General features: G+C 43.4%; 4 protein-coding genes across 17 annotated transcripts; 3 read left to right on the forward strand and 1 right to left on the reverse strand.

The window, feature by feature from the left end:
* Positions 1 to 16,493: 16,493 nt before the first annotated feature.
* Positions 16,494 to 45,490, reverse strand: BRD9 (bromodomain containing 9). 6 transcript variants are annotated; one of them, XM_086614624.1, is made up of 18 exons: positions 45,394 to 45,490; positions 44,610 to 44,830; positions 43,149 to 43,281; positions 41,323 to 41,383; positions 40,348 to 40,492; positions 37,186 to 37,296; positions 36,238 to 36,350; positions 33,961 to 34,089; positions 32,995 to 33,127; positions 30,103 to 30,178; positions 28,255 to 28,350; positions 27,349 to 27,481; positions 26,457 to 26,568; positions 24,621 to 24,659; positions 24,158 to 24,229; positions 22,767 to 22,869; positions 18,215 to 18,382; positions 16,494 to 17,457 (listed from the first exon to the last, which is right to left on the reverse strand). In XM_086614624.1, the coding sequence occupies exons 1-18, from the start codon at positions 45,464 to 45,466 to the stop codon at positions 17,357 to 17,359; spliced, it is 2,019 nt and encodes a 672-aa protein (XP_086470750.1). In that variant the 5' UTR covers positions 45,467 to 45,490; the 3' UTR covers positions 16,494 to 17,356. The 6 variants fall into 6 exon arrangements, with proteins under 6 accessions (XP_086470750.1, XP_086470749.1, XP_086470748.1 ...); XM_086614623.1 differs by having other exon boundaries at positions 36,238 to 36,353; XM_086614622.1 differs by having other exon boundaries at positions 33,961 to 34,050; positions 36,238 to 36,413.
* A 390-nt stretch (positions 45,491 to 45,880) lies between these two features.
* Positions 45,881 to 60,515, forward strand: TRIP13 (thyroid hormone receptor interactor 13). The gene is made up of 13 exons (XM_009984326.2): positions 45,881 to 45,996; positions 47,547 to 47,712; positions 48,654 to 48,783; positions 50,048 to 50,103; positions 53,299 to 53,389; positions 54,938 to 55,010; positions 55,988 to 56,051; positions 56,310 to 56,396; positions 57,616 to 57,722; positions 57,975 to 58,128; positions 58,313 to 58,425; positions 59,709 to 59,778; positions 60,350 to 60,515. Exons 1-13 carry the CDS (start codon positions 45,905 to 45,907, stop codon positions 60,443 to 60,445), a joined length of 1,299 nt encoding a protein of 432 aa, XP_009982628.1. The 5' UTR covers positions 45,881 to 45,904; the 3' UTR covers positions 60,446 to 60,515.
* A 33,910-nt stretch (positions 60,516 to 94,425) lies between these two features.
* COL15A1 (collagen type XV alpha 1 chain) lies at positions 94,426 to 224,978 on the forward strand. Of its 2 annotated transcripts, none has more exons than XM_086614931.1 (43): positions 94,426 to 94,436; positions 94,544 to 94,626; positions 129,358 to 129,905; positions 134,377 to 134,451; positions 134,923 to 135,018; positions 142,042 to 142,168; positions 143,095 to 143,213; positions 148,227 to 148,355; positions 148,979 to 149,005; positions 151,414 to 151,476; positions 154,560 to 154,655; positions 156,653 to 156,715; positions 158,054 to 158,179; positions 161,387 to 161,449; positions 163,768 to 163,803; positions 164,593 to 164,745; positions 171,199 to 171,267; positions 174,298 to 174,342; positions 176,762 to 176,797; positions 180,432 to 180,494; positions 181,306 to 181,341; positions 181,435 to 181,518; positions 186,372 to 186,437; positions 187,928 to 187,963; positions 189,587 to 189,649; positions 191,738 to 191,815; positions 191,935 to 191,970; positions 197,080 to 197,133; positions 197,214 to 197,273; positions 199,869 to 199,937; positions 200,302 to 200,343; positions 202,740 to 202,785; positions 207,070 to 207,159; positions 210,491 to 210,540; positions 213,200 to 213,310; positions 214,690 to 214,834; positions 218,876 to 218,940; positions 220,193 to 220,321; positions 220,488 to 220,547; positions 221,924 to 221,983; positions 222,923 to 223,108; positions 224,309 to 224,424; positions 224,762 to 224,978. In XM_086614931.1, exons 1-43 carry the CDS (start codon positions 94,426 to 94,428, stop codon positions 224,976 to 224,978), a joined length of 3,927 nt encoding a protein of 1,308 aa, XP_086471057.1. The 2 variants fall into 2 exon arrangements, with proteins under 2 accessions (XP_086471057.1, XP_086471058.1); XM_086614932.1 differs by having other exon boundaries at positions 143,101 to 143,213.
* Positions 224,979 to 243,307: 18,329 nt separating this feature from the next.
* TGFBR1 (transforming growth factor beta receptor 1) lies at positions 243,308 to 276,326 on the forward strand. 8 transcript variants are annotated; one of them, XM_086615087.1, is made up of 9 exons: positions 243,308 to 243,386; positions 250,368 to 250,619; positions 251,023 to 251,265; positions 256,691 to 256,921; positions 263,925 to 264,092; positions 264,611 to 264,767; positions 269,107 to 269,231; positions 269,895 to 270,025; positions 272,261 to 276,326. In XM_086615087.1, the coding sequence occupies exons 1-9, from the start codon at positions 243,308 to 243,310 to the stop codon at positions 272,384 to 272,386; spliced, it is 1,512 nt and encodes a 503-aa protein (XP_086471213.1). In that variant the 3' UTR covers positions 272,387 to 276,326. The 8 variants fall into 8 exon arrangements, with proteins under 8 accessions (XP_086471213.1, XP_086471214.1, XP_086471215.1 ...); XM_086615088.1 differs by lacking the exon at positions 243,308 to 243,386 and having other exon boundaries at positions 250,433 to 250,637; positions 251,044 to 251,265; XM_086615089.1 differs by lacking the exon at positions 243,308 to 243,386 and having other exon boundaries at positions 250,433 to 250,637; positions 251,044 to 251,265; positions 269,107 to 269,228.
* The last annotated feature ends 11,778 nt before the right edge of the window (positions 276,327 to 288,104 follow it).

A 288,104-nucleotide genomic window follows, 5' to 3' on the forward strand; every position in this document is an offset into this window, starting at 1 on the left:
CACCTTGTTTAATTGGATGAATGTTGGTGTGAAACCTCACTTCTTCCCCTTTAAGATACAGATAGCTTTGGACATCATTTGAAGAAAGCTGCCTTGCTTTTTCACATGCTATTTTAGAACTATGAATTGGTTCCAAGATGAAGTACACAGGTCCTTTTATCAATTTCTTGCTAGAAGTTAGGAAAAACATCAGGACATGCTTCCCTCGGGATGGATTGTGTAGCCCTGGAACACATTGCCAGAGAGGTTTGGTGTCTCCAGCCCTGGAAGTTTTCAAGACTCAGCTAGGCAAAGCTGCAGGTGACCAAGGTGCTCAGACTAGCTGACCTCCAGAGAGCCAGTCCTTCTGTGACCCTTTGTAAACAGCAAAATGTTACAAACAATGATGAAACGAGGAAGAAAATTACAGTACAAGCACGGAAAGAGAAAATCCAACTGACAACTTGGGGAATTTCACTCTCATGTTGGCACCCAGGAGCCTCCAGGACCAGACGGATTCTCTCGCATCTAGGGTTTAGTGAGTTTGACAAATTCCTGATAAGACTCAGAACTGGTAACATCAGCTATTTTTAGCCACATCTGTACAGACAGGAGATCTTTTAGAATTGAACTTGGTACTTAACACCTCTGTTAACACATGATTTGATGCAGCATTGCTCGTAAGGAATTGGACCATTTTAAGGCTGAGGATTTTAAGGAAACTATAGGGACTTGAATCTTTAGTACTCTTTTTGCAGAACTGCTTGGTTTCTGAAGGTGGTTCCTTCAATCTCTACTTTTTCAGAGAGTGTTTTTAAGAGAGTCATGAATATTGGAACATTAGGAGTGGTTAGAGTATCTTTCTGGTAGTATACTCAATTTACTGTTCCTTGATACTCTTTGATTAATCCCTGTCAAACCAGACAATGATTCTCCTGGACTAATATTCTGCCTCCTCAACACGGGAGGACTCCAGCCTTTCAGCTTCCCATGTTCTTGCCAGTGTGCAGAGGCACAACAGGCTAGGGGGGAGCACAGCCAGGACAGAGGTCTCACAACACCTCTGATGATGAGGGCCAAATTGGCCAACGGAATATTTCATATCATGCAACGTCATGCCCAGTACATAGATGTGAGTTGACCCGGAGGTTTGGAATTCTCTTCTGTGGGACTCTCTTGGAGTGCTGTCTCTCACTTGCTCTCTTTTTGGGCCTCTCACTCATGTGGGATTGCGGTGTCAGGACTTATCTGTTTTGGGACAACTTGCCGGGGCGGGACAGGCATTGGTCACCAAGTGGTGAGCAATTATAATGTGTATCACTTGTTTGTGTATATTATTATCTCTATATATATTCATTTATTATTATTCTTATTACTTTTAATTTTATATTATCGTCATCATTACGATCATTATTAAATTGTTCTTATCTCAACCCATTAGTCCCCTTCTCTTCTTCCCTTTAATTCCCTTCCCCATTCCCCAGGGGCAGGGGAGGGTGAGCGCGCGGCTGCGTGGCGTTTAGCTGCCAGTCGGGTTAAACCACGACATCGAGCAAAGAAAGCAACTTCCGCAAAGCAGAGCAGGTGACCAGTTGCATCTTAATTCTTCATTCCCACCCTCACGCTTGGACATAAGCAGAAAAAGAGAAGGCACAGCCAAGGAGGCGTAACGACCGAATGATTCTCAGCAGTCCTTTCTGGAACACTTACTACTCATGCGAAAACAAGAAAAGCCCGGAGACTGCTTTATCACAAACCAGGAATCTCAGGCCATTACACCTCCCTGAACAGAGGGGCCATGGCCAAGCAACTGAAAGATGTTGGTCAGAATCTCCTTTTTAAGACAGTATCCTTCGAGGCTGATTTATTAATGAAAATTCTTTAGCTTCATGCCAATGCATTATTGCAACGAAAAAATGGAGAAACACACTAAAGCATTTGAAATCAAAATATCCTACCTAGCTTATTTTGAAAAGGCGTACTGCATGAACACTTCTCAGCTTCATAAAAGCCACAGTTCTCGGTCACTTCAGTGACCTACTGTGCAGGTCACTACACTGAGTGGCTGCAGCAATCCAGTGGGTTTACAGCTCAGGCTAACAGCAGATAGATTTCTTCTGGAGTTTAAAGGCCTGTGAGCTGATCTAGACCTGACTGCTGGGGGAAAAATAAAGAACAGCACATCAAATGCAACTACGCTGAGAATATAGCCAACAGCCAGACTAATGAGGTCAGAAGAGGATTGATTCAGACCATGGACAAACAAGGTTTAACTGCTGAAGATACAGGATCATAATTACCAAGCGGAGAGAAACAAAAGCTCAAAAGAGCATTTTGGTACCTTGTGAACACTAATAAACTTTTGCCATCTCCTCTGACCTCTGCTTTCTTTTCCTCCAGCCACAGGTGTTTGTGTGTTACCTTCTCCCTTTTTGTTGTCACTGTTTTGTTTTAGCCTTGTTTCAAGCACAGAGCATAAGGCTAATCAGTAGCAAAGAGACATATGAGTTAACTGAGAAGGGGCAGTCTTCTACAATCTACAGGCACAGGTGAGGGCAATGAGATGTATGATCTGGTTGTCCAGTGACTACATGGTTAAACGGCTGTTTCTCTGAATCCCAGAAGCAAGCAGCCAGCCTAGTTCTGAGGAGTAAAAGCTTCCCTTTCCTGCAAAGACATTGTGCCTACAGCACAAGTTATCACACTGAAGGACGTGTTTCCCTTAATTAGAGTCAAAAAAATGAACGCCAGTGAGGCAGGTTTTCATGTCCACCCCTCCCCTGAGTCATTCACAGGTTTAGCAGTTCATTAATGAAGTCCAACATCCTGATGGTTACATGGGCTGCATAAGATTTTTTTCTCCTAGCATTAATTTTCTGAGCCTGTTCTCACCAGATAAGGGATGAGGGTACAGTCTTTAACCTTGTTGTCAAGAAAAGCAAAGATATGCAAACCGTAACCATGGGACAAGGTTATACTCTGTGATATCAAGCACCCTAGCAACAGGGATCTACAAACAGCAGCTGGAAAACACATTCTCCTTATTATTTCACTGAATTATTGTTCTTACACGGAGACTACTGCATTCATTTACAGGGATTCTTCTGCTCCTTCCCTCCCCCACATAAACAAGTCTCATTACAAAGCTCAAAAGACAAATATTTCAAATATAGATGAACAATTTGGACTTGGAGACCTGCCCTGTAATGATGCAACAGAACACAAGGCCTTATCTCTGTTGGATAAGGAATGATGTCAACAGTAGCTATGTTAACAAAGAGGTCAGTAACGACTAGTAAACATAACGAAACAATTGAGTAAGTGAAGGGTAAGCCATCAGGGCCTGGTGCAGAAGAGAGACTAATGCTTTTACAAGGCCTTTAAAAAAAAAATATAAATTCTTCATTGCTTGGTATTGGGAACACACAAAGCAGGAACAGACAGCTGGACTGTTTTTTTCCATCATCACAGAGAAACCTTCCTTCTCTTTACATACATTCCACATCAGTCCACTTCCAGGCACTGCTAACCCCAACCTCTCAGCAGAAGAGATGGTCAGACTGGTATCTCGGATGCACAAATATCCCCAGCAGCATTTTCTAAGAGACAGTACACACGTACACAAGGGAAAATCAGGACTTCTACTGAGCCAGCAAGGCGGCCAGCTACGTAGAAACACACCATGATCTCATCAGGTCACAACACAGTGCAACAATAAATGGTTCATTGAAAAAACCCAACAAAAAAAACCAACCAAAGGCAACTTTTTCTTTATTCTCTCATCTTCCTTGGACAATTCTTGCAAAAACTTGTTGGCTCACTAGTTTTACTTCACAGTCTTGGTAAATAGTTCTTGCTTCTAAGCACCTTGCTCATACTTATGGTCCCAGAGGGTACTGGGAAAAGGCTACTTTTAAGAACAACGCTAAGAAAAATATCAAGGTAAATAGCTCTTGTTGCTGGTGTGCCATGCAGACTCTGTCGAAAGGCCATGAGAACTACTCACACCAAGCAACTGGATCTTCTCTGATGAGCCTCTATTTCAACAAGTATCAATAAACGTGGCAAATGAAAATAACACATCTTCATTTTGGGATTTAACTCTCCTTTAAGGGCTTTGCCAATCGTACTGTACAGTGCTGCACCTGCCAGGTGCCTCTCCCTATGAATGAGAAATAAACTCTTAACAGTTACTACACAAAGATGTTATGACATCCATGTGATACTTACCTTCAAACTGCTGAACACACCTTCACTCAGCTGTTCAACGGGTGGCTGTAGTCTGAACTGCTCCTCTAACTCCTGGAATGACAAAATCTACATTTCAGTGCCTCCGCGTTTTTTGACCAATCATTCTGCTTTTATCTAGTTTGCAGGCAATATTTCTGAAGTGCAAGTAAGCATGCTAAGACTAGAATCCTGAGAACCAGCTAAACCCAAAACCCAGCCTTGAAAACCAATATCTACTCCATCTCACGACTTTTCACCAAAATTCTGTAAAAGTGCTTATTTGCATCTTGGTTTGTGGCACACATGGTTGCTATCATTTGAATGACAAACAGATGATTCCATGATGTATTTACTTGAGACACTGCCAGAAATCCACACCTTGCACTAACAGATCTGACTCAGGGCACTCAGTACTTGGCTGAAAACAAACAAACAAAAAAACCCCACAACTAAAAGAAATGCACGAAAGAACCTCACCAAACAAAATTTCATTCTAAATCCCATGTTGAAAAGAAAGACATTGGGAATTCCTATTGAAGTGACTGAAGAACTAAGATATTAGGGAATGAAGAAAGTTACGCTGGTTTCTTCTGATGTATTTTTTTAAAAAAACGTGTAAACTCTGTCCTTAATCTCAGCAAATACTACATGAAGTGTCCATGAAGTGCTACAGTTAGCCAATTATCACCGGTGTTTACAACAAATATGTGCATAATTAAACAACCATCGATAACCACTTTCAGTTCAGTGAATATTCCAGTCACTTCGACCTCGGCAGAAAGCCCTGCCAACGGAGACACTCAGGCTACAAAAAGCAGGGCAACACGCTAAGAATAACATGAAACAATCCAAATTTTGAACACACTTTTCGGAATTCTGTTCCCCCTCTCTTTTGCCTGGGTACAAGAATGCTTTTGTACAGTTTCTACATTTTGCCCTCTTCCCTCTGCCCTGCAATGATGTAGACACCATCTTTCCAAGCATTGCTGCCTACAAGTCCAGTTCTGCATCAAGGCCAAGAAGAACATCCGTACCTGTGTCAAACCATTTCAGTACTGTAGCTACAGGGACGAAAAAACCAGCAGCAGACTGGTGTCACTTAATTTAGTGAATGAAACGCTTCGCTTCAAATTCTCTGAAGATGGATTTACATGTTTCTAACACTTCTGCTAATACTCAGATGATTTATTTTCCACGTTTCTCTTACCCTTTACAGAGGGTATTTAACTAAAGATACAAGTTTAGTTGGGAAGTTTCAAACCTGATTTTTAAGACAGAAAATGACCGGATGCTATGTCTGCAGGTTTCCTTTGCTGCTGTAGACTTCTGGGAATTACTCCTCAAATAACACCTAAACTTTCTGAAAGTAGATCTGTTCTTTTCACCAAAACGTGGGTCTGTCTCATATAAAAATAAATTAAAATAATTCTCAGTTTACTGTAGAACTGATAAAATAAAAAAGTGTCCTCCACGATGTCAGCCCTATTATGGTGCTCTCATCTAATTACCTTCAAACCGGCTCGAGATTTCCCAATGGCTCAGGCAAGACCAGACACAGCTGTTCCATGGGCGAGCGGGATGGGTCCAAATTGCTCCTGCAAGAGCAAAAGGCGATGGCCTAACGTGAGGCAAACATGCAGCCAAGACCTGGAAAGCTTGGCTTAGTTTTCCTGCTGCTGTTTGGAAGAGAAGGAAACTAGGAGAGGTGATGACACCTTCCTGCTTCTGCCTGTTCAGAGCGGCACAGTGCGTTTTTCTCCGAGAGCAACCTGCTGATGGAGCCTGTCATTATCTCATGCCTTTTCAATGTGAGTGACTGCTTTAAATGTGTCAGAACCGTTCACAGAATCATAGAATCGTCTGGTTGGAAGAGACCCTCAGGATCATCGGGTCCAACCATTCGCCCTGTACTGTCAGGGTCCCTGAACCATGTTGCTCAACACCAAATCCACACGGTTTTTAAACACCTCCAGGGATGGGGACTCCACCACCTCCCTGGGCAGCCTGTTCCAATACTTCACAACCCTCTCTGGAAAGAAATTCTTCCTGATATCCAACCTAAATTTCTCCTGGTGTAACTTGAGGCCATTCCCTCTCGTCCTGTAATTCCTAACGTGGGAGAAGAGACCGACCCCCATCTCCCTACAACTTCCTTTCAGGTGATTGTAGAGAGCGAGAAGGTCCCCCCTGAGCCTCCTCTTCTCCAGACTGACCAGTCCCAGCTCCCTCAGCCGCTCCTCATAGGACAAGTTCTCTAAACCCACTAACCCATTCACCCACTAACTTTCTCTGCTGTACGACTGGAAGTAGTTTCGGTGAGTTAAGAGATTTGAACCCTTTCCCCCCAGACACACTTACCTGCTCTCTCGCCCTCAGGCAAGAAGCTGAAGCATTCTAGGCACTGCAAGAAGGAAAGGTTGCTGATTTACTAAGACATGAATGCTGAATGATAACAATCCAGGAAGTCATGTCCAGTCTGCGGGAGGCTTTTGTTCTGATTTTTGGATTTCTTCCATGGCAGGAAGTTGCTTCAGTTGTTGCTTTAGAGTTTTCTCAGAATCACGATAGCAACGGGGTGGGGGGGGGGTGAGGGGGAAATAATCAACTTGGAGCAATTAAGGTTTCTGGTCTTATTAAAAATATTCATTGCTTTATAGTTTTGTGGAATGATCACAAAGTTATTATGAGGTCATGCACATGTTTCCTACTAGGACCATTTCAAAATGCTGCATCAGTTTATGGAAACAAAGCACAGATTGCTTGTTTCTCTGTGCTACGTAAGTTTTTCCTATAGCACATAGTTTAAAGCAAAAAAAAAAAAAGCTAAGCTTCATAACTTTCGTTAAGTGTTGAAAATAATTCTTTTCTTCCCCAAACCTGCAGTAATACTTATTTACAAAAACAGAGTGATAGGTTCTAGAAATGATAACAATCATCACTTCAAAAAATTCTCCTGTTCCTATCAGGAAAACCAATATTTTCCCCATCTCCAGCTTCAGGCAAATTCTAGGTTGTGTCAAAGTTAAAAAAATGGGCAATGGCTTTAAACTGAAAGAGGGGAGATTTTGATGAGAAATAAGGAAGAAATGTTTTACACTGAGGGTGATGAGGCACTGGAACAGGCTGCCCAGAGAAGCTGTGGATGCCTCATCCTGGCGATGGACTCAGGTAATATTTACAGGCAGAATTGCTGCATTATATTAACAATTAATTACAAGATGATATAATAAAAAGTAATCAGCTCTAAGCTTTATTAAGCTAAGAACAAGCCTGAACTATAGTAAATTTTTGGCCTTCAATCAAAATCATTAATTTTGTGCAATAATTCAGGATACCTTTACTCACCTTCTCTTTCAAAAATATTTGTCTGAAAACAAGATATCTAATTATAATGAAATACTAATATTATTATATTTGCTTTATATTTCTCTCTCACAGTCTATTTTAATAAAGATGACTATTATCACATACCACTTTTTTTTAGAATTGTAGAATGGTTTGGGTTGGAAGGGACCTCAAATGTCATCCAGTTGCAACTCCCCTGCCATGGGCAGGGACACCCTCCACTACACCAGGTTGCCCAAAGCCTCATCCAGCCTGGCCTTGAACACTTCCAGGGATGGGGCAGCCACAGCTTCTCTAGGCAACCTGTGCCAGTGCCTCACCACCCTCAGAGGGAAGAATTTCTTCCTTATATCCAATCGAAATCTGCCCTCTTTCAGTTTAAATCCATTGCTCCTTGTCCTGTCACTACACACCCTTGTAAAAAGTCCCTCTCCAGCTTTCCTGGAGGCCCCCTTTAGGTACTGGAAGGCTGCAATAAGATCACCCCGGAGCCTTCTCTTCTCCAGGCTGAACAGCCCCAACTCTCTCAGCCTGTGTCCATAGCAGAGGTGCTCCAGCCCTCAGATCATCTCTGTGGCCTCCTCTGGACCTGCTCCAGCAGCTCCATGTCCTTCTGGTGTTGGGGACCCCAGAGCCGAACGCAGTATTCCAGGTGGAGTCTCAGAGAGCAGAGCAGAGGGGCAGAATCCCCTCCCTTGACCTGCTGCCCACGCTGCTCTGGATGCAGCCCTGAACAGAGTGCAGAGTCAGTGGCCCGGAGATTTCAAAACGCAGCCCTGCGTACGCCCACCCGAGGGTGCGGACATGCAACGTCAGAGCCGTTTACGTGGAGCAACCAAAAAGACGAAGCAAACAGGTGACCTGGAAACGGAACCAGCCTTCTGGGGCCCTGTGTGGTGTCAGCTCAGCGTGGCTGAGCGCACAACACGCGACAAAAGGCACGCTGCCCAACGGCCAGAGGGCCCAGCACGTCCAAGGAAGCACACAAATCCACAGGACCTCAAACAAATTTGACCAACTGCCTTTTCACTTCCAAGTGTCAAAATAGAGGGATCTTGTAAACTCCAGTAAAACAGCTTCGGCTCTGCCTTCGCACAGCATGGCAGAAAGGGGAGATTGTCCACTGTTATTTTAACAGAATATTTTATTTACTTTTTTTCTCCTCTCTCTCCCTCCTATGGTTTTTATAACAGCATCGATCACTTTCCACAGCCTTACTGATCTACGCAACTCATTATTTACATTTTTCAAATATTAATCCTTTAAATAATGGTCAACCTACAGACTTTTATTACTTTAGATACCTACTGCTCTCCTTAGATGGAGGCCAGGCAGTGAGGAAGAAACACCATCTGGTTGCTCAGACCTAACGTGAAGAACAAGGCACATCCTGCCTTGTCTAGGGATGCTAGGGATGGTTTTCCCTATCAGGGGCTCCTACTAAAACTTCTTGTCCTCCTCTCTCAGATAGTTTCAAATTCTTTTGACCAGCTTCCTCTTACTCTTCATAGTTTGACAATAGATAGGACAGAAAAGAGAACTCTAGGTATCTGCTGGAAATTTTGCCTCCACTTACTAAATAAAAATAATCAAATAATCTTCACTGTGATCAGGACTTCTTCCACAGCATTAGTAGAAAAAAGACCAAGCAACGCACAGAATACATAACATACCATTTTCAGCTGCTTTGCAATTCACACAAATCTTGCCAGTGGACGTCTGACAGACTATTATATTTTTTCTTTATTAAATTGGCATTCTTCGGTTGAGTGAAAAAAAGACAAACGGGGATCTCCCAAGAAAATATCTGCATAATAGATATAATAGGTATTTCAGTAGGCTTAATATTTCAAAGAATGAGCCCTGTACATATAAATGTTTAGATCTGATCTCATACGCACTAACAGAATAGAATATAGAATCTTTTCCAATTTCTCTTGATATAAACCCATATATACATGAAATTATAAGCAGTTGGTTTTAGCTTTGTTGTATTACATCTATTCAACACTCGGCTTACCTAAACTTGGAAGTTCTAACTTCATATTTCTTCTGATATCATGCTAAAGTTTAGATCTAAAAACATTTCAAAAAATTATACTTGAAGATCTGCACACCTCCAGGAGTATTATTATTATCATTATTATTAATAAGATGTTTTCATACATCTTCCAGAAAATAAGACAGAACAAACATTTGTGTAGTGCCAAGGAAAATGCTCAACTCGTGAGGGAGGCACATCCTAACACTTGCCTGTTCAATGTGCTGCGTACCATGGTCAGTAAACCCCACTATCTTTCTCACCAGGATACGTACAGAGCTGGGGCAGGACAACTGTGATCTCCTGGAGTGCAAACCCAGCAGGGGTTGTGCTGGTCCGTGTGTTTTCACGTGGTACTGAGTCTCACTTAGGAGGGTAAACAAGCAGCCGTGCTAGATTAGAGGTACCAAACCTATTCCCATCTGCAGGACTAGAGGGATTAGGAAGAAGACAAGGTTTGGAATTCAGCACTTAACTCAAGAGAAGCAATTCCATCACATGGCTTTTGTTGTGCTTCCAAGTCAGGTATGTAGACTCTGCTTTTCAGAACAGTTAACTCCAAAACCCAGTGATGAGTTAATGTTATTCTAAACCAAACAGAAATTGAAGTAGTTGGTACCTAATTTAACTGGAAGCACAGCACGATCTGGAAATTCCTGACCTTTATGTAGAAGGGAAGTGAAAACTTCTAAGCTGATTTCTTTATAAACGGCTTAAAAAAGGCTGATGGTATTGTTTGACTTGCAGTGAATGTGTTTAACCTTGCCACAAGAAGAGACACATTATTCAGGAGACTGCTGGAAAGAAAGAGAGCATCAGTCTCTCACTTAGGCTCTGGTTGATCTGTCATTCCCTTCCAACCTCTAAAAACGAACCCATCTGCCTAAAAGAGCCCCAAGAAACCAAAAAAAAAAAAAAATTTACTACAGAACCCCACACCTGGACCATTGTTCAGAAAAAATGATCTGTCTATGCTAAGTTTAAACTTGAGTACACCTCATGTCCTGGTTAAAAACTGAAGAGTTTTACAGTCAGAAGAGATATCACATGTGCAATGCTGAAAATAGTTGCCACCCCATGCTTTTGTTTTGTTGTCATGACAGCAATTATCAATATTTTGAAGAGAATGACTGCTCACTGACACAACAAAAGGACAATGGGAAGGTATGTTTTCTTCACCAGTCCAGGAAGTCTCATTGTGTGCCCAAATGCAATTATTTCCTATGATGTTTAGGCAAAGCTATTCTTCATCAGAAAGAGAACAACAGCTAAGATGGTGAAAAAAAAAAAAAATCTCATTCAGAAAGGAACAATGCAGAGCTACAGCAGTTTTAGGACTTTGCCTCTTCGAATATCTGTTAAAAGAGGCAAAAATTTAAGAAATCAGAAGAGACGAGTATTTCTTATATTTAAATCCCTCTGACAGCTGGAACATAAAACCACTTTGCGAATAGGTGACAAATGCCACCTTTGGCTGCATTTGCTTTTATATTTGTGTTAGTATTCGAATCAAAACCTCTTACTACATTCTACAGCCTATAGTAACAACTATATTTTGAAAGTGGCATTCACAACAGTTAGTAGGATTCTTCAAGTCTTCCTAGCTTAGACCTATCTGCTCCTCCAGAGAGAGAGAAATTGGAAGACCTCTGAGCGGACAACGCGATCTGCCATCCCATTGAAGAATTCCTGAGCAAGAAATGCAGCATGCCGCTGGGTTTACAGATCTCTTTCTTCCTTTTCTAGATAACTCCTGCATTGTAAATGCAACTGTGCTTGTACTAACACATATGTTTCACAGCCGAGTCGTTCACATCCATCTTGTAGATTTTTATGACATTGTCAGTACAAAGCAGACATCAATATGTAACTAATTTAGCTTCTTTCACTCGAACTTACATAAAGCATGGGTTAAGTGATACGTGGTATTATGACTGTGGCTCCTCTCAACATAAAGACTAATAAAATGGGTGTGAGACATGACATAGTTAAAGCACAAGTCCTCGACTGGTCATACAGAGGATGCGCGTGATTGAAAAAACAGGACTGCAGGCACATCAGAGATCAGCAAGGCTTAATTACTCAGATACAAAAACGTGGTGTTCATCAGCATCCTGTTTTTTCCAGTCCATGTTAAACTTTTCTTTCTTTTTCAAAAGAAGAAATAGAAAGGGACACAATTAAGAGTCTATTTTCTTAAACACATTGCAAAAAAATTTAGGCGTAAGACCTGCGGCTGTGCTGACTACTTAACCTCTGTTTCAACACGAATTATGGTGCTGTCACGAGTGCTCCATTGACATCCCAGCATTTCCTAGCAACAATCTATGTTTTGTACATAAAATAAGTGGATTAAATACTGCCTATCAGTGTTTTCTCTCTCATTATGCTGTTAAACCTTTCTCCCTCTCCCATGTAAAAGGAAGAGAGTCTAATTTGGGCAAAATGCAGAACTTCAGACCGCACTCTGTAACGTACCGAATTACTTAACAAAGAAAAAAACGTCAGATTACAAGGTGTTTCATGTTATCCAGGCTGACCCTTCTAAAAATGAAGTTAGCATTCCTAAATCCACTACAGATTCACTGGTTTTTAATCCTGCAATGGACGGAGTGCCCTGTAAGCAAGTAGAGAGCTGAGCATTCTGCTTTTCATAGGGCTGCTTCTGAGGGGTTTTTCCCTGCAAAAAATAGCGCCCAGTCTTACCATTCAAATTCTTTGTGAGCCAAAGCACTAAGTGTAAAGAACATGTCATCGAGTCTTCTATTTCCAGTAAGAAATTCCCAGTAACAATGGCAGCGTACCTGGATTGTCGTGCATTACTCCTCTTCCCAGTATTGCTGTAGGATACCCTGATGTCTGTGAGCAGAGAGACCTGGACCACAATGGGCAGTCACGGAGCTGCGCGGAATTTTGGTTTGTACGCTGGTTTCCTGTATCACATATGTGGAGGTGGAACTTCTCTCTGCCCTGGCTTCTTGCGGATTCTCGGTGAGCAAGACCACCCTTCGCCTGCAGTCAAGGGATGGGACAACAGCTGCTGGAAACTCATTCCTTTCCTGCACTGCTAGCTGGGCTATAGAATGGGTAGTGAAAGTGTGCACAGTGAAGAACAATTTTAAATTCAGGTAAAGATAAGTTTTCTTTCTAGCATATTATTTTTCCAGTACCTGAAAGACTCATGATTAAAAAAAAAAAAAAAGAGGGGAAAAAAAAAAAAAAGGGTCTGTTTTACTACTTGAAAGACCAACATTTCTCTGTAGGAGGGTTCTTTCTGGGATTAAGACATCTCCTCGTCATTTTTGATGAGTCTAGGAAAAGTCCTTCAACTGCAGTGCATTGTCTCCTGGCCTCTAATGGTGGCTCTTCCCTCTCTCCCACCCTGTGCCCCTCTCCATCCCACCACCACTTAGTTGCAGCATCTTTCAAAACATTATTAACTACAATATGTACATGCACAGTTACGCACACACGTACCCTCCTGCAGGACAAGAACCACCATAAACCCAACTCAGCTACATAAACCCAGTTCTACAACATTCAAGGGAGGGTTGAAACTCACTGGGAATAAATGCCATCCCTTTGGAGATGTCCTAGCCCTTACTTGTAGCTTAATTAGTGAAGTGGCTTGGGTTTTTTTCCCTCCCCTCCCCTTATCTGGACACAGATTAGCATTTATAATAAAACATATCTCAAGCAGGATGGTAGAAAGTTAGGAAGAAAAGATAGAGAAAACCCCGGATATGTCCATCCATGTGGCAGCAATGGTATGTAAACTCCAAATCCTGCTGAAGCCAGGTAGATAGAAAGCAGCAAAGCAACAAACTTCAAAGGAGTGGTGTGGTAAACACCAGCCCTTCACTCTGGAATGTAGGGGTGGAGAAACCAGGTTATTCCTGCTGGCCAGCTGTTCAGGTCTTGTCAGCATTAATCTCTTGCCACAGCAATCCATCTGCTAGAAAGAACAGAACTGCATGCCTTTTAAAAAATACCTTGTACATTTTTTTTTTTTATAAAGAGCAAGAGGCACATTAGATTTTTTTTTTTTTATTCCTCGTATTTTCATGTAAATCCTGTCCCCATCCTCGTGTATCTCAAAACAGACAGTGGAGAAAAATTGCTTCATGCTGAATCCCTGTTCACAAAGGTGTCTGAAATGTGTGCAAACATTCTCAACGCGCCCTTTGCTGCCACTAAAGATGGCTGTGCTAAAGCATGATATTGATGACAGTTGGTCAAAAAATAATAAAATTCACAGTTATTTAGACAATTCTTCATTTTCACGGACATTTTTCTATCCTGGGCAAGAACAGAATGAAGCTGCTATCCTTTTACCATTGCTCACATCCTTACTTCAACACAATTCTTGACACAGCAGTTATTAGAGGAAAAATAATTTGCAAATCAGTATTCAATCCTTAAAATCCTTTAACGCATTTCATTTTCTCAAGTTGTCGTAGAAACTCTGGGTTGGTTTTAAAAAACATCCTGGGAAACTCAACTCTGCTTCAACGGCAGCACCAGAAACGTGAATTGGAGCTGCGGGTAACCGGCACGCAGTGGTGTGGTGCCACCTAGCATGGGGAGCTTGTGTGTGTCACTACTACACGTTTAAACGTGGTGTGAAAAACACACAGTCCTCTTCCAAACCAGCTAAACATGAAACGTCCACCAGGTAAACTTCAAACCCCATCCCTTCCTGGCGTTATCTGGGATTACAGTGACACAGAGACGCAGGTATATGTTAAATAATACCCCGGTGCTAAGGAAGGTTTTCCAAATTCCTCATGTTTCTCTAGGACTACAGGATTACGGGGCATTACGGAGCAATTCAAAGCTTTGCAATGAATTTGAGTATGAACTTCCATATCTTACTGTGCAGAAAAGAGCAAACAAGACATGGTTTGGGAATTTTGAATGAACTTGTTGACACATGTAAGTTCATATTCAATGAATTTGAAAGAAGTTGAACCGAAAGAAGTCATTTCAACCACTTATTTTTAAACTTCAGCAATCTTTTTTTTTTTTTTTTTTAACCAGAGACTGCAAACACAGTGTCCAGCCTTTCTATGAAATATAAGAGAAGGAGATTTCTCCCAGAAAAATGAAAGCTTTTCTTGAGGCACTTAGTCACGTGTATCGGTACGTTCAGCAAACAGGTTACAAATCAACATCTGCCGTTTGCGGGAAGACAGCGTGCAAGCAAAAACATCTGTATTTGCTTCTGGGAAGGAGTTTTCTCTTAAAAGCATTTTTTTTTTTTCTTGGAGAATGTAGGCAGTAGGCCTGTTAAAAGGCTTGGGCAGTGCCCTGAGGACTGCAGTTGGAGATTGCTGTGCGTAAGTGACGTTGCTTATGGGACAAACCCTCCCCAGGCACAAAGTGCCTCCTGGTACGTAGGGATCTAAGGAATATAGAGCCCTTTATACATCCAACCCACAGAGCCCAAAAAGGCTGACACACAGCACTTCAGACAGTTTGAGTGCATTCTGCCTCAGACTCAAGGTAAAGATGTCACACCAGACACTGTATGTTCTTGCAGTTTTCAATAGTTTAAGCGAAACCTAAAACAAATCAGCATGTTCCTCTCTAGAGGAATATTTTAAACATTCTACTGTGAATAGTAACCTAAACGTAAATGTTAAACCTGAACCTCCATTACTACACAAGACCTATGACACAGTAGTATTTCCATTTAACTTGACTCTCCAAAAACATCCCAGAAGTTGTTTTATAGTAAATCTCTGGTCCAAGTTGAAAAAAAACATCCTTCCTGACAGAATTACACATTTGCACTTTGGAATAGGTGTACTATAGACTCAGAAGTAATCCTTATCCCTCAGTAATTCATGTGATGAGGATCTTGGCTCTGCTATGACCTCTACCAGTTCTCCTGCCCATTCGAGCTGTGCCATCCCAACTTAAGAAAAGTTAAGACCAACTTAAGACCAACACAATGTAAAAAAAAAAAAAAGTGATCAAAGAGCTTCCAGATTAATAATTAAAAATACAGTCCAACATTTAAAGCTGTGACAGATAAATAGCACTATCAACCAGCAATCCTTCTACATGACCAAAACTTTTCACCCCAGCATGAACTGCAAAATCAAGATATTTATATCAAAGAAGGCTGACGCAGGTAAGACACTTACCTGATTTGTCAAGGTATCTTACCAAAATCCGTGTTTCTGTTCAGAATTAAGGCAAGACACGAGGACGGTGTCAGACCCTTCACAATGGAGATGGCTCACAATTATGAGGGCTTGGCTGCCAGACTGCCTTGGCCAGGAAATGCCAATTTCAAGAGCTCTTGTTTCCTGATCTTCACTCTTTATTTCCAGCCTTTCGGTGGGCCACTGCTCCCCTCGTTGGTTTGCAAAACTGACTGACTAGGGAGGAAGCAAAGAATGTTTGAACCTCCGAAGTTTTTGATCCAGTTCAGGTGGAAGTCCCACAAACGACTTGTGGCAACACAAGGAGCAGGCAATCAGTGTAGAGAGGGGAAGAGGCAGCCACCACTGTCATGGCTGATGGAACATAAAATCAGATGTAATAGCTGAACAGGAAACATAAATCCCTAAGGACCTGGGTAGGGGAGAGGTTGGGAAGAGGCATCTCACAGGAGGGAAACAGTCCAGATCACAAATACCTGGTCTGAGTGACCAGATCTTCCTATTTAGACTTTGCAAAGACTTTGGTATCAGTTACCTGACAGACTTCCTTGCTGGTTCCTAGAAATTCGCGGTTAATTCTGATGACAGCTACATGTGGCAGGATGAAATTTAAATCCTTTGAAGCAGCACAAAAATTCAGGCCAAAACCTCCTAGTATTTCAGACTTAGTAAAGATAAGGAAGCAGCAAATTTTCTCCTGGCAAAACAAGGTATTTGCAAACATCAAAAATGATTCTGTATTTTTATTAATATCTACAAAATATTGAAAATTCATAACATTTGTCCAGCTTGCACATATCAATGGTAAAAAATCCCCCAGCTACATCAAGACTGAATTATAAAAGTTTTACTTTAAAATTACTGAAAAGCACACCTTATCCAATATTTTCTCCATCCACGTAAATACGCATATCCAATTAAAATATAGAAGTATTATATTTTCTTTGTGTTTCAGGACGCAAGGGATCACAAAAACATCCATCTTTTTTAGATCCCAGGTAGAATTCTCGTAGTGAGCGTTTTAATGCAACTACCAAGAATTGTTACTCTCAAATTAAGTATTCTCTAGAGTGATTAAAAAAAGATTTAAAAACATGGGGAAACAAACAACTTCTACAGATTATTAGGGTTAGGAGATGGGAAATATAATAATGCTCACAATTCATGCAGTGCTGAAATAAAATATTCCTCATTTAAGATATTCAAGCTAAGACCTGAACAGAACTGGTAGATAATCCCACTAGAAACGTTTAATGACTGCTGTCATGATACTGGGAAAATTATCACTTTTTAGTTTCTTATAAACCACAAATTTTTCTAACACACTATTTGTTGTTTTTCAGTCAAAATTCACACATCAGTAGACAACGAACTCTCTCAACAAACATATCAAAGGCAAGTTTTGGGACACTGCTAACAACATGATGCACTAAGTAGGTTTTGTTTGCTTGCTTGTTTAATCCAGCGTACAAGATAATATTATACAGGAATCCTCACAGAAAAGAGGACAAAATTGAGGTTTCTGCCATGGGCAAAAACTTTATAAAAATATAATACAACTAAAATACAAAATATAGTACATGTCAGATTAGTTAGTAGTGGCATTTGAGGTTTCTGGAGACTGTAGAAATTCATAAGGATCATGAACCATGTCTTGCTGTTCTCCAACACTCAGATGAGAGGGGCTTCCTGCAGAACATGGAAAAAAAAAAAAGTCAAAATCTTAAAGAGTACAGAAGAATAAGGGAGACAGATTTCTGTATCTAATCAGCATGGTTATTTCACATGTTCCTTTCCAATTTCTGAAGCAAGACAAACATTTAAAATGGTCTTTAAACAGGAGATTTTGAAAAAGAAATTATGAGGTTCTTCAGTAGTTTAGAGCCTTTTTGAAAAAGCAGTCAGTATTCTATTAACTCTGATGTAAAATTTATACAAAATGTAATCGAGTATCATTCGACCAACATCTCCTGCCTTCTCAGAAACGGCACCAAAGCGTTCAGTGGTGTGTTACTCTATCATCCTGTCTTATCACTGAATTTTACAGCTGACAATGGAAGGCTATCATGCAATCCCACCTGTTACTTGCTGCATCCAACTATGCTGAAGTGAAATAGAAACATTATGTACTCCTTAGTATTTCTAAGTGCATAAAATGCAAGTGCATATAGGGATTTGCCAGTTGCTATCAATTTACTTTGCAATTACTTCAACCATGTCTAATCAAAAAATAACTACAATTAGTGTCCTAATTCCACAGGTCAAAAGTAGGTCTTCTTAGTTGCCTTTGTGATGCATATTTAAAAATTAAAACACGATTCTGTAGCCAGCACACTGTTTTATCAGAACAGTTTCATGCAAAGATTTATGTCCACTAAAATGTAAGTTTTAATCAGTTTCAATTAGAGCAGAAGTACTGCAACTTCTGTGACACAGGGAACTTTACCAAGATGATGCTGGTCTCTTTCAGAGGTATTGGAGAGGGAACTCAAATTGGATGATGGTCGGGATCCCACCCTGTCAGCCTGAGCTTCATGAAGGTCCTGCAGCAGCTTAGTCGTTTCATCCAGATGTAAATGGTTATCGTCATGATCGAGCTCCTTCTTCACTTTCCCTAAGGGCCACCAGTTACCAACCAAAACCCATCATTAGCACAAGCAGACTGACTCATGAATTACCCAGTCACTACAAAAAAACCGCTAAAATAAATCTAAAATAAATTAACGTAAGTGTTGTCTATTACACAAACAACCTCGATCTCGCATTTTCCTTTGCACTCCTAAAAGGCAACAGCTGCAGATCTGTTTTGGGTTTCACGAAATACACGTCGAAACGCATTTGGTGAGATCGGAGGATGAAGGAGAGCTCTGTGGGAAATGGCTTGACACTGACCTGACTCCCAGAACTGAGGGAGTTTCCCAAAACTGACTAGAATTTGAACAGCTAGAAGAGCTGAAATTGTCTGCCTCGTCTGTTAAACTCCAGACATGAAATACTGCATTTAGTTCGCAGCACAGGAGAGGTAGTCAGGAGAAAGATGACTTAAATAGCGAACTTAAAATGCAGTTGAAATAGAAGATGTAATTCATGGAGGTGAAGAAATCCCCATCACAGAAGGTTTTAAGAACAGTTTCTTCTCTGGCTACACTGATTTTATAGTAAGCCAAATAACACCGTGAAATTGGAAAGAACTGGAAGTATGCACCAACATATGCTGTTCCTTCACCCGAAGACTTACAAAAAACGTTCCCTCAATTTTAAATGGAAAACAAACTCTTTCCCTTCTCTTTGGGCTGTCTTCAATGCAGACCTTGCTAACTTTGCAAGAATTATGATAAGATACGACAGGTAGGAGGGGTGGCGGGGTTGCCCTTTATGTAAGCGAAGGTCTAAACTGCTTAGAGTTAAATGTTGGGGACGACTTGGTGGAGTGTCTGTGGGTGAAAATCACAGGGGAGCCTATGAAGGCGGATATTGTAGTGGGAATCTGCTACAGGCCACCCTATCAGGACAGTGAGACTGAGGAACTATTCTTTAAACAGCTGGGGGAAGTCTCGCGCTCACTAGCCCTTGTCCTTATGGGTGACTTTAACCTACCTGATGTCTATTGGAAGTATAACACGGCAGTCAGGAAACAGCCTAGGCGATTCCTGCAGTGTGTGGAGGACAACTTCCTATCACAACTGGTCAGTGAACCGACTAGAGAAGGTGCTCCCCTAGACCTCCTGTTTGTGAACAGAGAAGGTCTCGTGGGAGATGTGAAGGTTGGAGGACGCCTGGGGCATAGTGACCACGAGATAATAGAATTCTCAATTCTAGGGGAAGTTAGGAGGGGGAGCACTAAAACGGCCAAGCTGGACTTTGGGAGAGCTGACTTGGGGCTGTTTAGAAGTCTGGTTAATAAAGTCCAATGGGAGACAGCTCTAAAGGGTAAGGGGGCGCAGGAGGGATGGTTACTACTCAAAAAGGAAATTCTGGAGGCACAGGAGCGAGCTGTCCCTGTGTGCCGGAAATCGAGCCGCCGGGGTAGAAAACCAGCTTGGATGACAAAGGAGATTTGGGAACATCTCAAAAGAAAAAGGGAAGTCTTGGAAGAATGGGCAGGCATCTGGGGAGGAATACAGGGAGGAAGTTAGGGCATGTAGGGAGATAATCAGGGGGGCAAAAGCCCAACTGGAACTTAGACTAGCCTGCTCCGTAAAGGACAACAAAAAGTCCTTCTATAAATACATTAATAACAAAAGGAGGGCTAAAGATCACCTCCAGCCCCTACTGGACACAGGGGGTACGTTAGTCACTAGGGGTGAGGACAAGGCTGAGGTCCTTAATGCCTTCTTTGCCTCAGTCTTTAATAATAAGGTCAGCAGTTCCCAGGTGAGCTGGCCTATGGTGTCTGAGAGCAGGGAGGGAGAGCAAATCGAAGCTCCTGTGATCCAAGAGGAACGGGTCAAGGATCTGCTCCTTCGGCTGGATGCCCACAAGTCTATGGGGCCTGATGGTATCCACCCGAGAGTCCTGAGAGAGCTGGCGGATGTCATTGCCAAACCCCTGTCCATTATCTTTGGGCAGTCTTGGCTCACTGGGGAAGTTCCGCTGGACTGGAGGCTGGCGGACGTTGCCCCCATTTACAAAAAAGGGCGGAAGGAGGATCCGGGGAACTACAGGCCTGTCAGTCTGACCTCGGTGACGGGCAAAGTCATGGAACAGGTTATCTTGAGTGCTATTAATGAGCACATACAGGTTAACCGGGTGATCAGGCCCAGTCAACATGGGTTTATGAAAGGCAGGTCTTGCCAATCAAACCTGATCACCTTCTATGACAGGGTGACCCGCCTGGTTGACGAGGGAAGGGCTGTGGATGTAGTTTTCCTTGACCTCAGTAAAGCCTTTGATACAGTTTCTCATAATGTTCTGGTTGAGAAACTGATAACTGCTGGCCTGGATAGGCACACCCTCCTTTGGGTTAAAAACTGGCTGGATGGCCGGGCCCAAAGAGTGGTGGTCAATGGGGCTAAATCCGGCTGGAGGCCGGTCACCAGTGGGGTTCCCCAGGGCTCAGTGCTGGGTCCACTTCTGTTTAACATCTTTATCGATGACCTGGATGAGGGGATTGAATGTACCCTCAGTAAGTTTGCGGACGACACCAAGCTGGGAGGCTGTGTCGATCTGCTCGAGGGTAGGGAGGCCCTTCAGAGGGATTTGAACAGACTGGATCGTTGGGCTGAGGCCAATGGCATGAGCTTTAATAAGGCCAAGTGCAGAGTCCTTCACTTGGGGTATAAAAACCCCAAGCATCGCTACAGGCTCGGGGAAGAGTGGCTGGAGAGCTGCCTGGCGGAGAAGGACCTGGGGGTGTCGGTTGACTACCGGCTTGATATGAGCCAGCAGTGTGCCCAGGTGGCCAAAAAGGCCAATGGGATACTGGCGTGTATCAAGAACAGTGTGACCAGCAGGAATAGGGAAGTGATCCTGCCCCTGTACTCGGCACTGGTGAGGCCGCACCTGGAATATTGTGTCCAGTTTTGGGCCCCTCGCTTTAAGAGAGATATTGAGCTCCTGGAGCGGGTCCAGAGAAGGGCGACTAAACTGGTCAAGGGGCTGGAAAATAAAACTTATGGGGAGCGGCTGAGGGAGTTGGGGCTGTTTAGCCTGGAGAAGAGGAGGCTGAGGGGAGACCTGATTACAGCCTACAAATACTTGAGAAGGGATGGTGGGGAGGTGGGGGAAGGGCTCTTTACATTAGTGTTGGGTGATAGAACAAGAGGAAATGGGTATAAGCTTAGTCGGAGGAGATTCAGGTTGGGTGTTAGGAAGTATTTCTTCTCTGAAAGGGTTGTCAGCCACTGGAATAGGCTGCCCAGGGAGGTGGTTGAGTCCCCATCCCTGGATGTGTTTAAGAATAGGGTGGATGATCTACTTAGTGATATGGTTTAATGGGGATTACGGATGGTTGGACTCAATGATCTCTAAGGTCTTTTCCAACCTGGAAATCTATGAATCTATGAATCTATGAAATAATGCCGCAAACTCTCTACAGAAGCTAAATAACCTAGAAGTATGATTGCTTACAGAAAGATCAAAGAAGAAAAAAGCAAGCAGCTTTCAGTTGAGCAAGAAATTCATAGTAAAACTGGTATGTCTAAACATTATCTATAAAACAGATATTTATTCACTTTTTACTGAACTGCAATAAAGTTAGTGCGGGACAGCATAATCAGAGCTTATGATTGCTTTTCAAAGAATACTGCACCTATGGGAGAAGTCTGGAGAAATCTTTTTTTCTTTTCTTTAAGCTTTCAATTACCTTGGTTATGTTTTATAATAGATAGTTTGGCATCTTTCACATTCTAGATTAAAAGTATCTTAAACTGTAACCAATATTATTTTTTTTTTGTGATGACATTTTTGAAGACATTTGACTAGCTCAGCAATCTGCAGAAATGGGAACATTACTTCTTCGGTATCCTTCTTCAAATACTACATCAAAGGCATGTATTTGAAAGAACATCCCAACACTTTTACATAACTGTCTTATTTGAAGCTGAAGCCTTTCCAATACCTGAAGTTTCTTCAGATTTTTGTTTTGGGATTTTCTAAGCAGCGATATGAACGAGCTTCATACACCTACCTACTTCTCAAGTTATTTCAAAAGACAGCGTATGAAGCAGTAACATTTCTGAGCCAAAGCTCCATGCTGATTCTTAACATTTACGTTACTATAAACACATAAAAAACAAGCATAGCTATCAAAATTGTCAGGTACAAACACTTTGGTTTCTTCAGTGGTATAGAAAGAGTTAGCTTGGCTCGCACACGATGTCTCAAAGGAAAAACAGACCAAGGTTTCCTTTATCTTGTATCCTAGGCTTTTACCTATCTCCAATGCAGACTTACTACTACTTTTTGAACACTTTTTTATTCTTAGCAAATCCAGGTGTTATTTTGCCTAAATGGTAGAACTAAACCATAATGTATGGCCTGTTTATTTAATTACTTACCTAACGAACTTAACATAGAAATATCAAGAGATACATCTGAATACGGTTTCATAGAGAGGAAGTCCAAGTCAGAAGTGTTACTGTCTCCAGCAGATTCTCCAACCTATTACAATACAAGAAACAAAGATTAGCAATAGTGATAAGCTGTCATAAAACTTGTTAATGTTTCAGGCAAGTGCATGAATCCATACTCTCAAGAGTGTGCACCACAAGCAGCTCAGACACGGCTCCAGGACACGCCAGTCATAGGAACAGCAAGGGACCTGCAGGGTAGTCTGAGTATCTGTCATCTCATCATCTGGGAGTGGGGAAACCAACATTACCAAATCCCCTGGGACTCACTTGCTCAACTCATCCCTGTCCCAAGGCAGAATCCTGGCAGGGGGAAGCGTTATCAGTATCCCCCACCCTAAACCACTCCCAGATCACATTTTCCCTCACCTCAATGCAACACTGGATTTCTTGAAATTTTTAGTATATGACTGATAAAACCAGGGAGGTGGTCCTCCCTATTCACAGTAGCAGCTGGAGCTAGTCTCTCAAGTATTTTTTTATATCTTTGGATAACGATCTACAGCCTGCTCCACAACAATTTAATGTTTTCCATACCTGTTGCAATACTGCTATGGAACGGCAAAACATAAGAGATCAAAGTAAAAGTCATTAAGCTGCAAAACACATTCTAACAGAATTCTCCAAGGCTGCCCATCCCACCAGGAGACATAAGACATGCAGGTAAATACACAACCAGGTATTATCTTTAAGAAATATGAAAATGAAACTTAGCACTTTCATCAATTAACCAGTCACCTTCTAGAGAAATACAAACCTTTCCACAAAACATAAGGAATATTTCTAAAACTATACATTTTATTAGTTGCTATAAGGAAATTCATATATTTTTAATGCAAATCACCACGGAATACGGTGGATATCTTCTGTTGTCACAAATAATTTGCAAGATAAAATCTATACCACTTAAAGAAAGATGCTTTCACAGCTACTAATCACATAAGATATACATTATTTACCCCTACTTTCTAACAGACTTTTTCAATGGATGCACTAAAACTGTTTTTTTCCACTCTTACAGCAGGCTGAACCTCAAATATTCATCAGCAGATCAAGTACCTTTCAGATTCCCAAGTGGTCTTTTTAGTTACACATGCTGAATTAAACTAGAGAATACAGAACAGGGCAAATAAAGTCACTAACTAAAATAGACTTGAATGTCAGAGGATCCATTTTAAGTACGGAAAGCTCATTCTAGATACTGTTATTTTCATCTTCTACCTCAGAGCATGCATATCCTTGCACCAAAACAAAATTAATGTCTCAATACTCCTCTTTTTCTCTCCACTCCCCTCACTGCCCTGCCCCGACCATTTTACCATAATCTGTTTGGAAGAATCCGGGCAGGTATTCCGCAACTTGTGTTCTTCTTTTATGAGAACGGGCAGAACCTAAAGAATCAAATCATATTTTAGATCTCAGCATTTCATAGCTTACACTCATGTTTCCGAAGAATATTCTCAGTTTGTGTAATTCACTGCTTTGCCACCATCAGCTCCTAGGCCACTACAGAACACCATCATGTTACGTGATGTCTCCACAGAACCTTTACAAAAAAATTAAGACTAGCTCTTCTCTAATTTGGGATCATATAAATTGACGTAAACAATTCACAAGCAACCAGGACAGCCTCTTTAGGACTAACCTAACAGCCTCTTCCTTACCATATAGTCCACTTGTCAATCTTTTCTGTATTATTATACATCACTTCCTCTACTTTAAATGTCAAGACACTTTTCCAGTTGAAAAAAAACCACCAGACTGAGTATCAGCACAACTTACTTTAACTTCATCCAGTGGTTTTACTGGGATGTTTCGCCTCTGGAAAGAAAGAACACCAACAATTACTTTTATTCGACATAAGAGAAAGACTTCTCTTTTGTACAATGTCAGGAATAGCCAAACTTCACACACAAAATGAGGCTGAAGACAGCTAACTTTTTCACATATCTTTATATAATTTCAATGTGACAGTTACTGTTTTGAAATATATCATTATTATGCATTTTTACTAATCTTTGAGACCCCCTACACTATTTCTTCTGCCCATGAAGTTTATGTTCAAGTGCAGTATCTCAGTCATTACTTTGGTAACTTCTGATTCCAAAGCATTTAAGGTTGCACTTTCACAGGTAATTCCTTCTTACTCTAATCCAGCATCACGAAATACTCGCATTAAACACCATGGCACGTCATGACCGAACCACATTTAGTCACACAAAACATGTACGTACCCACACGTGTCACAACTGACCAGGACTTCTAAGTGTAAATAACCATTGGCCATTTGAAAGGTACTCAGGAATTCTCATTCGGAACAAAGTCCATAGAACAAGAGGGAAAGGCACATGTTTTATTTTAAAGCTAGTTTCAATATGTTGTATACACACGTTTCTAGATGTAGAAGAACATTAAAAGTATTGGGTTTGAACTTCTTGAACTTTGGAATTTTTTTTGAACTAATCCTTTCCACTTCATCCTGTTTCATATACCATCTTTTCCCAGTGGTGTCTGGAAAAAAATACCCATAACTTTCTGAAGAATCCTCTGTATTTTTCATTCTGTTGTCTCTTTTTTCCCCAAACATCACTCAACCTATTCTAAGTCTGCAGAGATTTAGCATAATCTCATTCCCATCATGTCTCAGGATGTCTGAATACTCTCCATCCTCCCCTTGCCTCCCTTTCTTTATTCTTGAATCATTCAGAATGTCACCATTTAAACAGCAGGCAATTATTTCAAACTAAGAGCTGTCTTCAGAGTGAAGATAACATGAAACAAGACTTTGCAGTTTCTGGTAGTCTATTTTGTCTTGGGAATGCAAATGTTCCCACTAGAATTAAACACACTTCTGAGAAAAATCTCTTCTTCAGTCTTAGTATGAATCTTAGGTAAAGTGCTTTTGGAAATAAAAGTTAAAAGTTTTTCCTTCAGACATACTACATGAATGAAAAAGTTTGCACTGTTAGATTAATATTGCTGTACAGGTATCTATTACCCATCTCCGTCACTATTTCAATGTTTCAAATAATTAATCCTTCCACAAGGAATATGAGTCCCCAGCACAAGAAGGACATGGAGCTGCTGGAGCGGTTCCAGAGGAGGCCACGAAGATGATCCGAGGGCTGGAGCACCTCTGCCATGGAGACAGGCTGAGAGAGTTGGGGCTGTTCAGCCTGGAGAAGAGAAGGCTCCGGGGAGACCTTCCAGCAGCCTTCCAGTACCTGAAGGAGCTACAGGAAAGCTGGAGAGGGGCTTTGGACAAGGGCGTGTAGTGACAGGACAAGGGGCAATGGGTTTAAACTGAAAGAGGGGAGATTTAGATTAGATCTAAGGAAGAAATTCTTCCCTCAGAGGGTGGTGAGGCACTGGAACAGGTTGCCCAGAGAAGCTGTGGCTGCCCCATCCCTGGAAGTGTTCAAGGCCAGGATGGATGAGGCTTTGGGCATCCTGGTGTAGTGGAGGGTGTCCCTGCCCATGGCAGGGGGGTTGGAACAAGATGATCTTTGAGGTCCCTTCCAAGCCAAACCATTCTATGATTCTATAATATTAAAAACCAGAAACAGGTCCCTTCTTGTTCTGATGAACTTGTGACATTTCTATGCATCAAAGACACACCTGCTTTAGCTGATAAATAGTTTTGGAATGATCTCCACTCGTGATCTGGTCCAGAAGATCATCTACTATTTTCTTGCTGTAATTTCCAGCATCCTTCACAAATTCTTGTAAGCTAGTAGGAATGGAGACACAAGCGTTACAGAAAATGTTTACTTTTGTAAAAATATTTCAGCTTATAATATGGTTTTCTCCAACTACGCTGCATTACACCTACATTTTCCTTGTTCTTTTACTCTCATACACTTCTTCAGAAAAGCAATTAATGCCTTCAAGATAATGATTTTATTTCTTCTCTTTTTTTTTTTTCCTCCCCTCAAATGGAGGTAAACGTATGTGCAAATTTGCTTTTCACATCTACCAGCAAATTTTCATTTGAACTGTCATTGGTAGTGAGTTAATAAAAACAAAAGAACTTGAGATTAATTGTTTGGCCTCAAGATTAACAATTTAATGAAAAGAGGCATTTTCCTTTTCAAGACTCTTTAACTGTTTTGAAACTCCTTGAAAAACAACACTGTTTTAAATTACTGCAATGTATTACTTGCATAGCTAAATCTACTTACTGCTGGGTTTAAAGCAAAATGCTCAATCTTTAGCAATCTATAACATCCTGCGGTCAAAGACCCTAATAACAAGATCCATAACAGCCTTGCAAGAAAACAGGGTAACTTAAAAGTGCAGATGGGAAAAAAAAAAACCCAACACAAACCAAACGCAAAAAAATCCCACCAACCAGGACAAAAATTAGCTTCAAGTTTTATACCGAGTTATTTTTAAAATAAACTTTAGAAAAAAGTAGCAAGATTTGGAGGCTCCTAGTTGACATTTAGCCCAAACTGCTTTCCCTAAAATTGCTCCGAGAAGTCAGGCCTCCTGGTAAGGAAGCCCTTACCTTAAGGCACACTGTATCCCAGTTTCATCACCATATGCTGAGTACAGGAGTTCCATTTCATCTGGTTTCAGATCATGAAATATGGAGTTGTTTTGCATGGAAGGTGCTGTACTAGCACTTGCAAGAAAGGTTACTGGACAGGTAGAAGAGAGATGACAAATGATTTAACACGAGTGTGAAAGATCCCTTGGGGGTGAGGGGGTGGAGATAAAAAAAAGATTTTGTTTCCTGAAACAGATACAGAAAGTGCAGTATGTTTTGTCTTCCAATGGAAATTAAGAGCAATATCCCAAGGACACTTCCAGACTCTAGAATCAGCGCAACTATTTTAACCATATAAACAAACATACTATAAAATAAAGAACTAAGCTAACCAGCCCACTCCCACAAAAAAGATTCATTCCCCTGCCTCCTTTTATATTTCTGCTTTTTGCATGTGTCTGCTTCACTGTTGTTTGCCAGCCAGTTTCTGGAGAGCAGATTAGAAACTATTAAAAATGTCAATAATACTAGAAAAAAAAAAACACCACAATTTGTGAAATTTTTGTCACGAGGTACAAAAATGCAAGTGACCGAAACGTGTTTTTTTTTTCTCAACTCTAAGTGCAGTTGCTAAGGAAAAATTATTTCCTGCAGACAAAATGGAGTACCATTATTGGAAAGCTTCTAGTGTGGCTAAGACATGAAGGTATAAAACATTAATCCATAAACTCCCAATTAAGTAATGTTCAATAAGCAAAAAAATCAATTTAATTAAAACTGCATTCTGCTGTAAATGTAATAATTACGTATTACAGAAATAACCATGTGAACTTTCATTCAGATACAATCTGAAATTATTTTATATCAAGAAATTGCTCAAAGATTTAATTAACACAAAGTTAAAACACGTTCTTTGGCATTTACCTTTATTTCTTCGTTCATCTTTAAAGCCCAGTGTAGTGAAGCCAGGTAATAATTTGCTTGACAGTGAACTCAGATCCACTGGGTGAGTCTCTTCCTCTAATAATTTGGTTTTAAAAAAGATAATAATTTTTAGAAAAGCATTGCATGTTTAAAATTTATTTACGGTGAATATTTAGATTTGGCTATTTTACCATAAAGGCTAAATATATTTTAATCTGTACGTTTTTACTAAGAAAAGGTAGTGTAATTCAGGTTCTCCATTTAAATTCCAAATACCTGCTGCAAATACGTTTCCATCTCTTACTCACAAGATCTATGCCTTGCTTAGTTGTTTCACTTTTAAAGTATAGAGCTGAAATTGTTTTACCAGCTGATTCACAAACATTCAAAATCCAGATATTATGAAGTTGCTTTTATCACTTCTTGCGTTGACTAAGTGGTAGTTTGTCCATAGAAACCCAGACACCACACGAATAATTAAGAGAATTACCATCATGGCTATGGCAATATTTCTTCCTTCTAAACTTCCGAGAACTGATTAATTAAAATGGTTCAAATAAATTGGAATATGCTTTTAAACACACATAAAAAAAAAATCGCCAGAACATTTAGGACACTTCCAGTTATTTTAAATCTCTGTGGCTGTTACGGAATCTAGTAGTAATTATGCTCCATTGCGGAACAACAGAAAGCAAGTTTATCCCTAGAACCTCACTAGGATTAAAATACCCCCCAAAACTACGACAGAAATTCAGATGATAGTATTAGCTGCAAATTCAGTGTAACTACACAAACAACCAAAAAATACTCTGGAGCACAGAAACATCAGGAAGCAGCACAGTACTTTACAGCACACAGTGACAGCTTGCTCTGCTCCCATTACCATCACCGTCCGAATTTTCGGTGGCATCATTTCAGAGGTATAAAATCACATTCAATTTCTTTGCTTTTCTTTTTTTTTTTTTTTCCAGAAATAGGTAAGGCCATGATGGCAGCCAAAACGCTCAATTTCATTCCAGAAAAATTCATTACCAAATGAAAAGGAATTTAGACAGGAATAATTACAGGCTTGTATCTCCCAATCAAAAAAAAACCAACAGAAATGTGACTAGTCAAAAGGGTTCATGTGTTCATCCACGCAACAACAGGTAAGCTGTGAAGGAATTCCCGTCTCCAAAGGTGCAAAGAAGGAAGTGCTAAATCAACATTACAGCAACAGAAAGACTATAGACAGCACAAACTTTCAAAACTTCTGCATTTGGAGTTCAAAACTAAAACAAGCGGAAAGCAAAGACAACATAAATAATGTATAGTAGTAACACAAACAAAAACCAACAGAAAAGATCAAGGAATTAAAGAAAAAACATTAAGCAAAACCTAATTAACGCAAAACCGAAATTTAGCTGAGAATTTAAATTAGGAAATCAGAAAAAAGATGAAAGATGATTCTGTACTTGCACCTGTGCATTGATTACAGCACTTTCTTGCGCCTTTTGTCTATTAGATTTTAACACCACAGGGTACTTGGAGCAAAAGGCTGTCTTCCAAGTTCTCTACAAAGTTGTAGCAATGTGTAAGTGCTTGCAAATATTTATAATTTTACGTTCTTACTGTTAGCATCAGTAAAACAGAGCATCTGAAGAGTGGAAATTTGAAAGGCAAAGAGAAATGTCTTATATTGGAGATACTAAACATAGCTGTTGGGGAAAACGGTTTGGGGAATAATTTTTCATTTATTTTTTTAAACTCATCATTACTACACAGGATCTGTTATGTACAGTTCAGACTTCAAAATCTGCTAGAACATTCAACATCAGAGATATTTCCTTGAAAGATTATGGTATTTACCTTCTGCTTCTGGATCGGATGAATTTACTACACTAAACAACAAAGTTCCGTCTCCGTTTTTTTTCAGGTAACCAATCTGTGAACAGAACCACAAAGATATAGAAGCAATGGTTTGAATCAGTCCAAGCTCAAAGGAGTTGCTTGCTTACACAGAGAACTATAAAAAGCATTTTTAGCTGCATTCAGATCCGGCACTCTGGCATTCCCTTTTTAATAGAGATGATTTTGGGTCACAACTATTTACCACTGCCTAGCAAATGCTTCGAACAGAAGACTTAGGGGTAAAAGTTCCTAAGTCATGTGTACAACTCCTTATTCATCTTCCCAAAACAGATCTAAAGTTTGCACCCAAGACAAGAACAATTCCATTATAATTAGCATGGAGCCAGGCTTTCTGCCTGCCAAGCCTAGACCACCCTTTTTAGAAGCAGAACTGTAACTCCTCTCCACAATCGACCTCTCTGCTGATTTCCAAACCTGGACCAACTGCTTGTTTTCCTGTCTCGCCCATGATTTTCTCTAATTAGAAGTACTTTTGTGAACACACTATCGAATTCTCGAAGAGGAGTACGTGCTGTGACAGACCGATCAGAGCACACAAACACAAGGCTGTCACAGCCAGAGATGAGACAGACAATAGAACACGCCAGGATCTGTAAAGAGAAGAGCCAGAACTGATGCCACAAACAAAGCTGGTGTCAGAACCTGGCTACACATGGATCATGCGACACAGACAGTAACTTCTCAGGAAAGAGGGAAAATGAAAGCTATGCTCTCTCTAAAGAAATACTACCAAATACTTCCAAGTAAATCGGTAAAATAAATCTCTCCCCTATTCTGTTTTTTTTTTTTCCCCTCTCCCTCTTAAAATGTTTTAAACTCTCTCCATACCTAAGGCCAAAGCTAATGCTGGCATATAATAAAAATAGAGGTGACAATGAATAGGAACAATACCTTCAAGTGATGGCGAAGGTTAACAGCAGCTGAACTCTAAGAACATGCCAGTGCCACCTAGATCCAGTTGGATCTGCAGTGGGTTGCCCAGCTGATTAACAGCGTGGACAATTAAGAGCTGCACACCTAGAACAACTCTTTCCTGAACACTGCAAAAGTGCACCAGCGTGAGAGGCATTTGCAGTAAAGCTAGCAATTAGAGTATTGCTTTGAAGGGTTTTTAAAAAGCCAAGCTTACTTCAGAGGTTTCAAATAGCCTCCAATCCTAGCAGGCCTCCTAATTATCCACAGAAACAGAAATACAGTGAAGAAGCTAAACCCTCTCCCACTATTCTCTGAGGCTTTACTTCCTAATCCATCTGTTGCCTCCACAACAAGGGCCACTGTCCAAGAAACAGACGTTTAAGTTTGAAGACACAACTGCTACCACTAATGCTTCAAAGCAAGTGTTTCTTCTGCAACGGTTAAAAAAACAGGTGGAAAATGCAGGATGTAGCAACATCCTGGTTAGTTTTTTTTCAATCGCAGTGGTCACTAGAGTATGTGACAGCATGAGAAATGAGGACAATGGTGGTAGTAAGGCTCCCAGGATGCAAAGAAACAGAATAAATGTATCTCAACACAGGCCTGCAGCAAACACTCCAACTCTAGCACGAAGTACTGAAGGAATCTACCATTACCATATAGCTAAGGACAGCACAACCCATGAACAGATGGTGCTAAGAGATCTGCAGTAACAGTATCACTGAGCTTTTCCTTCTAACTCTTGGAAGAGCACAAAACCCAAAGGCATGGAACAGTGACAAAATCACGTCCAAGGTGACCAAACCTGTGGTTCGCACTGTCTGAAGGTCCAACATGGACAAACCGCTATCTTCTCTGAGTCCCCGAAGCACGTGTGTTTATTTTGTACTCACACAAGAATGTGCTATAGCTGACAGTTACTGCTTGTACGTACAAACCTACAAGTGGTTCTGGACTTCTCATTCAAAACAGTAATTTAGCACTTAAATATTATCATAGAATCATAGAATGGTTCGGGCTAGAAGGGACCTTCAAAGGTCATCTAGTCCAACCCCCTGCAAGGAACAGGGATATCTCCAACTAGATCAGGTTGCTCAGGGCCTCGTCCAACCTGGCCTTGAATGTCTCCAGGGATGGAGCATCCACCACCTCTCTGGGCAACCTGTTCCAGTGTTCTACAACTCTCATGGTAAAAATTTTTTTCCTAATATCCAATCTGAATCTACCTCCCTCTATTTTAAAACCATTACCCCTTGTCCTATCACAACAGGCCCTCCTGAACAGCCTCTCCCCATCTTTCTTGTAGGCCCCCTTGAGGTACTGGAAGACCACTATAAGGTCACCCCGGAGCCTCCTCTTCTCCAGGCTGAACAGCCCCAACTCTAAATTCACATTCCTGAATTCCTTTTGGGGAGGAATCCTAATAACCCTTCAGCCTACGCCAAAGTTTGCTTCTTCTGAGGCTACAACAATAAGAAGATTGTGATGCTATTTTAATCGTTCCCAATGCTAAGGGTTGCAATTAAGGAAGACAGATTCAAGACTGAGCAACATTTCACTGTTTTCTGCAAGTGAATTTCTAAAAACGTGTGCAACACACAATACAACTCGAGCTCCACTCAGGACACCCTACAATGGGCTTCAGTGGGAACTAAAGGATAGGCAACATCGGTGTTCCACACCGAGCATACATCCTCGACATTACAGTCTCAGAACATGGAATCACACACAGAATCACAGAATGTTAGGGGTTGGAAGGGACCCCAAAGGATCATCCAGTCCAATCCCCCTGCCGGAGCAGGACCACCTGGATCAGATCCTAGATGGGAACACTGAAGCCTGTTTCTTAAGAGGCAACAAAGCATTGAATGGTCAGACACAAAACGGAACCATGAACTTGGTTGTGCAGCAGACCTTGCTGTTGGGTAGATATCGATTGATCCTATCCCGAGCTTCATCTGCTGCATGTTCCACTAGTGCCAGCACATGTTCTTCAGCTGTGCTGTCCGTCAGGCTGCACGCATTTCCCTCAGGTTCAAACATGCAACTAAGAAAGAGAAGAGAAGCAGCTGTAGAAATTCAAAGCTAAACCAGAACGAAGGGCTGAATTCGGGGTTTGCTAAATAGAACACTCAGTCCCACTCCTCTCCCAGCATCAGTCTACTTCAGCATTTCAGTGGAATTATAACCAAATTATGAAACTGAAGTTTTGCAGCAAAAGCTGAAAACTACCAAACTACTGAACTTGAAAAATTTGTTTCTGTATCTCGATGAAAATAAAGGAAGTATAAAAAAACGGAGATTGGGAGTAAAATTGCATCAATACAAGGTGAATACTGTATGCATCCTCAGTCTCCCACATGCATGAATATGCATGTCACAAATTCCAAATAGAAAGATGCAGAAAAGAAATTACGTGATGAGGGAATGGAGACTGTGCGACTTTAACTCGAGGAGAAAAAAAAAAATCAACAGGCTGCATTTATGAGGATTATGTCATTTAGTTGCTTGTAGAAGGACACTGCTCCCAATCTAACAAGGAGTCCTTTAATTCCTATGTTTGTTAACATTGGCAATTAGTACTCCTAATCACCATCCCTTCTCATCGCAATTACAGAATTTAACATTTCTCTTTCAGCAGCTCCCTTTTTCCTTAAAGCACCAAAACAATCAAAGCATAACAAATAAGCACACCTAAGATGGAACAGGACATGTCTTAGCTATTACATAAAATCAGAGAAAAGTAGTATTACGAGGGGAAGTGTGAAGATACGTATCACAGGATATGGCAGTCTTCATTACATCATATATTTAAAATAAACGTTGTACATCAAAATCTTTCAGGGTATTATATGGACATTAGACACTAGGGCCAAACACCTTAGGTACTGGGTAGAGCATCTCCTCACACCAAATCCATTTCTCTCTCCTGGAGTATCTTCTTCCATTTGCTTAGCTAAGAATTTCTCTCTGTATAGAGATTCAGATCTGATACACAAGAAAGTTTGGCTATTAAAGACAATAAAAAGATCACAAGATCATACTATTACGAGACAAATGTGTTATACGATTTTTGGTTCATCGAAACTTTAAGAAACTCCTCAATAACTGGCACTTTCTGTCACACTCTACAGAATACTTCATGGACCAGAATTTTGAAAGAACGTTCAGAAGGTCGCAACATCCTGGCCAAAATTTTCCAAAGCTACTTAGATATTAGGGTGCTCAAGTGATCAAGTCACTTTTTAAACTACAGTGTAGAGGTCCAAATCACTTTTACACTTTGCAAACACTGACTTCAGCTCTTTCTCTGGTTTTAACTGTGAAATATGAAGGCAAAAAATATCTGCTATTACGTTCGATTCTCCCCCCAAAGCTCTTATTGTACAACAAAAAGAACAGCATCTATCCTACTGATGCCAAAATACAAGTGTCTAAAAGGTCAAGTCAATTACAAAACCCAAATTAATCCCAACTACTAAAGCCACAAACATTGACAAGAACAGGAAAGTAGATTTATGGCACAACTGATTGCAAGGAAACTGGTACCAGGATAAAATTGAAGGTCGGTTATTTTTAACTACCTGAATTGCATGTTTAGGTAGATATTAATTATTTAGTTTTATTTTTTTATTTCATTTAATTTTTAATTAATTTATTAGATTATTATTAGGTAGATATTAGGTAGACAGAGCAGTACTGGATTGGCTGGCAGTCTCAGTTCTTGCTCTGTTAGCCACCTGCATTTGAAGATAAGCATACAAGAAGTGGCAAAGTACAAAGCTACTCCCATCATGGAGTTTACATTAAGAATTAATCAGAAGAGAAAATTAGTATTCTGGGTACTATGCAAACCAAATTGTTGTATCTTTTTAAAAAAACCAAACAAAAAGCCAAAGCACCTCCTCCCTACCAGGTCTTGTTTACAGAAGGGTACTTTCAGTTAATCCCTACACACCATCCATTAAACAAAAAACAAATTACACTTTGAGAATTCTCCATGATACAGCAAGATATGCTTCTGTATGCTGACACTGGAACAGTTCCAGCCAAAAAAATTACTCAGTTTATAATTTTTTTGAAGACACATGTTGCAGTCACCCTATTTCCTCAAAACAACTACATCAAAACACTCCTTCTTCCATCAGATATTAAGCAGGATTACAAAAATGCTTGGAGTGCAACAAAAAATACGTGGCTGATCAGAACTCTGAAGGTCATTTTTAACAAAAATGAGAGAGCATGAGCTTGAAATAACACGTTATGTTTCACTTTTTTTTTTTTACTTTGGATGTCTAAGAAAGAAGCCTGTTGAACCCATCTACATGAGCAGATTACTTAAGACATGACTACTAATACTCTGTTACAGTTTTATTTTCACAACATTCCAGTTGATATAATGCTCTTCAATTTAAGTTCAACATCTATCCTAGGATGTCTAAGAAAGAACAGAATGTGCTTGTAGATCACAGTTTCTGCTAAAATCTCATAAAATAGAAAATAAAACTCTTTAATTAGTTAGATTTTAGCTATAAAAACACAACTTTGTGACACAGGGGTGCCTGTTAACTGGAAGTTAGCTATTGCACTAGCAATGTACTTTACAAAGCAGCTTATTAAGATTTCATTGGGAAGATACTATCATCTGCTCCAGAAATAATCTCCTGTACCTCTACATCCTGCCAGATAATACTAAAGTTAAATAAAATAATTGACTGATCTGGGGTTACTTTGCCCTCCCAGAAAGATCCTGTTAGATTTTGATACAGTCAATCATTTTAGACAAAAAAAAAAAAGGGACAAAATGCAAAAGGTATTTGCGGCTGTGTTAAAAATGAAAGTACTTTTAAAACCATCATGAGAAGAAACTACTCATTATTAAATATAGGTAGAAAGGATAAAAATATCTATATATACATTAACTGTAAGCATGTAAAAGAATATGCCGTCATGCTTTGAATTGTTTGTTTCAAGCTGAGAATCACTGGGTTATTAAACTAGTTCTATAAATAAAAATACAATAAAATTGCCCATCTGTCCTATGGACCACAAGGAGAAAGGCTGAAAGGAGGTGGTTTTTTTTCCTTAATTCTTTGTTGCTGTCTAGTATCACAAAATCTGCAACAAACCAGTAAGCATGCCCATGAAAACCTTTACCTAATAACTTCTTTATTTTGCTTTTTGGATTTCTTTGTAGTCTCTGCTTGTACAGGAACAACTTCAGGAACAGGTTCCTCAACAGCTGTGTCTTCATCACCCAAAAGAGCTGCCTGCTGAGAAAAATCCATGTCCTGCATAAACGACATGCTGCGCTTCAAAGCTAACAGCCGTTCCTAGAATCAGAAAGGACAGAGCGGCAGGGACTTAACCTTTCCCTCATAGCCAAGATGCTATGATAATGGGATGGGATGGGAATGGCCATGGCCTTATTGGGTTCTTAATGCCTCGTTTCCAATGGCGATGCAACATGATTTGGTCATGGTAGCATGGCATCAGAATTTCTGCAGCCCAACTATCAAGAGAGAAACAAACAAACAAACAAACAAACTGCATATGCAAAGACAACTGCCTGTTTTACACAAAACTTACCACAACTGCAACACACGTGCGCGCACACACACACACACACAGCAGCTCACCAAAACAACTTCATTTCACAAGCCAACATCCGTGTGAGTAAAAAGTGTGCTTTCGCACGCCCACCTGCGGAACCCCTGAAACCTCCCCTACACCCACCGCCTTCCAAAAAGAAAAGCTTTCTTCTTTATGCAGAAATACAACTTAAATGAGATCTTGTTTTCAGAGTTTCAGCCCCAAGCGGTATTTTACACTGGGTTTTATATACGTGGATCTTAATTGCTTCCACTGAGGCCAGTGGAAGAAGCTCCTACAGCCTCCAGTGGTGCAGCTAAGGTTCAGAAGTAAGGGTGTAGTTACAACAAGAATGCTATCAAGCCCTTAAATACAGCAGCACTAACAGGCACTGATATAATTAATCGCAGATGGATGAGATAACATTCATCATTGTTACTAATTATGTTCCTTTTAAGTATGATAAAAAACCCCCATTGAGTTTCTGCTCTTTGTTTTTAATAGGTCTCTTACTTTGCTCATCATCTTAAAGCCCGTGTGCAGTATCTTCTTAGCTAGCTTGTAGTAAACAGTATCCGGTCTGTTGTAAGTCATTGCATTATCACACATCAGTTTAAAATCTGCCTGCAAAACACAAAAAAACAAAGACAACAACAACAAAACAACCTGTTAAACTTCTAAACTCCTTTGTTAAACGACTGGAAGATACCATTCCTGCATGGCAGCTCTGTGAAGAACACAACAATATATTTTAGCAGCAGGCTCGCAGAGCAAACGCAAGCCAAAAGGTCACACGGAACTGCAAAGGTTTGAGCTCTTTTTGCTTCAAGATACTCAGTTTTGTTTGGAATTGGCTTTTTGGTTATTAAAAAAAAACAAAACACCAATCAACTTTTCCCTGAATGCCAAATGTAACATTTCCTCCTTATGCAAAGGGACCAAACACAGAAGAAATGGAGAAATTAATAGAAGGACTGAGGCATCAAGGCATTTCTCCCACCTCCTAAATCAGAATAGACTTGACAAATACAATGACATCAAAAGATACAAAGTGTCTTACATATAATTTTAATTTTAGTAATTTGACCACTTCTTTGGTGACTTGCACTGAAAGAAAAATGAAAGAAGAAAAGAAAACTTCAAAGCTTTAGAAACAGCCTTCTAGATGCTCATTGCATGCAACAAAAGAACACCCAAGCCTGAATTTGTCTTCTCCTTTGAGTGGTTATCTGTCATACATAATTTCAAGTAATTTTTACTGATTCAAGTTCCCAAAACAAAGGTGCAACAACACTCCACTGTAAACAGAACAAAGAAAAAAAAATTGTTGTAGATTGCAAAAGACTTTTCCAGAGTGCCTTTTTTCTAGTCACACGCTACTGATCTGCAGAGCGAAAAAAAAGCATTATTAGAAGCTCTATGAAACACTGAATTAAAAAGACATTACAATACGCCTTGGAAAATTTTCAAAGTTGGCAAATCGATACCCAAGAACCATGCAGTAGTCTTTCCAGGCACTTCCCAAATTGGATCCTAACAAATTAAACTGCCACCTGATTGGAGAGTTGTGTTTTTCTCTCTTAATAACTTTTCAATATTGAAACAATGACTATTCAAGCGATTAGGTCTCCTTTGCTCTGCAGACACAAATGCAGATGTTTTTGTGCATGAGTACACTGTATTTAACGATGACTTGATTCTGTGCAAAAGCGTATGCAAACAGAATGACACGCTTTTTGAAAAGTTAACCCACTGAATTTACAGAATAAATTTGCTGAGACAAAGATCTTTGAAGGTTACTACTGCGGTTGGACATAGAGTTCTTTCTAAAGACTTTCTCTGGCATGCAACACTTAGGAAAAATAACCTTGCCCTACCGCAATCCTGCTCAGATTCTGTACAAACAATTGCTTTATTTCCTGGTTCCATACAGGGGTGTCACAGCGGTGCTCTCCTCATTTAGTTGCTGTGGTCGAGCCCCTACTGAACAGGGCCGCAACTGGGAGCCTGTGACTTTCTCTGTCTTCTTCTCTAAGCCATCTGCCTTCACTTAACAGGACCACCACGAGCACAGAAATTGAGAAGGTGACACGGAGGAGCAAACGATAAGCCAAGAAGCAGGCAAAGAAGCCCAGGTGAGCTAAACATCTAGTGATGGCCTTTGAAGTGCTGCAGAAAAGGACAGAGAAGAGACTTTTGCTTGACTAGCCTTGAAGTAGACCCCAAAACTGACGAGTTCTCTCTCCCTCTTCTAAAAGCAGCAAACGGTTCTTGTGGATTCTGTCCTTAGAGTTCTTTATTGGCGTGTGACTGGCCTCAGCTAGCTACGTCACAGGTATCAGCAGAAATAAAGATAACCCTTTTGAGCAGGCCTCGTTTTAGAGGTCAAAAACCTACAAACTTCATTACTGTACTGCACAGAATTACCAAGGCATAAGCGTAATTAGGTACACTCATGCACCCAGAAAGGAAGTCCAGCCTCCTTGTCACTGTAAGATGGACAGACTGCTAGCAGCCATTTACTGCTCCTCAGGGTATTAGCTGAAATCAAATCCTTCAGGAAAAAAAAAAAAAAAAAAAAAGGACAGGCCAGTCTAAACAATACTGTGATTTTCGGGTTTTTTAGGTTGCTATCTCATCAGTTTCAATACTACAACCTTGCCTGTAACTACCTAGTCACCGAGCTCCTCTTCAATCTTCCTTTTTAAGCTGCTGAATAAGACAATCCAGCGAGCCAACAGAACTGTGAGACCTGAAGGCACTGCTGACAGCAACGCTATTATGCATCCTTCTTTACTATTTCCTACAGATCTCCACCTTTTTTTAAAAATAAAGCACACGTAACAAAACTGAATAATCTTTGTCAAAGCATCTACAGCAAATAAAAGCCATTCTTTGCTCACCTTGCTGGACCCTTCCAAAGAAGAAGTTAACCCTCAGAAGCAAGTCAATGCTTTCTGCCAAGCCTAGCGTTATATCCACACCTCTCTAGAAAGCATTACTTACTACTGAAGGCAGCTAATACAACTTCATTAATCAGTTAAAAAAATCTCCTTTCCTTCCAGGAGCTGGCAATACCATGAAAAGATTTCCTACTGCACTGTCTGTAAGACCACAATGCATCCAAGAAAGGATTACAGCGATACACAAAATAGCTGAGGCAAGTTGTCAATAAACTTGCCGATAAGTTTCTGCCAAAAGACCATTCCAAATGAAGTTATATGGAAAACAGGACAGTTACAGAGAAAAAACAGGCAGTTATTGAACCTTACACAGAACGCTTCACTATATGCAGTTTTCTTGTAGACACGTCAAAATTGCATTTTAATCAATCTAAGATGGTCTAGATTTAAAAAAAAAAAGCTCCAGGTTCTTCAACCACTTAAGTCTTTGTGACAGTCTTACTCATGTTTGTGTCTAGCAGCACGAATTCCATAGAAATTTAGAGCATGTTCTTGGCTTCCACAATAATTTCTAGTAGAATCTGACAACTACAGAGCTCCCGCAGTGGAAAACAAAGCAAGAAACCCATTCTAACACACAGAAGATACGAAAGTGCTCAGTTCTGAAAAAATGCACATTAAAATAATTAATCTAAGAAAGGCTTCAACAATTAAGAAGAATCTTCAGTTTCTACTAAAGAGTTCAGAAATAACTAAATCTCTATCAATTCACCTTGAATTCAGTGACTGATTTGTATTCATTTGCTGCAATTTTTTCCTTCATGGTACCAAAATCCATGGGGTGCTTTATTATCATGGAATATCCAGGAGCGATGGCATCCGTGACTGGAAAAGCAAAAAACCCATGAGGATCTTTCCTAAAAATAAAAACAATACATTTAGATTCATATCAGCAAACAAAATGATCATTGTTTTTATACCACATCAACGGCATAACAAGAAAAGTACTACTTAAAAAGAAAAAACACTAAAAGCACTCTCAAAACTGAAGCATGTTTGAAAAATTTTCTGGTACATTAGAAAATTTACAAAGACTTTTTGAAGGAGATTCAGCTAGTTCTTGAATTACTTAATTATTTCCTGTATGCCTTCTGGGTCCCTGTTTACACTCCAAATGCTCCTCTAAAAATAACCAGTGTGCGATATTTCTGAATGAGTTCCAAATTGAGCTTATTGCTACGTAATAAAAAAGGAAAAGGAAATATTTTGTTTGTTGGTTTGTTTAGTTTTTGTTTTTTTTCTTAAAATCCCCATGAGGTACAGGGTTAACGTTTTATGAAAAACAATAAAATAAAAAGCCTTTCCAAATTAAGAGGATGATCAGGTAAGCAGGTATAAACTTGCTTTGGTATGTGATGGAGGACACAGGCTAACACAAGATTTCCTGAGAACAGTACAGTCTTCTAATCTATTAAAATTCCTACTGCTCTTTTAATTCCTAAACTAAGTCACTAATATTTCATAAATTTGTAATGGCAATGTATCCTCTACCCAAAACTCTTCCTTGCCAAAAGCCAGAATTGCGTAATTGGCAGCCATTTTGAAAAACTCTCAGGTCTGGCACGGTTGCCAAGGTTACCAAACATCTCACAGCCAGTCTTTGGGCATTATTTCCACGCAGAAAACCAGAATAAGACGTTGTAAAGTAACACACATAAACATGCAAGGGACACCGCTGGCACAGTACCTCTGAAGCTGGCGAAGGAAGTGTTCCAGTAACTGCTGGATGGGCGTGCTCTCATTTTCAGCTGCAGTTTGAGACAGAAACACAGATAAGTGCAATGAAACAGAATTTGTTTCGATGTTGTTTGCAATGAAACAAACAGTGTGTTTGTTTATTTAGAAATATAAGTGCAAAAGAGAAATTCTTAACTCTGAGCACAGCTTCTGCTGGTCTGAAGGACAATGAGACGAGGATTTCAAAGCAGAAGCACATCAGATTACTAAGAACACAATCTCCTTTACTACTTACTGAGCTTTTATCACATCAAAAACCAGTAGACGTTAGATCAGATGCAATGCTAAGTCTAGCAGTTTTAAGAAAATGTATTAATAAGGCGAAAACAAGGTGTTACATATTTTTACAGGGAATAAAGAAGTGAAACTTGGTTGTTCAAACACTCCAGTTGGGAAATTCACATTCTTACATGTTATCTGTGCAATTTTAATGGTTTCTTTACCATACCCCCCATGTAATTAGCTTCTCTGAATCTTTTCAGTCAGAAAAGAGAACGACAAACAGACGCAGATTTGCTGACAAGAGAGGTACTGATTATGATTTCCCCTCCTGTACAGATTAAACAATAAACACGACACGTTAATTACTGGTTCCATGCACGTACTTCAGAGAGACTGGTGTTAAAGTGTGAAGTTCAAAAACTAAAGCAGCAGCACGCTGAAATCTACAATTAAAACTCCAACTCTTCGTGATGATAACGGAGAGATGCTTCCCTTCTTAACCAGAAGTGGTAAGGTAGTTTCCGTGCTTTCGAACGATTTTCCAAGCAGATGGAAACAGAAGCCTCGTCAATAGAGATCAGGTTTTAGCTTGTCAGTTTTTCAAGGCTCCAGACTACCCAGAGACATAAAGCTTTGACCAGAGAACTTCAGTTACCTCGATTAGGTCACCCTGAGAGTTGATGGACGCTATTCCTCAATGTAATGTGCAGTCATAACTAGAAATTTCCTCAATAAATTACTTGATCAGTCAACGGGCAGTGTTCCAAAAACAAGGCTCACAGCAGTCCTAAAGAGCCAACTCTTTGCTACTGAGTTCCACTTCCAGGTATAGGCGTACTGTGGATCATGACATACTCAAAAATTCTTGTAAGTAAAATTTTCCACTGGGTAACGTTGAGATTTAACTATTGAGCGATGGCTAGAGGCAGAGAAAGCATGACAAAATCCGAACGGATTAAATCCGTTCGCCACAATCGACACGTATTTCGGCTGGCGATGAGAATTAAAGAAGATTGGTAAATTACACCTGGGAGGACTGTGGTCTTCAGAGACACCCTATCACAACTTACTGCCATCCTTCTGATGGAAATTGAGATACTAGAATTAAAAACTTTCATAGGTTATAAAAAGAGATTGTAACAACAGCTAGCAGTCTCCACGAGATGTTTTTCCCTGGAACCGAGCAAAATTAAAGTTTCAGACATTCTGCCCATTGCTCTGTAAGTGCTGAAGAAATGCTAAGGAGAAGGAATTAGGGAACAGCGCACACAATAATAGTTTTATTCTAGCTTTATCCTGCCAAGCAACAGGAGCCAGAGACAGATGTCCTCGCCAAGTTCAGTCACATGAAAACAAACTTATGAGAAACGCAGAAGCACCAAGAGGAATACTGACTTTTCAGACAGCATCGACTTCTGAATGTTAGGAAAAAGTAAAGTCTCTAGATTTCAGCAAATCCTCGTGGAAATGTTTACATTTTGATACCTTTGACAAACTCTGTTGTGCGTGCTGTTAAAAACACCCAAGACGATTTAATTTTTCCACACTGCTCACCTGGCTGAGTTCTGCATGCTCTGACTGGACGATCTGGAGGAGGTTCAACCTCCACTTTTTTCCCAGGATCGAAGTCATCAGTTTCTCCTTCAGTGTCACACTGTTCTTTCTCCCTTTTCCTCTTTTTCTCTTCCTAGCACCGCAGAAGGAAGACAGATTTTAGAAGAATGTACTTGGAACGTGCAATCCCACATACCAAAAGGTAAGAGACAGCAATCTTTTGTTTAGAATACTTATTCTACATCTGAGCCATAATATGGTTTAAACAACAGTGCATACATTTTCACTGCTACTTTTTGAATTTCTTCTCCAATTAAAACTAACACCGTTCACCTTTTGCTTCTTGTTCTCTCATTACTGTACTTTTACTAAAAAGACTGTTAAACTCTGAAGATATTTATATGCTAAATTGCATGATAATAGGGTACACCAGGGAGTAAAAGAAGTCCTTTTACTATTCAGTAAAGGTCACTCTGTAGCTCTGCTTTGATCAACCTGCTTTTGTTTGGTGCATTAAACGAGAATCAATCAAGTAAGAGATAATTTCGGAAGCCTACCAAAGAACCATAAGAAACGCTCTGTAACAGTGGTGGCAACTAATGATCTCTTCCTGAGCCTCAAACCAAAGACATGCCTGAATCACTCCTATAATCTTACGGTCATTATTCCTATTTGCACAGAAAAACATACTTTCGTTAACCTCATTTAGACCACAGTTTTGTCACTTATCTATTTGTTAGCCTCTTTTACACACATTCATAATGAAGTTCGGGGGGGGGGGGGGGGGGGGAATCCAAACAAAAACATCCCACAATTTAGCAGAGGCAAAACAAATAATTTGAGTTGATGCTGCAAGATCTTGTATTAAAGACAGCTGGTTTACCATATTTCAAGACCCAGCCATCCTCTTAACTGAAACATCTGAAAATGTTTTTACAAAGAAAATTTTCCACTGTACCACAGTACTCAACAGATCAGATTTTGGAAAGCTGTTGTGAGCAAATATAACCCATCTTAATGTCCAGTAACTTGGCATATCTCAGGAAGAGAAATGCAATTTGCATTTGTTTGAAAAGCTGGAAATACCCTCCTCAAAAGGTAGCAAAACATGTTTCTGACCTGGCTAAAATACAAAACATCCAACTTCAAAACAGAAGTAGGCACACCCACAGACAAAGCAAACGATGAGGAAGACAAGCAGTTACCAGAAACAAGGTTTTACTTTCTTTGAAAAATCATCACGGGGATATCTGTTTTGAACGGGAGAAATACACCAACGCACACAGAGAGGTTTTCTACATTTGTGAGGTGCTGCCTCCAAACAAGAACCTTCTTGCAACAGTGATACAAAAAAATAAAAATAAAATAAAATGGTTCTGGTACTCTGTGCCAGATTTTAGATCTGATAAGCAAGTACGAAGATGACAGAGATGCCTGAATTCTAAAAAAAACACAGCTTACCTTTCTCTTTCTTCGTTCCTCATCATCTAGATGCTTTTCTTTTTCTTTCTCAGACTTTTTTTTCTTTTTTTTCTTCTTTTCTTTATGCCGTTCTCGCTCATGATCTGATCTGTCGTCATAGTAACTAGAATCATGCCCTGACCCAGAAAGTTCAGTCACTTCACTCCCTCCGACTTTAAGCACCAGCTTTAAAGGTTTCTCCAAGGGCTTATCCACGTAATCTAAATCAGAAGAAGCAAAACATTTCATAAACGCACGCGGAGGTGGCAGCGCGCAGCAATTACCGACGCTTCCCACGAACCTGTAGCACGTACGGAATCAACTCCCCGGCTTTCCCTGAAAACATCCCAAGATCCTGTCAGGGTGAGGCGAAACCGAGCGACCCCAAACCGGCGCGGTGACCGCGACCCCTCGAACAGCCGCACGAACCGGGAACGCGCTCGGGCTCGCGCCCCGCCGCACCGGCGCTCGCCGCCTTCGCGGGGACGCGCCCGCATCCCCTCCCGCCGCCCGCCAGCCGCGCAACGCGCCCCTTCCCTCCGTCCCCGCCTCACGCGGCTCCTCCTCCGCCCGCTCCCGACAAGAGGACGGCGCCCGCGGCCTGGCCGCGGGCCGCCCGCCCGCCCCCGGCAGCTCCCGCCTTCAGACAAGGGCCTCTCCCTCCGTCCGGGCGCGCCGCTGCCCCCCAGCCCGCGGGGGGATGCCGGGTCCTGCCGACCGCCACGGAGGGAGGAGCGAGGCGGGGGGGGCAGACACGTTCCCGGGTGCCGCCCCCGGTCCTCACCGCTGTACGCGGTGGCGGAGGCCGAGCGCCATTCCGCCTTCTCCGCTTTGTGCTTCTTGTGCTTCTTCCCCATGGCGCAGCCGGCCCCACCCGAGGCGTCCCGCCCTCCCCGGGCGCTTCCGGCGCGGAGGAAGAAGATGCCGATCCAGATCCGGGTCCGGCGGAGGGGGCGGGCGCGCCGCTCGCCAGCCCGCCATTTACGAAACGGCCGCGGCGGCGTTCCGCTGCGTTCGCGTTCTCTGTTCTCTTCTTGGCGCGGTAGATTCCGGGCGCGGAGGGGACGGGGGAGCTGCGCGGCGGCCGCCGCTCTCGGGGCCGTGTCCGGCGTGAGGTGATTCTCTCTCCCCGCGGCGGCGGGAGGAGCGGGACGCGTCCTGTGGCGGGCGGCGCCATGTCCTGAAGGAGGGGAGGGAGGCGGCGGCCCCGGCCCCGGCAGAGACCGGTGGTGCCGTGACGGCGGCTGACAGCCCGCTTCTCCGCGGTGTCGCTTTCCCCTGCAGGAGCGCGGAGGATGGACGAAGCCGCCGGGGATTTGAAGCAGGCGCTGCCCAACGTCTGCGACAGCGTCCAGGTCCATGTGGAAGTCCACCAGAAGTCGAGCAGGTCCGTCCGATCGGGGCGTTACTCGCTGCAGCCCTTTGTCCGCCCGCCTTTCTCGGCGCTCCCGTGACTTCCCACACGGGTGTCTCTTCCCGAGGTCGAACGAACCCCTTTCTCTCAGCTTCTCCTTGTGCACCGTGCGATCCAGTCCCATAAACCGGTCGGTGGCCGTATTCCCAACTTCAGTGTGTTGTTACCTCTGGTACAGCCGAGCCCACGGCTGCGTGCAGCGCTCCAGATGTGCTCTCGCAGGCAGCCAGTGGACAGAAAGAATCCTTTTCTCTAACGCTCGCACTCCTGCCAGCACAGCCTAAAATAAACTTGACCTTATCTGTAGCACGGGCGTTCTGCAAACCCGTTGCCGACTTGCCCTCCAGTACCGCCGGGGCCTTTTCTGCACAGCTGCTTTCCGTTCTGTTGGGCTCTGGTCCGTGCTGCTGTCTGGGCAGCAGAGGCAGGGACAGGATTTCACGTTTGCTTTTGTTGAACTTCAAGAGGTTCCTGTCAAGCTATATCTCCGACCTGCAGAGATCCCTCGGAATGGCAGCCCTGCTCCCTAGTGTGTTGACAACTCTTCCTTCTTTGGTGTTATCCATAAACTTGCTGCGGTTGCTTTCCATCCCACCATCCAGAGTGTAAATGAAGATGTAAAAACAGCGTTTGTCCCAATATTGACACCACCACCCCACCTTTCCCCACCCAACTTATTGGCAGCTCTGCTTAGTCTTTGTGCTGCTAATCACAACCCTTAAAGCTGGACGGTCCAGCCACTGTGTTGTCCAGTTCTTATCTTACCAGTTTGGCTGTCCGGATACTAGGGGAGAGTATGTCTGAGGTGTTGCGGAAGTCAAGGTGTAAAATACCCACCGCTCTCTTTTTGTCAGGCTTAAAAGACAAGGAACTAGGACTTTGCACTGAGAATGCATCACTGAAATTGCAAAATTAGGTTAAAGTCTTTCTAAATTCTTAAAATGGAAATCCTTTTCCGGTAGGTTTTTGTCTCTTCTGGAATTCTTACAGCATGTCCCCATCCTGAGGTGCCAGCAGTCCTCAAACATGAAAGCGTAGTAGCGCTTCTAAGCTAAGTGTGCCAAATTCAGTCAAGCAGCTTGGCTGTGAGCTTTTCTGGTTTTCCTAGTGAGACACAGAGTACATAACTGATCTCCGTTCTTGAAATCTTCTAGCTGTGTCATTCTGTGTCCCCTGATGTGGCCGCAAACCCAGCTAATGGTATTCTTTGGCTTGTGTCTTTTAATGCACAAATTAAAAACAAGTGTCAAACTTGCTGCTTTGCAAATGAGCTGAATTCGATAGGTTTTTTTCCCTGCATAATGTTACAGGGTGGATTGAGTGGGTTAGGGGTTTTTTCACGTGGGCTGTGTTTTGCGGAGTGGTTTATTTTGGGGATTTTTGGGATTGTTCTGTTTGCTTTTTTGTGAGATGGAAGCTGTTTTCCATGTAGGCTTAGCGTATGAAATAAAGCACTCTAATATAAGTTCATACTTCCTTATAAATGTCAGTGCCCTAAACAATGCTGTTTTTTTTCTTGTTAGTGCGGCCAAGAAAGAAGATATCAGGATGAGCGTCTTAAAGCTGCTGAACAGACATAACATCGTGTTTGGTGATTACAAGTGGACAGAGTTTGATGATGGTTTCCTTAACAGCAACGTGCAGTCCGTCTCGATTGTGGATACGGAGCTGAAACTGAAAGACAGACAGGTACTCACAGTCCAGAATGTACAGCTCTGCTCGTAGGCCTGTGAACTCGTTGTAGGCAGACTAGTGGTCGCCTGAGGACTAAGCAAGGCAAGGTCTATAGGAGGACGTAGTATCTTTTATTAGGCCGACTGGTATAGCCAGGAGAAGGTGGCTAAGTTTTTGGACCTACACCCCTTAGCAAGGTCTGAAACAGAAGTAGTAGAATCACAGAATGTCAGGGATTGGAAGAGACCTTAAAGGATCAGGACCACCTAGATCAGATCACACAAGAACGCATCCAGGCGGGTTTGGAACATCTCCAGAGAAGGAGACTCTACAACCTCTCTGGGCAGCCTGTTCCAGTGTTCTGTTCCCCTTACTGGGAAGAAGTTCTTCCTCATGTTTAAGCAGAACCTCCTGTGTTCCAGCTTATATCCCTTTCCCCTTGTCCTATCATTGGATGCCACTGAGAAGAGCCTGGCTCCATCCTCATGGCAGTCACCCTTTCCATGTTTATTTATAAACATGAATGAGGTCCCCCCTCAGTCTCCTCCAAGCTAAAGAGACCCAGCTCCCTCAGCCTTTCCTCAGAAGGGAGATGCTCTACTCCCTTCATCATCTTTGTGGCCCTGTGCTGGACTCTCTCCAGCAGTTCCTTGTCCTTCTTGAACTGAGGGGCCCAGAACTGGACACAATATTCCAGATGTGGCCTCACCAGTGCAGAGTGGAGGGGGAGGAGAACCTCTCTCGACCTACTCACCACAGCCCTTCTAACATACCCCAGGATGCCATTGGCCTTCTTGGCCACAAGGGCATGTTGCTGGATCGTGGTCTTCCTGCTGTAGTAGGATGTAGTAGGCTTCAAAGCTGGATGCCACCTGAGGACTGTAACTTTCTTATGTATGTAATTAGCTTTGAATGAGAAACACAATATATTAAAAGTATTTTTATGTCCATTCTAGCCTATTGACTTGAGCAAAAGCAGTCTTTCTCTTCACATTTTTCATCTGAATGAAGAAGGACCAAGCTCTGAAAACCTGGAAGAAGAGAATGAGGATATCATTGCAGCTAACCACTGGGTGCTACCAGCAGGTACTCCTGATTTTTCTGGAAGGTCTAGAGCAATTAGAATGAAAGAAAATCTTGGAAAGGCTAAAAGTGTTTATAGGGTTACCTGTTAAAGGTGTTATTTGTATAAATTGTTTTACTTTGTCCTTTTTCAATGGGACCAATATATTTGGACTTTATGGTTTTGACTGAACTACTACAGGTGATTCCCCAACACATCGTTTATTTCTGTAACGCTTGTGGATGTGTAGAAGTAACTGGCCTTGTGGAATAAAATGTGTAGTCATAGTCAGAAGGATGCGAATTTTTAACCCTGCAAGCTGCATTCTAAATTTTTATTGGGAGACCCACAAGAAACTTGTCTGTTAAAACATTCATTTTCCAGAGCCCGCTGCTGGCTTCTGGCCCCCAAGACAGTGCTGCTCTTGTGTTTGTAACAAACAAACAAAGAGATTTTGAGTCCTCAGAGTGTCTTCTGAAAAGAAGAATAAGGCTTTGCACCACAGTAGAGCATGGCCTGCCTGTTACTGCCCTGTGCTTGGAGAAGTTGCATTCTGCGCCTGCAAGAAGTACAGGTGTGAGCTTAAGCTCAAAGAGATAGTGATTCTGAGACGTTTCTTGCTCTTTCCATGTTGTGAAACACCTATCTTACATTTCTCCTAGGGAAGAACTTAATCTGATATTTTGACATTATTCCCATATTACTGTGGTTTATAATTGTTCAGTCTTTTTTGTTTTTCTTTGCTGAAAGCTAGAAACTAACTGCTAGAAATGATTGATACCCAAATCACAACTTTGGGTTTTTATGCATTATTCAGCTACGTGCTTTTTTCATCCTCTACATGTTGACGTTAAAAAAAAACCAAACCAAAACAAAAAAAAAACAACAAACACAAACAAAAAAAACCCGCTCAGTGATAAAATTTTGCTTAGAACCCTCTTCCCACCCCAACTTTTCATAGCTCTTGGAGAAATGTAGTTCCATCCCCTGTTGAGAGTAGAGTGATATTTTTTTTTCATGTTAAGAACATTAATTTCTCATCACAGTTCTTTGAGGAAACAGAAGTTGTGAAACTGCTGAGCTTGTCTGTCAGAAAGTAGTTTTTGCATTTCGAGTAAAATAACTCATGTTATTTTTCTATATATTTTAATGGCTCTCTGATGTCTGTTCTTAATCTCTAATTTTAGTTGACAATAATTTGAAAATGGCTTTGTGCTGCAATGGTAGGTTACAAGTTCCCCGATTGATTTATCCTAAACAGGTATATATGATGTGTTGCTTTTGCAGCTGAATTCCATGGCCTTTGGGAAAGTCTTATATATGACACTGAAGTAAAATCACACGTAAGTCGAACATGAATAACAATTAAAATTGCTTGGGGAGAAGTAAGAGTTGAAATGTAGCCTGTTTGAAGTTTACTTCATCCCATGGAGAAGTTGTTTGGAAATCACCAGCTCAAAAAATCTCTATAATACGTTTTTGATAGTTACATACTTCTCTGATGTGCACCTACCAAACAAGGCAGAGCTAACATTTTGAGATTAAGCATCGTATCTCAGACATATCAATATATACTACTGTGAAGTCAGCTTTGCAAAAAATCTCAGTTCCCCTGTGAAACTGGGTTCAGTGATGCTCATGCCACAAACTATAAAGAATTTCTTCATATGCATTGGTTTATTTAACAGAAATCAGAAGTCCAACTTCTGAAGGTGTTGTTTTGTTGGCAACTTAAAACTCCTCTGAAGATTTTCACTTTTGCTTCAGACGTTCTCATCCGCCTGTGTGGAGAAAACAATGAATGTTCTGTAGAACAGGGTAGAAATTCACTTTACCAAAACACTGCACCTTGTTTCAAAACATGCATTAATTGCATGTTTTTCTAGAAGGGGAGAAGCAAATTGGTGAAAAAAAGTAACTTAAAAGAGGCTCAGAAAAAAATGTATGCAGCGTTCTTTCCAATCAGTTCTCTATTTCTCCACTGTGAAGGTCCCAGAAGATCTGTTGTGCCTTTGGTGTGAGGTTTTTTCAAGGATAAGGCAATTTCGGCGGCTTGCTGTCGCTAAAAGAGAAGCGTGTTGCTATCAGCTGTGCTTGCAGTGCTTCCCTTCTCCTGGCACTCTTGTTACCTCGCAGGAAACTAACGGAGGAATCTAAATCACTAAAAGTGTTCAGCTTATTTCCACCTGGTTTTGTCCCATTAGTTGGTCCACTGTGACCAGAGGTGATGGTCATGTATCAGAAGTGGTGGGTGCAGGCTGGGCAGAAAGGAGTGGCAGTTGAGCGGTGTGTTTCTGGCAGCAGCTGGAGAGTTCTGTGGCTCAGCAGTAGCATCAGCCAGTGCTGTTACTGGTCATACATGTGCACATTGGATTGTTTAACTCCAGTGAGTGCTGGTAAGGCATTGAGAAGTTCGTTCCATGGGGTCATTTTATAGTTTGAAGACTCTGTGTGTTCGTCAAAGGTTGAGATGATAACTGCCGGAGCTTGTGGAACTGTAGTCTGAAGTTTAGTAATTGTGATGTGAGTAAAAACCACGAGTGATTCTATTCTGTTCTACTCTTACGACAGCACTCATCCAGACCTTTGTCGTGCGTGTTGAAAAAGAGTACACTTCTATCTGACATGAATCATAGAATGGCATAGGCTGGAAGGGACCTTAGAGATCATCTAATCCAGCCTCCCTGTCATGGGCAGGGACGCCTCTCAACTAGACCAGGCTACTCAAGGCTCCGTCCAACCTGGCCTTGAACACTCCCAGGGAGGGGGCATCCACAACTTCTCTGGGCAATTTATTCCAAAGTCTCACCACCCTCGTACTGAAGAATTTCTTCCTAAGATCTAATCTAAATCTGTTCTCCTTCAACTTAAACCCATTTCCCCTTGTCCTATCAGTGGACACTCTTGTAAAAAGTCACCCCCCAGTTTTCCTGTAGGTTCCTTTCGGGTATTGGAAGGCAGCTATTAGGTCCCCCCGAAGTCTTCTCTTTTCAAGGCTGAACAATCCCAGCTTGCGCAACCTGTCCTCGTAGCAGAGGTGCTCCAGCCCCTGGATCATCTTTGTGGCCCTCCTCTGATCACACTCCAACAGATCTATGTCTCTCTTATGGTGAGGACACCAGAACTGGACGCAGTATTTGAGGTGGGGTCTCACAAGAGCAGAGTAAAGGGGGAGAATCACCTCTCTCGACCTGCCGACCATGCTTCTCTTGATACATCCCAGGATGCGGTTGGCCTTCTGGGCCGCATGAGCGCACTGCCGGCTCATGGTGAGCTTCTCATCTATAACCACCCTCAAATCCTTCTCTTCAGGGCCACTCTCAAGTAACTAATTCATTAGCTTGTTTATAATACCATAGATGCAGTATTCTCACTTAAGTCTTTATAACCATCTATAGAAAAGCAAAACATTCCAGTGATTGTCCTCCTTCATTTATAAGGTGAACATCAACGAACACATCAACATTTGTCTAATTTAGGGAACCGCTTTCCAAATCACCTGTGAAACGACAAGACTATTTAATTAGACTTACTAAATAACAGCAAGTTGATCACTGTTGACTGTAAGTGTACGCTGGTAGAAAAAAGGGATAGATTTCAATGACTAGAACCCCTTCTGTAAAAGTAGTTGTGGTGGATGTTCGTTCTTTAAGCCGTGGAACTGACTGGGTGCGCTTGGGTTCTACAGACTCTGAAATGTTGCTGTGGATTTTCAAAATGGTGCAGTCAGTGTCGATTTAATACTGAAAAACATGCTGGGTGAAGGTCAGGGTTTTGGTGTTGCATAATTGCTCCATCTTGGGCAGGAGATGTTGCAGGAATACTGTTGTATTGCCCTATGAGCACATAGGGATCAAAAGCATATTACAGGGGACGGCAACAGAAAATAATATGGTAACAGGTGTTGTTATAGATAAAAATCAGTATAGATTCGCACCTGAGGTTGATATTCATTTTGCTGAAAGAGTTCTCTGCTTCCTCATTCTAGATAATTCTAAACTAAAGTAGCATTATTTTTAGAAGCAAGCATTGCAAGTACATGCAACTTCGCTTATTTGGAAGGATAACCAATCTACAAATTCCGTACAGTAGTGGATACAAATGATTCAGTAGAAAGGAACTGAAATGTGACAGCAAATCCTGTGTTTAGTGGGTTGACTGTAGCAAACCGAACAAATGTGTAGATGGAGAATGTCTAAACATTTGAGTCTTTGGCTCTGTGCTTGGGCAGCTTGTGTTTTAAAGACACGCTATTAAGTGGGACAATGGAAAAGGAAAATAGTTTCACTTCCTTAAGGCATTTCATTTATTCATGTAAAAGTTCTGGAACTCCATTTGTGCCCAGTACATGCTATTTGGCAGGAAGGAAATGAATTTCCAGCCTTTGCAAAAAAAAAAAATTGCCTATGACTAAAAGACATGACCTCAACTTTTTTCTTTGTTAAGAACACACAATAGACATAATTAGGAGTTTGCTTCTAATTGTGTTTGCTGATACGTGTCTAATTTTTGTGTATCTCTTTCTCCTCTTCAATTAGTTACTTGATTATGTGACGACGACCTTACTATTTTCTGACAAAAACGTTGACAGCAACCTGATATCGTGGAACAGAGTTGTTTTGCTGCATGGTAAAAATGATCTGTCTTAAACCAAGTGTATTCATTGGCTATCTGTTTATGCTTCCCTTCTGGAAAAACTCGTATTGCACTTCCGTGTAGTGAAATTTAGATGATCCAAAAGCAGCAGAGAAGTATTCTCTCCATAATAAAAACGTAGATGAAATGCGATGTCTGAATCAAGTCAATGTTCATATGTACTATATATTGCAGGAATTTAAATTTTAAAATTTATAACGCAGTGACAATAGTTGGGATTTTATAATTTTCACTTTTAAGTTACATTATTGCTTTTTTTGTATAAAGTACAAAAACAGTGCAGACACTGAGGAGCCGTGTATTAGTCACCGTATTAAAAAATTTGTTAGTTACAGCTTTGTAAAAACTTTAGAAGAACCTGGAAAATCAACCCGTGTGTCGTGTTGTTGACACTGTGTGTTCTGTTGCCAAGTGTGAAGGCAGCACTCTCGCTAGGGTAGGCATTACTGTTTCGGAGAAGCCGTAGCCCTCAGTTGGCCCTAGCTTACCAGGATTGAGATCAACATCAGCCAAATGCATTTTCTTGCAAAATGCAGCTTGCTATTGATACCATTTTGTTATCAATTTTGTTATCAAGACCAGTATTTGAAAATAAAAGATCATCGTGGAAATGTTTGTCATGAGTGTTGGTTGTACTTCAGTTAGAACTGTTTGTCAGTTGAGAAGCTGCAGGGTGTTTTTGTGGAGAAAGCTTGATTTCAGACCGATAATCCTTATGCTAGATACATTTAATTGTAGGAATAAGCTCATTATTGTCATCACAAAGGAGTTAACACCAGAAAATCGATGACTGTTGTAGCACAAAATACGTTTATGCTGTAATGGCAGTACTGGCTTTGGATAATCCAGTACTGTCATCTGGTTGATGTTACCGGTTTGGTTAGCAGCCACACATCATCTTCCATACATTCCTACTCTGTTTAACTCTGCTGGTACTTGTCTGCCTGGAGAAAGTCTGTGTGGCTCTTCCGTAGGGTTTCAAGGCAGATCCAAAGGGTTTGTCCCAGAGCATACTTCCTAAGGTCGAGACTTCTGATTTGTCCCAGAGCATGCTTCCTAAGATGCTCTGGGTTACCCCAAGGCAGAGACTTCTCGGAAGGTGAACAGCTGATCAAATTGGGCATGATGTGTCTCTGGTTTGCACGTTAGGAGAGTATGTTTCAGGAAGGTGGAAGTTGAAGCATAGCACTGATTTTTGGAAATGTTGATAAGCATCAGCCCTGCTAGGATGCTGCGCTTTGCTTCTGTGGCTCTTGAGTGTTTTAACTTTACGGTGTCTGCATACAGGCTGTTACACTAACTACACTAATGATTGCAAATTTATGTAAATTCAAAGCTCAGGCCTAGGACTGTAGTGGAACAAGCAACCTTCTCAAAACACCCTGCTGTTCACAGTCACTGTCTGCTGTGGTTTTATCGTACAGCTAGTGCTGTAATGAAATACAGTAGCTAAAATATGTTACGTGTCATTAATGATCTGATGCAGATTCTGTGTAATGCATGGATTTGATTTCAAACCAGGCCCTCCTGGAACTGGGAAAACTTCTCTCTGTAAAGCGTTGGCTCAGAAGTTGACAATTCGACTGTCGTACAGGTGACTGTTTTTGGAAGTTTTTCACTTGAGCTGACTGTTCAGTAGCCCAAAGATAGTTGATATTTGATTGCAGGTAACTGGTGCCAAGTGCTAATGTTCATAGTTCTTTTATAGTGCACTTGGCCAGCAATAAAATTGACCTGATAGAGAGACTGGTTAGGATATTTTAATGCCTTTTAACGTGTGCAATTATTTGTGCTTAGGTATGTAAACCAAATTCCAGTGGCGATGTAGTCATTTCTTTGTGCTCACACTGTACATCAGTGAATATTAGAGGACAAAGGATCACAGGGTATCGAGCCTGCTGTTTGTATCTTCATGTGCAAGAAAGCCCGTTTGTAATAGGTAGTGATTTTCCAACCAATTTATTCTGTACTTGGATTGTCTGAATGCCACAGTCAGCAGAGACCAGTCTGTGTATCCGACAAGTGGTAAGAGTTAGCCTTAAACATCATAGCAACCTATATAAAAAATAAATGCGGTGTAAAATACCAGGTGTAACATAAATAATGTGTAATTATCAGAGTGATCTGACTCTAGCCCAAGCTGAAGTTAATATAAACATGGGCTATATATAATTTGTGGTTGAGCTGCTTTGTCCTAAGGATATCCATGCAGAGCTGAGTAAGCCTGAGCTTCATGCTTTTGTATGTGTTCTTGCTATACTGAACAAAATCTCACACGAGCAGAAGGAGGAGGCCATGAGCACGGTAACTATTACTTGAACTATGTTTAAGTAGCACCTGGTCTAATGAAGGAATCCTGATAGCAATTTAATACAACAAATTCCAGTGAGACACGTTTCTGGAAATGACAATTAAACTCAAACCAGGTGTTATGTTTTGAAAAGTAAGTGATTTGAAGTACTAATTCACAGAATTTCAGAGTTGAAATGGAGGTAATGAGACTTATGGAAGTTATATCACTGACTTTTATTTACAATAGAGTTGATACTTCTTTTTCCCTTTGTTCTTTAGGTATAGGTATGGACAGTTAATTGAGATAAACAGCCATAGCCTTTTCTCTAAATGGTTTTCTGAGGTATGTATTGATGTAGCTAATGAAGTAGACTTTGTGTTTTAGAAACTGCATTGTTTCTGTTGAACTTGTCTCATAAAATAAGTGTGTGCACCAAACGTTACTCAGAATAATTAATGTGTTTGAGAACACTTAAATAGAGGATATGTTAGAAAGTTACTTGAAAAAAACAGATATTTCCGTCTTTAAATAATGTAAGGCTTGGAAAGTTGTGTGATAAGTAAGAAAATAGTTAAACATGTGTATATGGTGTCTTTCTAGAGTGGCAAGCTTGTAACCAAGATGTTCCAGAAGATTCAAGAGTTAATTGATGACAAAGATGCTCTTGTATTCGTCCTGATTGACGAGGTACGATTCTAGTGGCACTGATGTACATAAAATGTAGCAAAAAGTAAACCGATGGGAGGGAACTGTGATAATGCTTATTTGGAAAGAAGAATAAAAGCATATTTATGCTTTTTTGTAAGTTACATAACTTAAAAGTGCAGAAGAGTGAATTTTAATCTTGACTGCTGCAGATTTGAGAGGTTTGGGAGGAACACAGGATGATTTAGCAGGCAAATTCCAGTGAAAACGAAGCAAAACCTTTCTTGGTGGAACCCCCCTTTCTGCTGCGTGTTTACAAGTGGAGTATTGTTTTAAACTTCAAAGTAGCCTGGATTTATGTTAATTCTGCTCTTAGGTCCGTTGGGAAGCTCTAAAAAGCACTATTATGGCTCAGTTGGTTGTCCAGCTTCTCTCAGACTTGCACACGTCAACAACTCAGTAACTGTGTACCGCGTTAGCTTTGTTGTGTTGGAGAAGCTCATTCTAAATTCAATGTATTATTTATTCTGGGCAGTGAGCTGTGTGTGTCCCCACCCCTGACATGTAATTCAGATGATAAACAGCCTCCATTCCGGTGCCTAAACAGGAATTTCAGTCACTGCGCTTTGTTTCCTTGACATTCCTTTCCCTCTCCCTGTAAATTCCTACTTAGCAGGATTTTGAATATGAAGTTTTAGATGCCAGACACAAGGACCTGAAGGTGTATTGTCCGAGTTATTTGCTTGCTGCCAGCACTCCCAGTGTGCAATCTTTTGTGGGTTTTTTGGTGATAGAATCATAGAATGTTAGGGATTGGAAGGGACCTCAAAGGATCATCTAGTCCAATCCCCCTGCCAGAGCAGGACCACCTAGATCAGATCACACAAGAACGCGTCCAGGCGGGTTTGGAACACCTCCAGAGAAGGAGACTCCACAACCTCTCTGGGCAGCCTCTTCCAGTGTTCTGTTAGCCTTACTGGGAAGAAGTTCTTCCTCATGTTTAAGTGGAACCTCCTGTGTTCCAGCTTATATCCATTTCCCCTTGTTCTGTCATTGGATGCCACTGAGAAGAGCCTGGCTCCATCCTCATGACAGTCACCCTTTCCAGACCCAGCTCCCTCAGCCTTTCCTCAGAAGGGAGATGCTCCACTCCCTTCATCATCTTTGTGGCCCTGCGCTGGACTCTGTCAAGCAGTTCCTTGTCCTTCTTGAACTGAGGTTGATACTTTGTGTTTTGATGGTTTGGTTTGTTTTTTTGTAGGTGGAAAGCCTCACAGCAGCCCGCAGTGCCTTCAAGGCAGGCACCGAGCCTTCGGATGCTATTCGTGTGGTGAATGCTGTACTGACACAAATCGATCACATTAAAAGGTAAACTCATTTTATTGCAACAGCAAAAGCGAATTGAGAGTTGCAGGATTCCTGCTAAATCTCAGTTCCTACTTGGAATACCAGCTTATCAGCTATGGCTGATAACTCGCCAAGAGCTTTGTATCAAGAGTGCTGTGATGACTGCTTGTGGCACGGAATGGCTTGAGTCATAAGAAAGAAGGCAGCAATCTGCCAGTCACAAAAGGAGACAGTTCTTGCACGTGTGACTAAAAATCTGCTTTTATCTTGAAGGTATCCCAATGTAGTTATCCTGACTACTTCAAATATTACGGAGAAAATTGACATGGCCTTTGTAGACAGGGCTGACATAAAGCAATACATTGGACCTCCATCCACTGCAGCAATATTTAGAATATATCTTTCTTGCTTGGAAGAACTGATGAAGGTAATATTTTGAAAGCAAGACTGTAAAATGTCCCATTTTAATTAATTTGACTTTATAATCATATTTCCTAAATAACAAAAATACACAATCTTCATTCCTTCTCTGTATTTCCACTCTTCCTGTAGAATTTAATTTTGAATGTGTTTAAGTTTTTCATGCAACAGTGTATAACTCTTCTTTCTAGTGTCAAATAATATATCCTCGACAGCAGCTTCTGACACTTAGAGAACTAGAGATGATAGGCTTCGTAGAAAATAATGTGTCCAGGTTAAGCCTCGTACTAAAAGAAATCTCAAGGTAAGATTCTGAAATTCTGTGGGTTTTATATATGTATATGTGTGTATATATATAAAAAATGAGTTGTGGAATGATGTATAAAAGTAGTTTAATTTCACAACAGCTGGAGTTCTGAAACGTCTCAATTTTTTTTTCTGTTAGGGTTAGTGCAGAACCTTTCAGGGAAAAAAACCTGGAAGCGATAAGGGTTTGCCAACATTTCTTAATCTCAGATCTGGCTTGGCTTTGTACTGCTTCTGGTTTCTGCTCTGCTCTTTGAAGTCCTCTGGACAAATTGCTGACTGGATTGGTGAGATGCCTTAGACTTCAGTGGATATTGTGCATTGTGATGGTGTTTAGCAGAAATGGCATTGGCCTTAGTGCCCGCTAAGAAAGCATCTTGGAATGCCTTGCAATTTACTAAGGCAGTTTTTAGCATCGAGGTAGAAGCAGACACAAGCAAAGGGGAAAGGAATGAAGTGTAAATGGAGAGTGTTAGGATTTGTGGAGTATGCTGGTAGAGCAAATAGTCCTTCACAGCAGCATAACAATTCTTGAAACAATAAGAATCATGTTCACAATATCAAGCAATACTTTTTTCCAAAGTGCTGGTCCCTATAGAACAAAATAAAATATAACATTCATAAAGTCAGGAAAGTGTGTTTTCCTTCTGTTCCTGAAGTGTGGAGTCTTAACCAGTGAGGAGTGGAGTAAAAGCAAGTAAGCTTTCCCAGGGTTGGGGTTCCATATACACAGCGTGGTGCTTGGAAGAGATGGAAACATACGTCGAGTAGGTGAGATAAAGGAAGCTGTGCGTAAGTGGTGGGAAGAAGGAGACAAGCAGTGGCCGTGAGGTCCAGCCTTCAAAACACATTTTTCAGGTGCTTTCCAAGCGTGGACGGAAGGTTATGTCTGTACCATACACAGAATCACAGAATGTCAGGGATTGGAAGGGACCTCAAAGGATCATCTAGTCCAGTCCCCCTGCCGGAGCAGGACCACCTAGATCAGGGTAGATGTTCCCCCAGATTCATGAGATGCAGCACAGCGACGTGGAGCTCCAGCCTGCAAACGTGACTGGGCTGTTTCTGTCCCCTTGCTTTTCCGTACTGCACAGCCTCCCACGGGCTGACATTGTCTTTGCACCTCCTGCTTCTGTTAAAAGTGCTGCAAGTGACCTGCTGAATCATGATCTGTGTTTTTTTTAAAGTAACTTACGGAAGAAACACAGAAAAGGAAAGGTCTTAAACTTTCAAGAGTGGATATTTAGCATTTAAGCAGCACTTCTCTCTGTTTTGCTGTAGAAGAAGTGAAGGTCTTAGTGGCCGGGTCCTGAGAAAACTTCCTTTCCTAGCACATGCACTTTATATTCAAGTAAGTTTATTCCATTCAAGTAAGTTTATTTTATTCATTATATTTTGGTTTGGTTTTGAGATGTGGGAAGACATTTGGACACTGCCCGAAGTAGAAGATTGGGCCTAAACCCCCCTTTTAATCTAAACTGCGCTGTTTCTGTAGCTTTGTAAACTGAAACAATTTTGTGCTGCCCGTAATTTAAAGCGAGATTGAGGAAGACAGGTGGGATTGATCTGTCCAACAGCATTCTACTTTTATTTAAATGTTGTGACAGGACATTGACATTGGTTCTCTGATCACTTCTTGCTGAAAGAAAACCCTCTGCCACTTTATAAATAACACTAATTTGTTAAAAACCTTTTTCAGTCCACAGTAATAGTGATTGACTCAAAACTTTGCATAGCTTGACTTTGACTTTACTGTGCTAGCTGGTTTAAAATAACCCTGCAGGTTTATATTTTCTAGCATTTTGAAAATTTTTGTAACACGGCAGTCAAATGTTTCTCTTTAAAATGCTGTGATTCATACGTAAAATACTATGTGTGCCTCTTGCTGTAGCGAGTCTAACAAAATGTTCTCTCATTTTCAGGCCCCCAGTGTCACAATGACAACGTTTCTTCAGGGTCTTTCACTTGCAGTAGACAAACAATTCGAAGAAAGGAAGAAACTTGCAGACTGCGTGTGATGCTCCTCGGTTTTACAGTTGTCTGTACTGTTAACGCTGAAAACGACATATTTTCGGTACAAACTGTTACTTACGCATCTGTAAAACAGATTGTCAACACCTTAAAAAACCTGGAATGCCTAATCTAGTTTTTCAAAACATTCATCAATAAACACTTAATACATTTTACAGCGTATTTTTCAAAAGCTTTATTTCAAATGCCAATAAGAGGATTGGAAAACTTCCTTGCTAAAAGTCAGTTTTCATCTGTTGCAGTTATTAAAGGTGGGCAGACTTCTGATCCTTCTTTCTCAATCACTGACTTTGTATCCATGCATCAGTTTGTATACTTTTGATTTGTTTTATATTTTTAATAGCAATAGAAATTCAGTCTTTGGATCTGATACTTCTGCCGCAAAGGCACTATTTTTTATTGCTTCTGAAAGAACAAGTGTGAAACTGGGAAGGACTCAAAGTGCTCAGTGATGGTCCAGACCTTTTATACTGGCTTCTCTTTATCTTGAAATATAATACCAAGTATTACTTTTTTTAATTACAGCAGATTCAAAAGTTTAAGATCAAGAGATCACGTAATTGTATTTTGTAGTACTACTTTCTTGTGTTTTTGCAAGGGTTTTGCAGAGTGTTTTGCAGAGTGGACCATGTTTTCTCACTGAAGAGTAACTGCAAAGTGTACGAAAAGGTCTTCAAAATGCATGAAGTTTGGTTTTATTTTGTTTTGTAAACATGACATAAAAGTCACATCCTCTGTGGAGAAAAATATTTTGGTTTGGAGTGCAAAAGCCAGGAAATACATACATCCAGTTCCTAAAGGAACAGGGTCAACTTTTATATGGTAAATACATATCCTATATAATATTAGTTATGAAACTGTAAACTCTTTTTTTTTTTCTTTTGTATTTACAAGTATTTTATCTGCAGGCAGCTGAAAGAATGAAATGTTAGGGGAGTTTCCAGATTAGAAGTTTAATTTTTCTTAAATGGAAATAAAATAGTAAGATTTAAGTTGATGATACCCAGTCAATATATACCTCCTAGGTGGTGGTATTGGAAATACTTTAATGATGGTGCATTTTGTTACTTCCTTGTTTGTATCTTTTAAATCAATGTTCCACTCTACATTCAGGAAATGAAAGATTTTGTCATGAGCTATTTTTTATTGATGAATGCTATAAACTGTGCATTAAAAAATTGCACAGAACTTGTCAAGTGCTAGTAAATTTTTATTATGGCATCAGTACTTAAGGAAAGAGAGCCTCTTGTTAAGCCTAAGTGTCTGTTCAGTGCATCACTTTTGAAAACCACTTATTAAATACGATTCCCTATCCACCTCCCAAAAAAAAGCAGTTGAGGGCGTGGGAGAAGATGGTACCAAATTCAGTCGTTTGCAATTGTGTACTCTGTTTTTCCCACAATCTTTGTTTTGGAAATCCTGGTACATGCAAGAAACACCTATAACAGCCAGGTTAGGACAGCTACTGAAAGGCACAGCGTTATCCAGGCTCTAGTCCATAGTGGGGTTTTGGCTTCTAAAGTAAAGAAATTTAGAGATTTACAATGAATATTTCTTCACTTCCTTGATGAGATGATGTCATTTTCCCCAGCTGTGTAGTTTACCTTTTTCTTAGCATTTCATAAATATTCTAAGTATTTCTACTCCACCTCGGCCACGCTGGTGTCCTGAGGGTTGAGCAGAATTTAGAGACTGCTTTTAGGATGTGCGATTTTTCTCATACGTAGATTTGTGCTATGGCAGGCAGTAGTTCAATCTTTTATTAAAAACCTACTCAACTAATTCCGATGAGTGATTTATTATAGGTGGTAATTCCAGAAAGAAAACTCGCACGATGAAAGAGGCTTATTTCTCCCTGTGTTCCAGTTGTGCGGGAAGTACTGCTCTGCATTCCCTGCACAGAATGGACACTTTGGAATTGTTTTTTCTCTCGAGAATTTTAGTTCAACACAATTTTAAATTCTGAAGACTTTGAGTCTGTGTTTTTGAAGAGAATTCCCTTGAAACAGGTTCTATTTGTTTTGCAGGGAAGTCTTTTCCGCTCCTTTTGTTGAAGATGCATTCCTTTATACCCAAGAGCACAAAATAAATGAAACTAGACAGAACGTAAGATGCGGAGCCGTACTGCAACCTACGGATTAGGCCATTCAGCTGGAAGAGAGTGCTCGGGAGGGTCTAGACTGAGCTATTTCTATCTCGTACTTAATGACAGAACAGAAACCAGTGGTCCTAGCAGCCCCCACGGAATCTTATTTAGCCTTTTTTTTTTTTTTTTTTTGGCAAACAGGTAACAATTTTATTTTATTTTAGTGAAGGCAGATGCAGAATGCGCGCTGCTTGGGTTGTCTCGTGGATTTCCAGGACTGCCGTAAGGCAGGAGATACACTGGATATGAAAAGTCCTCAGAGTAACCTTCTCCCCCAGCCAGTGCAAGTCCATCACACGCTCAAACTCAGTAACTCTGGCTGTTGTTTGCACAGGAGGCTCAGTGGCCACACATTAATCCTCCGTTTTCTTTCCGTGTGACGTTAATGGTTATATGGAGGGAATAATCCTCTTTTCCAGGTACAATTCCAGAACAATTTCTTGATTTTCAAACATAACCATAAACTAAACCAACCGTCTTTTAGCACCAAAAAAAAAATATAAATAAAATATCAATCTACTTTGTTGTTCTAATTCTGCCCAAAGCCACCAGATGGCAAGCCTGAACCCTTGAGTTTTAGCAAGTCCTGCGAGAACGGGAGCCTTGACAAAAGTTTCAAAAACCCGTAACGAACAAGACTTCCTTTGCTGCAGTGAAAATCCCTCTTCAAAATGCAATGTTAGCTGTAAGGCAATGTAACGCCATAGAATTTCTCTGCCTAGCCTTACAGACGGACAGATTCTGGGATATAAAACATTTTGCCGAATAAAAAGAAGCTGTTGCAGAATTTGATCCAAAGATGAAAACCAGTGAGTTTTCCATGCTATGGCAGAAGTTATTTTGTACTGTAGCTTAACCATCTCATCCACTGGGTGGTGGGTTTAGGAAAATATCTGGGATCTAGGTCACTATAAGCATAGATGATGAAATTTTGAGCCTGGTGAAGGCAGACTTTCAGCATAGCACATTAAAGTGCATGGAATGTGGGATTTTGTAACAGTAAAGTAATCCCGAAATAGCAAAGTCAAAATCTTTTTTTTTTTTTGCTTGCAGAAACCAAACATAGACCATTTGCCAGGCTGAGCACTGCTTATTTAATGAGAGATTTCTGTGACTAACGTTTTTCCAAGCAGCTGAAAGCGTTCATCTCTGATCCAGATCTTATGACAGTTTTCAAAACTGAGGGAGGGGAAGTTGAAAAGGGAAGGCTTTTATTACCCAATTTATACACTGAAAATTACGCAAAGACAATGATTTTTCTGAAATTAATCTTAAATAACTGTCAAAAAGATTTGGACTTATGGAAACGCACAATTCATTTCAGATGATCCTACTTTCATGACTCACTGTCAGTGCAGCGTTGCACTTGATAATTTTCAGTTTAGAAAGGGATGAGAAGCCAGGGTAGGAGAGCCAAGGCAAGACACGGAGAACCATACCGCGCTTTTAAAGCAAGTTTCTAGAAATCCACAGAGGATTTGTGCTTAGGTAATTTTTTGATATGTTATATATGCGTTTGGAAGAGTTGAAGAGAATAACGTTGACGTGGTCTGCTAACAAATGTCGGGTAATTTGGTGAAGGATGAGGACGCAGATGCGTGCATTTTAAATCGGGCATCCGCCGTCGTATGTCCAAACTGCTGGGCCTGAGACAAAATAGTCTACAAATTTTAATGATGGTACATTGAATCCTCCAAGGATCATCTCTGAGTTTAAATGAAGGTGATTAAAGAAGTTAATTAAGGAAGCTTTTCTTTGCTCATCTTCAAGCCAGATGAAGTTGTAGATGCCCCATCCCTGGAAGTGTTCAAGGCCAGGCTGGATGAGGCTTTGGGCAACCTGGTGTAGTGGAGGGTGTCCCTGCCCATGGCAGGGGGGTTGGAACTGGATGGTCTTTGAGGTCCCTTCCAACCCAAACCATTCCATGATTCTATGATTCTAAGTTATATTTCATACATAATGAGCCTTTATCAGAACAATGATTGAAGGTGCAGTGAAGTCTTCTGCGTAGACTTGAGTAAATAAAAGCATTGTATATAAAGCCGTGGTGTTCAGTTCATTAAGAAGTTTAAAATGTAGATTTTATTTGGAATAATTCCTTTTACTTAAAAATTACCTTTAAATCATAATCATTCCTTTTGTCTTTATCGTTTGTTGTGTGCTATGTGAAGAAATCCGCTGCTCTGGCATCCTCCAAGTGCATTTCTGGACAAGCTGCTTATCTTTTAGGCGCCCCAGTTTTCCTACCTGTGATTTTAAATTAGGATAGTTTGGTGGTATGTGTTCTCTGCAGAATTTCCAGCACTGTCACTACCCTGTGTTGTCTTTTACTAGTCAGGCTGCCATATACTGTCTCCTCTCTGCTGCTGCCAACAAAAACTCTCTGGGAAGAACTTTCCAGCTTTTACCATCTTTATATGAGTTGGGAGGGGAAACAGCATTTCCAGTGGAACGCCCAAACTTGAGCACAACGCTAGGAGTCACGGAGAAACACCTTTTAGCCTCTACATTGCTGCAGATGAGCTTAAACCGAAACGTAGGATGCAATCCGTTCTCTTCCTTTCGAAGTCTGCACGGATTCTTCAGGCACAAATGCAGTAAGTCGAGGGCGGATAGAGCAAGTTTCCCCACAACCAGTGGCTGGTTTGACCTTCCATGCTTTGGAACAATGGCATGAGTCAGGCAGTACCATAGGAGAAAGCGTCTTTTTTTCTTGCTGCTCGTCTCAAAGTAGCCAAGTAGTTTAAAGAAGTTCAGTTTATACAGAAAGGCTGAAAACAATCGTGTCTGCAAAGGGATTGAATCCAAAACTCGGCATTTTCCAAATGGTGTAAAATTCCAGAAAGTCATTTCAAAGTCCAGCCCAGAAACAACAAAAAACCCCACAGAACAGTGGTGAGAGTGACAGAAAGTAAGGTAGATTATTCCAGTATGCTTCTTAACCTTTTTTTTTTCTTTTTTTTTTTCTGTTTTTTATCTTGAAGGCACTTACACTTGCACAGATGAATTGGTATTAGCCAGAAAACAAACCAAACCAAACCCCTGCGACTTCAGTCATCGAATCAGAATCATGGAATTGTTTGTGTTGAAAGGGACCTCAAAAATCATCTAGTTCCAACCCTCTGCCATGGGCAGGGACACCCTCCACTACAGCAAGTCTTTTTTCTACTGAAAAGCTGCTGTTTATGAACGGCTGCTGTTCGCAAAGAACTGCCTTTGAGAAGTGCTGCTGAATATAAGCTCCTGTCTCAGTCGTGTCACGGTTCCTCTCACAGGTGTGTCACAATCTGTGTCACACGTACAGATGGAAACTCAGACCGTAACTTTTTGAATCGGATCATGTTTACTTTTTAAGATCAAGTCAACAGCTGTTTCTCCTCTTAGGAGTTCCTTGAGTAGCCCTTCCAGCATTGTTCTGATGTTACATCCTCCCACTGATTTTTTCCCTTCATTCTTGACATATCTGTTTGCCAATACTCTCACTTAAAAGTAGGCATTCCAGTTACTCTATAGTATTTCCTAAAGTTGTGTAGAAAGACAAGTTTTGGGTTGTTGGGTTTTTTTTGCATCCTTTTTAAATGACATTTGATCTTTTTGTGACTCTTTCTTTGTTTTCCGTTTGACTATTGCTATCTTCTGCACTATCTTTCGAAGCTAGACGAAAATGTACTCAGCAATATGCAGCAAGCTAGACTGAGGAGCATGCTGTTTTCCAAGGAACTTTCCTTTCCCCCAGATTCCTTTTGTTATGGTACAGAAACAAGCTGCAGCTATTAGAACTGTAGAAATATTTGTACAGTGATTTGCTCTGGAATTCCATTTGACATAAGCAACAGCATGATGCTGCATATTCTCTGATTGCAAACATGCTCTAAGTTTCCATCCCTGGCTGACCATTCTTATTTCTTGCAGCAGTTTGTTATCTCCTCGTTTATGCTGGTGCACTACTTGTAGAACTCTGTGGAAGAAGAAGCAAAGAGCTGTCCTGGAAACATCTTCAAGGATTTTTGCTGCTTGGCAGAATCATCATCAAATTAATCCACCTGAGGTAATCATTAATCATTAAATAGGGCACTTGGCTTATTCCAGTTGATAATCTTTTTAGGAATAACGCTAGGCTGGTACTCAGCCTCCTTAGCAATCCAGGGTGGGATTGATGACTGGGAAACACTCCAAAACCTTTGACAGGTTCTAATTCAGAAAAGCATTTCTCTGGAGTACTTCAGTATAGTCCTTTGCTCCAGTTCCTCGGGGGTGCAGGAGACTATTTCTGTGCTTAAAGTTTGGTGCCAAAGTTAGGTTTTTAAAGCACATAGGTCCAAAGACTGTGACTGTCTTAAAAGAGTTTTCTTGTAGTGGTTTTTTTAAGCAGCTGTTTTGTCTAATTAAAACATCTGCTGTAAAGCATCTCATCTGAGCTGCTCTGCCAGCTCCTCTTCCTCTTAGTCCAGGGAAGGCTTGAGATTTTGATGGAATCTCAGTAAAGGACAACAGAAGAATTGTCACGTGTGCACAGAGAAGCTAAGGTGTGTTTCCAACTATTGACTCGATTGCAGTTGCTTTTGTTGATTTCTGTTTCTTGAATTACTGTACATCCCTTCTGACATTACCAGGTAAGTGGAATGGCCTTATTTCAGTGTTTAAGCGCCTGTAGTACCACTGCTTCGGTGCCAAGTTAAAATTTAGTTTCTAGGAAGACCAAAGTCTGCAGCCTTGCAAACATATTTACAAATAAAATATGATAAAAAGAACTTTGATAACATTTCCCCTCCCCAAAGGCACATAAACATGGCTGAACGGAAACCTTCAAAACAAACAAACAAAAAAATAATTTCGTGAGCATTCTAGGAAAGTTTTTGCTCAGCCCAAGGAATTGTGCAAAGCAGACAGCAGGACTTATAAGAAAAAGGGTATGGCAGTGCATCAGCAGCTGTGCAACATCATTGGAAGGTGCAGAACAAAAAACCTGCACAAGTGAATATTTCTTTGTAGAAATAAATACTGAGGTCATTGGTATGAATAAATGCTGAGACTGCCGATACAAACCAGGAATTTTCCCATCCAGGTGACAATCAGGCAAATACCCGATTTACACGAGCCTGTAGATGAGTGCCCTGGCTTGTGGCAATCACACCATGCAAATTAGGTGAATGCCTGAATAAGATTTTCCAAAGACGGATCGCGCGGCTAATCAATTTGAGTAAAAACTCACCAACTTCAGCTCAGGATAATGATAATCATTATCTGTTCTCAATAAAGGCATTTGGAAACTTGAGAGCAAAAGCAGTCTGACAGCAAGGCTGGAGTCTTAGGGGGAATAATAATGTTACTTTGAGAATCTTGTGTGGGAGGTTTAACATTTGTTCTGCTTTCCTCTCTTCTCTCAGGAATACAAAACAAATATTGGGATGGTGCCATGGGAACTAGAACAGCATTTGCTTTCCTGGAAGCCCTCTTTTCTGTATTAACCTGCTGCCAATTCTTGTTCTAACATTCAATTCTAATTTGTAGCTTGCGTATTAAGTATGATGTAGAGCAACAGTTCTGAGCCTCAGCAGTAAGTTATGTCAAGTTTCACTGAACCCTGGGGGAGTGTAATCCAGCCCGAAACAGAGGAAAAGAATCATGTCAACTGACGGTTCCTTTGACAAGGAAACCAAGAGTCAGGTGCAGTTATCCTGAAGTTTTTATACCAGAAATCTGAATTTCGTTATCCACATCAGGGGTTACCTCTTTCTGAAGAAACTAAGTAAGAACAGGTGTCTCACCCAAAAAAAAGTTGAGTCCTCAGAAGCAGAATTAGTAAACTTGTCCTAGAAGCCTTAACTTTCTGCTAATGCTTTGTTTGAAGAAATTAGAAGAATAACAATCTTGAGAGGAAAAAAAACCCATGCAAAATCCCAGAAAATCCCCCCACACCAAAGCTACTTTTCCTGCCTTTCCCTGAGGAGGATGCTGGACGGTAGCTGACTCCAGCAGGCCTCGCGTCCAGGGGGCATTCCTGCTGTCCCCACCTGCCAGGTGTGTCCCCACGTCCAAACCAGCACATTTGCCCCACGGGACTGGTAACACAGCCGACCCCACAGGTCACAACTGGTGGAAACTGTCTGGTTTAGAGCTTGTTAGCATTCACATGCGTCATCAAGCACGTCCACGGAGAAAATGGCTAGGAACGGGATTTAAGAATTGATGGCTCAGTCAGCCAAGTGTACTGAGCAGCCACCTGTTTACTGGTCCACCACCTGGTCCCTGCCTTTCCTCACCTTTGATCCTTCCCTTTAAACATCTCATAGTAAGTTTCACATGATGCCAAAATTCTTGTCCCCCTGTAACAAAGAACCCCTGTACCCTGATACCCCTTCGGGCAAGAACCTCCACAAGACATTTTGGGGCAGAGTTTCTTTTCTCCATTTTTGTGGGTTTTACTCCAGGGTGAAGGTACATGAGGGGAGTAATGGTCCTCACTCCAATCTGTGTGGACCAGAAAATTGTGCCCTTAGCTACTTCTTTCTCACTCCGCAGGCATGAGTGCCCACCTTGTCAGTGGAAATATTTATATATTCCATGTTTGGAAATACCTGCCTATGAGGAGGTGTCACTGTGTGCCTTGAAGAAGAGCAAGAAAACAAGCAGGCATGGAGGCAGAACCACAGCTGTGCTCTTCCTGGAAGTGACTCGCATGGCACAGTTTGGAAGCTTTGGAGTTTGGAGCACTTTGGAGTGCTCCTGATTTATTGAGTTCTCTTCCCGGTGAGATGCAGCTGGTTTAGCTGCATTAGGCCAACAAATCACTTGATCACTGGACATGTCACCTTCTGCAATCGAAACAAAGAAGATTCTGCGTAACCTTCTGCAATCCCGGACACTTCGTGGAATCAAAAAGGCACATTCATGCTTGCACGTGAACCCAGAGGGAGCCAAGAGAGAGCAAGGAAGAGCCGGAGGCAAGGAGTGAGCCAGTTAGGCAGCCTGCTGTCAAGCACACCTTGCCCTCACTTTTCAAAAGAATTATACGTGTCTCAGAGCAGTCGCACTGAGAAACAACGCGCCCTCCCTTGTTACGTGTGTGCTGAGAACAGACCCACGTGCTCCGTTACACCAGCAATTGTCAGCCTGTTGGCTCTTGGGAGAACCAGAGAATGGAATATAGTTCTTCCTTCTGGGACCAGCACTGCCCAGGAGTGCCTGGAGGAGCCCGCAGACCTTGGTTCCAGTTCAATGACAGTCCCGGCCCCAACAAGAGTACAACGCACCTCCGAGGGGCCCCCCCAGTGGACAAAGCTACGTCCAGCACAGGTCCAAAGCTGTGGACCACGAGCCTCTTCAAAGAGGCACACCTACCACACAGCTCCGGCGGAGAGAGACTGCCAGACCGGGGCTCTGATGGGGCTCCTGGGTCTGCCATGGAGGTCCCACATGGGGCTGCTCCGGGCCGGTAAGGTGGCCCTGGTGCAGCCAGAGCACTGACACCTGGCTGAGGGCACATGCCCTTTCCAGTTGGATGGGGTAATGCCCCCTCAAATGTCCTTCCTAGTGGTGTTTCTGCATTTTGAAACAAAATAGAGCTTGATGAGCATGGGACTGCCTGCAAACCTGCTCTGCAGCTGTTGCAATAGTTCAAATACTTGGACACTTGGCTAATGTAAAACCATCTCCACATGCTTGGCTGGATTTGGGAACCTTCTGAAGGCAATTAGTCAGATTCTTAAATGGGAGCTGAGCCAGATTTGACTTCTCTGAAGGTGCCTGTGGAGTTCCCCCTGTGGAAGAGAGAGTTCTTTAGCCTATAAATACTATATTTTTCTTCCCTTTGTTAGCTTTGTTCTTCTTCTATCATTTCGGTCAGCGTTGTTCTTTAGTCTGCATTCAATACTTGTAATAGCATAATACGTAGCATGTATGGATGCTCTGTTACTTTTCCTCTTTTTAATTATCCACCTCTGTTACCAGGGAGGCTGGAGTGCTCAGCAAGCATTTACTGAAGTGATCAACTACGCTGCGTTTTATAATACTTGAATTTTTTTTTTTTTTTGAGTTGCTGAAATCAAATGTGGACGCTTAGTGTAGATGTTTGCACAGAGCTTATTACGTTATTTTTTTTCCAGCTTCGTTCAACATAATACTAAAGATTTTCACAAAAAGAAAATCATAGAGTCATAGAATGGTTAGAGTTGGAAGGGACCTCAAAGATCATCCATCTGGACCAGTTGGAGAGGGTCCAGAGGAGGGCCACGAAGATGATAAGAGGGCTGGAGCACCTTTCCTATGAGGACAGGCTGAAAGAGTTGGGGCTGTTCAGCCTGGAGAAGAGGAGGCTCCGGGGTGACCTTATAGCGGTCTTCCAGTACCTCAAGGGGGCCTACAGGAAAGATGGGGAGAGGCTGTTCAGGAGGGCCACTTATGATAGGACAAGGGGTAATGGTTTTAAAATAGAGGGAGGTAGGTTCAGGTTGGATATTAGGAAAAAATTTTTTACTGTGAGAGTGGTAGAACACTGGAACAGGTTGCCCAGAGAGGTGGTGGATGCTCCATCCCTGGAGACGTTCAAGGCCAGGTTGGACAAGGCCCTGAGCAACCTGATCTAGTTGGAGATATCCCTGTTCCTTGCAGGGGGGTTGGACTAGATGACCTTTGAAGGTCCCTTCCAGCCCTAACCATTCTATGATTCTATGATTCTATCATCTAGTTCCAACCCCCCTGCCATGGGGGTTGGAAATCAGAAAATGTGACTGACGTGCTTGAGGCAGATCATCCCTAGTTTTCGAGCAGTCTGTTCCTCGTCTTGCCACCGACTCTTTGATAGATTTAAGCAACTTTAAGCTTTATTGAAAGTGTACTGAGGCAGCGTTCGTGTGGGTGCCCTTGGGATCAACCTTCATACCTCTGTCATGCTCATGCTTTCAAACACAGCTGGGGTGCTACAAAACCAGCTATGGGGGACAGGGGTGCAGCAGTAGAGAGGAAATCTTGGCCTGGCCACTATGGAACTATGTTAGGCTCGTCAGAAGACTCAAATCTGCCTAGCAACCAGTGATGTCATGGTCAGGTTGACACTAGTTAATCACAGCATGATTTCTCGGCCAGTGTCCTATTCAGACACCTGCCTGAGGGTGCCATGTTCCATGCATACAGGTGAAGCCTGTTTGGACATGTGCCCTGTCACCTTCTCTCGTGCCGACCACTGGAAGAGAGCCTCAACTCCTTAGGGTCTTTCAACAAGTGCACCAGAGTTACGAATGCATGGTAGAAAAACCACGAATGCGTGGTAGAAAAACCACCATTCTACACCAGTAGAAAAACCACAATGTTTTCTTCAGGTGGAGTTGTCTTCACATGTATTCCCAGATTTTCAAGCTAGTACTTCCACACCCCATGTTTAACTTTGTGAATCAACACTTTGCAAGGGGCAAGGTCTGATATAAACCGTGGAGAGCTCGAGCTCTACATTATCTAGCCTGATCTGTTCGCTGGTATCAGGAACATAATCTTGACCATTGTGCCTCATGGGCACGGGCCTGGTCCACCCATCACCATCCCTCCTACCCGTGCATCATATACCATCCACCCAACTTCTCCTTCCATCTGCTGATGGCTGTTACAGTCTAGCCTACACACATCCCAGTCTCTTTCCGTGTTTATCTCACTCCAGACATGCAAAGTATACCTCCCAGAAAAGGTCAGTCTCTTTCTGGTTGTGGGATGAGCTTTACAAGGACAGTTGCTTGATCCAAATGGGCATCTTCTGAGGAGCATGTGAAAGGCAGGCTTGGTGTTGGTCTCCTGCCGAGAGATTCTCTCTGCTCGTACCTCAGGACTGTGTGTCGGCAGTGTGAATGGGCCCTTACAGTCCTCTTCCCCACCAAAAAACCCTGTGGAATCATAGATCCTTCCAAGAATTTATACTGGAAAGGATTTCTGGATGTCATCTGGTCCAACCCCTTGCTCAAGGCAGGACCAACTAAGATCAGATTGCTTATGGAATATCTCCCAAGAGCAGAATTTTTGAAGCCCTCGGCCCCACCACCTGCTGCATGGCTCGCTCTCACACAGACCGACGAGCAGTTCTGGGCTGGTCCTGCCAAACCTGAGGCTGGTGAGATGCCACACAGCAGGCACACCAGCACAGGGCTCAAGGCTTTACCACGTTACGGTTTTGTGCCCGTGAAGAAAATTAGGAGATGCATTCTGTGCTCACCTCCCTGAAGGAAAACTCTTATTTCACTCTTCTGCCAAACACAGATGGAGGAAAGGCTTCTTCCTCAGCACGTTGTCTCTGCGATAGCAGAGCTGCAGGCTGCTGGGCAGACTCTGGCTCTTGTGTCCTCTTCTAACTGCACTTCTTAATGAAAAGTCCCTGTCTCAAAGAAATCTTGTATATTTTGATTTGCATTTTTGCACTCATCTATTTTTTGGAACTTCTTTTTCTTATTCATGGAAAGAGAACAGTTTTTCTCCAAGGTGAGCCTGGACAGAGGAAGGAGGAAGACCTGGTATCTTCAAACACCGTTTAAAATTACCTTCCTGTCTATATGCAAAGAGAATCCATAGTTGCATAGTGCTTATTTCAAGATAAAATCTGACTCTAGCATTGAGTTAGATATGTTTTTTTCTAATATTAAATCTTTGTCTGACTGGAGTATGCCAGCAGTAAGGTGCAGCCATATAGTTACTGGTTTGAGTGACGTATTTATTGATAGTATTGATAGTATTGGTAGTATTGATATTGACAGCAATGAGTATATTCAACAGCACCAATCAGTGAGGATGATTGGCTTATACTAATTACTAATTCCATAGCATAATATACTGTGTGATTATTGTAAGAAATGATGCATTATATTGCACGGAGGTATGCTGGCAGGAGGTAATTTATACAGAAATAAATGACACATAAACGAAACTGCTGGCATATTTAAATATGGCACTGCTGCCATATTTAGCACAGCTGCACGCGCAGTGTTTGTGCCAAGGAGCCAGTGCTCACACCTGCATTGTGGTGAGCAAATTCCTACACCCTTAATACTCCTAGCAAGGAAATGCGAGGCATCGGCTCTAGTGCAAGAAACGTCCTGTGTATCTGCAGGCTTTGCTCCTGCGGCTCAGCGGGAACTCGAGGAGAACAGTCTTTAGCAGGAGCACATCCATCTGCCGTGACGTCGTATCTGATTTCCTGGAGATCTGTCCTCTTTCCGTCGTAGACCGCACGCTGCCGTAGTGAGCTGCCTGTTTTCGGAGGAGGTGAAGTTTGACCTTTAGAAAACTTCCTTGGGCTTCCCGTATCTTCTGTCCTCTGTGGAGACAGATATTCAAAATATTTGAGGAACACGATTTAGGGACCCTGACAGTGCAGAGTGAATGGCTGGACTCGATGATCTTGAGGGTCTCTTCCAACCAAATGATTCTATGATTCCTTAGACAGATACTGCTTTTATTCAGGCAAACTTTATAATTATCACTAAGTACAGCTGGTCAGAACTATTTCAGGTAAACGTTGGCGTTTTTTTTAAAGTCAATTGCTTCGTCAAATCATCACTTTGCAAAAAGGATCAGAGTCCGGTGGAAGGTAAGGTCCATGCATTTGGCTTATTGCATGAAAGTTGAGAGCCAGGGTCAGGAAGAGGGATCTGAATGGATGCACAGCTGGGAGCAGCAGGAGGAGGCAAAGACTGCTTGCTTGCTTGATTTCCATTAGTTTTGGACAACACAAGCAGCCCATCATGCCATAAAAGCCTTCTCCCCATGCGAGGCAAAGTAAGCCAAATGTTCCTACTCACTTGGTAGAAAGCCAGCGTAGCAGAAATGGACAGGATAATTCTTTGCCAGCTTAGTGAGCTCACAAAAGTGAGACGAGTGTGAGAGCCGATGAGAAAGCACGGATTTTATATTCAATTTATACAAAATTATAGCTTTGGAAACCCTCATTTCTAGGCTTTGGCTTCACAGCAAGTGAAGCCAAACTAAGTGCTGACTGTCGTGGTCCTGCCCATCTGCTGCTGCTGGCTGTGAATTCCTGTCCTCACCTTCCACCGGATTCTGATCTTGCTCCGAGTCCTCAGTCGCCTAAATCTTTGGGAAACTACACATTTTTTGTTGGATCTGTTTTCCTGCCGGCTTTGTACAACCCCTGATCCCAACTCTCAGTGGGGCTGCCAGTGTAGACGGTGGCAGTGGACAGGAAATGTTTTGGGACAACGGGGAGAAGCAATGGGACAGCTTGGTTTTTCCCAGGATGCTGGCCCTGCCTTTAGGATATGTGCTTATTAAACTGTATGAATGTTTTTGCTGTTATTTTCCTTTCTCAAAAAGAAAAGGTGCACTGAAAGCACACAACCATTTTCTTGTGAGTGGAAAGCACATGATCTACTGCCTGCGCTCGGCTTCGTAAAGGGAATTTAGCTTCTCCACTTATTTTATTGAAACTAGGAGTTTGATTTTATTGAAACTAGAAGTCTTATTTTATTGAAACTAGAAGGTTATCACGATTCTGAATACTTACTTCTGAGATATGAACCAGATGTTTTATACATATCTGTGTGCTACTCTTCTTTAACAGCCAAAAATATTACGAGCCGCTGGAGCCATAGTCTCCCAGAGCCAGCCTGTGCACAAGACAGAAGAAGACACTAGGTCTACCTGCGACTCTTGCTGTCAAAGAGGCAGAGGCTCTTTAAACTGAAAGAGGGCAGATTTAGATTAGATCTAAGGAAGAAATTTTTTACTCTGAGGGTGGTGAGGCACTGGAACAGGCTGCCCGGAGAAGCTGTGGCTGCCCCATCCCTGGAAGTGTTCAAGGCCAGGTTGGATGAGGCTTTGGGCAACCTGGTGTAGTGGAGGGTGTCCCTGCCCATGGCAGGGGGGTTGGAACTAGATGGTCTTTGAGGTCCCTTCCAACTCAAACCATTCTGTGATTCTGTGGTTCTATGAAGCCTGGTCTGGGGTGGCCCTAGTCCTGACACTATCCGTTCTCTTTCGTGGTGCTCCCACATTGCCCAGTGGGAGCAACAAGTGGAGTAACAAGGCAACTCAATGTGGAGATCTCAGTTTCTCTAGAATTTTGCTCACTAGTTTTAGCCAAAGTGTAATGGTTTTGGTTATTTGGATCAAGGCTTTCCGCAATGAAGAGGTGGGAGGCATAGCCAATGGGTATCAGACTGTGGAACAAGCAACGTCAAGTTTAGTTTTGGCAGTTAAAACTGCCAAAAAAGCCTGTCTTGCAAATGTATTGTGGGGAATACTCTTCCACTGACAGGAAATCAGATTGAAGAGTTCCTATACTTCTGTTGATACTTTAAGCATCAGATACAAGAGTGAAAAACAAATATTCATCCAAATTTAGTATTTTTGAGAGAATAGTAAAAATTCCCACGTAGGAGTGAATATAGATTTTGATTCCAACAATTACTTGTACATTTTCTAAATTATCATTAAATCGACTAATTTATTTGCAGGTTCAGTATTTGGAATTTGGGATTTTGGGCAGAGCAGATTGAAGTTTTTATTTTATATATGATAAAATTTTTCAAGTTTTCCCTGTCACCCTTTGCTATTCTGCAAGTGCTCTCAGACATGGTAAGTTTTCAAGATCTAAAATTTCACCTACAAGGATGGCTTTCTAGATGCTGTGGCACAACAGTTTCATAAAATGTAAGGAATTGGTTAGGAATCTGTATTCTGCAGAAGCAAAAAAAAAAACAAAGGAAAAAAAAAGGGGAAAGTAAGTACTGACAGGAAGTTCTATATCCTGGCGAGCATCACGCATCCCTCTCAGGTTCCTGTTGGTGTTGAAGGCCAAAGAATGTAGGAACGTATAAATACTGGAATGATAAATGAGTCATTAGACAAACATGCTAACATGCTAGACAAACATTCCCATTAGTTCCACATAAGATGTTTGTGAAAAATATTCTTACTAAAACGCTAAACATCATCACGTAGGCACTCCTAAACCTGCTTCAGTCTGGTTTATATTCCACAGCGGAGCAGCCTTGGGGCTGAGACAGCCACAGCCACTCGTGTCAAACACTTCCATCCGAGTGACCACTAGGTCCGAACTCCACGTCGGCCGCACGGCTTCTGGAGCCGACGTCGTTGAGGAAGGCAGCTCTGTTTCCAGCGTCACCGCGTAACGCCACGTGCTTTCAGCCTTCATCTCATGCTTTCGGCCTTTGCCTCCTGCTCCACAGGCACTCCTCTACCATATTCTTTTTTTAATTCCTTCTTAATTTTAATAAAGTCGGTGCAAATCGGTGAGATTTCCGACGGCAGATGGAGGAACCGGACCTGCAGGAGTCCCTTCTGAGGAAAGGCTGAGGGAGCTGGGTCTCTTTAGCTTGGAGAAGAGGAGACTGAGGGGGGACCTCATTAATGTTTATAAATATGGAAAGGGTGACTGCCATGAGGATGGAGCCAGGCTTTTCTCAGTGGCATCCAATGACAGGACAAGCGGAAATGGATCTAAGCTGGAACATAGGAAGTTCTGCTTAAACATGAGGAAGAACTTCTTCCCAGTAAGGCTAACAGAACACTGGAACAGGCTGCCCAGAGAGGTTGTGGAGTCTCCTTCTCTGGAGATGTTCCAAACCCGCCTGGACGCGTTCTTGTGTGATCTGATCTAGGTGGTCCTGCTCCGGCAGGGGGATTGGACTAGATGATCCTTTGAGGTCCCTTCCGATCCCTGACATTCTGTCATTCTGTGTGAGTGCCAAGAGCGGAGGCAGCAGGCAGATGCAGTGGTCTATGAGGTGGCTTCCCTCCCTCTGCTTGTAGATGTCCTACATCTCGTGGGAACATTCTGGATCTTCAGAGAACTTCCAGGAGCTCCTCTTCAGGCTGCCTGCTGGAGCCTGGAGATATTGCTGGTAATAAACTCCAGCCATTTCCAATCATTTCTGTCAATCATTCCTAATCAGTCACAGGGGGGGTCGGGACGGTGCTGTCTGCGGTCACCTGTGTGGCCGGCCATGTTGCGGTGGGTTTGGGGGGGGGGGTCCGGCAGCGGGAGAGGGGCTCCCCCCCCGCGCTCCAAAGCCGTGGCACCGCTCTCTGCCCCGCTCGGACCGCCCGTCCCCTCCGGCCCGGGCTGAGCCGTCAGCGCCGCTGCCAACGCCGTTCGTCGGGGACAAAGGCGCCCGAAGGGCGGTTCGGCCCCGCGGTGAGCAGAGGGGCGGCGGGGGCTGCCCCCTCCCCACCCCCGGGCGGTGCCGCCCCACCGGTGCGACGTGGCCGCCGCGGGAGAGCGGGAGCGCCCCGTGCCGCGGGGGCGCCGGGCCGAGGGGTCCGGAGAGAAACGGCCCCGCGGACGGTGCGGGGGGGCGGGAGGAGGTGCCGGAGCGGGGATCGCCCTGAGCCCGCGGTGAGGGGCAGCGGCCCCCGCAGCCGTGGCAGGCCGCGGGGCACAGAGCCGCCGCAGCCCGGGGAGAGCCCGCGCTGGCGCGGGGATGCTGAGCCTGAGGGGGGGCGTGGGGAAGGGTCTCCGTGAGCCGCTGGAGGCTGGCAGCGAGGTGCGGCGGCGCCTGGAGGCCGTGGGGAGCCCCTTGCAGAGCGGGCGGCGGCTCCCGCAGGAGCGATCCCACGGGTGAGAGTCGCATCCTGCGGGAAGGGCTCACGGTGGAGCGGTCTGTGCACCGTCCCGTGAGGAGCGGATCCACTGGAGCAGGGAAAGAGCGTCAGGAGTCCTCCCCCTTTGGGAAAAGGGCGGGAAAGGCAGCCTGCAAGGAACGGCCCGGCAGCGCCATTGCCGTACCCCGCGCGCCGCTGGGGAGGAGGCAGAGTCGGGATGAAGGAGTGTTGAACATGGCGCCTTGAACACGGCGCACGCCTGTGTGCCCGCTGGCATGCCCGCCCGGGCCCACCGCAACACGGCCTGTGCCAGCGGCCCCGCCGGCTGCCAGGTTTGGTACCCCCGACACACACACACGCGTATTCCTGTTGTTAAACCCCTGGAATAGTCACGCCGTGAGGTCAGGTTTTCTCGGTCACTCAAAAGAAATAGATGGGATTCTGGGCTTCGGGGCTCAAGTTAGTATTTTCAAGAAAAATGGGTAAGATAGAGATTATTGTAACTACTTCCTTTGCGTTTTTCTTGTAGAGTCTAGTGAAATCAAAGCTTTAAAAAAAATCTTTGTGGATTTTTTTTTTGAAAAAGGCGTGGTTGAACTAGTTTTAGAGCAAGGAGAATTAATGATTCCTAACTGTGTTTTTCTCCAGCAGAATTTCATCAAAATAAGCATTTTCCTAAAATATCCTAACGGCTGTGTTACCGAAAATCCGGAATAAGAAACTTATCAACACCAATGGGATGTAGATAAGCAGACACTGCTTTATTGCGGCGCCGGGTGCACGGGGGATATCTCCTCCTAGTGTGCACACCTTGCACCAAAATTAAACTTCTTATATAGAGCTTACACATGCATAAACAAATTATTTCCCGAAAATCATTAGCATATTCTTCCCCTATTTCCGATTCTGCGCAATAAAATTTAGAATCATCTGGAAATGAGTCTGGGGTATAATATGGGTAGGTGGTCTATGAGTCGGTGGTCACGATCTCCCCCTGCCGGAATTACATTTTGCTTAAGTTCACTGTTTCTGGTAATTACCTCATGGTTTCTTGGCAAGCACCCATAACTCGTTAAGGCTGGCCTTCTTCGTTCTCATTAACCCAAACCTTGATAGCTACATGCGTTCTTCTAGTTCTATGTAAGTATCATAAATCAATTGGTAGGTCAACTTGTACTTGTTATCTAATTTCTACATGATTCTAACTTATCCCTTTGGTCTTGATACAGGATTATGCAAAGACTTTCATAGCGGCATCTGGTTACTGTACGAGCATACTTTTCATTGAAATATTTCTTATAGCTTTATATTATTAAAATCAATTGCAAACTATATTAATTACAAACTATTGATTAAATTCTAATTACTAAAATTCTAAGTATCAGTAACAGCTGCATTTTTTTCAGAGCACTTCGACACCTTTTCAGCCAGCGCTAACGGAGACACAATTGTGATGCAGTAGCATGGGCTTTTTGGAGCCTGTGTCACACGGCGGCCAGGACTGACTGCTCCATACGGGAAGGTGAGCCAGGAGTGGAGAGCGATGGCAGCCCCGGTGAAGACCATGCTGACCAGGGCACTGTCCTGCAGCACTGGAGCGGGGCAAGCAGAGCAGGGTGCTGGTGACCAGGGCCCTGGACTGTCCCAGACAAGGCAAAGCCACTGCTCCGATCCAGGGTCCGTCGTCAGAAGCGAATGGAGTCAGGGCTGGACATAAGGCTACGGTGCAGGTGCAGAGTCCATCCAGGAGACAAGCGAACTGCAACATACATCCAGAGCCTGTCCAGGAGGTAGTATCAGAGACAAGCCCACAGGTGGGCACACCTGCAACGTATCTCAGAGACAGAGACTCCAGGTCTGATCCTTGGTAGCATTCCTGGCACAACGGGCAGTCAGTGTGATGGAAGGTCCCTGGTGAGGCTGCTTAGAGCAACTAATGCCCGTTGGTGCACCCAAGGCCCTGGCAGTCTGCTACTTTTTTGCATCAGACTGAAGGGAAGGTTTGAAATTAAAAGCAGAACAACTTGAATGCTGAAGAACTTGGCAGTGCTGGCTTCTCTTCCGTCTTCACGTTATCAGAAACTGCTCCTTAGCAAATTCAGAGGTAAGCAGACCCTAATCATCCTTCTTTGTCATGTTGTGAGTGAAAATCATTTACCTGAGAGCTTAATGCATTAGGCTATTTAAAAAAAAAATGTCTGGTGAAGCACATTTGTATACATTTATTACGGTAAGTAAACTTTGTCCATGCCATTAGGTTTGTTACTACTGTTCCATCTCTCTTATTATATAATTTTTGTTTTGACTTGATAGATAAAAGCCATTGCCGCTGTCAGAAGTGGTAAAACAAAAGCAGAGATCACCGTCTGTACTTTAACACCTAAATGTTGTATTTACTTTTACATAGTGTTACTATTGTCTTGTAATTTTTTCGTATATATAGCTTGATTTCTCACCGTTTTGGGTTTTCACTGACACATGAAAGGAATGAGCAAGTTAAGGGCAGACTAACAAAGGGATAATAAATCCCTGAGAAAATGTGACTGCAGAGAGGAAGTTCGTCTAACACAGCTGCCAAGAATGAGGCAAATGAACATCTGCATTGGATTATAATGCTGCAGGAAAGCTAAAATGAGTCTGTGCTAAAAGAACCCTCTATTAATCTTACTTGTTTTTTCCATTTCTCCTTTGTTTACGCTTTCTTGCAGCCAAGGAAACACCACTTTCTTTATTAGTACAAGGCATCCAGATGTGCAAACAGTGCTTGTAAAATGCCATTTTTCTACGTGCTGGCATCAGGGCTAGTAACAACAGCAAAGCAGAGTGTGAAACTGCAGGTATTTTTTGAGTAGCCACCTCTGTAAACACAAACTTTAGCTGAAACAATCGCTGTGCTCTGCAGCAGCAGCTGCTGTAGCCAGGGATTGACTTATGTCCTCTCTTCCTGCTCTTTGGAGCACTTCTGAAGGAAAGAAGAGAAAATTCCTGACTAACAGAGCAGAAGCTCTGTGATCAGCATGTAGCCTCCATCTGCGGAAGGGCTTCCTGAACCTGCATAGGCTCTCTATCCATTGACCATTGGTCACACCTTACTGAGCGCGTTCAGTTTTAAATGGAAAGTGGAGCTTTTTCCTGTTCCTGCAAGCTCACCCGGGTGCCAAAAATCCAACTGTGGTTTTTTTTCTTTGCTGATTTACTACAAGCTATAAAAATTGTCTCAAAAATAAATCCTTAGCTACTCTTGTAAGATTCCACTTCTGTTCTGGGCAACTCCCATACTGTTATCTTTATCATCTCCACTGTAACTGGTTGATACGTACTGCTCTGTTTTTTTGGCAATACTCAAGGAAACGCGGAAGCTGGGCATGCAGGACTGAGAAGGATAAAAATCTGGAAAACTAGCATTTTGTTGGTCTAGTTAGCAAACATGATTATTGATTAAGATTTCTGGTTTTTGTTGGTTTGTTTTTTTTTTCCAAGAAGCAGAACTGTTCTAGGCAGTCTGAGTCAAAAACATGGAGAGGATGAGAGAAACTACAGATAACTGCCATGCTTTACTTTTGGAAAATCCAAAATCAAGAGCTGCTTCTCTCCTTTCTCTTACAAATAACATTCAGAAACTTATATTTTCAAGAAAAGCTAAAGCTATCCTGCTCTTTTTGTTTGTTTGTTACATATATCGCTTTACACTGCTGTTTAGTTTTTTAAAAAGTTGAGATTCTTCAGTTTTGGAAGACAGACAGACAGATACCTCTTCTCTCTTCCTCGATCTTCGAGGTCCATTCCAACCCAGACCATTCTGTGGTTCTATAAGTGCTCTACAATGCATACCTCTCATGGGCGATGCTGACTGATGTAAAAGTAACGTGCAAAAAATACATTTTTCCCTCTTTGATGTCCTCTTTGCCAAGCATATAATTAGAAAGGTTTTTCCTTTTCTTTTTGTTGGTGTTTTTGTGTAACCAGTACATCAAAGAAGTAAGTTTTATGCGATTGTTGTGGAAGATCTGAGGTTTGTGGCTGCTCCAGTTGAGCAAGGCAGTTCGAAGAAAACGATGAAAGCCAAGTTAAAAGGTCTATTCATATTCTTTTGGGATGGTAAAAATGGAAGTGTTGTCAGCTGGTTTGGCTAGGCAGTGATACGAAAGGGTTAGCTTCTCTTGAAATGCGTTAGAGGTAAGGAATTGATGTTTGAAGTCGTGAGGAGTGGCTGACTTAATATCCTGGTGCCCGAATTATACCAGAGTGGGAAGCGTGGAAGTACCGCAGAGGGCATGGCGCCAGCAGGTGTAACTCTGTGTCTGAGGTTTGTTTCAGGGGTTCTGTTCATTCAGGCCCATCACCTAAACACAAGTGGAAATCTGAAGCGTGTTAATTGAAAACTGATCAAAAGAAAACACTGCAAGTGAATGGCAATGGATTTTTTTCTTCCATCTGAGAGCTGACTAGTTTTCTCGAAGGCTTTGGGGATGTGCTGTGCCTGTTGACGTGCTCAGTGTTCGCAGTACTGTCTCGTGCCCCGAAATGATTTCTGTTTCACTAAGCTTTGACTAATTAGCTACTACAATTTCCTGCCCAGGTTGTGTTATATGAAAAGCTTAAAATAATTCAACAAGTCCAATAAAAAAATCAGGAAGATTTTAATAAGCCACGCAAACTTTAAACCATTAGAAACTAACGTTTGCAAACTTGTAGTGAAACAGAATGGGTAAAATATTGGAAGTGTCTGTCTGTTCTTGGCTCATTACTCCAAGCAGGCTTCAGGACTGCATCGGAATCGAGAGCCAGAGGACCAGGCTGCTGACCTGGCTTACTCTTCTGAGCCCTCGCTGCACGGAGGGAGAAGTCGTCTGTTCCCAGTGATCAGAGAACACAAGATGAGCCTCGGAGGCGGTGGGACTGGATAACATAGTGGAGGAATGAAACGGGGCAGACAGTGGGTTTGCAGCCTGTGAGAACACGGGGACAGGCAGGGACTGGGAGCTGGAAGGAAAACATCATCAGGTGAGACAGTGATGCAACAAGTAAGGGGAGTTGGAGTGAGGACTGCAGGGGATGAGTAAGTGCTTCTCTTCACTCTTCATCTGCTTTCTGAAGCAGTGAAAAATGATGACAGGGTATTCAGCGTAGAGTCTGGGTGGCGTTCAGATAATACAAGACTGCATGTCAGGGATAAAACAGGTGCTGAGCTAGTTAGCTCTGCTTAACTTGTGTGTTATGTGTGGGAGCAAGGTTCTCCCTCTCCCTAGGCAAGTGCTCCTACTGGTAGGAAGGCAGCAGAACTGAGATCTGTGTCTCTTCTGGATGTAGGTGGGTCCGTCAGGGTACATGTGTCGCTCAGAGCAGCTGCTGCAGCACAGCACAGCAGGCAGAAGGTGTGGTGGGAAGCAGCAACAGCAGGATGTGAGTTGCTCATTTGGAGGATAAAGGATGCAAATCTCTAGGAAATCAGGAAAAATGCTCTGCATCTATCCGAAGACAGTAAGAGAAATAGATGCACTGTTATTTATCCAACTGCGTGTTGAAGGACTACATAATTCAACTAACTAAAGCACAGCTAACTATTTTGGTGACTGGTAGTTTCTTCTTTTCAACCTGTGATTAAACCTTTGGATGAGGGAATGTTATCTCAAGAGCTAGCAGGTGAAGCTAACCTTTTAATTTTATGTTTGAGGATAACAACACCAGGGCAGAATGCAGGAATAAGGAGGCATACAGGAAAGCTGGAGAGGGACTTTGGACAAGGGTGTGTAGTGATAGGACACGGGGCAATGGCTTTGAACTGAAAGAGGGGAGTTTTAGGTTAGATATAAGGAAGAAATTTTTTAGGCTGAGGGTGGTGAGGCACTGGCACAGGTTGCCCAGAGAAGCTGTGGCTTCCCCATCCCTGGAAGTGTTCAAGGCCAGGTTGGATGAGGCTTTGGGCAACCTGGTTTAGTGGAGGATGTCCCTGCCCATGGCAGGGGGGTTGGAACTGGGTGGTTTTTGAGGTCCCTTCCAACCTAAACCATCCTGTGAGTCTGTGTGTTCTACACAGGGCTGTGCAGGGGAGTTACAGGGTGGATCTGACGCAGGTAAGTTAGCCATGGGCAAGTGCCTGGAGCTATAGGATAGTGTACGGGGGCATATAGGATAGGTGACCCAGAGGCTCCTACTGGGCAGCAGTGTGGAATGAGCACCCTGGACTTTGAAGCTGCAGCTGAGGATGGCCTAAGGAGCATCGGTGTGGATACCGGCGTTGGCTCTGGGGCCTGGGTTTGAACAAGGAAAAAACCCGGAGTTTTTGCCGGTGGAACTGGCGGGGTTGTAGCCACAGCGGTCCCAGGACCGAGGCCTCGTGTCCTGTAGGTAGAGGTGGTACATTCCAGTAGACAATCTAACTGGTGATAGTTAGCAGAGATTCTGGGCACATAAATAACATGTCTACCTCTTTCTTTTTCTGGGAATACTGCTTTTAATGAGAATCACCTCTAGTTCTAAGCTGTGTCCCAGTCTGTGTGAATTCTTCTTGCAGCGTTGAAGGACCCTTGCTGGTGAGTCAGAAGGCATGTGTTGAAGTTGTGGAGTGGAGGGAGGAAGAGGGTTTCTTTCTCATTTTGTCTTCTGTAAAGCAATTACTGGGTGGGTCTGTGTGCCAAACAACTCATCCTAAAATAAAAACCATGAAAAAATAAAAGTCAGACTTACAGCATGTGAATCCTGTTGTCTCTCACAGCTTACTTTGCCCACATCTTATTTTGAAGTTATATAACTCCCCGTATTTTAAATTTTGGGAAATGCGTCAGGCAGAGGGGTCATGTCTTTATTTCTGTCTCGTAACCGTGGGTGGTGGCTGTCCCGTGACAGTCCCGGGCAGCACAAACACACCTCCTGTCCTGCTCCTGCTGTTCCTTTTTGCTGTATTTCCATGCCTGGCTCTTCTTTCCCCCGCTCCCTCACAACCTGGGGGCGACTTTCATTTTTCGCCTCCGCTGCCGTATCCTGAGCAGTTGTTCCAGAGGTCTCGGGCAGCCAGTGATCAGGAGAATAGAATCATAGAATCATAGAATCGTTAGGGCTGGAAGGGACCTTCAAAGGCCATCTAGTCCAACCCCCCTGCAAGGAACAGGGATATCTCCAACTAGATCAGGTTGCTCAGGGTCTCATCCAAGTGGGCCTTGAACGTCTCCAGGGATGGAGAAGTCACGACTGGTAATGGGAGCACTGGCGATATGGAGAGCAGGTTTTCCTGTGTTTTGAGAAGAAAGGGAGGACAGTTCACAAAATTGCATGAAAGTAGCCTGCCACTTGGAAAGCGTTCTCCAAAAATACACTAATACAGTAGAAACAGACATACGTGGATAAGAGCGAAGGATTCAAGGCCAGGTTGGATGAGGCTTTGGGCAACCTGGTGTAGTGGAGGGTGTCCCTGCCCATGGCGGGGGGGTTGGAACAAGATGATCTTTGAGGTCCCTTCCAACCCGAACCATCCTGTGATTCTATGATTCATTTATCTGCTAAAATGTGATGCCAGAATAAGGTGGTCATGTACTGTCCTTATCCATCTGTCAAAGAACTTGAAAAATAATCTCAAACAAAAGTTTTCCGTTCTATAAACTGAAAAGTGCAACTTAAGACATAAAAATTGGCGTTTTTATTTAAAATGGTTTCCGCTTTGAAAGTTTTTATTGATTTATGTCCCTTTAGACTTAAGAATAGATGGTATGGCCTTTTTTTAAAAAAAAAAATAATTTGCCGACAGACTGGTTTAAAGATGATGTGAAAATGCTTTGCTTTTTTCTGCTTTTAGGTATAATTAGTTCTCCTAATCATTACAAATAGCTTCCAATTTTAAGACAGTTGGATGCCTTAGTTTTCTCTAAGTAAGATGATGGCAGCCAAGCTATTAGGTAAAGGAGATTTGAAGAGGGAAGAGAAATCTATTTCAAAGATCTTTGCAACACTGCTGCTCTGTGTTGGCAAATAAAGCTGCCTCCCTGTAGCATGATTTTTGCCTCTTTGGAAGTGAAGTTTGGTGTTCATCAGAAATTTGATTTATTTTCTGTAGCACAAATAATGATTAGATCAGCACGCCAGAGAATGTAGCCACCATACTGAGATCATCATCCAAAGTGGCCTTGTCTGACTGACGTTTTTCCACGGACAGCTGGTGAGAGCTGTGCCCATTAAACTTCACGAGATCAGGAACTTGGGTTCTTCCATCTCCATTATTTGGACGTTTCAGCTTAATATGCGATGGCTTTTTTTCTGGCTAGATCTTAGTTTACTTTATATCTTGGTTTCACTTTTTACGTTCTAGATTTTATTTGAAAATTTTAAGAAGTCCTACACTCAAAGCAAATGTGTATTAGGGGAGAGGAAGAAGAAGCAATCACCATGAATATAGTGTTCCTTCTAGTAAAGCACTCCAGATGTTGACGACTTGCTGTAAGACCCGTGGCTCACGGCCAACACCAGAGTGAAAGCACCAATATTAGGACCCAGAGGAGCAGTGGAAGGGTGAGAATAACACTAGAAAAGGGATGGAAGCTAAGAAATGCGTGTGTGTGAAAATGTTGCTGTGTTCTTTGCTGTCATGCACACAGTATAAATACCAGGTCTCATCCTGGTCATTATCTTGGTGTAAACGTATATGGAGAGCAAGTATGTTGGGTAAAATTCTTACAGTGTAGGCATCTGAAAACCTTCTTCAGTAAGGCAAGATTTGTAACCTTTATCTAAGCAAAGGGCTTGTACTCCTCTTACCTGTATCAGTCCTGTCGATGCTGCTGTGACCATTTACAAAGTAGAAATTTCAGACAAGAATCTAAAGGTGATTAAAGATTTGGCATTTGCATCACCTTGTGGTTGTCTTACAGAGTAGGATTTTGCTTTTTCTGAAAACCCCTATTTCATATAAACCAGTGGGACAAGAGGTTTGTCTCTACGAGTCTATTCCAAGGCACTGTAAAAAGTAGTCAGTGAGGTCACTTTTGGGGTCAAGCTCTAGAAGGGTTTCCAAAAGGAAAATATTCAAGTCAAGTTAGCTTGCACAGAAGAGGGAGAGGGATTCTGATGAACCTTTTTACTTTCTGTACCCTGTGGTAGGGCATGTGTCTGTGTGTAGGAGAAAATGTTTCTTCAGCTCAGCTGAACATGGAGACAGACAGTGAATGTGCTGCACATAATTCCTTCTGGGTTCGTTCATATAAAAGGAATGTATGACATTTAGTCTGAATGGAGCCTTTCAGTGCAATGCATGTACTTAATATAGTTAGGACTTAGTTTTTAAATATACTTTAAAACTATGTACCCTTCTGCTAGTGATAAATTAATTTAATATAGCAGTAGGATCAGTGTTGACATGAAAGTTAAGTTTAAATTACAAGCTGAACATCTACCTGTGCTTGGATTTAGAGTTATCCCACATGCTGTACTGAATAATTCCAATAGCTTGTTCAGTTTCTGAACACTGCCTGTTTTGAATTCTGACTTAGTGTCTCATGCCAATACCATAAAGCTCACCAGAAACCGTTCAGCCATTTCTGGAAACGATAATTTTTGTGACTCTGTCAAGTAAGTCGTTAATAGCGCTGATGCTTTTGCAGTTTAGAACACACAATTTGACAGGGGCATAGTGACGCTCGTGTGTGCCATCAGAAGTACTGAACTGTCCTGATTGGCACCAGGTGCCACGTGGGCTATCAGAACAAGGCCTGCTTTGCTGGCAGGTTTCGTGAACGCTGGCTTGTAGCAGAAGCATCACCGCTTTTTCCCCCTTCTAGGCGTGCTGCTTAGCGAAAGCTGAGTCAGAGTTTGCAGAGGGGAAATACGTATGTCTAAAGGTTTACTCTCGGTTTCCTGGCCACCTAGTTGTCAGGTGACATACCCAGATTTCCCTTTCCTTCTGCTTCCTAACTGGCTTTCCATGCCCTTCTTAGCTTTGTCCCCATCTCTTCCCAATCTCCTGTCCCAGGCTTTTCACTTAGTCTTATTCTCCTTTTTGCAAACTTTCCTCTGTAGTATACATTCATCCTCCCTACTAGTCTGAGACCTGGTCTTTTCTCTTTTAAAAGTCATAGAATCATAGAATGGTTAGAGTTGGAAGGGGCCTCAAAGATCATCTAGTTCCAACCCCCCTGCCATGGGCAGGGACATCCTCCACTAAACCAGGTTGCCCAAAGCCTCATCCAACCTGGCCTTGAACACTTCCAGGGATGGGACATCTACAACTTGTATCTGATTTAGGTGGTCCTGCTCAGGCAGGGGGATTGGACTAGATGATCCTTTGAGGTCCCTTCCAATCCCTGACATTGTGTGATTCTGTGAACTTCTCTGGGCAACCTGTTCCAGTGCCTCACTACCCTCTGAGTGAAAAATTTCTTCCTTGTATCTAATCTCTAATTCCTTATATCTAATCATCTTCCAATAGAAGTATGGATGGGAAATTCCTTTCCTCCCGGGGTTTCCATTGCAAGCTTCTCGTCCCTGAGTCCTCTTTGCTGTCCAGCCCCAGCTGTGTGAAAGATTTCACATTTTTCCCAATGCTTTTTATAATACTGTGAGGGAGGGATAGAGGAGCCAGAAACATTCAAATTTTGTGAAATGAAGCACTGAAGAGCTAGAAAGTCCAGAATTCTTCGACTCTGTGATCTTAATTCGCACCCTTCTGTAGGGTATGACGCAGGCCTGTCTTCAGGTACATAAATGTAAACTCTCATTCCTTCATCAGTACATATTAAAACCAACATTTCTAAACTTCTGATTTTCTTTTTTTCCCAAAGGTGCCTTGTTTAAAGTAGGAAAAGGAGGAAAACAGACTATCAACAGGAGGAAAACAGACTATTTGTTATGCTTGTGCAAGCATGGTATCAAACCATTCGGAAAGTAACTGTTTAGCAGCAGGTAGCTGATGATCTTCAAAGCTCTGGATGGATTGGCACATCCTGCAGCAGCCTGTCACTTCAGTGCTATACTCCGAATGACGGCCGGTAGCTTTTCAGGGACACAAGGCACAAGAAGCGAGGTCTGTGCCTGAACAGTTGGTTAAAAGAGAGGCAAAAAGGTGAGGAATATACAGTCAGCCCTTGTAGAAGGGAAAGATCACTGCTCTAATCCTGCAGGGATTTACTTGTCCTGCCTGCATTATCCGGTGAGGACAAGCAGTTAGGTGCCTGCTGTATGGTTAAGTTTGCTGACGATATGAGGGTTTTTTTAATAAGGACAGGAGCAGATTGTAAAGAATTACAAATGGATCTTCTAAGAGTGAATGACTGAAGAATGAAATGGTAGATGAAATTCATTTCTACCATTTGTTATAAATTTCTTGAGAGAGGGAGGAGAAATGCTTATTATACATAAAATTACCTCTTAGGTGCAAATTACAGAGCTTATGAGAGTTCCATGAAAACTTCATCTTGACTGCGGTCAAGAAAGTACATCAATCGTATTCCTCATTAGGAAAAATAGAGAGAGCATTGCTGTGTCCTGAGAGAAATCTTGGGATTATTTGCGTCATGTGCAGTTACGAGTCTTCCGACCCCACCAAAGATCAGAAGTGACGCACTAAACCACAGAAAATCTGAGAAAGGCTCAAAAGAGAAGTGGATGTGTGGAGCGGTTGCAGCACAAGAAATGACCATGTAAGTTTGGACTCAGTACAGAAAGAAGACAAGTGGAAGGGGTGTATAGAAGAGGCTTCTGAAATCACAAAGAGCATGGAGAAACCAGAATGGACAGTGAGTAGGTGATCCCTGTTCAGTACAGGAACTCGGAGGCATCAAAGAACATCGTCAGGACCCGGGTGGAAAACAAAGATGCAGAGACTTCTTTACAAAAGAGATAACTGAGCAGTGGACCTCCTTCACAGAGGATATTGTGAATGCCAAACATTTGTACATGCTCAGGAGAAACCTGAGCAAAAGAGAAATCCTTTATTCTTTTCTAGCATGGTTCTTAACTTGCTGGGGCCTCCATGCATGCTGCTTCTCTAACACTAAACTTGCACAAGAATATTCTGATGCTTCTGAAATCCTATGATTTTAGAGGCTAGAAATGTGCAGCTAAGAAATTCGTGTTGCAGTGCGGACTGTAAAAATAAACTTCTTAACACAGAGATGATCAGAAATAGAAGAACAACCAACAAGACTAACTCAGGGAACAAGGAGGAGCTGCAATGGCAGAATTGTCATCTACCATTTCACATCTTAAGGAATGCAATCAGTTGGCAGAGCTGGGGAAAGTAAACAAAACACTGCCTGGAAAATGGAGCTTTTTTAACCCGCAGGAAAACTCCAGCCCAGCTGGAGACAGGACTGGTGGAGAGCACTTTATGTCCTAATTCAAAGGAGTCCTGCTGTGTTTGAGAAGACAATCAGCAAGGTTAAAACTGAGTGGATGAGTACAAATGTCACTGCCCTTGCGAGGAGGAAGATAGAGATACAGAGATAGATATATAGAGATATAGCAGATATAGAGACCCTGCTAATATTCTGGAATTCTTAGGACTAAAAATGAACACTAGAAACTTGAGAAATCTCACAGCCCTACAGGAGTTGGGGGTAATAAACTGTATTTAGAGATTCCTCTGCTGCTATCCATTGAAAACAAATGGAATGCAGAGGTCAAGAACGTGCTTTGCCTTGCTTTTCTTTATCCAGTAGCACTAAAAATATTCAGCAGTGGCCAGACATCCATGTTAAAATATCAGCAGAAAATGAAGGTTCTCTCAGCAGCATTCTGTGTAGATCGTCTGCGTGAACAGTGTATTACCTGTGGGAGGAGGAGATGTGTTACTGCCTTTTTTACGATGTTTTCTAAAATCAGAGGAATAATCCATCAAATTGAAAACAATAAAAGAAACATTATTTTTTAATGAAATCCTTGCAACTTACCGTGTAAAAAAATCCTTAAGAAATAGTAATCTAAATTTTCTAAATCTGAAGCCTCGATCATACATTTGTCTCTTAAATATGTCAGTCTACTGCAAGGCATGAAAGCAGGTGTGTGTTTTGACCGTGTGTACCAGGCACAAACTATACTGCAACAAGAGGCACTGTGCAGGTGAGCCTTTTATGTATAGAAAAATCGAAGAATTCAACGATTCAATGTCCAAGAGGAGGCCAGTGACGAGTGGTGTTCCTCAGGGGTCAGTACTGGGACCAGTGCTATTTAACACCTTTGTTGGTGACTTGGACAGTGGGATTGAGTGCACCCTCAGCAAGTTTGCAGATGACACCAACTTGTGCCCAGAAAGCCAACTGTATCCTGGGCTGCATCAAAAGCAGCGTGGGCAGCAGGTCGAGGGAGGGGATTCTGCCCCTCTGCTCTGCTCTTGTGAGACCCCACCTGGAATACTGTGTTCAGCTCTGGGGTCCCCAGCACAGGAAGGACACAGAGCTGCTGGAGCGGGTCCAGAGGAGGCCATGAAGATGATCCGAGGGCTGGAACACCTCTGCTATGGAGACACGCTGGAAGAGTTGGGGCTGTTCAGCCTGGAGAAGAGAAGGCTCCCGGGTGATCTTATTGCAGCCTTCTGGGACTTAAAGGGGGCCTCCAGGAAAGCTGGAGAGGGGCTTTGGACAAGGGTGTGTAGTGACAGGACAAGGGGCCATGGCTTTAAACTGAAAGAGGGCAGATTTAGATTGGATAGGAGGAAGAAATTTTTCACTCTGAGGGTGGTGAGGCACTGGAACAGGTTGCCTAGAGAAGCTGTGGCTGCCCCATCCCTGGAAGTGTTCAAGGCCAGGCTGGATGGGGCTTCGAGCAACCTGGTGTAGTGGAGGGTGTCCCTGCCCATGGCAGGGGGGTTGGAACTAGATGATCTTTGAGGTCCCTTCCAACCCAGACCATTCCATGATTCTACTGAAAGAAGAAACTGAGGTGGAAAGTAGTTTCACAGGACTAATAATGGCTCTTGGTAACTGTTGCTAAAGTTTCCCTGAAAAAAATGGAAAAGTGAGCCAGGCTTGGAAATGCATACATTTTACATGAAGGCTTTAAACTCTAATATTTTCTCCTGAGATAACACATATCCAGTGTCCTAGATAAGGTGGAGAAACTTCAGGGAGAGAGAAAGGAAAGAGCTGACGGCCTCGTGTATAAAAGTGAATGTCAAAACTTTTTTGAGCCCTGGTATAGTGCTACAGAACAGAAAAAGAGGGATCCTTGGTCCGCTGGAGAAGATAAAACTGTGTGTGTTTCTAATAAGAAACTTGATTAAAAGATGGTTCCATCTTTTGCTTCCTTGTCATAAGCAGAAGGTGGATAGTGAATAGTGCTGGTCTGTGGCTCAACTGAAAATATACCTGAGGAGAGCTGACCTGTTGTGGACTCTGAGGCAGAATCTGCATTCTACTTTTTAAAGCCCTGACCTCTATATTTCCTTATTTAATTAAAAAACAAAACCAAAAGAAACAAACAAAAAAGCCTCCCCCCACAACCTCAAACTAAACCCCGAAACACGAAAAACTCTCCTAAAATATTCAGCAAAGCAAAAGCCCCAAACTCAAGCATTTTATTCCTGGTGCAATGAAATTCTTCTTAATCCTGTTTATTGCTTGGGGTTGTCCTTTCCTTACAGCAAAAAGCTTTCGTCCTCTCTGTCCCTCGCATCCCATCCTCAGTAAATCCGTTTTCAGTTTTGAATCTCCTGAGGGATCTTCAGCACCTTCCAGCCGAGATCTCCCAAGATCCCACTGATCTCTTTCCATGTGCAGTGCTTTCCAGGCTCCCTCCTGTCCCAGGCAGAAAGTGACAGTTGTGGTCTTTGTTGAAAGTCTCCTGACTTAAAAATTGATTAATCTCAAGCTTATTCTTCTACAAATTCTTCCTGGAGCGAGAATAGGCTTTGAAGAAGTACATGTGGAAAAAAGGCTTTTCATGAAGTAAAGAGGGAGGGGTGAAATAACACTTTTGATGGAAACTATTAGGAATGCTGAGCTGCAGGATCTCTGTGACAGACGTGTATCTGTACAGCTGCTGAGGTAGAGACACACTCGTCGTCTGCACGCAGGGTGTAAATCTTTGTGAACGGGAATCTTAGGGAATGTGACAGAGAACAGGATGCGGTGCGAAATGTCTCCATAGGTGACAAAATCTGTAGGACAGTGGGGCTCCCAGGTACGGGTTGCCATTTAACTGTGACTGCTCTGTACTGCTCGTATCTTTAAACTTGCTTCTGTTAAAGATTAGCTAAAATGCACAGAGAAATGTCCTATTCCGTATGAGAATCATGGAATGGTTTGAGTTGGAAGAGACCTCAAAGATCATCTCGTTCCAACCCCCCTGCCACGGGCAGGGACACCCTCCGCTACACCAGATTGCCCAAAGCCTCATCCAACCTGGATGAACACTTCCAGGGATGGGGAAGCCACAGCTTCTCTGGGCAACCTGGTCCAGTGCCTCACCACCCTCAGAGTGAAAAATTTCTTCCTTAGATCTAATCTAAATCTGCCCTCTTTCAGTTTAAAGCCATTGCCCCTTGTCCTGTCACTACACACCCTTGTAAGAAGTCCCTCTCCAGCTTTCCTGTAGCCCCCTTTAGGTACTGGAAGGCTGCAATAAGATCACCCTGGAGCCTTCTCTTGTCCAGGCTGAACAGCCCCAACTCTCTCAGCCTGTCTCCATAGCAGAGGTGCTCCAGCCCTCAGATCATCTTGGTGGCCTCCTCTGGACCCGCTCCAGCAGCTCCATGTCCTTCTTGTGTTGGGGACCCCAGAGCTGAACACAGTATTCCAGGTGGGGTCTCAGGAGAGCAGAGCAGAGGGGCAGAATCCCCTCCCTCGACCTGCTGCCCACGCTGCTCTGGATGCAGCCCAGGACACGGTTGGGTATATATCATTGGCTACGTAATGCTGGATGGAAGGATGCTGGAGGTCAGGGTTTACTGGATAAGTAATTGGAGGTTGTGAGTGGGCGGGGGGAAAGGGGAAACTGGAGAAGCTGTGCTGCTCCCTGCCAGGGTACCTGGTAGTTAAAGAATAGACCGGATAATGCCAGCGTTAGGATGATGTGCAGCAGTAAGGGGTGTCCATCACTAAATCGAGTAGGAAGTTTTCGGCAGCGGTCTGACAGGAAGGTCTACAGGGAGTCAGATTTCAGAGCTGGAGCGCTGAATTGCAGTGAGTCACACAGCCTGAGAGCTGCCTTTGTTCCACTTGTGTCTGGACGTTGGAGGAGAAACAGCAGGCTCCAGTTTTTATTAGCTTCTTATTTTCGTAAGCATAAAACTCATGTGCACTGTACTTTTTCCTCACTTGAGGTCTTTCAACTGACTTGCAAAAAATGCTCTCATGGTAAGAACTCTCACTTCTAAATTTTACTTTTTCTTTTTTCTCCCCTCATGCTTCTCTTTGGTCTCATTCTCTCCCACCCTCCCTTTTTTTTGGCACACCTGCTCCAGGCATGCCTGGTGGACCTGGGACTTGCTGCTACTGCTCTTTGGCTTGTCAATCCATGCTGGTTCAGCAGCTCAGATCATAGAAGGTAAGACTTCTCCAAATCATGTCTAGAAATTGAGAGTAAGGATTAGCTTTAAGATGCACTTTCCTAATACGGAAAGAGACTGCATTTCAGATCTTAGTTTTCTCTGCTGCTCACAGTTCTTCATTTCATAGAGGGAATCTGCTGACAGTTAAGGGCTTAAATTGTCATTCCTTCTGGAAAAGGGAAAATAAGTACATTGGTTCCCCATCTGTAAGGCAGCCTGTCGTGCCTGCTCTCTCAATAATTCTTCAAAGTGTAATAAGCAACAGAGAGTATTTCAAAGAAGTGGCGAATAACTGAATGGGTTTGGGTGTATGATGTCAGAGAACGGTAGCAGAAAGCAGTTAGGACAGATGTATGTGTCACTCTGGAGACATCAGGAATGTGTCAGGCACAGATGTGATGCTTGTTCCAGCGCACAGAGTTTTCTAATAAGCGTCAGGGCAAATTGGTATTTTTGGATCTCGAGAGTTAAATGTTGAGTTTTACCAGCCGAGCCTTTATGGACTTCTAGTGAAAAGCCTTTCTGTAATTGCAGATCATACGTTCTTGTAACGGAGCCAAATGCCTCAGCATCTCTGGAAGACATAGCCTCAAATTTAACTTAGCAGAGAGAACACTGATTTCAAAGTTTACATGTGATTTTGAGAAAAGTGAAAAAGCTTCATGAATCACTTTCCCGTTACGAGCAATGATACTGATGTCAAAAAGAGGTTTTTTAGTGTCTTACAAAAATAGTCTGAGTTGTTACGTAAATAACCCCAGGATAACTATGTGACAGAAGCTTTAGTAACGATTGAAGGGACAGAGATATCACACATGAGGACTTTAATCTTACTCAGACTGTTTTTTTTTCCTTTTTAACCGACGCTGCCATAGAATAGATAGTGTGTTTAAAAACCAAAGTTCTGGGTTGTTATTTCAGCAGGAGGAGCAGCCACAGATTAGTTATCACTAACAAATGCTGTAAGTGCAGATGAGAAATAATGTAATGCTGTATTACAGATCATGGATTAAGTTTTTTTTTCTTGAGCTGATGAATGTGTGACATTCAGTGCAGTGAGTGACATCTGGACTGGAGAGAACCAAGTTTTGGTACATAAAAGTTAATAAGCAGAAGCTCATTAAAACTAGAAACACCTACTGATACAGGACAGTTTCTTCCTGTGCAGAATCTTATTACTGCTGGAAGGACTCCTAACCTTACCATGAATGAAAATCAAGGGGAATTATGCAAGTCTCCTTAGATCACTGGAGGCTTGGAGACTCTTCTGGGCACATGTTCTTGCCTGATGTTCTTCCCTGCTCATTTGTCTGTTCATATTAAAGTTCCTGTTCCCAAATGTTCACTGAATTTTTTTTTTACATCCGATTTTAAAGTGCCTGACGTAGCAGGGATCTCATGCCTTCTTCCACAACATCGACATATTTTCCTGATGCTTGGTTTAAATGTTTTAATCTCCTGAAATCAGGTGTTAGAGTGCTAGAAATGAGAATAATCTTCCTTTCTTTCTGGTGCTGCAAGTACACAAATGAAATAAATGCTTCCTGTTACTACTGAAGAGTGAAGAGATATAGACTTCAAATCTTTTAGTCTAACTATTGCAGAGATAAGCTCTTTGTCCATTCCCACAGTTCCTTTTATTAATAGAGTGCACAGAAATAAATTGTGTATTTAAGATTAAAATGTTTGGAGACACAGGGAGATGAATTGACCCTCTGGTATTTAGCAGCCTTTTGCTGCTAAACTTCTGCTTTATCCAGTGGCACTTTTGTCTCTCTCTCCTTTAAGATTACTGCTTTCCAGGATTCTCCAGCCCATTGGATACTGCTGGGCTGCATTTCTGGTGGTTGACCTCTCCTCTGTCTCCCCATAGCGCGTATTTATATTTGGAAATTCGTTTTTATACAAGAGGAACTGGGAATGAGTAAACGTGGTTTTAGAGGAACAGCGCAGGTGCGTTTTGCTGTACCATTGTACAGGCGACATGCAAAAGGAGAAATAACACCTTGAGATGTTCTTGAGTTGGTTAAATAACATCAAGAAAATTGCTCATTATTCACTGAGTGGCTTGTTTTTTTTACAAACCAGCAGACAAAGCAGTGATCCTCGGAGTGTTTAGAGGAGAAAAGTTTGTCATCTTTGCCTTCCCCAATCAGCCAGCCCCTTCAGTAAGGTCTAGTGAATTTGCTTACTGGTGTGTGATTAGGCAGACTGGTATGTGATGTCTTCTTGTTTCCCCAGGGAAGCACCAAATTGCCAAGGGGGGTGGAGGGTGCAGGTAAAACCCAAAGCCCCAGCAGGCCTCCAGCAGATGCCTTAAGCTCCACCATGTCTTTGTGAGAGAGATTAGAAAGACTAGTTAGAAAATTTCATCAGTTTCCTATCAGGAAAAGTGTTTTGACCAAGTCCTGTTCTTCTTGAGGAAGTTGTATAATTATGGACAGTTCCTACAGAGGAGGAGGAAAGAAAATGAAAGGATGGTGGGAATGCTGAGGGGAAAAATTCAGATGGTAGTCTTCAAAATTGTTTGAGAAATTCTGTTGTTTTTGTTTAACTTTTTAGTGAACTTGTGTGATGTTGGGACTTTTGTTTCAGTAGAAGTGTTGCTTTCATTTCCAAGTCCTAAAATGTCTGACCACTGCTTTTGTTGTGAAATGGGACAGAAAATAGTGTATTTAAAACCTTACCTTTAAAATCCTGAGTTATTCATTCACAGTACCAGCTGAATCCCCTTCTTGATTGAAATGGTGTCTGTTTTGCTTGTTACAATGAAGTCTGGTATCTGTTATGTAATGTTTAGAAGCGATGTGTTGTGACAGAATGGAAAATAATTGGAAACATTTCAGTCAGAATTCTAAAATTCTGTTGCATGTTCTGCAAATTGATGGGATTTGGTCGTTGTTTGACCAAAACTCTTCAGGAATACTTGAATCTTGCTTTGGAGTGAAACTGAACAGCAGTTCTGAAATCTCAGCAGTTCCAGTGAGTTGGAATTCTGAATTTTTACTAGCTCTGTTGGAAAACTTTTGTCCCTTTCACTGCAGTTAGCACTGCACATGTACAAAAAGGTAAAGAATAACATGCCTTCTTCCTCTTCACCCAAGTACAGTCTCACTTCAACTATGGAGTGCTTTTGTGGTTTTTCTCCTGTGCTGATGAAAATTGTGCAAATATAGTACCCTGTTCTACTTGGGTTTGCGTGGGAGGGTTAAAGATACTTTGGTGTCTTAAAAAATTGCTTCATCACTTCTCCTTTCTTTAAATGACAATTAAGCATGTATCTGTCTGTACCTAAGAGCATAGTGAGTCTTGTTCTATCTGGTATTACCTTGTGGTGTGTGTAATTGGCCTTTAATTAGACCTAATAGTGTATCTTGATTTACATTTATTACCCTGGCTGCTTTTTCCATCTTTGCATCTTCAACCACACATGAAGTTAGCTAATAGAAGATGCTCAGAAGACAGTCCTGAACATGCTGGTACCCAGATTGTGGGCAGAACTAAAGTTATAAAATCTGAATGGTACCCCTGCTGAAGTTTGAATGATAAGAGTCTTCCCGATGAGTTGCTCTAGCCTTTTGCAGAAGTCACATTTATTCTTCCAGGCTATCTAGGCAGTTATCGGTGTTCTTCAGTTCTTGGTGTTCAAATCAGTGCCTGCCTTTAAAAAAAAAAAAAACAACAGGAAAAAAAATGTTTAAATGTATGTGGTTCTGCAGTTTGCATTATGTTTATGTGCTCCAAAAGACGCTTTACAAATTTCTAATTGACATCTGGGTTTTATTCCGAGCCAAGCTGAACAGCTCTTTCTTGCCCTAAGTAACACGCTCAGCAATAGTTTACATAAAGTAAATATTTGTCTCTTTCCTTGGCTCTCTGTGCGCAGAATGGCTGACATTAGGCTGTTGACATAAACTTTGCACTCATGACCTGCTGAGCTTGATGGAGGAATCCTGAATTATTGACTTTCTTTGGCCATTGATGAGCTGGTGTGATCCATACGAGCAGCCAGCCTGCACTTCTCTTCATCATGAACCAACACGACGAGTGTAAATAAATACATATATACATTTAAAAACTAGTTTCTGTCAAGTAGTTACTGCATGTGCTTTGAGTGTTGAGCGTGCACAGTCACACCAGCTTACGCAGCGGTAGGGTTGGCTCAGTCTGTTCTTTCCTAAGGCAGAACATAATTACAGTAATGCTGGTCAGCGTGGAGCACAGTGTTTCGTAAAGATAACTTAGATGGCACCATGTTCTCTGGCACCAAACTGAGCATTTGGACATCATCAAACTGCACTCGAGCCCAAATCAAACAAGCCGTTGCATATCTTTCAGAGATGTCTTCGGGCTGTTACCAGCTGTTGTGCGTGTTCTTAATGTGGAGTTGAGCCTGATTTCATAGTTGATAAAATGCCTTTCCACGCAGAACATAGTTAATTTACTGCAGAAAATCAGTTGGGTTCAGTCGGGGTCATCTGTAGGAGTAGCTGAAGAGATGGATAACACCAGCAGAACCAACCTGATTTAGGAAGTTTGTTCCATTTTGTCACTTTTCTAAATGGATTTTCTGTGTAGCACCCTCTACGTGCTAATTCTCTTGGATGAGAAACTACATGTTTTCTAAGCTACTCTACCAGGCAACTGAAGATTTTTTTTTTTTTTTTGGCCTTTTTTGAGGCCTCAGAGGGGGAAACCAGCTGGGATGGATATGGTGTTATAATGGCCATCTTCAATTCCTCTCTGAAGGCATCCTGGTCATGCTGGAAGCCTGTAGTAAGCAGTTGTTTCCATGATCTGAATAGAACTTAAAATCTCAATTGTGCTTGCATTTGCCACTAAATGGTGTTCGACAGACCTGCTCTGCTGAGAAAAGCCATACTGAAATATTTCACAGAATCCCAGAATCCCAGAATGTCAGGGATTGGAAGGGACCTCAAAGGATCATCTAATCCAATCCCCCTGCCGGAGCAGGACCACCTAGATCAGATCACACAAAAACGCGTCCAGGCGGGTTTGGAACATCTCCAGAGAAGGAGACTCCACAACCTCTCTGGGCAGCCTGTTCCAGTGTTCTGTTCCCCTTACTGGGAAGAAGTTCTTCCTCATGTTTAAGTGGAACCTCCTGTGTTCCAGCTTATATCCATTTCCCCTTGTCCTATCATTGGATGCCAGTGAGAAGAGCCTGGCTCCATCCTCACGACAGTCCCCCTTTACATATTTATGATTTCTTTTCTGTGTTGTTCTGGCTCAGCTGTAGACCATGGAACACAAGGAATTTCTTGAAAGAAGCCCTAGTGGTCTCCTGAGCGTTTAAATGCATATACATCTCTTTGGGCACTGTCATGCCCACTCGCAGACTTCCCACAGCCTCGTACCAGGGCTCCATTAACTCAGTTTGTGCTCCATGCAGCAGCTGCTGTGTGAAAACTGCTACTTCCAGGTTCTCCAGGTGCTTCTGGAAGTACCTGCTAACAAGCATCGATTTAATCAAAATGATTCAACTGTGATTTATTTCTTACATGTTAAGGACAATGCCTGATCTCGATGATCTCGTGTTAGGTACTGAACTTGTACTGCTTGCTCCAGAAGTGAATGAATGACTGGAGAGAGTGAGGAATACTGTTTTAAGTGGCTAGGAGTAGTCAGCAGAATACAGTGGTCTACGCTGTGTGCGTAAGAATAGGCTTGTCTTGTTTGGTTCAAGCAGGTGGACCCAGACACAAATACAGATTTCAGCTGCAAGCTGCCATTTCAGTAAATAAGCAGCGGAAGGGAAGATCTGATTGCATTATTTGTGTTTGGGATATTCAAAAGGTTCCAAAGAGCTGATTTCTTATCATAACATACTAACTTCCAAATCAGACACAGGTTTTGGAGGCTGCCTGTCCCTTTGGCTGTGATTTCTTCCCCTTGGTACGTGAGCTGTGGATTGATTTGTTTTTTCTCATAGTGCTATCTCACATTTGACCAAATTGATGCAGTAGCTTTGCCAATTTACACAGTTTGCCTTGGCTAGAAAGACAGTGAAATGTGAAGTTTGGTGAAATCTGATTACTTTGTTCCAGATGTCATTAATGTTCGCTATTTAAGAGGGGCTATCTATTTACCACCACTGTTTCTAGGTCACCAAACAGTCTTTCCCTGTTTGGCCAACCCACACAATTACAGCAGGTTTAAAAACCAACAAAATTAACCAGCAGTTTGGACTGTGGTGAATTCTATCCATGCAGTCTTCCCATCTCTACTAGCTCCTGTTCCCGAACGTGGAAAGTCACGGACGTTGCAGAGAGTAGAATGCAGCAGAATTGTCCCAAAGGATGAGTAAAATGGGCAAGCTCTAATTTTAATGTATTTGCATATGAGGACCATGAAACAACAGGTGTATTATTCAGGATACCATCTGGTGAGAAAGCCTTGGTAAAAGCAACAGACAGGGCTGAATGTGCCCTGCCAAAGAATCACAGTATTTTAAACGAACCTCGATCTTATGGCCAAATCTGAGAAGAACCAGGATCTGAACCAAGTTTTTCTGAGGGGTTCTGAGAAGAACCAGCGTTTTCTGGACGCACTCAAGCATGTTTCTTTCCAAACATTCAGTTGACGGAGGCTTGAAGCTGGCAGTAGTGATTCAGTGATGAGATTTTCATTTGAAGTGCACTGTCATTCATGGCCTTTGCTTCACCTTCAGTACAGAAGATAGAATAAGACCAAGAGTGGGCTTTGGCCAGTTCATTCTATGCTTGGAAATCTCCAGGGTCTTTTTGGCTCTGGGTCTACCTCCACTGCAGCCACTGAATCCATGTTTTCCTGTGGTCAGTTCCTGCCATAGTAGCTTCTAACCGCTCAGGTAGCATTAACTTTCAGTCCTATTTGTGGCATATCTTGCTCTGAACTGTGAAATCACGGTTCCATACATAGTCAGGATGTCTGGCTCTGCGTCTTTGGAAAGCTGAATACAACTTTGGACTTCCTCTGTGCTTTTTTGGTGGTCAGTGACTATGAGGGCATTATATTACATGGTCATTGCTCTTTGCATTTTGTATCCACTTCCCTTCTTACAAATGATGCACATTATCTAACTGAAGGAGAACAGAACCCACCTAGAAATCATTTCAATTTTGTGCTGCCTGCTAAATAGTAAGTTGATGGCTCGTGAGAGAAAAGAAGCTGCTGCAAGACATGCTTCAAAGTTTCCTATAAGCACTAGCTATGTCGTGTGGCTGTTTTGAATGGCCTGTAACTGGAGTTTACTGCAAACCAGTTTCAGAACATAAACCAGACAAAATCTTCTGACAGCTAAGATAGACACCCAGATTTAGAGCTCAAGAAATGCAGTCAAAACTGATGGACCACGGACGTTTTTGAGTCCAGACTGCAATGTACCTGTGAACAGTGCTCTCCTAGTGTGTAAGGTGGACGTCCCAGGAACTTCATGTGTAGATCTCAGGAGCAAAGTTCCTAAAAGTGCTTTGTTTGCCTGAGAAGGAGGAAGGTCAGAGTAAGCCGTTTTGGTTACGTTATTTTGCAAGTGACAGTGGAATATGTGCAATATGGGCAGACAGAATGCAGATAGCACTGTCAGCTCAGAGAGGTCCTTCACCAGTTCTGTGGTAAGAGTACTGCAGAAGACCAAAAGACTGTCTGTCTGACAATAGGATCTTCATTTATGTATCCAAACATGTGTGTATACAAGAAATAAATACATGAAGAAGAAGCGCTTGCCACTTCACTCAAGGAAAGAAGGTGGTGGAGGACAATTTGCTCCAAGTATTCTCTACTTGATTTTTCAACAAAGTGTCATTGAAACTTCAGAGCCTATCTGTTATGTGCATTCAGTTGCTGTTTAGGAAGTGCCATTTTCTCAAGCTGTCATTATATAGCCTTCTCCTTAGGTAAGCTGTTCAACTAGAAAACACTACAAGATTTTTACTGGCTACAAAGTAAGAGATGTCAGTTTTGTCTTGGAGAACAGTAGTGGAAGACGACCAACAGAAGCTCAAAATTGCCTTGGAAAATCTAGAACTACATCACTAAACCCAAACAAACCAGACTGAAAATATCTTTTAATGGAAATAACTACCTGACAGCAAACTTACCTGAACATCTCAGGTAGAATGTGGTCTCCTAGTTTAAAGTGATCCCTACAAAAATTTTAAGACTTACTGAGTCGTGAGCCATGCTTCTAGGAAAAACAGGTACCCAGAAAGAGCAGATCTGTGCAGGGTGGGTGAGGAACTAGGTAGATTTTCTCGAGGTATTATTCTTTGATGGTACCAAAGCAGTTGAACACATGACAGTATGCATCAAGTCCTTTTTTCCCCACCATTATATGTATATACTACGTCGTAATATATTTGATATCTTGGTTGGGTAACTAACAGATAATTAACATCCTTAAGTGCACATTGTTTCTTGAAATATGTTAGTTTAGAGTTGTTGCTGTTTGGCCCCAGGTTTCTTTCTGTCCCACAGAAAACTTCTGGCTCAGTCCTGCGATGTTTCATTAGAAGGTATGTCTTCAAGAGGCAATGAGCTGTTGTGTACAACCGAAACAAACGTACCAGTAGCTTGTTTAATTGTTAGGCAGCAATGTCTATATGGTGGTCTACAAAGCAAAGTATGTAGTGGTGAAGAAAATGAGGGGGAAATTATGCAAAATCCAAGGCTTTTCTAGGAATTCTCTCATATTTGGAATTCCTAACATCAAAGTACCCGTTGATCAGGCTCAGTAATCCTTCTTGCCATTCCACTGGCTGCGTCACAGAGTGAGGTGTGAGGGCACATTGTCACAGAGTGAGGTGTGAGGGCACAGTGGGGATCTTTATTGCTGCCGTCCCACTTTGGTTAACTACATCCCGACTTCATACACTGCATCACTTCTGCGAATGTGGTGCTCTCTTATCCTCAGCGGGCTGGAGCCCTGGCTTTTCTTCATCTGCAGCCTTTCACAAGCTGTTCCAGTTCCATCTGTTTCAACACTTTGCCAAACCAACATAGGTCTTGCCTTGGTAGGAGGAACTGCTCATCTGCAATGAATGCTCCCCAGTCGGACTGCCATTTTGCGGTGCGTGGGAGCGCGTGTACGTATGAATTCGACCCTTTCCTGCTGTGCACTGCAAAAAACCAAGCAAACATTAAATCCTTCTCAGACTAGCTGTGAATGTGGTTTAACACACACGGTTTGGGGTTTGGTTTTTTTTACAGGAAAGGTGTATGACACATGCAGGTTTTCTCAGCTGAAAACATCTGGCTCTTGATCAAAACAACCTATCAGTTACGGCGGTGAAATGATATTAATGTAAAAATATTTACCTGAAAGCATCCTGAATTTTTCATTAGGGTTCTATAATATGAGAGAGTTGGGGCTGTTCAGCCTGGAGAAGAGAAGGCTCCGGGGTGATCTTATTGCAGCCTTCCAGTACTTAAAGGGGGCCTACAGGAAAGCTGGAGAGGGACTTTGGACACGGGTGTGTAGTGATAGGACAAGGTGCAATGGATTTAAACTGAAAGAGAGGAGACTTAGATTAGATCTAAGGAAGAAATTTTCCACTCAGGGTGGTGAGGCACTGGACCAGGTTGCCCAGAGAAGCTATGGCTGCCCCATCCCTGGAAGTGTTCAAGGCCAGGCTGGATGAGGCTTTGGGCAACCTGGTGTAGTGGAGGGTGTCCCTGCCCATGGCAAGGGGGCTGGGACTAGATGATCTTTGAGGTCCCTTCCAACCCAAACCGTTCCATGATTCTATGATAATATATGGTATATTAGTGTGTAACTGCATTTGTTTTTAACAAACAACTCAAAATACTGCTAAAGTGGCCTTATATTATAATCGAGGCCTTGTTTTTGCATGTGTGCTTCTTGCTGTGTTGTGTTTTTTTTTTTCTGATGTACTGATAGTGAAACATCTATTTATCATGCAATGTGAATCTGACAAATAAGTACCGCATGGCAATTTCCTGGCCCAGCGATATGGCAAAGGGGGGGTGGAGTGGTATTCAGTATAAATCTGAACCAGCTTAAAATTGAACAGGTGCCTTCTCAGTGGAAAAATAAACACATCACTGGTGACCCGAGTTATTGTAGCTCCTATTTATACTTCTTTTACAGAATTTCAAAAGATAGAACAGAATTGTGGCAACTCTCTAACTGCTTTGCCCACACTGGCTTTGAGTTGTCCAACAAGGAAGGTTTTGTCATTTCTTTTGAAATATTACCTTCAGAAAACGAATTTTTTTCTGTGTTGTTCAAAGCTGCTTTTTATGTCTGAAAAAAGCCATAACTGGCACATAACTGGCGGGAAAAGACTGCTGCTCCATCTGGGAGTTAATGCAGACACTCCGGAGTATTTACAGTAGGAATATTAAGCGAATCCTTACTCAGCAGCTCTATGGGATAGTGAAGTTACTTGTATTCTAAACATCCTATTTCAAATTATAGTGTTTCCATGCGCATCGCAGAATTCCCGTGGTGTTCAGAAGAAGCTGGTGTCTCGTTTAGCTCCTGTACAGTCAGCAGAACAAAACTGTGCTAATAAATGCATGATTTGGTGCTAATTCCCAAGGCAACTATGGGGAGAGTGAGATTATCTACATGCCTCCTTTGTCTTGTCGTCTCTTCTGTGTATAATTTCAGTACTGTAGCCATAAGATGAAGTATTTTTGAAATATCAAATAAGTAATTCTTTACACTGTTCTGTCTTATATGTTTATCAGATGTCAACAAAAATTATTTTTCCCCTGTCTGGATACTGAGCTCTGCTGTGTTTTCTCTTCTCTATGACTAAAGCTTTAAATGCAGATCAGTTCAACATAAACCATGCAGACTAAAACCCATAATGGAAAAGTCATGTGGAGCAGGCTGTTAGAGTCACACCATCGTGCGAGTGCTTGGTAGGAATGTTTATTTCCTTACTGACGAAGCTGGGACAACTGCGTGCCTCAGACTCCTGTTGGCCTTTCCCTTTTTGATTCAAAATGTGTAGAAGGAGTAGACTTGGCATTCAGAAACCAGAAGAGGTGGGAGGCACTCAGCACTTTTCTCCACATCCTCGTGCACCTGCGCAAGGATTGGGAAGGATCTCAGTCCTAATGCCTGTATCTTTCTGAAGTGCAAGTGAATCAGTTTGACAGGCCTCAGATGATTCTCTACATACTCTATCATGGTCATGACACAAAGAGGTCTCAACAGGCAGACGGCTCAAAATCCATCTTGTAGGTTGTAGAGAAAGCCTAAAGATTGAGTGTCACCTTCATGTTATCTGGGGATTTTCCAAAATGAACCTCTCTTAGTCCAGTTTAGAAACTGGAAGCATTCTTCACTTGAAGACAAAACGTTTGCTAAGCAGCTAGAATAGCCTGGAATATATAGTATACACCTGGCATCCTCCCTGTCCTTACTGGTCCATCACCACTCGATTGTTCTTGTTCAATGTTCTGCTACTGTTGGCTTGTAAACCCAAAGTGTCTCTCATAAACTACTTCAGCCACCTTGTATCTAAGAAGTTTCCACTCTCGGGTAAGGTGATGATGTGGGCCCCATCATCACTACTTGGGTGGTTACAGAGGCGACAGAGTCAGACTCTTCTCAGAGGACAAAACAGACCAAAAGGATAAATGACAGTCAAGAGTTGCAACAAGGGAGATTTTGATTGAACGAGTAGAAAACGTTTCTTCACCATGGCAGGAGTTAAGTTCTGGAAAAAGTTGCTGAGAGAGGTTGTGGGATCTCCATCCTTGCAGGGATCCTAAAATTGACTAGACAGGGCTCTAAGCAACCTGATTGTTCAGGTTAGTCCTGTACCGAGCAGCAGATTGGACTGGATGACCTTTAGAGGGCCCTTCTAAACTATTGTTTTCTGTGATTTTAAGTAGGGAACTTAAAGTTGGATTTTACATACTTAATTCCTTTGTGAATCTGGTTCTCAGTGACTTACCCATGATCACTGAAAAGGGCAGCTGGAGACCAGGAGAGTGAGGGTAGGTAGTATTATAAGACCTGGATCGTGCTTGGCTGCCTTCATCCACTGCTGTTTCTGAAGCTTGTTAGAATGAGTTAAAGAGCTGATAGGCTGCGAGCACTAATTGAGCCGTCAGTAACACTGAACCCAATATTCGTATGGAATCAGATACCCCTTTCCACTTTGCATATTTACATAAAGATGTGTCAAAGAATGTACTCTTTTCCTTTTCTCTTTTACATGTTCACTTTTCCTTCTTTTCCCTCTTCCTTTTGCCCTTTCCTCTTTCCCCTTCTCTGTTCTTCCTCCTCCCTTTCCCTTCCCACTTCCCTTTCTCATTTTGTTTTGTTTTGAAGGTCTGTAAAAGCTTTTGGCAAAAAAACACTTGGAGCGGAACACAGGAATATGTTACTGTAACCCTATGACTTTTCATCTTTCTTCATGGTCCTGCTGATCACCAGGCTAAGTAAACAATGCTCTTTTCTTCCCTTCTTAGGGGGTGGAGATGAAGAATTTTTGAAATGTTAAGTGCCTTCTTGCTCTTTGTCCTTGCAGGGTCTCATGGTCAGCCGTACTATACTGACCACAAACTCTGTTGTCCGTCCTTCTCCGCAGCTGTTGCACCCTGCCTCAGAAAGACCCTATCGAGGTGAGGTGGCTGCAGTAGAATTAAATGACTCACAGGGAGAGAGGCCTTTGGGCATGTGTTTATTATAGTATCTGATCAATCAGCTCATGTCCTGTCCATCAGTCTGCCCCAGAAGGACTTAGTAACCTCCTCACTTGTTGTCTCACTCTGCCCTGCTGAGGCCGCATCTGAAATACTGTGTCCAGTTCTGGGCCCCTCAGTTCAAGAAGGACAAGGAAATGCTGGAGAGAGTCCAGCGCAGGGCCACAAAGATGATGAAGGGAGTGGAGCATCTCCCTTCTGAGGAAAGGCTGAGGGAGCTGGGTCTCTTTAGCTTGGAGAAGAGGAGACTGAGGGGGGACCTCATTAATGTTTATGAATATGGAAAGGGTGACTGCCATGAGGATGGAACCAGGCTCTTCTCAGTGGCATCCAATGACAGGACAAGGGGAAATGGATCTAAGCTGGAACACAGGAGGTTCTGCTTAAACATGAGGAAGAACTTCTTCCCAGTAAGGGGAATAGAACACTGGAACAGGCTGCCCAGAGAGGTTGTGGAGTCTCCTTCTCTGGAGGTGTTCCAAACGCGCCTGGACACGTTCTTGTGTGATCTGATCTAGGTGGTCCTGCTCCGGCAGGGGGATTGGACTAGATGATCCTTTGAGGTCCCTTCCAATCCCTGACATTCTGTCATTCTGGGATCACTGCATTGGAGCATAGCACAGGCAGGGACCAAAGGCAAGATCCTCAGCATAAAGGCACCTGCCAAAAGGAGGAGTGAGGGGGGACTTTGCTGTGGTTTTTAGCACTGTTTTTGCGGGGTGTGTTAAATGCACGAGACCTCCAGCTGCCACAGAACAGCAGTCGGATACCGAACAGCAGAATGGTGGGAATCTGAGCCCTGGTGGGTGGTCCTGCTGCAATATCCCTGGTGCAATTGTGCCAGTTGAACTTGGTCCCCGCTAGGGTGTAGAGGAAGGTCTGCAAGGCTTTGTGATACGGAACAGAGCCCCGTGGTAGCATGAGCGCTGCGTGATTTGGAGATTAAAAAGCTTAGAGTTGTCACTGTGCAAATGTTCCTCTTTTCTCAAGCTTGTATTGCAGATATGCCAGAAGTTACTCTGTCACTGGTGATGATGAATTCTTTCTGGGTCCTGAGATTCCATGCTCCATCATATTTTTACTGGTCTGCTTACACTTACACACTGAGGAAAAATATGCCCGTTTCCCAAAACTGAGAACCAGGTATTCTCTGGATTTTCAGTGCTATTTTAACTATTGACATGAAAATTGAAGTGTTCAAGACCAGGTTGGATGAGGCTTTGAGCAACTTGGTGTAGTGGAGAGTGTCCCTGCCCATGGCAGGGGGGTTGGAACTAGATGATTTTTGAGGTCCCTTCCAACCCAAACCATTCTATGATTCTTTGTGATAAGTAGTATAATGACTACAAATAAGAAAACCTAATAAGAGCTGTGTGGGGCTCATCATGATTTTGGGGCAGCATAGCTTATACTTAGATGTATGATGGTCCAGAGAAAACCACGTTGCCTTCTTATTAGCAATAATTTGGTTTTAGCTTTGCTGCCTTGTGTCTGTTATTTTAATATGGCCAACAGAAGGAGTTTGAGAGACGGAATGGCATGTGCTTCTTGAGAATCTCTTTCCTTGACAGACAAAAGAAAGGATTTTGAGGTTTTCTTTACTGTGTCTGACAAAACCCAGCAGCCTTGTAACTGCAAATCCTGAATTATTTCAGAGGTCAGTTTTGTCTGTGTTCATGGTGTCTTCATTTCGTGCCAAGGGGCTGATGAATCCCATTGTAATTGTCATTTATGAAACGGTAGGGTAGGAATTGCTTCCAAGAATGTCCAGGTTGTTCAGAGAGAAATGGTTATTTATAGCTGTGTCCAGCCTGCTCTTTGTCTGCATGAAAGCATTTGATGCTTCGGCCAGCTGTTCAAACATCAGTTCTGCCTACGTAGAACATTGACACTTCACTTTGAAGTCCGGATCATTTCTGAAGAAACTACCTTCCACTTTCTGAACTCCGTGTTGGTACCAGCTTCTTTTCCCCTCGATTGTTTTGAATTCCAACCAGGTGAATGCTGTTTTGCAGTACTCGAACGTAACTCTTCTCAAGAAGAGTTAATTGCAGTGCCTCATGTAGAGGCAGTGATTTTATTTCCTCAGGCATTCTGTAACAGCCCTGACCCCTGGCTGTAACCAGCACCAGTTTGTCAGGGGAGGTGCTCTGTGGACCAGCATGGAGACAGACAAGTGTGACACAGAGGGCTACAGCTATTAGTGAAGGAAAACTGCTTTTGGATACCTGTCAACTTCTAATAATTTTTGGTTGTAGCAGGTGATCTCCAGTTTCTACTAAAGGCAATGAACCTTTTTGTACTGATAGTGGCTTAGTTCTTCCACTTTCCTACACTGATGTTCGTGCCGGTGAACTGAATGTTAAAACAAATGCGAGAGCTAGGAAGGAATTACAGAATCATAGAATGGTTTGGGTTGGAAGGGACCTCAAAGATCATCCACTTCCAACCCCCCTGCCATGGGCAGGGACACCATCCACTACACCAGGTTGCCCAAAGCCCCATCCAACCTGGTCTTGAACACTTCCAGGGATGGGGCATCTACAATTTCTCTGGGCAACGTGTTCCAGTGCCTCACCACCCTCTGAGTGAAAAATTTCTTCCTTAGATCTAACCTAAATCTCCCCTCTTTCAGTTTAAATCCATTGCCTCTTGTCCTGTCACTACATGCCCTTGTAAAAAGTCCCTTCTTTTCAAATTCTTGATGGAATGCAGCTTTTGTTCCTCCAGGCACAAGCTGACCAGTGAAAAGATGCGAGATTGGAAGAGTTTAGGTTTCCCTATGGGTAGTCTGTTCTGGAATGGCTCATTTCAGATTTTCTTGTGCTCTGCTGTGGGTATCAGCCATCGCTGATGCCTGAAGCAAACAGATGTCTTGTGAGATCGGAAGCGGGTGTCTTCTCTGCCGTATGACTCACGGAGTACAGAAAAAGTCACCGCTTGCCAAGGCTGTACCGGGGGTTTGATTTACCTCTTTTCTTTCTATTGCAGACCGAATTGGGTCTAATTACTGTTGGATGTATCCTCGCATTTGAAGTTATGCCAAGGCCAAGGCAAGCGTGCTATGATTCAACATAATTTTTTTTCTTAGCTTGTACCTTTGCCTTTCCTTAAAAAGGCTTGTGTTTGCCTTGCTTGTAAGTTTCATTCTGGAAAGACTGCAGAAGTGAGAGTGAGCTGTAGAATCCACTTTCTGAAGATTTAGCCACTACTCAGGAAAAAAGTCAGCATTTGCATTCCTTAGGCAATTCTGACACACTCTTAGTAATAATTTGTTTTTTTTTTTTAAATGTAAAGTGAAACTTCGAATTTTTCTCAACATTCCCCCACTTCCTTCAGTAATTTCGGAAATGTTACTGAGCCTAGGAAACCTGTTCTAACATCTCCCAGTTCAGCTGTGGTTCCTAAGGATCAAACTCCCAGGTCTGTGTCAGCCACAAGATGCAGAGAGTTCAGAGAGCCTACCAGCCATGGAAAGTCCTCCTCATGATGGAAGAAGCTCATAGCATTTGATTAAGGTCTTCCAGGGCTGCTGGCTCAAAGGTGGGGAAGATAGAATGACCTCTTGAGATTTTCATGCTCCGTGCTTTGAAGTCAAGGTTAGTCCAGGTTCTACTGGTCCAAGTGATGGGTTGCCCTGGCTCCTAGAGCTTCTATGCTTCTTGTTGTGGAGCTGAAAGCAGAACTTTGGAAATCATGAAGTCTCTGGTTTTGGGGAATTCTGTATTATGGGGCTGTCCTGGAGCCATGAACTCTAGACAGCTAGGTCAGTTGAAAGAATCAGAGTTTCATGTTTAGTATCTGGTTTTATGTAATATGGCAGATCTGTTAAAAGAAGCATGCTTGTATTTTGGCAGAAGTTCATTGGCGTTAACATGTTTTCTAAAAATCTTTAATCAATGGGTTGTGTTTTTTTTTTTAAAACTCACTTCATTAGAGAATTCCTTCTCACCTCAATTAGGGAAAAAAAAATAATCAGAGCTATGTGCCTGAATAACAGGAGTAGCTGTATGTGGTATTTACTGCTAGAAAAGAAAATTCAGTGTGCTGGTTCTAGCTGGGATGGAGTTAATTTTCTTCACAGCAGCTGGTGTGGGGCTGTGGTTGGGATCTGTGCTGCCAACAGGGTCGGAGCACAGGGATGGTTCCGTCACTGCTGAGCAGCGCTGACACAGAGTCGGGGCCTTTTCTGCCTCTCAGCCCACCCCACCGGCCAGGAGGCTGGGGTGCACCAGGGTGCCCATGGGAAGGGGTGGGTGGGTTCCTGGTTTTGCTTTGCTCCCGTGTGCAGCTTTTGCTTTACTTATTAAACCGTCTTTGTCTCAACCCACGAGTTTTCCCACTTTTACTCTTCTGATTCTCTCGCACATCTCACCCCGGGGGCAGGGAGTGAGAGGCTGTGTGGGGCTTAGCTGCCAGCCAGGGTTAAACCACGACATTCAGGCAAGCTGAATGCTAGAAATGATACAAAAGCAATGGAAAACTGGGCGAGAGGGCTTGAAATCTTTGCTGTTTTCTAGTAGCTCGGATCTTAAAGCAGCGTGCAGTGTCATAAGGCCGTAGTGGTTGAAAATGGAAATTGCACAGAGAAGAGAGTAAGGGCAGATGGAACGTGCTGAATCTTGTCAGTGTTCTTGTCCACGTTAGTGACTGGGGTATGACCAAACTGTTGCAATATGTGATGGACAAGTGGTTCAGTCATGTGCTTGAGTTGGACACGTTCAATAGACACTGGGGTGAAGTCTACACATTTGAGCCAAGACACTGTTTGAAAGATGGATTCACTGCATGGAACTTAGAGGTTGTCCCACATAATCCTGAATGCTTCATAAAAATTGCAATCAATTCAACAGATGAGTATGGCTTTCCTGGTGTACGGAACACATACAAAGTTTTTGAAATGGCTGGGAACCTTATAAGAACTGTTGATATTGAAAGGGTTTTTGCAGAAGCTGTAAATCACAGAAATGCATTTTCAACCACCTGTATGGAGAGACTGAATTTGGTGCAAAATTTTGTTTTCAGAAGGCCTTGTAAAAGTTTGGGCCTTGAGGAAGAATGGAAAAAAACCTTTCTGAAATTACAAACTTTATAAATATCAAGGAGGGCCATGAATGCAAAAGTAGTCTGGCTATTATAGTATCAAGACTTGCTTGGAATAATACTTTGCAGTGTTTTCAGCAAGATTCTGCAGGACTTCTGGAAGTTGCTAGTTTAAGGACATGTATTATAAAATTTACTTCTGTAGCATTTACCTCATTTGTCTTTTTCTCTTCCCCCACATTTTCCCTGTGCTGCCTTCGATCCTGTTACAAGAACTTAAACTTTTCTAGTTGTTGGGAACCTTTTACAAAGTAATCCCTTTGTCAAGTGCTCATTTTTATGTTCTCTGTTGCAGGTGACAGAGGAGTATCTATTCTGAGGCTTTTGAGATTGTATTTCTCCAAGATTATTTCTCTTATACCTCGTACATCAGCAAGAACCCCATATCATTTGGTAAAGTTAACATAGGAGGGTTGTTTGTCAAAAATGTTACAGTTAACAAGATAAAGGAAAAATTTTACTCGACAGTCCTTCTAGAATGATGCTGTTTGTGAAAGGAAGGCTAACATAAATGCTGTTAGTGTCTGTCTTGATTTGCTTCTGCAAAGTGTCCTGGACTACACCGCTTAGAGCACTGTTAGCATTTACAGCCATATCAAGCATGTTAATCATCAAAAAAACCTCCCTGCAGCATGGAAAAAATTTTCATTGTATGATCCATTCCGTAGTGTACATGATCAGCAGTGATGTAGATGATTTCCTCCTGACTGTAGTCAGGTCAAAGAATATACAAAGGCTTTGTAAATCAGTTCTGTCAGAAGTACAGTAACAAATAGTTCCGCTGTTACTGCGTATCACAGAGCCAGACAAATCTGTCTGTGTCTAAGAAACATCTGGTTTAGTAACTCTTCATGCAAAGGTGCTTTGTCTTTCCTGTTTAAACAATAATCCTTTAGTCAGTAGCTTTATTTCTAGGGAATTTAGTAGGACAACAAGAAAAACTTCTATAGGTACGTCAGTGATAAAAGGAGGACTAGGGAAAGTGTGGGCCTGGGCTATGGAGGTGGCTGAGGTGCTCAATGACTTTTTTGGCTAGAAAAAAGCCAGCGTTTCTCCGGCTTTTTTTCTCCAGCTCCAAGTCTTCACTGGCAAGTGCTCTAGTTGCACCACTCGAGTCGCAGAAGGAAAGGCAGAGACTGGGAGAATGAAGAACCACCCACTGTAGGAAAAGATCAGGATTGAGACCATCTAAGGAACCTGAAGGTGCACAAGTCCAAGGCTGGAGAGGTGGGCCTGTGCAAACCTCATGAAGTCCGACAAGGCCAAGTGCAAGGTCCTGCACGTGGGTCGGGGCGATGCCAAGCACAGATATAGGCTGGGCAGAGAATAGATTGAGATCAGCCCTGAGGAAAAGGACTTGAGGGTGCTGGTGGATGAAAAGCTCACCATGAGCCAGCACCGTGTGCTGGCAGCCCGGAAAGCCAACCGTGCCCTGGGCTGCATCCAAAGCAGCGTGGGCAGCAGGTTGAGGGAGGGGCTTCTACCCCTCTGCTCTGCTCTCCTGAGACCCCCCCCTGGAATACTGCATTCAGCTCTGGAGTGCCCAGCACAAGAAGGACATGGAGCTGCTGGAGCAGGTCCAGAGGAGGCCACAAAGATGATCCGAGGGCTGGAGCACCTCTGCTATGGAGACAGACTGAGAGAGTCATTATCCTCTCCGATGTGATTGGTAACAAATTCAATTGATATTTTTCCCAAGTCAAGTCTGTTTTGCCCGTGGCCATAGCTGGTGAGTGATCCCTCCCTGTCCTTGTCTCCACCCTCGAGACTTTTGTTGTATGTTCTCCTCCCCATCCCACCAGCTGCTGCGTGGTGCTTAGTCGCCAGCTGGGTTGAACCACAACATATTCCCAGTGACGTACCAGTGAGTAACGACAGCTACAGGAGTTGATTGTCCACCTGTAAAGCAAAGTCACGGAAGTGCAGGTTGGAAGGAAGGGAACTCCGAAGGTCATCTACTCCAACTTCCCACTCAAATGGGTCATGATCATTACTAGATGAGATCAGCTTTGGCTTTCTCTGATTAGCTTAGAACTTCCTAGACGTGATGTACCTCCTTGGAGATAAATCTTCTGACACTTGTAACTGGCTGATGCACGTGGCATTGCCTGTAGCCTGGCCATGGAAAGCAAAACCTAAGGCTTCTTGATGACCCTGCAGGAAGCACTGGCAACATCGTTCTCTTTTAGGTACACTGTTGCTCAGTTCCACCCTGATACAACGCTGGATTCCCGTCACCGGAGTCTGTAGATGAAAGAGTTTGTACTCTATGGCCAAGGAAGAAGCAAGAGCTTTATCTAGTTTTATTGTCCTCAGTAGTTCTGGTGTGAGTATTGAAGAGAAAGGAGTGAAAAACAAACTTACTTTTCAGATACATAAATGAAGTCACTATTTTAAGGGGCTAATTTTAAAATCATGCTTTAATCAGATATTCCTACATTATGTACTCATTTCACTGGCACTAGAAGACAATTGGTTGGGAAATACGTGTCCAGAGAGTATATTAAATAAGCATAGAGTTCTGACTGCTCTCAGTTCTAAATATGGTTGGCAAAACCTGTGCTTTAAAATGTGAGAGTTATTAAACGCGATTCTAAAATAAATAGTTTCACTCCTCATGGCCCTTCATAACCCTTAGCATGCTGGGGACAAATGAAGTGGAGCTGCACAAAAAAAATGTTGAAAACATGGCAGTGACTGATTTTTTTTTTAAAGATCTGCACCTAGAAAAACATCTTTCAAAAACTGTGACTCCAGACTGCTGTAATTCCAACAGTAACTCCATTGATCAATGTATGGAATGAAAGAAATTCCTGTGGAATGTAGGAAATTGTAGAAAGAGTAAGGTAGCCACTGAAGCAGGCTGGAGAAAGAAGACAGTCAAGGAGTGTGTGCTTTGAAAAAAATCCTTTTATTTTGTGATGGTGTTTTAGATGTGGTGCTGCCTGAGGCGTTTGGATGATTCATTTAGCAGATCGTGCTTTGCTCGGCTTCATTTGGAGCGTTAAACCACATTTTGCCCTAAGTGATTTGATTCAGCAGCTCAGCGATGAATTCCCGTTCATTTTCACCTTTAGAGTGATGGCATAGAAGGGAATTTTAAAACCCCTTGTCAGGAGCATGACTGTCAGAAATATATATGGTGAAATCACAAAGACATGAAGACGATGGAGAAGGATCGTGTTTAGACATATGATTAATCTGTTCCCTCTGTCAGCTTGGGGTCCTCTTGGAAATTATTTAGAAAAACGCGACAGGTGTTCAAATGTCGTTTCAATTTATCAGTCAGGCAGGATGTTTCCCTGCTTCAGGTGAAATCTTGCCAGATGCCTGCATCCGATCTGGGTCAAAGTACTGGAAGTGGGCAGTTCAGGAATACCTGAATTTCAGCGTAACGCTCAAGGCTCAATTCTACCACGGTGTCTTTATAGTAGGAGTGAGGAGACAGACAGTTCCTGGCAGACTGTACAAGGCTAAAGTAGAAAACGCTGCCTTAGCATTCGGTGGCGATGATATTTTTATACAATTCCAGCAACCCTGGCATCTGAATTTATTGTATTGTTAAGCTATCCCAGGATTAGACTCCGAAGACATTTGGCATGGCTTCATGTTTCCTTTTACAATGAGATAATGTGCATCAACGCGTCTCTTGAAATAATTACTTGCATGTCATAGCGATTTTGTTGTGTAGCTCTCGTGAATTAAAAAAGGCTAATTAAAAATACAGCTGTAAAACAAACAAAAAACACGTGCATGGAAATAACCGAAGCTCACAAGGCCTTTGCAGTCCCTGGCGAAGTGCCTTTTCTGGCCTAGATGAAGTCTCCTTTTCCCTCAAAAATGGCACAGTTAATTTCGTTAGTGGCTCTGCTAAGTAAATGTTACAGTCCTGTTAGCAGCTAGTGACCCATCAGTAAAACAAATTTTCATTTCCAAAGAGAAGTATGTTATTTTTCCACTTGTCGGTGGAGGGCATGTGCTTTTTTCCTCACTTTTCAGCATATTATTCCTCTGCCTTGTATCCACTGTTTGTTTTTCTTCAAGAGAGTAAACCATAACCATTCCTGCTCGAAGTGCTCCACATCTCCTTGGTGCTTGTTGTAGTTGGGTGCAGCAGGCGTGCCAGAGAATTAGGCTTGTATTTTCGTTCTGTCCCACTACTGGACCAAGTACAAACACAAGTGCTTATTTCAGACTTGTCTTAATGGAAATAAATGAGCAATAAATAGCCGGTCTCCCATCTGAAATGTCTGTAGCTGCCACGTAGGCAGAGCTGGATCAAGCAGCATAAGGCCCTGCTGTTAGCAAACGCTTCCCCAACTGCTTCAGAACTAGACTGAGCAGCTCTTGTTCACAAAAAAAAATCCGTTGCCACATACTGTTTTAATGTTTATGGGGATTCCAGAGTGGTTGCATAATTTGAACGAATTTATCCTACTTGTGCGTTTTGGATCACATAGTCTCAGGACGAAAATTGTTATCGTAAAGTCACAACGGGATAAGTTAAATTTTTTTATTAAAAGTGTGCATGTGTGTGTATGTGTATACGTATCTATACACGAGTATCTCAGCAGCATTGCTCGAGAGCAGGGTACAAACTTGTAGGCTTTTGGTGTGTCACCCTGCTGTCGTGGTGAGCTCCCTGAGCAGTCTGGTGGTCCGCACAGCAAGAGTTTTTCAGTCCCTCGTTTTTAGACTGTTTCTCCTTACTGGCATGTTTTGGTGAAAATAAAATGTGACGTCCAAGTGGGAAGTTAATCAGTGGCTCTCTTCACTGTGAAAAATATTTTGAAATGAAAGGGTAGGAAAATATGGTAAAAATTAAAAATCCTTTAGCATCTGTTGATACTTTTTAATAGATATAGATAATTTTAATACATGTTAATATGTGGCCTATCTGGATCTCTTTTCACCTTTTTTGTCACTCAAGAATTTCCTTTCCTCTCCTGAAAAACATTGTGCCTGGACATTTTCTGTTCCCTTTCTTTTTCACAACACGTGCCCAACCGTTCTACAACTGTTGTACTGTTAGAATCCATTCTGGACGGAGGTAAAGGGTGAAGGAGCTGTAGAGATAGGCTTGACTGTCTGTTGGAATCCTGTCTCTTGGTCACAGAATCACAGGATGGTCTAGGTTGGAAGTGACCTTTGGAGGTCATCTGGTCCCAACTCAATTGCTCAACCAGGGCCACCAGCAGCCTCTTGCCCAGGGTCACGTCCAGACAGTTTTTGAGCATCTCCAAGGATGGAGACTCCACAAACTCCCTGAGTAACCTTTGCCAGTGCTCAGTCACCCTCACAGTGAGAAGGTGTTTCCTCATGCTCACAGGGAACCTCCTGTGTTTTGATTTGTGCCCGTTGCCTCTTTGCTGGTCGCTGGGCACCGCGGAAAAGAGCCTGGCTCCATCCTCCTTGCACCCTCCCTTCCAGTATTTACATATGTTAATAGGAACATAATAATAAGGTCCTGCGTGTCAGGTCCGTGACACTCTTTTGAGAAAGTTGTCTGTAATAGCTACGGAAATATGAGGCTTCGAACGACCCAAGTTCTCTTTTTTCCTGTGGAAAACACATATGTGTCTATATGTGTATCTTCCTGTTGGTTCCCTTTCAGACTGGCACAGACCCCTCCGCCAGGACATAACTCCAGATATCTACTCACTGGTTTGTAAAAACACGTCTTTGTTTTCCTGCTTATCAGAATTCCCTGATAAGTCATTTCGGGTCGCTGCACATGTCCACGTAGCAGATACGAGAGCGTAGTACATCATAGAATCATAGGATCATGGAATGGTTTGGGTTGGAAGGGACCTCAAAGATCATCCAGTTCCAACCCCCCTGCCATGGGCAGGGACACCCTCCACTACACCAGGTTGCCCAAAGCCTTATCCAACCTGGCCTTGAACACTTCATCAACATCAGTGTGACTTTGGTTGTGCGGTCGTGTAACAGAACCACAAAATTTCAGTTGCAGAGAGAGACATCCTGTCAGATCCAAGATAAATGGCTTGCCCTGTTGAATCGGAAGTTCTGCAGTTGCATTCTATAAGCCAAAATAATTTTGCGATTATTTTCCTTACTTCAAAATAACATTAAAAAAACCTACACAGGATCCCGCAGGCCGTATCAGCTCTTTCCTTGGTGTTATTCCAAAGCAAGCGACGCAGCTGCCAGGTAGCCCACTGGGAAGTGACCTGGCTCACAAGGAAGTTAATCTTTATGGAAAAGTTCTTGGGGAGGATGTGGGGAAATCGATACTTTGATCTCTGTATTGTAAACGTCAGTGTTCTGGTTATACCTTCTACTTTCAGCTGCAATGATCATGTAAAATTGTGATTTATGTTTCTGTGAAACATATTTAGCATTTAAACAAGAGGGTGATGATTAAACAAGTGGGTGATAAAATAACTGATGAATACAAGTTCGGTTTTACCGTCGACCATATGTTTTTAGGTTTGCAGAGTCTCAGTTTGGGCGTTGGGAGTAGCTGCTATATTACGTAAAATTGTCACAGCTGCACTGAAACCAGCAGAACTACCGTAATTCAACCCATCTGAAAATTAGTTGCACTGATTTGGTTTACAAAAAACTGCAGAGCTTTTGAGAACGAAGCAAACAATTCAAAACCAAACTTTCCTCCTCAGTTCTTCCAACTGTTTCAGGTTTAACCTATTACAGTATGGTTCTGCCGTCACTCGAGCGCTCTTCACTACTGCTGCGTTTCGCGTGGAGAGCAGCGTGTAAAAAGAAGGTCAAAGCTCAATGGGTGCCACCAGGAGTCCCAGCATTCAGCTTTCAGGGGATGAACCTCAGCAGGTTGAGTTTTTTGGCGGCAGGACTTTTATGACCCGTTGGATGCCAGTGAAAAATCAGTGAAGCTGCTCACTGTAAAACTGTGGTGTAGGGAGCTGCACCTACTCTGTTTTCTAAGCAACCCGTGTTCGTCTGTTGAACCATTAACTTGGAAGGAGGACTGTCTGAGACAGCTTTGGATTTTTCCACTTGCTTCTCTCTTGTTAATTCCATTTTCTGGTACCTGGTCTTTTTCTAAGATATATTTTCCCAAGGGATGAGTTGTGATTCGCAGGTGGAGTTTCCAGTAAATGGATTTATCACCATAAACCACTTTAGCAGAACTATATCCAGATGCCTCAGCTTCTAGGTTTCTCACATAGAAGTCAAGTTGAAATGTGACCTTAATTGAAGCTATATTCTCCCTTCACAGTCCCCTGTTGTGTGCGTGCATGCATACACGTGTGCAAGGAGGGTAATCTACTCAGTTATGGAATATACTTATTATGGCATCTTATTATTATTACCCAGCTGGCATGAATTGAGTAATTAACTAATTAACTAAGGTTTAGACCCTGCCTACAAAAGGCGGGCCATTTCCTCCTGGCTGTGGAAGATGCAACGGCATCCTTGGAGCCGCAGCCCAGGCTGGTGAGCAACAGCTTATTTCTCAAAGACTTTGGCCAGAAGACATCATCGTGTCCGTCAGTTCCAGGGCAATCATGGGAATTGGTGCGTGCTCAGAAAAGTGTACATGGGTATTTCTAGTCCATTATTAGGACAGTTTGTAAAGCAAAACAAAACAAAAACATGTAAGCTTAATATTCTTTTCCAAGACTGATAAGAGAGAGGGAATATCTCGATCCTGTTCACTTTACGTTTTCTTGATAACTGTGCAAATGCAAGTAGGGAACAGCGGAGAGGCGAGCAGAGGTTTGGAAGGTTACCGTGACATTTTTGTTGACGAGAAGAGACTGAAGGGTCTGATGCCTGTTGGTCTTGCACAAGCTCATTGCGGTTGCCAGGTCTGGCAGTAGTTTGCACAGCGTATCCCACAGAACAAGACCGAGCTGTGGTGTGTTCCCAGGGAACAGGCTGCAGCACTGCGTGTGATATTTTTCAAAAAGTCTAAGCTTTGAAAAATGCCTCCTGGAGCTGGAGCTCAGTTCATTGGGTGGCACATCTTCATCCAGTGTTTTTGGCAAGAAGCTGCTACACAAAGTCAGAACAAGGATGAAGTCGTGTCCGATGCTGTATGGCATGGTGGAGGAGGGGAGTGATTCCAGCTGATGGTGGTGGGAAAAGGAGGCAAGAGCAGACAACCGAAGGGATCTGGAGAACTCACTGCTCAGAACTTGGAAGCTCAGCCTTTAGCCTGCATGATGCTACCATTTCCACTACCTGAAGACTTCTGCTGAAGTCCTGACATGTTAAAGTGTGTGCTTTAGTTCAGACATAATTAAAACTTTATGCATCACGCTTGTGCTATTACTAACACACATCCGTGCTTATCACCGGGGAAATTGGGGAAATAGGCGACCTGCGATACAAACGAAGGTTCAGACAGTGAAAATAAGGAGCAGAGCCTGTAGTCAAAGCCCCAAAATGCCAACAACCTTGTGGTTTGTTGTTGTTTTCAGTATGTGGGTGTCTTTTCTTGACTTTCTGAGTGTTCAGTTCAAATAAGCATTAACAAAAATGTAATAAATTCTAAGGACGTTATGTTTTCTTCTGCTCGTGACAACGATAATAACCTTGAGAAAGCCACCTTTGAAATTTAAGCCAAAAGTACAAGAATTTTTGTCAACTAACTTTTTAAAAGTGAAAGCCAACGTGCCAACACACTTCAAATGGATTTATAAATATTGGATACAGATGCAAATCAGCTATTTTCTTCAAGTTTGGGATAACATGCAGCGGAGACTTACAGGGAGAGACTTTCAGCTGTGTATTAAGCCTTAAGACTTAGAATAACTGCTGTATGCTGCTTTTATCTTTTTGTCTTCTTTTTATCTCTTGGATCAAATAACATTTGAGAGAACTAAAAATGTAATTTTCACCAAAAATACACTTCTGTTATTTGCTGTATACTCTGGAGGATATTAAGTTATTTTTGGCCATGCACACAAAAAACATAATATGTTCTTTGTGAGGGAAAAAAAGAAAAAGTTCCTTTTTTTCCACTTTGGTCGTAAAACTTTAAATCCTGAATAAAATCTAACAGACAATTCAGGTATTCTAGACCTAATCTATTGGTAAATCCATGTTGTATACAAGCAGTGGAGATCTGCTCTTGAGGGCAATAAGTTGCAGAGACAAAAGAGTTGATTCAATAATTAAGCATGATAGTAGAGCGGTTAAAATGGATGTTAGCACGTTGGAAAATGTATTATTTTCTACCATTTCACTTCGAGTCAGTGATCTTGCTGTTACTTACCATCTACCTGACCATCTAGTCTGTGTGATGTGGTCACCAGGCAGTGACCAATGTTGTCAGAGTGAGATAACTCAGGCTTTGGGAGACATATAAAATCTTATTTACATGCTACAGTCTGATTAAAATAGTGAACTGCATTGATGAAATATCTGATCCAGATGGCTGTTCTAAATGTTGTCATACTGCTCCTGTGGTATTCCCTTGGAAATATCACAAGGGAAATGCAGCTTTGGATTAGAGAAAAAGTTTGTCTTAGCTCTCTCAAGTTTCTCAAGCCACTGCCTGAGAGTGCATTTTGGGTCGTGCGATGGGTGCAGATGAGGAAGGAGCAAGAGGGGGAATGTGTGCCTGAAAATGTGGCTACACTACGAGGAGCAGCTTCTGGTCTTCAGCTGCATCGAACAGTACATCTCATGGCATGGTCACTGTCTGCATGGAGCCTCTTTGGAACTCATCGGCAGTTTATTAGTGCTCCATGGTGTTACTTCAGTTCAAAGTGTGGGGTTAAAATAAGAAAATGATGATCAATCTTGTTTGTAGAACTTGTCGTGAGTATGTCAGCCTTTTGGAGCTGTCCGACAGGGCTAGCGGTGGGGCCAGTACAGGTCTGAACCTGAGGATTTATTCTGAACTCGTAGTGTTTCTGGTTATGGAGAACGGCCCTGAAACATGGGCAGTGTAACAGCTGAGGCTGTGCACGTGTGAAGTCACGTGAAAGTGAAGTCACTACGCTGATTTACCTCATCTGTATGAACGGGGTGCAAAGTCTGGAATACCTACAGCCAGCATCCCGTTAATATCTTACGCGACGTTCAAACAGACGTGCTTTTTATTTAATTTTTCTCCTAAAGAAAACTATGTTCTCCTTAATGAAGGTAGCAGTTCTCCACTAGGTGCTTTGCAGAATATTTGCTTATGAAGTCGTGCAGCTAAAAGTGGGTTTGCTCAGTTTGCTGTCGCACAGGATGTGTGTGAGTGGGGTGGGCAGTGGGAAATCTGTGGTTGGTAAGAAGTAAAAGCAGTTCCTCCGCCGAGCCGAAGAGAGAGCCTGCTGTGTTGGCGTTGGGGAGCAGAGCTGCAGGGCCGTGCTGCAGTGATGCATCGAGTCTAACCTGGTTTCACCAGGAAACGAGGCAGGGGCGAGTGCAGCATGTGTCTGTGCAACAGTTTCTGAGCCTGCTTTGAGTTTGGGCTTGTACGCCCCGAATTTGACAGGGACGCAGAGGCCTGGTGGCCACTAAGGTCCTGCAGGTCTCATGGAGCAGGAGCAGAGTAAGGGTGGGAAATGCTCTTTGTCTCTCCGGTAAGACAGGGACTGTTTGGAGAACCAGCAAATTTGTGTCGGATGTTTAAATGCTGGAAAAGCTTTAGCAAGTGCTTACCCTTTCTGGACGACAAAATTCAAGTCAAAATGAGGCTTCAGCAGTTCTGCTGGTCACAGCAGTTTCTTATTTGGGTGGCCAGTTGACTTTTCCTGCTGCTGGAGTAAAGATAACTGTGTCCAGCCAGCTCCTTCTCCACACACAACAAGTCACAGCGGCTGGTTCCCCTCCTACTGGAGTTCCACCCCTCTTGCAGTGCTGCATTCAGCTCTGGGGTCCCCAACACCAGAAGGACATGGAGCTGCTGGAGCGGGTCCAGAGGAGGCCACGGAGATGATCCAAGGGCTGGAGCACCTCTGCTATGGAGACAGGCTGAGAGAGTTGGGGCTGTTCAGCCTGGAGAAGAGAAGGCTCCAGGGTGATCTTATTGCAGCCTTCCAGTACCTAAAGGGGGCCTACAGGAAAGCTGGAGAGGGGCTTTTTACAAGGGTGTGTAGTGACAAGGGGTGATGGCTTTGAACTGAAAGAGGGCAGATTTTGATTTTTTTACACTGAGAGTGGTGAGGCACTGGCACAGGTTGCCCAGAGAAGCTGTGGCTGCCCCATCCCTGGCAGTGTTCAAGGCCAGGTTGGATGAGGCTTTGGGCAACCTGGTGTAGTGGAGGGTGTCCCTACCCATGGCAGGGGGGTTGGAACTGGATGATCTTTGAGATCCCCTCCAACCCAAACCATTCTGTGGTTCCATGATTCTACAGAGCTGGGAGGCTCCTGTACAGAGGGTTTTTTTCAAGTTTAATCTGAAGTGTCAGGAAAACATTGAGAAAACTCCAACTGAATCTGTAAGCAACATGAAAGTGCTTTTGCTTCCATAACTGTTATTTGTTGTTAGGGGACAGTTACTCAAAGAAATCTGTCCCGAAGTGAAAAGTCACCGTTGAAGAGCACATTTATTTCTGTCCTAGCTTTATTAGCCTTTTAAGTTTCAGGCTGAAAGCTATGCCAGGTGAAGTTGGTCAGCATTTAGAAAACTAATGCTGTCACGAATAGAGAGAAAAATCGTGACATGGTCAACAAGGCCGTCACAGCTTTTTGGCAGAAGTGTGTCTAAAACAGCTTTCGGTGGAGCTGGTCCTACTGGTCCCTGGCTGAATTTGCCCCAGCAGCAGTGTGGTGTTGCAGATTGTCCTCTCCTGCGCTGTTTCTGACTGTGAAAGCTTTGTCTGGCCCTTGCCAGCCATGAGCAGCGCGCGGTGGGACGTGGTCATTTGCACTCATGAGTCGGGTTAAAACAAGAAAGTCTTTCACTTAGGACTTCAGCCAGGGTTTTAACTTAGAACGTTTTGTACCAGAACTGACATTTTTAAGATATTTTGTTTAATCCATTCAGTGCATGCACTGGGGAAATGAAAAAAACATGAGCATAATAGAAGCATATGTGATTTACACTAAGTTATAAAAGTAGTGTGATGTCGCTCTTGGGAAATAGAATTCTTGGGAAAAGGAAGATGGAAGAAGTAGGATTATGTTGGCTGGATTTTTTTTTTCTACATTTTTATTGGTGCATTCATGCTATAAAAGCACTCAGCTGTAAGAAGTATTAATGTCCAATACAAGACATATTTTTAGATTTTACTGTTCCCATATCATCTACCTCACAATCATTTTTCAACTGCTCTGAATCTCAGCCCTTTATGATATCAAAGCTATTAGCTACTAAATCCAATAGTGTAGAGATATATGAGAATACACTTAGAAGGATAAAAAGCAATAATAAATGTCAGGTATATAAACCAAAGAACATTTATGAAAGGAATGCTCCTGGAAGACAAGAAAAGTCGTCCAAAGGACTTGAAAGTAAAACCTTAGTAAGAAAGTACCAATTTCTCTTCCTTATAATAAAAGAATGGATAGCTTAGTCATCTGAGAGAGGAATACAGTCCACCAGGTCTCAAAGTGCTGTATAAGAGTCCCAGATGCATAAAAAAAATCTTTACTTTTCATTATCTTAATAGGTCTGTAGCCTTCTCGTGAGACCCACCCCTGCAGTGCTGCATTCAGCTCTGGGGTCCCCAGCACAAGAAGGACATGGAGTTGTTGGAACGAGTGCAGAGGAGACCACGGAGATGATCCGAGGGCTGGAGCACCTCTGCTATGGAGACAGGCTGAGAGAGTTGGGGCTGTTCAGCCTGGAGAAGAGAAGGCTCCGGGGAGACCTTCCAGCACCTTCCAGTGCCTAAAGGGGCTACAGGAAAGCTGGAGAGGAGCTTTGGACACGGTCGTGTAGTGACAGGACACGGGGCGATGGATTTAAACTGAAAGGGGGGAGATTTAGATCAGATCTAAGGAAGAAATTCTTCCCTCTGAGGGAAGTGGTGAGGCACTGGCACAGGTTGCCCAGAGAAGTTGTGGCTGCCCCATCCCTGGAAGTGTTCAAGGCCAGGCTGGATGAGGCTTTGGGCAACCTGGTGTAGTGGAGGGTGTCCCTGCCCATGGCAGGTGGGTTGGAACTGGTTGATCTTTGAGGTCCCTTCCAACCCAAACCATTCCATGATTCTGTGATTCAAACTTTACATAGCACACAAGCCTGGCCTGAAGACAGCCTTCGCTGGACCTGCAGGCTCTGGCTCTCAGCACTGTGATGGAACAGATGTCGTGACAGTGGTGTGAGCAAGGAGCGTGACATCTGTCTTCTTACAGCAGCATTGATGATGCAAGTGATGGTCTGGAGAGGGATTTTCTGGCAGGAGAGAGAATCCTGGGTCATTCGCAGAGCCAGAGGAAAGGCGGGCAAAATCACTCATGGGGAATATAGGGAGATGGTGGTGTTTCAGATCGAGCTAAGAGATATGGTGTGGTAAGTGCGAGGAGGGAAGGAGCATTTCTGGGTGAAGGTTTCTAATTTTCATGGAGCCAATTGTAACCTGCAATTCCCATCTCCTCATAACCTTCTTACACTCCTGGTCCAAGGACAGAGCTTTGTAGTGGAGACGAGGACTAGCAAAGACAGCAGGAGATGCTGCAGGAGCTACTGATTGAGTGTTCCTGCCTTCCATGAAATTCCGTTATGTGGGATGAGAATTTATATCCAGGTCAGTGTGCCAAACTACGTCAGTGTCTTTAAATAGGTGCCCGTTTTTCCACATTTGGGCAGAGACTCTCCGCTGGCATGTGTGACTGGTGAGTCTAGGAGAGCGTCAGACATCTCTCCCAATACTCCAAAAGAGAACTGTCTCCGTCATCTTAGAAATACATATTTTGGCAATGAGAGTGTTGCTCATGGCCTTGCAAGAATTTTTGCCCTTAAAATCCAAGATAAATAAAGAGGGAGGGAAAGAGAAAACAAGAACAGCAATTTAATTCCTCCCCCTCCCCCTCCCCCATTAAGATACTCTAAGATACTCAGCAGATTTAGTTCAATGTGTTTTGTCTGATTTCCAAAAGGGCAGGGTGATAATTCACATCTGCTTTGTTCCGAGCGTAATGGAAATTAAAACACACGCTGTAAACGGGTGCAGACAGCAGACGCTGCCACTGGTGATCCATAAACCTCCCTGGTGTTCTCCTTTCCTAAACCAGAGCTCCAGTCCCATTTGCCAAGTGCTGTGTTGCTGCCTAGTGGAGAGATGCAAAAGCTCTCGCTCTCCTGCAGTCATGAAAATTACCAGTCCCTGAGCTGCCGATGGGACTGCCCGAATCCTGTCTTACGTATTTCCAGCACGCAAATTTAATTCCACCAAGCCAGCGTCCAGCCTTGCCACCATACTCAGGACAGCCTCTGTGATTCCTACACAGGTTACCTTTGTCCAGTTCTCGTTAGGAGGGTGCGTGTCCTAGAAGCCCTCCTCCTCTCCTTCCCTCCTGCTGTTGCTGCTCTTTGTCCAAGTACTGTAGCCAGAAATCCGGCTGAATGTATGGCCTTGGGAATGTCCTTTAACTCAGTAAAGCCCAGTCATGCAGCTTTTATCTTGGCAATACCCCTGTCACCTTCCAGAGCTGAACCATTCCTCCCACAACCTGATGTTTCGGAGAAAGAGGGCACTGCTCATCTACCTCATATTCATGGAGAACTCGATATCGTTTTCTGCAGATAACCTGACCAGTTCAGATGCAGGAACTGGAGCCAAGAAGGCTCCTTATTGCGATGCGTTGAGTGTCTGCAGATGTGGGTTGTGTTACACTGCAATGAGAGGGGATGGTTTTATGGGACGCTGTTGTGGTTGTGGTACCAGAGGGACCACGGGTCAGATATTTGGAAGTTTTAGTATGTTTGCTTTCAGAAGAAGACCTGGGTTAGTCCTTTCACAAACCTGTTCCCCCACTTTAGGGTTATGTTCCAATATTCTGCTAGCTCCTCATCCACACATTTGCTATTTTTAATATTCTATACTATTGTGGCTCAAATAAACTGATGTGTTTCAAACACAGATTTTTGTCGTTAAAAGAGAACAGTTCATCGATTAAAAGTACACATGGAAAGGCCTTGGGTTTATATACAAAAAGCTAGGTGCACAAAAATGTATCTGGAAGATCTTCCAGACAAGCAGCTAACAAAGCAATAAGAAAATAATCCAGTATTAGTTCAGAAAAACTGAAAAAAATGGCTTGTATGGAAGATAATTTTTTGTTGTTGGTTAGCTTGAAAGCATTGTCGTGAAATAAAGTTTCTCAAACGAGGCTTTGAGCAACCTGGTGTAGTGGAGGGTGTCCCTGCCCATGGCAGGGGGGTTGGAACTGGATGGTCTTTGAGGTCCCTTCCAGCCCGAACCATTCTGTGATTCTATGGTTCTGTGAAACAAGGTAATATGGGAAAAAAGGAAGGCTGTTTTGTGCACTATAGGTGTGTATTTAATTAACGATTTAGGTGGGTGACTTACATACGTTTTCGTCCAGTAGAGGGCAGAACGATAACGACACAAAAACAGGAGCCGGTGGGAAACGTTGGGAAATGGTTTGCAAAAACAATGTTGGGTCTTATTTTTATGTGTCGATGAGTACCGCAGCTGCTACCGACCGCAGCCTTATTTTGGGTGTGCAACACCGCTCAAAAGAGCTTCTGAGGTTTCCTTAGGCATCTGGAAGAAAACACTCCAGCCTTCAATACCCATAGATTCCATCCGTGTTTTCCAAGTGTGTCAACGGCAGCTGGAAATGTGTTCACGCTGGGTAAGCAGAGCAAAATGCTGTTTTTCTTGTGAGCAGCATAGAATCATAGAACGGTTTGGGTTGGAAGGGACCTCAAAGATCATCCAGTTCCAACCCCCCTGCCATGGGCAGGGACACCCTCCACTACACCAGGTTGCCCAAAGCCTCATCCAACCTGGCCTTGAACACTGCCAGGGATGGGGCAGCCACAGCTTCCCCGGGCAACCTGTTCCAGTGCCTCACCACCCTCTGAGTGAAAAATATCTTCCTTATATCTAACCTAAATCTCCCCTCTTTCAGTTTAAATCCATTGCCTCTTGTCCTGTCAATATATAGCCTTGTAAAAAGTCCCTCTACAGCTTTCTTGTGGGCCCCCTTCAGATCTGAATCACTTGTTATGATTAAAAATTGTATCTTTTTTTTCTTGTTTTTACTTCTTAGAAGGAGAAAATTGTTAGAAGTTTTGCTCCTGGTATGCTGCTGGAGTATTGCCTTCCCAAGGCTCTAGTTAAAATTGGGTGTAGGTACTTAGCTGGTACTTAGCTGTTGCCATTGCTCCTTCATTGCCAGGGAAGGAGTTGTCTCTGGGCATGTTTGGCAGAGATACTTAACTCTGCATGTTTGCCAAAGCAAAAATACTCTCATTTCCAAACTGAATTTTGTTTGCTGAATAGTGTTTGTTATGTACACTGTGCAGCTAAGGAGATAAATCTGGGAATAAGGGCATCAATGAAATCTAACATCTGTTGTAGAAGCAGGTAATGCAAGGGCGAAAGCAAACCCTCTGTAATTTTTATCCTGTATTTGTGAAATTGTGACCTGCGGTTTGCAGAGCAGTGTCGCTGTCGTCGTAGTTTGTGAGGATAGAGGGTCTCTGTTTATTTGAGAAAATAAAGGTTGCTCACTCTACAAGCACATTCAGCACTTTTCTTTGCAGTTTATGGACAACTGAAGTAAAATATATGTCGCAGGAACTACTTGTTACCACTCAGTTTCACCGAACATTTACATACGTCTGTCTTTATATATAAAGTAACCTCAGTTAGTCAAAGGACGAAGAACGACACGTGTACTTGGCTAGATGTGCTTCAGCACTGACTGAACTGGGGCTTAAAGTGTTAGGAGTATGTTACTGGTATTACAACACTGGGGTGCAGTGTTTAAGGCCTTTCTTAAATCATTTCAATTAAGTAGAGTGTGCACCTCAAGAACAACTAACGTGTTTTTTCTCTCACGCTTTACAGAACGAGGCTCCAAAGGACATCTTGACCTCACAGAGTTGATAGGAGTTCCTCTTCCTCCTTCTGTCTACTTTGTCACCGGCTACGGAGGGTTTCCAGCTTACAGCTTTGGTCCCGATGCCAACATCGGTCGGCTGACAAGTGCGATAGTACCGCTGCCTTTCTACAGAGATTTTGCGGTCGTAGTTACGGTGAAACCCGCCAGCGATCGTGGCGGAGTGCTATTTGCAATTACAGATGCCTTCCAGAAAACTATTTACCTGGGAATGAGACTTTCCGCGGTTGAGGACAGCACCCAGAGAATAATTCTGTACTACACGGAGCCTGGTTCCCACATCTCCCGAGAGGCTGCTTCCTTCAAAGTGCCGGTCCTGACTAGCAGGTGGAATAGGTTTACGGTGACCGTGCAGGGAAATGATGTTGCTTTGTTCATGGACTGCGAAGAATATCAGCGAGTTCAGTTTCAAAGGTCGGCTCGAGCCTTGGTGTTTGAGTCTGGCTCGGGGATATTTGTTGGGAATGCAGGAGCCACAGGACTGGAAAAGTTCACGGTAAGTTTGTGATAGGACAAGGGGTAATGGTTTTAAAATAGAGGGAGGTAGATTCAGATTGGATATTAGGAAAAAATTTTTTACCATGAGAGTTGTAGAACACTGGAACAGGTTGCCCACAGAGGTGGTGGATGCTCCATCCCTGGAGACATTCAAGGCCAGGTTGGACGAGGCCCTGAGCAACCTGATCTAGTTGGAGATATCCCTGTTCCTTGCAGGGGGGTTGGACTAGATGACCTTTGAAGGTCCCTTCTAGCCCTAATCATTCTATGATTCTATGATTCTAAGTACTGTCCAATACATTCACACACCTCAGTGTTTTATGCGGGTACTCTCTGCCCAAGAAAGTCTGCTCACAATGGCTATATCCCAAATGAGGTTACAAATTATGTATCTTGTATTTTCTGTATCTGGCTAAGGTTCAGGCAGTGCAGATATATAAACTCTGGCTTAAAATGCAGACGTTCCTAGAACCTCAGAGGTTTACTAATGCTTCAGATACTAAGCTCAATGCTCAGTTTGAAAACTAGGAATTTCAAAGTAAGTGTATCACATAACTTTATATGGCCTTTTTGTGAACGGCAGATGTCAGAGTATCTATTTGTTTAACTTCTGAGAATAACACCTTAGTAGAAAGTCAATATTTTAAGCTCTTATTAGCTGCATATGTTTACTTGACATGCAACATTAGAAAGAGAATGATCTTATCAAAGATAAAGGTAGTTGGAAGATAAAGCTGTATTTGTACAATTTATCATAGAATCACAGAAGGGTTTGGGTTGGAAGAGACCTCAAAGATCATCCAGTTCCAACCCCTCTGCCATGGGCAGGGACACCCTCCGCTACGCTGGATTGCCCAAAGCCCCATCCAACCTGGCCTTGAACACTTCCAGGGATGGGGCAGCCACAGCTTCTCTGGGCAACCTGTGCCAGTGCCTCACCACCCTCAGAGGGAAGAATTTCTTCCTTAGATCTGATCTAAATCTCCCCCCTTTCAGTTTAAATCCATTGCCCCATGTCCTGTCACTACACACCCTTGTAAAAAGTCCCTCTCCAGCTTTCCTGTAGCCCCTTTAGGTACTGGAAGGCTGCAATAAGATCACCCCGGAGCCTTCTCTTCTCCAGGCTGAACAGCCCCAACTCTCTCAGCCTGTCTCCATAGCAGAGGTGTTCCAGCCCTCGGATCATCTTCGTGGCCCTCCTTTTAGATATTATTTGAAGCTTATCAGGTGCTTTAGAAAAATAGAATGGATCAGAACTACTACTACAAGGCTCCCAAGCCTTCTTAGCTTGAGTGCAAGAATCCGTCCTGCTGCATCCTGCCTGGAATTCTCAGCCATTGAGCTTCCAAAGGGAAGTGTGAAAGCCGTCAATATGCGTGAGAGATTAACTCCTCCTCAAACTGAAAGGGAAATGTCACAATTCTGTCTTCTTTTTGTGCTTCCCTTGTGCTTCAAAACTTGCACTGTCTTTTGTGAGATTAACCTCTCTTAGAAGATGTTCTTTCCAAAGTCCAGGTGTATTGGCAGGTTGGAAGCTCCATCTGGTAAGCAACAAGAATAAGGTGCTTTGATTATTCATCTGACTAGTCTAAGTACCTAGCATTACAGGAGTATATTGATTAGCAGCAAATAACACTGGAAAGGATTATGTAGGAAAACTGCCTGCTGGTGCTACCGTCCTTAGACAAATGGGATGACTGGAGAACTGGGGATGCCCGATTAATAAGTAGCAATGAAAAATATTCAAGAAAACGAGACCACTTTAGTACCCCACCTGGAAAATTCAGATGTGACGATCGGTTGCTGAGATTATCACCAATAAATCTGTAAATATGGTGACAGGAATGCGTGTTGGATTACACTCTGAGGCATTTCCACTGGAATAGGCTGTCCTGTATGCTGTATCAAGTACTTTTTTCAGCCAATGTTCTGATTCCTTCGGTGCTGATAGTTGTGACGTGTACTCTAGGTCTCGTGCCTTTATTTCTTCCTGCATCATATGTCACAAATGCTTTTGGGTAGAAAAACTAAATGGTTGGTTCCTCCTCAAGCTCTGTCTGTGTGACAAGAAGGGTTTACACGGATTGCCCAAAATAGAAACGGTTCACAGCAGATTGTGCAAATGGCTGTGAAGGGGTGCCAGTTGCTGGCTTGCTCAGGCTGATGGGAATTCGTCTGCCTAAGGCTCTGGCTGCCAGATGCAAAAGGACATAACTATCATCAGATTTTATGGAAGGAAAAGGAAATTCTGGCCCTGATGCTTGTAAAGAAAAGTAGAAACCAAACGACAGCAACCACATATAGCTGAACCAGTGATGATGCCAGATTCTGCAAACTAGCTGCAACAGAGGAGGCAGCAGCAGGCACGAGACCCGGAGGGAGACTCCAGTATCTCGTACCTACCGTCCCCACCATGGCGCACTTGGCCATGACTGTCCTGGCTGGAGCAATCAGGTCGCAGCAACACCTGGGAAACATTAGGGTGCTCCATTTTGCTTCCTTCAGCATCCAGGGCCACAGATCAGAGCAAGAGGAGGAAAATGTGTTCTCCAAATGTGATTTACTTGTACCATACCAAGAGACTGCTCAGTGTCTGGTTGTGCCTCCTTTCACGTGTAATTTTTCAGTGACTGTTCATTTGTCTGCCAGCGTTCAATAGCCAAGTTGCCCGTCGTAAAGTTGTGAGAGAAATAGGATCATAGCATCATAGAAGCATAGAACGGCACAGGCTGGAAGGGACCTCAGAGATCATCTAATCCAGCCTCCCTGTCATGGGCAGGGACACCTCTCAACTAGACCAGGCTACTCAAGGCTCCATCCAACCTGGCCTTGAACACCTCCAGGGAGGGGGCATCCACAACCTCTCTGGGCAATTTATTCCAAAGTCTCACCACCCTCGTACTGAAGAATTTCTTCCTAAGATCTAATCTAAATCTGTTCTCCTTCAACTTAAACCCATTTCCCCTTGTCCTGTCAGTGGACACTCTTGTAAAAAGTCCCTCCCCAGCCTTCCTGTAGGTTTGCTTCAGGAATTGGAAGGCAGCTATTAGGTCCCCCCGAAGTCTTCTCTTTTCAAGGCTGAACAATCCCAGCTTGCGCAACCTGTCCTCGTAGCGGAGGTGCTCCAGCCCCTGGATCATCTTTGTGGCCGTCCTCTGAACGGATGGTTCAGTTCAGTGAGCTGTCATCTCAGATTGCCTGCAAGCTCAGGAGGCTCCACCTGCATGAGTTTCCTGGTCTTCTAAGGTACAGAAATTAGAGGATCGTTAAAGATAGAATCTCAGACTGTGTTCCTTTCTGAAATATTGTAGGAGCCACCAGAAGTATTGCTTCAGAAGTTCTTCCTTGCTTATAATTCCCCAAGTCTTCTAGAACAGGGAGGGAGGACCGCTGCAGAGATGGAAGAGTGAATGGGGAGTCAGACATAAGTGTCCTCTGGAGTTTGCATTTTTTGGTGGCGTTAAGTATGAAAAACACAGCACTTTTCTCACCTCAGCAGTCGTTGGGGGTTTTCCTTTCGGAGACTCGGGCTCTGTACCCCTGGGTGAGCAGATCCACTGGGTGCCTGCGGCATTACTCAGCACCGTTGCACGGCGTGAACATTCTGGCTCTTTGAGGAGAAGTCACTGGACTAAGAAGTGTTCTGTGTCTGCCTAGAGATAAAGACTGAATCTGGCAGCTTCTTCAGGCTCTTCTCTGCAGAAAATAGAAAAGCAGAGAAGCAGAATATGCAGTCAGCACCACAGGAAGAGGCAGGTCATGCGTGTTGGGTAAGATGATTCTTGATCCGAATACCCATCTGATTGTCCTACGCGTGCATCACCCTCGCTCTGTGAGACCTCCGAACAGGGAAACGTCTCCCACGTGTTCCTTGGAACTCTTGGAGTCTTTCTAATCTGAGAAACAAAACTTAAATGTTTAAAATGAAATTGTTGCTGCTCCTTCAGCATGTCACACTGAGGAGTGCAGTTTGTAACTCTGAAAAACGAAATGTTCGTTATCGGAAAATCCATCTCCGTTCCGCTTTGAAAAGTTTTAAGCTGGTTTCTCCTGACCTACTTCATCACTTACTGCTATTTCCTTCCTACCCTTTGTCTCCATGTTTAGGGATTTTCACATGCCATTTTCGGAGCTGCAATGCACTTAGCTAGAAAAAGCAGACAGTGCTTTACGGATGCCAGGATGTGATCCAGGACTAGATCCTTCAGCAATTGTATTGTCATTGGGACACCATAGTTGTTGTCTTCTGGCAGCTTCCATTTTTCCATATCTTGCAAAAGGAAAACATAAGAACATATTTACATTTTTAAACTGGCTTTGTTATCAGGAAATTTTATGCTTCAGGTTTTCCAAGCAAATCAGGACAAAGTTTGGTGGGTTTTTTTGTTGATTTATTTGATTCCCACCCTCCCTTCACACGTGCTAGTTAAAATACTGCTTCCTTAAACTGGTTTTGTTGTTTCATGTAGGGCTCAATTCAACATCTGACAATCAAACCTGACCCAAGGGCTTCTGAAGATCATTGTGAAGATGATGATCCTTATGTGAGTATTCTTATAAACACCCCTTTGTTATCGGTGCCTCAGAGGTTTCAAAGGCGTTTGCCATTCGACATTTTTCACAAGACTAAATGCAATATTTCCTCTTGGGAAGATAGTATCGTAGTTAAAACTGTCTGTGTGGAGGAATCTGTTTTTTTGACTACACAACCCCTAAAACTGTGATTTTTTCAAACAGCATCATTTTATTTTGTCTATAACACTTTTGAGAAAATGAACTATGACTTTTATTTTTCTGAAGGGTCGTTTTCATGAAATACTGTAAGTACCGAAATAACATCAGAATGACTTTAGCTTCACCAACTGAAAAAAAAGAAAACAAACAGCAAAACAAACAAACAAAAACCCACCAACAACCAAAACTTTTTTCTGCATTGAAGTAGCCAGTTCCTTGGAGGTCATACCTTTTTTTTCCTGACTTTTATGAACTTGCTGTCCTGATTGGGTTTTGCACAGGCTTCGGGGGACACCAGTGGCAACGGCAGCGTTCAAGAACATGATGACATTTCTGAGACACAAGAAGTCCTTGCACCTCCTCATCTTCCCAGAAGGGTAAGTGTATTTGGTTTATTTGGTTTAATTTTCTGGTTTAACATTACTTTTTTAGATAGCAAGGTCTGGATTTTGTCACTAGTTTTTCGTACGTGGCAACTTCCAAAGGCACCTGTGAGAACAACATGAACCCAGCCATAAGAACGATGGCCCTGTGCCAGATCAAAATTTGGTGTATTTGACAACAATCAGCAACCAGTACTTTGGGAAGAGTATACTAACAGATCAGGAATTTAAATATGGCACTTAATGGGAATGCTCCTACTCTGCAACAATTTCCATCTCAGGAAACGCTTGAGCCGGAGTGTATCTGTTTGTGTTTAGTGGACGTCAGCTGAGTGTTTTGCCCTTGAATTTTTTTTACTCCATGAGAATTTCACCATCCTCAGCTTCCTGCTGCAGAGTTCCTTAGCTTATTTAGTGACATGTTTTGTGAAGGAGTTTCACCTTTTGCTTGCCCTTCCGAACACGCTAACTGCAGCTCTCGTTGGTGGTTACTCTGCGGAGTAGAGTGTTACAGAGTAAGCAGTCGTTCCTTACCGTAACATTAGTGATTTTAGAGATTCCTATCACATCGTGTTCCCCCTCCCTTTTTGTGCCAGGCTGAAAAGTCCCAGTCCGTTCCTCACAATGAAGCTTTCCATCCAGCTTATATCAAGCATTCTTCTTTTATCCAAGCTCTTGTTGATTCCTTTAGAGAAAACCAGTAGGTTTGTGAGAAATTGCAGAGACCGTGTTCACATTTCCCTGATATTGCACATACTTCAGCTCTTTCATCGTTGGATCCTTCAGAACTCGTGGATGAATACTGTTTGGTTCGGATGATTTGTTGCCATGCACTTAGCTGGTGTGTTTCCTACCCTTTTCTTACAAAGACTTCAGTTTTAGACATAGCCTCTGCTGAGTTTCCCAAGAATATTCCTTCTGCAGAAATTTTAACTCTTTCATGGTCAATATGAACACAAAAAAGTTTTATTCTGCTATGGCTTGAAATTCTCTGAGCACTCTTTTTGCAACTTAATTGTGTATTCATCTGGCTTCCTGCTCCTGATCTGTTTGAAAAGAGATTTATTATTAATTTTTACGCCTTTTGCATATAGTTTATTAAACTCTTTTTGGCCTGCCTCATGCTTTTCACAGAATGACAGGCCAGCTGTGTTTGAAAGGGACCTCTGAAGATTGTCCTATCCAGCTCCCTTCTCACAGCAGAGTCAGGTACAGCAGGTTGCTCAATGACCAGGTTGCTCAGTGCCAGTGGGTTCTGGGTTTCCTCAAGGATGGAGACTCCACTGCCTTTTTGTTCCAGTGTAGGTTTTTTCTGATACAGAATGAGATTTTCTGGTATGTTGAATTGTGTCCATTGTCACTTTTCCCTTCGCTGGCTACTGCTGAGAAGGGCCTGGCTCTGTATTCTTTACTCCTTTCTATCAGGACTTACACATGGATAAGATTGGTCTGAGCCTTCTCATCTTGAGGCAGTCCTCGCTCTCTTATCTTCCTCTCATGGGTCAAAAGTCTTAATGATGGTCCTTTGATGGGCTTGGTCCAATATGTCCGGGTACCGGTGAGCCCAGACCCGTTCACAGTACTCCAGATGGGGATCTCACCATTGCTCAATACAGAAGGATCACCCCCCTCAGCCTGCTGGTGACACTCCTGATGCAGACCAGGCTGCTGCTGGCCACCTCTGCTGGAAGGGCATGTTGCTGGCTTTTCTTCCACTTGTCTACCAGCATCCTTTCCTGCAAAGCTCCTTTCCAGCCACTTGGCCCCCAGCCAGCCCTGCTGCACGAGGCGATTCCTCCCCGGATGCAGGACTTAACGTTTTACTTTGCTGAGTTTCAGGAGATTCTTGTCTTTTGTTTCTACAGCCAGCTGGAGTTCTGAATAGCAGCAAAATCACCTGGTGCCTTGATGACTCCTCTCTATTTTGCATCACACCACAAAATTTAACCCAAGAAATCTCATTGTGCTTTCACTTTTTCTCATTTGGATATAACCGCAGCTAATTCAGGAAAGATGTCTAACTTCTCTAGTCTATACAGAAAAAATAGTCGCTTCTTTTAGCTATTGCTTTAAGTTTCTGCTTAATAATCTTCATAATTACTACACTGTTCAAAATTACACACAGCAACAATAGAATTTTTGGCTTTTATTCCTCCTTTTGCAAGATGTTGTAGTTTAACCCCAGCCAGCACTTAAGCCCCACCCAACCACTTGCTCACTCCTTCCCTGGGTGGGGTGGGGACAGAATCAGAAGTGTAAAAGTGGGAAAACTCGTGGGTTGAGACAAAGACAGTTTCATAAGTAAAGCAAAAGCCGCACATGGGAGCAAAGCAAAACCAGGACCCCACCCACCCCTTCCCATGGGCAGGCTGGTGTTCAGCCATCTCCAGGAAAGCAGGGCTCCATCACACGTAACGGTGACTTGAGAAGGCAAATGCCATCGCTCCGAACATCCTCCCCTTCCTCCTTCCTGCCCCAGCTTTGCGTGCTGAGCGTGGCGTCACACGGTGTGGAACAGCCCTGTGGTGAGTTGGGGTCAGCTGTCCCAGCTGTGCCCCCTCCCAGCTCCTCGTGCCCCCCCAGCCTCCTGGCCGGTGGGGTGGGCTGAGAGGCAGAAAAGGCCCCGACTCTGTGTCAGCGCTGCTCAGCAGTGACGGAACCATCCCTGTGCTCCGACCCTGTTGGCAGCACAGATCCCAACCACAGCCCCACACCAGCTGCTGGGGAGAGAACGAACTCCATCCCAGCCAGAACCAGCACACAAGAATGTTGTTTCTCAGCATAATCTCAGCACATTATTCACTGTTGCAGAGTAGAAAAGGTAGGAAAATTCTGTTTTAATGAGCATATGTTATTGTTATATTGCTAAAAAATTAGTACCGCATCTCTGATTTACGTGAACAGGGACCTAAAAGTGTACTAGCTATTGTTCATCATTATATACCACTCCCAGGGAGTAAAAATGTGATGTTTTCCTTTGATTTTCCAAACATATGAGATCAGTCTTGAGTGCCACATGTTATTTCATGATCTGACAATGTCACAGTAATACAGCGATGTCACACCTTCTTCAGAGGACCTAGAGGTTGCCTGCAGTTAACTTGAATTCCACAATTAAGCTAGAATCAAAGCCCAGAAGGAAAAATGTCACAGGAAAAGTATTACAGAATATAATTTATTGTTTAGTAACGATGAAGTTGTGGTTGTCATAACTAAAGAGGCAAAGTTACCTTTTCCTGGCACGCCTTTCAAAGACACGCTTGCTCATCAATGACATTTTTCCGTTCAGCTGCAATACTTTCTCTTACTTTATTTTAACTTCTCCACAAATTATTGTCAGTTTTGATGTTGTTTTAATTTTCTTGTTAAACCATTTTCAATGTTGTCTGGGAAACCGAACCAGGCTTTAAGTACACAGACACTTTTCTCTGAAGCACTACATCGCAATGTCAGTAATAAAGCAAACAGGTACGTATGGCAGGTCACCACCCTTAGAAAACAAGAAAGAAAGAGGCCTCTTCATAGCTCATTTTTGTTCTATAGACACTTCTTTGGTGGCAAATTGTCCATTTCTTGGACTGTGTAGAAACAATCTTCATTGTGTCTGTGTACAGTCCCAGTTACTAGCACAGTAACTCTTTGTATGAGCCAGTTGCAGACTGGATGATGATGCTCCGCTTTCTGAGCCAACTAATCCTCAGCCTGGAAGACCAGTAAAGGACTGTTTTCTTCAAAATGTGAGAACTTCATGTGAAAGTATTTCCTTGGATCACACACATGGTTTTTTTCTAAGATGCCATACCAGCATGTCAATAAATATGTATTCTCCTTTAGCAAAATGCTTAATGCTGTTGCCAAATTAGAAATGTCTAAATGCACAAGACTCACGGGATTTGTATGCCTTCCAGAGCGACCGCCCGTGGAGTTTTAAGGGGTTTATTCTTTAGAAAAATTAAACGAGGCAGGGAAACAAATGACAATTTAACAATCAGTACAGCCACTGACGGATGTTTCGGAGAAAGTTTTTATTTATCTTCTACTCTAAAAAATGGCTGAACGAAGTCTCCAGCTCAGCACTTTGCATTAAATTGCTATGCTGAGCTGGAATGAGCCAAGTCAAAGGTCATCCTCGAAAACGCAATCTCAAAATGAAGACACTTAGCAGTGTGGGTGGTGTGTATTCTGATTTGTATTTTTCTGCTGGGTGGAATATTTCCATTTATTGGCCCTTGTGAATCAGCTAAAAAGGTGTGTTTAACCTTTGTCGAAGAGGTGTCTCTCCATCAAAAATTTTTCTGTGGATTCTCTGCTAATTGATTATTCAGCCAAAAACTGGCCTTGACTTGTCTTAGCTATAGGGATCATCAGAAATATATAGCCTGAACTACTCTGTATGTCAGAAAGGCACTGCCAGAAAGGAAAAGGAGGGAACAGCAATTTTCATTGCTTGTTCACGAGTGTTCAAGGCATTTCACGTGTGTTCTGGACCTTTCCTGGTGGAGGAAAATCCTCAGTGTCTGAACTGGGGCCTGCGTAGGTATGTGTGCTAAGAACTGTCAAAGAAGCAGCCTAAACTACAAGGAGTTTCACAGAAAGTCTTTTCCTTATCACCAGAGGACAGAAAATGTGGAGAAAACAATACCTGTGAGTTTGCCAAGAAGCATTCTCTTCTGATGGAACCTTTTGAGGTGGGTGGGAGAGTAGAATACGCTGAGCCTGGTTTTATGCACAGAGGCAGGAATAACCTTCTATAACGCCGGTTTTAGGTAGTTCTTCTGAGTTCAGTCCCCTCCAGGGGCGAGATTGTAACTGACCATCCTCTGTGTAGTGTCCTCCTGCTCATCAGGAGCTGAAGTTGAGAAACCAAAGGGACTTAGTGCTTCTCAGAGCTCCACTGGCTTCTGAGCATCTGTACCTGCACAAATAGTGCCCTGTGTATGTGTGTATAGACACACTAACACAGCTCTGGGAGGAAGACTGCTGCGGGCAGTCCGCGTGCTGCTTTAATTTCGGTGGGCAGGAGAGGTCGCTACGCCCACCTGTGATCTCCTACTCCGTTTCCCTCTCGGGGAGTACCTGTGGATAATTAGAGGATAACCACCTTTTACTGGGCACATCCTTCTGACTCCGTTGGCTGCTGCCGATCACTACTAGCCTTTGTGCCTGGTTATTAGATACTACTTCTTTATTCCACAGATACGTCTTCATCTCTAAACTGACCGGGATTATTTCAAGAGATTTTGTTGTGTTGTTGTTTTTTTTTTCCCAATCGCTTCACTAAATTACAAATGTACTTTTTTCATTATCCTAATTCTTACAATTCTAGCAGGCAGGTAATCACTATTACCTATCAAGTTTACATTCTTATGAGCATAGTGTGAGGTTTATGTTGTTTTTCTACTATCTTCAAGGAAATACCTCTATTGTTCCCATTGTTTTCTAGTGCAGAGAGTTAGATTTGGGATATTTACTAATACTGTGTGAGGAGCGGGTTTCAATTTTATAGCTTTTAAAAATTATTTTTCAAAATTAGGCACTTAAATCTTTGTCCTGCTGTTGCTCAATTTATCTTCTTCATGAGAAAAAAGCATCAGGAATGCTTTGTAGACTGTATAATTGGGCACATTCTGAATTGTGTGAATTATTTTCTGCTGTTCGTGTGAAGCATTGGTTATTCTGCAGCAGGAGAGGGAAGTCACTGGACATTGCATTTCAAGGGGGAAATCGGTCCTCCGTTCTCAAAGTAGCCAAGACTCAGTCTTATTAAAATTGTAGAACACAAATCCCAGTAACACATGACTGGCTTAACACTGTAAGTTTGCTGGTGCTCAGATAAACAGGCTGCATGAAAAGGTTTATTGGTCTCTAAAGATTAATTGGAATATTCCTACACAGAATGTCAAGAGCAAGGTATGGAGTTGTAAGAGAAGTAAGAGCAGAGGAAACATGCATGAGTTTCTTTCTCAAGTAGAGTAAATGCAACTGAAATCAAGTGAAGGAAGTTTTGTCCCCCACTGTAGTGGGGATCAGATCCGGCCCACCGTGGGAAAGATTTCCTTTCCCCTTCAAATGGAGCCATGAAACCTATTTTCAATATGTTTCTTAATAACAGGGAGTATCTTGAAGCTTTTCCTCTCTTATAAGGAAACAGATGCAGTGGGATAAAAATCATGCCAATGATGTGACCTCTCTTCCTTTTGCTGACAACGCAGGAGCTGTTTCAGCGTGCCCGGTAATGCCATTTTGCACACCTTGACCTGGTTCAGGACCAGGATGTTTGGCCCAGAAAGTCTGCTCCAGCTCACCATGACAACATGATCACTTTTAAATGTTATTTAAGCAGCAAGTGCAGGTTTACATGAAGTAATCTCCTCCCTACCCTGAGACAACGCTTTCCCAGGTCTCTAATTCCGGTCGGGAGTGGGCTCATTCCATTCCTGCCTACAGCTGATACCAGCTGATGGAAATGGCCACCTCTCGCCCACCCCCAGCCCGCCTGGGGAAGGGGGGTACCAGCCAGCTCTGGGCTCTTGGAGCTGCAGTGAGAACTTTACATTCCTTGAGGTTTTCTACCTCTCTCTGGGTTTGCCAAGTGTTCTCTGCTTGGTTTTCGGGGAATGGAGTTCAAGGATATTGTGCTCATTTTTGTCTAGAGCTTGACCAAAGTAGTGCGACGTCTGCTGATGAGCAGAAACCAGATGTGTGCTGGAAAGAAGGAAAATTAAATAGAAGGTGAAATGAATTAAAAACTTGGAACTGAAAGAGAGTGTGTGTATTGGCCATTAATAAATTTCAGCTTTTATGAGAGCAGTTAATGTTTCTAAGGACAGCATAAGAGTAAGGACAGATACTGGCAAGATATTAAGTGGGAAAGATCTGGATTTCTGTTTTGCTTCATAATTGTGGCCATTCTGATTACTATCCTTTGAGGAAGGCAATCTACTGATATGTACTTTAAAATATGTTATAAACCTTTTCTCTAAGGAGTTCTTTGGGGTTTTATGTTTTCTTTTTTAGCCTGAAGATATGTTGGCTGAGCCAGTGGAAGCCCCCCCAACTATATTGTCTTATTTGGAAGAAAACATTTTCTCTGGAAATCACAGATCAGAAGAAACCTCTGAAGCACCTAAACTTAAAGAACAAGGCACTGCCTCTTTTTTTTTTTTTTTTTTTTGGGGGGGGGCGGGGGTGTCATTTACATTTTCTACGTCTGAGTCTGTCGTTTCCCTGTGTACAAAAAAAACCAAACTCACAAGAATTTAATAAAACCAAGAAGCTGACCTGAGGAGCTGCTGTTGTGATACTCAACACTCCAGTAAAGTGCAAGTGTTAGGGAGAGCAGATGAAAGGAGAAGAGTCCTCTCCATTCTGCTCAAGTCGGTGGGAAGCATGGCACCTCTGAAGACACACCTCTGCAAATAGTGCAACTGGCTCTAAAGCCATGTGGCACCTTTAAAAGGGATGTAAGATGAGTGTTTAATTTGGTGGCCTTTCGTGTAGAACTGAATCCCACCGCTGAATAAGCGACCAGAACCTACTTCTGCTCCCTGCGAAGGACATGAATCTCCTTGCCTGCGGGCAAGTGTCGGCAGCAGAGTGGTACGAGCAGGGCATAATGCGCTGAGGAATCCCGTCCTCCACTAGGGAGACAACTTCAGAGCGCTCCTGGAAAAAGGAAAGTAAAGCTACTCATTTTAATAAGGCCAAAACCAATGTTCCTATTTAAATTTCGTACGTACCTGGTTTATATTCTTATTTTTTGTTATATAGATTAAAAACAAGCAACCGTTAGACTAGAGCTTGAGGCAAAGATGATGATGCAATACAGATTTCGTCCTTAAAATAAACACTTGTTTTGTAATTTTATTCTCACTTTTCTCTTTTTTTTTTCGTTTCCTTTAAGATTTTCAGAGTTATAAAATTACTAATATTAATCTTTGGAATGTATTTTCATCATCATCTAAATAGGTTATTTTTTCGTACAACTTGCAGCATCTGTGCTCTGATAAATACCTCTGGGGGGGTTTTGTTTTGCTCTGTCTCTCCTTAATGACTGATTGTTTTATTTAGATTCAGCTGTCACGGAAACTGGACAAGACAACAGTGAGTCTACCACTGTCACACAGAAAATCTTAAGAGAAGAAGTTGGCTCTGGTGCTAGTGTTTCGCCAGGAGCAAGCAGAGAGGAGGTCTGTATAATGGGTTTATCACGTCTTATCTTTTTGTCCCAAGAGCAGGAAAACATACGAATTTCAAGTGCTTTTCTGAGCTGGTACCTTTATCTGTTCCATCTTAGCAGCATGCCAAAACGGAAGTTACTTTTTAAATTCTTGAATGTCTTTGCATGACATCAGACTGGAAAGCACTGACACTATGCAGAAGTCGGGATCTATAACCATTGAGATGGGCTTCGGATTTTTGACTAACAAAACGAATTTGTCCTTTCAGTTTTGCATTTTTTCATTTTGCATTTAAGAAAGTGAGAAACAAAGAAAATGACCAACATAAATCCTCACCATCAAAGTCCACAGTTTTTATTCCCTAGAAGCAGGGATCTTGGGCTTACTCACAGTAACTGCCTTGGAGCTCAAAGTCCTGCTTCCTTCTCAGAAATGTGGCGTATAAACAGATTTAAAATTACACCCTTTGAGTGCTCACCAAGTGCTTCTGTGGGAAGTACCAAGTGCAAAGAAGCACTTCATTATCACAGTGCTTTGTTACCAGTTGATCCAAACAGAAGATTAACACGAAAACACACTAAACTCTGGAGGAATCCATGCCTAAAACGTGTATTGGTGCTTTTCTTCTAGTTGCCCACAGACTAATCTGAAAATTTATAGTTTATGCAGCTTATCCCATTATAAACCCAGTCTTACTTGAATTGGGCATCTGAGAGAAGCTGATCCTGTACTCCATATCTTGGCAAGGGAATGACCAGTGCAATCTACACAGTCATTCCCTTGTCAAGACATGGAATATAGGATCGATAAAAAGATGCTTTGACTAATAAATTAAGACTGAACAACCTTTCCACTCCTAGATGGCTTTATAAAGGATCAAAGTTGAGGCCAGTCAGAAGAGTTGTCTGGGGTCCTTGCGTTACTCGTGTCTGTGCCAGGGCAGAATACACTGCTTGCAGCCGTGCCTGGCTTCTCTCGAGACTGCCTGCGTGGTTTTTTGAAGTACTCTAGAGAGGCAATATCTGGGCATCTTTCACCTGCCAGAGATGCCTTCCAAAAATCCTGGTCAGGCTGTCTTGCTGTAAGTGTCCAAGCAGGAATTCCTTTCTGATAGAAAAAGATTCTAGAAAGCGTGTGTGCCACCAAGAAGTGACTTGTACACTACTGAGCAGAGGAAACTCTGACAAAGATGGGCTGTGATTTAATTGGCAATTCAATTCTGCCAGGACCAGGAATAACCAGAAATTACATGCAAAGCCTTGAGAATAGTCACATTTTCAAAGTCACTTCTTGTCCAATCCCTTGTAGCTGTCCCTGCTTTGAGGGTCATGCAGTGTTAAGAAGAAGGGCAGCCCTTTTCACTCCTAAACAGGGAGTACTGCAGCCTGCACAGCCGCAGGCACTGGAAACCCCGGCTGGGGTGGCCGTGCTGTATGTAGCAGAGTCATCCTCTCTGGTGAGATCATAGAATCATAGAGTCATAGAATGGTTTGGGTTGGAAGGGACCTCAAAGATCATCTGGTTCCAACCCCCCTGCCATGGGCAGGGAAACCCTCCACTACACCAGGTTGCCCAAAGCCCCATCCAACCTGGCCTTGAACACTTCCAGGGATGGGGCATCTACAACTTCTCTGGGCAACCTGTGCCAGTGCCTCACCACCCTCAGAGGGAAGAATTTCTTCCTTATATCTAATCTAAATCTCCCCTCTTTCAGTTTAAAGCCATTGCCCCTTGTCCTATCACTACACGCCCTTGTAAAAAGTCCTTCTCCAGCTTTCCTGTAGGTCCCTTTAAATACTGGAAGGCTGCAACTGGGCTTTGAAAGATACTGTGCCTACTGCGTTTGTAAGGTGAGGTGCAACCTGAATTCCATGTGATTCTGCACATCAAAATTACGTGTGCCCCTCATTTGGAATCCTGGGAGCTCCAGCTGCTCAAACACTTGCCCTGCTTGCTGACGTATTTCAAAATAATCAGGTAGCAGTACATTTTTGTTAATTAACATTCCCGATCCAACAGCCCCCACAGATTTTTCTCTGTATTGCTTGGAGCCGCGGTCAGTTGTGACTGCTTCTGTTTGCCAGAGAGCGTACAGCATCAAGAAAAACAATTTTTATTCTCATGTTCTCTGTTGCATGTTTTATTAAAATGTTTAGGGTTGCTCCTTACAGGGTCTTCTGGCGTTTCTGTGCTCGTTGTAGTAAATTAGAGCAAATGGTGACGGAGGATCATCCGTTGGAGCTGACATACAAGAGGCTTTAATATTTATTGAAGGACTTCCAGATATGATTCCTCTAACATTTTCAGGCCTGCATTCACATTTTTTAAAAGCAGCAATTTTAATGTCAAGATGAACTATTGTTCTTACAATCTTCTTTTTTTTTTTTTTCCTTCAGTTTGGGGCTATTTTTCTTAAATAAAAATCCAGTCTTGCTTTAAGTGACACAAAAAGCTCAAATCTATTGTAACAGGTAGTTTTGCTACTTACTCATCTTTACAAGTTTTTTCTTGAACTTACTGCAATTTCCACGTCCTTTTTACTACATAGGTACCCAAGATGGTTATACAATATGCTAATGAACAATCTTGTAGAAAATAATAATAAAAACAGTTTGTTACTGCATTGAAAACTGGTCCAATCTCCTGTAAGTTTACCATTGTGCAAGTTATGCAAATTATGTACAAGTTATGTACCAGTCATGCAATTTGTAATCCAATTAATATGGCTGACAGTGATTAGGCACAGCTTTTTTTTTTTTTTTCAATGTTGTGTAGAACTCAGACAAATGCTCCTCAGGAAAATTTGCTGAAACTGGATCAACAGTGTTACTGTTATCAAGCACACATAAGACAGAAAATTGTGACCTGTTCATCAGACAAAAACATGCTGATTTAGCATTAAGTTCACACTTTGATTTTAGAATAGAATAGAATAGACTGTTTCAGTTGGAAAGTGGATTTAATCCTTAATTAATTTTAAATTAAAATTAATTTAATTTTGATTTAAATTTCATCCCTGCAACAATCATCTAGTCCAATTCCCTGACCAATTCAAGGCTGACCAAGTTAGAGCATGTTATCAAGGGTGTTGTCCAATGCCTCTTAAACACTGCCGGGCTTGGGGCACCAACCACCTCCTTAGGAAGCTGTTGCAGAGTTTGACTGCCCTCTTGGTAAAGAAATGCTTCCTTGTGTCAAGTCTGAAGCTCCCCTGATGCAGCTTTGAACCATTCCCACATGTCCTGGCACTGGATCCCAGGGACATCAGCATCTCCCTCTCCACTTCCCCTCCTCAGGAAGCTGGAGAGAGCAATGAGGTTCCCCCTCAGCCTCCTTCTCTCCAAACTAGACAACTCCAAAGTCCTCAGCTGCTTCTCAGAGGATACTCCTTCCAGCCCTTTCTCCAGCTTTGTTGCCCTTCACTGGACACATTCACGGACCTTCACATCCTCCTTAGATTGTGGGGCCACATCCTTCTTAGACTATGGGGCCCAGAACCACACACGACACTCCAGGTGAGGCCGCACCAACGCTAAACACAGCGGGATCATCACCTCTTCTGACCGTCTGCTTGTGCTGTGTTTGATGTCCCCCAGGATGCGGTTTGCCCCCTCGGCTGCTGGGGCTTGCTGCTGGCTCGTACTGAGCCTCCTGGCCACCAGCACCCCCAGACCCCTTTGCAGGGCTGCTCTTCAGCCACTCCTCTCCCAGTTTAGACTTGTGCTCAGCTTTACTCCTTCCCAGGTGCAGAATCCGGCATTTCGGCTTGTTGTTTAACAATTTCATGCCATCAATGATTGCCCAGTGCTCCAGTCTGTCCAGATCCCACTGCAAGGCCTCCTGCCCCTCAAGAGAGTCAACAGCACCTCCCAGTTTGGTATCATCAGCAAACTCCAGTCAGCAGGAACCTCCCCATACTCCCAAGATCTTTGGTAGATGATCGAGAGGGATCCTGCTGTAACATCCTCTGGCTCCTTCAGTACTCTGACAACCTGTGTCAACAATCCTATCATCTCACGCAAGTTATGATCTTACCCACAACTTAGTTACCTAGGTTCTCTTCTGACACTTTTCCCAATGGGAAAAAAATCTCTAATGAGACCAGATTAATAAATCTCTGGTCTTTGGGAACTTTTGTGGTTACAAAACCCAGAAAGATCCTTAAAAAGTCAGCTAACAGCTGAAAGCTGTCATCCTGCTGACTTTAAAATGCTTGGGTAGTTACTGTATTGCATCCTTCCTAGTTTCATTAGCTACCAATGGGACATAAAATATTTTGTTGCTCCTATAAAATGTGAGTAAATCCTAGTGCTTGTTTCAAAATATGACACGAAAATGACTTAAATGTTCCATCCCGTATGCTGGATTTTAATTGAAATATGGATTAGTGTCTGAGCTTCACTGCTGAAAGGGTTTGTTTTGTTCCTGGTGTATTTAAATTTTCTTTTTATTATTCTTACTTTCTCTGGACCAAATACTGATGCTTAGCAGTTTTTAGCTTTTGCTTGTTGTCCATTTTTACTCTTTGCTATCAGTTTCCTCATTTCATCTTCTATCACTTTTCTTTTTTACCAGGCTGGGTATATAACCCTCTTTTGTTGGAGCTGCAGATGTCAGGGGCGTTGGCTAAAGCCTCCTTAAACATCTCTTTTTTTGACTTTCATTATTTTCTCCCAGACAGACTGAGTCTGTGAAACTGATCTTTTTCAAACCTACATTATTGATTTAGACTGTGCAGATTTCTGCAGATATGAAATCAGACCATGTTCATTTGCATCTAGTTAACCAGCTCTCATTTTTTCCAGCTCAGTGAGCAATTTATTTGTACTCGCATTAGTTATCTCTAATATGGACTGCCTTTGCTGAATGGAGTATAATGTTTGTGTGGTGCCTAACAGGTTTCTGACTTCATTGAACAGAGCAGGGCTTTGAGGAGAGAGGAAAGAGAGGGGGGAATAAGAGCAAGAAAAATGGAAAAAGTAATGCAACACATTTTTTATATTTCACATTTTGATTACTCAGGGCCAGAAAGGTCAGGAAGGAGAGGAGGGGCCTACAGGATCTCCAGGAAGGTCAGGAGTAGAAGACATGGAGAAAAAAGATCAAGGACCTCCTGGACTTCCAGGGAAACTTGGACAACATGGTCAGCCTGTGAGTATTTTGTGCCTATTGAAAGAATGCATATCTTTTGGAAAGCATAATAGTAATTTATGACACGTTCATAAAGGGCTGAAACTCCACAGCCTCGCACACCGTCACCAATTATACCTCTACAAGATTGGGTTTTAGCCCCACCAGGTCAACTCAGGACTGTCTTATCTGCTTTGCACATGTGTCAGCGGCTGTACGAGGGCCTGCTGGGAGACGACCACCAGAAAGCACAAGGCAAACAGCTGATGTGCCAACATGCTGGTCTTAGAGTAGTAATTCCACCACCACTTTGGGCAGCCTTCGCAGTGCTGCACCAGCCTCCCACCTGCCACGTTTGAACGTGTCCAAAGCTCCCAGGCTTCACAACTCACATGCCTCCTTCAGTGGCCTCTCTGTATCCAGGATGTTTCCCACTTGATATCCTTCCGAACCGTCAGCACGAGATGTATCCAGTTAAACAGAGGTGCAAACGAGATCCCACCGTGACACAGCGTTTGTTACAGTTCTTGTTTACTATTTTTTCACTGCACGACAAATCAAGCTATAGTTAACCACTTTTCTCTTTTGTTGCTTCTTTGTTACAATGTTTTATTTGCCTTTCTAACAAAGGTGTTTTATTTTAGGGCATTCCTGGTAAAAACGAGTTACCCGTCAGTACCCTTTTGTGTATATATTTTGGTTAACTGAAGAAAAAAAAACCCAAATCCTTTTTTATCAGAGACTCGGCCACATTGAAGCTTAAGCAGCAAAGTACTTTCTCCACGTGCTCTCTTTAGAAGGCAGCTCTGGGGCTGCAGTTGACTCCCTCAGGTTTCCAAGAGAGGGAGAGCCAGGTTCCTAAGAGAAATTTATGATTTCCCAGTAGCAAAGAAGGGAAGAGGCATGTCATGCCATAAGCGGCTGCACCAGGAGATCAGCTCTCGTGAGGTTGGCTTTTTTGCAGAGAGGAACTTCAAAAAGAGAACATGCTCAGACCCAGACCTCTTCCAGCACAAGACACAGTGCTTCATTGACCCTTCACAGACACATGCTGCTGTGTCTGCTCCTGACCTCAGCTACTATGAGGTTGCCAGATGCAGCTCTCACCCCTCAACTCTTGTGCAGTAATTCAGCTGCACCTTCTGCTTCATCCTTCCTGCTTTCCTTTTTCTGCATTCCTGTTTTCCCCTCTGTTCTGTCACATTTGCTGTCATCTTCCTGTGTTGCTCCTTCCTCCCTTCTCCAGATGACTCCCATCTGCGGGTCAGTTCACCACAACAGATTGCATACGCGTCCTCCGTGGTGAGGTATCGCCCGGCGGTCACGTGTCTGGCCTCTGTTGGTGCTTTGCTTTGTGTCCTTACTCATCATCTGTTGCTGCCACTTGGTGCATCTTTCCCCTCTTTGAGACCTTCTCACCCAGAGGCTGTCATCATCACCATGCCTGCTCCTCCTTTTCTGTACGGCCGTGCACCGCTGCTGCCAACTTCCTGCCTGCTCCTGCCCCCTGCGGGTGAGCCTCAAATGAAGCTGGTATGTTTTAAAATACCAAAAAAAAATAATTTAGTAGGCATTCACAAGATGTGTTATTCAGGTCCTGCATGAATGCTGCCTGCGGACATTGGAAAGTTCAGAGAAACGTGACTCCTTTTGCAAATATTTAGCCTAAGCTCAGGTTACGTGTCCGTAGGGAGTTTATGGACAAGAGGTTTGCATTTCCTCCATGAACAGAATTTTGACCACTTTCAAGAAGAATATTTTCAGAGAAAATGATACGAAACCAAAATAATGGGGAAATGTCTTATAGAAAGTTCTTCAAAAGTAATTCAAATGCTTCAAAAGCAATTGTTTTGTCCTTGTAAACAAATTCTTGTGAAACAATCCTATTTCCCAAATCACAGAGATTTTGTTATATCTTATGAAATGAACCGTTGTCCTGTATTTCTTATAAATACCGTTTTGTCCATGTGCAGCTGGGTTCCCATCTTGCATATACCTGTGCAACTTTACTATTGGGTTGATGGGGCTTCATTCAGCAATAAAATTAATATGCACGTGTTTGCCACTTTTTGTTGAACTTGAGACCAGTTACTCTACAGGAAAAACAATGATAGGAGAAAAAAAAAACCTTTTAGTCTTGCAGATACATTTTTCTCCACAATGAGTTTATATAACTCATCTTTAAAAATAGTACAGCCCTAAGACTGGTGCAGTAGTGTCCATAATCACAGCTCTCCAGATTCCCAAAAAGCCATTAGGGAAAACAGAATTTATTTGCCCTTTGAATTCATAAATACCATCACATTATAATAGTGCTGACTTTAAAGCTGGTGGGAGTTCTTTCCAGTTAAGGATCAAGCCTCTATAGGAGGAGCATATGTGTGTTATGTGTAGGTAGATGAACATATATAGAACATATATAGAAAGGGTAGTTGGGATTAGTTTGACTGGTGAAGTTTAGAATGGAAGATGGGGTGAAATGCTCTGTAGTACCACACATTCCCTGTCAGGTGCATGTCCTCAGGAAGCATCCTACTTGGTAGGAACTGAGTATTTTCAGGTGGGTCAAGGCAAAAAAGGATTTCAGTGGAAGGTGGGAGGAGGCTGATGCCAATGATACGATTTGGTGCACTCAACATATTTGGCACCTTTGGAATAAATGAAGACTTTCTTACCTCTTATCTAAGTAAATGGCTAAGAGAAAATTTGAAGAGGACTTCTTTTTGGACAGCTGTTGCTATACGTTCTGGTGGAACATTATAGTTTTCAAAATATTTGTCATCAGTGCTGTGTGGTCCAGTTGACATCCTGTCAAATCCAAACGCAGCCTGCCAAGTGTTTCCATCTGTATCCCCCAAAGAGGTTGCACTGCCACTTTGTTGTGGGCAGAGTAGATGTGGTGAGAGGCACATTTTGTGCACTGCCAGCTGCGTAGAGGTGTAAATCCCATCTCTCCTTCCACTGCACAAACCAAGAGTTAGGATCCAGCACTCTTATGATCAGTCTCTGCTGCTAAGTGTAGAGCCTGTTTAACCTGCATAGAAGGTAACATCTAATTAAAAAATTTATTTCCTTTTAGGGTAAAAATGGACTTCAGGGATTGCCAGGACTGAAAGGAAAAGCAGGCGTAAAAGGTGAAAAAGTATGTGTCCAGTTAATAACCAACAATGAATCAGATACCATTTCTGCTTGGACCTGTGTTAATTTGGTACACTCTGAGAGAAAAAAAATAAGAATAGGGGATGACAGGAAGAATTTAAACATCCTGCTGTTCACCCGTGGATCTGCATGAAGGACGTCATAGCAGAATCATAAGGATTCTTCAAGAATAAGAATATGCTTCAGCAATACAGAAAGTTGGGCTTTCACGGATGAACTAAGGAACATACATTTAACACTCAATAAAGAAAAGTCAATTTTATATATATATTTTATATATATATAACAGCTCTGTGCAACGTATCCCGCTGGCTAAGTGGTTTAACAGAGTCAGTCTGATCATATTGCCCTTATGAAATGAACATAATTGAAATAAGAGCTAAACCATTTGCAGTAACAACTTGTGTCGCTTCTGAGCTGAAGTGAGCTCTGGTGGGTTAATCCATCATTAGAGCACACGTTGTACACAAAATGGGCATTCAGCCAGCTCCTCCAAGTGCCAAATTAATAATTCATTTCATCTGTTTACCAAAACAATTCAGGCTTCATAAATTCACAGACGTAACCCATATAGAGCTTGCGTACTCGGATTCAGTTTGAAAGGGTCCAGAATCATTTCAAAGTTAAAATTAGTCTCCAGTACAGGTATCAGGTCACGAGACTGCACGGCAACTCCCCGTCTCTCCGTCCAGCTGAACAATCTGTCTGTTGCAATAGAAAGATGCGATGGGCAAGGGGTTACCATAAGCTGAAGAGAAGCGAAAGCGTGTCGGGCACTTAGGAAACATCTCGGGTACAGCATGATGGGGGACACTCTTGCACTCCTCTGGTGAAAGCAGCGTGTCTGGGACCCATCCCAGGTAGACGCTCACAAAACCAGGCACGTGGGGCACAAACAGGAGGACTTGGAAGTCCATGCACAGTTATAGGGCTCTCGCCTCTGGGGTTACAGAGACACGGTGGGATAGCTCGGCACTGGAGTGCTGCAGTGGGTGGATGGATACAGGCTTTTCAGGAAACATGGACTGGGAAGGCAGATTATCAGTAAGACATTAAATCAGTTGGCAACAGGCATTACAGGTGCTCTGTAGAGGCATTTCAGAGCCTCATTTCGGAAGCCTCTAAGCAGTCTCAGATCAGCAAAGGGCAGTTTGGTGGATTTGAGCCAGGAGTCTCTTTCTCTCCACTTTATGTCTCCATTCCTCCCCACTCTTCACCCCATCTCCGATAGCGATACTTTAACCAGACCCAATTCCTGCAGCAGAAAGCAGGACATACAAGAAGACACTGCTCTGATCCTCTTTCACACGTGTGAAGTTTTTTTAAATTATTAGTTGCCCAGAAAATTATTTCATTATCCCAATCAGTGTGATTTCCTACGACTCATGATGCTGGTAGGGTGAACAAAGCTTGAAGAATCGATCTGTGTGCACACAGAAAAAATTCAAACCAGTTAGGCTGTCTAAAGACAGTCAGCACTTTTTCAGCGTAATAATATTTGTATTTGAGGAACAGTAACAGGATCCACCTGCCTGTTTCTGGTTCCTCTCATTGGAAATCGAAAGGTGGGAATAAATGGGATGCTGCACATCAATGGAGAGTGGGGAGCTGGCTGTCGCTTTTTCACGGTGCTCCTTGTTCAGTGCGGAGACACAGCCATGAGATGTGCCTTGGGAATGGGTACAGTTAGGCTTCCTAGACACGACTGTGATCCCAGTGTGAGAGCTGGAGGTTTTTTCTTCCTTGTAGTACACATGAAGTAGAAGAAATGCGTGGAAACAAGAACAAAACACGGACAGGAGCTAATGTAACAACCACTGGAAAAAAGCAAAGAATATGTTAAAATGAATGAAGAGTGTCTGTAAATGATCACGCTGGCAGACAGTGAAAATAGCCCCCAATTAATTAAACACATTCTCTGTGAACATGACTGAAGAATCACTATAGAAACGGTTTGAGAAAGCCACAGGGAACAAAGAAATGAATGAATATATTTATCTAATGAATTCTCAACCGTAAAGAGCAAGTGACCAAGAGGCAGGTGAAATTCAGTGTTTCCTGCTATGTGACCGAATTTGTGAATTTAGAGAACATAAATTAAAATGCTCCTAAGCCCAGATAACAAATTGGCAGGCTAGAGGGTAAGGTGCAGGTCAGTAGGGGCTGGCTGACAGTGCCAGTTATGTCTCTGTCTTCTGTCCCTTTAAGAAAGCCCAGTGCAACCTGTCTGGTTTCTCTCCTCCTGGTGCAAGATGGGCCAAATCCTGCTTAGGGAGTTCTCCAGAAAAAGGCACATAGATGAAAGGAAATGAAAAGATGAAATAAGAAAGAGAATGAAAAGATACATTACAAAAGACTTCCAATTTAAGATTAAAAAAGTTGAGGCAGAACCTCAACTTCTTGACTTGAGTGAAAAATGCCAGGTCGAGCAGAGAATTTAATAAAAGCTGTAAATATATTAAGCAGAAGCACTTCAAACTAACCTCAGCAAAATATCAGAGATGATATAAGAAAGCCAAAGAAGAAGAGATGGCAGTAATTATGAGAGAAAATGACATGGTTCTGAACGGACCTTCCATTGTGTTGGCAGTAGATAAAGGTCAACACATAGAAGAATAACCATGACGTGGTGGTATTGGAAAAAGAGCTACAGAAGGTAGCAATAAAATGAAGTAATTTAGTTACTGAGTACCATGATGTGACCACACTTTGTGTTTATTGGAGGGGTCGTATAATGTACCCTAAAAATGCAAGATCCACAGTAAACTGTAATTCTGACAAGAAATACACACAGTCTGACACTGCTAATGGTGCTCGTACATCTGCAAGTGCATTGCAGAAGTTAGAAAAGGAAAAGCCCTTTCTTCCCTTGCTGGTGTGAGGATCATGTGTCTTGGGAGTTTGTCTTAGAATGAACAAAGTTCAGCTCTGCTCACATCGTGTAAGCAGACACTTTTGTTGTTTCTTGTGACTAGAGATCCACACAGATTGCAGCTAGTGCTGAAAAACCCTCCTCTGCATTTATGTGATCAAATCCTCACTGATTTCTTTTCATTCCTGTTTTAGGGTGATCCTGGTGAGGGATTGCCAGGACCCCCTGGCCTGCCAGGACCCCCTGGACTGCCAGGACCTGTGGGACCATCTAGTCCTTCCAGAGGATCAGTGAGTATTCGGGGTTCTCTGTCAAGATGCTCAGCTTGCCAATGAGGAATCCAGAACTAAATAGGTTTTCCTCTGGGAAAGTCGCCTGACTGCCACAGAAATAATTATATTTTCTAAAACACTCATGCAGAAATGCAAATAAATGTCTGGCTAAAGTTTGTGAGTACTATAATCTACGTAAACACCCAGTATTCACGTTTTAAAAAGCCAGTTGGTGTGTGCACTCTTCTTTGCAAAAGCAGTAATACAAGAACAAGAAACAAAAATTTCCTCAAAACGGCATCGTAAACCTGAATTATTCATTTCTTCCTGCTACTGAACACAGAAATGGTTTGGCAGTCGCTTAGTTTGCTGTCGTTAAATACTACAGCACATACCAGGGTGGTGGCAAAGTTCACGTTTCGAATGCTTGGCACTCAGGTGATGTCAAAGAACATGTTTCAGATTCGTCTCTCTCCTGTTCTTGGACCTTTCCCGCTGTTTCCATGAGGATACACGTGTACACAGCTGAAGAAGGAACCTGCCCTGAATTTTCAGTTCAGGGTGCGGGAGCTGATCTTACACGTAGACCTGGCCCGCCACTGACACCAGTGGGAGTCCTGTGGTGGACTTTCAAACAAAGCTACCTGTCACACTGAGTATTGTGAGCATCTAACAAGATACATCGCAACGTCTTCAGGTGACCAAAACGGATTACACGCTCCCCTGATCCAGGGTCTGCTAAATTCTACCCATCTGTTTCTGTAGCATAAAAATGGAGAAGGGATGTTATGAAGGGCTGCACGTTGAGCCTCCACTGGCGCTGACCTCGAGAGCCCAGCGAGGCAGCTCCAGATCACCAGGACAAGGTGCTCCAGGCCAACAGCTTTTCTCACCCAGGGGCCACTTCTCTAAATGTAGCACTGAACACCAGCTCTTGCACTGCCTCTACTTTCTTGTTGTCTGTGATAGCAAGTTTCAAGGCTTTGTATTCTGGAGCGAGGTGAAAGAAGTCTCAGTGCACCAGGGAATGTGTCCCTGACTCCTGGGCTTTTGAGATATCGGCTTTGGTGCTATCAGAGCTGATTCAGGTGGTAGTTCTCTGTCTGCTTTGGGCTGTAGTTTACAAAGCATGCACAGCTATAGAACTTAGCAAGGACTTGCGGTGGGAATCTGTAGATAGTTTACTTTTCTATGAGTTGGCATTATTTCATTTTAAATGTGGTGGAACTCATACGTGTAGAAAAGTCAATATTTCAACTGCCAAGTTTGTTTGTTGCACATCTTGGTTTATTCTTTTTTATTTTTAAAATTACGAGTTCTATGAAACTTCCAGAGCAAGTTCTGTCATTTAAAAAAAAGGATAACTGGACTTCATATCACTTTGCTATATATACTATGCAGACAGATCATGGCAAATTTTCCATGAAAAATAGTTTTTTTTCTTTAGAGGTTTTAAAAAGTTCTTTGACAGTATGTATGCTGTCGTTTGCACTATAGGTTCCATAGGAAGATGGTTTGAAGCTGAAGAAGCTTGAATCTATGAAATTGTCTTTTAGATGAGTACAACTAGATTGCGATCCCCAAACCAAACTGTTTTTCTAACAAAATATTTTAGAAAACGCTTTAGTATATTAATTTCCCTTTATAAAATGCCTCTTTGGTTTCCAGTTGTAGGAATCTCAGAAGCTGGCTTTTGAACTAAGAGGCACGTTATAGGAAACGGTGGCTTGTTGTTAGGTAGGCATTTTAGGATATTCGGCATTTTAGGATATTAGGTATAGCATTTTAAGATATTTTAGGGTGTATTTTTAGGATATTAGAGTGTCTGCAAAACAAAATGGTATGAAACACCAGAAACATGACTGAGATGCTTTTGTTGTTTTATAATTTGTTTCACCAGTGGCAGTCTGCTACAAGGGTATTGGCTATAACTGTGTTTGCAGTAATTGGCAAGTGATATTTTCGTTTGTCATCCTTAGAAGCAATATTTTTAAATGGAATTCTCCTCATTTCAGAATAGACTGGAACCTGAAGAATCTGGTTCTGGAGACCTTGATGGAGAGACTGAGATTTTAAGAGTAAGTGTATACTTTTACCACGTTCCTGTTGAAAATCCAAGCGACCTGTAAGATATGCATCATGGTTGCAAACAATGTGAGTTTCCATCCTCAGAACCAGTCAGACAGGTAATGAAACAGGCAATATATTACAGTTAAGGACAAATGGTAGGAAAATGAGAAGTCCAATGGCTGAAGATGAAGAAACAAAAATGAGAAGACTTTTACTGATCCTTAGTGAGAGATAGTCTTTTATGGAGTCTTTGGAATGGAGCATTTCCACTCTTCAATTAGAAGCTGTTTCATCAATAGCACTGCAGCTTTCTGAGGAATTAACTCCCTGGACTCCCTGTTCACTCTCCTGTGAACTCCAGAATGCTACAACATTCCGAGGTCTCTGTTTTGCAACACATCTAGTGACACTTTTCATTCTCTCAGACTGATTTCTGCCTCAAGACTTCTTTTCTGTTTCTTCTTTCCTCCTAAGTGCTGAATAGCTTATTCCCAAGGCTCTTCAGGAGGGAATTGCCATGCGCTGAAAGTTAGTTATCTTGCTTAATATAGGAGACTGGCTCTTTAGGTGCTCTGTGTAGTTAAGGAGACAGGTAAGTGCTTGGAGTGGCTTCTTGCAGAAGGCTCCGTTGACTGCACTGAAAATCCAAGATGACCATCTTCCCAACAGGATCCTGTAGGTGACCCTAAGTCAGAGTCAGAGTCCTTACCTTACAGTGACATGTCCCAAAACTTCAAACCGTCCATGCTTGCCTGCAAATGCGATGAGTAAGAAGGATGGACTTGCATGTGAGAGAGAATATTTGGAAATGTACTACTTCTCCTGAACTAATATATTTCATTCATTTTATTAAATTTAAATATATCTGCTTGTGTCCGCACAGGATAGATCTTTGGAGCAGAGGCCATTTTTTACAGCACTCGGCACAGCCAGGTCTTGACCATGAGTACAGATTCTCAGCACTCCAGCAAGAGCAGGGAGAAATCCTTTGGCCTGAGTAGAGAGAAAAACTTCCCACTTCCCTGTCTTCGTCGATCCCTGGGTTTCATTTTGGTTAAGTTTCTTAACATTAGGTCGATCATCAGAATATCTCTAAGATCTTTACTGAATTAGAGGTATCTGACATAGAATTTTTGGGGGTTTAATGCCCTGCTTGCTGTCACACACCATGGGGTGGCACGGTTCAGAGAGCAGGGTGGCTGAGCTGTGGCCAGGCTGAACCACGACATAACCCAAGCTGAGAGTTTTAGAAACCTGAACAGTCCATGTGAGCTTTTCCTGTTCCTCTTCTTGTTTCCACTGAACCTGGCTAGGGCCATTTCTAACCATGTTGCTGATTTATCCAGGGTCTTCCAGGGCCACCAGGCCCTCCAGGACTGCCTGGTCTCCCAGGAGAGCCAGCACCCTACTCAGGAATCGGACCTCCTGGGTCGTCAGGGGAAGATGGAGCTTCTGGTGAACAAGGGCCTGAAGTGAGTACCCATTTGTGCACAAATGTTAATGTTTCTCTCCTGCAACACCAAGTTCTAAGGCTCACATTCTGTAAAATTCTTAGTAATATTGCAGAATATTTTTAATTGAAGAGATTGGATTTTATGTACATTTTTAACAACAACAACATCAAAAAAAAACCCACAAAATAAACATCTACTTAACAGAAGGACGTTACTCCACAGCAGGATGTACATTTGGCAGACAGATACTGGTGAATCCAGAGCATAATAAATAAAAAGTAAGGATGCTTTTAACTACACTGAACAAGGCTAAGGATTATTTTTCCTGTGGTGCTTTCAGGAAAATGAAGTTTGCTAAACTGCTTACATAACCTGCAGGGAATTTTTAACTTAAATGGAATTTTCCTCTTTCGGGAAGTCTTTTCCTTCTTTTTCTTCAGCTAAGTAGAAACACTTATTCCTGTGGACATGTGAAATACAGTTCTACTGTGACAAAGTTGGCTAAAAGTTCAGCTCTTACCTATTTGGTAACAAATCCTCAGCGAGCTGTTTTTTCAGTGAAGAAACCCATTTTTCTTAGCATCGATCACCTCCGTGAATCCTCTCTGGAACTATATGTACTAATATGGTTCCCTTATTCCCTGTCAAACACCTAGCAGTAGCAGTTGTTCTCAGGACTAGGTTTGATCTATACGTTCACGTTTGGGTCCCCATTGCTGTATCTGTCGAGGTGTAATTAACGTGTATTAAAGTGTGTTGGGGACACAGGTTAAAGAGGAGATCTCGCTGCATCTCAACTGCGCTGGGGTTTTTTTGAGGATAACCAAGTCAAGAGTTAATACAAAATCTAAAAATGTGGGAACGGTAAATTTTAAGTGTCTGGCCATCGTGGTAGGAGGCAGCATCCTATGTGCAGAATTAAATTAAACACCTGAAAATCTTTAAAATGGGATCCAAGAAGCAGGTGCATGGGAAGCCAATGAAAACTGAGAGCTGAGGGTGTGTGTGCCCTGTAGGGAAACACTGAGAAGAGCCTGAGTTGCATATATGATATCTCCCTGAGAGCTGCAAGGAGGTACCTCCATCCAATACCTCAGACCTCTATCATGAAAACTAGTCCTTTTCCATCAGGAGCTGGGTCTCATACTCTCAGGCTACAAGGAAGCGTAAGCAGTGGTTTAGGCATATGCTTCAGTGTACCTTTTATCTCACTTTAAGCATGAACAGAATATAACCAGGAAATATATAACTAGAATATAACCAGGAAAAAGCCATAGCTTTATTACATAAATGCAGTGCCTGGCCAGTCTTTCCTTGTTTTCAGTTAATTGATTAACTTACTTTGTATTTGAACTGTTTGAAGGTAAGCTATTTCTAGTTGTATCTAGTCACATGACTAGCTTAAACTGGCTAAACCTAGTGACTGGCTTAAACCTCAAAAAACCCCACGTCCTCTGGGAGTTAGGAGAGTATCAAGTGTTCCGAGAAGTCCTGCAGAGACCTGTCATGCAAATGCCTGTTTTGGCAACAAGTTCTCAGAACCACAGTATCTTCAGAGCTACAGTATTCTCAGAGAATAATTGGAGGTCCTCTGTCCTCTGTCACAGACCAGCGTTGCTCCCCAGTGCTCATATATTTAAAATTGATAAATAATTATTTTTCAGTAAAATGAAGATGCTTAGTATCTTAAGGCTTACTATCAGAAGCAATCTGCTTTATGACCAGGCGTATTTTCACATGAAAAAGGATGTTCTCTTAGAACATCTTTTATCTCTTAGATAAAAATTCAAAAAAAAAAAAAAGAGAGCCTAGGATTGAGAACAGAAAAGGAAAAATTAAAGATATTAAGAAAACCCAACCAAACAAAAAAGCTAATAACCATATTTGGACAGTCGGCTTCAACATGAGATATAGTGATCAAAATTAATATCAACTGCTTTTCATGCTTGAGATACAATCAAACCCAAAATCCGTATACACGTGGAGCACATCTGAAAAATAAGAAATTAAGAGACAATGACTTCAAATATATATGGGCTTCAGCCTGCCTAGGAATGATTCATGAAGTTTGGAAGGTGCAAAATTCCCCCTCAACAACTTAAATGGAGTCGGACACATTGGGATAGGTTTTGTGAACTAAACCTGATGCTTTTGGCCTCAGTTTCCCTCCCGTTTCCCATCTCTACTGGCACAACAAATCCTACTGGCCTTGCTGCAGCCGTTATTCTCTGCATCTACTCATTGTAATTAGGATGGTGCTTTAAAATAAAAAAAAAGCCTGAAACACTGGCCGGATTTCATTTAACAGTTACGCTCTCAATGGTATTTTTTTTTCCCGAATCCAAGACAGATCAAATTGATGATTATGACTGCAATTTTAAGAAAATCCATTGGCAAGTCTTGTAAAATAGACAGTTACCCTGATGCTTTGTGTTCTGCGTTTGACAAAGTGCAGTGTTAGATTAAAAAGTCCTCTATAATAGTGTCTTTTCTATTCAAAATGTACTTTCAACATCATGAATGTGGCTGTTTCTGCGTCTGTAGAAGATAAAGTAAGTGGAATGGTCTAGGAGATTTTGTTAAAATCTGTCACAAAGTAATAATGTTAAAAGAATTCAAAGAAAATGGAGAAATGTGTATTGATTCATCTTCTAATTTAAAGGTGTGTTCCCTGTTGTGCAAGCTAGGATTTTGCAGGCTATAATATTAACTACTTGTAGCCCGTCATTTTTCTGATGCAACAGAAGCCGTCGTTGTCCACTTTCAGGAAAATTCCTGGGAAACGTAGCAATTTAAAAAGTAGAAGTTAAACCAGAGAAGAAGAATGTTTTGTGTCTCCTTCTGCAATTAGTTTTATCCTTCCCCAAAACAGATGAGTAAATAAATAGATTAAAGATTCTCAGAGGCCAGAATGCACACCAGTAAATTATTATAGTACTTTGCGTGCTAGCATTATATTTACATTACATTGCTTTATATTATTATTTTTGATTTTGTGGTTGTTTGATATAGTTTTCTATTAAAATGTATTTAAATACTGTTTTGATAGAAAGCCAAACTCTCAGAAGACAAGAAATACGAGTGTTAGAACTTTTGTGTGCTACCTGGTGCTACACATCAGTCTTTCCTAATGCTGTATCATCCATTGGCCCAAAATACTTTCATGCATGTGGTAGGAAAAGGGTTCTCAAGTGGCACCTGCTTTAGATTTACTCTCATCTACAGGGTCCTCAAGGTCCTCCTGGTCTTGATGGGGTGATTGGACCACCAGGACAGAAGGGAGAAAAGGTAAGTTAAACGTTCTGTCTTGCTCCTACTTCAGTGGAAAATCTTTGCCAATTCCAAGCTGTAAAATTCATAAATAGTTGTTCCTGCAACACAGTGTTGGCTGTCTTCAATACTTGTTTCATTGGTTCCAGCTGCTAATGGCTTACTAGAACACATCTCAAAAGGCATAGTCAGAAATGCAGAACTCCCTGTTGGGTACAGTCCCGTTTTCTGCAGCATGCAATATTCAAAATGCAATATGAGCTCCTCGTTTGTGATTCTCCAGTAAAAAGCCAGTTGTGACTGGACTCAGGCAGGTGCGTCTGCAGGGGGAAAGAAACAACCCCAGCTAGTCCAGACTGGCACATTCCCTGCAGAAAACGCTCTCCGTAGCACGTGTGTGTACCAGGGCAACTGGAATTAAACTTATATTTGGATTCTGTGGACCACCGACACATCAAGCAGCCCGTATTTGCCTTAACTGCTGACTGCTGCGCTGCTGCTGCCCCCAGCTACCATATCCCACCCTCACTTTTGGGGCAGTTCCAGCCTTTGCTCACCCCTTGGTGGGACATTTCAGCATCCTGACCCGGCAGCGAAGGTGCCACTTAGTTTTCTGTTGACTTGCAGCACTGGTTGGCTTCATGTAGCATCAGATGAGCACTGTGGCCAGCGAGGGGGCAGACGTGGGGAACATGGAAATGAAAGCAAGGGATCACAGCATCCAGCAGACAGATTTTCTTGTGTTGTCATAGAACCAAAAACTACACATTGCAAAATTGCCACTCTTTAAGTTTCCCCACACGTACCGCATCCATTTATAGTTTTTGCATCCCACTTCAAGAAGGATGTGGGGAAGACAAGAGACACAGACTACAGGGAAATTTCATCCTCCAGTGAGCTTCTCCACCACACTTTATGCACAAGAACTTGCAAGTAGATTCTCAGCGGTACATTGAAAGTTCACCTACCGTAAGGGAAATGAAAAGGCAAGTCCTAAATGGCCAAAATATGGACGTTATTTTTTTTTTTTTTAAATCACAAGATTTTTTTTCAAATCACCTCTAGAGACTGAAGGATCTGAGTTGTCAGTTGGTAAAACTGCACAACACATGGGAGCTGACAGCTATCCAGAAAATGCAGTGTGTTACAAAGCAGGGATCCTAAACTTGTGTCCGTTGTAATCGGTGGTGTGTGCTCTCCATAAAGGAATCTGAGAATAGAAAGAATTCTAGCTGAAGTAAACTGAACCCAAATCACATACTGGAGGAAGAGACTGATGTGGAAAGGGAATTAACTGGAAGAAAAAATAAATTTTCAAAAAGGACATAATCCTCAAAAATAAGGACAAAACCTCAAATGTTTTGCCTCCCTGAGGCTGTTTCCTGCGTTGTGTGTATCTGAGAAAAGTTTAATTAGAAATGAAGCACTGCGTATTTGCACCTGCTCAATACAGTCCCCAGCACCTTGGGATAATAGGAGTTTTCCATTTCTACTCTTCAGTTTTTTCTGAAAACCTTGATTTAATCTGTATTGCAGTATCTATTTTTAATCATTAATCCTGATTAATCAGGGAGGAACTGCAGGATGCACTGAAAATAAAGTCAGCTTGTTCCTTGGAGTGAAATTTGATGTGGTTTTTTGCCATTACTTTTGGAAGAAAACATTGTTGTTATTTTACTCCTTACTCATTTTTTTCAGACCTTACTCAAGCAGTATTTCTGTTGAATGAGTAAGGACAGGAGCTTGCCAATACAATGATTAATTCTGTTAGATTCAGTGCAATTTGGAAAAGGATTGTTTGCATGCTCGGATTTTCTGTCTATTCCGTGGACTAGAAGTGGAAAAAACAGGATCTAAGTGAAGTGTGTAAAAGCAAATCAAATAAATAGCTTGATTGCTGCAGAGGAGCCTTAAAATCATATTAGTCATCACCCCCCTGGTTTGGAACGGTGCCGTGGACAACTTGTGTGGGATCAGTTTCTGCTTCTGTTATATCCCATGGGAGTTCTGACATTTAAGTTCAGAAGCACGAGGATGCGACCCACAGTAATTCTGTGTGCTCCAGACCTTTCCAATCTGCAGCAATAATTGAAATGCAAGATTGCATCCTGTCTGCATACCAGACCAGAGCTATTCATTTCTTATTATAACTCCTGAATTACAGATTATTTTCTTAACTAAGAGTACTAATGTTTCATGTAAAGGACATTATGACATCAAATTAAACAACACAGAAATCTGTGGGTACTTTAATTAAGCAAAAATGTCATAAATGAGTTTTTGTTGCCTGTCTAATGCTCTCACTGTAAGTAATTAGAATTGGTTTTCTTTTACAGGGTGACCAAGGTCTTCCTGGTTCTGTTGGTCCAAAGGTAAAAAAAAAAGACAAGACAGTGCCTTGTAGGGTAACAGTGTCACTGTAATACAGCACATTTCTGAAAAGGACTGGGAAGTCTAAAAGATTATTATTGTGATACCTAGCGAAGTTGGCAAACTTGGCTTCTCAATTGGCCAAAGTACTGCTTCTGTGGCCGGGAGGTTGAGGGAGGCGATTCTTCCCTCTGCTCTGCTCTTGTGAGACCCCCCCCTGCAGTGCTGCGTTCAGCTCTGGGGCCCCCAGCGTGAGAAGTACATGGAGCTGCTGGAGCGGGTCCAGAGGAGGCCACAAAGATGATCCGAGGGCTGGAGCACCTCTACTATGGAGACAGGCTGAGAGAGTTGGGGCTGTTCAGCCTGGAGAAGAGAAGGCTCTGGGGACACCTTCTAGCAGCCTTCCAGTACTTAAAGGGGGCCTACAGGAAAACTGGAGAGGGACTCTTTATCAGGGAGTGTAGTGATAGGATGAGGGGTAATGGGTTTAAACTGAAAGAGGGCAGATTTAGATTAGATATTAGGAAGAAATTCTTCACTCAGAGGGTGGTGAGGCACTGGACCAGGTTGGCCAGAGAAGCTGTGGCTGCCCCATCCCTGGAAGTGTTCAAGGCCAGGTTGGATGAGGCTTTGGGCAACCTGGTGTAGTGGAGGGTGTCCCTGGCCATGGCAGGGGGGTTGGAACTGGATGATCTTTGAGGTCCCTTCCAACCCAAACCATTCTATGATTTTACTTACTTGCATCTACTTATGCATGTCCAGTATACCAATAGACTGACCTTTTATTTTAGGGTGATACTGGAGCCACTGGATCAATAGGCCCCAAAGGAGAAGCTGGTGCTGTTGGGTCTCCTGGGAAACCTGGACCACCGGGACCTCCTGGGCCCCCTGGGCCCCCTGGACCTCCTGGACCCCCAGGACTAAGCTACGGTTTGGGATTTGAGGTATTTTGCTATTATGGGGTTTGTTGTAGCTATGGATCTGCTTCCTTCAGAGGAGGGACAGCGTAATCACCTGTATAGTTCAGAGCTGTTTAAGGCCGAATCGATGACAGAGAGAGTCATTTGCTCTGGGTTGAAATTTGTCTAGGAGTAGCCTACAACTCCTTTTACGTTTGATCATGTAATTGGCCGTGCTTAGACCATGGAGGTGACGGATTTCGTGGGGCAATTTTCATTAAACTATTCAGTAGTAACAGTGTTCAGATGCTATTTTTGCTGCTTACATCATTGCTCATATAAAATACTCAAACACTTTCCGACAAGAAAAACTTCTTTAGTACTTTTTTTTTTTAATTGTAAACAATCTAAAGCTATTTAAAGACCTGACAGTATTCATTAAGATTGAGCTGCAGGTCCCCCTTAAGCTGTGACTTTTCCCATGTTGTCATTCTTGAGGCCCCGAGTTTAGTTCGGGCACGTCGCTTATGTAACGTGTAAATACAGAGAGCCAAATGTTGGACATTTGTGGCCTCATGGTCTGTTCTACTCAGAAGAAAAACGTTCTACAAAAAAAATAATAAAATGCAGATGCTACTCTTTCTGCTTCTGAAAATAATACCTTCATCACTGGAAAAGATGAGATTTGGCCATCTCACGCTGAGTTTTACATGTCGTTTGAGAACTGCTCGTTTATATGATCTTTTTGGAGTGGCAAGTGGCTTTGCAGAATAGAAAGGCAAAGGGAGCACACTCGGGTTCAAGAGCTAGAGCAGCTGCATTAACACCTTTGTGAGGAAAGGTTGACAAATTGCCTGCATCAATATTCACATATGAGTCTTCCCTGTTTTTTCCCCCACATTTTTCAGTTCTAATTTAGCTGTTTGGCTCAGGAAAGTCTTTCCAGAGTTTTTGAGGTTTTATGTCATGGGATATAATACAAGTTTGCATAGAAAACCAAGGCCAGTTTTATCAGAGAAGCAAGCAATGTTTGACCAAACCTACTGGCCATCTGTAGAACTGCTGCAGTAAAGTGGTGATGTTTAAAAGATACCAGCTTACTCACACACGTTTCTCCTAGTATCTGAACTACTCCTTTTGTATTTCTCTTTTCTTTACTCTAGAGAGACTGAGTACTCCAACTACAGAGGTGACCACCAATGCTTGCTCAGAGACATATTCTGATTTCTGATGTCTGACTAAATAATCTTGTAGTATATACACTACTGGTTAATAACCTCACTGATGTCAGAGGATTTCAATGGACAAAAAACTCTCTCCATTCATTCAAGTTCTTCATTGCCAGCACTGCAGTTGGTAGCAAGGAACAGCATAAAGTCTAAGGGTACAAACACCGTTCCATTAACTTAGGCACACTACAAAGGCTGGTACAAAGTCTCCCCTCTATAAATATGTACTTGTCTCAGAATAAGGACTACTGGTAAGCCACATCTTCATCCTAGGCCTGATCTGAGTATTAGCCCGGGATGATGGCTTCTCTGACTTACAGTCATCATCTATGACCCTTGAGGATCCATTGTTAAGAGATTTTCTACTCTTCCCCATTCACACTATCTGAGAAGAAGCCAGCTGTGCCTCATTGTGCCACCAAAGAGTTCCCCTGCGGGTAGGTGCTTAGGACCAAACTCTGCCCCTTCTGATACCTAAGTCTCAGAGAAGCAAATTTAGGAGATGAGCAGGAGAGTGAAAACTGGAAGTCCTCACTTTTATGGACACAAACAAAAAAGGATCTCAGCTCTGACTGCAGCGACAATTTCTTGACTTCATCTTGAACTTCATCTAATCCAAACAGAATTGACATGATCGTCATTTCCCGGAGAGCGATACTACTGTTAACAGGCTTGCTCGTTCTAGCTGATCTTTTGGATGCCCACCCCTGCCATCTGCTAAGGCAGCAGTGAGGTCTGCCAGTTCGTTAGGGCAACGCTACCTTTTGGTTGGCAGTCTGTTTATTCCCGTAAGGCTGTTTCTGCAAAACATTCCTGTTAGCGCTTGTTAGCATCTGTGATCAGCTATGTGCAAAAACCAAATGGCATGGGATTTGCTGGCGCTTACGCTTGCCAAAAGAACAGTTTGAGCTGCAGAAGGTACCTGGTAAACCCATTAAAAACATGCAGATGTCAAAAGCGATGGTGTGTTATGTAAAGCAGGCATCGAGCGCTCTCTTAACGGAAAAAATAGATTCGCGCGGTGGAGGCAAGGGAAAGAAGGAACCAGGAACACAGCTTGTGGTTTACCCTAAGTAACAAGTGTTTGGTCAAACGGGCAACACCAGCAGATTTTCTGTTGCTATTTGATACACTGCTAGCTGATGGAGGTGCAAAATGAAGGTCTGAATAACATCCAGTCTCGGGCAAAGTTGCGTGTAAGGACTTCAGCCAACCTGGTGACTCAGTGTCTCCCACCTTGGTCCCAAAAAGGAAGGACCTGATTCCAGCTGTGCACTCCTTCTGCTTCTCTTGTTCTTGCTCTCTTAGAGTTGGTGGAAAAGGGCAAAAGAACAAGATCTCTCTTTTTCACTGGCGTCAGATCAGTTGATGTTTTCTATAACTTTGGCCTTAGGCTGTCATTCCATAGCAGCTTAAGCTGATTGAATTGGTCTTCCACCCTTTCCCTTACTCCATCTCCGGGGTGCAACAGACCTATGGTCACTATTTCAAGTCACTAACTAGCAGAGAGCTGAGTAGGCAAGGAGTATGGGTCCTCTAAATGTGATAAGCTGATACAAGGGCTCCTTGTCACTAAGAGGTGGAGATTCTGCTTTGCTCCTGCTCCTCTCATCTGCAGCCATTGCGGGCACATGCTGCCCTTCACATACACTGACATCCAGTGTTCCATCAGTTCTTCCACAAGCCAGCTGAATTTACTAAAATTTTAGAGAACCGCTCCACTCTCAAATAGGAACGTATTTTCTGCCATTTTAGTGATTCGAAGTGGCTCACAGGAAAGTGAGAAGATTCAACACGTGGCACAGATGTTGAAAATGAAGGTTGTGTGGCTGCGAGCAGGGAAGGGAAGCGAAGAGAGATCCAGATTTTCCCTTTTCAGAAAAAGGAAGCAATTAAGCCAGCACAGCTGCTTTTAAAACTGCAGCAGTTTCCTGCCGACATGGTTCATCCAGACGGTTTGAGGCACAGTCTGACAAGTTCTAGATTAGGCATAAGGCAAGGGATAGGAACATGTGGCTGGGATGGTGCTGGGGGAAAAACAGATCATTATATCAGGCTGCAATTTTATTTCTTTGGCCACTTTGGAAATGGCAGCTCCTGGTTCTGCCATGGATTTGGAATGTTGCCATCAGAACTGGAAGGAGGTTGCTGCTTTCTGTGTAGTCTCCTTTAAAACCCCTAGAAAATCATTGCAGGAAATGTGAAGGAAAGACCTTGCTTTCAAGGTCTTCCACTTCACAAAGATCTTTCTGAAGTCAACAGAGGGCCATGACAATGGTCAGTGGGCTGGAGCACATGATCTGTGAGGAAAGACTCAGGGAATGGAATTGAGAAGACACATCACCAGGATCCTTACAGTGGTGCACAGAATTATGAGCAACAACAGTCACAAACTGAAAGAGGGGAAGTTCTGACTTGATAGAAATAAAATATTTTTCTCCTTGATGACAGCCACACATTGGAATAGGTGCTTGGAGAGGCTGCAGAACCTCCATCTCTGGAGAGCTTCAAGACCTTCATGGAACAGGTTATCTTGAGTGCTATTAATGAGCACATACAGGTTAACCAGGTGATCAGGCCCAGTCAACATGGGTTTATGAAAGGCAGGTCTTGCCAATCAAACCTGATCACCTTCTATGATGGGGTGACCCGCCTGGCTGATGAGGGAAGGGCTGTGGATGTAGTTTTCCTTGACCTCAGTAAAGCCTTTGATACAGTTTCTCATAGTGTTCTGGTGGAGAAACTGGTAACTGCTGGCCTGGATAGGCACACCCTCCTTTGGGTTAAAAACTGGCTGGATGGCCGGGCCCAAAGAGTGGTGGTCAATGGGGCTAAATCTGGCTGGAGGCCGGTCACCAGTGGGGTTCCCCAGCGCTCAGTGCTGGGTCCAGTTCTGTTTAACATCTTTATCAATGACCTGGATGAGGGGATTGAATGTACCCTCAGTAAATTTGCGGACGACACCAAGCTGGGAGGCTGTGTCGATCTGCTCGAGAGTAGGGAGGCCCTTCAGAGGGATTTGAACAGACTGGATCGTTGGGCTGAGGCCAATGGCATGAGCTTTAATAAGGCCAAGTGCAGAGTCCTTCACTTGGGGTATAAAAACCCCAAGCATCGCTACAGGCTCGGGGAAGAGTGGCTGGAGAGCTGCCTGGCGGGGAAGGACCTGGGGGTGTTGGTTGACTACCGGCTTGATATGAGCCAGCAGTGTGCCCAGGTGGCCAAAAAGGCCAATGGGATACTGGCGTGTATCAAGGATAGTGTGACCAGCAGGAGCAGGGAAGTGATCCTGCCCCTGTACTCGGCACTGGTGAGGCCGCACCTGGAATATTGTGTCCAGTTTTGGGCCCCTCGCTTTGAGAGAGATATTGAGCTCCTGGAGCGGGTCCAGAGAAGGGCGACTAAACTGGTCAAGGGGCTGGAAAATAAAACTTATGGGGAGCGGCTGAGGGAGTTGGGGCTGTTTAGCCTGGAGAAGAGGAGGCTGAGGGGAGACCTGATTACAGCCTACAAATACTTGAGAAGGGATGGTGGGGAGGTGGGGGAAGGGCTCTTTACATTAGTGATGGGTGATAGAACAAGAGGAAATGGGTATAAGCTTAGTCAGGGGAGATTCAGGTTGGATGTTAGGAAGTATTTCTTCTCTGAAAGGGTTGTCAGCCACTGGAATAGGCTGCCCAGGGAGGTGGTTGAGTCCCCATCCCTGGATGTGTTTAAGAATAGGGTGGATGAACTACTTAGGGACATGGTTTAATGGGGATTAGGGATGGTTGGACTCGATGATCTCTAAGGTCTTTTCCAACCTAGAAATCAATGAAATCTATGAATCTATGACCTGAGGGGACAAAGCCCTGAGCAACTTGATTTGAATTCAGCATTGACTCTCCTTTCAACAGGAGGTTGGACTAGGTAGTCTCTGAGATCCCTCCCAACACAATTAATTCTACAATTTTGTGATAGAACATTTCTTTCTGCTCAATTTAATTTCAGTAAGCTGTATTTTAGACAGGAGTTCTACATTCAACTGTGAGAATTAGGAAGGACTTCAATTTTTAAATAATGATCACTGTTTTTAACAAACCACCTGCAAGTTCTCCCTGCCATAAATCAGTTATGAAACTCTTACTAGTCATTACAGTATTTCAGTAGCCAGATAGCAGGTAAATGCTAAATGGAGAAATACTGCTACAGCATGCTTAAACGTAGCACATACTTAAAACTGTGATGCTGTCTCACTTCTGCCTGGTGCTGCCCAGCCTGAAGTGCTGGAGAAATGGTGTCAAATTGGCAAGACTGTAAAGACCAGAGTTTCTGTAAGGACCTTTGACATCAAGGAAATGGGAGACCTGATTACCCAGGACATGGAGAAGGCTGAGGGACTCAGTGACTTCTTTACCTCAGTCTTCACTGGCCAGAGCTCCAGCCACACAGCCCAAGTCACAGCAGGCAAAGGCAGGGACTGGGAGAATGAAGAACCACCCACTGGAGGAGAAGATCAGGTCCGAGACCATCTAAGGAACCTGAAGGTGGACCAGTCCATGGGACCTGATGAGGTGCATCCATAGGTCCTGAGGGAACTGGCGGATGAAGTTGCTAAGCCACTATCCATCATATTTCAGAAGTCGTGGCAGTCTGGTAAAGTTCCCCCCAACTGAAAAAGGGGAAGCATAGCCCGTGTTTTTAAAAAGGGAAAAAAAGAAGACCCAGGGAACTACAGGCCAGTCAGTCTCACCTCTGTGCTCAGCAAGATCATGGAGCAGATCCTCCTGGCGACTATGCTAAGGGACATGGAAAATAAGGAGGTGATTGGTGACAGCCAACATGGCTTCACTAAGGGCAAATCCTGCCTCACAAATTTGGGGCCCTCTACGATGGGGTTACAGCGTTGGTGGATAGGAGAAGAGCAACTGATGTCATCTACCTGGACTTGTGCAAAGCATTTGACACTGTCCTGCACAACATCCTTGGCAGGGGGGTTGAAATGAGATGATCTTTAAGGTCTCATCTAACCCAAACCATTCTTTGATTCTATGATTCTATGATTCTATGATTCTATGAACATGCCCTAACCGCATTTGAGTGGAACCTATCTTCAGAACATCATGCATTGTTCAAAAAAAGCTTAATGAGAAAAGATAAAAATATTCGTGTTCAGTATCTGTCCAAGTTTTTACAGGACTCCTGAAAACAGAGCAGTTGGGAAAAAAAAAGAGGAGAAAAAAAAAAAGATAAATTCTTAAATTCTGTAGTATTTTTTCTCTTCCTTTAGGACATGGAAGGATCAGGTAGCATTGGCCTGTTAAGTGAATCCAGGATTCCAGGATCAAGAGGGCCAAAGGTAAGTTCATGTTCTGGGGGAGAGGAGTGTTGTTTGTTGTTGGGGTTTTCTTTTCAAACCCAAAAGTGTCCACCTCTCTGCTTTCTGGAAACGCATAGCCCCAGTCAGCTACAGATTTGGAGTCACTGTGCTGCACTGGCTTCAGTTGCTCTAGAATGACATCACAGTAACTGTGTTTTCCAAAGCATCCAAATGGTGTTTCTCTGATACCTGGTTACCTGATGATTTTTAGATTCTGCTTTGGTATATTTTTGAGAAGATAAAGGATGAAATAGGGTCTTTTTGTATTATCTAGCTCTCTATTTCTTGTTTTACCTGAATAGATGTCTTTCTTGCATGTAAAGATGAATTACATTACAGTGAGACTGAAATGTTATAGTTTGACAATCAAATGTGCATCATCTGAAATACCACTTAAACTAAAAAAGTATTCCCAGTAGTGTGGAAGCAAGGGCCCAGAAGAAGGGATGTTTTTTCCTCCATCACTGTGTCTCAAGAGATTTTTGCTGGTGTGGGCCACTTTAAAGCACCACGTAGGGAATACGGGAATACAATACGTCAGTACTTATCAGATCAGTTGGATTTATCTTCGTTCTTAGCAACAACATCAAAACTACGCAGCCTATGATGCATTCCCCGCGGCAGGCAATTATCCAGCATTCCTCCTCCCAGAGCTGCCTGCATTGTTCTAGTCTGGTCTTCAGAAGACCTGCCCCTGTGCTCACTCCAAAATCCAAACTCTCAAAGCGTAGCTTTGAAAGAACGAATCTTGTTGCCCAAGTTTGGAGAAAGTGCTGCTGCTGCTGACCTTGGGTTATGGTAGGTGCCAGCTTGAGGATTAGACAGCAGTGCACCATCACTGCAAGTAAGGCACACCCTGTACTGGAGCACAGCAGAAAGAGCATTGCCAACAGATACTGCCACTGACACACTGAATCCTTTTCTTTTGTACCCTTCTTCAAGAAGGATGTGGAGAAAGCACAGAGGGTTGGGAAGTATTGGAACAGTCTGCCCAGGGAGGTGGTGGAGTCCCCATCCCTGGAGGTATTTAAAAACCATGTGGATTTGGTGTTGAGCAACATGGTTTAGGGACCCTGACACTGCAGGGTGAATGGTTGGACTCGATGATCTTGAAGGTCTCTTCCAACCAGACGATTCTATCATTCTAAAGCAGAGACAGTCCAGCAGAGAGCTATACAAATGGCATGGGGCCCTTGAGTACACGACCAGTGAGGGGAGACTGAAAGAGCTCCAGTGGGTTAGTCTGGAAACAAAGAGACAAAGGCGTAATCTAATAGCTGCTTACAAGTCTTTGAGGGGCAATTGCAAATATGATGAGGCCAAACGGTTCCTCGTAGTGCCAGACGGTGCAACAAGAGGCAGCAGTCACAATTTACAGCTTGAGACATTCAGGGTAAACCTTAGGAGGAACCTGTTCACTAGGAGACTGGTGCAGAACTGGGGCAGTTTACCCAGAGAGGTTGTGGAAGCCCTGTTCTTGGAAGTTTGCAGGAATTTGCTGGACAGAGCCATGGCTGGCCTGATCTAGAGCTCTTGATGGTTCTACTTCAAGGGGGTGACTGGATTAGATGGCTTCCAGAGGCCCCCTACAACCCTATTTCTATGATTCCGTGAGTCATGAGAAATGGACTGAACACTGGAGACAGGAGCAAGTTCGAGAAGCTCTTTACTGTGCTGGTTTAAAGTACAAGCAATTGTGAGTCACTGAAGCGATAGCTGACTCATTTAATACCTTTTCCTAGATACTAAAAAGGTGGCCACAAAAAATACGGTTACAAAAATAAGAACAGAATTCCTTAGCTGAAGCAAGCTAGTGTCCCAACTGAGATGGCCAAAACCAGCTCCAGAATTGCCCGTTCTGGCCCGCCTAAGTGACAGCCTTACTCCCAGTTTTGGTTCTATAACAGGCATTGTTTCCAAGTCACTCAGCTACAAATGCCGAAAAGATGTCTTATTGCAGCCGAACGAAACCCTGGAGTTTTGTTTTCCTGTTACTGCTTCGTCACTCTGCAAAGTTTGCGTCAGTGAAGGCGGCACGTTAGAACCTTCCTGGGATCATGAAAACGTTACACGTATTTACTGGTACCACATGGAAGCATCACGAGCCACTTCCATCCTATGACAACTCCAGGGGTTCCTGGTTGTGTTTGGGTGAAAACAGAGTATCTGCTTCTGAGAGGGCTGTAGCTCAAAGCAGCTGCTAGGAATTAAATTGCATTTATTTGCACTATGTTTATATCTGTTGAATTTTTTATTTGTCGTTTATGAGAAATTAGTGTTTACCTTTTGAAGTATGGGGATTATTTTATCTGTAGACTCAGCTATCATTTCCAAGGCTTCTACTCTCTTTCTTCCACAGATCAGTGTAAAGTTTTGTTGGCGTTTGGTTTATTAGTGTCTTGTCTTCATATTGCAGTTGAAGACAACTCAGTCACTGTGTTGAATTTTTTTTTCCATTCAACTTTCTAAAACGATCAGTAATGAACTGTTGTTCGTTTTACCATCAGAGAGTCATAATTGTGTTTCACAACTGATGTCATCATACAGAGACAAGAGAGGCATTTGCATTCCTAAATGTTTGTTTCAAGCTACTTTTCAACCTGCTAAAACAATGCCGTGTTGCCTCGGAACTGGGAACAGATTTTAATTTTAGCCAAGGAGGCAAATTCAAAAAATTGTATGCAATTGAAAGCATTTCCTTGCAACAAATGCACTTGGACAACTTTATCTCTAATGTTTTCTAAAAATATGTATAGTATGCAGTGACAAGATTAAAGTTGTCTTTGTAAGAAAAAAAATTTAGATCTTTGCATGGTAATATAGAGCAAGGCAGTATTGATTAGAACAACAAATCTAAACCAAGGCAGACATTTTATTACTCTCTGTTGATACTACTGGTCTCCAACGTTGCGTTTGTAACAGTTGTGGCTATGAATTAAGTTATTTTCTAAGAAAATTCATTATGAAATGCTACGTGGATTTACCAGTAAATTCTGTGTTGTTTTACAGGGTTCTGCAGGAAGACATGGACAGCGTGGGCCGTTAGGACCAAAGGTACCCTGTGGAACAAGGAACACCTGAAAGCTAACTTATTTTGCTTTGGCATATATTTGCCTTAACAAAAGAGCTTTTGTTTAATATTCATATACTGACTAAGCATGGGACAAATTTTGTTCCCATTTACACTGGATATCCACCCAGAATATGTATTAATAGAATTATTTCACATCCACCCCAGAACAGTGAGTAAATATCAGCTGGGCCGTTACATTCCAAGGCATTTGGTGTGACGTGGCATTTTTGTTTAGTTGTTTTAGGACATTTGGCAGTTTCTCTTTGTCACTCATTTATGCATCCTTCTGGTTTCCGAGAGGTTATATGTATGCTGTTGAAGGAGAAAGCTACAGGAAGAGACCTTCTGGCATGATCCCAGAAAGTTGTTCTGGAAGGTGCTGGGAGGAAGAAGGGAGATGTCAGGACTACGTTGCCTTGGTTTTGATCTGAGCTCAGTAGCGACTGAATTGTTCCACTTTGATGCTGCTTTTGGTTAAGTAATCAAGGAGGAAAAAAATGGAGACATGAAAAAACAGGGAAAAAAAGGCAAATTTGAAGAATGGAGCTTGAGATAGCAATAGGGTTTTTCTGTTCCTGTGTGAAGCTCAAGTCCCACTCAGGTTAGTAGTACTGCATGACAGCAGCTTTTCAGCACCTTAAATGTGCAGTTAAAGAAATTCAAAGTCTTTGCTGCGCTGGGAGAGGACAGCAACATTGAGGGAGCAGGAAATGGAAAACAAGAGGTGGGGGCCCCCATCCTCTCTTCCTAAAATTTACACCTGAACACACAGAGCACAGGTCACTGACTACCCCGAGAGCACATTGCCAGCAATAACTGCGTGCACCTGTCTCGTGGAACAGCAGCAATCAAAGATCTGGCCAGTCCCCTATGTCTGGAGTCCACAGAGCTCAGCATGTAGGGCTGAAAAAAGCCCCTCCATGGGGCACTACTCCTGTTAATGCCAGAGGACAACATGACTGATGAGTGAAAAAATCAAGTATTTGCACAGCACGTGTTAATGAACGGCAGTGCGAAGAACTGGATAGAAGTGCTCTCACACGATGCTGCTCTATGGACACCAGCAGGTGTCTCCATGCAGAAAATACTTTTTTTTTTTTTTGTTAAAAACTTATTCCCTGCCCTTAGCTGGAAATTTTGTTTCTAAAAGATTGGGGAAATACTGTTTCACAATTCAGAAATTGAGGTAGCGTGATTCCTAGGATTTAGGAACTGGACTAGGGCTGAAAACACAGTCATAAGCCTTGGCCAAGAGACCTCACCACCACCTACGCTAAGGTTTTAGTTGTTTAATCTCGAGTCATTCATCCCCAAGATGATGCAGACACAGAAAGGAACATACTATTGCCTGACATCTTACAAAATCAGATACACTACAGCAAAATTAATCCAAGGTGGTTCTAGTAGGCTGTCATTCTCATGGGGATGAATTTTACACCTACTTTTCATGGTTATAAATGACTTCGCTAGGCAACAGTGGCAAAACACAACAGCCACCCACTTCCATCAACGAAGAGCTAATGCATCATGAGGAGTTCAAGGTATGGTTATGTTTCATACACGCTCCATCCTTCGGATACCCCACACTAGTCGAGCTGTCAGCAAGGCCTGCTCTCATCAAAGTTTTCTCTCTTTCCTAGCAAGTAATATAGATCCAAATGCTGCTTTCACTTTTATTATTATGGAAAACTCTTTTCATTAAAAAACACTCTAGTCTTCATGTGTTCTTGAATATAAGCAATCCTAGAAGGCAGTAAGCATAAAGATAACATTTGAGGCAATGGTTGTAGCTCCTTGCCAATATATTCCAGTTTATATCCTCTAGCCCAAGTGAAATCAACTAAATCACACCTTCTCTGTTTGTGATGAAATGAAGGAATCATGCCTACTCAGAGCTAGCATCCTGCAGGATCAGTCCCAAAGGTGGAACAGTGCAGCACTCGTCGCGTTGCTCGCGGTCCGATGCGGTGGCCGGGTAAATGAGGAGGACAGCAGTGTGGGGGCAGCTGAGTTAGCTGTGTCAAAGGAAGACCATGGGTCATTTGTGGAGGCACAAGGTCCTTGTGGCATTGGCAGATCTGGGCAATGTTACCGTGTGCTGATTTCAGACACCAAAATGAAGGTTCAGGCATGAGGCTTGGTAGATACTCAGCAAACATAATGTGTGGTGACCAGAAACTCTAAGATGTAGCTGGCAACTGGGATTAAACTGGGGTTAAACCCACAGAACCAATTCACAAATGTATGCTGAGCAGCACTTTACCAAAAATATGCCCCATTTTTGCTAATCATTTCACACTATTCAGTCCCTTCGTCTGTAAGGAAAGCAAGATGCATGTTTAAAATCCTTATAGTTACTGTTCACTTGGATATTTGAGCTCTACTGTCTCTCTGTTTCAGGGAGAAAGAGGCAACATTGGTCCACCGGGTTCAAAGGTAGGCAATTCTTTTAACTTGATCTAAAACCTCAGTCATTTCTTCCTCTTTGTTTCCTTTCTTCTCTTAACACACTCAGGGGATAATGAACATTTCTTGCTCTGTCAGTATGTTAAAGCCCAGGGAGGCTTCTCTGGAAAAATTGAACCCTTTCTCAGTTGAATTGTGGTTATCACTCGCCAGTGTAACCTTTTCCTTAAGACTTCTGTTTAAAATGGGGTTAAAATTGCATTGGAAATCCTCAGGTGCATGATGCCATGGTGTTTCGTGAGACCGTTTACATTTTCACCGGACCAAAAATGAAAATCAGCAAAGCTGATACAAAAAATGAAGTTCCAGATGCCCTCCCTACTCCGTAACGTCACCGTGTGTAACCGGCACCCCGCGCCAGAGCGCTCTCCCCGCGCCACGCGGCGGTGGTGCAGCGGCAGGTTGGTGCCACGTTGTGCAGAGGCCCCGGGAGCCACGCGTGGCCCCGGTGCGGTGTTCAGCATGGACACCGCTGCTGTTGCCCGTTTCTCTCCTAGAACCTGCCTGTCATCCTGTAGCCAGGCTGCTCCGAACCCACACCTCACCACTCGGGAGGTGCAAGGTTGTAGGGATGATGGTTGGAAGGACCTCCAGGGCCCAGTATCACACTCCAAGTGATGTTATCACCAGCACTAGATCACGTCAGCCATGGCTTTGTCTCGCTGAACCTTAAATACCTCCAGAGAGGTTCCAGAAACTCTGTGGGTATCTCGTTCTGGTGCTTCACTATCCTTTTTGGAAAGACAGTTTCCCTAATGTGCAACCTGAGCCTCTCGAGCCGTAGTTTGTCCTACCTGTCTAACTCACCCCATGCACCAGCGTGCAACCCAGCCCTCCTGCTCTGGATCCACGTAGCTTCTAGACGTGAGACCCCGTTGGCAGGGAAGCCAAGTTTGTGCTGCTTTACGTGGTGTTCGTGCTGCAATAAATGGAGCTCGAGTTTGTTCTTTCCTCTCCAGTCTTCCCTGTCGTTCTCTCTACCTGGTCTGGTTTGGACTCCTCTTGGAGCCCACCCCAAAGCTTCTCTTTGTCTCTGTGCTGCATCTTACTGGTCCCCGGCTGACTTGTGTGCCTTCTGCAGGCCTAAGACAGAAGAGGGCAGTGCTGGGATGCATTGAAAATGAAAATAAAATAAAATAAAATAAAATAAAATAAAATAAAATAAAATAAAATAAAATAAAATAAAATAAAATAAATAAAATAAAATAAAATAAAATAAAATAAAATAAAATAAATAAAATAAAATAAAATAAAATAAAATAAAATAAAATAAAATAAAATAAAATAAAATAAATAAAATAATAATAAAATAAAATGAAATAAATAAAATAAAATAAATAAAATAAAATAAAATAAAATAAAATAAAATAAAATAAAATAAATAAAATAAAATAAAATAAAATAAAATAAAATAAAATAAAATAATGAAATAAACCGAAAGCTTTTCTTGCATTTTGGACAGCGTTGAAACCGAGAATTTCTCTAGCAAACAAGATACAAGCAAGCAGGAATCTACCCTTCTGCTTGCTGAATATTTACAAGAGTATTATCACAGTCTTCTAGCAGCATCTGCTTGTTTATTTTTTAAAAAAAACCAGCAATGTAGCAGGACTCTGCTTGCCATGAGTTCCATCTGCTGTACGTATTTTGAGTGTTGCCATTTCACAGAGATATTTGCTAGTGTGATAATTAAAGCTGATGTGTTGATGCATAGGACAGTTGTTTAACTCTTCTTTTTGATGTGTTCGAGATTAGAGATTATTTTCTTAATTATTATACATACAAGTGCTTTGTTCTGGGGTCCTTGTTCTAGTAATTGTTGTTGATGTGATAGACACATTTCAAACACAGGCATATATTGGAAGTGGAGTGACTACAGTGCTCTTTAAAAATAATCCATCTACCTCTTCAATCAGATTAAAAAATATCTTAGTCCCTTTGTATTTGAGCAAATTCTTAGAATATGGAAGGAGTTAGAAATAAGGATGTTTCTGGATACATTATCTACAGTATAACATCTTAACTATTCTGGATTTTTTCTTTCAAATTCCGTTCCGTTAGGAAAATCAATTGGTGAAATTATTCAGCATTTGTAATAGCAGGAAGCTATTACAGGTAACGACATCCCTGAAATGACAGCATTCTGTTGCAGAAATGCTGTTGGTCCAACATTATTTCCTCTGCCCAACTACCTTTGCTGCAGATATATACATATAATTTTCCACAGGTACTGAAGAGGCTTAAGTCCCAAGTACCATTTTTACTGGTCATGTAGGTGCCTAAATCCCAGCAGTTGCTTAGCAGCCTAAATCCCATTAGTATTCAGAGACACCTTTTATCCTGCACTTGTCTATAAAACGAAAATTAGAGTCCTTCAGAAATTATCTTAGTAAACTCAGTGTTTATTCCTGGCCACATGCTTTGCTGATCAGAGGCAAAAAATAGAAATAACAGTGAGAATATCCTTTCTTAATGAAGCAGACACATTAAATCTTTTATGCTGTAGAAAGGCGTAAGAAAAGAGAGGATTTTGTGTCCTGTGAACTGTTACTTTGAATTTCTTCTGTCACACCAGAATTGCAGCAGAGACCATTTGACTTGGGATGCTTTGAAACTCTGTTGTTCTTCAAGACACTCCTGTGAAGTATTAGGTAATTCTCAGTGGTTTTATTGGGTCTCATCCAGCCCTCCCAGTATCCTGTCCCCAACAATGTCTTTTGACTGCGTGTGCAGTTTGAGCAGACACTTAGATGCAATGTGATCTAATAAAAGGGCAAGTATTACATCGTAGTAATATTTTCTTGAGGCAAAACAAAAAGTAAGAACCAAACCAGCCTTTTCCTAAAAAAAAAAAAATCCCAAAACATTCTCCCCTTAAAAAACTGAAAACCCAAACCAAATTAAAAGCAAAACAAAACAAAACAAAAAAAAAACACCGACCAAGCAAACAAACAAACAAACAAACAAAAAAGCCCCACTACTGAAAGGAAACAGGGCTAATCTGTCACTTGGATGAATCATTAGGCTGTTCTGTGTCATTTCCCTTGCGCTTTCATATTACACAGAGAAAAACAGATGCAAAAAATGTAGTTCACTGTTTATCTGGTCCTTCAAGAATCCAGAGTCTTCTTCCATCCGTTTTTCTCTGGGCAAACTGAGCGATGCTCCTGGTTCTCTCTTAGACCAAAGTTTAGCAGGGGCTGTCACGTTTTTCACCCACACACCAACCCCCAGCTACGTTCAGTGCCTCTCCCTCCTCTTCCTCCAGCCTGAGGGTCTTTTAACTGAAGGGTGGGAATAACCCACAAAACGCATCTCGGGGGAAAGCAACAGAGTTCACCCTTTTGCGAAGCGATGGTGGGTGCAGTGGAGAAGAACGAGTGAAGCTGCATCAAATAAACCTGCTCTGAAGAGGAGGAAGCAGCAGGAGGAGTGTAGAGAGCAGATGACTGATGATGATGATGCTGATCCCACAGAGCTCCCCCCAGACCTGCCCTCTCATCCGTTCGGAACCGTGCTGTGTCCCTCCTGAGAGCAGTTGCCTCCTGCTTGTATGAAACCGAATACAATTTAGAGAGAATTAACAGTATGTTTGTTGTGGCAGGGAATGCCGGGTGCAGATGGAAAACCAGGCTTTCCTGGCCTCGCTGGACATCCCGGAGATGTGGTGAGTAGGGCTGTCGGAATCTGTGATCACCTAACACACGCTGGCTCCCAAACCTGTGTCTTATGGATCAGCAGGAGCCCTGGCAGTACTCACATCCCTTTCTCTCGCCTCCCTCATCAGCCAGAAGTGACACAGACCTCTCCAGAGGCTAGTTCTGATTTCTTCGATGCTCCTTTTGCTTTTAATTATTCAGAAATCTGCTCTGCTTTTAATTACAGGGAAGCCAACAGGCTGATAGGTGATTTTAATGTGTTCCTCATGCTTAAGAGCCACGAGGATTACAGAGCTCTTTTGCTGGGAAGTCCCACGGCCCGTCCCCTGCCCCTTCCTCTCGCTCGTGCCAGACGAGCTGAGTCCCCTGCACAGTGAGTTGGATCGAGGGTCTGATCCAGCTTAGAAATAACCTGTCTGGAAAATGACTGTGTCTCACCTGTGTTCCCCTGCCTGGTCTACTGGACACAGCCGAGGTGGTTAACGCTGGGAAAGGCAGGAGCAGTCAGGTATGGCTGATTTCAGTGCAGTGAAAGAAAGGCTCATTGAATTCATCTCCCACTAATGAAATGTTGTGTGTCCCTTTGCTTCCAGTCTTCTGCAGACTCCCTGAAACATGCTGGGAAATACCTTTAAACATCAAATCCTCAGAGGGTCTGAGTTGAAACCAGCTGGCCCCGTCTGTGGTTTGAGAGCACTGGGGACCGATCATTCTGTACCTGCATTTTACTCTTGTGCTTTTTGTGAAGCCAGAGAAAGCACATTTTCACCATTTTTCCTTTTAAATCACTTACGCTCTTTTTTTCTTAATCACATGCAGGGTCCAAAAGGGGAGAAGGGTGACCCGGGACCTCAGGTGAGGTTGTGGGGACTTCATTCTTTCTGAGAAACCTGTGTGAAACATGGTACTTAGTAAATGGGTTTTCCACCTGTAATGCTTTTGAAATAGGGTGAACCAGGACAAGACGGGAACAGTATTGTGGGACCGCCTGGACCTCCAGGACCACCAGGACCAGTCATAGCAATACCTGAGGTAAGCGTGTTTGTCAAGCCTTGAAGTCTCTGTAACCCATCTCACAGAGAAGAGGGCACAAGCAGTTAACAAACTGGCAGTTCTGCTATCGATGTTCAGGTCATAAGCCTACTCCTCAAAACAAAAAAATCTCAGTGTGTCTCTATCTCGAATGGATTTGTTTTGAAAAGACGAAATGGGAAAGAAAGTGGGTGAAGAGCTTACATACAGGAATTATGGGGTCATAGCGAGAGCTTCTCACAAACTCTCCAGGTGGTTCTGCAGGAGTCTTGAGCATCAAATAAGAATCAACAGAGAAATACAAAACTGGGAATGTTTAACAAAGCAAGGCACCTGAGACACAGCAGGGTGTAGGAGAGAGATACGTTGTGTTTTCTGACAGGTGTCCACTATACAAACCTGAGCACTCTATTGTGGAAGCGACAGCCAGAAGTACTAAAGGATAAAATACTAGAAGCTCGTAAAAACTGTCCTATATCCTTTAGCTGCATGGATGTTTTCAGTCAGTTTTGCTCCGTGTATATCAGCCTTTGAAAAAACAATACTAGTTAGCAGTAACGAAGGCTAGAGATTAGGACAGATCCCATTTCAAGCTGACAACAAAAATCCTTGTAGTTGGCTTGATACGACGTTAAGAACTGGAGAAGCTGTGAGTGGCTGCTGGAAATTCTTCATCTCTGAGAGCTGAAGGTGCCTAGAAGAGCCAAACTCATCCATAGGAATGCACAGAACGGCAGGAAGAAGTGCTTTGTGACTGCAGGAAGGGAAAATGCCCAGCTGAGAAGTCCGGGTTAGGCGGAGCTGGGCACCAAATTTGTCGTGTAACTGATTACACCTAACAGTTTTTGTTGACTGAAACCACTAAGCTTTCACTTAGGCAGCACCTGAAGGAATTAAATCCCCTCAGTTCACACAGAGACCATATTAAATGAGGAGACAACCAAGGCCCACTTTTCAGTGCGGTTCCATCAATGGGCTGTTGGTCAGATACTGGTGAGGGTAGGCCCTGGATTTAATTCCTTCAGGAGCCACTTCTAGCACTGTGCAAAGACACGGTAAGGTAAAACTGAGGTCTGCAGTGGAACCTCGCCATTTCCAGGCTTCTGCAGGAGCTACCAACACGGCAGAGCTCAGAGGCATGCTGTCCTTCCTGCCTCCTCCATTGCCTCCTGCTCTCAGTCCGGAAGTCTGCTCTGAACTGTCCTGTTTAAGAAACAGAGTCCTTCGGTTTGCTACTCTTTGTTATTCCAAAATACTAAAATCAGTACTCCTCATCCAATATCAGCTATTTAATTCTTTTGGAGCATAATCTCTGATATTCAGTGCATTTTCCTGCATGGAATCATGGTAACCAGTAAAGTGTATTAATTGTTGCTATTATTTTATCACTCCAATTTAGTTGAATACAGAACAGAAATAATTTTGAATACAGAAATTTTATTGGCTTTAAATTGAAAACTTTTAAACAATTATCTATTGCTGCTGTTATTCGTCCAAAGTTTAGGTCCTAGAACTGAACGGAAAGCCTGGAGAAAGGTTAACGTTGGGGATGTAAAGCAAACGTCAAAAGATTTTGTGTTTCCTGTGTTTGTTCTGTGGTTCTAATAAGGGCACGTTCATGACATTTGGATACAAAGCTGCAGGTTTACTTAAAACCCAACCCAGACAGTCACGCTAAAAACTACAGTTTCTTCCTCTTCATAACGCTGAAGAAAATGCGAAAACCAGCGTTGTCCTTACTTGGTAGTCAGCACTTTCTGATCTCATTTGATATGCTGAAAAGTTACACTGCTGGATGGTTGCACATCCAAAAAGGAAGATAAGTAACTACATACCTGGGGCAGTTTGTGAAGAATGCAGTCTTTTTCTCTAATCATCATCCTTGTACCCTGTATTTTCATATCTTTTTCAGGGCTGTCTACAGTCTTCTGACTTCCATCCAAACTTCCATTTGCAGCTAAACTCTATTTATAAAATATACAAAGTGCCTGACCCCAAGCGCAGCAAAGCCTTTGGGATTCTTTCCACTGACTTCAGTACAGTTTGGATTGAGCCCAAAAAGAATGAATGCTGAGTAATTCCACACTGAAAAGACAGTGTAAACCCAGGGCTCCTGGGTTTCTGCCAGCAGCTGTAGATAAAGCAGAACAATTGCAGCAGCAGGACTCTTTTATCACTGTCGTTAAAGTAACAGCCCATGTCCCTTTTCCCTTTCTGCACCATACAGAGCTGGGAATACGGTGGGACCGATGCATTGTGCTGCTCCTGGAGCAATGCAGCAGAGAGCTCATGCAGGCTGGGAGATGGAGTGCTGCCTGCAGGATTCAAACTGTCTTTTCATTGGAGAATTTTCCAGTGTTTTTTGTAGAACATGAGGACAGGGAGCAGGTAGCAGCACCCAGTAAAAGCAACAGGCTTTAGCTACATGAATCATAATGCCAACATGACCTCAAAGAACAGGGAGTTGACTATACGCTGCCATGCTCAGATGACATAGGATAGGATAGGATAGGATAGGATAGGATAGAATCATAGAATCATGGAATGGTTTGGGTTGGAAGGGGCCTCAAAGATCATCCAGTTCCAACCCCCCTGCTATGGGCAGGGACACCCTTCACTACACCAGGTTGCCCAAAGCCTCATCCAACCTGGCCTTGAACACTTCCAGGGATGGGATGGGATAGGATAGGATAGGATAGGATAGGATAGGATAGGATAGGATAGGATAGGATAGGATAGGATAGGATAGGTGATGTGACCAAGAAAGACTGTCTTCTTTTGTGTTCTCCTTCACATCCCAGATTAGAAAAATAGTATTTAGAGACTCATAAGACAGTTGGAGGCCATATGGCCCAACCTCCTATTCGAAGCAGGGGTAGCTCTGAACTTAGTTCCTGTACACTGTACTCATAGCAAATGTTGCAAAAGGTTGTGATGTGGTAGCATTGATCCGCACATGGTTACAAGCAGAAGAGGCGTTCAGATTTCACAATACCTCAGTGACAACGTGCTGATTCATGTGCTGAGTGGATCCCTGGCACCTGAAGGCTTGCCCTGCCCTGGCCATGTGAAATTCAGATGGTTTTCATTACATTGAGTGGGAATACAGTGCTGCACACAGAGCCTTGTGTTGAAACGGATGGCACGGCTTGCCTGGTAAAGGAGTGGACTAGTTCACACCTATAAGGAGATTCGGGACGTATTTCTGAATCTAAAACAACCTAAAGTGTCACAATAAATGGGACCTTTGGAGTAAAATAAATGAAACAAGTGACAAGAACAGAGTAAGGATCTCTTTTCACTTACGACGTTTGTGTGGAGCGAGCACTGACATATTGTCTGCCCTGAGCTGTAATGTGTGACCACACGATATAGTGTTTGGAACACCTGTCGAAACCAGAAGGTTAGCTGTCTGAAACCAAAATGAAAGCCTGATCGTAACATCAGGACAAGAATCTGATTGGGATCAGCCAACGTGGATTTACTAAGGGCGGTTCATTCCTGACCAAAATGATTGCTTGTCTGTGGAGAAGGGTGGGCGCTGGATGTTGGACACCAGCAAGGTTCCTGATGCCGTCTCCCATGGTGTTACTGTCACCAAGCTGATGACCTGTGAAGTGGATAAGCGGGTGATAAAATAGGTGGAAAACTGGCTTCACAGATGGACTCAGAGAGTTGTGACTGGCGTTGATGAGACTGCCTCCAGAGAATCGTGTCCAGCTGCGGGATCCCCAGTGTAAGAAGGATACTGACGGAACGGAGAAGCCCCATGCAGGGGTGCCAAGATGGTCAGGGGAGTGGAGCACGGAGGGACTCGGCTCTGCTCGGCCTGGAGGAAAGAAGGCTAAGGAGAGACTTTGTTGTTGTCTGCAACTACCCAGTCGGAGGATCCAGAGAAGACGGAGGCACTCTCTTCTTGGAGGCATATGGCAGTATTATAAGATGGAGCAGACACAAGCTGGAGCATGGGAGATTCTAACTAGATATGAGCAAAAACTTTTTACCCTACGATGCTCAAATACTGGAACCAGTTGCCCAGTACAATTGTGGCCTTTCCATCCTAGAGGTGTTCAAGACTTGACTGGACAAGTCCCTGAGCGGCCTGATCCAATTAGACCTGCATTGAGGAGGCGCTTGGTCCAGATTATGTCCAAAGGTCCCTGTCTGCCTTCATTATCCTGATTGTGTGAGCAAATTCTGCAGAAATGCCTGAGCTAATGCTGAGGATAAGAAGCAGTTTAACAGCACTGGTGTTATATTGGTGTTATCATCGGAGCTGGTGGAGCTTAGGTGCTGCTCCGCATCCAAGTGACTCTATTTTTGGGGATCCAAGCTAGTTTCATTGATTGCAGACACTGCAGCGTGATCAGAGCTGATTTAGGAATCACTGCGTGGCACTGCATGGTGTGATGTAAACGTGTCCAGAATATAATTATAGTTTCAACCCTACGACAGGATGAGTGTGGTCAGACAGCTTCAGCATCTTAGAATGCCCGTGACGTGTTGGAGTATAAAACCTTCGTTTTGAGCTTTGTCTTGCTGAGGAGAAATGACTTCAGGCTGCAACATTTGGTGTCATAGTTTTCAAATTAAAAACGAGAGCCAGTTAATTAAAGTTTTGAAAGCATTCTGACATTCTGACATAAAAACTGCAGAACAAATGCCAAGTTTTGTTATTGCAGGTGTATAACAAAAATGAGAACTAGAGAGCCTTTTCTGTGGCCTGTTTGTGCTTTTCTCCCCATAGTTACAAAGGGATGCTTTAACTGCCTGTACATTTCTAAAAATCCAAGTTTGCCCTAGTTCATCAATTTAGTTATTTGAAATAACCTGTTCCTTAACCACTTTTTTAGCTACTACTCAACGATACAGATGGAATTTTTAACTTTACTGGAATTAAAGGACTGCTTGGGCCTCCGGTGAGTATAACCTGCTTTATTACATCTTCAGATTTGCCCTGTCTTCAGTGTCTCCTTTTAAATATCAGCTAGAGCTGAGTTTCCTCTGCTTTAGAACTGTGTTCCTGCCAACTTCAGCACGAAGCTCTGTGGAATTGCTTCAGAGCAGAACAGGGTTCTGAGTGAATGAATTGCTTTTACACATTTGTATGAAAGAAAGGACTTGGCTTAGCTCTGAATCTGAACTGGGTGCTCAGAATGACAGAAATGTGGAACTGATGCAAAAATAGGGACGAAGATTTACATAATGTTTCTTCCGTTTTTTTCTTCTATTCTTGCTTTTCAAGTCATAAAATGTTGGGATAAAGTATTGCGCTCAGTTCTGCTTGAGACTGCAACTAGGAATGCCAAGCTCCTGTGCGTGAGTTTGGTCTCACAGCAATTATAGCTGTGGATGAAAAGCTGGAATTTTCAGGAGAGAACAACAGAAGTGACATTTCAGGTTCTGTTTTGCAGCTGGGAGTATGGCTGCAAAATACTTCAGTCAAATATTTGAAATTCTGAATGCTTCTTGGTAATGATTTGAAATTCCTAGGACTGACTCCAAAGAGAAATCTACCTTTTCCAGGCTGTGGAGCCTACTCAAACTTGCCTAGAAGTCTACAATATATCGCACTCGGCTAAATTTTAATCACCCCAAACAAAACATCTTACTTCACAGCTAGTTTCATTTGCGTACTGTTGTTTGTGTATTGTGTTTTATCTGTTTTCTTGTTTGTGAGCACAGTTCTCTCCCTCACACTCAATCTCCAATGAAAGAAGGAAGACCAGAACGCGTGTACCTGGTAGCAGAATCGCACACTACACATCCGTAGTTTGAAAAGCACGTGTATCTTACTAGTACAACTGTCCCAAAACAAAAACTTACTAAGTCTGTCAGTGAACTGGGGAGAAGTTAGCCCCAATAACAGCTTTTAACCTTTCTCCGCTAGCCTAACATGTCTCTTTTCCACTTGTCACATGGTAGGACAACCTCATATTATTGTAGCCACGTCCAGCTGTGCTTATGGTAAAATAGCTTTCATGGAATACTGTTTTGGTGTCTTTCCTAAAGACCTGATTTTCCTCATCTCTGGACGTAACAGGGTGCCAGGATAGGATGGACCCTCTTGTGTGAGCCCTGTTCCTGCAGATGGTCCCCATTCAAGCCTAAGCTGACAGGTTCTCAGAATGATGTAGACGAGCGTCACTTTTCTGTGTCACTTTTCTTCAGCTTTTCCTGGATTTTCATCCCTTCACTTTTGGGAAGTACACGCTTATGTCCCAGAAAAAGTTAGAAGCACAGGGTGTTGTGGAGTGTTCACAGCTTTACCACTGTGTGAATGAAGTTCTTAATCCAGTTTCAGATCAGTCAATATTCACAAATCACGCAGTGCATGGAAAACACGTCGTCTGTTTGGCGAGTCTGTAATGTGTGTTTGTAACGGGGTGGGTTTTTCTGCATTTTGCAGGGGCCAGATGGCAAGCCAGGTCTACCAGGATTTCCTGTAAGTATTGTATTCCTTGGGTTTAAGTAAGTATTTTTCAATATAGTTTAATATTTTAAAATTGTATGTTGTACAGAATTTAGACAAAATCGAATGATTTTTCATGTGGGAGGCTGTAGGTGTTTATGGAATCTACAGCTACAGTAGGAATTAACTCTGCCAGAAATGAAGTGTACTGTGATAAGCACATCTTGTATTTCTGCTTAGCTCAGAGTAAGTTCTGTAGTTTAGCTCTAGATGTAATTAACTCTGATTAAAAATTACTACTGAAGAAAAAGGCCTATGCCATTTGGAAGAAACAAATGGAACAAATGGACTTCTAAAAGTTATCGTCATATGTATGTGTCACTGTATTTTTCTTTAGGATTTTTGTGTCACCATTACAGACTACAATAAATTCCTACAAGGTTTCCCCATTTTTTTTTTACCCTTTAGGAAACATTTATAATTTTTTATAATAACACACCAGTGCCACCATGGAAGCATTGCACAGCCACGTTGTATCAAAAGATGCCTTGTACAATGCTGCCTACCGATTGTGCTGTTTGCCACACCATATAAACATCACCTGGCTTGTGACTTCATGTAGTATTGTTCATACTATGGTATTTACATTCTATATAATGTGATAGGATTATTTTCCCTTATTATGATTGTTTTACAGTTCAGATGCATCCATATGGTCTCAGGATCCTTTGTCTATTGCCTGAAAATAAGTAAGGAGAAAACTGGGAAACCTGACATTTGATGTTGACAAAACGCAGGCAAATTGCCCAACATTCTACAGAAGGTTGTTTACCAAGTCCTGGACTGCGCAGGAAGCCAAAGAAAGGGGGAAAAAACTCCTTAAAATTACTTTTCATTTGAAGAACAGCTGATAACATTTAGAAAGTGATATAATGAATTCTTAGTCTGTCATTTACAGAATTTCTACAGACATGAAAATACCATTGTAGTTCTTACCTCGGGTCTTTTCTGTATCTCTTCACTAATGTCCAAATCATGTAGACTTGAGTTTAGCTCTTGGTGGGTAAAAAAAAATGCTTCTGAATGCACTGGTGATGGAAGATTGTAAAGCAAAACATGATCTGGACGGAATGCTTTCACCACAGAACAGATACAGAAATAATCTTTTTCAAATATATAATCTCTATTTCAGATAAAAATTTTTTTTTCGAGTAATCAGTCTGGCTGAAGGATTGTGGAGAGAGAGAGAATAGAGAATCATAGAATCACAGAATGGCATATGCTGGAAGGGACCTTAGAGATCACCTAATCCAACCTCCCTGTCATGGGCAGGGACAGCAAATTTTAGGCTGAATTTCCACTCGTATTAATGTTTGCACACTTCTCTTTGTGAATGTGTGTATCATCCACACTGTGATAAGAAACCTAAGTTTTTTGGTTTGTTCTTTTCAACAGATTCCCCCTATATGATATTTGTTTTAGGGAATACTTTGACTCAGACTGCAATTTAGCCTTGTAAGAGTTCTTAGATGTCTGAATCACAAACAGAGTGATTCAGGTTCAAATTTTCCAGTTATTTAAAACTGCACTTAGTAACGGCCTAGCTCCCTATTCTTAGCAGATCTCACCATGGCTTTATGCACTTGTTTTGCTTAGGGCCCTCAGGGACCGAAGGGCGATACTGGTTTGCCTGGATCACAGGGACCCAAAGGACAACAGGTAAGAGAAGATGCATTGGGAAAAGCACAAGCTGCCAAATGTTTAGATGGACAAACACTTAGTGACATTAAAAATGTAATTATTCTAATTTTACTAGAGATTGGGATGTTAATGAGTTTCTGTGAAAATTTACTAAGTGGAAATGGAAAGAGTGCCAAACAAAATACCATGATATAATACTTCTGACGTTCCTGCCCCACTGGCCTTGTTCCCAGCCACCTCTGCCAGGTGCTGCAGGAGTTCTCCTTGTCATTGCCCCACTGCTGCAGCGATGCGACGCGGTATGCTCTTATCAAAATGAGTTTGCACAAAAATTAAACGTGAGGTGACCGCTTCTTGCCGGTTGATTGCCTGTGCCGACAGTCTGGGATCCTAACCGAAAGGCCAAATGAAAAAAGATTCATCTTTTCCTCCTCCTTTGGCACGGAGGGCTTTGCCTACGGAATGAAGGCTGCAGTTTTCCCCTCCCAAAGAAAGAATAAGACTTGAGGAGCTCTCTCCTTAGGATCCTCTCTCGTATTTCTGCACAGCAGTGCGTATTTTGTACCACCGCCCAGAGGTGACTAAGGACTGACTCTCCTATTTTGTAAATATTGCAACTGTTTCTGTTTTTCTTCCCCTTCTCATCCACCTGCAGGAAGCAGGGGAGAGGCATGTCTAAGTTTTTACAGACTTGGGGATAACAAAAAGAAAAAAACAAAACACTTTCTGCTTATTCTTTGTAAGTAACTGACCTCATTTTCTCACAAGTTATAGCAAGGCCTGGAAGTGGTTAATAATGGTTTGAATTGGGGTTGTAGATGAACAGCATCTTCATTGCTCAGCAGGAAACATCTCAGGCCACAAATACCAGTCCCCTTTTGTCGTAAGGATTCCTGTTCTTCTACAGGTTCCATAAAATGATCACGCTCAACCTTAAAACCCACTGGATGGTTTTTGGTTTGGGTTGTGGGGTTTTTTGTTTGGGGTTTGGTTTGCAGTTTTTTGGCTTTTGCTGTCCACAATGGAAGGAACTCAAAACTTTGAAGCCATTGTATTTTGTACCCATCAATGACATAGTGATGTTTCTGAGGCACGAACACCAGGTTATGCTCGAGAGTGATGAAGTTGGGAACCACAGTGAAGCTGCACAGACAACTAGGAGCATTTCGCTTTAATGATCATCAGATGCTTCTGTCTCAGGTCTATAAAATCTCACAGAAGACAAAGTCAGTGAAACCAAGCCTTAGGGAGACTCCAAAGTATCCCCAGGCAGACTCCAAAGACTCCAAAGATTTAAGAATCTGCAAGAGGAACTGAGTTACAGCATTTCTTGCTCAGTGGAAGTGCTATAACCCAGGCTATCATTTTAATTAGCAATGCAATTTTTAATTCCAAGCCAGATTTCTTCCATTAGAGTTCTTGGGAAAGCTGTTGTACCAAGCTGCCTGAGCTCGGAGGAGGAAAGTCACAGCTGAAAGATCCGGAGTAGGAACCATGAGCTGGCACTGGGGAATGATAATTCATGGTTGTGGTGCCGTTGTTCAATGGAATGACCCCCTGAAGATGTGAAATGCAGAGAGTCCTAATTTGAATGTGGGGAATTGGCCTCCATTAAAGGTGATGAGGCTGCATCATGCCAGGCACACAGGGAGAATGATTCATGCTTTGCTGGTAGTAAAATCAGCATCCTTAGTGTTCTCTCCAGATTTTACATTTCCAGCAGGGTTTCCTGACCAGTATCTAAGCTGATGGTACACAAGAAGACACCCATAGGCTGCCTTTGACAGACATCTCTTGAGAAGATGATGTGTTCCACATAGTTACTCTATTCAGAGCAATTAAAAGTCTTTTTTTAAAAATAGCTACTTATTCATCTCAGGGAGATTTACAGGAGTAGGATATTTTTAGCGTGCTTAATTATGTTTTAAGAAAGCTCAGCCCTGTTCTCCCCCAGAATTCACCCTACTCACATCGATATCACTTTATGTTTGATATCATGGCATGACTAATCTGTCATGCTTCAAACAGCAGTAATACTGCTTTGACTTCTTCTGATTCATTGAGAACTGCTTTATAAACACTCTCAAATAACTTCGGTAATTGCAGGGTGAGAAGGGAGAACCAGGAGCTCTCATTGCTGCTGATGGATCTTTAACGGAATTATTAGGAAGAAAAGGGGAGAAGGTGAGCTACTGCTGTGTTGTGCTCCTCCAGAATGTTTGGTGGCCTTGTTACCAGCCACCTCTGCCAGATACTGCAGGAGTTCTCCTTGTCATTGCTCTGTGTGTGTCTGTCCTCAACAGGGTGAAGCGGGAGTGGTGGGACCAGTGGGACCAATGGTAAGAAAATTCCCAAAATTCTTTTTTTTTTTTTTTTTTAACTTTATTTTGGTTTTACAGAGAATAGTAAATGTGAAGGTAGTTTGTGTTAGCTTTTCATTCCTTCTGAGCAAGGACGATAAGAAGTGTTCAGGCTTCAGTACGATCAATGTCCTTCAGAAAAGAATGTGGTTGTTACATGCGTGGTGCTATGAACTACTGACTTGATTCAGAATTTGAATTGTGTTTGCACAAATGTATCCATCACTATCTTAACAGACAATGAAATATCATCAGAGCTAGAAACTGAGTGAACTAGGTTTGTTTAGCCCTGAAGATAAAAGGCTGAGAGGAGCTCTAATTGCTCTCTGCTGCTGCTCAGAAGGGAATTACAGAGCAGACAAAGTCAGGTCCTTCTCAGAGGTGCACAGGAAAAAGACAAGTGCCAAAGAGCACAAGTTCCAGCAAGGGAAATTCCAATTATATATAAAGAAAAAATTTCACAGTGCAAGCGGTCAAACACGAAAATAGGTGCTCGGAGAGATGGTGGATTGTGAAACAAGGTGCTGAGTGGCATGACCTCACTTGGAAGTTCATCTTGCTTTGAGCAAGAGGTTGGACTAGATGATCTGTAAAGGTCCCTTCCAACCAAAATTGATCTGTACTTCTGTGATTTACATTGAAACAACTGAAACAACAATCAGGCTCAGTTTCTGTCAGTGCCAATAATTTGCAACTGCCTTGGATTCAGGCAGTAGAGTCAGACCGTTTACCGAAATCGGGATTTAGAGGCCTTCTTTCAGTTTGACTGGACACAGAATGTTGTATGAAAGCAGAATAAGCTAGTTATAAAATAAGAACAGTTGCCCAGACTCGGTAGTGTTAGAGCAGGAATTAATTTCTTCTAGTCTAGTATTCCAAAGACCAAGGGTATTGAGTGTTTCTTTGCTTCTGCTTTTACGTAGCCTGGTCTCTGTTGAGCCTCAGTGAACATTAGTGGATGGTGTTGTTTCTGCACACCTTGGTGTGCAGATTTTGCCACCAGTTCCTGTGGTCTTTCAAGGGGCTAACTGGCTGTGCTGAGTAACTGCTGTCTTAATTACTGTGTGTCAGAGTACACAGAGGGGGCTATCCTAACCTACCGAAGGGGAGTTCCTGTCTCTCCTTCTATTCCTGGCAAGATGAGTTTGTCCTTTCACCTCATCATAGAATCATAGAATAATTTAGAATGGAAGTGAACTTCAGAGATCATCTAGTTCACGCCACTGCCCAAAGCAGGTCTGTGTAGCTCAGGAGCTTGCCTGGTTGAGTCTTCAACATCTTTTAAGATAGAGATTCCACAGCCTCTCTGGGCAGTACATTCGACTCTTTGATGACCTTCAGGGTAAAAAAAGTTTTCCCTTATGTTTATTTGGAATTTCTCGTGTTCTAGCTTGTGTTCATTGCCTCTCCTCCTGCTGCTGTGCACCCTTCAGGACATGTCCTTTTTCTGTCGGCCCCAAACTCTGTGTTTACATCTCCTTTTGTGCTGTCACGAGATGCTTCATGCAGTTCAGGGTGCAGACAAGGCTGTTCGGAGGAAGTTCTTGCCAGCACTGATGCAAATGGTTATGCTGCAGGAGAATTTGGCACACAGAACTCATCTCAAGACTTTGCTCAGCCAGTTCCTCTTCCCATTTCAGAACTCTAGTTTGATTGTCGCTGCTAATGGAGACGATTCGTTTTAGTGTTGTCCCATAGGAAAAATCTCTTTGTAATCCCGTGCAGCAAAAATATGCAGACTTCAGGGTGCTGGGCCAGAGCCTCTATGGCTTAACTTCTCCAAGTTTTCACTACGATGGTTCTGTTCCACTTTGCACAGAGTAAGGCTCTGGCCCAAGAACAGCTTTGAGGTAGCTGAGGACTCTGATCGCTCATCTGTGCTGTTAGGGCACAAGGAACTCATACACAAGTTTCCAGAATTTAACAAAAAAAAATCCCTGCTCATTGCTCCTCTCCTTTTCAAGACTTCGGCTGGACAGAAGAGAGGATCCCAGGAGCTTGGAGCACAAGGAGGTGCAGAGAAGTAGCAGATGAGCACTAGGGACAGTCAGGACATTAGTGCTGTTAATGATTAGTGCTTCTAATTTCCAGTACCTAAAGGGGGCCTACAGGAAGGCTGGAGAGGGACTTTTTACAAGGACGTGTAGAGATAGGACACGGGGCAATGGGTTTAAACTGAAAGAGGGCAGATTTAGGTTAGATATAAGAAAGAAATTCTTTACATTGAGGGTGGTGAGGTACTGGAACAGGTTGCCCAGAGAAGCTGTGGCTGCCCCATCCCTGGAAGTGTTCAAGGCCAGGCTGGATGAGGCTTTGGGCAACCTGGTGTAGTGGAGGTTGTCCCTGCCCATGGCAGGGGGGTTGGAACTAGATGATCTTTGAGGTCCCTTCCAACCCAAACCATTCTATGATTCTATGATTCTGCAAAAGTGAAGTGGCAGACTGAGTCCAGCCCCCTGCCACGGGGAAACAAGAGCCTCTCACCGGCTCGGTGATGCCAGCTGCTGTTGGTGAAGCAGACGCTGCACGTTCCTGAATAGGAGCCCGTAGTAAGAACCAGTGTTAGTCTGTCCAAATCGGCTCTCTGCTGTTGTAAACGACGTTTCCTTTTCTGGTAAGCGGGCTCCGGTGGCTTCCTCGCTTCCTTCTTTCACTTCACTGCTGGCTTCTGTCCCCCGGAGTCACGGACTTCTGCCAGGGGCGGGCTGGTGCTTCAGGAGAGGAAGGAGCAAAGGTGGCTCCAGCATGGTCAGCTCTCACGGTGTTGATGTTTATTTGAAGTCCCAGTTAAAGCATGAGATCCAGACACCTCTCTGTTTAAACTACTAAAAAAAGTCTTTTCTAATCATCTTTGTTGCTCAGTAAAGCTCAGATTTGCATATTCATTAGAGACTCAAATACCAGAAAATGAAATAGAGAAATACCCCACAACATTTTGGATTTCTTTTCTTTCAAACCCTATTCCTGGATGTGGTAGCAGGGAAGGGTGGGTTGAGTCATTTTGAAAGCGTGTGGGCACAATATTGAAGTTCAGATCTGTCAGAGTCCACCAGCAATCTGTTGCCTGCTTTACACCCAGGCACGAGCTTTGATCATGTGGGCAGAAATTACCTTCAAATAGCAAATGAAGTAGAAGTTTAATAAAGGTCCTACCATCTTCAACCAGTTTCAGCTGCCATTAGTGAGCTTTAAATTCTGATTGCAGTGGTGACATTATGAGTCAATATGTTCACACGTTAACCATTACTGAATTTCATCTCTAATCCAGTCTTCAGTTTTGACATGATAAAAATTACAACAATTAATCTGTGAATTTCAGCTTGATGCTAAGATAAATGATATCATCGTCATCAGGTAAACTTTCCATGAATGTACATCACTTTTCAGTGAGATGATATTACATAAAGGCAAGGACAAACACTTGCCAGTTTCAAAGAATGTTTTGTTCATTGAAAATTCTGTCGATATGACAATAGTTTGATTCATAAAACGAATTGGTAAGAGACTGATATTTGAATCCGGATGGTATTCCCACACCAATATTCTGCTGATCGGATGAGATGCAAAACTGAGTATGGAGAACATCCAAGTATAAACGTCAGGCTATTCCTTGCAACCTTTCTAGCTCTTCCCTTGCCCACACTTCCTCTGTGCCTTGAGCTGAGAGATAATGTGGCAACAGAACTGGAGTGGAAATGAGGAGACTCGGTTCGGCCACAGGCTCGCTTCCTTCTTAGTCTCTGCTTTCCTTAATAATCAAGAGCAAGTGAGTGGCAAGATGGAGATTGGGATTTCCTCTTCGTTTTTGACTGTTTGCTAGTTATCCTTTGAAGTGGCAATCGCAACGCCAACAAACGGTCGTCACCGTTAAAGCCATGTGCCGAAATCGTGGCAAGTGCTCCAGCAGCCAGTTCCGTCAGCACAGGTCTGCGCCAAGCGCCGCGTCGCGGGGAGCCATGGAAAGGCTGTTAGGGTAATCCCACTGAACGTACTTGATTTCCCGGGATTAAACACGTCAGTGGTATCTGCATGAGATCTATAGACGGAGGTTATTTAACTCGTCATGCAAGAAGAGATATCTCTCAGCATTTCACCAGGCTGAAAAAAAGAAGACTGAAACCAGAAAGGTTGTGACACATGCAAAGAGATTGTCTAGACAGTCTGGTTTTGTTGAGTTTCAGGAAGCTGCCAGCAGATGAAAGTTCGTGGTATGCTCAGGTTTACTGCTTTTTGTCGATGGCTTGCTGGCTGCCTAGAAGTGGCATGCTTGCACGTGCCCACTCATAGATCATCCATAGTCCTGCACCACTTTTCCTGCTTGCCCTTTCCTTTCGCAGTCGCTTGTATCAGCTTGTGAGGCCTGATGGGTCGGTCGCTCTTGTATAAATTTCAGTTGTCAGCCCCATAAATCGACACCCCCAGGCTGGTGAGAGGCATGTAGAAGCCTGGCACGATAGGAATTCTCAGGCTGATCCACAGACATTTCTTTATTGGACCTGATTCAAAACCAGAAGAACAAAGCAAACAAAAAGGAGACACACAAAGCGTAGACCACTAGCTGCCTTCTCTCTCCTGATTGATTCAATGAATTTTCCTTTGATACATGGTGACTCAGTTTTGAATTGTGCACCCCACAAATGGCTGGGAATTCAGACTTCGTTTCAGACAACCATTTTTTTCCAAGCCAGAGCTGACTGTTACATGCAGGGCCTCAACTTCTGAGTTCATTCAGCAGAGCAAGTGGAAACACTGGACCAGGTTGCCCAGAGATGCTGTGGCTGCCCCATCCCTGGAAGTGTTCAAGGCCAGGTTGGATGAGGCTTTGGGCAACCTGGTGTAGTGAAAGGTGTCCCTGCCCATGGCAGGGGGGTTGGAACTGGATGGTCTTCGAGGTCCCTTCCAACCCAAACCATTCCATGATTCTATGATTCCATGATTCATGATTCTATGACATTCCGTGGATTTTCTGCAGACAATCACAGATTTTTAACGTGAATGTAAAACTATACCTCTTATTTGAAATAACCAAATATATGTGAAAGACGTGTTCCACATATTCTCTGTAATCACATTTTCTTTTTTGTCCAGGGACCAATAGGACCTCCTGGACCTAAAGGAGAACTTGGTTTCCCAGGGCGTCCGGTATGTATTATGCTCTCAAGTGGGATAAAGATAGTGGAGCTTGCTTCTGACACATACTACACTATTTCTCCTAATTTCAGGGCCGCCCAGGACTGAATGGCCTGAGAGGTGTGAAGGGTGATCGAGGTGAAGCGTTTAATGTAAGTTCTTATCTCTTGCAATTAGTTGAAAAAAAATCCTGGTGAAATCTGAAGTCAAGTCTGGTTTGTGTGAATTCCTTTAAAATGACGACAGGACTAGAAACTTGAAACGCTCTAGAAATAATTATATGTTTCTGCTACTTTTCCTATCTGGTAACAATCATGGAAAAGTCAACCTCTGAGTCCATCTGGACAGTTGTTGCAGATACACGTAGTTGTATCGGCTCCCGGGTGTAACAGTTATCCGCGCGGCTGGCTGGGAGCAGAGCTGGTGCAAATAGCAGGTGATCTGGGACCGGCCATTCTTTCTGGGTGTCAAAGACTTCCCGATCCAGGCGTTGGTGTGACCGCGCGTGGTGTAGATACTCCCAGAGGTTCTGAGCTGTCTAGCACGGCTATGTCCTGGTTTCGACTGGGGCAGGTTTTGTTTTCTTTTTAGCAGCCAGAAGAGCTCTGTGATTTTTATTTAGTCTGGGATTCATTCTGAGAAGAACGCTGACAGCGCACTGATGTTACAGTTGGTGCTGAGACCTCAAGGACTTTCCAGCTTCCCGTGTTCTTGCCTGTGTGCAGGAGCACAACAGGCTGGGGGGGAGCACAGCTGGGACAGAGGGGCCACGACTGCCCTTAGGATTCGAACTTGGACTTAGGACTGAGGGCCAAACTGCCCAGCGGGGCGTTCCATATCATGTCATGCCCTTTCTATGGATGAGGGTTGGCTGGGAAGTTTGGTGGCTCGCTCTCTCTTGGCTTCTCAGAGTGCTACATTGTTCTAATTATTACTTTTAATTTAATTTTATTTTAATTATTAAATTATTCTTAACTCAACCCACAAGTCTCCTTCCCTTTTCCCCTTTAATTCTCTTCCTCATTCCCCGGGGGTGGGAGAGGGTGAGAGAGCAGCTGCGTGGTGTTTAGTTGCCGGCAGGGTTAAACCACAACAAGGTGCAAACACCACTTGAGCATATCATAGTGAAGTGGCATCTGCTCTGCTAACAAGGAGATACTTGCTAATTCCTGCTACCTGCTTTACTTGCTGTACACGTGTATCCAGAGATACTTGCTAATTCCTGCTACCTGCTTTACTTGCTGTACACGTGTATCCAGAATAATGACCACTGTGTAGACAATAACATACCTATGCCCACCTACAACCCATAATTATGGAATGAAAAGTGATGAACCCAGGTCCTGGTGCTGCAAGTCTGTCATACAAGTGGTCTCATGGCAAACTTGGAAACTGGACTACGCAACAATAAACACTGCAGAGCGTAAGCAAGAAGTTTCACAGTAGCAGGGTAATTTGTGTGGTTGTTCTGATGTCATGGGGCAATCCGTGCTAGAAAAGTTGGTACCCATACCTCAAAAGCAGTTAATATTATTTCATCTGCATCAGAGATATGCTGGGGGAAAAAAAAAAAAAAAAGAGTATTTTACTGTGTTAGCATAGAACTCCTAAGGTAGGGATGAGCTAGGCATCAGAAGAGGTGATCTCGTTATACTGCTGTATTTCAGTTCTCTGGTTCTACTTTGTTTAAAATAAAAAAAAAAACGTGGCACACAAACTGCAAAACACAAGTATGTTGTCTATCTGGATAATAAATATAAGTGAGGTGATGATATTGCTTTATCCAACTAACAGGGAGACTGAGAATTGGTAAGTATGTAAGTATCTTCACAGAAAGAAAAGGCCAGGTCCTAAAGGTTGCTTACACCTCTAGAGAAAGGTGTAAATAGAAATTTAGTTGCTGGAAGGTGAAACCAGACAAATTAGACAAATTCTTATTGGAAGAGAATGATAGAAAAGATGACTAGCCACCGGCAGAAAATATTAAAAATGGATTTTCCATTCCTCCATATCTTCCAACAGTGTCAAGGTTCATTTTCTGGGTTGTCTGTCTTAACCACACAAAAACTGTTAAAGCAGGTATGACGAGATGGAGTGCGTCAGGCTGGGAGATGAGAGCCAACAAGCAAGCAGAACAGGCTGCATGTTCTCATAGTCCTTCCTGGAGTGCTCAGGGAAGATAAAATCTAACGGATCCCTAGTTACTGATGAGATGACACGTGTCACCTGGCAGAAGGCTGTGGTGCTGGGTTGTTAAATGACACAGTAAAGGGCTGACATTTTTTTGTAAAGGCAGTCACGCCTGCAGTCTAGCAGGGTTCCTTGGAGGTGCTAATTAGTGTGTAGTTATCTGGCTGGCACTTGAAAATATGTGAATCTCAGCAGTCTTGAGAATCCCAGACCAGTCTTGGATACCTAATTTTCCTTGGATGAGAGATCCACTGCCTTTAGTTTCAATTTTTAGTACGTTGAGGTTTCTGGTTTGGGTATGTTGGGTTTTTTTTCCCCTGTAAACAACAATGTTAGACTGTTTTGTTCTCCTCAAAGTGCTTTAGGTTAAATATTAAAATTCACCTGGCAGATTGGTCTCTTAAATGGATGCTCAGTCTCCCCTCAAGCCGTTTAACACAGAACTTCTTGGATAAACAGGGCCCTCTGAGCCCCTTGGCCTTCTCTCTGTAGACTCAGTTGTATTGCATACGAAAAGATCTGTCTAATATCTTCCTTCTTTCACTTTCTCTTCCCAGGGCCTTCCCGGCTTACCCGGGCCCCCAGGGCCCCCCGGACCTCCAGGACGTATAGTTTATATCAAAGGAGTAAGTACAGCTGGGGGTCAGTTGCTGGTCTCTCTCTGTAGCAGAAATATGCTGCAAAGGGAAACATCAAAACTTGTTTCAGGCAACACGGTTTACAGTGGGTGACCTTGCTTGTGTGCAGAGGAAAAAAATCTCTTAGCCAGAGCCACCACCATGTGGGAGTTTTGCCCCCCAGACACAGAGCGGGACCTGCTGACCGACCCACGAGAGCTCCTGGGCAGCAAGCTGGGCACTCCACTCGGGAGCTGCTGGCTTCTGTTTCCAGGCTTTGTCCCATCACGTCTGTTAGATCTATTTGGTGTGTTACCATCTGATGTATTACACCTACGTTCATTAAAACAATTTCCCTTCCTCTTTCCAATAGACAGTTTTCCCAGTCTCTCCCCGACCTCATTGCAAAATGCCAGTAAGTCACACGCAGAATCTGCTCTTAGCAAAATGCATGGCCACCATAACGATATCCATGACCATGGTAGCTTTGCAGCTTTTCTCCTCCTGCTTTCTGCTTTGCACCAGAGATGTGTTTTACCTAGTCTTCAAGGTAACAGATTTTCAAGTGTTTTGATCCCCAATGTAGAAAATATATAACAGAACTAGAAATGCTAGAACCTTTTGCTTAAAACACTTTGGTTACTTGGTTGTCCTAACACTTTTCATGCCTGTCAAAGCCTGTGTTTCCATAGCTCAGGAGTTGCTTTTGGGGAGCTGAATGTTCACACATACACGTACACATCTTTTTCGGACGTATATAAAAATACTGTCCCCATGTTGTATGTCATTAGCTGTTTTCAACTTCCCTGTCCAAAATAAGACTTGTGGCAGGAAAAAAAATGCACCAGAAAAGAAAGATTGTGTTCTTTATTTGACCCTCAAATGGAGTCTATTCACATATAAACATTTATTATCTGAAGAATGGCAGCAGGTGAAGCTCTGCCCCTGCTTTCCAAAGCCCCCATTACCTCCAAAGGACCTGCAATTTCACACATAGTGTCAAAAGAAAGGAGATGGGGTTTATATTTTCAGATCACCCTGGTGCAATTTTTGTTTAATGAGTCATGGAAATTACATCCTGCAATGAACTGTGCACAGAGTTCAGTCCTGGAATACTTTCTACTCCTGGAAATACTATACTGGAATACTACTACTCCATGCAGTACTTTCCCGAGGGCAGTATTGCCCTGCTACACTGTGGGTTAGGTACTTGGAAAGAGTTCTGTCTTTGAGATCCACAGTCCTGCCTTGAATAGTGTGATGTGCAGTGTGATTGTTCTACTTTTCTGTTAGGCAGTATAGCTCAGAATACTATTGTGCCCCCCTCCTCCAATTACCATTCCAGTTCTTCTTCACTTGTTTTAGAGAAGCAGGTCTTGACTTACACTGTACTGGATGCGTTGATATTCATCATCACCCTGCCCTTACCACCAAAGAAAGATGTATCGCAGCTTATGGATCTTTCTGATAATTAATAATATATAGTCATTACTCCGTGATAATTTGACATTTCTACAGTTTTGGCCTACCACCTCCAGGCACCATCTTTTAACCTCTTTGAATTTCTCCCTTAAATCTTCCCATTCCCACCATATAATGTTTGTGTATGTTACTCACATACGTCCATAATCACGTATGGATTTCACCTCTGAAACCTGACTGGACAAGGCCCTGAGCACCCTGATCCCACTTGGGGCTAGGCAGTCTCCAGAGATGCCTTCCAGCCTCAGCTCTCCTCTGATTCTCTGTGAAATGATTCAGGCAGTACAAGCCTGTTTTAGCCACGTTTCGGATAATAATAAAAAATCACTTGTCAAGAAGGTCACAATCAGTGAATAAGAGCAGTAAGTTTTATGTGCACAAGTAATAGAAACCTGTACTTACAAACACCTCTTTGTGCATCTGAGTTTGCTAGAGAGGTTCATCCCACGTTTGTGAATAATCTCCTAAACCTATGCGAGTTTATAGATAAGAAGTCTGCTCTACATGCCTACATAAATGAATATCAATAAAGAACTACAGACTGAACCCCACAAGTTTTCCTCGTGTGAACAGAACTTCTGAAGTTAATGCAGCTATCCATGTGAGTAAGACTTTTAAGAGCTAATACTACAGGATTAGCCAGATGCAGCACCTTCCATTTTCCTTCATACACTTGCTTAGATTCCTATAAATAGTCCTAGCTAGTACTAAGGTCTGTCCCTTTCCAAGCACTGTGCCGCATTTTAATTCCTGCACTGTCCCTATTTTGAAGACAGGCAGCAGAGGTAAGTAGCATGCCCACTGTTACAGGGGGCTGGTGCCAGAACAGGATAGACTGGAACAGCTCCTGCCTCCCAGTTGTGGTCTCAAAGCATCTGGAGCATAGATCAACACCAGACAGTAGGCACAGCCATGGTCTGATGAAAAAGGACAAACACAGACTGTTATTTTACGGTCAAAAATTAAACCCTGCTTTCAAATGCAGTGCTGTAAATTCAGAATTGTTCTTGGAGAACGAGTTTTCTGATGCTTCACTGGCATGACAGAGCAGGATCTGCTGATGCCTCCAAAACGCATGTTGTTACCCTCTTGCTGAAAGCACGTTGAAGAGAGCACAATCCTGAAAAAATAATACTAATTATTTTTTTTAAATAATACTAATTATTAATACTAAACAGCTAATACTCGGACCTTGCCAGACCGGGAACAGTGCCAGAGCGCTGTTACGATATTTACTGCGATGGCATGCAAACTCTCCAGGCTTTTCAGTCACACACTTCCATGGGTTAATGCGTGTGGGTAATTTCTAATAGATTTCTTTGTCTGTAGGTGAGCACTCCTCACCCTGGAAATCAAGAAGCTCTTAATGTCCATGGTGAGTAATTCTTTTCTTGTCCCTTGGTTTAAATAAGATTTTTGTTTTTTTCCTCATTAAGTTCTTTTTGCTTTTTCTTGGCTGTTGCATTGCTGGGTTTGGGGGGTGGGGGGGGGGGGGGAAGGTGGTCTTGTTTCTTTTTCTAGTGGAACTGGACCATATCTTGGTCCAGTCTCAACATGTAGGCCAAAGAACAAATGAGCCTAGTCTGCACCTTGAAGACTAAGGTTTATAAACGGAGCAGTGCAACACAGTTTCTGCAAGATCTAATCATAGAAGTCCTCTGTCAGAGCACAGGTGTCACACGTGGCAGTGCCAAATCTTCATTCTGCTCTGGCAATGCTCCTAAGATGCAGATTCTAAAGTCCACCTGATACTACATCCCACCAAGCAACCAGGTGGTCTCTTTCCTCCAGTGTTTGACCGGTGGCATCAAAACCACTTCTCTTCTCTGAGCAGTCACTCAGATAGTGGCTGATACTAAAAAACTCGAGCTTGTATTCAGAATTCCCATCCTTTTCCTTGAAAGCAAATTATCACAGGCAGAGTCCACACACACTGGCTGCTGGAGTCCCAGGGAACGCTGCTGAAGAGAAGAAACAAGCTGTTAACAGTTCTTTCTGTGAGCGGTGGGTGAATTTTCTGGTGAGACAGAAATGTTTCTGATGTCCTCCTTCACTAGGAAGGTGAGACCTTTTGGAAAGAAGGTAATTTCTGGGCTTTGGGAGCAGCTAGGACAAAAACCTGCCAGGTAGACAAAGAAGGAAATAAGACTAGTGGGGAAGGAGGATGAGAAACTCCACACGTGAGGACCCTGGGTAAATTGTCACAAGGCTGGAGCACTTTTGTTATTTTTTACTCCTTTTAATAGAAGGTGGTTTCAGGACAGTAGAGGGTCAAATTTGTGGAGTACGATGATGCCCTGAGCTTGTTTTCTGAATCCTTGCTGCTGAATGAGTGACTCACCTTTTCCAAGTGAAAGCCTAAGGCTTGTGCTTGGCAAACTGTCCACATTTCTTCAGGGCTATATCCACAGAGCAAAGTCCATACAGCCTAGGCTGTCCAGGCTGCTCCCAAATTCAAAGACTTCCAATTGCTCATCTCCCCCTGCACACAGGGACTCCTAAAGGTTTCTCTGTCTGTATTTTTGTTTTTAACAAAGAATCTGTGATCTGCCAGAATAAATGCCCACAGAGAGCCCAAAGTTCTTGGTTCAAGGCATTTGCCTTAGTTCTAAGAGTTGACTCCAAGCTGATAAAGGACATTCTGCTCTTTTGAGAGTTTCTTTTCTCTAAATGCATACTAATTCTCAACCCAAACAGCAAATCCTAAAGTCACTCCAGCACGCATCCCTTCTTGCTTTAGTTTAAGGAGGAAAAATCACCATTGACATACAGTTTTCATCGCATTTTACGATTATCGTGATGGTTTGACCGTTCCATTCTTGAGCCAGCACTCCACCACATAAGCACAAGGTGGTCACTTGCTGGGCACACTGGGCGTTAAAATTAACGCAAGCCTGCGTCTGTGGTTCAGTGCTTTTGTTCTTCCTCAAAGACACGCTCCAAGAATGGACTCAGTAACGTGCAGAGGGAAGCAGGTAGCAATTCTGTACCAAAAAAATGGTGAAAGCTGATAGAAATAGTGCTGCCTGTGCCAAACTGTGTGGAAGTCCTTCAGTTCCAAGAGTAGCAGAAAGTTCTGTGGCAGTTTTGCCCCTTCAGAGCTTCTTGGAGCTAGAAAAAAGGGACATGAAAAGAAAGTCCTGGAGCATCCACAGGGAGCAGCCAGCAGTTTTCTTATGATTCAGTAGTACACAATGGAAAAGGAAATCTTCTCAAGATCACAGAGGAAATAAAGTCCATAGTCTTCCTCCTTTTATTTAACTACTTACAATAAAAATTTATTCCTGCCTGTTTATTATACTCTCAGAGTAATTTTTGGAAAAAAAAAAAAAGCAGTAGTACAGCCTCTGATATAAAGCCTGAACCTGTTTCCCAGTTCCCACATTCCTGGGAATTAAAACACTGTTCCCATCACTGTGCAAAGGAATCTGGAGAGTTTACAGGTTAACCAGATAAGTCAGAGCCTGCATGACAAAAACTGCACATGGAAGACAAGCTGAATAATGCATCAGTAGTGTATGTTATAGCCTCTCCGAGTGCTGGGGCGTGGGGCTGTTCCTGGAGGAGGAGGTGGCTATCTGGGGATCAGTTCTCCAGTGTGGTCCAGAGAGTAGGTGGAGGGCTGATAGCAGCGACTGGAAGAGCTCCTCTCCCTCAGCAATGACTGAGACGCTTGGAAAGACCAGGCCACCTTGATCCAAATGGAAAAAGAAAGAAAGAGAAGGAAAAGAGTGCAAGAGATCAGGATAAGGGGCAAGAGCGGGCATAGTAAGTGGTAAAGGAAGATATCTTGAAGAAGAGAAAGTCAGAGCTTGCTTGTATAAGCTCTGTATTGGTCTCAGTATTTTAAGATGACCTAAAATATGGATGAGTGGACTGGAAATCTGCCTGGAAAATTGCTCTGAAGATGTCACAGTCAGACAGGGTTCAGCTGACAACTAGGAAAACTGTCTAATTGCACACCTGAGAGATCTTCGGTGCAAGATAAAATGGGGCCCCACTGTTCCGTCTGTAGGCATTTGAACATGGACTCACAGCTGGAGGCTGAGTCACCAGACAGATCATGAGGAGGCCCATGGGAGTATGACCAGCTTTCAGCTCTCATGGCTGAAAGTCAAAAGAGAAGGGTGGAGAGGAACTGTCAGGAAACTTTCCTTGTAACATAGAATCACAGGATGGTTTGGGTTGGAAGGGACCTCAAAGACCATCCAGTTCCAACCCCCCTGCCATGGCAGGGACACCCTCCACTACACCAGGTTGCCCAAAGCCTCATCCAACCTGGCCTTGAACACTTCCAGGGATGGGGCAGCCACAGCTTCTTTGGGCAACCTGTTCCAGTGCCTCACCACCCTCAGAGTGAAAAATGTCTTCCTTATATCTAATCTAAATCTCCCCTCTTTCAGTTTAAAGCCATTGCCCCTTGTCCTATCACTCTGAAAGGGAAAAAGTCCATCTCATTCTTCCGTATTTGTAGCCATTCTGCACAACTAGAAGAAGGAAAAATACTGCAATTATTTTTTAAATTAAGGCTTTCTTACCAATAAAGTCTTTATTTATTTATTACCAATGAAGTCTTATTTGTAAGTGGCATCAGGTCATGGAGCATGGACTGGGTGGCCAAGCAAGAGATTGTTTCTCTTGCTTCACTGTGCTTGCCCCAGTGAAGTTCACAGATGTGATCAGATCAGGTTACAAAAGAGCCATTGTTCTTAGTCATCTGCTGGCCCACAGCATAGATCACAAGTGACCACGGGGGCTGAAAATATCACAGGCAGGGAACCATTAAAAATTACTTCAAGAGACGTGTCTTGTATCTGCTTGTCACTATGCTTCAGCACACTTCCTGCTCGTAACTCAGAACAGCACCACCTCCCCTTCAACTGGAAAAGACATTTCTGCCTGAAGGATGTGGCTGTAAGATGTTACTGTGGCAGAATGGTGTTATTTTGCATGAATTTTGCATAGATATTAGCAATTACTCAGGTAGAACAAAGAGAGAAATCAGACCTAAGAAGTCTAAATACTCAGAGGTCATTTTACCAAGCTATTTTGTAGGGTAAGGTTACTATGAACATTGAATAATACCTGGAAAAATAGAAAGTCTATCCAGATGTATTTGGATGCAAGTCTACACTCAGCTCACCTGGATGGAAAATGATGCTCAAAGCGTTTCTGTTCTCAGAGAACATTTTTCTTTGTTCTTAATGCTTTTGTGACATGAAGGAGCAATAAACAATAATATTTTTGACATCCACAGTAGCAGATACTATCATTTATTGGTTTGTTTTGGAGTCTGGAGGCAGTAGAAGATGTGATACCAAACACAGGGCCATAACTGAAGAGCTGTTTCTACAAAACATTCGCAACTGCAGTGAGAACAGGTTTGTTCTGAGGGTCTTAGGTGAGGTGGTCAGGGGAGGGGAGAGAGAGGGGCTGACTTGTAAGAGCGAGGTTGTCTTGCACATGTTGGGGCTGATAAGAGAGGACAATTAGGAGGCCATTCAGCGTTCATGAGGAGAGTGAGACAAGCATATAGGGACTGGAGCCACGTGCCCCACGTGGATGGAAAAGTCTGCTCTCACTTTCTGTGGTTGGGTTGTCACTGCTATAGTCTCTGCTGTTTGCAAGTTCTCATGAATTCGTGATGCTTTTATGGCAGGTGCTAAAGCAAGCAGAGACTCCTGGAGGCTGCACGGTTCAGTGGACTTCAAAGGAGAAAAGGGAGACAGAGGTGCTCCAGGACCACCAGGTATACTAAATCTGATATCTCACCGACGTCCTGTAAAGGAATTCAGTACATGACTTTGATACTTACCCCTGCAGCCTTACCTGCCCAAGGACCTACACCTGGGTTCCTTGCTGAGCTGACAGACAGAGCAACAGAGCCCGTAACGTTATCAAAAATGTCTTCTGAAGAGAAGTATCTGTACTGCACATTTGTGAGTATTACGAATGTGTCAAGTACAAGAATAGATTTTGAAGTGTAACCGGCTGGTCGGAGATTTTTTTTAAATCTTAGAGGGACATCATGTCCACTTCCTGAGATGTCAGTTTATTGTCAATCTTTTTGAGCTAATTGGGATAAAATCCAGCTTCCTGTTTCAGGGTAACATACGTCTGCATTCCGAGTTCAGGGCAGTCATTTGTCGGTGACAGTCCCACTTCCAGCAGAAGGCGGAACTGGATGATCAGTCAACTTTTTAATATTCTATGCTTTGTCTGTGATCATCGTGAGAAATCTGTGTGAACTAAAAATACAAATTCACTGGTGGTAGGTGCATCATAACAGATGTTCCTCACCAACGATTTACTGCGGTGTATCGAGAAGTTGATACGCATTGCTAATTCTTACGCATACAAAAATAGTTGCAGAAACAAGCATCTATTTGAAAAGATTGTTACTACAAACTCTTCCTTTTCTATATATTTTTTGAAATCTCATATACTAAGATAAAGCTTTGGTCAGTGCCAGAAATCATTTGAAATGGAAAAAGCAGTATATCAAATTAATATTGCTGTACCGTATTTGTGATCTTTGTCCTGCAATGTGTTGATAATAAATACAAAACTACATCTGTATGGATATTTCTGTCTTTGTTCCAAAGACACAGTTCTGGTGACTGACGGTGACATTCTGGTTATTTTTAAGAGGACATCTGTTTGTTCTCGTAAAATCTGTTTTCTTGTCTTATCCTCATTAATTTTTATTCTGATCAATATCCAGTGCCTTAAAATAAGTGGTTAGTGCTTCCTAGTCATCAATAAACTGGTAAAAAGGAGAAGCAAGAAGCATTCCTAAACAGAAATTAAGAAAATTTTCTCTTCTGTGCTGGCTTATCCGCCATGAACATATGTGTTCCCTGCCGGGTTCTGTATTTAATGCAAATTAATGTCCTAAAAGTATTTTTGCCTATACCTGATGATTTTAGGTGCTTAAGAAGGAGAGAATTACTGGAGGTTTATGCCTAAGATCTTGTAAAACTGCAGCTAGTGAAGGACAGTGAAAACAACAAGAGAATTCTGGTTAAACTGAATTCACCTTTCTCCTAAAATAACCGAGATTCATTCATTTGCCGACCGGATCCAAACAGATCGACCAGCTTCAATATTTTGTGAAGTTAAAATACATTAACGAAGACCAATCCTGTTGCTGCTCTAAAAAATATTCCTGTTTGGTTCTTGCTTGTTGATGTAGTTGCTAAAATCCTAAATTCCTCTAGGTCTCACAGATACCCATATAGTCTTTGACAGTGCAAATTCACAAGCCAGAGGTAGTGGAACATGATTAAAGTGCAGGAATCTTTTAAAACCTCTGAGGGACAGACAGCTGAAGCTCCTTCCACTGCAACATCTGTTGAGTTCCAGCAATCAGAAGAGCTTTCTGAACTGTGGTACTTGTTCCCACAGTGTATTTATCTTCCCTTTTCACAAAAAGGCTCCTCTCCAACCTGATGAGCAGGCTCTATTAATTGATACCATGGGAAGACATGAGGCCAACACAAAATAAGTGGGTTAACAGCAGGACACTCTTTACGTAGCTACTCTGTGTAGAGGCAGGTGTAGCGAGTACCCAGAGCAGAGGTGCTGTGTTCCAACCACACGTGCAATGCTCCAGCACAACCTCAGTGTTTCTGGCTGGAAGAAGGCAGTCTGGAACCTTGTAAGAAAATGCATTTGGAAACAGAAGAGACTTCACTGTGTCGTAGTCTGAGACCCAGTTGCCTAAGGCTGAAGACCTGCCCATCGAAAATGCAGGGTTCCTTGCGGTGTGCTGGCCCTTGCCCGTAGTCAGCCTCCTTCCTGCCTGTGACTCATTCCCCAAAAGGCCAACCTTGCATTCTGGACAAGTTTTCACACTCATCCAAATCCAACCTTTGGCCTGTTTGCTTGTCCCAAGACCTTCTTTTCTGTACGAGGAAGTTTCACCTGTTTCTCTGTGAATCCTGGAAGGAACAGAGCTGAAGGAGAATCAATGAGGTGGAGCGAGGCAGCTTCTTGCCGGGCAAACATTAGTTCTGGTACTAGGTGAGTTCTGTTGCTCCAGGGGCTGAGCTAATTTCTAGCTCACATCCCAGATCTGAAAGCAGCGTAGCTTCCCGTTTTCCACAAGCAAGGATGTTCTGTGACTTTATGATTGTTGGCAGGGCATGCTTTTGCCGTTGATATGCTAGTAAACTGAACAGACCCCGGCCACAGCGGACAATTATCCTGCCCTTTAATTGTGGGAATACATTTCTGCCCCTGAGTACTGATGTGTACAGTGTCTGCTCGACCAAATTGCATCTCAGATAGGATACTGAGGTCTGAGTCCTGTGACTGCCATCGGGTTGGACCCAAAGATCTCAAAAATTCATCACAACACATTTGAAGAAAATGCATCAAGCCGTTATGGGCAGCAGTAAACCAGTCTTTTTTTTCCACATGTATGCCAAACAGGATATTTAAAGGGTTTTTAGACTTTTTGTGCTGGCTCAGCAGCTCTGGCTGACCACCCCTGGCAGACAACACAGCACAGGTGGTAAAACCGTTGATACTGGTACTGGGTTTTTGTTGCAGAAGAATGTCAAGGATCAATTATTCCATGATCAGCAGCAGCACGGCAGGAACACCGTTTCTTTCTCCTGCCAGTTATGGTGCTGTCCTTATGCGAAGGGTAACGCAGCTACCAGTGGGCCACCCCTCTGCTGGCAAAACATATGGAAAGCTTAAGCTTCTCTCTTACCTCGGTTTCCATCAAAGGGATGAATTTGGATGCTTCTCTTTCCCCCTCTACCCAGCTGCCGTTTTTTCAGAAAATGGGGAATTTTTCATGTTTGAGCCTTGTTTGCTTTCAAATTTCTCTGAAATTCACAATCAGATTCAGAAGTTATTAGGGTGGAAGGGTGACAGACAAGACAGGGCGTGTAAGCCTTGCTTCGTTAGGAAAACAAACTAAAAATATCTGCGAGATTTAAAGGTTAATGTTATTATTGTGAAAAATTTCCCTTTAAACTCCGAAACCAGTAGCATCCAAAGTGATGCTTTTAAAAAGAAAATTACAGATAATTATTGTACTTTATCATGTTTTCTTCATTTTTCAGGTCCACCTCTGCCTCCATCGTATTTCAGCCACTTTATTAATAGCATAAAGGTAATTAGATCCCATTTGTGACTGAGTTCTGTTGAGCTTCTTTTAAGGTGTATTTTACTATAAATTAAGCATAAAACAGTACAGTGTGGTCAAATATAAAAAACAGATAAGATCATCAACAATTACAAATTATATTAATTTCTTAAAGTCCAGCTGGATAGACAAGTTTATTACAAGCGTAGAGATAGCAGATGTCAGTAGTATATAAAGATTACTTTTGAAAAAACTTTATTACTGAGGCTTTTTACCTTTCTGATGGTATTAAAGTGAGTCATAATTCACTGTTACCCAACCCAAGTGGGTATAAATTATCTGCCATAAATGAATGCTTTTGCTGCCATGCTAACTCAGGTCAGAGACATCCATTACCCGAAGGGCTTCTGGAAAAATTTAGCATCAATTAACACATGGAGGACGTGGGGGAGGTGGGTTGTGGGGGGGATCGCTTCTGGGTAATACTATTTATCTTTTAAGCACACTGAATGAAATAAGTTAAAGTGATGGAAACTACTTTTTCTGGAATCTTTTACAAGAAAGTATACCTGTACCTTGATGTGTTTGGTCTCTCTCTGTTTCGTTGCTCTCCTGCCTGCTTCGAGGGACAAAAATTGATACCAATGCAATACTATTTTACAAGTTTTTAAGTGAACAAGGCTCTTTATCAGTCGAAGATCTGAAAAAAAATTGAATTGAGTTGTCATTTAATGATGCCACCAAAAGCAGTGCGCTGTCAGGTTCCTTGAAAGACCCTGAGTGCTGTCTGGTTTTCAGATTCTGTTTCTGCTTGGCTGAGAGCACTGAAGTTATTCCCACGGCATGAAGTGCCCAAGGATGCATGGCAGAGCTGATATGGCTTCTTGGATTTTATAGAGTCGTGTCTGTAGCTTTACAGCTTTAGCTACAAAGAACTCGTTTTTCATCTAGTCCTTCCTCTCTGCGAAATGGCGTGTGGTACAGAAAGCTTGATGGTCCTGTTTACTGGGAAACTAAAAAGACGAAGAGTCACAGGAGGAGCCATCTGTTTCTGGCTTTCTGCAGCTGCCTGCCATTCTTGCTTTGCCCTTTGCCTCTTCTGTTCACGGGTTTATTTCTCAGAAAGGTGAAACAAAGTAGACAAAGAAAAAAGTTGAAGGAAAAAAGCCAGCAGGCAAACAGAAGGAAATCATGTGAGGAGGAAAGTGCGGTTGCTGTGGCTTGTTTTGCACAGAGAGATAACAACTTCGTATTTAGGCTTCGTAATTAAGGCTTTGTTGGTGACATGGATGACGGCATTGAGTGCACCCTCAGTAAGTCTGTCGATGACACCAAGCTGTGTGGTGCCATGGACTCACTTGAGGGAAGAGATGCCATCCAGAGGGACCTTAATTGGCTTGAGAAATGGGCCAGTGCATGAGCTTCAACAAGTCAAAATGCAATGTCCTTCACCTGGGTCAGGCCAATCCTAGGCACAAATACAAACTGGGCACAGAGTGGGTTGAGAGTAGCCCTGAAGAGAAGGATTTGGGGTGTTTATAGATGAGAAGCTCAACATGAGCCGGCAGTGTGCTCATGCGGCCCAGAAGGCCAGCCGCATCCTGGGATGTATCAAGAGAAGCATGGTCAGCAGGTCAAAGAGGTGATTCTCCCCTTTTTACTCTGCTCTTGTGAGACCCCACCTCGAATACTGCGTCCAGTTCTGGTGTCCCCACCATAAGAGAGACATAGATCTGTTGGAGCGTGTTCAGAGGAGGGCCACAAAGATGATCCAGGGGCTGGAGCACCTCTGCTACAAGGACAGGTTGCAGGAGCTGGGATTGTTTACCCTTGGAAAGAGAAGACTTCGGAGGGACCTAACAGCTGCCTTCCAATTCCTGAAGGGAACCTACAGGAAGGCTGGGGAGGGACTTTTTACAAGAGTGTCCACTGACAGGACAAGGGGAAATGGGTTTAAGTTGAAGGAGAACAGATTTAGATTAGATCTTAGGAAGAAATTCTTCAGTATGAGGGTGGTAAGACTTTGGAATAAATTGCCCAGAGAAGCTGTGGATGCCCCCTCCCTGGAGGTGTTCAAGGCCAGGTTGGACAGAGCCTTGAGTAGCCTGGTCTAGTTGAGAGGCGTCCCTGCCCATGACAGGGAGGCTGGATTAGATGATCTCTAAGGTCCCTTCCAGCCTGTGCCATTCTATGGTTCTATGATTTTGTTATTTTGGTCCACACCTCCGCCCTTCTCTCTCATTTTATATACAGCAATCTTCACTTCGACACGTACTTTTAAATATCTTGTCTATTCCGTGTCAATCTTGCTTTGCTTTTTCCTTGATGAAGGAGAAAAGCAGAAAGCTAGGCTTTTATGCTTCCTCCAACTTCCTCTTTGCCTCCAGATACAGCACAGGACAAGGTTTTGCTGGGTAGAACAGCAAGAAACAGCAATAGAGGCATTTTCTCTGCCTCCACCTAAACCCGCCGCCGCAAGCCCCTGCCCTGAGAAAGCCTTGCAGCCTCAGTAGAGAAAGCATTCCTTCCCATTCCATACCACTGAAGAAGGAAGTGATGTCAAAAAGATTTTAAGCAGATGCTTTTCTTTATTAAGCTTAGAGATTTCACGTCACTTTAAAAGATCTGTGCATAGAGTTCTGATCTCCCTTCACATCAACGTTTTAAAATACATTCTCTTTTAAAGGGTGAAAAAGGAGACAACGGAGTCACTGGTGTGAAAGGAGAAAAAGGAGAACCAAACGGAGGTTTTTTCCTGACAGGACCTCCTGGGCTGCCTGGAAGACCAGGATTAGTTGTAAGTCACGCAAGCTGTGGGATAGGGATGTTTGTGGGTACCCATTGTTTTAGTTTAGAAGGCACAAACATCAAGATGATGTTAAGAACTGTACACAGACTCACGTGCAAACCGTTGGGTGAAGGTGAGAGCGTTGCGTTAGGCGTGAACACAGACACGTCCCTGTTGTGCACAGAATTAATCCGCGATGAAAAATTGATGTAATGTCGTGCTCGGCTGCCCAATACAACTACATCAGTATGTAGGTTCATGCTGCAAACAGCATTACAAATCAAGGCAGTATGAATAACTTGTGAGGCTACTGCTTACATCCCCACAAAATCCAAAGTAGGCTGTATAAAGTTAGGCAGAGGCTGACTTGAAAATTATTGGCTGTCTAAATAATTAATCTTATTTTCTATACCAGTAATCCAAAACCATGAATGAAGAATCCAGTGTGTACCTGTCTGGATCATTCCTGTAAAATTCAGCCACTGTCTAATCTCTGCCTAGTTGTTTTATCTTCTGGCAATTGCCATCACAGCTGCTTTGGAATCAAACACTCTGATTCTTTGGAAGGTAGTTTGTCCCTGGGGTCTGGCAACAAATGTGGGTATTGCATTACTCTATTGTCAAGGAGCATGAATGGGTGGGTCACAGCTGAGGACAAAGTGTTAGGTTAGCAAGACCACCTTCAAAAATCCCCCTGGCGCTATTCCTCGTTGCTGAGAACCACACCCCTGTTTAGAAACTGTTCCACTGGCAAGAAGGAGTTGGATGGCACAGCTGAGACTGAGCTCTCCTAGCCCAGGGACCGAAAACGGTTCCATGGATGCAGGCCAGTTTGAGCACAGGGAGCGCAAGCCCCCCTCATCCAGGCTGAGGACACACTGCTGAACTGGAAATGTGGAGAGTTGGAGCCTTTTTAATCTGGAAGACTGTCAGCTGGAGAGCTTCAGGGTTGTGAGCTGACGTCCGATCACAGGAAGGAGAAGACAACATTCATCATGAGACGTACGCACTTCATGTTAGAGCTTTCCACCATACACCTTCAGCCAAACTCTTATCAGCGCATCAAAGCCAGTAGTCTCAGCACGAGCAGAGTTGTGGTCTGGGTCTTTGAGAGTACTGTCCAGAGTTTTGCAGGTATCAGCAACTCGGAAATAGGCGCGAGAACTTTCAGAAAGCTTTCCGAATCTTAAATTCCTGAATTTAGTTTCGTACATGATGGAATTTTTCATTTTCCATTCATGTCCATGCCTCCTTGAAGAAAATTACGTACAGACTCATGTCTAAACAGTAGTGTGGCCGCAGGCCTTCAGAAAATGTTGCCACCAGAAATGAAGGCCATGCAGCAGTGAAACTGATACGTTCAAAGAAATACTTTTTATCGCTGATAGGGACCAAAAGGGGATTCAGTTGTTGGACCCAGAGGACCTCCAGGGTTACCTGGCCTACCCGGCTTACCAGGTTATGGAAAAATTGGACCTCCTGGCCCCCCTGGCCCACCAGGCCCACCAGGACCCCCTGCAATATATGGCTCAGGTGAGAGGCTGTGATTCTGCTTTTCACTGTATATGCAAGTACATGGACATGTGCCCACACCCTTACACTGCCACATCCTTCGCATACCCCTTCTTCCATCTGCCCACCCGCTCTGCACGCCTGGATCGGCTTGCTCCCCTCTCTCCTGCCCTCTAAAGACTTCTCCTGGGGGTGAATTGGAAGTGGCAGCACAAAAGGAACAATTTCCCTGCAGACAATTTTCACTGACTGGTGCCACGGGACTGCTGTGGTGGGGAGGAAGTTTATATAATGGAGCTAGGCTGCCTTGAGAGCTTTGCAAAATCTATCAAATTGAGCAGTTGGCTGAATTTGAGAAGATGTTCATGTGGGCCAAGGTGCTCTTCATGTAGTGAATGGAGTTAAAGCCAGTTGGTGGCTGGTCACAAGTGGTGTTCCCTGGGGCTCCGTACTGGGGCCAGTTCTGTTTAATACCTTTATCAATGACCTGGACGAGGGGATCGAGTGCACCCTCAGTAAGTTTCCAAACGACATCAAGTTGGGCGGGAGTGTTGATTTGCTTGAGGTTATGCAAGAAAGGCTCTGCAGAGGGATCTGGACAGGCTGGATCGATGGGCCAAGGCCGGTTGTATGAGGTTCAACAAGGCTGAGTGCTGGGTCCTCCACGTGAGTCACGACAGCCCCCTGCAACGCTACGGGTGTGGGGAAGAGTGGCTGGAAAGCTGCCTGGCAGAAAAGGACCTAGGGTTGTTGGTCGACAGCCAGCTGAATATGAGCCATCAGTGTACCCAGGTGGCCAAGAAGGCCAATAGCGTCCTGGCTTGTATCAGAAATAGCGTGGCCAGCAGGACTGGGGAAGTGATTGTCCCCTGTACTCAGCACTGGTGGGGCCACACCACAAATACTGTGTTCAGTTTTGGGCCCCCCACTACAAAAAAGATGTTGAGGTGCTGGAGCGTGTCCAAAGAAGGGCAACGGAGCCAGTGAAGGGTCTGGAGCACATGTGTTATGAGGAGCAGCTGAGGGAACCGGGCTTGTTCAGCCTGGAGAAAACAAGGCTGAGGGGAGGAGACCTTATCACTCTCTACGACTACCTGAAAGGAGGTTGTAGCGAGGTGGGTGTTGGTCTCTTCTCCCAAGTAACAAGTGATAGGACAAGAGGAAAAGGCCTCAGGTTGTGCCAGGGGAGGTTTAGATTGGGTCTTAGGAAAAATTCCTTCACTGAGAGGGTTGTCAAGCACTGGAACAGGCTGCCCAAGGGAAGCGGTTGAGTCACCATCCCTGGAGGTGGTGAAGAGACGTGTAGACGTGGCGCTTGGGGACACGGTTTAGTGGTGGACTCGGCAGCATTAGGTTAATGATTGGACTTGATGATCTTAAGGGTCTTTTCCAACCTAAATGATTCTATGATTCTGTGATTCTGAGATACAAAGGCAGTACCCACAGTAGAGTTTAGGTCTAGAAAGAAGCTGCTGGAGAACTGCTGCCGAAAACGAGTTGTTATGCAAATTCTGAACAGAAACAAAACTTTGGGAGGGTTGGTTACTGCACCTTTAATGATTTTCGACTGAATGGGTTAGAAAAGGAGTTTGGGGAGCAGACCTGTCTCCAGTTTGTTCCTTCTGGGTATTTCTTGAACTGGGTCAGACTGGTTTATACAGCTGCCCAGGGACAAGGTGAGACTTCATCTGGTAGATATTAATTGTCTATCAGAAGCGTTCATCCTCTGAGGAATATTTGAGAAAGACGAAATCCTTACCAAGTTCCACATTGGAACATAGGCCTGTACCTGATTTAGCCCCTGATCATCAGAATACGACAGATCCTCTGCATCCATAAGGTCCATAAAGGCCTTCAGGTCTTTTCCGGTGTAATTTATATGAAGCACTTCTGAATATTACCTGAGGGACCCAGTCAGACAAACAGATTATTATTAGTACTTCATCCCTATACTTATCGTCTCTGCCATTAGTCTTCATCATCCTCCTCCTCGTTTTCCTCTTTGCCGTGTCAGAAGCTTCTTTAGGCAGCACGGTGGTGGGTGCCTGTTGTACTAAATGTTACGGACACGGCTGTGTTTTTCCTGCCTTCAAGACACGAGTTATCTCTGGTAAAGCTCAGTCTGACTGGGACATGGGGCGCAGATACTGGGATACGGGGAAAGAGGAATGGCTCATCTGAAGATAGATAGCTCTGAACACTTCCAAGAACTGAATGCCTTTCCCCTACCATTGGTCTGAAGGAACTTCTCGGGAGGATCCTTGCAAATGCTCCAGTGCACAGATTCTTCCATTTGTAACCGGTGATTTCATGGCCCCTCCGGGTTTCACAAAAACAAACGTTTTTGAGCACGAGAACTTGCTTTATTGGTGCATAGCTGCAGCCTCCTGACCCAGCAGCTACGGAGCAGTAAAAAGCAAGCTCTGGATGCGGCGGTGCTCTCAGGGCCAGCCTTTACTGACTCTGCAATGGTTCAAACTTTTTATTTTTTATTTTATTTTATGGTCCTTTATTCAGCCTATCAAACTACTTCGGAGAGGAAAGATACAATAAACCAGAAGATAGTCAATACTTTTTCTTCACTGAATGTGTTTGTGGAGTGGAGGGGAATCTATAGCTCCACTTTCACTGACCATCACTGTGGTCCTCATTCCTTTGAAAAATTCTGAAGGCAGAAGGTACGCTCCTTTAGCTTATCTTCTGTTCTCCTCCAGTCCATGTAGTTGCTGTATCCAGTAAACTGTGGATGAATGGACTTCGGTTATTGTGGAGAGGGCTACCGATGCACTCACCAAAATTTCTCCAAAGGGTAGTTCCAGAGAATATTCCTATGTTCCTCCATTTCTCCTTCACTTTTGAAGAGCAGTTCTGTCTGTATTTGGGATTGTGGCACTATTTGCATAGCTAAGAGCAGCTGGACACTGTTTTCAGGTGCCCAGCAAGGTAGGAATTGGGGAGTGGTCAGGAGCTGAACCTTGCAGTCCTGCGTGCGTGTTTCATACTCCAGACTCACCAGCATGCTTGGACATGCTGGACTTCCCCATGCTCAGGTAGTTTCACAACCATCCACCAACGGTTGGATCTCTTTCTTCCATGTCATACTAGATCTCATCATGTCTTTCTGTTCCTGATCAGATTTCTTCCTGTGCGTTCTCCATTCCTCCCAGCAGTACACTAGTGTAGTCTCCTGGATATCCCTGGACCTGTTTTGTTGTCAACACTTTGCCTCTCTCTTTTCCTCTACAGAAGGAGTTTCTACTTACGGTTAATGCAAGATCTGCCCAGATCTCAGCTACAAAGCCCTGCTGGGACCCACCATGATGCTCAGCAGGGCTCGTGTGTAGAAGCTCATTCCTCTAAACAGCTTCAAAGCTCCATTATCATGATCCACATTTGCACAAGACACTTGCTTTCAGACTTCCATATCTTTCCTTCTTTCCTTCCTTAAAAGAAAGGAGATTTTACTCCAGAAAACGGGGACTTTCAGCTCAAGGTGCAGAAATCCAGTTTTGGAGAAGTGACAGGTGCCAGGTACTAGATGTTGTGGACTGCAGTCGTAGAAGTCCAAGTTTATACCTCTGGAGAATTCTTTGTTGCTTCAAAACATAAGCTGAGCTTACACTTGTGCATTTTTTATCTAAGGAGAGGTTCTTTTTTGTTTACTTTTAGGGCGAAAGATGTAATGACTCCCTCAAGGCCTGTACGGGCAGGAGCTAAAAGCTCTTCCATATGCACATCAGCAGCAGCGAGCAGAAGAGCTTTCTAGTCAGTTTGAGTAGATCTGGTTCTTCAGTTGCAGAGCATGAAATCTTGACCTTAACCTCCCAAATAACAGAGAAAAGACTAAGTTTCCCCATTGCTTTTTAAAAAAGTGCTTAGAATGCATTTTCTGTAGTTGGCTTGAGCGCAGCTATTCAGAACTTCAATAGTACTTCTCTTCTCCCACTTCAACTTCTCGCACTACTCCTAGGCATCACCACTAAGTCCTTTCTTTATGTCACTCACCTTCTCTCTCAAAAAAAGATGACCTTCAACATGTATTGTGTGCTTGTTTTGTTTTAGCAGCTGCAATGCCTGGGCCGCCAGGTCCTCCTGGAGAGCCAGGGCCACCTGCAACCAGGAACCTGGTAAGACAGCAAAAATAAGGAAGTTTGCCGTTGAAACCTTGCTTCCAATCTTTTGGTGGTCATTGGTAGCACTGAGAGAGGAGGGAAGGCTCTGTCTTGTGGTTTTATTTATTAGAGTGTTTTCTGGTTCTCTGAACCTTGTAATTTTTCAACAGGGAATCCATAGAGCTGGGAAAAGTGATGAGAGAAGTCTGTCCATGATAAAGTAATGGAAAGGTGCACATTCCGTGTTCAAAGCAATGTCTCTGAAAGAGTGTGGCAACTTAACACGCTGAGATACTGGAATAGCTACTGAATTCCCAGTTTCCATGAAAAAAACCACTTTACGTTACTGGATTAAAACCCAGTAATATCTGTTATTCGATTCTAAGAGGAAAACTGTAGATTTCCCTAGCAAATCTAAAAATTGCTGTGTCAGAGGATACATAGAAATTTAATGGTTTCTTTTTCTTACTGCATGAATCAAATCAGAATGGTATCCTAGATATCCATGCAGTAAAAATGACAACTAAGACTTCTGTCTTGTTAAATTCTAAATTAAGTATTCATAGTTTCTGGGAAAAAAGTGATCCAAGCTAGCAGAGAGGGTTATTTGCAATTTTTGTCTTTTCCACATGCTCACATTCTGATAGAAAAGCGAATCTGCAGGAAATCTTTGGCAATCGTCTGAGAATATACTAATAAGCAGTAATTCAGATCATCTACATCATATGAAACGAACTAACAAGAATCTGAGTCCAGGTTTCTTAATGCTTTCCCACCATAGCGTCATACCTCTGCCAACTGCCTTTTCCCATAGAAATTCAGGACCTGACAAGGAGTACAGATCAGGGGAGAAACAGATGTTCAAAGACTGATGCCCCGAGGCAGAGGACTGCATCACAGGCTAGGAGCTCCTGTCTTGGATAGGAGATGCATGCCCATGTATGTTGAAACCAACATTAAAAAACAGTATGCAAACCTTCAGTAGGGTCTGCATGATTCCTAAAACGTTAATACGCCTTCTGACACTGAAGAAATGAGAAATAAATGACACTCAAACGTCAAGAAATGACACTGTAGTTCTGCTGCAGCCCACAGAACGATGATGCTGGCGTGCCAAAGTAGTGAGATATGGATGTTACTGGAGCTTTTCGTGTGAAGTGACGTACAGCTGACTTTGTGAGCCTTTCAGTAAGATGTCAGTTTAACAATTTCACTTGCAAAATGTTTGTGCGCCTGACGAAGCGTGCTTCATTGTCCTACCTGACAGGTGACGACGTTCCAAAACATTGAGGGTATGTTGGCAAAGGTCCATTTGGTAGCAGAAGGGACGCTGATCTATCTGAGTGAAACCAGTGAGGTGTTTATCCGCGTTCGAAACGGATGGAGAAAATTGCAGGTACTATCGCGCTACGTCCTAATCCTTTCCAACTCCTACTCGAAATGGCGTTATTGCGGATATTTTTTTTAAGGGGTGGGGAAATACGGGTGCAAAGATTCCTTTTTTTAGTTCAGAAGCTCGTGGTGATACAGTTTTGTTTGCTTTTCCTTTGGGGTTCTTTCAGCTTGGTGAGCTAATTCCTATCCCTGCTGACAGCCTTCCTCCTCCAGCCATATCAAGCCATGTAAGTACAAAACATTGGACTGTGAAAAACTGAGTTGAAATTTGCAAAACTGGGTGATAAACGTGGCAGAAGTTGCAGGCAGATCCCTGCACAACACAATTTTCCACTGAGACTTGCAAGTTCAAAATAAGCATCTTGCCACTACCTAAGCTTGCAAGTTGGTTCTGACTGGCCCGTCATCTGTTTGCATCATCTTCTGAGACTCCAAATACTACAGAGACAAAGCAGCATTTACAAAAAGCAGAACAAACCAGGCTGCCTACAAACAAACAAACAAACAAACAAACAAACAAACCCCAAAACCAAACCCAAACAGTATTCTGTTTCGTAACACTGAAGTCAGTCGTGTCAAGCCCTGGTGTCCCTTTCAAGGAAACTCAGAAAAGTGTTTCTGAATAGCAGGTTTTCTTTGAAAGATTCTAGTCCTGGATTCAGGGTACATCATCATCACCTGTGTGTGGCTTATCTCACAGTCTTTTCTGAAGCCTCGATTGTTAGTTTGTACCTGACCCCATTCTGTGAGTTGTTGTACCAGTCTGCATGTGAGCACGCTGTCTGTCCCCAAAAAAATCACAGGAGGATGAAAACCAAGAAGTGGCAAAGGAGAGAGAGAACAGTCTCGTTGGTGACAGGTTAATTGAGCTGACTGCTGAGATAACGAAAGGGCCAGAGAGTGCTAGGAAGGAGCAGTGGGAAGGAGGAAGGCCAGAAAGAAATGGAAAAAAGTTAGAGAAAAAGTAGGTCAGAGAGAAGTGCACTTAGCAGACTGGGAAAATGTCTAGACTGCATGTTGTAAGAAATTGTCTGCAGCCTCCAGCTGACACCACAGGAGTTACCCAGCTGGTACGAGTGGCTTGTTACTCATACTTACCGTAACTAGAGAGGAAAACTCGACTGTTCCCGAAACAGCTCTGAAGATCATCGACCTTCTGGTCTCCACACACCAATTGCGTAGGAGAGGGAGCTACTGGGGCCTTGAGGAATATTCCCACCCACTATATTTTCTGTTTCTGCATCCTCCTTACCCCTTCAGTGTTAATTTTCCTCAACTGGTCTTCTGCTGGTGCCAAGGGCAGGCTGCTTCCATACAGGACTCCAGGTGCCAGCCGGTGCTGGCACTGTGGAATGGGCACGCGGCTCTGGCTGAGCGACTCTGGCCAGGACAGCTTTCAAACACACATTTTTGTGCCACCCCGACTCCATGATACGTAGATCCAGTATTCTGGCTGCACGGTTTGGGTTTATTTTCCAGAGAAAGGGCAGTTTCAGATTCTCCAGTGTTCAACGTTTGCTTTGTTTCGAAAATGACTAAGTGTCTAAAATTCTGATCTGAGTAACATGTTTAACGTGTCTGTTTGCATGTGTTAAAATCACAGGGATTTCAGCCTCTTCCAGCACTGAGTCCGATGTCGAATGTGAACAATGGAAAACCAGCAGTAAGTTTGAGATCTGTATCGCAGCTGCATAGCTGTGGTTTGAAACATGACAGTTTGCATCTGGAGGGAGATTTGTGGCATTTCCTCTTCAAATTCACGGATTTTACTTTAGAAGTTTACAAATGCACTTCTTTAACTGGTTTAGACGACTCAGAGACAGTTGTAAATTGTTTCCTCCAGATCTCTTTTCATCATCCTAGCCCCTTTCCCATCTCAAAGAAAAAAAGCGAAAAATCCTGACTCTGCGCTAGGAATTCCTCTTCGCTGAGTGACTGCACCTGCAACACACTGTAATTTTTAAGTTAACAATAGTGTTATAATTAAACCATTAATATTCATTAGAATATTCTGTGTCTTCACGGCGTTGCTTGTTTAAGATGGGCACTTTAGAAGTTAAGCCTTCTTTTAAAATGCTTTAAAATACTTAGATAAAGAAAGCAAGGTAACTGAGTCACATCTTCAAAACAAAACAAAACAAAAAAATAATTAAAAAAAAAATGTTCTTGCTATACTGTTTGATGCTACTAGCATGCTACTTCTTGTATTTAGTAACAGTGAATTTTCAAATGCTGTGTGGTCACTTCTTACTACTTATTTTCATGCTTGTAGGATTTGGATTTTGTGTGATAACTCCAAGACTGCTGCTTAAAAATATTAGCTGCTTTTAAAAGAATTCTATTTTTTAAAATAAATTTAGGAGTATATAATCTTAATGGTTTCCTTAGTGTTCAAAGATAAAGAGGTGTTTCTGCTTCAGGTCTCATAGGTTTAAGAAATGTAATGTTATGGCAGCAAATAACTTTCTTTTCTGGTACGCAAGGTACTGGTTCTTGTGCTGGCAGTAGAAGGGGGGGGGGTGCCCAGTTTGCTTCCAGTATATGTCTTCCTAGTGTTATAAGCTTGAAAAAAAATGGTGGCTTTTCTTCTTTTTTTCTCCAGCTGCATCTAGTGGCTTTAAACTTGCCATTGTCTGGTGACATGCGAGCAGATTTCCTGTGTTTCCAACAAGCCCAACTGGCAGGTTTGACATCTACCTACAGAGCCTTCGTCTCGTCACATCTGCAAGATCTGGTCACAGTGGTCAGAAAAACAGACCGTTACCATTTACCAATAGTCAATCTTAAGGTAAAAAAGAGTGCTTAGTACTTGTTATATTAGGATAGGCCGTAGGTGCCCCAAAATCTTGGAAAATGGCAAAAGCAGGAAGCTTCAACCCAAACGGCGTTTCTTAAAGAAGCAGCTTTGCTTCATACTGTGGAGTCGGGTTCAAGAAACAAAAAAGTCGTGATAAAGCAGAAAGTTACAGACCGACTCCCATCTCCCTCCCGTTTTCCAGGGTTGCTTTTGTCAATACCCCGAGTCCAACGGTAGAGACGGAGCTCTGAGAAGAGCCTGCCTGGAGCAGACTGCTGGCAAAGCCACAGCACCATGTTCTGCTTTCTGGATATTTTTTCTATCGGCGGGGAAAAGTGCATCCTCCTTTCCCACAGATAACTGTTATGTTCTACCTTCTAGAAGGAGCACAGAGCATAGCAGGCTAAAACACCTGTTTTTCTCATTTCTAAAGCTAAAGGCAGCCTCTGGGCTTAGGAGTGATGCTGGGTTTACCCCAGTGAAACTGAGAGGAGAGTCTAGAGCATGAGTCATTCGGTGGTTTCACATAAACAGACACACTCTGGAACTGAGGAAAACAAACCCTGTCTCTGTAGCATTGGCTGGCTCCCAGAACAAACGGCCAAGAAACCTACAGAAATAACACACGATGCTTGGAACACGCCGAGCGGATGCTGCTCTGAAGTGCAAGCAAACACAGAGCCTCGGAGGCAAATCCGTAAAGACAATATTGCTTCAACTTTGGAAAAACTCAAAAGCAGTTTGAGAGGTAGCCTGATGCAAAGCTTTTGCCTTAAATATTTGCAACGCTTTTCACAAAATCGTGACCCCAACAGCAGTTCCAACACAAATTATCTCTGTATTTCCTCTATAGCTGGAGTAATTATAAGCAATTTTTCAAACAACCCCTTAGACAGTTAGGAGGAAAAGGACAGTGAGAATGGAGGCAATTGTGTCAAGTGCTTGGAGTGACAGTAGAACAGAGACACTACTGTGAGGCAGAGGCGTGGGTCAGATGGCTGATAGTGCTGGGATGACAGATGAGACAAGTTTGTTCAGGAGCATCATGCAGAAGGTGATGGGAAAGCTGGAATCATAAGTGTTCTTAAATACCGGTGAGATTTTAGATGTGTAGATGAGTCTGTAAAAGTCAGGTGTGACATGGATTTTGGCTTTGTTTTGTTTGTAAAAGTACCTTTGAAATTCTAACAGGGAGAAACACTTTTCAACAACTGGGAATCTATATTTGATGGAAACGGTGGACAATTCAACATTCATGTTCCCATATACTCCTTTAATGGGAGGAACGTCATGACTGATCCATCTTGGTGAGTTTACCTTACCATTTGTGAGTTTTACGTGACATTGACTTTTGCCAGATAGCAAAAGTATCAGTATCTTGGGCTACCAGAAATGTGAAAAAAATTTCTCCCTTCCCTTATGCCATCTTTCTTTTCCATTTCTGATAGCCTGTAAATGGGATATCAGGTTGTCTTCTCCTTTTCTTCCTCTCCTTTCTACCTTCATCTTCCTCTGCCCCCTGTTTGCTTCAAGCAGAAAGGAAGCAGAAACACAGGCCACCACAGGTACAGGTGTGCAGTTGAATAAAGCAAAAAAAAAAAAATAGACTTTTTCAGGAAATAACTTCTTGACATTACCTTTCAGGCCTCAGAAAGTAATATGGCATGGTTCGACTGCGCGTGGGATCCGACTGGTTAGCAACTACTGCGAAGCCTGGCGCACGGCCGAGATGGGAGCCGTGGGACAAGCATCACCACTGAAGACGGGGAAACTTCTTGATCAGAAAGTATATAGCTGTAGTAATCAGTTTATTGTTCTCTGTATTGAAAACAGTTTTGTATCTGACGCCCAAGGGAAATAATTCACCTGTTGCACCTAGGAATAATCCATTTTACGACGGGAAAAGCCGACACTGACGTTTCGCTCGTAATGATGTAAATATTTTTATTTTTTTTGTAATTGCACATTTCAGGAAAAAAATAGCCAAAGCAAACATACCTCAACACAAACCGCATTCCGGTTAGGTGGGACGTCCCGTGCACCCCGCGGCCGACTTAAAGCCCGTCCTACCACTTGAACCCCACGCGGTTCAACGTTTGCCACCAGCCAGCTCACAGCCCCTCGTCTTTCCGGCTGAGCACCGGCGGGCACGAGCCGAGTGCGGTCTGTGGGGAGGATCCGGGTGCCTGTCGCATACGGCTCCGCCAAGCTGCTGCTTCTTCGCGGTCGGGAAGCTGCATGCTCTGCGCTCTCCTTCCCGCTGCGTAGGCGCCGTTCATATACGTGTATCTATACATACTGTCCCTGAGCAAATAATGGGAGACCGTTACGTCTTACAGGGCTGGAATTCTCAAAAAAAAAAGCTTTAAGAACGAAGGTACTCACCTCCTTGGAGTTTCGGTGGGAGCTGAGTCCCTGACTCCTGCGTCCTGTACGCATCGCAGCCTGGTGCTCGCACGTAAACTCAGCAGCTTCCACGTCTTACTTCAGCTTTCTTCTTTGCAGATTCTAGGCGTAGGGCTTAATGCAGAAGGAGTGAATTTCACCCAGGCAAAATCTGGTCCTCATTTCGGTGCTATTGTTACCAGGAAACCTGGAGCAACATTAATAGAAAACATCCTGTTTTACTGGTAGATCTGTGCAAAGTAAACGCAGACAAATGAACCATCTGGCCTTTATTTATTTCGTCGCGTATCAGAGGAAGTCATTTCCTGTTGTGGCAGACTGCTGGATGAAAGACGTCTGTCACGGTTCGAGACGTCGTTATCCCACTAAGTTACACGTAAAGTGATTTTCCTTTTTGTGAATTTACCCTTCTGGCATTCACCTCATTAAAGGAATTGTTAATATAAAATCACAGCAGCAATGACAGGAACGATCAGTAATCACTAATATTCTTTGCAAACAGCATCACCATGATATCTGATGTCTTTTGGTGATACATTCACCTATTGGATACTTTAAACAGCGCATTTATTTGTGTTTACTTACGTTTTATCAGGCGGTAACGACGGAGGTCAAACTCCACATTGCCATTTTTTAAGATTTGTTGGAAATACATGTTAATTTCCTGACAAATAGAGTATTGTCACCATCAGTTTTGGAGCCGGTACGTCTCTGTGTACTCCCTGGTGTAACTGAGGAGAAAGTAACGCCCATCGAGGATACGACAGAGAAGAAATTAGCCCAGTACTTAAATAAATTAGCTTTCCTTGTCGAAGCAGAATGCGTTTTTTTTTGAGCACGATTCCAACACAAAGGTCAGGTGCACTTTGAGGAAGAACATTTGCTACGTCAGGCGAGGAACTGCGTGTAAAGCAAACGAATCACCACGAGGAGCACCAGAGCAAGGCTGAAAAGAGAAACCGCGCTAGAAACCGGTGCAGCGAGCTGAACGAACAGAATCAGAGAATCTGTCATAGAATCATAGAATCATAGAATGGTTAGGGCTGAAAGGGACCTTCAAAGGTCATCTAGTCCAACCCCCCTGCAAGGAACAGGGATATCTCCAACTAGATCAGGTTGCTCAGGGCCTCATCCAACCGGGCCTTGAACGTCTCCAGGGATGGAGCATCCACCACCTCTCTGGGCAACCTGTTCCAGTGTTCTACAACTCTCATGGTAAAAAATTTTTTCCTACTATCCAACCTGAATCTACCTCCCTCTATTTTAAAACCATTACCCCTTGTCCTATCACAACAGGCCCTCCTGAACAGCCTCTCCCCATCTTTCTTGTAGGCCCCCTTGAGGTACTGGAAGACCACTATAAGGTCACCCCAGAGCCTCCTCTTCTCCAGGCTGAACAGCCCCAACTCTTTCAGCCTGTCCTCATAGGAAAGGTGCTCCAGCCCTCTTATCATCTTCGTGGCCCTCCTTCGTGTCAAATAAGATCCTGCTGTCTCTAAGAGGAAGACTTTCGCTGAAAACATCCATTTATTTTGAAGCTTCAATGCACTTTAAAAGGAAGAAGTTAATTCACTATAAGTACAGAGGAGATGAAATTCTTATGAACCATCAGAACTCCAGGGCTTGCTGATGAATAAAATACAGCAGATACATTTCAGCTATTGGAATGAGTATTTCTAGACATCAAGCTGATAGATTCGTCTTTATATGAATTATAAGGGCCAGCTGTAACAACAGCAACTTCCTCTAAATCAAGAAGAATCCTCGGTGGGGTTTGCACTTCTGCAAAACAATCAGTTCTCCTTTAAAAATAATGACAAACTAATTTTAATTAAGGTGGTGCTTAACGTGAAAGAAAAGAAAAAAAAGCCTGTCAAGGGACTGCAGGACACGCATGTCTGATACTCATGGGACACTCACCAGCACATCTTTTATGGCTGTTTGCCTCAACATACAACCCTGCTGCAAACACCCATCCATATAGTCCGTGTGTGGTGGCTGCATTCCGTCAGGGAACCCTCCTAAAGCCATCAGTACCCTGCAGAAATGCTTTCGTGCTGTACATAGAGGTATTGTGCCATCCTGTTGTCCTCACCTGATTAAAGAGGGTGCTGAGCACCTTGGCGCGGGCACGGAGTGCCTGTTCACACAGCTGGGCAGTTTCCAGCCTGTGAGAGAGGAAGGGCCCTGGTGCAGTCATCCCGTACAACGGAGAACCCGTACCATAACGTCTGACATCAGCAAACAAACAGGGCAACACGAGACACTTGCCCATGTCCTTTCCTCCAGCACCTGCTGGGTCAGGCATCACGATCCCTCGATCGTGCACCGCGTTAGGGTGGGATGGATGAGTGGGGTGTTCGAACTCACGACTTTGCTAAATTCTCATTGTGACGTTGACCAAATCCACGGCCGAAAGTCGTATTAGATTTCCTTTTTGCAGCTGAGTTGGGAATTGCTCATCAGCTCCATCAAAGCTCAGCAGCAATTTCCAACTTGTTGCTCCCGTTATTTTCAAGTCCATGTTTTCCTTCCAAGAAGGTGTACCTCTGTGGGCTCTGAGCCTTCACGAGTCCCTAGGGCTGGGGAAGTCCCCAGGGTACACCTGTGAGCAGGATGCTCTCTACAGCACACTTTCATTAACGTGTCTTTCATTGCCATTAGTTCTGCCTACAGAGTAAGGCCCTGACTCGCTCTCAGCAGCTTTTTCCCACCCCACTACTTGGCAAAGTTTCTCTGTCGTTATTGCAAAGTCCTTCTTAAGCCACAAATGTTCAGACATTTTTTGTTCTTTATCTCAAGCAGCTAGGATTCAGAAGCAGCCCATGTTGGGAGGACATGGCAGTCTTGTCATCATATGCTCACAAGTCAAAGTCTCTCAAACAAATCCAGAGACTCTTTGCCTCCGTTGTCAGGATATCCAAAGCCAAAACCACTGTACAGAAGCAAATTGGAGAACAGTTGTAAGGGTACGCTAAAACTGGCTTCGGCAGAGCTGATCTGAGTAACTCAAACATACACCACTGACAAAGCTTAAGCACTGAGGGGCTTGTTTACAAGTGTCACAGAATCCCAGAATGTCAAGGATTGGAAGGGACCTCAAAGGATCATCTAGTCCAATCCCCCTGCCGGAGCAGGACCACCTAGATCAGATCACACAAGAACGCGTCCAGGCGGGTTTGGAACACCTCCAGAGAAGGAGACTCCACAGCCTCTCTGGGCAGCCTGTTCCAGTGTTCTGTTCCCCTTACTGGGAAGAAGTTCTTCCTCATTTTTAAGCGGAACCTCCTGTGTTCCAGCTTATATCCATTTCCCTTTGTCCTATCGTTGGATGCCAGTGAGAAGAGCCTGGCTCCATCCTCATCGCAGTCACCCTTTACATATTTATAAACATGAATGAGGTCCCCCCTCAGTCTCCTCCAAGCTAAAGAGACCCAGCTCCCTCAGCCTTTCATAGAATCATAGAATGGTTAGGGCTGGAAGGGACCTTCAAAGGTCATCTAGTGTCGCTCACCAGCCTGGGCTGCGGCACCAAGGACGCTGTTGCATCTTCCGCAGCCAGGAGGAAATGGCCTGCCTCTTGTAGGCAGGATAGGTACCTTGAGTTGAGTAGTAATTAGTAGTTCATTATCTCAAGTCGGTCCAGCTGGGTAAGAATGACTGGATGCCATAATTCCCCCTTTTTGTTTTACCATTTTTTGTTTTCACAAAGGCTTTATGGGTGAGCAGAGACCCGGCCCATTCATCCAACTCCAGCACGCTTCCCTCCCGCGAATACCACGTCGGGGCTTGCGGCTTTACCTTCTTCTCCGAAGGATTCTCGCTCGAGCTCCCGGCTCCGGCGCTGGCTCCGGCTCTTTTGGCTCGGGCTCCTTTGGCTCGGGCTCTCGGCTCGGCGAGGGAGTCGGGGCTTCCCAGGGTCTCAAGGACGTATCACGTCGGGGTCACCAGTTGTTGCTCACCAGCCTGGGCTGCGGCACCAAGGACGCTGTTGCATCCTCCGCAGCCAGGAGGAAATGGCCTGCCTCTTGTAGGCAGGATAGGTACCTTGAGTTGAGTAGTAATTAGTTCATTGTCTTCAACTCAATCCAGCTGGGTAAGAATGATTGGTGCCATAATCTAGTCCAACCCCCCTGCAAGGAACAGGGATATCTCCAACTAGATCAGGTTGCTCAGGGCCTCGTCCAACCTGACCTTGAACATCTCCAGGGATAGAGCATCCACCACCTCTCTGGGCAACCTGTTCCAGTGTTCCACAACTCTCATGGTAAAAAATTTTTTCCTAATATCCAATCTGAATCTACCTCCCTCTATTTTAAAACCATTACCCCTTGTCCTATCACAACAGGCCCTCCTGAACAGCCTCTCCCCATCTTTCCTGTAGGCCCCCTTGAGGTACTGGAAGACCGCTATAAGGTCACCCCGGAGCCTCCTCTTCTCCAGGCTGAACAGCCCCAACTCTTTCAGCCTGTCCTCATAGGAAAGGTGCTCCAGCCCTCTTATCATCTTCGTGGCCCTCCTCTGGACCCTCTCCAACTGGTCCATGTCCTTCTTATGTTGGGGGCTCCAGAACTGGACGCAATACTCCAGATGAGGTCTCACGAGGGCAGAGTAGAGGGGGAGAATCACCTCCCTCAACCTGCTGGCCACGCTCCTCTTGATGCAGCCCAGGACGCGGTTGGCCTTCTGGGCCGCAAGAGCACATTGCCGGCTCATATTGAGCTTCTCGTCCACCAGTACTCCCAAGTCCTTCTCCTCAGGGCTGCTCTCGATCCATTCACCACCCAGTCTGTATTTGTGCCTGGGATTGCCACGACCCAGATGTAGGACCTTGCATTTGGCCTGGTTGAACTTCATGAGGCTGACACAGGCCCACCTCTCCAGCCTGTCGAGGTCCCTCTGGATGGCATCCCTCCCTTCCAGCGTGTCGACGGCACCACACAGCTTGGTGTCATCGGCGAACTTGCTGAGGGTGCACTCCATGCCACTGTCCACGTCACCGACAAAGATGTTGAAGAGGGCCGGGCCCAACACGGACCCCTGAGGGATGCCACTCATGACCGGTCTCCACTTGGACATCGACCCGTTGACCACTACTCTCTGAGTGCGGCCATTGAGCCAATTCCTCAGAAGGGAGATGCTCCACTCCCTTCATCATCTTTGTGGCCCTGCGCTGGACTCTCTCCAGCAGTTCCTTGTCCTTCTTGAACTGAGGGGCCCAGAACTGGACACAATATTCCAGATGCGGCCTCACCAGGGCAGAGTAGAGGGGGAGGAGAACCTCTCTCGACCTACTCACCACACCCCTTCTAATACACCCCAGGATGCCATTGGCCTTCTTGGCCACGAGGGCACATTGCTGGCTCATGGCCATCCTGCTGTCCACCAGCACCCCCAGGTCCCTTTCCCCTGTGCTGTTCCCCAGCAGTTCAATCCCCAACTTGTACTGGTACATGGGGTTGTTCTTACCCAAATGCAAGACTCTACGCTTGCCTCGAGGCTGCAGTATGCCTCCATCTTCATCCAACTACAGCTTAGAGAAATCAAAAGAGCAGACATAAGACTGGTGTTTGTGCAAAGGGTTCAGATCTAGCCAAAGCTGATGCCATGCATTAATCCACATGAATTAGAAATGGACATGCAGACTGTTACTCAAAAGTAAAAAAATAATACTTATTAATAGCCAGAGCTCATTGAGATTCATAGACTGAATGTATATTCAGTCTCTTTCTCCCCGCTTCCCTGTAGTTCAATACGTCTTAGAATGGTAGAATAATTTAGATTGGAAGTGATCTCAGAAGGTCATCTAATCCAGCTCCCTGCTCAAAGCACAGCCAAGCTGACGGCAAAGTCAGACCTTCTCAAATTGCAGGCAGAGGAACTGGAGGTGCACCAGTGTGCTCAGATGTCCATATCTCCATTTTAGAAGGCAAGAAGCACGTGTGCACGTGCTGTGATACTTTTCCCTTGGGGCAGGAGAGTATCTAGTTGATGGGCAGAGATAATTGTCACCGAAGTCAGCAATCTGTTCTGACCTGGGCCTCTCAAAATATATCTCCTGATATATAAGGCTTGTTTTTACAAATAAAAGGTTGCAGGAGAGAAGCAAGAGAAGTTAGTTGCATCTAACACAGTCACCTCCTAATGTCCACTTTTTTTTTTCCTGGAAAAAAGTAGAGTCAACCCTCCCAACCTGGCTGTTGATGAGGTATGGCAGGACACTGCAAGCCTCAGGCACACACTAGCAAAGTCCTGTGCTCAGTTGTGCCACATGACGACAGATAATGAGCTACTCGTTCTGTCAAAGTCACTGAATCACAGTGTCTTTCTTGAAAAAAAAGCCAGTTGCTTGTCAGCAGGGAGTCAGGCTGGGAGAGTTGGGTCTGTTCAGCCTGGAGAAGAGAAGGCTCTGGGGTGATCTTATAGCAGCCTTCCAGTACCTAAAGGGGGCTACAGGAAAGCTGGAGAGGGGCTTTGGACAAGGGTGTGTAGTGATAGGACAAGGGGCAATGGATTTAAACTGAAAGAGGGCAGATTTTGATGGAATCTAAAGAAGAAATTCTTCCCTCTGAGGGTGGTGAGGCACTGGCACAGGTTGCCCAGAGAAGTTGTAGATGCCCCATCCCTGGAAGTGTTCAAGGCCAGGATGGATGAGGCTTTGGGCAACCTGGTGTAGTGGAGGGTGTCCCTGCCCATGGCAGGGGGGTTGGAACTGGATGGTCTTTGAGGTCCTTTCCAACCCAAACCCTTCTGTGACTCTGGGAGAAGTAGTCAGTATCTTTCATTACTCTCAGTAGTGCCCAGGAACAGCTGTGACTCCCCCATGAAAGCCAACTCAGAAGCATACAGAGACGTGCGCACAGCACAAAGTTAGAAGAGCACAGAACAGGACAGGACCTTGCTGAGACTCAGTTGTGCCTTTACAGGTTTTGGTAGCAATGTTCAAACACACACTGCATTTTAGGCCCAAGTGGTTTACGGTGGTTTCCTTCTCACACCACTTCTTCCTCCTTTTGCTCACAGGACAGCGGTGTCCAGAGAACAGACTAGGATTGTTCATCACGTGTAAGGCTGCCTGGAAAACTCCAGCTTCGTATCTTACAAACGCTGCAATGACTAAGGCATGGTGTGGCCAAAGAGAAAGGGTGATCTCATGTCTCTAACAGTGGCCAAAGGAGCTGGATTCTGTTCCCGATTCACTCGTGGCCGAAAAGCTCCGTAGAAATGGATCCGTTTTAGAGTAGGTAACAAACAGTGCGGAGTAGATGGACATGCAATTCCATGAGAGCTAAAATTTACCTAAGTCACTTGAACCCGATGCAAACACCTTTGTGCTCCACATCCCACCTTCTCCCTTGTGCCCGCCCTCGTTATCACGAAGCCCCACAGGGAGCACAGCAGATCAAAAACCACCCTGCAAAGGATACTTGTTCCTCGCCGATTTAGCTCTTCGATGTGGCTCCTGTAGGATGAGACATGGGCAGGTGTTGGCCAAAGAGAGGGCCGAAGCACACAGCCACAGGCGTCGGGCACGGTGGTGGTCGCTTGTGTTGCTGGAGTACGGCACTCATGGGTAGACCACCGATGGAGCTGGGAGAAGGAAAAACTCTTGGAGAGCTGCTCACTGAGTGGGCTCTGCTCATTCTGGGCACTCAGTAAGGCAGGGATGGTGTAAATGTGAGCACAAGTTTTAAACATAACTCATTTTATCTCACCTGCAGGATAACCCCATGAGTGCCATGAAGCTTTCCTCCTCAGCCAGGCTAACAGGACAAACCAACTCGGGCGTGTTTGTAGGCCGATCCGTTTGCGAGAGTTGATTCAATTAGAAACTAAAACTGTATTAAAAAAAACACCACAGCCAGTCTTCAAAAGGTCATTCTTACACGGTTCTCTGACTTCTAGCAAAGATCTAGGAAAAACTGTCCTGGGAAAAGATAAAGCATTCAGCTTTTCAAGAAAATCTGTCTGAAAACTAAGAGCACAATAGACTGGACTTCTAAAGACTTCAACAATAGCTACAAAAGCTATAAATAAAACTTTTTAAAGTTCTATAAAACTCAACAGAATGGTACTCAGAGACAATCTAACTCTAATCTTTGCCCTAGTGAATATTGAGCATTTATTGAGCTCTTCGTTTTCTGTCCTGTAATACATTCCTTAACTGAGAGAAAATTAATCACATGACTAGTTACTTAAACTGAAAATATCTCCTTTCCAATGAAGGCTTTTCCTTTCCCATCTTCTGGTCTTCATTACATCAAATGTCTATATTGTTACTACCATCATTTCCAGTATCTTGTTGGCAGAATAATCCAGTGCCATGATGGATGTTTTCCTGACATTCATTAGAAATGCTCATTTTTCCCTTAATTTTGTCCCATCTTTAAGTTAGGAAGTGACGCATTTCTCCTGATTTTTTGACAATGGTCACCTTTGAACACCACTGACAATGGGCGGTTTGGTTGGACGGGTGTGATGAAAGCATTTTCAGCACTGCTGCTGCAGAAGTTCTGGGATCTGTAGGTTAACTAGAACCTTGATTTAACCAGACGCGAGACAGAGGCCAAGTTTGGATAGTGTCTCTTTAATTTCAGTTTCGATTAGTGACCCCTCTTGATTTCGGGAATAGGAAATGCTTGTGATGATGGCAGTGCAAAGAAATTTAAACATCCTCTCAGACTTTAACAGAACTATTTACTTCTTAGTGTCAACTTCCTCTTGCATTTCCCGTTTCGTGGCTTGTGATGTTCCCCACATGGTTTCCCAGCAGTTAAAATTCACTATCAGAAGTGTAAAAATAAGTTAATCGATGTGATATGCCCCAGCTTGTAGGTGCAGTTCCTCATGAGTTGTCATAGCAAGGAATGGCTCCAGCACTCACTGTTCCGTCGTCTGTGAAAACTGGTCCGTTTCAGAGACCAGAAGTGGATTCTCAGCTTCCAAAGTCCAGTACTGTTATCTGCTCCTGCCAGTGGGTTGGAACCTGCCACAGAAGCATGATGGTCCCCAGAACCTTCAGGTACAGGTATCGTCTTACCAAAAAGGTATCGTCAAACCGAAGGGCATTCGGGGAAGAGCGGCAAACCAATGGATGTGCATTCCCAGATGGAGATGCCGGAGGCTGGCACTCCACGGCAGCACCACCGCTGAAACAGAGAGACACGTTTGCCCATTAATATTGACAGGATGGAGGTGTTTTCTGCTTCAGGACATACCATTTTTGAAACTCTCTGATATTTTCTGCTCACATCACGTGCCTTTCCATGTTAATAAGCTGAGACACCAGTCCTACACTGAGGTCCAGTTCCAGCAGTTTTGGGTTCCTCACTGTATGATGTACTAACGTGGGATTATTTTATTTTATTTACATTTTCCTTCTGGCACAGTCACTTAAATTTGAACCTAACCTGTTCAGTGATGAATGGAGGTAATTAATTAGGCTGAAACAGGCTGGTGAGTTGTACGCTGCCCCCTGGAACGTGGCACCCAGTTAATTTTGCTGGAGGAACGCAGAGCTAGCTGTGAAGTTGGGGAATGCTGCGTGTCCAGAGTCTGGCATCTGTTCTAGTAGCAAAAAGACCCGGTTGCAGCAAGGGCCGCTGGCTGCATCCGTTGGGCTTCGCTAGCTGGACCGCCCGCAGCCAGATGGCAGCGCTCACCGCCCAGCTCTGCGTGGCACAGCGCAGCTTTACCATCCCGGTGAGCACCACAGGGGATCCGCGAGCCGCTCACGAACAGGGGCACAAACATCTCGAGGGGAGGTGGCTTTAAGATCTGCCTTTGCTCCTTCTTATCTTCTCAAGTAACTGTTAACAAACTAAATCGATTTGTCCCCGGGCGAGCCCGTTCTCCTCCCTGTCCTGAGACAGGGCTCAGGTCAGCTAGAATCATAGAATCATGGAATCACAGAAGGGTTTGGGTTGGAAGGGACCTCAAAGATCTTCTCATTCAACCCCCCTGCCATGGGCAGGGACACCCTCCACTACACCAGGTTGCCCAAAGCCTCATCCAACCTGGCCTTGAACACTTCCAGGGATGGGGCAGCCACAGCTTCTCTGGGCAACCTGTGCCAGTGCCTCACCACCCTCAGAGGGAAGAATTTCTTCCTTCTATCTGATCTAAATCTCCCCTCTTTCAGTTTAAATCCATCACCCCTTGTCCTGTCACTACACACCCTTGTCCAAAGTCCCTCTCCAGCTTTCCTGTAGCCCCTTTAGGTACTGGAAGGCTGCAATAAGATCACCCCGGAGCCTTCTCTTCTCCAGGCTGAACAGCCCCAACTCTCTCAGCCTGTCTCCAGAGCAGAGGTGCTCCAGCCCTCGGAGCATCTTCGTGGCCTCCTCTGGACCCGCTCCAGCAGCTCCATGTCCTTCTTGTGTTGAGGACTACGATGACACATCACCAGACATTCCCAAGAATGCACATTGTAATGTAATCCTTAGTCTTTCACACCAAAAACGTACACAGACAGGAGTATTTCCATATCCAAACACACGGGAACTAAATATTTGCTTAGTCTGGTTTTGTACACAGTTATTAGGGCCTCAGTAATCGGTGGTCAACAAACTCACTTTGAAAACGAAGACCCAACCCAGCGAAGTGCCTGAAGACAGAACAGAAAGCAAAAGAAGGAACGGTTACTCTCTACCAGCGAAACATTCCAGACTCAGTAATAAGAACATTGGATTTCTTGTGTGAGGATATTGCAGTTGTTACTGCCTCAAAACAAAACAAACAAACCAACCAATCCTGCTTCAGAATCTGTTTAATAAGGTCACCATTTAAAAATGCATCCTTCAAAGTGGTTTGTGGTACAGATGAAACGATTTTTCAAGATATGAAACAGTTGTGCGCATCCCCAGCCTTTCCCAGAAGAACTGGAGAGCCTCCACCATCTCCATAGTCTCTCCCTTCTTTTTCATCCTCGCTGTCTTCTTCCAGCCTCGTGCTTTTGGCTTGTGGTATTTTAGTCCCAGCATTCTTGCTACATTCTTAAATTCTCAAGAGACAGTCTCTTCAGCAGTCTAGTATCCAGTCTAGCAAGACTCCTTGGATAAAAGTCAGCCTTTGGCATTGCACTGAAGGGATATGGCTGATGGAACATTATCTCTGTGAAGAAACAGAATGAAGTAAGTTCTTATTATTTGCAACCAGTACATGTTTTTCAGGAGGATTCCCATACTAACTCAGAAATTAAACCAGCATGAATTATTATTTTTGTCCATGTCCAGTGAGAAAAGTCATTTAAGTCCTTGCTTATTTCTCCATTTCCAAGTGACATAATGGATTCTTGGAGAAAAGTTAGAAAATTAATTGCTCAAGAACCGGTAAAGAACAAAGTTCAGCAATTGATTTCCACCATCTCTCTTTTCACTCAACAATTTGTCATTTTATTCAAACAGATCTTTAGTCTATTCTTCTTTTTAAATTTTTATTCCTGAGTAGGTATGAACTCTGTTACCTGATTTAAAGGGAAAAACCATCATTTTAGAACACACTACAGAAAACCTCCATATAACTTTCTCGGACTACTCGGAGCAGAGTGAACTCTAGCTGTTGTTTGCAAACAAACACATGAAAACTCACGGAAAACACTGCTAAGAGAGACCACAGAAACCGGATTTTGAAAGAACGAGGCAGAACCTGAGCCGTGATGGAAAGTATGACGTCATCACTTCAGGCAATGCACAGCCACAGGCTCGGAAGGATGGGAGTGGATGGGGAATACGGAGCAAGTCTAGAAATGCCGCAGCAAACAAGCCACCTCCCCTCATTCCCGATTTGCAGGGTCAATAAATCACTGGCAGGAATTCATCATTACTGAGGTGTGGTATTTTTTCTTTTTTTTTTTTTTTATTGTAGGTTTACACTATGTTTATTATGTTATTTTAATGACAGTGTGAAAGTTTTATTAAAAAACTGATTTCTTTTTTAAGGATGACTGATATCTAACCCAAGCTGGCTTCTAGATCCCCAAATCTAACACTTCGGGGTCTTAGCAGCTTATCACCACAATACCCACTTCCTAAGAAATTGCTTGTCTGCAACGAGCCCTAATTCCATGGAAGAAGAAGCCAAGTTTGTCTAACCCACAGGATGCCTACCGGCTGATGGCCACGCAGAGGTCTACACGAGGAAAACCTTGTGATCTGTGCATTCCTGGAGAGCCATTAGCTTCTGGTGAGTTACACACGCTGCTCCATCCCTCTCGAGTCTAAACCCAGTCCAGTCTCAAAACTGGTTTCGGTGTAGCAGGAAACTGACCCTTCTTGACAAGCAGAATGATATAAATTATGACTTGCCCCACCAGCTTGGCACGAGGAGTAGTGCTAAAGGTAAAAGCTGTACTTCCATAGGGAAAAAGTATCCTTTCTTAATTAGAGGCACGTGACTTGGATGCATCTCCATCACTGTAGTCCCAGGTGAGGTACTCCTGCCATTTCAGGGTGGCTGTAGCAATATAGGGCCTTCACACGGATAATGACAGCCAGCTTAAAGTCATTGCCAGGCCTCCTTGGTGTCAGCCTCTTTCCTTCTGGCAACCCCTCCCTAAGCCAACCCATGGGCTTAGTGTTTAGCAACAGGTCTTGGACTATAGACTTCTTCCCAAAGACTTCTTCTGAAAGACTTCTTCCCATAGACTTCCTCCCAAAGACTTCTTCCCAAAGACTTCTTCTGAAAGACTTCTTCCCATAGACTTCCTCCCAAAGACTTCTTCCCAAAGACTTCTTCTGAAAGATTTCTTCCCAAAGACTTCTTCCCTGCTTTCAGCACAAATCAGACCTCTCTTTAAGGAGCTTTACAGCCAACACTCCTCTCTTTGCATGCATTTCCAATCAAGTTGGGTATCGCACATGTAGGAAAGGCGCTCGGCAGCTGACGGACTCTACGAGCTGAAAGGGAACGCTGAGCTCGAGGGGTTTAACGGCAGCAGGAGATCTGCTGAAGCACAGAGTGAGAACACACACCCCTGTACGGCACCCACAGACCGGCAGCTGGGTGGGCAGGAGAGCGTCGGCCGGAGCAGCGGTGTCTGCTGGGCCGCTCACCTCCCACCTCCGAGACACGGGGCCGGTGTGCTTCACAGATACAGGATGGAAAGCGAAAAGGGTTTCGTACGTCTCGAGTGTTAACCAGCCTCCTGCTACTGGAGCTGATGAACTGGGCTTTGAGGAACTGAGATCTCACCGTGCTTACTTTTGGAGGCACTGATGAGGCAAATCAGGCGATGTTTATGAAATGAGTAAGTCTGAGTGTTTTATAAAGCAGCGACTTCAAAAAAGAGTTTTCTTGTGCTTGTCTGGTTTAGCAAGAGCACAGATCTTGGCTGCACGTTCTCAGTTGGGTGCTTATGAGAATGGCACACTAATAAGCACTGGGTTCCTTTCTCTCCTGGTTTGAGCAAAACTGCTCGGGAAAACTGAGGACTGGGGGATGTTTGTGCTTTTAGGTGGGGTTTTGTTTGAAAACAGCTTATTCCGTTTTGTTAAACATTGCACATTCAGCATTCCTCCTCTTGCTGAGTTCCTTGGCGAATGTAATCTGTAAATATCGTGATGTTCTTAAAAAAAAACACAGAAAATTTAGCTAATTACCATGGAGAGAAAACTCTAAAAACTGCAAATGAAGTTTTGCAACACCTTTATTTCCTCTTGCTCTAGCACGAGTCATACGTATTTTCCTGCTGAGAAAGATTCATTAGAATTCTTTACTACCCTGATCCAGCATCTCTTACACTGAAAGACTAATAAAGCTTTTCGTGGTCACCATTAATATTTCCAACCATGCTTCCATAGATTTTTGCTTTAAAAGCTAAAAAATTTGCATTTATTAGTGCCTGTTTTCCTAAGTAAATGAGCTTATAATGCAAGAACATTCATATCTTTGATCGTGGTCAAAGACTGATTTATAGAACAATTTGTTTTGTTTATTTTTCTATCTCAGCATTTGTCCCTTTTCAAAACTGATTGTATTTGAATGCCCTGTGTAGCTTCTTAGTATGTGGGTTTTTTGCAGTACAGAATTCTGTTTGAACCTTCGGTGCAGTTGCAAATATTTTGCTTTCCACCTTCCAGAAAGCAAGAGTAAGAAACGCTCAAAAACTGGCAATAATTCTTGCACGATATAAAACGCGCACTAAGTGAGGATTAATTCTGTCATCCTCTCTCCCTGTGGATGCTGCATGTGTGTAAAAACCTCGTCTTCTAGTCCAGAAGCAAGAAATTAAGCTGTGTTTAAATGGCAGACATTCCCTGTATAACAACTTGCTTTACTCAATCTGAAAAGCAAGGGTTTTTTTTTAAAAATTAAAAATTTAAAATTTAAAACTTTAAAAATTTTAATCACCCGTTTTGCTGATCTAAACAGATCTCATAAAGGCAGATAACTTGGGGGTTCTATGTTGTCTCTCTTTGTGGTCTATCATGCATTTAAAAAATGATGAAATTTGTTGCATCTTTCTATAACCGGAACGGTGGAAATTCATTAATTTATTACATAAATGAGGATAGGCAAAATGTTTTTCTTGCCTATTCTTCTATTTCCACTACAGTATTTCCATTCCCAGTAAGCACTGTCAAAACAAAGACGTATTAAAGTAGGTAAGAAGTGGTTTGAAGGATTCCCTCACACGGAATGCCAAAGGACAAAGTTTAATACATCCAGTTAAAACATGATAAACATACAACGGTGAGGAGTTGCCTTCTGTTGAACCTGGCAGATTTGTACAGCGAAATTGTTTTTTTCATGTTATTTTGGCAGAAAAAAGGCCAAGCAATTATCTGCAAAAATCTGAAATCACAGAAGAGTTATTTTCTTCCTGAATAAAACACCATTTTACAGAAAGGCATATCTTGGAAAACTGTTTGCCGACTGTGCCACGGTCTGACTTAGCTTCATTTGCCTAACTAGCAGATTTAGGGATGAACGTAACCAGATGCAGTTATAAAGAAGACCTCCTCATTTTCTTTGGATTGGCATCCAACTGTTTGCAGACACGGGGAGAAACCCAGGAGTTAAATCTTCTCAGGCTTTCATTTGTATTTTGTATTTTTCATCTAACTGCTCCATCTTGTACTGCAAAAAAAGACGTGTTATTAATCATCAAATGGAATACGTAACGTGGACTGCTGTGCAACTCAACAAGGAAATTTAAGTGCCTCTCACATAACCCTCCTAAAGACAGAGTCCTGACCAGGAAACCCCCTGCTTGCACGAGAAGCAGGTAGGAAGCTCATGTAATGGAACAGGAACATCAAAATATTGGAAGAGGAGAACTGACTGCAGAAGTAATAGTGGGAAAAAGACGATGGAAAAACTTGGGGATGAATCCTGCAGTACCAAAGGAGAGCTAACGGGGGAACGTGCAGGCACTGACCTCCACGGTCAGTGACCTTCCAACAAGAACGAGATCCAGTTCTCTCCCGGAGCCCTTTTAACATCACGAGACTGTATCATCATCACCTTAATTCCAACCAGGAGCTGCAGCCCTAAGAATCTGGAATCACACTTTGGAAGCACGGCAAGACAAGGCGCGATTCCGCACACGCAGAATCCATGCCAGCAGCTTTGCAGTTGCTGCTTCTGCCCCAGGTTTACCCTGGCGTGGGAGTCTGATGTGGTACACGAGATTACGGAGAGGTGCCCAGGGATCAGGACAGGGGATGGCATAACCACCGTAGGTGTTTCTTCAGCAGTCTCCACCCTATGCGTGTTACCAAAGAAGGGTGAGGCCTGGCAAAAATATTTACTTTGTGGTGGCACTGTTCACTGCTTGAGAGTGACCTGAAACCATCTTAGCTGGTGAGCTGTTACCTGCAAGTTACTGATTGACTTTATTCCTCCTATGGCCAGCAGCCAAACACCACTCGGAACGCTAATTTGGAATGCTCCCCGTAGGAGTGGATCGGGATCGTGAAAGAAACCCTTCACCGTGCTCTGCTGCCTGTTTCCTGCCTTCCTTCAGAGATACTGTCTGCGGCCCATCGTTAAATCCAGAAGATCTGTGATGGGGAAATGAAGAGTGGATATTTTTTTCCCCCAGGCATATAATTTTCGTAACTTACAGTTTCAGTGCTCTATGGGAATTTAAAAGATGCCTTGGGATTTGAGTCATTTCAAGAGTGCCTTGGGATCTGAGTCATTTTAACAGTGCTTCGGTGTTTCTTTTTGATGCTGGTATGTTACTTGAGGATGAGCTCTTATGTATTTCTGCACAGGATAACTAAGAGCATGTTTGCCTGGTGTTGTCGACTTCAGTAGTTCATTATGGCACGAATCTCCATAAAATCCAGACATTTGGTCTGACATTGCTCAGGAAGGACATCTGTCATTAAAATACTATTTTGCAAGAGAAAATATTAACTAAGGTTGGTTTGTATATAATGCTGATCAGAAAGAAAGAGAATGAATTACTAAAAATTTACCTGCCTTTGAACTGTTACATTATCAAGCTCCTTATCCAGGTGAACTGTACGGTAGGAGAGACACGACTTTTTATTTTTTTCGTGCTGGCTGAACAACTGCAAGTAGAAAGGAGACAGGAGATCAGCGTGACGTGGAAGCGACCATGGCCCTGAGGAGCGTGGAGGTCGCTGCCGTATGAAGCAGCGTATGAACTGTGAACTTCCATGAACTGAGAAGTCACCATCTGGCAGAGAGGATACACAGAGCTCGCACGAGTGACTGCAGGTGACAAGTGGAAAAGCATCCGTGACCGACGTGACTTGTCCTACGACCGGGGGGTGACACAGCAAGCAAAACGAGCAACAACAGCAGTATAAAAGCATATGCTGAACTTGGGGGACTCTGACCTGATCCAGGATCTGGACACAGGTAATAGAGCCAGGACTGGGGGAAGGGAGGAGGACGGATTCCCAGAGCAACGGGGTGACTGCTGGGAGACTGGTCGCTTGGTCCCGAGGGGGATGGCGAGCGCCTTTCCTCCTTCCCTGCCACCCATGCCAAAGCGCATAAAGCCGTGGATAAAAAGTAACGCTCTCAGCCCTGGCAGCTTTCTTTCCGGGGCGGACCCTCGTTGCCGGAGGCTGTAAGATTCAGCAGAACCTCAGGCGGCTGTTTGGGTTGTGCAATCGCGCTCCCGAGTCCCGATCGCCTCCTCCGGCTGCCAAGTCAGACGGGAGCGGCACGGAGGGGCGGGAACCGGTGTCTTCCCGCACAGCGCTACCACCTGCGGGCTCTCCGCGGCGGATCCGCGCACCCGGACGGGGCTCCGCGAGTCGCCCCTCGGCCGCGGTGGCGTTGCCCCCCCTCTCCCGAGACACCTCAACTCCTGCCGCCGCCCCGCACCTCGCGGCCCGCCGGTCTGGAAGGTGAGGAGCGGGGACGGGACGATCCGCCTCGCTGCTGGCGGGAGCCGCCTCCGCCGCACGCCGGGGACGCTCCCTCGGCTCCCGCCGCTCCGCCGCCTCACCGAGCCGCGCTGCCGGCGCCGCCCGCGCGCCGCGAGCCAGCGGCCAATCACGGCGCGGCCCGGCCCGGCCCCGCCCCTCGGGCGCGCCCTCCGCCGCCCGTTGTTGTCGGGGCTTCTCCGCAGCTGCCGGGGGGGGGGGGGGGGGGCGGGGAGGGAGCGGAGCGGCCAATCGCGCGCCGCCGCCGCGTCAGTTACATTGGCGGCCGGAGCGGCGCGCGCCTCCGCTTCTCTCCTCTCTCTCACGGGCGGGAGGGGAGGGGCGGGGGCGGGGGGGGGTGGGGGGGTCGCGAGGCGGAATCCTGGCGCGCGGGCGCGCGCGCGCCCTGGCCTCACGGTTTCGGGACCGGACCATGGCGGTCGCGGCCGCTCGGCGGCTCTGGGCCCTGCGGTGTCTGGCGGTGGCCGCGCTGCTCTTCCCCGGGGCGGCCGGTGAGTGCGCGCGTGTCCGGGGGAAGGAGGGAGGGGAGGGAAGGGGAGCGGGCGAGGTGGTGCCGGGGGCGGGCGGGGGGGGGGGGGGGGGGGGGGGGGGGGAGAGCGGCGGGGGGCTGCGGGGCCCCGTCGGTTCCTTTCAACAACATGGCGGAGGGGCCGGCTGGGGCGGAGCCGCCTTCCCCCCGCGCACCCCCCCCCCCCCCCCCCCCCGGTGTCCGAAGCCGGCGGAGCCCGGGGACTGCTCGTCCCTTTGTTGGCCGAGCGCGGCGGCGGCTCGGCGGGAGGGGCCGCGGCGCGGGGAAGACGCGGTGCCGCCGGGCGGGGCGGCGGCGGCCGCTCCGGGGAGGTGCTGAGGGGCGGCCGCGGGACCCGTGACACCCGTCCCCCGCCTGGAGCAGCGCTTCGGGGGGGTCCGCTCGGGGCGCGCCGGGCCGGGGCGAACCGCCGCGCCGCGGGGGCGGGGGTACGTGTTGAATGTTCCGCGCCGTGAAGGTGGAACTCCCACGTCGGGTGCTTCGGCTCCGTTACACGCCCCGCGGGGGGGGGGGGTTCCGTTACGGACAGCGGAGCCGTGCGCTCTGCGGCGGGGACAAAACCTTTGGTCGGGATCGCGCAGGATAACGGGCTCGTTCCTCCGGTGTACCGGCGGCCTCCCGGCAGCGAGATGTGGCACCGGAGCTGGTGCCCGAAGCAGGAGTTCTTAACGGCATTCCGAAATGCAAGGAGCAGATATTCTCCTTTTCTTGGTGTGCGTTGTGTGGTGTTTGGGGTTTTTTTTTGAAGCCTATTTTGTTCTTCAGTGAGCAGTTTGTGCCATGTGTCCTGGTGAGGAATATAAACGTTACAGACACCGGTTCTAATTGGTTTAGGTTTTAGTTTTATCGCTGCTGAGTTCGGTGATGATGATGGATACGCAAAATCCGCACTTTATAATCTGTCCACTTCATAAATTCAAAATCTGCATCTTATAATCTGTCCACTTCATAAGCTCTTCTGTAGGTGGGTTATGTATTGCTTTGGGTTTTAAAGAGGAAGAGGAGAAGCACTACAATTTTCTTCTTCGATTGCAGCTTTAAGACATCCCTCAATCTGCGTTTTTACCATGCTGCTCATGATGAGGCTTTGGGCAACCTGGTGTAGTGGAGGGTGTCCCTGCCCATGGCAGGGGGTTTGGAACTGGATGGTCTTTGAGGTCCGTTCCAACCCAAACCATTCTATGGCACTGGTGCTGTAAAGAAAATATTACTTAAAGGAAACATAACACTGTACTAAAATGCTGCATTAATTGCACATATTCTCACAGAAGAAGGTGAAGAATCTTTGATGTACAAACAGTGAAGTAAGCTTGAGTTACACATGGTGGTTCTTGTGTTCTTGAAAAGGTGCAGCAGGCTTTAATAATTCAAAGCTTTCTTATGTAACATTTCCCATTTAGATGTTGAAGGAAGTTTTACCTTGATTTGAGCTTTGAACTTTTCCCTTGTAATGCCTTTGATCAATCAACAGTTTTCACTTAGTTTCAGTCATGAAATTAAGGTCTCGAAAGCTTTATGGGAAAACAAGGCACTAGATTTCCGTAGCAAAGCTGAAGGATGGAAGTGGTGGTGTGCTACCTTTTGTTTAAAAAGGGAGAAATCCTGCCTGCCCAAGGGAATAGTGGCGGACCTAGGGTTCTTGATCTGCACTCAGAGACCAATCCTGGTACTGGGAAAGGGGTTAACTTGTCTGGTAGCTGTGTTCTAAGTTGGGAAGAAGTGGAAGATGTGATTCAGCTGCTGTTACCTCGTATTCTTATCAGGGGTTGACCAAAGTTTGGCATTTTCTGATTGCATCTGATGCTGTTGTTCTGCAATGTGCTGCTGTTACTGCGTGAATTAATTGTCTTGTGATAGGGTTTGTATGGAGATCAGGCATGTAATGAGTCACAGCAACAGCCCTGATTTGTCAGACAGGCTGAAATTTGCTTTTTTTTTTGTTTTGGTTTCTTTACTGGGTGAGCCATAGTCTTTGGTCTTTCCAGACTTCTGGGGAATCATCTCTTGAACTCTTGCATTCACATCATTGCTCCTGGTCGTAAATAAAGATGGAAATCTGATTTGTATGCTGAAATGAATTTAAAAGGATAAATTAAGGAGATCTTTATTCTTTCTCTTTTCATAATGTTAGTTAAAATTAAAAGCCATGGTTATAATTTAACTTTCTGTTGTTTTTTTTAAAGCATACTCTTCCATGAATGATACCAGAAGCAAATTTTTAACATTATCTCACTGTAAGAGGCACGAGCATGTCTGTGAGTAGCTTTACGGATGAGATGCAAATAAACCTGATAGTGCCATTTGCCACCTGCACTATGGAGAATATAACACTACTATTTTGAAGCTGGAATTTTTCCCAAGGCTTTATCATTACTTGCAAGTCGAGGATAGTGCCTTGAAGTAGTTTTTCTTGAGTGCATCACTTTGGTGGCCAAAACCTGCTGTTTTCAGTGGAAGTTTTGCTTAACAGAGATGGATGAAACGTGTGTGAAAGTTGTCTTGAATCCAGTGCTGTTACTTTACAGCAGTTCAACTTAATTAGTGCCTTTGCGAGAAGAATGAGCTAGTGAAGGTCACGAAGTATCATGGTTTAAAAAAATGTACCCATGTCCCAGATATTGTAAGTCCTAAACATTTTTGTATCTTGAGCTACAGTGGCTCAGAGATGAGTCAGGTGTGTTGTGTATTGAGGGAATTGTCTGAATAAGAGAATAGGAAGCTGACGGCACCTTTCTGTATTAGGCTTTTTTGCTTCTGGCAAATTTTATTGCATAGAGAAAAAGTACCAGTAAATACTCCCACCCTCTTACTCATCTCCCCCAAATCTGTTACTGTCTCTTGCACATCATATCCTTGCTCCATTAGCTCTTGAAACTACGTCTGTGGAACCGAGAGTCCCAATTGTTCTTCTGGTGAAATTCTTGTTCGAAAGTGCCCTTTGTATTTTCTGTGAGAGAAGAGTTATAATGTCACAAGAGAAGGATCTGGAGTTTCTTCTTCAGCATAACGCTGCTGTTGGGAATCTGAGGCTATTTGTCTTTCTAAAATTTGTGAAACAAAGAGACACAGTTTAATACATAAAAGGATTAATAATATGAAATTGTTCATTGCATTACATTGTGAGCTGAGGATTTGGGATTTTTTTTAGATCACCTCTCAAGTTTTAACTGCTGTGATCCCCTTGGTCAGCATCCTTTGAAAGACAGTATTTCAGCGCATGATTTCCAACCAGAAGTTCTTTGGCTGAAGGTGATGTTCTGTGCTAAACCGGCTGGTTGAAGTAGTTCTGCAGGGTGTTAGCAAATACGAGTTATTCGTAGTTTTGTGCAATTGTAACCATAAAGACTCTGTGCAATTTTCTTTCTTCAGAAAGACAACAGGTACAAAAAAAGACTGTTTTGGTAGGCACCTAAAAAGACTGTTTTGGTAGGTACAGACTCCTAAAAGTGAAGTGGATCGGGTGCACTTAATTCTCTGTTCAGGTTTGGTGTATAGGGTGAATATCTGAGCTCTTGGGAACCAGCTTACTTTAAGGCTTGTCAAGCTATGTGGTTTCAGTGTCTGCTTCCCAGGCTGCAGAGCCCTTCCCAGGGAATGGAGGCTTTGTAAAGGGAATGCAGAACTGTCCAACTGAGAGCCCGAGGCTGAGCAGTTACCCAGGTAACTGTATTCAGTGCAAGAGGTTAATCTGTTACTAAATCAGACCGAGGTTGAGAAATCCTCTGTCGATGACTCCCATGACGTGTTCTGTGTCACAACACACACCCCCCATGTGTATATGGTTTTGTAGCTGCCTCGTCTCACCGCTCGCTGTTATGGTGGTCAGTTACATGAAGCAGGAATGAGTATGCAGAATGGTCACGGCGTGGCAAGGAGATGCCATGGAGAAGGAGAAGGCCACGAGTTGCTCTGGTGACCCGATTTCTGTTCTTGGCCTTGTCACTGGTTGCCTGTCTGGCCTTCAGAGGAGACATTCAGCTGTCTGTACTTTGGTTTCAAAGCCTCTTATCACCTAAACAGACGTGACCTTACGTTAGTTGGTGGTGGAGCTTCATGCCAGTGGTACCATGCAAACACTGTTGTAATGCTTTTAAAAAGAAAAAAAATTCTGTGCCATGGAAAACATGGACTAAGACTTGAGTGAAAACTTCCTCCCCTCTTTGAGTTTAGTGGTTTTGAAGGAGCTTTTTGTGGTGGTAAATTTAAAGGATGATTTCCAAGTGTATTGAAGTGCTTCGTGCCTGGCAGATACTGGTGGCTCTGGAAGATCAGTTCCCATCGGAGTTGTCACTCTCTCGTGCATCCTGCTATCAGCCCACTCTGTGTGTATGACCGGACTGGCTTCTGTCTGAGCTCTTAAAATTTCTGTAATGCTTCTCTGAGAAGAACATGGACTACTTGGAGACAAAGCGAAAACGTGTATCTCCAAGAGGACAACTGTATTTTTATGGTTTTTTTGAGATCAGTTATGAGTGAAAACACTTCCTTACAGGAATGAAGTGACTTAACTACTGTTGGCCATTGACATCTCCTCATCCCGCTGATGTTAAATGTCATCTACAATGTGTTCATATAGCCATAGTCTGTTCTCTTACGTGTAAGTGACTGGAGAGAGCCATGGGCAAGGACAGCAGCCTGGTGCAGTGGAGGGTGTCCCTGCCCATGGCAGGGGGTTGGAACGAGACGATCTTTGAGGTCCCTTCTGATCCAAACCATTCTATGAGTCTATGACCATTCTGTGATATTCCAGTTCTGTTTCCTCTCCTGGTGTGGGTTGTTGCTGACAATACCTTTGCCCACTTGAGTCGGAAGGCATGAAGAACTGTAAGTGGCAAGGGCAGGAAGGGGACTGAAGCGTTTTTAATGCGTGGGGTTTGGTTTTTTTTAAGTGTATGTCCACTAGGGAGCAGCAAAAACATGTATTCCTGGATGCTTTGGCTTTTCGGACATTGTTTTCTGCTTTTCAGGGAGGGGGAGAGGAGCTTCAGAAGGAAGTAGTGATCTGTTCGTGTGGAGGAAACCATTCAGCTGCGCGTGGCAGCGGACGGTGTCTTGGCAGGAGGCTGGAACAAAAGTCCCAAAGTGCACTCTTTGGGAATTCTGTAGCACGAGAGAGGTGGGAACCAAACAAATGAGGAAGATAAGACACCATATGCTGTATTTATTGAGAGCGGTATCGGTGTGTCTGCAGTTCACAAGATGGGGAAGATGACTAAGTGTAACAAGGTCAGCCCAAACCTAGTTTTTCACTTCAGGTAGCCTGGCCTCTGTACAGTGATTCGATGTAAATACATCCCACTGTAGGCATTCCGGTGCCTGCACACTTAGGATGAACCAATGATACTATTTAAACAGGAAAAAAAAAAAGTCATGGATGAAGCAAGTGAGATAAAGGCTTGCTTGTTAAGAAAGCTGAAAGAAATACCAATGTGTGAATATTTTAGGAGATTTATAATGGTCTTGGTGGGTTTAAAAAATAATTTGTTCAAGTGTAAATTACCAAAGGCATACCAACAGGACAGTAATTGTTAAATGTTCTCATAGTTAAACTCTGAATAATAAAACTTTCCTTCCTTCTCTGATGGGGGGTGATGGGAAGTTGCACCTGAGAACTTTATTATATCTTTTCTGTAGGGGCTGATTGGCACTAATTTGTTTTGATTCAAAATCTTGGGGGAAGGAGTTGTTTTCATAGAAAGGGATACAACTCAAAACTGAGCCTTTGAGATGGAACGTATGTTTGAGATCAGGTCACCATATATTTAAATCCCTGATATCCGGGGATAGAGAGAGCTGTAAAATCAGAGGCAATTCACGTGGTTATTTTAAACTCTTGATTTTCAGTGAAACACTGAATCTTAGATTTTGGGGCATCTTTTGCTTTGCCAGCTGGTAATCCTCACGCCTTTGTGTGGGATTTCGTGTGTGCCCTTGAAAGAGCTTTGTTTATGGCTCAGTGTGTTTTTGTGGTTTGGGCATGAATGTTTAAGATTTAAAGTTTGTCTAAATCTTTGTATTTTAATCTTTCTGCGTGCATGTACACAAGTTCTGTGCTAGCTTTTGCTCTCCACAGCTGAACAAGTGAAGTTCAGAGTATTGCTACAGCATGGTTTTCTGTCTGGCTTTGGTCCTGTAAACGCAGGAAGGAACAGAGAAAGAAATTTGAAGTAGTAGTCTTCCTTCTCCAAGAACTTCGACGATTTAAAGAATGAAACCTGATCATCTTAGACGTGATTAGTCTGTCGTTCCTGCCCCCGTGCCCCTCCTTTACTGGTGCGGTCGACAATAAATAATTAGTAAACCAGGAGCATGAGTAATGTGAGGCCGTGCTGCCCTGCGGTGTCATAAATAACAGGTCTAAACCTCGTTGTGCTCGTGTGCAAGGCCATGTTCCCGGGTCGTGCAGGGACTGGTTTTCAGTGGGATTAAGCCTTGATATGCTCTTGCCTCAGCGCAGGATTGAAGCCTTCAAGTGATGTGTAAAGTGTTAAGCTGGGGCAGTGAGCAGCGTCCTGTTTGTCACTTCTAAAGCTACACTCATGGTTACTGGGGGGAGAAAAAGTCGTTACTTGTGTTGGGTTTGAACACAGCAGAACTGCTGGAGAGGGTACTGTGTTACCACAAAGATGAGCAGAACTGTAAGGGAACTTCTTTACCTGGAGGCGAAGGTCAAGGATCGCAGCGTTTCCCTTCTGATACATAACTGTATAAGGAGAGGTGGCTTCAGCTTTGAATGTGACTTCCATCTGCTCATCTCCTGTTTTTTTTATCCCATTAAAAAGCCTTGCAGTGTTGTCCTTTAGCATGACAGTTCTGTCTTTATGTGACCAAAAGATTATAGGGCTCATAGTGTTTTGAACTTTTATTTCTTTAGACATTCCAGTTGTTTTTCGATGCACAACATGTCCCAATATTAACATTAATGTCTCTTTTCCCAACACAGCATTACAGTGTTACTGCCATCTGTGCACAAAAGACAACTTCACGTGCGTGACAGATGGACTGTGCTTTACCTCGGTGACACGGACCGCGGACAAAGTCATACACAACAGTATGTGCATCGCGGAAATCGACCTGATTCCCCGAGACAGACCCTTCGTTTGTGCCCCCTCCTCCAGGGACGGGGTCATCACTGTGCCTCACTGCTGCGACAGGGACCACTGCAATAAAATAGAACTTCCAATTCCAACACCAGGTAAGGAGTTTGGCCATAGTTGACTCAGATCGTTTGGGGGTTTTTTTTTAACGGAAAATTCTGTAAGAGTGGAAGTTTTGAAGTTGTAGGTGAATTTGAAGGCCTAAAGTACACCTTAGATTCTGCAAATCAAATTTCTTGTTCCAAATCTCCTGAAGTTTTTATCTTCTGGATAGGGATGTTGGGGCCAGTTTTGAAAACTTGTATGCAAGTTAGAAACCATGAGTAAGCACGTAGTTGCTTTTGTCCTTTGTAATACTTATTTCTATTCTCGAACAAGTTACTGTGGAAAAGTTTTAGCAAATTCATTGGAATAATTTGAAGATCTCTGTGAAACACAATAAATCTAGTTGCATAAAAAGGAAGAAATAGTTTTACCATTTTGTTTTATTTCTGCTGTCAGGCCCTACTCCAGGAAAACCAGCTTCTAACCTGGGACCTGTGGAACTGGCTGCTGTCATAGCTGGACCTGTCTGCTTTGTCTGCATTTCGCTCATGTTGATTCTGTACCTCTGTCACAACCGCACTGTGATTCATCATCGTGTGCCGAGCGAGGAAGATCCCTCGCTGGATCGTCCCTTCATATCAGAAGGAACTACTTTAAAGGATTTAATTTATGATATGACAACTTCAGGCTCTGGGTCAGGTAATGTCACGCTCTGTTTAAGAGCCTTGTAAGGCATCTTTTTTTTTTAATATTGTCAAATCTACTTAAACATATAATTAACTGGTGAAATGACTAGAAAAACTACTTCCATTTAGATTCGTGCAGTATCAGTGAAGATTCAACATATGGAAATAAATGAAATGAACGAGTTGCTGCTGCTGTTCCTTGTTATTCTGAGTCTCCCTGACAGCAGGGAGTATCACAGTGAGCTATTGTAAATGTTTTGTTTCCTCTGTTAGGAAAGGCTCAGTCATTTACATTTTTGTTCTGCACAGGGTATCTAAATTACCATCTTCTGTGTTTTGAGATTTGTAAAGTTTTTTTGTTGAGCTTAAAACTGAAAATTCCTTTGTATCTGTAGCTATTGGTGTATGAAGAATATTCTCAATTTTAAGTTAATATTTTAGCCAGTTCTCCCCTTACAGAAGGTACTTTTTTCAGTTGCAAGTAGCTATTTCTGTGCATATAGAGTGGACGCAGTATGCAGACCCTGTCTGAATAATTTCTATCTCTTGATTTCATGATGTTTGGTTTTAATTCTGACTTTTAACAGGTGTTGCTCTGGGAAGGTGAGGCAGTAGTCTGTTCACTGCATATAGTCTCTGCTGTCGTAATCCTGACATAGCTGCTTGTAGGATTGTGGTGGTCTGTGTCACAGACACAGGATTTAATAGGTGTTGATAGGGGATGATGTGTCAGATAAATCATTGTATAAATTAATTAATCTCTGGTCCGTGTGAAGGAGCGAGACATCAGATTGTGTACTGCAACCTCTTGTCGGCCTTATACTATATAGAAAGTTTAAATAATTTAATACTGAAAATTATTCCTACTACTTGCAAATGTGTGTGCTGAGACATCCAGGCCCTTTCAGAGTACTTTCTGCAAAGGAATACTGGTGTTTGGTTCTCAACTGCTGAATTCTTTCATTTCCTGGAACTGAAAAAAAGTAGAACAACAAAACCCAAGCATCTGGGTTTTATTTCTTTCCCAAGGGCAGTAACTGGTACAAGTGTTTAGAGTCCTTTGCTCTTTCCAAAGAGTAAAATCTGTAACTTGCTGAACATGTTTAGAATATAGGTTGAAATAAGTCACCTTTTAGTCCTATCTGTGCTGAAGAAGGTGAGGTTGCACTGAGTATGCAGGTATTTATGCTTCAATTGAGAAAGTTTTTGTGTGTCCAAATGAGATTTGATCATGATAGGGTAAGGTGCTCTCTGGTTAGAACTGGAGCGTTTAGTACTTTGTGTTTACCTCAGTTTTCTCATTTAGTAACAGCAATAACTAAATCAAGTAGTGAAAGTGATTCCTAGAACTTCCAATACAGTGGGCTAGAACTTGATAAAGGCAAATGCTGAACTTACCCCTAAAGTTTTGTCCTTTCTGGGAGGGGTGTGCAGAAGTAAGAGGCGCAGTAAGGAGATATGAAGGAGTCACAGATTTACATTTCTTGGAATGCAGGAAGTTATATATAATTGTTACACTATTAGGAACATAAAACTCGTAATATCTGCAAGTACAGAATCTTCCTAAAGAAGGCTGAAAAGAAATTCTTTATTTAAAAAAGTTAAACCTTAAAAGAGTAGACCTATGTTCTATATATATAAGTAGTCATCTGCAATGTACTTCAGTAAACTCAGGAAAGAAAACCTTTAAATTTTTCCCTTGAAACTGTGTTTAGTCATTACTTTTTTTAAAGTACTGTCTGGTTGATAGTTCCATTCTAACTTCTGTAGATGATCACAGCACTTCAGCCACTTTCTGCATGGCTGTTTTGCCACGCTTTAGACCAGAAGTCAGGCCTATGATAATGTTAGTTCAGACTTAGTTGTCAGTTATCACAGAATCCCAGAATGTCAGGGATTGGAAGGGACCTCAAAGGATCATCTAGTCCAATCCCCCTGCCGGAGCAGGACCACCTAGATCAGATCACACAAGAACGCGTCCAGGTGGGTTTGGAACATCTCCAGAGAAGGAGACTCCACAAACTCTCTGGGCAGCCTGTTCCAGTGTTCTGTTCCCCTTACTGGGAAGAAGTTCTTCCTCATGTTTAAGCGGAACCTCCTGTGTTCCAGCTTATACCCATTTCCCCTTGTCCTATCGTTGGATGCCACTGAGAAAAGCCTGGCTCCATTCTCATGGCAGTCACCCTTTCCATATTTATAAACATTACTGAGGTCCCCCCTCAGTCTCCTCTTCTCCAAGCTAAAGAGACCCAGCTCCCTCAGCCTTTCCTCAGAAGGGAGATGCTCCACTCCCTTCATCATCTTTGTGGCCCTGCGCTGGACTCTCTCCAGCAGTTCGTTGTCCTTCTTGAACTGAGGGGCCCAGACCTTCTCATTTGTTATCAGAAATATTCCTTCACTTTCCTTCTGGCCTCTTTCCCTGTGGTGCTTCTGAGCCTCTCTTCATATTTGAAAACTCTGGAAATACTCTTTCAAAATCAGCTCTTGAAAAGCAGGGAATCCCAGTTAGAAGAAACTTGGGATTCTTCCTCCAGAGCAAATGGTCGGGAACTACTGGCTCTTCCCTTGCCGGTGTGGAATGACACTTTAAGTAAAAGCAGCACGCCGGAGAATGACTTAGTTTTCAGAGCTTCGGGATGCTCAGGCTGATGTGGGCTCCCAGAACACCTGACCTGCTGAGGCTGCATCTGAGGAAGAGGACCAACACATGTGCTTGAATTTGCCTTGCCTCTAAGGACAGCTCTTCACTCATTTGTTTTGATGTTTGAAAGACAAAGTCGTGTTCCCTGCAAAAGATGAGATGAATGTTTCCTTAAGAATGATCTTTTGACTCCAGCTGCAGTGACTTCCATGGCGTTCAGCTCTTTGCAAAACGAGTATTTGCCTCTTTTAGTGCTCTGTCCTTACCCTGTATTAGGACAGTGGGACAGAATGTGCTTTGAGTACTCGTTTTCTATACTGCTGGCAGTGTATATATTTGCAATGACTTGTACCACTTTGTCTCAGAATTAGTCACTGACAGTGCCCTAGCACTCGAACTGATAACTTTCTCGTGTTCTGAAATATGCCTGCAGCAATCAAATCTCAGGGAAATGGGTGTTTTAATCCAGACTTTGGTACAGTGCACTTAAAATTGAGAAGACTGTGCATTTATGGAATAAACTGGGGATGGATAACGGGGTCACTGAGGGGAGAAAAGTCAGAGCTGCTTGTTAAAACAGTGCTTAACCCTGCCAGAAACTGAACTTGTGAAGGGATGCTGTTGGGGCAAGAAGTTGGAAAAACACAATGGAAAGGTGCAGAATAGACAAAATAATCCAGGCCCAGGAGGCACAGCTAAGGAGGTGTTTGGTCTGGTGACCTAAAGCAAACGTTCTTCTCCTAAAGTCATGCTGAAGGTCCAAAAGAGCTTGTAGTCAAGATGGAAAGGATTCTACCAGCTTTGTATTGTGGTGTTCTCTGAAGAGAAGCATGTAAAACAGGGGAGTGATCAAAACTCTAAAAATGAGCTTTCTGCTCAGATCAAAAGGAAAGCAGGATTCACTTTCTGCAGTGAGGAGTAGTAAGCTGTTATTAATTATTCATTCTTGGCTTCTGCTAGACTTGCCCTCTTGTTCCGTGATGAGCAAGACCTAAAGCAACTAGAAGCTTGATGAAAGGAATTGATGAAACATCTAAAATAGAAGCTGCAGCTTTAGCAGAAGGATCTAAGAGAAAGATTTCAAGTCTCTTGGAGCTGGGAATGATTTTCAGATCATGATACAAATCTCTATAAATATCGGCTACGTGTTGTACAGAAAAATTGGGATGCCCCACTGTTACTCTCCTTCTCAGAAATGACAAAGTAACTTGGTTGCAAGGAAGTGGGAAGAATTGCCTAAGACAGGAGGGAGAAGCTTTGTTTTTTATTGGTAGGTGACTTCAAGCAGGAGTTTAAAAGTGTTTACAAATCCAAAGGGTCACAAAAGTCAGTGTCAAGTTGAGTCGGTAGAGGTAAATGTGAAACTCCTCAAGAACTTATCTGTGGTTCATAGAAGCTTGAAGAGAATTAGACTTTTCACAGTTCATGGGGCTGTTTGGTGTTTTTTTATTATTATTCTTCAGAGAAAGTCATCTGGGCAGAGACTTTTGACCAAAATTATAAACAAGAAAAAAGTTCTAGCAGCTGCTTTTGTTGGCTACCTTTAGTGCTTTAGAACTTAATTCCTGAGTTATCCAAACCAGGTACAAACTTGTAATGTGTTGGACAGTCATTGATCCCCACTGATCAGAGTACAGTTAAGATGTGGAAAAGAAAAAGAACTGAATTTCCTTAAACTCTCAGAAGGCTTGGGGATACTTTGTTAACGACGTACGAAGATGATGATGGAAGGCTTCAGGGATGACCGTGGCTGAATACAAGATGCCAAATATTACGAGCTGCTGTTGAATTTAACATGAGCTTGAATTTTCTCATCCTCCTGAACAGCAAACCGACCATCATCTCCATGCACAGTCCGAAGAGGCCGTACTCCAGGAGCCTGACGTGCCGTTGTGCCCACTGTGGGTGTCAAAGGCTGATGTTGTAGCTGTCTCCAGTGAGCCGCTCGCTCTTCAGGCAGTCTGGCGCTTGCAACAGGAGAGATTTAAAATAAATAACCTCCCACCCTGTTTGGTGATTCCAGTGCTGCTCGTTGGGTGTATAAACTTACTGGAGCACGTTACGGGGTGCTGGGAGTTGAGGGCACCTAGATGTTCCTAAGCTAGAAAACCTTCATAAATGTAAGCCTTCTCCAGTACAATTACGTGCGTAAGACTGGCCTGTGAAATGGGAGGTTTGCATAACAAGGATGTTTTCCTCTTTTGTGGTGACTTGAGAGTACTAAGGGGCTGCTAGGGTGATTGGGCATGAGTGTGATCGTTCGCCAGTGTGGCTGGTACGCGTGGTTTAACTTGAACTTGGAAGTTCTAGATAGGACTAGCAAGTCCTATCTAGTGATAAATCAGGAATGCATTGGTAGCAGAGGTGCTTTGGAACTGCTTTGCAAGGAGAGTTACGGGCAGAGCCTTTTCTTAAAAAAAAAAAAAGCAAAGCAAAAAAAACTCCCCACACAATCCTGGTACTGATTACTTCATGATTTGTTTCTCTTTTTTTTCATTAAAAGACAACCTTATGAATCAACAGCTGTCCAAATTCTAAACTGAAAGGAAGTTTATGCATTTATAACAACTGTAGAGGCAGTTTGTAAGATTGTCTCATTGAATACTGGCCTTCACAGTTGAAGGCAGCATCTTACCTATGTGCTCATTAGCAGTTCCCAACAAGTTCTTAAAATCTTGGAGAGTATATGTGCATTCTAAGAGAAACATCTTCATGAAATATGAATCTTGTAGTACTTGTGATAAGTGCTTATTTTGTTAGAATGACGTTTAAGGTTAATGTTGGATCTTCTTTTTAGGTTTGCCTTTACTTGTGCAAAGAACAATTGCAAGAACGATAGTGCTTCAAGAGAGCATCGGTAAGGGGCGCTTTGGAGAAGTCTGGCGAGGGAAGTGGAGAGGAGAAGAAGTTGCTGTGAAGATCTTCTCTTCAAGAGAGGAGCGCTCCTGGTTCCGCGAAGCAGAAATTTATCAAACAGTTATGCTACGGCATGAAAACATCCTTGGATTTATAGCTGCAGACAACAAAGGTCAGTGATACCATGAATCCGTTCTGCTGATTGTGTACTCAGTTAGAACAGGTTGTAACTGGAGGGGGAAACAAAGTTGTGAGGATCCAGTTAAGAGCAGCAAAAACTACTTCTGTTACTAGAGAAAATGAAATGTTATTTCATGAAAAGCCTGCCAAACCCTGGGTTTAATGAAGGAAAAAGGTACGTTTTCCTCTTTCTGGAAAACATGCTTTGTGTAAATCTTGGAAAAAAAAAAAGAGGCATATTTAGTGAGCTGTAATTTCTACAAGCAAGTTCAAGTACTGGCTAAGTTTGGAATGAAAAAGGAGATGCCTTAGCCTGTCAGCCCACGTATCTGCTGAATACCTGTACTCCCCTAATAATAAAACAGCCGTGTGGGACCAAAAGAGATCGTATCTAATCCTGTTGTCCTCATGTAAAGCAGGAGGTAGAAGATTGATTTTTAAGGCTGAGATATGAGTAGTTACTCATTTAGAACTCCAGTCAGAAAAGGAATGGGAAAAAGGGAATGAATGATTTATTCCTAGTTTTAAAAAACTACCTGTCTCCCGAAGCTCACCTGATAAGCTTTTACGTATCCACTAAAAGGAACAGTTTAAGCATTTTTTTCAACTTGATTAGTTGTGGTTTCAGTCAGATGAAAGTTTCTGGGGTTTTCCTGCAGTCCAGTTCAAGACACGAAAATTTGGCAAAACCAACAAAAGTTTTGAATTTCTTACATTAAGGGGGGCTAAAATGTTATGCTGCTTCATTCAGTTATTTTAATCTGAAATTACATGTTTAGCCACAACTAGCCTTTGGCTTGCTTGCAAAGAAAGCACTCACAGAAAGTTCTGCCATCTTGCGGGGGGGGGGGGGTCAAGAATCTACACACGTCCTGGATTCCTAAAGGGCTCTCGCTTTTGTGGGAAATTCCTAAATGCTTTTAGTGTGGTGGAAGTATAGATGTAAATAGTGGGTTTTTAATTATCAGTAGATTAATTTCAAGTTTCTGTATGTATCATAGAATCATGGAATGGTTTGGGTTGGAAGGGACCTCAAAGACCATCCAGTTCCAACCCCCCTGCCATGGGCAGGGACACCCTCCACTACACCAGGTTGCCTAAAGCCTCATCCAACCTGGCCTTGAACACTACAGATTTGTCTAAATCTGTAGAATTGCAACAGAATCCAAGAGACTGTGCAGAACACTTCCTTTCTCCAGTGAAAGTGTAGCTGTAGCTAACTTGTTCCTCATGTGTTTGTGCAACTTGTTAACCTCCAGGAGCTTGCAGATCTACAGCATACCAGGCAACTTGTTTCTGCAGCTTGTTTTACTTGTTGGATGTTACTAGCACCTGCAAGAGCTTGAGTTTGTTCTGGTGGATATGGTGGAGGATCTGGAGCCGGGGTTTAAAATTAGTAGATCAGTTGCTTTAAATATGTAGATGAAAGTCCATCTCTGCAGAAGCCTTAGGGACCATGTCTCACTTAAAAGCATAGAGGATATGTTGCAATACCTTAGCTATAACTCTGAACAAAATCCATGTGTGGTTACACATTCCAGTCTCCCATTTTGCCTCAAACCTATAGATAGTTTGTGCCCAAAATATACTCGACTGCTGTGCAGAGGAGGTACAAGGAAGGTTTCCGAAAGGAGTGGGTTCCTAAAATAACTTCCTCATGGCTTGCTCAGGTTCCAAATAGCAATAGGATGAAACTCCAAATTGTTTCTGGTGTTAATATGCTGTACACACAGAGAAGAAAATCCTGAGTTGATAGGTCGTGCCGTTGTTTGAGGCTTTAGGGCAAAGCTCTTCTGTTTTCTTCAGAGCTAATTGGTAACTGGTTTACAAAAAATTGATAAAGATGTGTTTTGAAAATGCTGCTATTCTTGACTCTGTTTTCTACCAGTATTGCTGTCTGAGCAGATGTAGAAAGCTGGATGATTTTTAACCCACCGATGCAGAACTCTCAGTATAACCTTCTGCATCCTCTCATCTGCTCTCTCTCCAGGTTAAGCATTCAGAAGTCCTGAACATTGAAGAAGGTTAATGATTCAACCCTTGTTTAGAATACTGTGGGCCACCTGTAGCCCATTAGATGGGAGAACATGGAGGGACCGTTAATGAAGGAGGCAATTCCTCCAGCTAGCAGGTGTGCCGTCACGGCGCTCCGGGAGGAGCGAGCGTGTCATGATGTGGCTTTAGAGAGCAGTGGCTCAGTAGGTGTTTGTCACAGTCTGTCACTGTAGATGCTGGTGCCAAATGATAAATGCTCATCAGGTGCAAGATGAAATGCTAGCTGTGAGGGATTTGCATCCATTTCTCCGTAGGGCAGTGCGGAACGCGTTCAGGAGTTAGCGCAGCCCAGCTGGAGTGCACGGAGTCTCAGACTGTAAGGATCTGGCTGTGTGTCTGAGACCTGGCAGAGGTGACTACAGAGGCACGTTCTCCTCCCTCTCTACTTCCCCACAGCTGCGTGGTGTTCAGAAGGCTGCAGGAGCTTTCCCATCCCGAAATTTCCTGGGCAGTAGGTCCCAGCCGGAGGGCTGGGAAGCAGTGAACGATCTCAGCTGCTGTTGTGTTTCATCTGGCGAGTGTGGTTGTGTGTGTTCTGGTGGGCTCTTTGCTTAGCCAGGAGTATATGCCAGCTTCCAAATACTGCCAGGTCAGGGAAGTGACTTTCTGGGCCATGTGTTGCCTTGTTTTGAACAACCTAAACAGATAGTTGGGGTTGTGGGTGGTTTTTTTTGGTTTGTTTTGTACTTTCTAACCTAGATACTTAAATGTAAAGTGTATCAGGGACTACTTTATCTGCACTAGCAGAAGAGCAGTGGCAGCATCCTCCAGCTTACAGAACTAAAGGTTTCCCTGGATTAGCTGTCTGTAACTACAGCTGCTGCAGTGTTACCAGCAAGGTGGAGTCTCCTCCTTCGTGCTTTTGGATAACTTCATGCACTGAAATACTTTGGCCTCTCCATTCCTTCCCCTTAATCGAAAGCTGCACTTCCCTAGGTGAAAATTTTGTTCAATCAGACCACCTTACACAGTAAGTGGATCGCCAAGGGTGATGGGGAGAAATAAGCAGAATTCCTTCTTCCTGAGAGAACTAATATTTGAGCCATTTACTCTTTTTCAAGCCCTGGCTTCACCCTGAGAAGGAGGAATTTGACTGGAAGATCTTGCTGATCTACACAGCTCCAGTGCTTTTCACTGGTTTGATCAGATGTCTGTCTCAATGTGATGGACTCAAGCTCTTTCACTAATAAAGTATCAGTCTTCTAGCCACGGAAACAGATGTTTTCCTTGACATCTCCCCAAATATGTAATTTCGAAAAGTTTTCTAGTTATAGATGCCATCTATATCTCATCTCTTCACTGCTTTTTTCTGTTTTTTTCTGTTACTTTATCTGCATGCCAGGAAAGGCTGATGTATCCCACTCTCCTTGAAACACTTTACTGCATGGTGCTAGAGAAAACACGCAATTAGGCAATTTCTGTAGCTTCTAAACCTTCAGCTTGGAACGTAAATTTGGGTTCAAAACTCTTGTACCAAGCAGTACTGTCACACCTTAAAACCTGGCATTGGCTTTAAAAACAAGCGTGCGCTAAGTCCAAATTTTTGTTTTAATGGTGCCAATGTGAACAGACCATTTTTTTCACTTATGTTAATTCAGTCAATTAAATTTTAATTGAAACTGGATTATATATTTGATAAAGCAATTGTTAGAAATTCCTTTCTCCAAGAGGCAGCTTGTCTAAGGTGGATGTTGCTTGGACTTAATTAATGTTTTTCTCAAACTGTAATGAGTCTTCTGACAACAATTCTGGAAGTTTCTTCACTCAGAATTTCAGATTTTGTTAGAACTGCGAAAGAAAAACCTTTTTTACTCCTGAGTGATTTCGATGGTCTAAAATACTTCAGGTTTTTTGCAAACAGACAAAATAACCGTAATGAATCTCTTCAGTAGGTTTCGAAGAACGTAGGTCAATTTCTGTGATTTCTTGATGATTCTGAAATCGCCCGGAATTCTTGATGGCGGCGTGTGTGTGAGCTAAATTAGACTGCCTTATCACAGAAGGATATGCTACTGTATGGAATTACTACTGAGTGGAATTACTTTTTATTACCTGATAATGCAAATCCTGTGATTGAAGGCATCGTGGCAGATGCTGTTTACTGTGCAGCCAAAACCACTCAGGGTCAGGTTAATTATTACTTGGTAATAATTAACTACTGTCAACGGTCTAAGAAGACTTCAGTTGTTCCTAACGTGTCCTGCTTGGATCACTGAAGGAACGTGAGCTTGTCAAACGTAGCAAGGGAAAGAAAACCTGGTAGGAGCCATCTGAGAGCTTGACGTTGTACTTGTTGCTGCGTTTCAGCTCGTCTGTGATTAATATTAATCATTATTGATATATTATAATTAGAATCATAGAATGGTTAGCGTTGGAAGGGACTTCAAAGATCATCCAGTTCCAACCCCCCTGCCATGGGCAAGGACACCCTCCACTACACCAGGTTGCCCAAAGCCTCATCCAACCTGGCCTTGAACAGTTCCAGGGATGGGGCATCTACAACTTCTCTGGGCAACCTGTTCAATAATTTTTAATATAGTTAATATTACTCATGTAAGTTTGGATGTAACGCTGTCCCATCTCCAAAATCTGGTTGGAGGGTCACAAACATAACATACAACAGGGAAGAATCATGGCTCCTTTTGGAATGGATAGTAAGCCTAGCTTTTTATTTTCTCCTTCGGAAGGAAGGGAAAACCAGACTGAATATTAAGACTTACAGGTAACAAATAAGATAAAACTGATGAAGAAGGGTCTGTAATCAGCAGCGTGTTCTCTTCGTAGGTGGGCACCTAGAGTTAAGAGGGGAAAAACTTTATGCAAAGACATTGTAACCTTGATTCGAAGCAGTGAAAGTTCTTCAGAAACTTTGTGACATCTTTCAGAGATGGATTTAAGCACAACAGGTCCGGTAGACTCTTTAATAGCATGATTTCCCTCTAGTTTAGACACCTGCTGAGGTGTCCCATTCATAAGAAACACGGGAAGAAATCAAACACAGGATCAGGCAAGGAGTGTGTGTGGTGGTGATGCCCAGGAGAGAATTATTGCAGGCAATGTAGGGTCATAACTGGTGCAACAGTAGAATAAAACTGAGTGAAGAGAATACTCTTAACTGGTTAAGTTTATTTTGAACTTCTACAGCTTTTTGGAGCTCTTTGCCTGTATGTGTTTGAGAGCACCTTTTAAATGCCTTTCAACACGTACCTGTTTCTAATGGGTCTGTAAAACTGGGTCAATGAAGCTAATACTGGGGGATTGACTTTTCAGAGTCCATGATTCTCTTTGGAAAGAGTCACATTAACAGTATGTGAAGTTGTACGAGTTCATGCTCGTGCATGCCAAGTAGCAAAAGAAGGAGCAGCCCTAACTATAAAATAATTGAAGATGTTTTAAAAAGGAAATCTTTGATTTTTCTTTTTTCCTTTTAAAAAACAAAGCTTAGGAGTCACTTCTGTGGGCATATTATAAGCTGCTTCCCACTGCAACAGCAGCTTTCTTCACAATCTTGCAGGTTAGAGCACTGGACTGCTTGCTTTTGCCTGTTTAAATTAAATTAAACCACAGCTGAGGCTATTCTGTGGGTGTAGTGAGGCAGAATTCTCTTTATTATGAGGATTCTTTGAATGTGGATGAGAATTTTATTTCCCTGCTCAGAAGCATTTGGTGGCTTTTAAATTATTTTTTAAAAATTATTTTTAATGGCATTGCTGGTCTCCCTAGAAACATCCCCTGCCCATGGCAGGGGGGTTGGAACTGGATGATCTTTGAGGTCCCTTCCAACCCAAACCATTCCATGATTCTATCCAAGTAGAAGGGATGCTCGAAAGGTTTCCCACCCGCAGCCAAGTGCTTATTTAAAGATAAGCACAAGTACTTACATAAAAGGTGAAAAGTTTCTGTTGGTCCTTAGATCAGGCGTTTTGTGCCTCTGACTTTTCCAGGCCAGGTGTGTTCTTTGAGGGGTGTGGAGGAAGAGGGGAAGGAAATAGAACCTCCTCTTGGAAAACTAAAAATTTTTCCGAATGATGGGAACTAACTTCTGAATTCACTTCTCTCCCTCCTGTTCTTCATGTGTAGTTCTTGAGTGTGCCTTTGGATAATACTTAAGGACTACCACATGATGGGATCTCCTTTGCTCGTGCCGTTTTCTCACTGGTTCGTAGGGAATAGCAGCTGCGTAATTCAGGATAGAAGTCCAACTGAAATCTTTTCTGGGGATAGCTAGTCTCCTGAAGAGATGTCACTCTTCTACGAAAGCAGTTAGCTATAAAAACACTTCTCAGATCTGCCACGAGTTGCTTTTATAACAAAATAAAATTGGAGAACCTACTTGGTGGCAGGATTGTTCTTTTCTGGGTATATTTCCACTTATTCAGTAAAAAAAACCAACAAACTTTTGCCCCCCTCTTAATTTTAATTCCTTTAATAGTCTTTTCTCTGTGGCTTAAACTTCAAGGTATTTTTCTGTGTCCACTGGTTTAGTAGTGTGAAGAATTTAGTTCTTACCTGTCCTTTGTATGCCTTGGGATATATGCCAGTCTTGTTCTTCACAGTTCAGTGGAAAATCGTACAGCAAACTGGTTTTCTCATAGTCAGTGTTGTTCATTGTCTTGACCCTTCTGCCTCCCGCACACCTCAGTTTTGGCCAGCAACTTAGAGGTCACCAGAGGGGGGAATTGGTTTTGGTTTTGAAGTAATGGATGCTGAAGTAATGAAGCTGCTTGCAAGCTTCAGCTCCAGGAGGAAAAATCCACCAGCTGCTGGTAACTGTGGAAATTGTCTCCCAGGCTGAGGCCAGATGGAAGTAAAGATTTGAGTCTAATGGGCTGAGGTGACTTGCCAACCAGAATCCGTGCTTGGTAAGGGTTGTGCAAAAGCAACGTGGGTGGTTTGCTTGTCTGGGTGTGCGGGGTATTCATGCCAGTGTTGTTTTACAGACAATGGTACGTGGACTCAGCTGTGGTTGGTGTCAGACTATCACGAGCACGGGTCACTCTTTGATTACCTGAACAGGTACACGGTAACAGTGGAAGGGATGATAAAGTTGGCCTTGTCTACTGCCAGTGGTCTTGCTCACCTCCACATGGAAATTGTTGGCACGCAAGGTAACCTTACAACTATTCATCTGTCGTGGGGATGCTACTGGGTTTTTTTAAACGGCACATATGTAGCTCTTTATACCATAATTCTCTTAATTAGAATATTTTGTGTGATGAGGAAGCAGCTGAACTCAGCACAGAACCCCACGTTAATGCTCTGTGGAGCTGAGTGAATCAAAAAACGTCTGTTTGGGACCTGCAAGAACTTCTGAACTAACAGAACTTCTTAATTTGGAAGGTTTTTTTTTACCCTCCTTTCTATGGCGTATCCAAGATTTGTAATGTAACAGTCCTTCCTACGAAACACCTGGTGAAAGGCACTAAGTAATAGTGCCTGTAGTGTTGTCTTGTCTTCGAAAACAGCGCCATGGATCTGTTTCCAAACATATTAGAAACTTTTTTTGTGGCAATTCCTATATGTATGCAAGAAATACTTTCAAAGGAGCGGTAGAGTGGAGCAATATGGTGGACATTTAAGGCATTTTTACAGATGTGTTATTTCTGGTTTTTTTTTCCCCTTCCAGGCAAACCAGCGATTGCCCACAGAGATTTGAAATCAAAAAACATATTGGTAAAAAAGAACGGAACGTGCTGCATTGCAGACCTGGGACTGGCGGTCAGGCACGATTCAGCTACGGACACAATTGATATTGCCCCAAACCACAGAGTGGGAACAAAAAGGTAAAATCAGGAACGTGATGGCTCAGGTGACTTTTTTCATCATAAAACACCTATTTTTTTTTTTTCTTGTCCAATACAGAAGGTTTCTTGGGTACAAACACAAGCAGCAGGAAAATGTAAATAGTGGCAGGTAGAGTTCCTGGGCACTTCCTTGCCAGCTGGTAATTTAGTTAGACAGTAGGTACTTCAAAAGCATGTTGACCCTTGGACATAGACTTTCATGGGATGGTACTTTTGAGAGAAACATGAGGACTTGAGAGCAGTCAGCTTTGTTGTCTAATGCATAAATAGAACTATCAATGGATGAGTTGGTATACTGCCTTTCTTTTGAAGGCCTACTTCTGCGTTTGAAAATACAGATTTTTCTTGTCCTGAAAAGCAGTCAGGGCTGTTCAACTCCAGCACAAGTGCAATTAGACTGACTGGCTGTAATTTGTCATTACCAGACCTTCAGACAATAACAACTGGAAGCTGTTCTGAAGAGAAGCTTGGTTTCGTTTCGTAATCGGTGCACCTACAGAGAGAGCAGCACTAACTGAACCGCAGCAAGAGCTGTGCGGCGTGGGCGGCCGTTTTGTCCCTCTGCTGTCTGTAGGTTCAGTGGTGTGTCAGACTGAGGCTTGTGTGCCTGGCATGGAGAAAGCTCTGGGAGCCCAGTGGTTCAGGGTTGGACACGATTAACTTCAGCACATGCTGTAGTGAAAATCCTGTGGTGATGTTGTCCAGTCTCCAATCCATACACAAAATTTTCATCTGGCTCTTTAGGAAGTGCTACTGCAGGGGAGGACAGGGGTGTGCCTGGGGTTTTACAGTGAACTAGGATGCCCCCATTTAGCTGTGGCTTTTTGGAAGGAAAAAAAAAATTTCCTTTTAAGGCTCAATGAGGAAAAGCTTTTAGAACATGTCCTGAAAATTAGTTTTACTGACAGTTATATTGCTGAAATTACTGTGTTCTAAAGCTCTACTCTACTTGTCCTTTGCCAGCTTTAAAGATACCACACAAATGGTTAGATGAGATCTATTTTCTGGACTGCTACTAGATTTCAAAGTACTGGACATTATTCGTTTTCCAAGTGTCCATCAATCCTTGGTAGTAAACCAGCAGACTGCTTTGGAATTTGTCATTGGGAACTCAGCTGTGTGCATGGCACATACCACGTGCGACTTAGTATTTGCTACTACACCTCCGTGCAAAGAAAAATGATGTGCAAATCAGTCACTTTCTTCAGCCTTTGGAGGAAGCATCCTTTCAGCTGTGTCTGTAGATCCCACTTACAACCTCTCTTCCTGCGCAGAAGACATGAGTCACTTCTAGCTCTCTGAAAATTATTTATTCTCATAAAAGATTTAGTCCCCTCTTCCTCCCTCTTGTGCGTTCTTCGGTGAGTAGCTCTGCACCTCTGGTTAGTTTTTGATAATGAAGTTCACACTCAAAATGTTGTGTGTGGGTCCTGTTTGACACCAAGCTCCCTACATGTTGTACAAGGAATTTAGGCAGCTAATAGAGAGCTTTTGGACCAGAAGGCTGGGGAAAGAGGTCAGTGGGCACCCAAAGTTTGGCAAGGCTACGTCAACATAATTTGTAAACTTCCTTGTAGACTTATCCTTTTGTTCTTGGAGAATACCACGCTGCAGACCTTGTTCAGAAGGTCAAAGTTAGTCTATGTAGAGTAGTTCTCTCCCACCTAAGGTGCTGTTTCTGACAAGCAATGCATTTCCGATAGGTGAGCTGACAAGGAGATGCACGTTCCTCTCCCCTCTGTCTGATAGCCATGGGATGGCCGACCTACTCTCCGCACTAGGTGACCTACTGCCCTCTGCCTGTCTTGGCCCAGCAATAATCTCTCAGACTTTCTGAGCAGTCAGTCACCATTCTGAGTTATGGAAGCCAAAGCCAATCTAAATGCATTGGTGGAGGATCATGGTAAGAGGTCAATTTGCCAATAAATTCAATGGAAGTCACGTTTTGGGGGGAGAATTTTTTTCTTTTGACAGTATGAATTCAGCTCCGTTGCCACATTCACGCCTTTTATGGTCTTTCCTGTTAAAGCACTTGTCCTTGGGATGATCTACAGAAACAGTCAGTCTCGTTTAGTGCTTGTTTTGGTGATTCTGACTGACAGTCTTGCAACACAGTCAGGGTTTTTGGCTCGGTGTTTTTCCAGCTCCATCACTCTTCTCATCCCTATGTGATCTTGAAGACAGAATGTTTCATTTATCTTTAGACCCAAAGCTGATCACTATACTGCCAAGTACATGGAGTAGCATAAGAAGATTATCCAACAATGTGAAATCCTTGAAGAGCATTAAAGCACCCACTACAATCTTGCATTCTTATTTAAAAAGTTTTTGATAGTGGCCCAGAATAATTTGAGCATTGTTCAAGAAGGACGTTGAGGTGCTGGAGCAGGTTCAGAGAAGAGCAACGAAACTAGTGAAGAGTTTAGAGAACTTGTCCTATGAGGAGCGGCTGAGGGAGCTGGGACTGGTCAGTCTGGAGAAGAGGAGGCTCAGGGGGGACCTTCTCGCTCTCTACAATCACCTGAAAGGAAGTTGTAGGGAGATGGGGGTCGGTCTCTTCTCCCACGTTAGGAATGACAGGACGAGAGGGAATGGCCTCAAGTTACACCAGGGGAAATTTAGGTTGGATATCAGGAAGAATTTCTTTCCAGAGAGGGTTGTGAAGTATTGGAACAGGCTGCCCAGGGAGGTGGTGGAGTCCCCATGCCTCGAGGTGTTTAAAAACTGTGTGGATTTGGTGTTGAGCAACATGGTTTAGGGACCCTGACAGTGCAGAGTGAATGGTTGGACTCGATCTTGAGAGTCTCTTCCAACCAGACGATTCTGTGATTCTATATCAGATTGTGACATGTGTCAACTTAAGACTCTTCTTCCGCTCAGTAAACACTGTGAGAGTAAACCTGATGTTCCTCTTCAGACAGTTGTCCTCTGCTCGTGGGGGATTTATATGCCTGTAAAGTGCTAAGAACTCTTGTCAGCAGCCCTTGGGGAAGTCCTGGACTACTGGTTGCGTTTTTGCTCTTTTTTTTTGGTAGCCCTTACTTCCTTGGCTGTATGTCATGTCCGTAAGACACAGCAGTGCTGTGTTCTGAAAGGTCTGATAGTCCTGCAATTTATTTCAGTAGTGTATCTGGCGTTCTGCCTACCACCCCTGACACTAGGAAAAGAAAATCCTAGTGTTATGTTGGTGAAATGAAACTGTGTAGAGCTGCTGTGGCTGTTCCCGAGGTTGAGCTGTCACCCGGCACTGTATTTCACTCCAGGAATTTCTGTGTGTTGCTGTCCTACCAGCTAACTGTGCTCTCCCCAAAGCTCTGGTGTCCTTCTCACCTGCTTCATTGGCATGTCAGCTTGAGATTGATGGGGCAGTGCCGTGGAGAGACCTCTGCCACACCCTGCACGTGGGGTTTAGCTGCCAGAGCTGTGCCAGGCTGAGAGCGCGGTACCACCGCAGTCGTTCTGCCTGGCGGCGATGCGGTGGGGGCTCCCGCAGCACGGTCCAGCGCTGGCACTTTGTGTGATGTTTCTGGTCACTCAACGAGGTCACAGTCATGCCGTGGCCAGCTCAGTCCCTGCTTCTCAGTTTAATCTGTCACAGATTTTTCTGCGGCGGGAAATGTTGGTAAAATAAACTGTTCTTGTGAGCACGGTTGTTAATGTGTAACTGTTCCAAAAAAAAAAGCTCCTGGCGTGGTTTATGGTGAAAAATGAGTTACTGCAATGGTAGGGAGCCGTTGTTCCCAAGGAATCCTCAACAGTGCTGCATGGTGACCGGCAGCTGGCCGTGCAGCTGGCCCCAGTGATGTCCTTTTTTGTCGCCCCACTCTTGTGCCTCCCGGCTACCCTTCTCCTAAATGTTCCTTGGTAATATTCCACAGTCCAACAGGCCTACCTTGGGGATCCACCATCCTCCTATTTCTCTTGGTTCCTACTTATTAGCAGTTATGATGTCTGAACTGGCCCTCTCCAAAGCTATGCCTGGAGTTTCTTGGTAGCCCATCAATTGGCCACTGGAGACTTCTGGTCTTTGTCAGCGTCTCCCTTACCCTGTGTCTGTCGGATTTATGGCTCTGTGTATCGTTTCACATTTTACTTACTCCCCGATTCCTTCATTTGTTCCTCTCAGTTTACTTGCTATCCCCTTTGCACTGAAAGATCTTTCATTGGATAACCTTAACGAAGCAGGTTTTCCTTTGTCTCCTTTTCCACATAAATACTGAAATTTGGTTATAAGCTGATCAGTAGCACTGAACGTTCTCTACAGTGAGTGTTTATGGAATTAAACCTTTTTTCTTTTTTTTTTTTTTGTCGCAAACAGGTACATGGCACCCGAAGTTCTAGATGATTCCATAAACATGAAACACTTTGAGTCATTCAAACGAGCAGACATCTATGCAATGGGATTAGTGTTTTGGGAAATAGCTCGGCGATGTTCAATCGGTGGTACGTGGCAATCTTTCCAAAATGGGACATACTAAGCAGTTACAAGTGACTTGCAGAGCCTGAACAAGTTTGAGTAAACAGTTTGCTCTAAAACCAGCGCAGGGTCATAGCCAGTATGTCTCAGACTTTCTAACTGTTAATCCTGTAGATGATGACTGGTTTATTCGACCTCTTTGTAAACTGATTGACCGTACCTATTGAAGAAAATAGGAAATGTCCTTGTCTATGGTAATTTCTTTCTAAAACCTTCGCTTAGAGGGGAGAAGATGGAAATTAAATGTCCTTGAGAGCAAGGCAAATGCCACAATAAGGGCTAGCTGTAACTTGTTCAGATAATTTCCATACCTTCTTTAAAACAAAACATGCTATTAGAAAGCATATGTTTCCAAGAACCATGTCTTCAGTATAGCATATGAAAGATTTGGCTTAGCTTCCATCTCTTCCAAATGTATAAATTTCAAAAATTAAAATTCTTCGAGGGTAATGTAAACACTCCTAAGGTACAGTTAAGGATTCTTTACTTATTTGTCAGTCATTACAATGCAATTTTCAAAAGTGAAAATGAAAGAATAAAATGGTAGGGTACTGATAAGGAACACAGTCAAAAGTGAAGAACATGTAACTTCATGGTAGCTAAAATAAAGCTGTTTCCGACCTGTACAGGAATTCACGAGGATTACCAGTTGCCGTACTACGACCTCGTTCCCTCAGATCCCTCTGTTGAAGAAATGAGGAAAGTTGTGTGTGAGCAGAAGCTAAGACCCAATATTCCAAACAGATGGCAGAGCTGTGAGGTAGGAACTAACCTTGCTAAAGCTGCTTTCATGGATACCAGAGCTTTTATGGAGTTCAGTGGCTTAAAAATTGTACTTGTTGAAGGGAGGAGGTTGCTTCTAGGAGAGCTTGATTTCATTCTGATCATTGTGGCTTTATTTAATGTTATTGATCCTTGGTTATACGTTAATATTGAATGCGATTGCCCAAAAAATAATAGCTGAACCTGCGTGGAGGATTCTGGGATCGCTTCCTGTGGGGTACAGGTGATGCTAACGTAAATGAAAGATAGTCTGAATTACATTGTACAGGAAATATTGCAAATAAATGGTGCAGCTGGGGGTTGTGCTGTGCCTGGCTGGGACTGAGTCAACTTGCTCCGTAGTAGCCTGTGCTGTGTTTTGGGTTTGTGACCAAACCAGTTCGGTAGCACACGGATGCCTCAGCTGTGGCTGAGCAGTGTTTACACACTTCAAGGCTTTCTCCAGGTCTCCCTCTGCCCCACTCCGTACTGCTGGGCAGGCTGGAGGTGGACAAGAGGCTGAAAGGGATAGAGGGATTGAGCAGAGGGATATTCCATACCCTGCGGCATCATGCTCAGCAGTCAGCCAGGGCAGGGGGCAGTTTTCCAGGGGTTGCTGTCGCTCAGGGACTGGCTGGGCATCAGTCAGATGGTGGTAAGCAATTGGTTTTGTATCACTTGTTTTTCTTTGCTTTGATTGGTTTTCCCCCTTTGCCTGTTGAACTGTCTGTATCTCGACCCACAAGTTTTTCCCTTTTGCCCTCCTGATTCTCCCCCATCCCGCTGCAGGGGGTGAGCGAGTGGCTGAGCGGGCTCAGCTGCCTGCTGGGCTGGGTTAACCCGCCGCAGGGCTGGCAAAGACACAGGAGCCGATGAGGGCTGTGCCCGCTGGTTTGTGGCGAGGCTGGTGATCTCCTTCAGGAAGCAGACTGGGTGGATTCGGCTCGGTGCTCTGCCAGCTCGGAGAGGTCTTTGCCCTATCCTTGTGTCGTCAAGCAGCATCCTACTGACGAGCCAGAGTAGGAAACACCTGTATGAGTTCTCCAAAACTGTGGTGGCCTTAGTATTTCGTGTGTCTCCAGAACCTGTGCTGAATGCACTTAGGGAAAGATGAACACGGTTATTAGGAAGCTGAAACTCTGGTAAGCCATGGGTTTAGAGCTGGAGCGTGGGTGTAGCGACCACTCGTGACCGTGCCTCTGTGGAAGTGCCTACCTGATTCTGGAGTGAGTTCTCTATGCTGGTAGTCACTGCACGGGGCAGAAGTGTGCCTGGCAGCGAGCCTCTGGCCTTTCCAGCCCCCTCTGGTCAATATTGCTCGCTCTAGGAACTCAGCTAGGGCTGGATTCTGTGATTCTAAGCAGTGCTTCCCAGTTCAGAGCTTGGGAGAACGGCTGTGATAGGCTACGGTAGGATGTTGAGATATGATGGAAGAGGGAACGGGGCTGTTGTGTGTGAAACGAACTCATGGGTGAGGACTGGAGAGAAAGGCGATGATATGCACCCACAGACTGTAGGGTTGCTTTGTAAATGCTGCCGTTCCCATCCCACACATTGACTTGGCAGCTCGGTGTAATCCAGCTTTGAGTACAAAATCTTGGGATGTAGAGCTGTTCTGTATTTCATCCGCAGCTTTTGTTATTTGCATTGTTACTCGCGTAGTAGCATTCACGGATTTCAAAGAATGGCTATTTGAAGGGCAAAAAGACTTCAGGATTTTCCAGAGTCAGCACAGAGCTTCAGTTTGAGGAAGATAGTTGATAAACTTCTGAATTGCTGTGCGTTGAACTAACTCCTTGAGAAGCAACTTGTGACCGAAGGAAGTGATTACATTCCCCGCTACCCAGTACTTCCGTGCTAATACAGAGTACTTCCTGGTTTATTGCTGTTGTTCAACTGGAAGTGACATGGAAAAAGAGTAGGTTTTTGTGTAATGCAAATATTCAGAAAACAGTCACAGACAAGCTACGAATTTTTCATTAAAATATTTTCACATGGGCTGAAATTCTACTGAGAAATACTAGTTCTGCTCTACAGTATTTAAAAGGATTTGGGTTTTTTTCTGTAAACAAAGCCAAGAATTTGCGAGTTTTATACAACAGGCTTTTCCATGCAGTTACTAGTGCTAGTAACAGGCTTCAGAAACGCATGAAGAGGCAGAACAGAGGCCACATGGGCTATGTCGGAACAGTAGGTACAACAGTACGTGTAATTACTTGCCTTCCCTTTGCAGGCACTCCGAGTAATGGCAAAGATTATGCGGGAATGCTGGTACGCCAACGGAGCCGCCAGGCTAACGGCTCTGCGCATCAAGAAAACCTTGTCGCAACTGAGTCAGCAGGAGGGGATAAAGATGTGATCCTGGATTCGCTGCCGAAGGACACTGTAAAAATCTCTGTCTGCGCCGGAGTGGCGAGTTGAGAAGGTCAATTGTTCTACCTCAGCGGGGGAACAGAAGGATATTGCTGCCTTGTAGTACTTCATAGGAACGTCACTTACTAGGATTTTTGTGGACGTGCTAAACAGTTGTGTTGGGTCCTTTCTGTGCACTACGAACCTCTTTCCCAGGTTACCTACAAAGCATTGTGTAGTCTAGTTTTATTTTGATTAACCTCTCATTTTTTCATTCGGAAAGTCGATAGCTGGTCTCAACTTCTTGTTGGCTGTGCTAGAAACAGGAGGTCACTTCTAAAACAGAGCTGGTTTCACTACATTGTTCTGGAGTGCAATGGTTGAGCAGCTTCGTTCCTGGCCGGTACGCTGACCGTTCTGAACGCCCACCGCCGTTCTCCCATTCAGAGTGTGAGTGTGCCGTTGGAGCGGGCTGGCTACGAAGGTAGTCCATCTTTTGGGCTCTCCTTGATTTACAAATTGACCTCATTCAGTTGTGGGAACTATACTTTATACATAATTACTGGGTTTTTTTCCCACTTTTTCAGAACATCGCTTTGCCTTCAAAATAGATTGTATCACACCAGTAAGTGCCGCTTCTGAGTCTTTTAATGGAAACCAGTAGGAGCGTACAAAGCCTATGGTACTTTGGTTTCAAAAATACAAGTTAAAAATCAACTGTTCCTTTGCCTAGCTAGGATCTAATTCACACTCATTTCAGCAAGTGAATACGTAATTCATGGAATACCTTCAATTTTACCAAAATCTGACTCCTTAAACCACTGTAAGAGTTTTAAATAGTGTAAGCTAGTTAATTCACTGTCGTATTTTGTAATTGTCAAGTCATGAGTCATAATTATATATCAGATTAATCAAGTGGTACTTCTAAAATGCTTCAAGTACCTATCTACTTCAGAAAAGTAGCAAGAGGAGCAAGATGTTCTTAAGGGAGATTTTGCTCCATTAAATCACATCCGAAAAGCGTATTTTCTGTGCAGTTCTGCAGAGTCTTCAGGCTCAAAGAACAATATTCACAATTAAACAAGGATTAAGTGCACCTGTAATTAAGGAGAAGTTATTTGGGCTTTTGTACTAGAAAGTTCAAAGCTGCTTATAAATTTTATGTGCGTGTATTTTGTGTGTGCCTCATGCACAGAAAGTGGTGAGCTGCAGGTCTTTGGATACAAATACCAGAGGATTCCAGCAATCCTCGTCATCGTTACGAGGACAAAGCGTACGGTGGCTGGTGGTGTCAGAAGAACATGTCAAGATTTGCCTGAGATCTTAAGGATGTCCCGAGGTTTTCACAAACTTGTTTAGAAATTGAATTGCTTCCTGCCCAAATATACAACTTCTGGAGGGGACCGGGGGAGTTCATTTGGAAAATTGTCTTCAAACAACTGCTGCTACCAGGATGGTTTGTTGGTTTTTTTGAACTGGAGTTTTAGAGTCTGGTTGCCCTTTGGTTTCATTAATGGTCAGCAGTATTTCAGGATGTGCCTGGTGACGAATATGCCACCTCACCTCCTGCTCTCCAAACGCGTCAGCATCCGTCGTGTTACGTGACACGCACGGCAGCCTTAACTCTGCTTCCGTTTGGTTCTCCGGCGTACGGCCCTCTGGAGCTTTGCACCGCGCCGGCAGCAGTGGCGGGGGGTTGCTGGTGGAGGCAGAGCCAAGATTGTGGCCCGTGGGAGTGAGAGCAGCCAAGGGGATGGGTCCCAATAGGAAGAGGCGGTGCAGGTGGCGTAAGGCGAAGTGCTGAGCCTTATCTTGGCTGCCTCTTGTGGTTTCCAAATTCTTCGTGGTGGGTTTGAATAATGTGAGAATTACAGATCTTCCGAGGTCAAGCTGCAAGTAATAAAATGCTTTATTTACCCACCTTTGTGGATGAGTTTACTCCTGCTGGAAGGTGGTTGAATAGAACTAAACTCCCAAGTCTATCTACGTGGCATGCCTCTAACAAGTTCCATTTATCAAGACAAATATTTAAAGAAAACAGGTCAGCATCTAAGTAGAACTTACTGTGTCTCTGTACTGATTTCAAAGGCTTCCTATTTAAACAATTCGTTGCCTTTGTTAAATTTTGAGGTTTTTGTAGATGTGCCTGGACCTTAACCATAGATACAGATTATACAGTTCATACTTTAGCATCACCAGGGTACTGGCACTCTTCAGATCTCTGTGGTAATCTTGATGGGAACATGAGATAGCTTCCAGTATAACTCATCAAATAATTTCATTGGTGGCTTTTTTTAGCACCTACAAAACCTTATCACCATAACGTGCGTTTTCCTAAAACATAAGGAGCAGCACTTACAAGCAAATCTACGGCAGCTGAAGGGCATAGTGGCACGCAGATTCTTTGGTCAGCTGCGTACTGGTTTGTTACATCTGTCTCTAACCTACCAGTCTTGGTTCTCCTCAGGTGCTGTCAACTACTCTTAGGTTGTTGTAATTTTTCACGTTGTAGTAGAACCTTGCAAAAACAAAGCGCAGGAAGAAAGCCCGAGGCAGTGCATGACAGTAGGAACGTTATTTTGGGACAACCTTATTCATTTTGGCATGCAGGAGAGGAAAATTCCAAGTAGAGCCGTATGTATCCTCAGTTCTGACACCACAACTTGAAGCTTTGTTCTTCTTTTCCATTATATAAACTGAACACCTTTTACAAAGGCTGTGTCTGTATATATTCTGTAACTTTAAATGTTACCTGTGTAAGGTCATATCTTCTCTATATGGACACAGGTAGACATAAGTATTTTTTAAATTAAGATTGTAATATCACCAGATCTGCTCTTGGAAATCCAAGGGGACCAAAATATTTTAGCATTCAAAATATTAATTTTATATCATTTCAAGTATATACCAAAACAGTTTCTGATGAAGACTGATGCAAATGTTTATTGTAAATATTACATACATGACACGTTCACTTAAATTCTGTGGATTTCATCAATTGGACGTTTTAGTAGCATTGAAGCCTCAGTTTGGTTTACAGACTTGTGACCAGGTGGGTATGGACATGGAGAATAAGGAGCATTGGATGGAAATGGTCTGATGCTGAAAAGCCTGACATGTTTTTGGAATGCTGGAATTCTTCAGGGACCTTCCAACCTTAAAAGCTGGAATTCTGGGATGTTTCTCAAGCTGACTTTCCAAGTATGACACGCTGTCACCCTCCAATGGTTCCAGCTGTAATCCTAAGAAAGACTTTGTAAATAGGGTAAAGACTTTGGGAGTGACTGTATGGGGACGTGAAGGTGTCATGTGAAATAAGAGGCTATTTTATTTTTTTCAGTAATGGTTCTGAGTGATTGCCATGAAATTCACCTTTTAGTTAGTTCCTTGTTCATATTGTGCCATTGAAACGATTGCAGGGTGTTAATCACTGTGTGTTTAAAAAAAAAAAAAAACCAACACAAAAACAACTTCACCACATCAGTTGCTTTAAACTCGAATTACCTCTTAAAAGACCAAGGTACATTTACCTCATGTGTATATAATGTTTAATATTTTTCAGAACATTCTCCGAGTTTGCAGTTACACGTTTCTAGAAATATGGCTATTACTAAATTTACAACTTCAGCGGTACTAAACGTATTTTCTGGTGCCCCCAAACACTTTAATTTCCTGTGTTTTATTGTATTAGCAAGTTTGCTGCTTTGTCACTGTAGCACCTGCCATTTCATAGCTGTGTGGATACTGCCTTGTAAATTGGACGTTTTGGATGATTTGAGGATCCTGTACAGATGAGTGTCACTTTTTTAAACCTTAAAAAATTGTGCGTTTCCCTTACATTTCTGAAAATATGTATTGTATTTGTAGAGTATACATTTCGATGGACTGTAAATAGGGCAGTAGGAGAGTGGATGCTTATGTTAAGTGCTAACACTACAGTAGAGAGATTAAAGCGATGAAAATAAATAACTTTTTTCAAAACGCCTTGAGTTGTCTTTCAGAGGAAGAAGTTGCAGGTAGGTTTGGGTTTGGGCGTCGTGTTCTTACCTGGCAAAACGTGGGGTTCCTGTGAATTCCTTTCCTCAGGAGGAATTCCTGCTGGTATAAAAATGATAAAGGGGGTAGTTAATGCTGAGGCAGTCCGTCTCGTGTGTGACACGGGTAATGATAAAGCCCCTGATCTCCCTTGTGCCCTGCAATACTGTTGGAATAAGGACCTCTTGTACCAACTGACGAATGATGAAGTGTTCCTTCTCTCCCTTTGCATTCGCATAGAAGTAGCAGCTGCCGAGGATCCCGGAATACTTACCCAGCCGACCTCAGCGCACATCGCAGAAGAGCAGGGAGAATCAGTGTGTGTTGGAGTGGATAGTTCCTGTGTGAGACTCAGTTTTAGACTGCTGTTACATTTCTGAAGGAAGGTGAAGATGTAGACACACCAAAAATTGTGACGTGTTGCCCTTCCCTACCTTTATGTGCATCCATTAATTTTGGATCAGAAGTGACCAGACAGAATTACCAGCAAGTGCTTCTTCCCGCAAACTCTTTCTCCAAAGTGGCAAGCCATGAGGTGTCCAGAGAAAGCCAAAAGCTATGTCAAGATGCTGAAAACTCAGCAAACAATTACTGTAAGTAACTTAGATGTGAGGATGCTCTAAGGTGATTTTAGAGGAGATGGCCGAGTTCGCGTGTTCTGCGTGCCAGCTTGGGTGCCACGGCAGTGTAAAGAGTGGCAGACTTTCAACTGGCTGGCTTTTCCTGATGTAAATTTTTGTTTAAAGCGTGAGGCTGTTGGATAGGTTCCTTTTCAATGCCCGCTGCAGCGAACCAGTGAATATTTTGTGTAGGTGCAACACGACTAAAGAGTGTGTAAACAAACTGCTTTTATGCAGTACCGAGTATTGCAGTGTTTACCTGCTTTGTGAAATGGAGAACTGATACGCAGTCACGTGCCAGGTAATCATATTACAGCCAGAGGCTGGTCCTGGTAGAAAAGAGATTCCTTTTGGATAGGGAATTAGAAATTCCAAAGTTCTTGTTCAGTGCTTTTACTAGCTTTATCAAGCGGTGATGTTTTAACTGGTACTAACGGTGGGGAAGCATGTAGGCACGGGCGTGTTTTTTGGGGTACGTTCTGCAGTGTGGTTCTTACGGATGTCTGGGTGACCACGTGGGTGGTGGGATGCTGCAGGAGGGCTCCTGGCCAGAGATAGGGGCTTAGTCTGAGAGAGTTGAGGCTGTTTGGCCTGGAGAAGAGAAGGCTCTGGGGAGACCTTCCAGCACCTGAAAGGGCTACAAGAAAGCTGGAGAGGGACTTTGGACACAGGTTTGCAGTGACGGGACAAGGGGTGATGGCTTTGAACTGAAAGAGGGGAGATTTAGATTAGATATAAGGAAGAAATTTTTCACTCTGAGGGTGGCGAAGCACTGGAACAGGTTGCCCAGAGAAGCTGTGGCTGCCCCATCCCTGGAAGTGTTCAAGGCCAGGTTGGATGAGGCTTTGAGCAACCTGGTGTAGTGGAAGGTGTCCATCTGTCCGTGTCAGAAAGATCCATGGACTTTTAGTCTCTTCACTACAGTAATATTCTCAAGCTACTGATGTCCATTTCTTGCCAAGGCTCTTCCTGCTCAGGCTCGCGGGTTCGCGATGACTTACAGCTGCTTCGGGGCTCTGTGCACGTCATTGCCAGTCCCATCGGTAAGCGTTCCTCAGCTCCTCAGACACTGAAGAGCACTGGAGGAGGGAATATCATAAAAAAGGAGATTTCACAGCACTCAACTTCTTTAACTGTGGTGGTGCTGCCGTTTTTCCAGTTTCCTGTAGCCAGATGTGTATGGTGGTGTTTCCTCTCCCGAAGGTGTTACATTCTGCGGCTGAAAATACTTTCAAATTGTTAAAAAAAGAAAGAATTTATGCTGAAGGCAGTACCTTCAATACCCGTATTTTAAATTAAAACCAGGCGATTTCTTTAGACCATCTGAAATCTGTCTCTAGTTAAAGAAGCTTCTTCAGTGTGTGGGTCAACTGAGGAATGTTTCCGTGCTACTGGTTTTCACGTCGCTCGTTTTCAGAAAGCGAACGGCAGCTTGGCTCTCTGTTCATCCACCGGATCTTCTCTGCAGGGAATAATTGCACTGGCATTGCTGCGTCATGGTTCTGTGTGTATTTGTTGTTGTAGTGTGGGGAAAGACAGTTCCAGCTCTCAGGCTGCTTGCTTGCTTCCCCCTCTTTTTTAGCTGATGCAAAATTCCACTTGGAAGGCTGGGAGACAGGTGGTTTGGTTTAGTTTGTTTGAAAAGGTGAGCTTTTCCTGCGATTTCTTGAGCAACTGTCTTGCTTTTCTTCCAGCCTGGCTCTTGGAGATGTGCTTCATAGGCAACCTTTAGTGAGAAATTTTATCCCAGTAGTAGGTCTCCCTGCAGTCCTACCTCTGTTACTGATCCATTTCAATTGGCATCAGTTGATTATAAAAGGACTCTTGGCATAAAACCCAGCAATTTGGTTTTTTATAATATAATTTTTAAAAGCAAATTTTCCTAGTCCCAGCACCTTTTCTCCAAGCCTTTTCAACCCAAAGGAAAGGTCAGGCTGCACTTTCTAGCTGCCAGGAATTGAACTGCTGCCTGCACTGTTGGACGTGTGGTTGAGAACAAGTAACATGGTCAATAATTGACGCTGCCCGGCATCCGTTTTCCGGAGCAAATCTGTCTTGGTGTGTAACAGCCCTCCAAAACGTGCTGTACTGCCTTGCTGGTGGTGACAAAGCAACGGAACGGGGTTTCTTGGCTGCCTCGAAGTGGGAATGCCCGTCAGGCTAGAGGGCTTTCCATCTGCTCGGTGGCGGGGAGAAGAGTTTTCATGGATGGTTGGTGACGTGAGCTCCCTTACTTGTGCACCTCATCACACAGAGCGCTTCACAGGTGATTGCTCTTGGTTTGGCCCCTTATTGCTTGAAATTTTTGGGATGAAACGTCTGTATTGCGTGCTGGAAGTTTGCAGAATGAAATGTCTCTGTTGGTATGGATTGCAACTCCAGTATCCTTCATGTTCGGAGTCTCCCCTAGATTTTTATCCGGAAAACGGTTCAAAAAGTATTCAGTAAAACAAAGCAAACTTTCCTGCTTTATTTCTTCCATGTTGATTTTCTGGTTGAAGTTGTAATTGCAAGGTTCCAATGAGTTTCTGACAGAAGTAGGCTTCTGTAAGGATTTGTGTCATCATCCTGGGAAATACGGAAACACTAGCTGGATATAATTTCTTTAATGAAATTGCTTGGGGAAAAAAAGGCAGGAGGATTGCAAGACTAGAGATATCTAGTGTTATCTTGAGTGAAAGGATCGTTACCAGGTCATCCCTCTTTTAACTGTGAAAGGATAGAAAGCTGTTCTGGTTTGAATTCTTAAGATCCGTGCTTTAAAGAATACTTGGTTTACAACAGCCCTTAAGAAACCCAAAAAGACAGAAAAAGAATGGAATCAAAAGGCCAGTGATGGCACTTGGAAGCGTGACCTGGTTAGTTTCAGTATGTGTCAACAGGAGTTTCCTTCAGTGTCCATCTGTTACACATCATTTACTCCGAGGTGTAAATGAGACACTGTAATCTTTATAGGTGTAAATTAGTTTGAGTAGCTCATTTAGAGGCTGATCCCAGTCCGGGGTGGGGTCCTGGGCGGCGGAGCTCCTGCAGATTCCATATCTGATCAGGAAAGCCAGCAGATTTAGAGGAAGTTTGGAGGTGGTTGAGCTGGGATTTTTGGTGCACTCCTGAGGGTTTTAGTTGCATCTGTGTGGATGCCTTATTGAAGTAGAATTGCAAAAACTAGCTGGTGCAGACAGGGCATAGACAGAGAGCAGGAGGAGTGTTTAAGGAGCTTCCAAGACTCGCTCCAGGCTACCGATTCCTTTCCTAAGCCATATCTGCTCAGGCAGGGGTTTGTCACTGGAGTTTCCATGAGGTTTGGTGTGTTCGTTTCTCCTTTAGTCCGAAGCGTTATCGGATGTGATTTGTGTGGGCAAAAGTCCAGGAAGCTGTCGTCTCTTGAGACGGGCTGTCTGCTGTGTGGAAGCTGGAGGACAGTAACTTTACAAAGGATTGCAGATGTTTTTTACGTACGAGTGACTGGCTAGGGTATTAATCAAGCCCTCAAATACACCCTTGTGTCCTTTTGCTGGCTCCCCAGCAGCCTCTTTCAAACTGTCTCCCTAGATGAATCCTGACCCTCAGGAAGCAGGAGCTACAAGCCCGAGCAGATCGTGGGGCTGAAAGAGGTGGGAAGGGACCTTGGCTTGTCCAGTTCCCACAAAGGAAATACTTGGAAGAATTGTGAGAAGAAATCGAAGCTGATTCTCAGGTCAAGTTGTTCATACTCAAATGCTTTGGGAAATTTCCATAAAAGCAAGTAAAACGGTGCTTAAAATAAGAGAGGATCATGGAGAGGAACGACACTGAGACAGTGACAGACACACGCACTGAGAATCTGACGAGCTAAAAATAATTATAGAGAGAAAAATGCCGTAGCAAGGAACATAATGCAGGTGTTTTTGAAGCTCTCGGTAAAGAAACGTCTGTGTGAGACCACGAGCATGGTCTCGTGGAATAAAGATTCGGAAGACGTGAACATGATAAATTAAATCAAGGATGGAAAATCAAGGCAAAGGAAGTGAGAAAGAAAGCAACCAAGCCGTATTGCTGGCAGTTCTGCCATCTGTGCGTATGAGGAGGTGCTAGACAGAATTTTGTGGATGCTTCCTATTTTGAAGGAGACGTTGGAGATAACACAAATACTGCCTTGTCTGGACTGTTATTTTTGTTCTTTCATACAGAAACTCATCCCAGAACACGTTTGTTTTCATACGGGCTTGGAACAACAACAACAAGACCGCAAAACATGGACTGTTGCAGTCGAGGCCGCTGGAACACTGAGATAGGGAGAAAGCACAGCTCTCCAGTAGTGAGGAGAGGGGAGAAACCAGAACCCCTGAAGGAAAACATGCTCCTTGTGTCGGAGGAAAGGCATGATTCTTTTTATACGTTTCTTTTCCTGTGTCAGCCATCTCCAGTGTAGCCAAAGGCCATAAAGCAAGCTGGGAAATGCTGATGGAGTAGGTTGTTTCTGCCATGAATGTCAGGGACACGTTGTCCCTGATGACTCCGTTCTGCAAAGGGTGTCTGGCTGGTGGCTCACGGGAGCCAGAAGAGGCAGTGAGCTTTGGTGTCCTGCTCCGTGGTGAGGCTCCTGCCTTTGCTGTCCCAGAAAAGCAGCTGATAAACTTATCTCCTAGCGAGCACCACGGGGCAGCTCTGACCACTCTGTCCGTGTTCGAGTGTCCCACCGCACCCTCCGATTCACCCAGCAGTCGCTTGGAAAAGGACCACACTTAGCTCACGTGGTGCAAACCCGCAGCACAACCGTGGCCAAGCAGCGTTAATGGGCAACGCGAAGGTCCTGTCTGTAGGTAGGACAGAGATTCGCTGCAGTCTGGAAAACTCTGGCACTGCTAATTTTTCCAGACTGCCCACCGTAATGGTTGTACATTCCTGATTGGAAAAAGCAGATTTTCCATTCAGGTGTTTCTATGCGTGCGCAGTTCCATCGTGCTGCGGTGGGCAAAGCTATACTTGGGTCTCTTGGGAAGGGAGAGCTTTTTCTGCCAGAAGCTCTGCAGTTACTGGTGTTTTCCCCAGCTGATCTTTTCCGATCTGCTGCTCTGTGGTTTATCTGCCTTTCATTGCACGCTGCTCTGTGGGTTTACTCCTTATGTGGAAATAAGAACAGCAGGCTTATATAGCAGAATCAAGCAGAATATATAGTAGAAAAAAGTAGAATATCTTTTTTTTTAACAAGGATTAACTTCGGGGCTCTTTCAGCTTCATTTTAGTAATCATTTTAAAATATTCTCTGCATTGAAGATTAGTCTTGGACAGACGTGACTGGTCAGAATTAAGCAGCAGGAAGCAGCTTTGCTTTTGTTCTGTTTTCCTTTAAAAGAAAAGGAAATGCACTTCCATGGATGAACTGAGCAGAGCGACGTCTTGAATTAGGACTTCTTTCTGAAACAGCCCATTCTGTGGGGAGAACAAATCTACAGATCACGAAAATACTTTCATCTTACTTGGGGTTAGACTGCTGCTGCTATTTGAAGTTGCTCTTGTGCAGGGAAGAGCTGCTGATGTTGGATGCAAATACTTGTATACTCCTTATAGGAAGGACATGGAACTGTTAGGGTGTGTCCAGAGATGGGGAAGGGTCTCGAGGGCATGACATGATAATAATCATCATCCTTACAGGTCTCCTCCAGCCCGAGATGATGTGTGACTCTACTTGTGGCACCCTATTTGAAGCATGAGCACAAGAGGAGAGCAGTGAGAACCAAGGTTAGAGACCCTCCATGCTCCTGCAGCATTTTAATTCCGTTTTCATTCAGTAGAGCTAGCGAGGACGACGAAGTTTGCAGTGGAATACGCAAGATAAGACTCGTTTGTAATTTCATTGGGCTGTCCAGACTCTGCTGGTGTATAGGCAGATACTTCCTGCTGCTATAAAGGTAGATATTTTTGCTTGCAACAGCTGGATATGCATTTTTTCCACACCTGAAGCTGTTAAATCTCTGCTGATTGAATGTGTTTGTGAGGTGAGTTCCTGCTGTCAGGATTGCAGCTCGGTTCAGCAGTGTTTTGCTTTGGTGATCCTGAGTGGCAACACGGATGTGTGCCACAAAGATGTTGCATCCCTCTGGAATATGGAGGAATGCCATGCAGGACTGCGTCCTCAGTTGTTGCATGTCGTTATGGAAAGCTCTGGAATTCAGTGAAAAGCTATTTCGAAGGTATGAGTGTTTTAGTTTCTGTTATTCCGGTTAATGTGTTTAATGAACAGATCAGTAAATAGGAAACTACTTTTCCTGTTTGTGTAATTACAGGTCTGTCTGGATACGGGAAGCATTTTGGCATGGTTACTGTACGTACGATTTATTGCTTTCTTGCTGCTGAAGTTGGTTTTGGTATTTGGATTCTGCTTTTGTTCCAACTGTTTAGGTAAAAACGGAACGCTTCCCTGCCAAAAAACCTTATCCGCACAGACACAGGACTGTACTCTGCAGGGATCACAAGCGTTCAGCTCTTGCAGCGTACGGTTTATTGGTCTCGGTCTCGTTCTTCATTGCTCTATACAGCCTCGAAGTGTGGCATTTTCCACACTCTCTTTTGTATTTTTCTTATTTATCGATACAATAAAAAAATTATAGAGGAGAACTCATATATATGAACACATATATAGAGGGCAATGAAACTAGTGAAGGGTTTAGAGAACTTGCCCTATGAGGAGCGGCTGAGGGAGCTGGGACTGGTCAGTCTGGAGAAGAGGAGGCTCAGGGGGGACCTTCTCGCTCTCTACAATCACCTGAAAGGAAGTTGTAGGGAGATGGGGGTCGGTCTCTTCTCCCACGTTAGGAATGACAGGACGAGAGGGAATGGCCTCAAGTTACACCAGGGGAAATTTAGGTTGGATATCAGGAAGAATTTCTTTACAGAGAGGGTTGTGAAGTATTGGAACAGGCTGCCCAGGGAGGTGGTGGAGTCCCCATGCCTGGAGGTGTTTAAAAACCGTGTGGATTTGGTGTTGAGCAACATGGTTCAGGGACCCTGACAGTGCAGAGTGAATGGTTGGACTCGATGATCTTGAGGGTCTCTTCCAACAGACGATTCTATGATTCTATATTACTGACCAAGAAATCAAGTTGTGGCTAAAAACCTTTTTCCCTTTTTTTAATTCTTTTTTTAAAATGCCTTTATTTTCCTTGCTGTCATATCTGGAACTTTTTTTCTTACGTTTTCTTCTTTGACTGCTGTGTTCAGGCAACATAGATTTGTTGTCTGTGTTCTGGTTTTTCTGTTTCCTTAGTTGCAAAGGCGTGAGCTCGACAGTCACGTAGGCAGAGTCATTTGGTACCTGGAAGGAACAAGGCAGGCTGTGATGTCGCGATATCCACGACATAAAGCAGCCACGTAAGTCTCTGGTTTTTGTGGCTGCTCCACGCTGAAGTGCAGTTAATCAGAGGCAATTCATTTCTTTGCAATAAGTTCTGAAGCTTCCACAAAGAAAACTGGAGTTGAGTGAAGTACAAGCAGGTATGCAAGCAGGTCGTGTGCTGTTCTTTTCCAGTATCTCATGCTGTGCAATCCAGTACTGACCCTTTTCTTGTTTGTCACAAGGGAGTGTGTGAATTCCATCATTTTTGGCCACCTGGCGCAAAACTGGTCATGCCCCAGTGCGTCAGTCACGTGTGCGCTTCGATGCTGAATGTGCGAAATAAAATATTTGTCTTCTAAATACTGCATTTAATAGTCATCGCAAAATCTCGCTGATTTGGAAAATAATATTTTCTTGATGCCATGGGGGAGGGTGGGTAATTTTAAGTGATGCCAGTCAAGATTTTTCAATGATTTATTCGTTTTAACTGAAAAAAAAAAAAAAAATCTCCTCCGTGTTTAGGAATCGCTGGATGATTCCTGAGCCTCAGGAAGCAGCTCAGCACCACTATTTTTACTGCAAAGTGCTGGTAGATACAGGTAAGTCAAGGGTTAATCATGTCTTACAGCAGAAATGTAAATGCCCCAAATCAAAACTCCTTGTCAAAACTTACATGATACTCGTGAAGCGTTCACATCTGGATTTGAAAGCTTTGTGAATCTTGTCCCGTAAGAGTATTCTACCTTTAAATAATTTTCCTCGTTGGAAGGAAGGTCGAATTTGAAGGAAGGTCACGGGAACTTTCACTGACTGTTGGACGAACTTTCTATGAAATTTGAATTTACTCGATAAGATCTAGCAATTAATTTCAAAAAAGCAAACAGAACTTCTCCTGCAGCTATATAATAAGTGAAGTAAAAAACCCTCATTTTCTGTCTCTCTCCTTGGAAGCATTTGGGGCCATACCTCCTGTGATATGTAATCCCAGTTTTTTCTACTATGTCTTAAAACACAGGAATGTGTCACACAGCAAATGGATGGAGCAGATCTGCAAGAAGGAGTCTGAACTCCGTGCTAGAAAGCGATGAAATCTGGGAGGCTTTGGATGTGGGAGATGAGCCTCGGTGTTTAGAAAACGTTCGGAAACGCAGAGTGTTTCCTAGGGACGAAACAGGTTGGTTTGCTGCTGTCTTGTGGTGATCAGGTCTTCTGAGGTTGAAAACTGAACTTCTGGGTTTTAATCCCCAGAAAGACTGGAAAACTTCAACAGCTTCCTTTGCCAGGTTTCTCTCCCAGAGCACACATACAGGCAGTCGCTTACAAAGGTCCAGCTGAAACGAGGGGGCTTGAAGCTGCTTCGGGTTGGTTTGTGGGCACCTTGGGATCCACCCTTTCCAGCCAAATGCCCTTTCCAGCAGACTCTGCCCAGCTTGGGAAGGATCCGTTTGTTGCTGAGACATAGCTCGGTGGCCTGGGTGAAAAATCAGAGGAAACTAGGTCTGAAAAATATTCCAGAAATCGTCAAACCTTTCACACTCCTCCAAAGCAAAGTAAAGCATGTCCATGCGCTTGGCACATATTTGCCTCGACCATTTCTGAAATATTTTCCAGACTGTTTCTGGTGGAGATCCTACAGCTTCCTCAGGCAGTACGTTTCGTTACTTCATTAGCCTTAGCCTTAAAAAGTTTTTTGGTTTTGATGTCCAACCTGAATTTTCCTCGCTTCAGTTGGTGCAAAGGGAAATAAGATACGTTTGCCACAACTCGTTGGTGACAAAACGCGTGTTAATTCTTGCCCGCTGTCATGGTGGAACCCAAAAATAATGTTAGATGATTCATTCCACGTTTGGGGGGGCGGGGGGGGGAGTTCCCCCAACAATCACAACAAAATTTACTGGTCTGTCATTTGTTATCTCTTTGTCGTTCCTCAAAAGAATCACTGCCCACTATCCCAACCTTTCGGTACATTCCCAATCCTTCCCCACCTGTCCAAATAACACCAGCTCCCGACGTTGCTTCAGCTGTTTGTGAACTCCGGTAGTGAGCGAATCACCTTGAACTAGTTTGAAGGCAATATTCACGTTAGCTGCCGACACCAACTGTGTGGTGTGGTGGACATGCTGGAGGGAAGGGATGCCATCCAGAGGGACCTGGACAGGCTGGAGAGGTGGGTCCGTGCAAACCTCACAAAGTTCAAGAAGGTCAAGTGCAAGGTGCTGCACGTGGGTTGGGGGAAGAGGTGCTCAGCCCTACGGCCGGCGGGACAATTCCAGTTCTTGGCTTGGCAAATTGTTGCTCTTACTGTTGCTGGCTAGGTGTAGTCACCAACAAATAGTGTGACTAGCAGTTGAACAAATAAATAAATAAACTTTCGTTTAGAAATAGCCTTTTCCTCAGGAGTTGCAGAAGAATTTAAAGTACCATTCTGGGATTGCGTTCCACTGTTTGTGCATCCCAGCTTTCAAAGATACGAGAAAAGAGCACCAAAATCCACACCAGATGTCTTTCCAACCCTCTAAAGATAAAAAATTGGTCCTGTTTGTGAAAATACTCTCGCACCTCTGAACGTGCACCATGTCTAACGAAACGCAGCTTGACCAAGCGTGCTGACAGCTCCCCCTTCCCAACGTTCGTCTCATGACTGGCTTCCTTATTTGCTATTTACTGACTCCAAAAATAATTAGTGGTAGTGCACGTGAGGTGTAGAGGTGTGCATCAAGGGCGTCGCTTATCATTTAATTGGCGGCATCACTGAAGTCTTACTTGATTTACCTCTAGTAAGAACGCTTTCAAACCAAGCTATGTCTTCATTTTCTCATTTTAAGATGCAGCGCACAGGATGTGATTACATTTTTGAAAGGATATTTATTCCCAGGCATTCCCTGGGAAGAGTGTAGGCACCCAGAAAGGTGAGGGGCTCAGCTTTTGTCCTGGATCTTGACACCCACATCCTGCCTCTGGCCCATTGTTTCTGAGCAGTCACTATATTTTTTTTCCAGTTTTAGTTTATGTATCTTCAGTCTTGGTTTAGGTCACTAAATTTTACTTGGATCTTGCTGTGTTTTGAGGGTTTGTGTACACATATATATATAATTCGGGTATCAGTTACGAGAGGTGAGATGTTCAGTGATTTTTTTTTTTTAAGGTCTGGTTTAATTTCACTACCCAAGAAAAGCAAATACGAGCATTTTAAAGGGAAAACTAATTCTTTTCTTTTTTCAGTCTTAGTCATCCAAGACAGCAAGAATTTAGCTATGAATTTTTGAATATATGGTGCAGGAGCTTTAAAATCCTTCTGTAGGATCTGAATCCCGATCTGTTGCCTGTAATTTCAAAACCAACAAGTTGTTTTGCTATAGTGTGTATTATTTCAAGCTGCCTCACAGAAGAAGCTTTGTTTGCTCCTCGTGTCCCGGAGTGGCGATGGTGAGGAGAGGACAAGTGCGGCTGGAGGACGCAGCGACCCATGTCACCATGTGCCCAAGCAGTGGGGCTGTGGGATGAAGAGCCAGCTCGCTGCCAGCCCCACTGCCTTGTCCCAGCGTGCTGCTCCTTGTCCTCCTCGAAATCCGTGACTCCCTCTCTCCGTTCTTCTCGGACGTGTGTGGCTTTTCCTTTCCTTGCAAAGAAGTCAGAGTTCTAACTTCTTTGGCTGTTTAAAATACATAGGCATAATTTAGCTATTATGACAAAAAGTAACAGAAGTTACAACAAATAAAATACCTTTTGACATTTTTGTTGGGGCACGTTGAGAA

The sequence above is a fragment of the Tauraco erythrolophus genome, chromosome 7, assembly GCF_009769465.1.
Source record: "Tauraco erythrolophus isolate bTauEry1 chromosome 7, bTauEry1.pri, whole genome shotgun sequence".
Taxonomy (NCBI): domain Eukaryota; kingdom Metazoa; phylum Chordata; class Aves; order Musophagiformes; family Musophagidae; genus Tauraco; species Tauraco erythrolophus.

Bases quoted from the DNA above. Each gene is read 5' to 3' on its own strand.
- BRD9 (XM_086614621.1), bottom strand. From the start codon at position 45,466: ATGGGGAAGAAGCACAAGAAGCACAAAGCGGAGAAGGCGGAATGGCGC. The intron at 33,128-33,960 runs GTGTTTGGCCCT...TCTCTTTCTTAG, and splicing joins TGCTCTACCCAGTACCTAAG to TTGCATGTTTGAACCTGAGG. The intron at 17,458-18,214 runs GTAAAGTTCCCT...CATGTTCTGCAG, and splicing joins AAGAGACCAGCATCATCTTG to GAAGCCCCTCTCATCTGAGT.
- TRIP13 (XM_009984326.2), top strand. From the start codon at position 45,905: ATGGACGAAGCCGCCGGGGATTTGAAGCAGGCGCTGCCCAACGTCTGC. The intron at 53,390-54,937 runs GTAAAAATGATC...ATTTCAAACCAG, and splicing joins CAGAGTTGTTTTGCTGCATG to GCCCTCCTGGAACTGGGAAA. The intron at 56,397-57,615 runs GTACGATTCTAG...GTTTTTTTGTAG, and splicing joins TATTCGTCCTGATTGACGAG to GTGGAAAGCCTCACAGCAGC.
- COL15A1 (XM_086614931.1), top strand. The intron at 142,169-143,094 runs GCACTGCCTCTT...TGTTTTATTTAG, and splicing joins ACCTAAACTTAAAGAACAAG to ATTCAGCTGTCACGGAAACT. The intron at 164,746-171,198 runs GTATTTTGCTAT...CTCTTCCTTTAG, and splicing joins GCTACGGTTTGGGATTTGAG to GACATGGAAGGATCAGGTAG.
- TGFBR1 (XM_086615087.1), top strand. From the start codon at position 243,308: ATGGCGGTCGCGGCCGCTCGGCGGCTCTGGGCCCTGCGGTGTCTGGCG. The intron at 251,266-256,690 runs GTAATGTCACGC...TCTTCTTTTTAG, and splicing joins AACTTCAGGCTCTGGGTCAG to GTTTGCCTTTACTTGTGCAA. The intron at 256,922-263,924 runs GTCAGTGATACC...GTTGTTTTACAG, and splicing joins TATAGCTGCAGACAACAAAG to ACAATGGTACGTGGACTCAG.